Source organism: Calonectris borealis, chromosome 2, assembly GCF_964195595.1.
Source record: "Calonectris borealis chromosome 2, bCalBor7.hap1.2, whole genome shotgun sequence".
NCBI classification, from domain to species: Eukaryota; Metazoa; Chordata; class Aves; order Procellariiformes; family Procellariidae; genus Calonectris; species Calonectris borealis.
The window spans coordinates 164,476,032-164,750,431 of NC_134313.1; the positions used below are offsets into that span (position 1 = coordinate 164,476,032).

General features: G+C 44.8%; 2 protein-coding genes and 2 long non-coding RNA genes across 15 annotated transcripts; 2 read left to right on the forward strand and 2 right to left on the reverse strand.

The window, feature by feature from the left end:
• Positions 1 to 71,944: 71,944 nt before the first annotated feature.
• LOC142079651 (uncharacterized) lies at positions 71,945 to 87,712 on the reverse strand. 2 transcript variants are annotated; one of them, XR_012672749.1, is made up of 5 exons: positions 87,368 to 87,712; positions 79,915 to 80,057; positions 77,413 to 77,652; positions 77,194 to 77,300; positions 71,945 to 76,525 (listed from the first exon to the last, which is right to left on the reverse strand). It is a non-coding gene; the product is annotated as an uncharacterized LOC142079651 (long non-coding RNA). The 2 variants fall into 2 exon arrangements; XR_012672748.1 differs by lacking the exon at positions 77,194 to 77,300 and having other exon boundaries at positions 87,368 to 87,705.
• Positions 87,713 to 90,762: 3,050 nt separating this feature from the next.
• On the forward strand, positions 90,763 to 191,353 carry ACVR2B (activin A receptor type 2B). Of its 3 annotated transcripts, none has more exons than XM_075144244.1 (12): positions 90,763 to 90,883; positions 91,314 to 91,516; positions 170,581 to 170,788; positions 174,474 to 174,583; positions 175,938 to 176,089; positions 177,204 to 177,347; positions 178,449 to 178,592; positions 179,463 to 179,611; positions 183,253 to 183,367; positions 185,216 to 185,354; positions 187,757 to 187,887; positions 189,031 to 191,353. In XM_075144244.1, the coding sequence occupies exons 2-12, from the start codon at positions 91,465 to 91,467 to the stop codon at positions 189,223 to 189,225; spliced, it is 1,539 nt and encodes a 512-aa protein (XP_075000345.1). In that variant the 5' UTR covers positions 90,763 to 90,883; positions 91,314 to 91,464; the 3' UTR covers positions 189,226 to 191,353. The 3 variants fall into 3 exon arrangements, with proteins under 3 accessions (XP_075000345.1, XP_075000346.1, XP_075000344.1); XM_075144245.1 differs by having other exon boundaries at positions 90,781 to 90,815; XM_075144243.1 differs by lacking the exon at positions 90,763 to 90,883 and having other exon boundaries at positions 90,945 to 91,516.
• Positions 179,609 to 200,346, reverse strand: LOC142079650 (uncharacterized). Of its 7 annotated transcripts, none has more exons than XR_012672743.1 (4): positions 199,463 to 199,737; positions 198,915 to 199,039; positions 187,734 to 196,418; positions 179,609 to 179,679 (listed from the first exon to the last, which is right to left on the reverse strand). It is a non-coding gene; the product is annotated as an uncharacterized LOC142079650 (long non-coding RNA). The 7 variants fall into 7 exon arrangements; XR_012672742.1 differs by lacking the exon at positions 179,609 to 179,679 and adding an exon at positions 185,350 to 187,618; XR_012672741.1 differs by lacking the exon at positions 179,609 to 179,679 and having other exon boundaries at positions 187,834 to 187,923; positions 188,900 to 196,418.
• On the forward strand, positions 199,732 to 231,015 carry EXOG (exo/endonuclease G). Of its 3 annotated transcripts, XR_012672740.1 has the most exons (10): positions 199,732 to 199,913; positions 201,338 to 201,487; positions 205,156 to 205,295; positions 207,066 to 207,142; positions 210,131 to 210,245; positions 219,016 to 219,141; positions 222,171 to 222,323; positions 224,252 to 224,396; positions 224,503 to 225,993; positions 226,538 to 231,015. XR_012672740.1 is itself a non-coding variant. In XM_075144246.1 (7 exons), the coding sequence occupies exons 1-7, from the start codon at positions 199,766 to 199,768 to the stop codon at positions 222,630 to 222,632; spliced, it is 1,218 nt and encodes a 405-aa protein (XP_075000347.1). In that variant the 5' UTR covers positions 199,732 to 199,765; the 3' UTR covers positions 222,633 to 222,756. The 3 variants fall into 3 exon arrangements, 2 of the variants coding, with proteins under 2 accessions (XP_075000347.1, XP_075000348.1); XM_075144246.1 differs by lacking the exons at positions 224,252 to 224,396; positions 224,503 to 225,993; positions 226,538 to 231,015 and having other exon boundaries at positions 222,171 to 222,756; XM_075144247.1 differs by lacking the exons at positions 219,016 to 219,141; positions 224,252 to 224,396; positions 224,503 to 225,993; positions 226,538 to 231,015 and having other exon boundaries at positions 199,748 to 199,913; positions 222,171 to 222,756.
• Positions 231,016 to 274,400: the final 43,385 nt, after the last annotated feature.

Sequence of the window (274,400 nt, forward strand, 5' to 3'; positions counted from 1 at the left end):
GGCAAGCAGGGAATGGACCCTGTGTGTTCTGCTACCATGCATCCCCTCACCCAAAGCACTCGAGGATGAGCAAGGAGGACCTTGACTCTGCAGATGAGCTCTGAAAGGTGAAACAGCAGTGAGCTGTAGGTATTTATAGGTGGAACCTTAATGGAGGAGCAGCACTCATCAAATCAGTCAGGTTGCTGGCAGGGCTGGTTGTAAACAAGCTAATGCTGAATTGCCATCAAGTCTCAAAAGGACAATGGCCTGAGTAAAACACCAGTTTATGGTTGTGGTGGGCTTTGAATGAAATGACCTCTACGCTGGGCCTCCAGGAAATGAGACAGGGGAAGCTAGATGGGAGCTGGATCAGGCAGGTTTCAGTTATGCCTCTTGAACATAGAGAGCACACCAAAATATTACACTTAGAAAGGTGAAAGGGAATACCTGTCGTGGTTTGAAACATTCTCTCGCCTGCCTCCTAAGTATTTTTAAAAGCGAAGGAGAATGTCAGACCTTTGTCTTGCATCAAGAATGAGTTAATTTCCTACAGAAATATAAACATTTTGCAGGACCAGAAGAGACAGCCTGGAAAGCACAGAGCTATCTGTGCAACAGTGGATGATAGGTACACTCTGTTGTATGCGGTTTGTCCTCCAGAAATGTTGGATGAGTCTTTAGCTGCTTCCCAAATCTTGGTCCTAGGAAAGTCACTGGGATCTCTGCTCCTGCATTCAAGTGGGTCAAGATTCGTGCTGAGGGACTCTTCTGCCTGGGTCTAGCTCTGCTGAGCGTGTTTGCTTGTCCCACGGAGGTGGAAGAAGAACGGTCCCTTGTAGGAAAACCTCCTGCTGCTGCCCCTCTGGGGCTGATGTTCCCAGAGAGGGGACTAAGTTCCTCTGTGAAACAGGGTGAAGGGTTTACATCTATACAGCTCCACAAGGGAGGGAAAAGGGAATTCAGCTCCTCCAAGAGGTGCCTGAGAGCCCCTGTACCATTTGAGCTCATGTCTGACCACCATAAAGAGAAAGCTCTGGTCCAGATGTCTAATTTACAGAAGCCTAAGGTATTTGTGATCAGACCCAAATCGGCCAAATTACGTCTCTTCTCTTTTGTCTTAATGGTACAAATCTGAGGAGGAAGCAATGTGTTGCTGCAAGAATAATGCCAGCAGGATTTCTTCATTTCCCATGTTTCCCAGCTCCAGCGGGGCTAGGAACTGCGTGGGTGATGAGTCAAGGTTCCTGATGTCACCTCCCTGGGTCAGCATGGATCCAGTCAAGTGCAGATTTGGATCAGCTTGCTAGAAGGGTGAGAGGGACCTGAAGCGGACCTTGCTTAAACAAAATTGAATGACCCTGGGGTGAATCAGCACCGAGAAGACTCTTCATTTTTTTTTTTTTTACCTAAATCTGACCATTTGGAAACGTTGACTCATTGCATTACTGCAGGTAGAGCCTGGTTTTTTGTACAGTGTAGCTCAGCTGGTCCTTCTCAGAGCTTGCAGCATCTCTTGTGGGCATTGGTTGATGGACCAGTGTATTCATGTAAAAGTTTTGCCCTCTGTGGGATTGTGTAAATATGTCTTTCTCAAGTTGCCCTTGAAAATTGGCCAGATCCCTGGATTCAATTTGCCTGGACCTAGCAGACAATGGGATGACAACATAAAGGATTTATGGGATGTGCCTTGCACGTCTCTGAAGTCAGCATCCTCACAATACAGGGACAAAATTTGGTCCTGGTTGCAGTAACCTCAGACTTGTCACTGTATCTTGTAACACCATCAGAGCCACACAATGTAAATGTTTATTGCCTTCTTTTCATGGGCCTGTGGCTTGTGTTTTGAGTTTCATGCAATGCAGCGAGGAGGGCCTCCGGAGAGCGGTGTTATAAAAGAGCCAGAAGCCAGATGCGTATGAGACTCCAGCCCAGGGAGAAAAGTCCCTGCAGTTTGACTCCATCAGGGCAGCAGGATATCGAGAACAAGGGAAAATTGAGTTGACCGTAGGATGCCATCCGGTCTTTAGGGCGGACAAATGCATGTAATCTTGGTCGGGGCTGTAAAAGCAGCATTGCTAGGCTGGAGGAGAGGAATGCGTGGCCGGGGAGCTGCGATAATGGAAGGAGGAGCTCAGAAGAAAGAGGAGAGGAGCGGCATTCGCTTTCCCTATCTGTGAACTTGATGCAGAGAGACATTCGTAGTTTCCAATAAGCAGTTCATTTATCTTAACTTAATACCTTTTCACTCCATCGCTAGAAGAGTGATCCCAATTAAGGCAGCACAGCAGGGCTTCCTGTATAAACTTCCTAACGCCGCCAGTTACGTTATTTGCTACAACCAGCCGGAGTTATGATCACCAATGAAAAATAAGCTTCCTATCTGGCAGCTGGCCAGATTCATCCTAGCAAAGCGGCAGAGTAGAAGGACTGGGAGAGGGAATGCATTGAAATGTAAAACAGTTAACATTTCTACAATATATGTCAGCATCCACCAAGCAGTGTGGGCAATTAAGTAATGTTACATTGTACACTTCACCTTGGAAGAAAAGCTCATTTTGATGGAATAAAATACCCAAATGCCACAGACTCTACTGCCGATTTCACATCTAAAGCAGTGTTTTCCCTTCTATGCACAACGCTTAGCACAGAATTAAGAGGAAAAAAAAGCAGCATGATTTTAGACTTAGAAGATAAGTAAAAGTGTGGGCCCTCTGCCAAGTTTCTCACCATTTAGCAGTACTGAGATGGGATAAAGAGCAGATTTCTGACTGCTTCCCACAGCCACTTTTCTCATTTTGCAGAGCTGTTTTATATTAGAAAATTGTTGAAGAACTTTCATTGCATCTTTTCTTTCCTCTGATTTAAGGGATCTTCGTGTCTTCTCCTCCCCCTGCTTTTCAGTGGAAGCAGCCTCTATAGGGGCCCTGACCTCGCGCTGCATGGGAGCAGTTTGCTGCAGGAATGATAAAGCTCTTCAGCAGAGCGACCAGGGAAATCGGTTGTGGCTGCATGTGTCAGTCCTGCTGCACTTCTTTTTTTTAAGGTAGGGGTGTCCCAAAAGTAAGTGTGGTAGCACTGCTAGAAATCTTCCACATCACCCTATGGACAGCCTTGAAACTGGGTGGTGACATTGCTGAAAAATAAAACAGTGTATGTGCATCTGGGTCATTAGTCTGCATAGCTGAACTTGAGAGATGAATGGAAATTGCCTGTTGCTTGAGTTCACCAGAAGGGAAAACTTGTCTTTCAAAAAAGGGGGGAAAAAAAAAAAAGAGAGAAAAAAAAGGATATAAGCAAAAAAATGTAGTCTCTAAATTCCTGTGGGTTCTATTAAAATTCTTCCTCTGCTGGCATGTTATTGGAGAGCCTTTAGCTTTGAGAACTGATTGTCCAGTACTGCTGGCTTGTCTTTTTTAAAACCTGGATGCTGACTGGAACCAGATGAAAAATTTTAACTGAAATGTCTATTAGGGAACTAATTCTGGGAGGAATTCAACAGACTTTCAGGCTCATTTCTGATACACCCAGATGCCGAATTGGTGAAGAGATACTGCACATGCTGCAGAGCAATAGAAGGAGAGGAATGGCGAAGGAGAGAACAAAAATTAAGTGGCAAAAGTGTTTGCAAGCTGGGAGGTGGAGGGGGAATGCTTTAACTGGGTCTTCTTTTGCCTTTGGTCCATGAATCTCACGAACGTTGCTGTTAGTTTAGTCATTAAACATAATAGGATCATGAGATTCAAGGAGGAAAGGTCCTATTTGCAGCTATGCGGAAGTTTCTGAAAGGTGTTTTGGATACATAAACTGTACATTAATGCAAATGTGAAATGGCTTTTTCTTTTTTTCTAAACCTCTCTGTTTGGGGCATTGGGGCCTGGTGCTGCATCTTCCTTTGGTGTAGTATTTTGGAAATTTGTTGGGCTCAAATTCTGAATGCAGGCTCTGCTCTTAACACTTTGAGGGTGTAGGAGGGTAGCTTTGATATTTTGCATAGGTTCTGCTGAACCTATTTCAGGCTGCGGTTTGATGGTTTACACAAGAAAATAGTCTGAAGAAAGTGACATTTAAAACCTGATTGTTCATGAACTACCAAAACCAGGAGAAATTGTGTGTAATGGGAGAGCTGGGAATCCCAATTTTGTAGCGGTTCCCTTCTGGTCATCAATTTTATGCTTCCAAATAGTCACTGGTCATTCATACTAGGGCAGGGAATCGGTTTTTCAGACCTCCCAGCATGCCCAGAAGAGCAAATACGGGTTTCTCAGGCAGCCAGGACCAAATTATTCCCAACAATGCCATGTCTAACAGTGGGACACTTATTCAAATGGCAACAGAAAGTCCCCCTAGAAGGCATCTGTGTGACATTAGGAACATCTGAGCCACGGGAACTCCACTGGATTCAATTGTCAAACACAAAATGTCCTTCTGCCACTGCTTCACCATGGGGTATGTTGCCTCAGCCTGCTTAAACACTTTGCTGTTATGGACATGTGTGCAAATTGTTTTCTGGACTTTGTCTTATCGTTTATGTAGAGCTTTTTTGATAGCACAAAACCTCCTGTTCTTTGTTTGAGGTACAGCTCTGACACAGACAAAATGTCCAGAAAGTCTAAAGCACTGATCCTGCAAAGACTCAGCCTCCTGAACACATTGACTTAATTGGGACTACCTGAGCTTATTGTTAAGCATACACCCAAGCCTTTCCTAGGCCGAAGTCAGGATTAGTAACCAGGACAATAAACTGCTGGTGGTGGCTTAGAATGCCAAGTAGCAGGTTTAAAATATTTAGATGTCTGGGACATGAATCCAAAGAAAACAGATTCTATATTTCCATATTCTGAACTGACCTGTATGACATGGGGTCTTTTTTAATGTTCCCGCAGCACTTTGTTAATCCTTATTCCTTGTATTAACTGGAAAATGAATGTACTGCCTGGGGTAGCACCTTGGTTCACCTTCATGGAATGGCTCTGCTTGCACGCCAACTCGAGCAATGGGCTAGCAGGATCTATGTTTTTCCTGGGTTATTTTTTGTTGTGTTCACTGTTATCTTATTTATCTCTTTGGCCTTTTAATGATTGCAGTGGTCATGTTAGTTTGCAGCAACATTCAAAGACCATTATGTGTTTCCAAAAATCTTTGGATATAAATGACTGTTAATTGAATGCTGCAGTTGTCAATGTGTCCTGTTACACCCAAATCATGAACATTATGACCTTTATATCCTTCTTCCAAACTTCTCTTTGTCCCGCTAACACCCTTTTAATGCCTTTTTAACCACCTGAGACTACTAATAGTGGCAAGTCCAAACACCTTCTCCTGCTGTTGTTTCCCATATGGCTTCCGAAATGGGACTCAGGAGCTTGAATGGTGTCTAGCTATGGCAAACCCCTCCCGCAGTCAATGGGAGTTGTTCTGTGGGGAGGAGAGTGGGTGATGGATCAGGCCAAATGAACTAGTCATTCGTATTTATAAACACAGATGTGGCAGGTTGGGAGACACACGGTCAACTCCTGCAACTGAGCTTGTGAGGGTTTAGTCCGCTACCTTAAGAAGCAATTCACGTGCTGTACCTCAGCAAGATTCTTGGTCTGTTTAATAGGACAAATTCAGCCTCTGCCTGACCTCGGTGAGTTTTATAGCAGCACTGCATGTAGCTCCCTGTGCTCAGCCAAGGTAGCTCAGGGTAAAGCCAGCAGTGGGAAGAGCCACTCTGTCATTTGCTTAAGGTTCATTGCTACAGCACGAAACACCCTCAGTGAAATGTCCCTAAATATGAAATCCTATTCCATGTTCTGGAGAATGAGTACAGAAAATACCCCTGTGTAAGCCGAGATACCAAATACCCCAGCTCCAGTGCCCTGAGTTCCAGTTCCTTGTGTGGTGTCCTGGAGCTATTTTAGTCTGAAATAATCCACAATGACTTCTGTGAGCAAGGGGCTGTTCTGTGTACAAAAAGCCTGTGCTAATCTGTGATATGGAGAGCAAATTCAGCCCATGGCTCAAATGCACTATGCAGTCTCTGGGTTTCCTGAGCCCCTGTGAAATTAGGTAAAACAAAGCTCTGACAGCCCCAGCACACAGTGGTCACCCCCCAACAAACTCATATTGCCCTTGATAGGGCAGGGTTTTACCCAAGATATGGAAAGTTCCCGTTCCTTCTTGTCCCAGTTTCAGCAAGAGGGGAAATGAGGCTTAAAGCCTATCATTGCTCTCACTAATTCTAGTTCTCTTGGCTGGATGGGTAAAATTCATCTCCACTATAAACATCTTCAAATATTTACATACAATAACAATTATGGACGTTTTGATTTAAATGATTAAAACACCAGGCTTGACTAGACACTAATTGCTATTGATTGTTTAATGATATTGTGGAATGGTAATGCAGGCTTCATATTGACAGTCAAAAGCAATTGACCGAAAAGTCATTCTCCATTTTTAGCCTTACAAGTAAACTGCCTGAATTTTGATTGAAAAATATTGTACTAAATGTAGAAAACCTCCTAAAGAAAAAGGATGAAAACTCTAACCTCCATATTATTGAAAGCATTTAAATTACTCTTCTGACCACACAGCGGGAATGCAAGAAGAAATTTAACCTTCATTTCCAGAAGGAAGCTTTGACTACAGTCAGTGGTTAGAGCACTAATCTTTTGGTTCTGGGACTGGGATTTAAGTTCCTTCTCTGATTTTATGTGCAGTATGTTTATGGCCTCATCTCACTCCTATAATTGGCATTGCATTTCATCACAAAACCATTATACATAATTTAGCTGTGTTCTTCATAGGTCAGACCTGAGTAGAAGGTCACATTGGAGCTACCTAAACCATATGTATTCTGAAGATAAACACTGAATCTTGATTTTCATTTTGCTGCCAATTCTTTGTTTTTTTTTTTTTTTATGGGAAAGGGGGAAGGGAGGATGCAAGGAAAATCCTGAAAAATGCTGTATTTTATCAGTAGCAGTATAATTTTAGTATTCTCTGTGTATGTTATTATGCATGCAGCTTGCAGCATAATATAGAATCCTACTGGGTAAGATCAAGGGTCCACAAACTCACTCTCTTTTCTCTGATCATGACCAGTATGGGAATTGTAATGATATTATTGGAGCTAGTGTTCCTCAAAGGTGTATGCGAATTAAGGCAGAATTGAAGCAGAATCATGGACGCTGAGCCATTGGGAGGATCAGAGCTGGACCAGGGCTTGCACGGAGCTAACCAGTTCCAGCATAATCACCCTGAAGTTGGCCAAGCCCAGCTTCTGTATCTCATCTCTCCCACTCATGTTAGTGGTTGTCCAGGTTTCAACCCAGATCCAAATTATTTGGCTCCAGAGAAGTGACCTCAGTGGATTTCAGTTCAAAAGTTGAATTCTGCTCCTCCTAGAAATAGGCAGACATAGTTAACATGTGAAACAGGAATGAACCTTGAATTAAAGGAAGGATTTGAGGAAGTGAGGATTTCATTTGACCTGGTAATTGTAGGGTGGGCATCAGCTAAACGATCTGCATGTCCAGAAACCTCCAGCAGTTTCCCACACAGGCGATTTCCAGGACTTCTTTACGAAGGGGTCAAAACATGGCTGGGTGAATTGCAATGGTAAGGCCGGTGGGCAGAGCCATGAGAAAATCCAGCCATGCATACAGCGTGGAGCCTGGCACCCCGAGGGGTGTATCCTGAGCATTTCTTGGTCTTTTAGATGTTTGCACTGGGGTGAGGCTGTCCCATGCCTAGACTGGCTTGATCACAATCAACGGGGAAAACAGAACAGCTCCACCAATAAACTCATGAGAAAGAAGCACAATTTATGCACTTAAATTAATTAAGAATTTTCTATATTTTTTCTTTTTTATATTCTTTATTGTGATGCTCAGGAATCTTTTCTAAGAACCTCAAAACAGTCAGTATTCTAATTAGTACACTGAAATCTCATCTTTTCTCCTTGTTCGAAGTACAAAGTTATTTCGTTACAACTCCAAGAAGATGGGCTGCTAAATAGGATGCCTCAATCAATAGCAAATCACAACTGCTTTTCAGGGCTTTAAGAATATAAAAATATACACTTTGATAATTGCGCTGTGACCCCATTATATGACAGGTATAAACCACTGCTGCTAATGAGTTGTCACAAAATAATATGAGAGCAACCAAATCAATTTATAAATAGTAGTTTTGTTTTGAAACAATTCTGAATATATTTTCCTAAATGGAATATTCAAAAATTACTTTTAAATACTTTTCTGCAGGAAATGTGGAAAATTTTTGCATATGCTACAATTAATAAGGACAATGAATATTAAAAATTTTTACCAGCACACCAAGCACAAATCATGACCTTCCAGCCTAGGAATGCTATGAGGTTTGCTTCAAGGTAACACCAATGTTTTCAAAAATCTGTTTTCACCATGAGACCCCTAAAATCTAAACATAATCAACTAAAAGTAACCTGATTTTTATTAGATTGTTGAACCTTCAGAGGCTATAGAAGCTGAGAAAAATTTTTATTCATTTTTAAGGCCAGAAAACCTTCAGAACAGCTCAGGAAAAAGAAATCACATAGTTACCATACCAGTCCCAGTGGTATATCCAGCTAAAAATTCTCTTCCAGAAAGAAAACTAGTTTTGGCTGGGCTAACTCAATCTATGAAGAATCTTTCTTTATCGTTGGTATTCTGCTAAATTTCTGCATTAGTTGGCTTTTAGGAGAGGGAAGGAGCAGGGGCATTTCTCTATGTAAAATGAGTTGAACTTCCAGGTGCTGAATCTAGCTGATAAAGTTTCTCTGCTAAAAAGCCCTTTAGGACCTGGTGTTCATTCACTACGAAGATACTTGATGATGCATAATTATCATCAAGATTGCTCAGTTTTAGGCTGCGTTCTGGGAACTTTGGTCCTTTCTTGCAACCTTGGAGAGACTATTGCTCTGTTTGGGAATGAAGGGAAAAACAACTTCTAGTGCTCCGTGCTACTGAGAAGCTGGGAGTCAGGTACTCTGCTCCCTGCTTTTGGAGGGTAAGAGATGAGCCTAATGTGGGATGACAGCTTCTCTGAAGAGAGAAGAGAGTTGTTCATTCATTGTGCTGTTGTTCTCACATGAAGAACAAGCATGAAGCAGATGGGTTCCTCCTCTCTGTGAGCAATTAATAGTAGGGTGGAAAGTCATTGGCCAAGCTTGGCTGCTTGATTTGTATGTTATTTCTTTGGAATTTTAGGTGCCTTATCCTGAGGAAGAAGGGAGCTGATATAGTCCATGTTGCCTAACGTACTCAAGTACCTTCTCTTATAAAGGAGTCTGACCCTTCTGAACAACTGCAGACTAGAGTCCAGCCTACCTAATTTTGACGCTTTCTTCCTCCATGCTTAGGAGATCTTTTCTGGACCACACATAGGTCCAGAGGACAATTCAATCTGCTTTTGCCTCTTAGCCTGACAATACCAGGAGGCAGTCGAAGACCTGGATGCCATTGCTCAGCAGGGAATCTGGTCTGCCAGGCTAAAAAAAGGGTGTGTGGTGGTGACAGTAGCACTGCTGATATTTTGTACAGTAGCGTATCCAGCCAGGAAGAAGACCCTGGTCTCTAAGCTGTGCTCAGCAGGAGGGGGATGGCAGTCCTTCTGTCCACCCCAGTCTGTGCCCAATGGTTTTGGGACTATCTCTGCCTTCATCACCCTCCTGGGGCTGCAGAGCAGCCAGGACTGGCAGAGTCATAGGGCTGGCCAGAGAGAAAGAGAGGAGAAATCTAACTTTAGCCTAACCGTAAGGGCTCTTAGCCAGAGGAAATCAAAACTGGGCTCCAGGCCCAGCTTCCTGGCAATCCTGTGCAATTTTCTTTAACTCATCAGTGGGGTAACAGTGAAGAAGAAGTCTGTAGCAGGGACCTGAAGCCTAGGTCTTTTCCCTTGACCACCAGCTACTCTTTTCCCCAGTTTTTATCTAGTCCTTGGGAAACGTCTTTCACTCTCTTTGCTCTCCTGGAAGTTTTCACATTGCTGCCTGCAGAAATAGCCCAGCTGCAAGAGAAGAGTGCAAGACCAGGCACTTCTAGACTATTTTATATCCTAGTGGTTAAGGACCTCTCAGGAGATAAGAAACAGGGAGATTAGTCTACCCTGGACTGAGCAGATATAAACTACGGCATCCTGCTGTGGGTGAGCATTTAATTGCCAGAGAAATGGGCCAGAGGCTGGTGACACCTCCACCACCAGGTACTGCTGTCTTCACTGCAGCCCTAATGACATGTAAGGTCTCAGGTACCACCTACCTGCACCTCTATCGAAATATGAGACAGCAACCATCTTCCAGATTAAGGACGTCAGGTGATGGGTAGGTGACCTCAGCTATGCAGCCAGTGATCTTTCAGGCTTAGTGTATTTAGACATCTCCAGGGCAAGGCAGGCTTGGTGTATACACAGGCTGTTTGGGACTTTTGATGAATTTCAAATTTTTAGGTCTCATTTGAAGCAAGATTTGAGTTAGCTAGATCCTTTTTGTAAATTACTAAAATTGGTTTATACGTTTGTGCCTTAATATGTGATCTTTTGATAGGATTCACAAATATTGGACTGGGAAATGAAATACTTTTGAAATGTCTGGCTAAGAAAAAGCAATGGCTTTAATTCAAATCACAGAGACTTCCTCTGTTTGTTTTAGGACACTCAGTCACCACTTCTGGTATAATCCTATGCACACTGGAATTAGAGATGGAGATAAGAGCTTTATGTATTTCTTTCTAAGATCTCTTTTTCTAAGTGATCGGTACTCTCCCCTTAAATTGAAAAGTTTCTATTCAAAGTGTGAAACCTCAATTATGGGTAGTGGTGTCTTCTGTATACACATTCCATCTATCTTTATATCTGACCTTTCTGGTGTTAACAAGAGACTTACTAAGCATCTAATAGGTAAAGCACTCTGAAAAAAAGCATGTAGGCACTTTTACTACAACTTTGTTTTTACTGCAGATTGAATAAACTGGAATGCAATGCAGATATTAATTACAATCCCTTTTGCTGTGTAATCAGAATAATATAGGAAATACTTTCCACTTTCCTGGCAGTGGCCCTGATCCAGCAAAGCACTTAGATGTAGGAATAGTCCCATTCAAACAGGTAGGAATTTTATAGGGTCAGAGTCGAAGCATATGTGAAAGGGTCTTTTTTTGTATGTGTGTGAAAGCACATATGTACACACATATATAATCCAGATGAATTTTTTTTGTTAAATTCCTAAAAGGCAATTCTCTAATTTCTGAATATTATGGACAGATCTAAAAGGAGGCAAATGTTATTGTTCACTTCACAGCAGTTACTGTGAGGCCTCTGTCTGTTTGATAGTACTCCTGCTAACCCACATGCAACACCATGCCAAGGTGGCCATATGACCCCTGGAAAAAAGCTGGCTGGTGGGATGATTAGGAAGAAGTTGTTCGTCCATCCATGTAGACATGCCCTTAGTCATGCTGAGTGAATCACATCTTAAAGAAAAAAATGAATTCCTGGATGAGAACGTCCAGTTCTTTTGGATTTATGATAGCGCAGTCTGAAGTTAGATCCAAAATTCATGGCTGAATCTTCCCTCCAATGATCCAAGCCAAATTTCTGGACAGGAATAAATATCCTGGAACTCTTGGAGAGTTTGAGATCAGACCAAACTTCTGCAACTCACATCCCTCTCCAAGGGATTGCAAGGTATTTTTTAATTGAATGGTTGTTTTCTTCAAATAATGTAAGGCTTCAGAATTTGTCCTTTAGCCTCCAACTCTGTTTTGTCACTCGCGAGCAATCTACACTAACACGTCCAGCTCAGGCATCCAAGGTTTACAAATCCAGCTTTGCATACCTCTCTCTCTTTCCTTGTCTCATCTTGAAATAGGAATAAAAGCTCTGCTTGCTAGTAAAGAGCAGGGAGCTGGTGCTTGCAGTGGGGCTCATAGCACACAGGATTTGTTGATTTTTTTGGTTTTTTTCAACTAAGAATGAAAAAGAAAAAAATCCTAGGAGTAGTATCTGTTAAGGTCTGATTGGACACCACCACCAAGACAGGGAGCAAGCATGGGTGATTAGGGGACCAAGCACTTTGGCTTCCTCCGCAGACATCTTCTGATTAACCGTGTAGACATTCCCTTGCCGTCTTAAGGCCTCGATCCTCCAGAAATATACAGCTTTGCTTAATTTTGCACATGGAAACTTGGTATACGAAGAAATCCGTGCAGGGTCAGGGCCCCAGTGAACAAGGCGTAGACTGAGAGAAGTGCAGCGACGGAGCAACTTGCTCATGGTTAAAATCAATTGGGAATAGCACCAGGAACAAAATTCTGTTCTCCTTAGCATCAGTCCACCAAATCCTCCCAAGTGACTCCCTCAATAAAGAAGGGTTGTCGTCCTCTCCGACGGACACTGTGTAGTACTGCTATAGGTGGGTCTTTACACCTGGAAATGTGCAAAGACAAGCTCTGGAGTGGGACAGGCAGATAACTCAAAGAACATCTAGAGATTGAGAGGGGTTGCAGCTGATTAGACCAGAAAGCAGGAAAGCTGCCTTCTCGCTTCTCCAGAAGAAAATCCTACAAGACCCGCTGGAGTCCCCTAATTCTGTAACACCTGGCAAAGGGTTAAGCACTACAGCGGCTCCAACCTAACAGCCACACTGGCTGTGAGTAGTTAGAAGCTCTTTGGCCCATTCTTCACACTTTAGGAGGCCCCTCTCAAAGCAAACATACGTCAATAGTTTAGAGGCAGAAACTATCAAGTCATGCTGTGTTACTCAGAAACAGAGAGAAGAAACCGGTATAATGGGAAAAAGAAATGATCTCACCTGCCTGGTGGCAGAGAGACATTTCTCACAACATTTAATCTAAGAACTAGTCTTAGCCTCTGGCCATATCTATCATTCATCATGAGTTAATGAGAGAGGAATTGTCTCGCATTGGGTGCAGAGCTGTGCAACGGCAACAACAATAAACATTTTTGCACTTACAGTGGAATTCTCTTATCTTTCTTTTTTCTTTCTTTTGACATATTCAGCACCACGCAGCAGGGAATAGTTTGGCTTTATATAGAGCTGTATACTCGCTGTGTGCTTTGTAAAGTAATGGATTGGTATAGTAGCAACGATACAGTTGTGCTGCTTGGACTGCCAGCTCAGCAAGGGCTCACTGGTGGATGTGGAGCCTATGGAGATGGGGAGTACTGGTCAGGGCATCAGAGATATCCTTCTCCTTCAAGCTTTTCAGTGGTAATTTACCAGCAGGACAAAAATACTAGTTGTAAAAATCCCACTGAATCTTTTTAATCCTTTGCATTTGAATGCTGTTCCTGAGACTGTGGTGCAATGAACAGACGACTGGTTTTCAAAGAAGCTAGTTCAGATACTGGATTCGTTTTAGCTGAAGTAGCATCAAGGTCCATGCAGACCCATAACTATCATCTCCTTCTCCATCATAGTCCTACGACACCGTATGTGTCTGTCAAGGGTCCTGGTTTTTTTGCTGCCCTACTTGGGAAATGAGGTGAAATGTCATCCTCTGGTCACTTCTTGTTTTCCCTATGCCTCCTGCTCACATCAGGTGAACATGGAGGTGTCATCTAGTGTCTGAGTGTGCTTGCAGTAAGTAATTTGCCTTCCAAGATTCTCTCTCTGTCCAGCCACCATATGGTATAGGACAACACAGTCATGGTTAAACCTACCGATGTGAAGATCTGACACAGGAAAGGCAACGCTAGCCGAGTTACCATGAAAGTATATGGAAAAAAGTACCCCACTGATGTCCAGACACAACCAAAGAGGTATCAAAATATGTTGTTAGTTTTTTAGTGATCTCAAACGCAGCTGTCTAGAGATTTTGCTTTCTGGCAGACAAGTGGAGTCAGAGGAATGACAGCCTTAGGTTTTGGTAGAAAAACACCTGGCAAAATAGCAGAAAGGTGAGTGCTTCTTAAAACATACAGCCCACCCTGGGAAGGGAAGGGGATTCAGAGCACTCACAGGCTCTTTAGGAAGATGGCCTTACCTGCCAAGTAGCCTGTGCTGTCCCCCCAGGGCATGAGGATCACAGTGTTCGCCAGATCCGTCATCCACCTAGACCAAAATACGAAGTGGCAGTTAAATGAAAAAAGCGTGACGTAAAAAAGGATTCTTTCTCTCCTAAAATCTACTCTTCTCTAGACAGAGATCGGAACAGAGATCAAAAGAAACAAAAGTACATTTAAAAATCACAAGCATTTATAGAGTAGAAAAGATGCTATCAAAAATGGCACCCTTCCTCCCAAATATGAAGTCTCGCATCCTAAGGAAAGAGGTGATGGGGAGCCTTGGAAGAAAAGGATACCAATATTTAATATTAGGAAACTGGACTTTCCCCCCTGCTTTTTCCCCAGGATTGTTCTCAGAAAAATCTGGACTGCTTTTGATTATATTGAAAAGAATCAACCTGAGGCAAACACTCAGTGTGGAAAACCTTTTGTAATACCACCAAAAGTTTGCGGAGTTATAAGAAATGGAAAACAGAACATTTTAATGAAAAGCATTGGCTTAGATTAGTAGAAGGCAGCATTAGCTTTCCTGACAATGATACTGTTTATCCATGGATAAGATTACAAATAACCACATTTCTAAGTACAAATTATGGCATGTGCATAGGAACTGCTCCAAAACCCCTTGAAGTCCATGAAAGTCTTTCCACCGAATTCACTGGATTTTCACTTGGATCAAGCCCAAGGGGCTGAATTTGTTAAAACAGCTTAAGACAGGAGAGTGTTACTTTGAGCTAAATTTTGCAAGGTAATTATAAAAATAGTTGGCCGTTGAAGTAATGTACAAGGAAACCACTGTTTGTTAATGAGAATAGCAATGAGCTTAATATGTCTAACTGGAGGTAATAAATAAATCAGTCTCAGATTGAGAGTCTGGGTAGTTACCTGAAGCCAGGGGAAAAGAAGCTCTAATGTTCTTACATATGCTGTGTAATAGGGACTGAATTTGATGAGGATTTTGGAGATTTGTCTAGAGACAATGGAGCTTTAATAGTCAAGTGCTTTTTTATAAATCTTCTTAAGCTAATGTTACTTGAATATATTACTGGATTACATGCACCAGCTATAGATATATTTGCGAACAAAATATTGGATTTAAAAAAAGAAATTCTGTCAAGACTCCAGTCTCACATTCTTTGACACAAAGCATCAAAACTCAGATCTTTGTATGTCCTGTTCCTATACATCTTGTATGTACAACCCTTTTGAACTTTTAGGTGATTTTGATCCAATTCAAATAGCTTGCTTCCTATAAATTTCAATCTGTTTCAATCATACTAGTGGAATAGTACAAGTTTCTTTCCAGCAGATAAAACAACTCCTTTAAATTCTTGTGGGTGTTAAATGTCTACTACCCCAGTGCTAGTTGTTATAAAAACTAATTCTAAACTATGTTCCACCTTGAAATGCTTTCTTTTGAAATTTCTTCAAGTCTTTTTACAGCAAGCAGGTTATTTGGAAGTTTTTCCTTTTCATTGCCTGTATAAATTCATAGACTGTGCGTCTAATTCCTGTCTGAAAGCAGGTACAGGTCTCACCCTCGTGGTGTCTGGAACTGATTCTTTAGAGCATCAGCTAAGGCTCGGTTTGCTTGTACTGGGATTATGCGAGGGAGTTCTTCACCGTAACCAATGCAGTGTCTGATTCCTCCTGTACGTTTTTCTATAGCTTGGCAAAAATAGAGATAAGTAGCGGCCAAAACATTGAGTAGGTCTGGGTAACAGTTCAGTGCACTGTGTGGTCACAGACACTGGTGAGGACCTGCTCTACAGGTGTGGGTTAAGGTTTATGAATATTGGGGTGGAGAACTCAGGTCCATACTACGTGCACGTGCACATGTATCTGGTGTGGTCTGTCAGCTGGCTGGATGCAGCACCCATGGCATCCCTCATCTACCTCTTTACTTGCCAGACATAGATGAAGAGAGTCTTTCTGGAACATCCCAACATCACAAGCTTGGGTGGGATTTATAGATCACTGGTGCTTTGTCCTTTGTGAGGACAAGCAAGACTGTGGATGCTTGGACGCAGGAGGGACCGGGGACAATCTGTCTTTCTGGAAAGCCAGGTGAAGCTCTGTGTATCCCATAGATGTTGCAGCCCTTGTCATGAACAGGAGATAAATTCAGCCCTGCCTGCCCCCAGCTGGACCTGAAACCAACCCTCCTTCCTTCTCCTCCAGCAGTCTTGGCCCGAAAACAGAGGAGAGGATGTATGAATACGCGTGTCCTGGAGTTGTCCTTTCCATTTGTGAGCCATACACATACTCCCACAGGCAGAAACACGGAGATTACTAAATCAGGAAAGTTCTCTCTTTGTAGGTGGGAGAAAGAAATGGGAAGGAAGAAGATGTACCTGGAGACAGGGTGGGGAAAAGCGACAGAGCTAATTTAGGAAAGATGACACGTAGCACAGCATACAAACACTCAAAGGGACAGCATGCGGAAACACTTACCATCCTGGGTGGAAGAGAGAGCTCATTCAAAAGAACATTTCCAGAACAGGACTGCGAGTGAGGACATAGAGATATCCTTCTTCCTCTGTATGAAGGACATAGAGATGTCCTTCCTCTCAGTCATCTTTCACCTTTTCCCCCACTGGAGGTTTTTAAGGGTAATAGTTAAGGTGGGTGAGGGAGGAAAGAAACCTAGCAGTTAGGATGGGTCAGGGAGGTAAAAGATATGCTTCTCCCATTCTTCTCTTTGGAGCGATGAGTCAATGTTGAGAGGGGTTGAGGTTGGTGGTGGAAAGGGATGACCTTTCTGCATCTGCCCCAAGCCAGGGAGATGGGATGTGAGGCTCCTGGGGAGGAAGGGATCTTGAGGCAGTTTGGGGCATAACTGATGGGAGATGAAATAAGATTTACTAGTAGGAGGTGAGGACACAGGGGTACGGTGAGGGATGGCAGCAGGTCTAGCTGCTGGGCAAGGAGACAGGCAGAACTGTGGGTGAGCAGAATGATGGAAACACTGGGCTCTTCAGGGCTTTCCAGATGACACTGGAAGGCACGTGTAATAAGAAGAGTTTCTTATCAGAGGTGGTGGGCTGACCTTTGTGACTTGGCCAGTCTTTCTGATGCAAACTGGCCCATCCCACTGCATATATAGGATGTTTGAAAGGCAATAGGTAACATCCACAGCTGTTGAGGGCACTTGGCACAGCATGGTGAGCAGCACAGCCACAGCAAGGGCAGCCTTGAATCTTGCTGTGATCCTCCTCCCGAGGGAGCATGCTGCCACCGAAAGATCTGCAGCCTCTCAGATGGGCAGGGTTGTTGGGAAAACAGCAAGGAAGAGGTTGAGCCAAAGATTTGAAGTGATAGGAGTCAGAAGAAAGACATCTTAGGAAGATGGGTCTGATTTGAATATCACTGAGCAGCTGAAGTGTAGAGGCACCAGCATAAACAGAGCATCTCTGAACACCCAGCTTTCCCCTTTCTCCTCCAAGCTACACGAGCACGGTTCACATGTAGAGCAGAGAGGAAGCCCTTCCAGCTGTCTGCCTGGCACGTTCACAGCAAAACAGAAATCGTTTTGGCTTTCAATTTCTAGAAAACCCTTATACTTCTTAAAAAAATTAAAAAAGACCCTTTTGTAGCTGAGCAATGTGGGAACAAACTCTGAGTCTTTCTGTTGTTTCAGTTATCTTTATTAATAAATAAAAATACTAATGGCCTAAATGCATGTGTCATGGAGATGGCTAGTGTCATTCTGGTCCATCATCTTGCTGATGTTAAAAGGACGCATTAAGGGACAGTGATGCAATACTGCATGCAGCATACTCTAGTATTAATATTGCATCGTGAGAGGCCTTTATCAGCTAGATTAGAGCAGCAGTGGCGGTAACACTAGGAAATGCCTGCGCATTATCAATACAATAATAATGATATAATTGTGCCCCAGAACTATGCTGTCATTAAAGAGGGCTCTGAGATACAGAAAAATCCAGCAGCTGAATTCTAAAGAAACTCATTTGGCCAAAGTCCCTCTCATCAGTAACCTATTTTTCTGACTATTGAGGAAAGAGGCTGATGATTTTTCTGCTCTGCTCATTTAAGGATCACCTCCAAAATAATGCCCTTTATGAAAAATTTCAATCAGGTTTCAGACCTTATCGTAATGCGGAGGCAGCTCTTCTCAGGGTCAGCAACGATTTACATATGTATAGTGTGCTGATCACAACTTACTGTCAGCTGTTTTATTTTTGGATTTCTCATCTACTTTTCACAGGACAGACCACACAGTCTTGAGCTCAGCCTGGGGAAAAGCGACTGTACGATTTCCAGCATGGCTTTCGGTGAGTTCAACCCTTACATTACCACATCCACCAACTGCTTTAGCAAACAAGATGGGATTTTTTTTTTTTTTTTTTATTCCTCCTACATCTTTGCCTACCAATTTCCTGAAAATCGAAGCTTTGGGTTCATGCTTTAGTAGAGATAATATCTTTTGTATTAGCAATTAAGCAGCAGTAGGACTGAGCTGTGTGTGAAGTTCAGCTGTGTGTCTCAGATCATTGACACCAAGGCTAATGTATCGCTGAAATCCTCTCCTACTAACCCAAAGCAACATACTCCTTGAATCTTCCACATAAACGGCATAGAAACGGGGCTGAATTTTCCTCTTTGCTTCATCATTTTTATATTGCTCCTCTCCTTTCCCTCCTTTTGCACAATTCAACTGGAAAAATAGGATCATACCACTGAAGCTTGGGTTCCTGTTCATTAAATTATTGTATGTATTTATGAAATACCATTTAGGTAACCAGGACTGAAAGCAGGATAGGACCCCAAAACACGTCACCTCTGCCTGAGTAGCCTAACCAACAGACTGCAGAACAAGGATCTCTTTTTGACTCATGAAACTTGCATTCCTGAAAAGTGGCCGATTTCAAGGCATTAACCTGGGGCGTGTGGACGCATATCCCAGCACCCCAAGTAGGGAGGGAACGTGGCTCCTATTTAGAGCCTTAACCCCACTGCTGTCATTGTCTTTGAGAGAAAATAGTTATAAACTGCCTTATTTTTGAGGGTCTGGATCTTGTTAAGGTGAATTAGGAATACTCAGACCTATGAACCAGGGCCAGGTAGGTATCCAGCTGAACAGTGCTTGTTGGCATGAGTGGGGTTGGGACAGGCATCTGCTGTTAAGACGTCTTTTCTGGGTCTGGGTCTCTGCTTTTCTTTGCCTCATTTACACTTCTGTAAAAGGGAGGTGATGACTGTGAAAGGTACTTCAGGGTCTGAGCAAGTCAAGGGCAATTGCTTTTCCTCTTTGCTGCAACAAAAAGAAACCTGATCGAGAATGGAAATGTTTTCCCTCAGAAAGCCTCGTCTTTGTGACACTTTACAGTGATATCAAGCAAGACATGCCTTGCATTGCCCAGTGTACACAACCTCTGATTAATCCCATTAACTTCAGGATCCGGCTCACATGCTTAAATCTAAACACAACTGCAACTGTTTAAGTATTGTGCTAAACTGGGATCGTGGTGCTCTGCTTCTCTACTCATAAAGCCAGACTGGTTTTATGGCAAGTTTGCTTGAGCTTCTTGAATCCATTTGGAAAACAGCAGCCTAATCTGAAGTGTCTTTGCTTTTTTGTTTCCTATACCTCTTTGAGCTGGGTAAAGATACAGGCAGCAGAGAGTTTGTGACCACGCGACATCCAAACGCAACACGTCAGAGGCTTTAACGTTGTAATTCAACAAAAAAACCCATGAAACCAGTTTGTCTGTTTTTTACTTTACTTTGTTAAACCCCACTCCTCCTCCTGTTTCTTTTTCTTCTGTGTCCTGATAGCACCTCAGGGCTTTGGTCATGACAGAGGTCTCTCCTGCTTACAAAAATGCTAAGAGAGGAATCCTGCTTTGAAGAGCTTATGGTCTAATGGAAGATGATGCTGCAAAGAAAGAAGGAAAGAGAAAGAAGCAACACTGAGAGGATGAGGAAAACACATGGTGGCTTTGCTGGACAGTTAGATGTTTTAAAAAGCCGTAACAAACAAGTATAAATAGTGTAAGAGCTGATGGATCTGTTACGGCTTTTTCTTTTCTTTCAGTATTTGTCCCCTTACTTTAAAAGGTGTTGAAGCTAGGTTTGGAGGATGTAATAGGCTGAGTTTTGTCCTTTTTTGAAAAGCAGAATGTTGTTGTTCTTTTTTTTTTACCCTTTCATCTTTTTAACACCTCTCCAGGTGTCTAGAATTTCTAAAAAATAAGTCAGTAGAACAGTAAATTCATCAGTAAAGCTCCCTTTGATCTCCTCAGAATGGATGTCTGCAGATATTCCCTCAAGTCGCCTGTCCACTTCTTATTGACAGATTTGACTGCAACTAAACCGTAGGAGGCCAGAAATAATCTGTCAAAACTCCTTTTTTTTTTCGTGTTTCAGTAAACACAGCTCTTCAGGGATAACATCTGCTTCCTGAAGAAGACTTCCACTTTGGAAGAAAAGCACAGGCATTTACAGGCAAATTCCCTTTCTCTTCCCTTTTCCTCCCTTGCCCTGCCTTGCCTTGTCTTCCCTTTATGAATTTTTCTCTTGATATCCTCATGAAGTTGGTGTTGTTGCCCATAACCCATAACTCCATCCTTACACAAGATTTCGTTGCCAAGTGAAGCAATTCAGAGGAGGGTACAGCTCCAGCTGCTCTGACCTTACAGTGGAATAAAAGACAGCGGGAGGGTGAAATTGGCTGAGATACAGTCTCCCAAATGGATAAATAAGCGAAGTTCGGGGTCTATGACTCTTCCCTTCTTTTAAAACTGGTAAGACTTGTGTTCTGTGCATTTACTCTACAAAGTATGTTTTTAAGGTAGACTATTATACCTTGTGTTCACCTGACTGTCTGATCTCAGCTAGTCACCCTCAGCTCCCCCTGCAGTTGGTGGACATCTAATCCAGGGAGCCAATGATTCATTTCATCCTAAATTAGTTACTTAAAATGGATGAGAGAATCGTGCCTTAGGTGCCTGTTTGTCTCCATTGACTATGAGGGAATGATTGGCCGAGTGACTAACTCACCTGCAGCCATCTACTTACAGACATCTGAAAGTTGGTAAGGCAGACCTTGTCTAACTGATTTCTGACGTTTAATTTCATTCTATCTGGTTTTGTGCTACTTCATTCATTCTTTGTTAGCTAATGAACCTAAATTCTGTGTTCAGATGCTGTGAGATGGGCCTTGGAGGATTGGATTTAATTATTGCAAAAGTTGCAAATATTTACATTTGTGCTAGTGTATACTGGCAGGTGTGTCTTTTCTTGTGGAAATACATCATTGCGTTTGTGATATAGACATCAAAAAATCTGTTTCATATCCAAGTGGTTTTATTTATACCAACTATTGAGAGAATAATCATTCACCGGAGAAATAGTTTATATTAATATTCATTATCATATGCCTTGAAAACCCATACATAAAATGTAATCACAGCTTTTATTAGTTCTGTAATTTGTGCACCTGACATGCAGTTATTTGAGAACCACACTGGTAGTAGTATTGACAGAAACTCTCCACTTGCAATGTTTCACAGTGTCTGGGTAGGAAAGGAAAAAATGGTGGAAAGACGTGGGATATTTCCATCGCAGTCTGAGAGAGACAGCCAGGTCGAGCTGTCTGCAATAATGAAGAGTTTGAAAAGATTTATATGGAAATTGGAGGAGGAAGAAGGTCCTAATGCACTGCTGAGGCACATATATACCGAAGGACTTGACTGAAACTGAGGAAGGGTTGGAAGATTTTGAGTTTGACTCCAGTTTAGAAATGGAATTTGGAAAACAAACACCAAAATGTATTAGTTTATGATGGTTCAGTTGGAGATGGAGGAAAAGTGAAGTAATAGCTAACTCAAGCGACTGATTTAGTGTTATAACATGTTGGAAACTTAGCAGCAGATACCAAAAGGAGGAAAAAGACTTAGGGGTGAGATTCATCTCTCCTAACTTCAGGGATAGGATCCATCTCACTGAAATGTGGGCGTACAGAGAGTGATTCACTGACCAAACGTAGGAGTCTGCTTTACAGTGAGACAAATCGCTTCCTAGGCTCTGCCGACCACGTTGACTAGATCCCCAGTGCCGGCAGTGGGAGTGCAGACTTCCAGCTCACATGTAGACTCTTGCATTGCACCATCCTACACTACCTCCTACCCAGGCTGGCTTTAGGGATGGGATGCACTTCGTCTAATTTCAGACATCTCCACAGCACACATCTACATCGAGCTGGTCACCCTGGGCTCCCTGCACAGTCAATGGAGAGACACAGGTATTTTTAGGGAATGAGTCATGACGATGCAGATCTGTCCCTCCCAACTGTTGGGCTACAAAGCCAAAGCCCCTCTTGCTTGATCCCGTGATTCCTGTACACCTGTCTATATTTAAAAGAAGGAAAAGGAGAGGCCATCACCCTTGTCTTGCTGTAGGGAGCTGCAGGCTCAATTTTGCAGAACAAGGCCTGGAAGCCAGGTTTTCTCCCAGCTCCCTTTCCCAAGCTGCAGGTCCTCCTCAGCTCAGCCTTTGTGTCTACAGCCAGCTCTAGACATACAGTCCAGAGGGTGGCATTGCTGTCACCTTGTCCTCAGCCCTGATTCAGGTACCAATGTCTGCAGCCCAGTGCAATTCCAGACCTCCTTTCATGGTGCCCCATTCCATCTGTTTAGAGCTTGAAGTATCTCTGGGCTCGGCCTGAGCAATGCTGGAGCCCAGCTCTGTGCTGTGGCTTCCACACCATGGCCAGGTACCCCAAAGTGTGTCTCTGTGCACCTCAGGTGTAGGCATGAACGTCCTTTCTGGGACTCAGAGCTCATCTGGGTCCCAGTCTTTCTGAAACTATTATTTCAGCAAAGTATCTGCCAGAGGGAATTGGTTATGGAAAAGTCCATTGTGATTTTAGCTTTATTTTCATAGAGTTATTAATTTGGGGAAACGCTGCTTTACCTGTTCTCGGCTTCTAAGATCGTGTGCCAACAGTGCTCCCAGTTGCAAGACCAATAAAAAAGAAAACAAAACCCACCACTTTCATATTGCTTCTCTCCTTTCCCCAGTTCATAAGGTCCCAAGGTGCCTTGCAAACTGCATATACATATGCACAGTGGAGACATTTAGCCATCATTCAAAGGACGGTGACTATTCAGCAGCCAGCTGGACCGTTAAACTGCTGTTTTGGACAGGAAGGGAAGAAAATTGCTAAATGCCAGGGAAAACTGAGGAAGAAATTTAGATAAGTGGGACATAATTACCTGAGCTGGGACTGAGCCAGGACACTGGAGCAAAATATCTTCATTGTTTGGGTTCGCCAGCACCATCAAATCTTCCTGGATCGGGACTTTGGTCTTTTACTATGCATGAAAGGGGTTGGTTCTCCCTGAGCAATGGCACTGCTGGTGGGCTACGGTCTGAGCCAACAGCCCCAAAATGTTTCCTTGTAGGATTTTACTCCTGCCACTTCCCCCAGCCCAAATTTGCTTAGCTCAAATAGATGCTTGGAATCACTTCTTTTGAACAAGCAACTGTTGATTTAGTACCAAGCCACAGTTTTTCCAAGTGCAAAACACAAAATATAACAAGCTACACATCTGTCTCTGCATGGAGAGATGCAGTCCAAATTCACTGGAGGCAGGAAGAGCTAATTCAGCACTCTTGCTGAGCTCCATTAATCCACATATTTAATACAAACACAACATTAGAACTAATTCTGGCTCTGATGTAGAAAGCAGATGTAAAGAGTGTATGTGTGTCAGAAAATCCAGCTTTTCAGATTACCCATCATTTGTGGTTTGGATGTTAATGTGGTAGTCAAACCTCTTAGGATTATCTACCTGTCAAGAAGAGAAAAGTATAGTATTTTCTGTTAGGCAAATGTTAAACCACATAAATGAAGTTAGTCCATTGCCAGCCGCCTTAGAGGATTGTCTAAAGATCCACTGTGGTTATCCTGTTTCAGAACTAAAACTTGTTTATCTAGCTAAGTGAATTTAATTATTTGGATTATGTATGGAGAGCAAGATCATCAAAGATGACTCCATTTTCTGTGCTTCAATGTCTGGGTGCTCAGCGAGGTTGCAGCGGAGAGGGCCAAAATTTGGAGGCTGGCAGCATACCCAGGAGCTCTACCCCCCAAGTGCTCTGCAGGCTCAAATTCTCGTGCAGGTATCTGAAAAAAAGCTTCTGTTCCTGAGCCAAAGGCACGCAGAAATGTGCAGGGCAGAGAACAAGCAGTTAACACCTATAAATTTCTTTCCCATCCTTTAGGAGCTGACCTCTTGAATTCCCTTTGTGTCTCAACTGGCGGGTCCTCACCGCAGCAGAGTTCCGTTTGCCCTTGCAGCAACGTATGTGACAGCGAGAGGGGAAGGAGTTGTCTGCTGGGGGCAAAGCTGGGGCTGGTACAAGTAGCGGTCGAGAGGAGATGGGATGAAAAATACAGCTGGACTATTCAAAGGTGGCCAGTGCACAGTTTCCTGAAAAGTCCTCTAGCCAAAATCTGTGAACCCCTCCTTGTGCGGAGGCAGCCGCCACCGTGCAGACTAGCTGGGGCGATAGATTAATCCCTGGGCTCTGCAACGTGTGCCTCTGCTCCTGGGAAAGAGAGGGAAAACAAAGAGCAACATTACCATAAGGTAAAAACTCTTCGGTGGGGGAGGGATATTTAGTGCTGGTTCTTGTGATCTTTACCATCTGTAGAACAGATGGAGCTTCATTATGAGGAAGGGAACACCTTGAGAAGCATTATAATCTCACACCAGCCCGGAGAGAAGCAAAACCTGACTGCAGTCAAGATCTCTCTCAGGGAGGATTTCGGCTTGTGTTTATGAAGGTTTAGGGAGCAGGGAAAAGAGGCTAATGAATGCTTGGCCAAAAAAAAAATGCTGCCATTAATTTCGTTAGCATCTGAGACGAGAAGAGCAGGAGTGGCTTTATTTAGTTCTCTGTCTGAAATAGCAGAGTGTATATTTTTTTCATCCCGGGAAGCAAGCCTCATGCTTACACCTCAGAGCCGAAGTTAGCTGGGTGGTTTTTGTTTGCAGGGTTTGGTGCAAACGCTTTTATTTTTGCTTGTTTAACCTTTGTGCCTTCGCCCTCTGTCTGCCCTTCGGAGCGTCTCTGAATCTGGCATTCTTGCAAATCCCAAACTCACAGCAAATCTCAGCTCTACCCTCTGTGTTTTTCCTGCATTGGCATGCAAATACCAGGAAACTGCAAAATTCATCCAGCATCATGAGCGGTGGGTGCAGCACAGATCTGCGAGGAGGCTGTGCAGGCATTCCTGCCTCACGTGGCCGGGAGAGAGCCGGCTGCAGCAAGCCCTGTAATGGGGGGCAGGCAGACCCTTAACCTCCTGGCAAGTCTGCACCTGGCTTCTGCACCACAAAGCCATAAATCAGCCATGGGACACACCAGCGGCCCTTGGGTTCCACCACCCTCCTGACAAAACACAGCTGAGCTTCAAGTGTGAAATGAAATCCAGGTGAGTTGGAGGGCTGCAGAAACAACGCCATGAAGCTCCAAATCCCTGAGGGTGAAGAAATGCAGCGTTGGGAGAGCAGCCTTTGCTCTTGATGATTTCCTAAAATTCCCCTCTGCTAGTTCCCATGTCAGATATTCCTGAACCTGAAATCGGTAGCCGCTCAGATAACTTGGCGTGTTCTTGTCACCCTTGCAATGATTGCTGTATTTGCCTACCAGAGGACTGAGAAGCTCTTTTATCAAACAGCCTGGTCCACTAGCTACAGAGCACTGGGACTGGGCAGCAGGACCCCAGCGACAGTCTTTCTCCAGCTTCTCCATACAGTGTCCTACCACTCTTTAGCTGTCTTGTGTCTTCCTCCGTGTTTACGCAGCGCCTGGCACTACAGGGCTGGGGTCTCAGCCGAACCTCCAGCAAGCAGCACCGTAATACAATAAAGACACGCTCCTTTAGAAACTCTACCACCTCCGTGAATAGCTGCAAGTTTGGTTCTGATCCAAGCAACCTTATCCACAAAGTACAGAGAGAACCTGTCATGGTGTGAAATACTGAACTCTGCCTCTATTTGGAGGAAAGCCACGATTTATCAAGCTGAACACCACTAGGAGCGGATCTGTCTGCCTACCTAAATCTTCCTTGCTAGTTAATAGCTAGGCAGGGAGTTTTGTCTTATATAATTTTTATTTTTTAAAACTCAGAAGATCATTTATTCAAAGTGTAATGACTGCAGTAGATGGGACTCGTAACAGATTCAAAATTAACATAATGATATTTGATAATAATCATAACATTTCATAATATTGATTGCCGGAGAGAACTGACAGCAAAAGAATGTACCAGCTGTCTGTACGTGTAACATCTCCCAGCTTTTTAACTTTTTGTCTCCTGACGAGAAGTATCAGACGCGAGCTTTATTTATTTATTTATTGGGGTTTGTTCATTCACAGAGAGGGAAAAGAGGGATGGCAGAAATGTGAACATTAAAGTACCTTGCCAGGAAGGTACTTAAAACCATGATCTTGGCCCAAAGGTATTTTCTGGCCTCTCCACCTCTTGCCTGGCCACACATGAGCTCTCTGAAGAGAAAGTCCTGATCCAGCCCCTCTTAGATGTCTGTTGGGACCCCACGGGCTCCAGGAAACTGTGCCCAAGCCTCATGGGTGGCGGCTGTGGCTGAAGCTGATCGCAAGAAGGGACTGCTCCCTCACCCCGAAGCCAAGAGGGGTGGCATACTTTATACCTGTATCGATAAACCCTTTTTTTCTCTTTTCTCCCACCAGCCTCAGGGTGATTGTGTCTAAACCGCCTCCCACCCATAGCTGGGTGCACGAACCCCTGAGCCACGCCAGGGACAGAGCCAGAGAGCAGGAGCCAAAAACCGCCCCAGGGACGGTGCAGCCGCGTGGGTCACTGCAGGCCAGCCCAGTGCATGAAGCCGTGATTTTATTTATGGGTACACATGGAGCCTGGATGCTTCACAGGTCCTAATTCAACGGCACGTTTAATCCTTTGCTGGACAGAGCTGCCGTGGTGGTGGTGTGGCTTTTCCAGTAGGTACACGTTTTGAACTTCTTCTTTTTTACTGTAGTAGATCCCTGCAGATGTCAGGCAGGGATTTAACTTTCCAGGTGCTCAGCAGTTTCTGAAAACCTACGTATGTCGAGAGGAACATTCAAAATCACTAGTCATATCAGCTAGCATTGTCTGGAAAAAGTGAAGTGTTTCCCGAGACTATGCAAGTTTGAAGAAGAGAAATCAGCCTACCTCTCTCAAACCTTATTCCAGCTCTTTAATTATAAAATCTTACAGTTGGTGGGCTTGGTGGGAGAATGAATTGCTAAATTTGTGCTGCAGGGAATTTGTATTGTGGGAAATTATTGCCACTCCTACCACAACTTAGAGGTACGAGTGCTTCTCCGTGCTCAGAAACAATTCAGAGGGTCTGTGCACAGGGATGTATGGGTGTCGGAGAGCTTGCCTGAGCTGGCAGCCCCCTGCTTTAACTCTTTACCTACGTTCTGTGATAAGTTATATTGCAACCCTGGAAATTTTTGGTGAGGAATTTCTTATACTCATGCAATGTTGTGGCAACATCTGTGGTTGGTATTTTCTGTCATGCGATGGAGTTTAACAGCAATGTGAAATCAGGGCTGAGAGGTATTATCTGAGAGAGAGGGGGAAAGAAGGAGGGAGAGGGAGTCTGTTGACTTAAGAATCCCTCCGAAGAGCATGGGATAAGAAAATAAGGAGGCTGGTGGAATAGTCAGTCCTTGTTTGGCTGGCTGGCAGCAGGTTGAAAAGATCAAATATTTACCGGTGCTCCCAGTGCAGAAGAATAGCTGGATCTCTGGCTGATTGGAAGCAAAGCGTTACTGAGCGCTGTTAAAATAGCATAATGCTTAATGCATAATGCAGTTTTTCAGCCAGTACTTTGGTATTCAGCTATACCTGTGCTTGGGAAAACTGTTCATCACTGTAATAATTTTCTCCTTGGAGAAAGGTGAGTTGGGGAAGAAAATACACATTAGAACTGGGGACATGAGTGATTTTGTAAGGAAAAAAAAAGCCACTGATGTGAACGGAAAGGAACCCTCCCAGAGAAGAGTTCATCTGGCAATGCAATCCCCGTCTGTAGCAGCTGGCTATACAACGGTCAGGAGAAGATGGACAGACTCACTCAGCACCCGTCCTCTGTCTGGTCCCCGCTGCAAATCCCGCAGCTCTGGTGCTGCTGTCTTCCTCCTGCGCTGAGACCCAGGCAGCAGGCACAGGCGACCAGCCTACATGAAAACCTGCTTTTTGCAGAGGATACTGGAGAGCTTTGGCTTTTGTTGCTGAACTTTCCAAATCCATGAAAAGGAAGGATTCATAAATGAGAATGCGCCCCAAGCAATTGCACTTGTTTTAGGGGCACCTGGTTTAGGAGATGGCAGCAATGCCAAGGTACCAGCCTGCGAGTTGTGAGCGGGGCATAATGCAGGAGACGTTACGTGTCTGAAGATCCCCTTTCTAGTAATCAGGGAAGCAAAAGGAAGTAATAAAAGGCACACCCTGAATTTCAGAATTGCTAAGATCCTCTGGTCTAATGACTTCAGCTGGATTTGCAGACACTTGGCACCTCTACGGATTCAAGTTTTGCTTCTTGGGACGGTGGATATAAAACCAGGAGGACTGCATTAAGCATGGTAGGTGAAAGGAGAATGAGGGTCAAAAGGCACGTGCTTTAGCTTGGTAGTCTCCAGCCCTTTAAAACCTTGGTGAAATCCTGAAGCTTTTACCTAACGTTGATTCGTCCTTGCTTAAGGAAAATATTCTCTTGTTGCAGTGGATAAGTTGCTGGAGGAAATTCTTAAGGATTTGTCTGATAATGAAAAGATGATTGGAATGGATGTGTAAAAAGCCTAAAACGGTGAGAAAGTAGCAGCAGAGTGGCTTGAGAATAATACATTTGCTTCTGTGTGTGTATAGCTCCACTGCATCTTTTGTGTAAATTCTCAGTGTTCCTGGCAAAGAAGAATATCGACCAAAGGTGGCATTTTCCAGGAAACTCTTTGAAACGAATCATCCTCATATTCATTCACTGGAGACAGCCAATATACTTGTGTGTGAAATTGTAAAGCCTTTTGAGAGAGCAGTTGAATTAAAGTTTGCAGTTGTTGGTCTGTGAGACAGAGGATTTTCCCAAATACATTGTGCTATAACCCCCTCCTCCCTTTTTTCCTGTTGGTCCAAAAGTTGGTCATTTTAAGTAATTGATAAAATTGATGAGTTTAAGTAATTAGTCTCTCCAACAGAGTTTCTTCTTCTAGGAACTAGAGTTGAACCAATTTCTAAATGTAAAAAATGGAAAATATTGGAGCAGAAGGGCTTAAAATGTTGTTCAGAGATCATATACCAATGTTAAATGCAGTGATTCTTTCAGGTGCTGAAAGGTGAAAATTAGTTTATTAAACATTTCCTACGGCTATTTCTCTGTGGATCCAATAACCCAATAATTGACTTGGTAGAACATGACAATGAAGGATTCATGAGTAAGAATGAGGAGAGAGCGGTCCGCTCTGCAACAAACTGCTCTGTGCTTGAATTCCTATAGCAGATCATCAAGTCATGGTCCCTGCTAATGAGCTACAGCCTACAGTTTTTCATCCAGCGTGCTTTTAATTCCCACGTGCTTCATTTCTCTTGAGGGACTATGGAAGAGCCAGGTGAGAAGATCTGCTACCATTCAACCTGCATGCAGCTGCAGACTTCAGTCTGAATCAGCCCATCCAGGAGACACTGATTTATTGAAGAGGATTGAACACATTAGAGATGGTCTGCTGAAGAGGCGAGAATATATTAAAACACTGAGAGAAAATCCAGGGTCAACCACATTCAAAAAGGAAATCACAGCTGATCTTAGTTAATAAACTGTTGGGAGAATGGCAGAAGAAAAGATGATTTTTGATCTTGCCAGGCATGTAGACTTGTTGGTAGGATGGCCGAAGCGCCTTAGATGCTCTCCATAAATGTCAGAGAGAAAAATGCACCTGCTGGGGAAATATTTGGTGTATGTGAGATCTGAATGCCTCGCTGGAGAGTCCTGTCTCCCTCAGTTACAGAAGCAGCCGGAGGTGATTAAGTTTCCAACTTAGATGCCCTAAGGAGATGCCCAGTGTGGAATCCTGAAGTTGCCACGTCCAGAGCTGGTTCCTGGGGAGGGTGCTTTTCCATGCAGCGAAGGATGGGTCCCCGGGAGAGGGAGGAGGAAGGCTAAAGCGATGCAAAGGAAAGGGAGGTTTAGAGAGATGCTGAATGCACCCTGGTCTCTGCTTCTTATGCTAAGAAGCAATTGAAATATTAAAGGTAATAAAACATGATTTAGTTCATGCTGTGAACTTCAGTTATTTACTTCAGTTCACGCTTTGCATTTTATCTGCTGGGCCTCAGACTGTCTATGTTGATAAATCACCATGTTCCAAGTACAGAAGGGCGGGAAGAACACTTTATTTCATAACTATTCAATTATGAAAGCAGAGGAGGAGGGAAAAATGCATGAATCAATATCACTTTTTCCAGAGTTATCAATATCTGTAGTGTCATCCGTATTTTACCCTTTCTCAGCCAGGGATCCTCATCCCCATTTTAAGGACAGGAATAGTGACTTGTCCAAGAAGCCAGGGATGAAAATGAGGTTTCCAACTATGGTTAACTTTTTCCGCTCTACAAAACTGCACAATAACACTGTGCTATGATTAAAAAACATCCCCTCCACCCCAGGGAGCCTCTGGACTCAAACCCTCCCTGCTGAAAAACCCAAGCTGCACTCACACCTTATAGCGTGAGGAGGTTGTCAACAGCAGCACAGCAATGCTCAGAAAGGAACTGTCATTGCAGCTTCAGGGACCTACCCTTAAAATGACAAAGTGTGACACTAATTGACAGAGTTCCTGATAATTAAATGGAAGGTTGAAAGTGATTTCCTTTTTTTTCTTGCATTTCTATCCTTTTGCCACCCCCAACAAAGGACAAAACATCAGTCATAACTTGGACTCTCAGAGCTTTGTCACTTTATCTCTGTTTTAAATGTTATTTGAATGTTAACTCTTTATATTTGCTTTTCTTTATTTAATAAAAAAGGCAAACCAATTATAATAGGCATAAAACCATCATGAGAAGGTCATAAAATGCATATTGCTTACCGAAATGGAGGGGTCATCTCCCATCCTATCTGGTAAATAAATACTGAAGGAATTTCTCTGTCTTGCTGTTGTTTATACATTTTTAAGTGTATTCCAAACTGGTATAAAGTGCCAGATTGACAACTCTGCTTGTTGCCAGCATAGTGACAGCATAGACTGCAGGCAGGGTGAGACACCGTCATGCTAATATGTTTCAAGCCTGTTTTGGACCAGACTGGGATGAAAGAAAATATGTGGAGTGAAAGATCCAGTGTGTGGCCCATGTAAACTTTTGTCTCTATAGTCTAACATAGATGGTGGTTGTACGTGCCAGATTACAGAAAGAAAAAAAAGAGGGGGGGGGGGGGGGGAAAGCGCCTGTATTAAAATAATTACTAAGTGAAGACTTGGCCAAGATTTACAAAAACAACGATTTCAGTGTGGTTGGATGCCATAATTTCTGGGTGCACAAATCAAAACACCTTAGAAAGCTGATTTTTGCAAAGCATGGAGCACTCCTCCTCTGTGAAAATTGTGCTTCTTAAACAGCATGCCTCTCCCTCAAAACCTAAATAATACTTCTGAGTATCCAGCTTACATACAAACAGGACATGGAAATGCCAATAGCTTGTGGCAAGTAGGAACTTTCTTTCTGTAAATTGCCTTTGGATTCTACCCAACCAAACATTCATTAAAAAGGAAAGAAATCCCTAGACCCACAGGTTGCTAGGAAGTCCTTTTGAAACCTGAACAATTACTTAGGACCTGATAATATTCCCAGCCCATGAGTCAAATAGGTAGCTTGGGTGCTTTTCCTGCTGCTCCTGGTTTTGTCAAAGTGGGGGGGATTTAAAACCATCCAGAGCCTCATCAGTTCTCACTGATCCAGCGTGTAACACTGAGCCAAAAATCAGCCCAAGTCCACTCTCCTGCTGCTGGAGGTTGCACGGCAAAGCATATGTATGCATCTATCATATATTTATGTATCTATACATCATAGCTACCTGTGGAACAGGAGAAAGGGAAAATTTCCATCACCTCCACCCTCAATCTGGGAAGAAAAAGGATGAAAAATACTTTTTTAAATAAAGAGGTTACATGACTTATGGGAAAATGGTTATTTAGAGGTTTGATGAGGCTATCCTCTTTAAATACAAGATGTGGTAAGCTAAACCAATACTTCCACTTTTTAAACCTGCAGGTGGCACACCTGATAGACAAAGTGGTAACATGGGTGGTTTTCACCTTGCCTAGGCGGCAGTTCATGGGCCAGGAGATGTCAGGTCAGCTTTTGGGAGCCCAGTTTCATAATAAACTACAATCTGTGGCTAGAAAACCCTCCATTTATTGCCTCCACAAGAGCTGCTGTCAGGGCAGAAACATCTCAGCAGAGGTGGGTGTATGCACAGAGGCTGGGGCTGGTGTGTTCCTGCGAGGTCTGCACCGACCGACGCAGCTGCGGGAAGGGGAACCCAACTGTGTTGCTTCATCAGCTCTTGCAATTAGTTGCATCTAATTGCAGGACCAAACAATAGCAATTGATGAATTAATGAGTTGGCAAGAGATGATCAAAAGAACATAATGTAGCTTTCAGAGCCTTATGACTGACGTTGCGATGTGAAAGAGGAGGAAAGAAAAGAAGGAAAGGACAAATGTTCCCACCCAGCTTACCTTCCTGTCCTCAGGAACTGGAAAGGTTAGTGGGCAAAGAGGAGAGCTCCTACAAGAGTTAAGACACATCATAGGAAACAAACCTTGGACTGAAGAACCTGTAATAGATAAAGGAGCAGAGATGGATGGGATGGGAGAAGCACACTATCGTTTTCCCCATAGCTCTCTGAAGCCCCAGTTGGATGCATTAACCTGCAGGTCCTTGTGCAGGAGATGCGTGGCAGAGCCTTGAACTGAACCCAGAGCTCCATATTTAGGACAACTTGTAGACAAGTGTTTAACTTTACACATGTGCCGAAGGTCCCTTCAAATGCTTAAGAGCTACCCTGGGAACTCAGAAACAGCAAATGTAGTTCCCTGCCTTTTTAAGTGACCACACCTCTTTCAGAAACTGGTTTCAAGCCATCTTCAGCCCACTGCATATTTTGCTTAATTCCATTCTTGGCCACCACTGACCGGCTGCTTTTATATCAGGAATGCTCTCCAGCTTACCCTGGACAACGATACTGCCCTGAGTTGGGATTATGTGATCTTTATCATAAAATCCTCTCTCTGATTCATTTTTGTCCTTTTCTTTTACATATTATTCCCCTTCCCGTTATTGCTAAGCTTACACTGCTGGGAAGCACTCTGGGCTAGGACACCGAACACATTCATATGGTGTTATACGTCTCCTTCCTTCTTTGTGATGGAAGGAGTCAGGGAAACTTGTGTCCATGAGTGAGCCTGAAATGAAAAGCCATCCATTGCCACTTCAGTTTGGAAGAGGAGCTGTAGACAACATGCTACCCTTTGGAAAGCTGTGAGCTTTAGAGACCCCACAAGGCTTCCCATCTTACAAACAACATGCTCTTTGGGGAGGGCAGTTTCCTGGCACATATCTGGGTGATTCCAGTTGAGATGTTGCGTTCGTACCCACTGGACATTTAGCCAGGTTCCAGCGAGCCAAGGAAGCGCTTGGCTGAGCAAAAGAGTTATTCAGGACTTGAGTCATGGTGGAAATGAACCTCCCTGAACCTTGAGGCCCCAGCCAGGATTGTGAAATCGCTGTGTGTCTGGAGATCTCTCCTCTTCCGTGAATAACAGCTTTGCTCAGTTGACTCTTGGAATCCATCTTTTTTGTCCTAATAATTCTACAACAACATCTTGGGGGAATTTATCTTAATCCACAACATGCTTATGTTTCTGTTCATCATAATCTAAATTTAGGCAAAGAGAAAGCTACAGTCCACTTATTCTCCCTACTGAAGGAGAGGCTAAGAGGCAGCTTTTACTATTTGCACAAGCTAATGGAGATACATCCCCTAATTCCCTCTTTGCCTCACAGACTTGAAGCAGCTTCTTGCTTGCTGTTAAAGCTGGTAACTGATAATAAAGGTAGCAATTATTTTTACATTACAGGATGCCCAGTACAGAGGCTGTGCAGGAGCCTCATTACTAAACAGTATTCAATATTTATTCATGTATGTAAATTCCACTGGTCGAAATCTTGACACATTCATAGCATCACATATTTCATTCAGTTTATCCTCTGTAATTGTTCCCAACTGCTCAACAGCTCTGAACGATGAGTCCCATTGAGAGCAGGAGGTACAACGAGTGTAGTGGCTGTTGCTTCATAAATAATCTCAGAAGCTTGAGGACTGCAAACAACCTTGCTGCATTTGAACTTGGAGCAAGGAGCGTACTGTTGAAAAGCTGTTCAGTGGTTTTGACTTTTACACTCTGTGTTTACATATGTGTTTCATTACTTTGTCTTCTTGAGGAGAAGATGGATGCACAAAGGGGTATAGAGAATGCGAGGTGCAAGAGGTATATGAGAGTCATCGCTGTAAATAATAAATTTGATATTTTGACTCTGGTTTGGGTTTTTTTGAGTATTTATTATGCATAATCACATTGTGCAGTTGGCAGGAGCTGATCTAGTAATTTACATACATATATATTTTAGGAACAAAAATTTTAAAGGGGATGCACACAAGAAAGGATGGAGATTGAAGAGCAATAGGTTAACATATGTTATGGCTTTTATGTAAAATTTATCTCCTGATTCTTCATCTCTGTCTGGAAACCATTTTGGCATGACACATTCAGAAGGACTAGTTCAGTGCAACTTCAAGAGCCTGTTAATTCAGAGCCTGAAATGGTGGGCATAGCAACACCCAGATTTTTTCTTAAAACTGTGCTCACATTGATGGTCCTGACATCCTTGGAAATGGTCGGTAACTATTCCTGAACTGCCTGGCATTTGTGCTGCAGACCTAGTAGTGCTTTGCAGTGGTGCAGTGAAAGATAAGCCCAAGAAAATGGAGTTCTCGCATGTTATTTGGGCAACGGGTTCTTAGATACATGAATGCTGAAATTTCACTCTGTCCTCACCGCTATGCCCCAGGGTGCTACCTGCCTCTTAAAGCATCAGGTAGTTCAGCTGAGGGAGAGAGACCCCTCTGAGAGATCTGAGCATTAATGAAACACAGATTGTGCCTTCCACCTTCACACAGGGCAATTTGGAAGAGACTACTAAACATGTTGAAAGACAAAATCAAGAGACGAATATTTTCACAAGGCAAATCAACACCAGCACAAGGAAAGGAGGAGAACAAAACACCCAAGGTTTTTTAACATATCTGCAACTTGTTTGTTGCTTTAAGCAAGACTTGAGCATTGAAATGAAGCCCAGAGAGGAGGTGGAGGAATACAAACATTATTATTACTATGTGTAAATGTGGATGGTTTTGAAGGAAGACTTGCCACAAGTAATCACAGACTAGAAACTTGCACTGGGAAACCAAAAAGTGAATGGCTGGAGTCCCAAGCCCAGACAAGTGAAAGGTAATCAGCAGGCTCAATCTCGCAGAAGGAAAATAGTGAGGAGACTTGCACTCTCATTTAAAAACAAACAAAACTGATCTTGGCACAAAACTGATCTTGGCCTTATTATTACTGCCTAAAGCTTAAGAACTGCATGGTAGTGATTATCATTTCATCATGGAAGGAGAGAGAGACTGCTCCAGGCTCTGGCTGAAATTACAGCATCTTGTCTTCCACATACCACTCCTCTGCATCTCCAAGATCGCTGCCTATGTGGCAAGAGGCTGTCGTTGAAACCTTGGCACGGCCACTGCCTGCTACAGACAAGACACACTTGCTGAGCTGATGTTCATGGTCCTTTGACATTTGTCCTTTTTTATTGTTTTCTTTAAATTAGGTGATGTTAGGCTGAAAGCATATGTTGGCTGTTTGTATAAAGAAAATCATGACCAACCAGCACATATAAATTACAGCTGGTCTTGTTACTTCTTATTAGCAAGAACAAATTTGAGAGGATGTGGTTTGCGCTCACCCTGACGAGGTTCTTACATCGTGTCTGCCCCCAGAGCAGGCTTCGGAGCTAAGGAGTTTTGTATTTCTGCTCTTCCATGATGTAACCTGGCCCATCCGCTGAGTTCAGGCTGCATCACAAGTTTAGCAGGAATTACTGTGAAGAGAGGAGAGTATGAATGATTAAAAGGAGCCTTGACCAGCTAAGTTGTGAAGGCATTTGACAAAAAAAATCTATGTCATTGTCACAGTAATTAATGCTGAAGAACATTTTGGTGCCATGAATATCGTACTTAAGGAATTATATCAGCATGTTAAAAATGCATCATGAGAGGGCACATTTCATTCGACTTAGTTTCAAAAAGGAACAACTAATAATACAAAGACATAAAACCATGCCAGCAGGGAAAATCACCCTTTCTTCTCTTAGGTTGCTGTAACCAGACTCTTTCAATTACAGAGATCCAAAGAATGTGCCCAGTTGTTAAATTTAAGCTTATCAAGGTTCCAGCAATACTGTCTGGTATTGCCAACAACTTACCGGGCGTCTCAGATGGGCGCTCTGGACAGAAAAATGAAAGCTTTCCAAAAATTGCATGCTGAGGCAAAGGTGTTTGACCACATCTTTTATACAGTGTGCAGCTCCGGTCCTCCAACCCCTCCACCTTGAGAAGAATCTATTAGAACTACAAATAAATGATACTAAAAAGGTGAGAAGCTTGCTTACAAATATAAAAAGGCTTTATTACAAGGAGGCTACATCTGTGCTAGTAAATGAAATGGTCTGGGGCCCTGAGGACAGGTAGCCCAGCACAGCTTTCATGTGTATAGCTAAATTCTTCTGCAACAAAACGTGGTGGGTCTGCTCCCTGCTACTTCTTGGCAATCTCTGTCTTGATCTGTCCTGGGGAAGGTGTAGCATCTTCATTACTGGAGAGTTTAGAGAACAGGTTAAAAAACATCAGGAATAGTTAAGCTCTACCTGAAATTGCCTTTGGACTGGGACTCGGTATCTTCTTTCCAGCCCCAGTGCTTTCAGTTCAGTTAGTTTATAAATATATCACTTCTTGCCCTAAGACATGCTACAATTTTTGCAGGCATTTTTCAAGTCTTACCTTTAACTCACTTCTGAAGTGGCTGCAGGAGGTGGTGAAGTAATCCTTGTTCATAACAATCTTTGTATTGTATGTCTGCACACAATGTCCCTTGGGATCCAGCCCCGGTACTGGATGTGTACTAGACATGACTATTTTAGCCATCACTTTTCTATTCAAGCTGTAGGATGCTGCTCTGCTCTTCCTTTCATTTGATGGCGTCATCTGTCCTATTCTTCTTCCAGCTTTTTGTTTGTTTTGTGTTTGAGGAATGTTCCTTGATTCTGAACTGAATAGAGAGGTCACTAATGGAAACCCTGCATCCGAAACGCTGGGAAGTGAGAGAAAAACTCTGCCCAGCATTGAGGGACAACTTCTGGTTGTTAGGATATGAAATTGGCCTTCATTGTTGTGCCTGTGGCAAGGGAGACCACCTTGGAAGCACAGGGACAGAGACTAGTCTGCTCCGTGTACATCAGCTTTCTGGCTTGATTTCCCAATGACCTGTACCTTGAGCTGTTATTTGCACCAGGGGGTACCAGCATTTTACATCCACTCCGTGTGGATCTCCATCGGGCAAAGAGCAGCAGCCCTCTGCTCTTATATTATAAAGGCAGATGGGCGGAGAGGGCAAGTGACACCAGGGGACAAAGCTGCCATCTGAGGACTGAGGTCCCGAGAGAATAAATGTTCCAGCTGAGCTTTGTGCTCTTCCCCATTAAGTGTTAGATGCTAAGGCTGATTAATACAGCCTTCTCTTGCTTTGTCATCGAAACCTTTGGTGTTGTCTAAATTCATGAAAAACATGTTTCTTTTACCAACAAATTGATTTGATTTTCTTTGATAAATTATGAGTTATCATAAAAGAAGAAGCACTTTGTGTGCCTGGTGACAACTTCCTTTGAGGCAGAGCATATTAATCTACATACCGCATTTGCTTTGAAGTCAGAACAAAATCCTGAATCGTGATGTGTGTGCATGAAAAAGAGACAGACGGCAAGCTCAGTTCTGCTCTGCTACATCCGTGTAAATCCGGATCAATGCCAAGGCTGCAACAGAGATAAGGATTGGGCCCAGTATGTTATCTCCATGCATATCCCATGCTTGGTAGGAAGCAAGAGACAGGAAAGAGAGAAGTGAAAATTCCCCATTTTAGCTGTATGTCATCTCCCCGGTGAAAGATGCGCTGACCGGAGGATGATCTTGCACATTAAAGGTAATATTGTGTATCTGTATAGAACAGCTTAAAGTGAACTAGAAATAAAAAAAGTCAAAGGAAACAGTTATGGTGGTAAATATCAGTGTGACCCAGATGAAATAACTCAAAATGCTTTTTACTGACACAGCGTCAGCAAGATGTAGAGCCTGTTTTTCCACTCATACCAGTTTTACAGCCACATAACTCACTGGATGGCAACAGAATAATCCTTGATTTGTACTGGTTCAAGAGGGTCAATCAGTTACCCAAATTTCTTAGTCCAGCCCTCTCATTTCCTTTTGCCATAATCTAACCTCTTCCTTCCCAAAGCTGCCGTTGCTGAAGCCCGTGGGCCTCCCGCTCTGAGAACTGCGGTGCTGCGGGACCGGCTGTCTGCGGGAAGGTCCTCCTGCGCTACGTTAGCATCCCTGAGAAAGGAGTCAGACCCCACGTGTGGTTATCAGCATCCCATTTGCAAAAATCTTGTTCAAAGGCAATGTGTGTAATGCTGAATATAATGCTACGGTCCACGGAAACCTAAGTGGAGGAAGCGTTACAGTGGAAGGGAGATGTCTTACCTGTTGTTCGCCATTCATCACTTTTCTTGCTCTGATGTCCTCTCACTCTTACTCCTTTGGCCAACGTATGGACCTAAATATCACCCTTGAATTTGGATACATTATAATTTGGCTTATGATTTTTACTTCCCAGGTGTCTCCGAGCACACCTTGGTAAAGGAAAGCTGCTGGGTGAGAGGAGGTTAATGAAGAGAGGATAATGGAGCAGGAAAAGCAATCTCAGGCATCTGTGCTTGGATAACATGGGAAAACCACAGAATAAAATAAAGAGGTGGTGAAATCATTGGAAAGGACTGGTTTTATTATTGTCATTGTTGGAGTCCGTACCACAGCCTGTAACGCCCAAAACCACAGAAGCAGCTGGTCCACTTCTAGTGAGAGAGCTCCCTGCACCCAGTGTGGTGGAGTTGTGCTCTGTGATGGATGGAGATATTGTACCCCCACCTAGCACAGAATCACTCAGGCGCTGAGGGTGGAAGGTGCCTCTGGAGACCACCCAGTCCAACCCCCCTGCTAGAGCAGGATCAGCAAGAGCAGGTTGCCCAGGACCTATTCTAGCTGGGTTTTTAACAACTCTGAAGGAGATGCCACAAACTCTCTGGGCAACCTGTTTCAGTGTTTGACCACCTTCACTGTATAAAGGATCTTTTTGAGTTGAAATGGAATTATCTGTATTTCAATTTATGCCCATTGTCTCTTGTTCCGTCACTGGATAGCTCTGAGAAGGATGTGGCTCCATCTTCTTTACACCCCCCATCAGGTATTTATGCACATTGATAAGATCCCCCTGAGTCTTGTCTTCTTCAGTCTGAACAGTCCAAGCTCTCACAGCCTCTCCTCTTACGTCGTATGCTCCAATCCCTTAATCATCTTTGTGCCCCTTCAGTGGGCTCACTCCGGTATGTCCATGTCCTTTTGTACTGGGGAGCCAGATCTGGACCCAGCACTCCAGATGTGTCTCAGTGGTGCTAGGCAGAGAGGAAGGATCAACTCCCTCGACGTGCTGGTGATGTTCCTCCTAATGCAGCTCAGGAGGCTGTTGGCTTTCTTTGCTGTAATGGCACATTGCTGGCTAATGCTCGACTTGGACACCCAGGCCTTTTCTGCAAAGATGCTTTCCAGAGAGTTGGCCCCCAGTATGAACTGGTGCACGGGGCTGTCCCTCCCTAGGTGCAGGAGCTGGCATTTCCCGCTGTTGAACTTCATGAGGTTCCTGTTGGGCTACTTCTTCAGCCTGTTGAGGTCCCTCTAAATGGCAGCACGACTGTTGGCTACTCCTCCCAGTTTTCCATCACCTGCAAACTTGCTGAGAGTGTCGCTCTGTCTAGGCAATTAATACAGATGTTGAAGAGTGTCAGCCCAGTGTTGACCCCTGGGATACACTGCTAGTGACTGTCCTCCCGCCGCATTTTGTGCTGCTGCTCACCCTTGAGTTCAGCAGCTCAGCCCGTTTTCAGTCCACCTCACTGTCCACTTATCTAGCCTGTACTGCATCACTTTGTCAATGAGGATGCTATGAGAGACACTGTCATAAGCCTTGTTAAAATGAAGATAAACAACATCCACTGCTCTCCACTCATCCACCAAACCAGTCACCTCATCGTAAAAGGCTATCAGGTTGGTCAGGTATGATTTCCCCTTCAGAATTCCATGCTGACTACTCCCAATTACCTTCTTGTTCTTCGTGTGTTTGGAAAAGACTTCCAAGGAGGATTTGCTCCATCATCATCCCAAGGATCAAGGTAAGGCTAACTAGCCTGTGGTGCCCCAGATCCTCCTTCTTGCCCTTCATGAAGGCCATAGTGACATTTGCTTTCTTCCAGTTCTCGGGAACCACTCCCCGTTGTCATGACCTTTCAAAAATAATTGAGAGTGGCTTCACGGTGCCATCGGCCAGGTCCTTCAGCAGTCATGGGTGCATCCCATGAGGTCCCATGGACTTCTGTACATTCAGCTTTTTTAAATGTTCCCTAACCTGATCCTACTGTACTGTGGGCAAGTCTCCTTGCTCCATACTTTGACATAGGCAAGACTTATCAGTAAAGACAAGTGAAAACCAGGATAACAAGGCAGCCTCCCATCTTTTTTTCCTTGTCAGTAATTACAAGAAATGGTGTATAAACTGAGATGAAACTAGACAGCATGTAGAGGCCAATCTGAAGAAGATACTAATGCAGCTCAATCCTTCCTAGTGTTCATGTGATGGCCAAATAAATGCTTTTTTACTAGAATAGCAGCATCTTTGACCTATCAAGAATGTTACAACCACTAATGCCACAGTTTAGTCTTTTCCCTACAAGCCTATAAATACTGTAGAGTCTTGCCTATAAATACTGTAGAGTCTTACTTACACAGAAGGCAGTTGGGGTCTTCAAATGGCTTCATGGCTTCCCTTTAAACATACCTCACTGTAGTATTTGGGGTGCTTCTCAGTGTGTGATAGTAAGTGAAAAAACCAGAAAGGAAAAGATGCAATCTGGATGGTGTTGGATCTATTTCAGCATTTTTTTTGGTGTGTGTTATATGTAAGAGATCATTTGCATCTGCTCCATCTTTGGCTTTTCTTTAACAAAAAAGGCTTTTTTTTTGGTGGAGGGAGGGTGAGAGGGGAAAGAATTGTTTCTGAATCTTATCAAGAAATAAAATAACACAAAGTACATCTTACGAAAGAAGAGGCATGCTGTGCCTTTTTTTCCACTGGCCTACTGCCTAAGGGAAACATTCACTGGCAAATCTAAAACTTGTTCAAAACCCTTTGGAGAAGCAGACTATTATTAAATTATTTATTTTATCTTTGAAGTGTTTCCATTTTTATACTGTTAAGGATTTCTCTGTAAAAGCCGGGGTGCCTGAGAATATTTGGCCTGTAGTGATCTTTGAAATATAAGCCTCTTTTTTTTTCCTCTCTGCCTTTTCTTCTCCCCCACTCTCTCCCTCCCAGTTTCTTCCCAAAATGAATGAGGATCTGTCTGATGCAGAGAGGCTTTACTCATTGGGGAAATTTAAGGAGATCTTTAGTAGCTGGAAACAACTAGAGCTTGGTTTGCACTCTGTTTGCTTAATTTTTTTTTAAAAGAAATAAAACCTGGCAGAATCAGAAAGGGTGGGAGACATATTCAAATGCTTTCAAGCACTTATTAAAATGTTATGTAATTAAATGTTATGATCACGCCTATAGCAGTGTCTTTTGAAATAACTGTACTAGCTGGACCTTCTGAAACCAGCACAGGAAAGTAATTCATTTGCAAGGTTATCGGCCATTGAGACATACGCCTTGGGGACCTAATTTAATGGGAGAACTCCCATTGACTTGCGTGGGCTCGGACAGGACCTGAGGAGAGCCCTGCTGTTCTTCCCAACATGGTCCTTGCAGACGCGGAGGACAAAAAAATTGCGTAGCCATATGACGAGCGCAGTGCTTCGTGTCGGGGTGAGGTATCGGTGTGACCCTGAGGGCGGTAGCAGCAGAGCTAAGCGGGGCTGAGCCCTCCACGGGTGGTGGGTACAGGGCTCGGGAGGGATGCTCTGCTGGATGCTGGATGCGGCACTGCTGCCAGCGGGAGCTGCACTACTTGAGGACACAGGGACCATCACTATCTCTGCAGGATTTCTTACTGGATAGCAGAAAGAGGGGACACAATATACAGGCTGGCGTGTAAGCCTGGTAGAATTGTGCCTTTTAAAACAGCATTATGGGGCTTCCCTTTCCAGTGATGGCTTCCCAGTTACCACAAGGAGGGTAACTATTAATGCTGTTTCAGGCTCAGGGAGCAGAAAGGGTCTGAGTGTTGGGTGAAATGGATGTAGAGGTGCAGCCTGGGCGCCGCGAGCATCTGTGTGTCAGCTCCATCCCTCGGTGTGGGAGGTCCCGCGCTAAAAGTTGCATGTGTGGAGGAGTTAGCAAAAAGGATGGGTTCTCCCATCAGTGGGATTAGGACCATGTGTGTAAGGGAGCATTTCTGTGCAGCTGGGCTAAAGCTGAGCTCAGTAGGGAGGAGTTAGCACAGTGGCAACGGGAGGGGTAGGGCAGGTCCCAGTGCAAAGGGGCTGAGGAGCATGTTGGTGCTGCTTCCTACACTGGATAATGTGCTAACCCGTACTAACTATAGTTAACCCATAATACTTGATGATCATTGTGGGGAATTCCTAGCTCCCAAGATTACTGGTAGTGAGATGTTTTCCCTTTTAGCTAGCTCTCTGGTTGAAGGGCACACCTAAAATGCACTGAAAGCCTGTACACAACGCTCCATTTATATTGCTGAACTTTATTCACCAGGGAGGACTTCTGCGTTGGTCTGTTTTGGCTTGTGCAACCTCCTTCTTGCTGTCTTAACTGCATATGACGATTAGGTAAATGAGCCTGTTCTTTCCAGTAAGTAATGGGCATCTTCACTTTTTAGCGCAGTTTGGGTCGCAGTGGATCATCTCACACTTTTTCACTCAGCATATTGCCTGTCATTAGAAATCTGCTCATCTTTCCTTCATTTCTAAGGCCAGTTAAGTTCACATGGCTGCAAATGCCTTCAGGTGCTGCTTCTGCTCCCACACCTCTCCTTTCACAAAATATTTGAAACTTAACATGCTGAAAGTGTATCTTGTGAAGGGGGACTCTGCTGCCACAAATTTAAAACCGCACTTCCATGATCATTAGTGTCAAGTCGCTGCAATGCCAGATCAGCCACCTCCGCAGACCTGAGTTTGGGCAACAACATATCTGCACTTCCATGAACTGGCAGGAATGGGACAGGATAGAAATTATGCTCCCAGTTGTGGGAAGACTAAACACTTCATCTGGCAGAACAATTCTTGATAGGCAGTGAATCTGTGAATAGTTTTGAATAACTAGTAAGCCCTACCAGACCGATGCTGTGTGCCATGTGGTCTTTTAGATCCAGCACTTTGACCCCAAAGCCAGAAGTGGTCTGTCATCAAACTGTGGCTTAAGCTTGCTGCAGGATCCATATTATGATGGGAAAGCATAAGTCTGTAATGCCAGGCTGTCCACTTTATATTTTTTGTGAAATAACTTAAGTGAGTGCAAATAACGATTGTGGAACCCAAAAGCAATATCAAAATATGAATAATTGAGAGGTTTGTGTTATTCTAGGTAGCCAGGACAACAGGCCAGCTTGTGGTTCCAGGGAAATCAGTGGAAGCCAGTGAAGCCACATTTCAGCCCTCAAAAAGGTCAAGTTTGGAAGGGCCCTACTAAAATCATAAGAATTGTGTGGCGTGTCCCTGAGGCAACTGCTTCTGCTAGACTGAAGGTTTTGCGGAACAGGGTACAAGGAGAGAAGGAATGCCATTTTCCCTGTGTACAACATAAAAATCAGATCCAATAAACAACATTATTTTTATGTCCCCTGAATAACATTGGTTTTTTTTTCAGGTTTTTAACATTTTCATCTACTACTTGCAAAGCCTTACACTCTAGCTCCCTCTTAGCAGATGGAAATTAGAGGGAAAAAAAAAAAAAGACTGTATGTGCTGGCATATCCATATGGCATTCAAGTGAGAAATCACTTGGAACATGGGGCCTCGGGTGGGGTCACAGCCTCCATACGTTCTTTGATGGGTGCAAAGGGTCCTGAAACTTGTTGCTGCTGTAACAGCGGGGGAATGGGGTTGGTATAGCACAGGCTGAAAATCCCTGACAGAGAAGGAGGGGGAGACAAGAGCTAGGAACAACCCCCAAGGTGTTTAGGTACCTATCTGCCCCTGAAATCTCCGGCACCGTTGAGAAGCCAGGCCTGAGTGCTTTTGAATGATTTGCAGCCTCTTGCTGTAAAACGATAATTACATCAGAGCAAATATATGCCGGCTTTATCATGCATAATGAACTCCGAATGAAACCCTCTCCAGCACAGAGGATCTGCAGAGGATGCTGCGTGCCGTGCAGGGAGGCTTTAAGTGGTGCAGGAGCCTCATGTGGGCTTTCTGTCTTACTAGAAGGACATGTGAGGACTGCACGTGCTACAGCAGGAGCACGAGCGGATAAAAGAGACGTTCGTCCATTGTTCTGAGCGGCTCAGTAGTCTGCTCGAGTCGTCTGAGCAGCTATTCAAAGACTGACTTTGAGCAGGGTCTTTTCTTTTAGCCCCTTGCATTATCTAAACCTGTTGTGGAGTCATCTGGTACACCCATCTTTGGCTTTTCATTGACTTCAGCAGGTTTGGCATCAGCCCTGTGTACGCGTGTATCTGTCTCTGTAATTCTCCTAGCTGTTTACATATCTGTCTTATGTATTTATTTTCCCTAGTACCCACCACTGCAATATATAAGGGAGGAATCATCCTCCACAATGCCAATTTCTTTTGGCTTCTTTCCTGTGCATGTTTGGCTTTGCACTTTTCCTCTAAAGTTACGGCTGGGATTCTCAGTTACTCCACAATGTTGCTCTAACTCTGCTCAGATGAAGGGTCTTCCGCCAGCTGCGAGGGGAGCAGACTCAGAGCAGGGCTGAGTTTTCCTGGGTATCCTGCCCTACGTGTACAACAGAAATAGCCTGGAGTTGCTGGGTATATTCCGACAAACAAGAGGTAGTGGACCATGACTTTCCCAGAAAATCAGAAGGGCTTCAGAGACCCTGCAGATCCTTTCCCACCTGGCCGGGCTTAAATGTCAGTTGTTGCATCTCTAATTAGGAGTTAAAATAGCTGAGATGGATATATTGTTTGAGAACAGAATATCATGTACAAAAAGGAAACTAGCTGTATTCAAAACTTTATTCAGAATCATATCCACAGCCCCAAACTCCCATGTATACAAGTCAGTCAAGGAAACAATCCATTTGTTCATATTCAGAGTGCCAAGAGGAGGCTGCGGAGAAGTCACAGGACTGCAGCACTTGCAGACCTCAGGATCCTCTGAGGCCAGCTCTGGTTTAGCCCGTGTTCAGCCTCTTGCCAGCCGGTTGCTGTGATCCTTCCCAAGCTCCTGCGCAGGCAAAACCAGACAACCGATGCTCCAAAACCCACTGAAGCGATGGGGAGTCTTGGGCTGAAATCCAACTCTATGCAAGACTTTCATCTAACCAGTGCTAGCGATTCAGCTCCAGGACGACAGATAGACATTGGCTTTGTGCCCCTCAGAGCTCTTTCCCAAAACGCTGCTAGTTTATGTGCCCTTATATTGAAGACTAATCTTAGTTACAAGCTCTGACACGGACTTCTCATTAGTAACCACCTATGAACTTCAACTGCTTCAGGTCAAGTCGGTTGTTAGTTCTAATTTTTCAAAAGGAAAGAGCATCGTGGAATATCACCCTTCTCTTCATTTCTTTGCTTGTGCCTAAGTGGCCCTTGGAGAGCCTTATAAGAGGTGTGCACCTGTAAGGATGTGTTCTTGTAGCAATGAAACAAAAGACAACCAAATCCAAATGCAGCTAACAATTGTTAATCTATTGGAAGTCCATAGAGCCAGTCATTACGTATGGACAGCTTTATACCAGACGTAAGTATTGCTTGGCATGGGTTCTTCTTTAATTGCATTATACAAACATAACAGAAAATTGACCCAAAGGGGGAAAACAATTTTATCCTTAGAACACTCTTCTGACTAAGTACAGAGCTTTTAATTAAATTCCCTATACAAAGTGACTGCCTGTCTCTCATGTTGAGTCTAATTGATATCAAAGCCATCCTTAAAATCAATATTTTTTTCTGGAAAAAAGAGCAAATACCCTCTCCACCCTAACAGAATTCAATAAATAATTTGATAGTACTTGACTCCTAACTGTAATCTTTGTCTCATTTGAGCAGAATATAAAGTGAAAATTTGTCCCCACTGCCCCCCAGCATTCCCATTGCATCACAAATCAGGCACCACAAAATGTCAGTATTCCTCCTCAGCAGGTCTGCTGTTTCCATTTATTTCAGTGAACCACGCTGAGCAAGGGAGGAATTCGAAATCTTCAGGTGGCAACACATTTATGCCGCTTTTGTTACCTGTTTTATATTTTTCACTTATTTTTATGATTAGGGTTGCAATTGGATCCCATTAGAAGTCTCAGTAAGATCAAAGGCTTGTTAGAGCAGGCACTAGACAACCCCATACTCTTTCAAGCCCGCTCGGGAGGGTTTGCAGTGCTCCGTACCCCTGCTGCAAACCCGTAAGCAGGTGCTTTACTCCTAGGAAATAAGGCACGCAGGTCCTTGCAAGACGGGGCCCCGCTTTGATAAGACAAACACACAAATCAAAGGAGCAGGCCTTGTTTGTTACCTTTGCTTTCTAAACAGTCTCCTTCATCTGTCCTTTTTGCTTTGTGCAGGAACCTTGTCAATCTATCTCGTCAGAGCTGGCAAGAGAGTTGGTCCTCTTTGCCAGGAGCTGCTTAGAAAACTGAAGGAAAAGAGCAAGAACGAAAATGAAGCTAAACGTTAGGATGGTTTGGGGTTTTGTTTTTTTTTTTCCAATTATTCAGCCAGATTTAGTGAAGTGGGGGGCTGAAAGTCTGGCATTGGTTACTGCCCCACCAAAAAGATGGTCTAACTGTAAGTCAAAGCAGAGTTAGCATGTGCAGTCCTTTTGTATCGCCTGTTTCTGATAAAAACAGGAATAATCTCTGCAGAGACCACTGCCTGGCGAGGGAGCACGGACTTGAAAGCTCAGCCCTGATCTTCAGTGTCTGCTCTGTAATGTCTCTCTGTTGATATTGGCCCTTGGGGACTCTTGCTACAAGCACAATTTTCTTTCAAGAGCGTATGCTAATTGTGGCATTAGGGCTGTATTTATGATCTCTGGCTGACTGTGGCAGGTATGATTGGGAGGGAAGTGATACTGAATCTGCAGACAGATCGTACTCATAAAGTGTGATTTTGTGCTTCCCCTGCACTCTGGCACCCTGAAGCACCAGGGATTAGCATAAAGAGAAACCTGCCTCGATGTCACTGGAATAAATATTCGTCCACGATTTAGGTAGCTGAGCCAGCTCCATGGACCTCGCAGCATGCTTGTGCACCGGGATAACGACCTGAGACCTGGTTTTCGTAGGCAGCCACCAAAGCAGTCGGCTGTCCTGGGCTTTGGGAAAGAAGAGAGGCTGGGGGAAGGCTGGGGGCGTGGAAAGATGATGCTATTTTATCACATCATGCCTGATCCTTTAGTCCAAAAATAAATAGTTCTGAAAATTATTTATCTTCCAGAGTGGTCCTGTGCCTTCACACCTTCCATGCGGTCCACCTCAGAAGCAAAAACCTGGTGGTTACAGAAGGAGATAGCAGCCAATTAGCCCTCTCCTAAAATGTCACCTTCTGGGGGGTTTCTCGTTTGGAGTCTGCATCCCACGGTCCTTTTAAAGTTTTGTTACTGGCTTTGGCAGATGGATGTGATCGAATCGCCATGCGGGTGCGTTTGTGCACACCTAAGTCTCAGCCTTAGCTGGGACTGCAGCTGGCGGTGGGGAGCTGAGCCAGCGCCCGCCGCGGTGCACAGAAGGCCCTTGTAGACGGCGTGTGTTCAAATACAGCAGCGTTTCACACCTAACATACACTTGTTTCAGCTACACGCAATGCAAATAAAATATTTAGCAGAGGCCGGCCGTACAACTGAATGCCAGCGGAGAGTGAGAAGGGCTGGAAATAAATATTGACGTGAAGGTGCCGAGGCTCACGGTAAGTCAGGTGTACGTGTCGCTATTTTATAGGCTCTGCTAAATGATCAGAGCCTGACTCTGCCCACAGATGCAATGGTGTAAATCCAGAATAACTCTGCTGATATCGGAGTTACACCACCCCAAAGCTGGTTCATAGGAGCTTCTGTCCAGTGGGGCTGAGCATTCCAATGCAGTAAGAGGCAGACCTCCCTTCCTATTAACAGTTATGCAGGACTCTTTAGGCGTCTTTGGAAGAGTCACCATAAAACTTCTGTTGCTCTAGGGAGGGCCCTGAAAGAACAATTTGCAGGCAGTTATTATCATGAATAGAGATGGCAATTGAATTAGTAGTTATTTAATTATTATTATTAGTGTAATAAATAGTTCTTGCCCTCCTTGGTCCTGCAAAATGCAGCCTGAGGAAATCCCAGTAAGAGGAAAGAGCTCCATTTGGAGACAGCTGTTAGAAAAACACTGCAGTGAAGAAGGAACCAGAGGAAATATCCATACCCACCCAGAAGGCAATTTCTGCACACGCTGAAATATTGCAGAAGATGCCTCTTCCAGAGGTGTATTTTGGTTCAAGGAGGAGTTACACTGGGAGCTGAATTTGGGAGCTGTTCATTTATATGTATGTATATATATTGGGTTTTGCTTCGTCAGATGTATGGCATAGAGGCCCCCGGTGTAACTGGTTAACTTTACCACGGATAAGTTGCTTTGAGTTACGAGGAACATTTATTTACCGATGGAGGCTGTGTGGTGACAACACAGCCTGAGTCAAAGCAGGTGGAAGGAAGGGTCCGTCTTGGCCAGTCTTTAACACGAGCCCAAGAGCTAAGTGTTTCCAATACAGCATGCCAAAGCGATGCAGGGAGATTTGTCTCCTACCCAAGCCAATGATGGAGCCATGTCACCATATGTGTGGTTAGTTTCCAGCAGCTCCTCACTTTTTCAGCACGAATGGAGGATGACAGATTGTATATTAGACAAATTACTCTTCTCTTGAAAGCAGTAGTCACAGTGATATCCAAGAGCCTTCTTCACTCTCTTCACTGAACAATTTCTGCACCATCATTCAAAGCTCTTTGCAATAAAAAGGTGGTCGGTAAGCAAGAATTACAGCGCAGATCCTTAGCTCCCAGCCAGCGCTTCCCGAGGCTATGCCTGTACCGGTGACCGCAGCAGGCTGCCGTCCATCCTCTGATCTTCCTGCCAACTGGCATGGCCATGCTGGCACCCACATGGACAAACCCTCTTCTGAAAAAACACGGTGGCCACATCCCAGCTGCCCATTGAGAGCAGCCTGGACGGCTCCAGCCAAATCCCCGCTGGGGAGGATGCTCGTGGGGACAGTGCCAACATCGCGTGGCTGGGGCTCGAGCCAGGTTGTTGACCTGTGTCCACCCTGGGATGGGTGGCAGGGGAGGTCTCCAGGCCTAGCAGGGTGGATTGATTCCCTGACCTCGGGGCTGCTCCCAGGAAAGTCTCCAAAGAAGCAGATCCATCAGCACTGTGGGAAGGAGATGGGGAATTGACGTCCTCAGGGGAAGCCTTAAGGGTTGCCTCAGACAACAAATTCAGTAGTTGCCTTGGGGGCAAAAACTGGAAGGCAAACATGCCCTTAAAAACTTCATGTCCCTGGGCACACTTTGGTAGAGATGAACTTTTTTTCACCATGTTTGCAGCTTTCAGAGACAGATGGTGATTCCCCTTGCAAGCTCAAATTTTTAAGGCATTTCTGATATTAAAGATTCATCTCAGTTATCAGCTGAACCCCGAGTTCCCACTGGTCATTGCCTAAGGATACTGCATGTAGGGTCACCCAGCTGGTGATGACAACTGGTCTGTAAAGAATTACCCTCTTCGCCTGTCCTTTGAGGACAAACCCATAGATCCCATCAGCCACATGTTGTCAGGGGTCTGGTGCTCCACTCGTCTGCGTTCGCTTTTGCCTCGCATCACCCACCTTCCGGCACATCTTCCAGGCACTACCCGAATCACAGACCTAATTCTTGGGTTTCCTCTTCGGCTATCACTTCTGTCCTTCTCTTTGCCCCCTCCTCAAACTCCTGCTGCTGCTCTCTGTCTCCAGGACATCACCATGGATAGTGCATTGCCCTCTAATGGATAGATTTCAAACTGAGCTCCTCGACCGACCAGAACTATTGGTAGGATCCTTTGACCCACTAATGAGGCAGGAGACTTGATATCCACATCCAAGCCACTTTCTATGCCCTGCTTCCCTTGAATCAAAATAAAATACTTTTTTTTTTAATAGCACAGACTTTGGACTGAATGTTGCAGCTATTTTTAAGAAGAGGAAATCTGTGCCAGTATGAACCCAGGTTCCTTCATGTCCATGAATGCTTTAATTGGCTTCAGAGTTAGGAAAGCATTAACAAAGCTGATTTCTGTGATTCCACGCATCTGGATTTCAGGGTGGGTTTTTTTTAGCTTGCCTAATCCTGCTTAAAGTCTTAAGATTTATTTGTATGTTTATAAGATGCTGCTTTTCTCATTATATGTACATTATAGTCACCATTAAAATAATACAAACAAAAGGAAAAACAGAATGGACTTGCAAGCAGCTGATAATTAATTACGGAGAACTTTTGAAAGGGTGGCTTAGCATCTTAAGCAATTCCTTTTGCTGCCAGATACATGGGCTTGTTTTATAAACTACAGTCAATCTGCCATTGGGGGGAAAACTGCAAAATGAACTTAGTCATCTGAGCTCATTTTCAGTTTCAAAAACTGAAAGGCTTTGGAGTATAAAGTACCCTCTTCTTTTAATGTCAGTAAATAAGTTGATCTGTTTATATGGTTTTCAATACAAGTAAACTGCTTGCCATTTAAACCAGTTCAATCAGCTGTGAAAATTGACATTTTTAACCATAAAATCAGACTTCATCCTACCATGATATTAAATATTAAGGAATTATTTAAAGGACAGTATACATTTCAGAAACCTGCCTGGAGAGATGAATGCCAATTTCTGCCATTCACAAATAACGTACAAAAAAATGGCCCCTTGGCTGGGGACCTGCTGCTCTGTAAAAGCCACTTTACAGACTTATTCCAACATGGGAAATCATCGTTGCTCTGAGAAGACATCCAAGCTTCACATTCGGCCCTTGTGTGGCAAAAACACATCCTCGAAGAGGACTGCCAGCGGGGACGGATGGGAAAAGGGCATCGTATGCTGACGCTCTCCCTGGTGACGGCATGTCCGGGTCTGTGGGAGGCTGCGGCAGGGCTCAGCACCCTCCGGTCCCTGGAGCCTGGGGCTTTGTGAGCCTGGGAGGCAACTGCCCGGCCGTACCCTGCCCATGGAGGTGAGCAGCGGGATTTCCAGCTCCCCTTGCTCATAGGCATGGCTGCACTTGCGAATGGGACATATCCGACTATCATTGAGTCTTCGGGAGGTCTGCACATACTCCTCTGGTCCCTGCCTTCATTTTTTTCGTTTTCTTCCTTTTTTCCCCTGGTTCTATACCATTTGGGGACAAAAAAAGCCCGCGCTGTTTCTGACCAGGCTTACAACTGACACAGCTCTTCACAGCTCAACACCCCTGATGGTTTGCCTGTGCCAAAGGGGTCTCATTGTGTAAGGGGTTTCCTTCTGAATAGGACAAAGCAAAACAGCGAAGCAGTGGGATTACTGGGCTGCTGAAGGGAGACAATAGGGAAACAAAACTCAGGCCGGAGAGACATTTATTTTTCGGAGGGGCATGGCTGCCCTTACACAATCCCTTTTAAAGCGCTGTAAAGTTCCTCTAACACAATCCAGTCCTGCAGCCAGGCAGAAATCCAGTGCGTTCGAAACCTTTTCATTCCATCTTTAATTTAAAAAATGTGCACCCATTTACTACTACAAACTGCAGGGGTGTTAAGGTATAGGAAGATCTAACAACAGGTTGTGGGGTTTCTCTGCTTGAGCACCTCTGGACATTTCAAGCACCGAATGATGACAGCAGTCCGTCCTTTCCGTGCTGACTAGTTGATGTGGAAATCCGAGTGGGTGCAGGTTTCGGTGACCCGCTGCCTGCTGACCGAGCACATCTCCGTCATTCCCTATCCAACACCGGCTGGCTTTCGGCTTCCAGCCTGAATTTTAGCTCTAAGTCCCCCGCAAATGGCCTGAGGCTTTTCCGCTTGGGGGGTAAGGAGAAGGGGCAGCCCTCTCTTTGTGGCTGTGGTAGAGATCTGCACCTGTGGTGGGGTGTGATTGAAAAAGAGGTGTTAATTCTGGGGGTGCTGGGGGTGCTGGAAGGGTCCGGTTTTGCTCCTTGTTGGGGATTCAGGCTGTGACTGTGGTTCTTTCCCTTGTAGAAATTTTCTCCGGAGCCCCTCCAGTGCTGGAAGTTGACCTTACCCGTACAGGACCACTCAGTGCTGTCTCACTTGTCACAGGTGCTGGGTATGAGCCCCCCAGATCAGCCCAAGGAATTAATTTCTTCTCAGCTTCCCACATGCCAAGCTGCGACTCTCTCCCTGCCCTGGGCATAATGGGAAAAATGCTGGAGAGAGAGCACTAACGCATCCCACGGGGCCGCTTGCTATAGGGCTAGCTCTTGGCACTCCTTTGTTCCCCTACAAAGGCCTGTGGGATGGGGAGAAGCCAGTCCCATCATAAGTAAACAAATGCGCTGAGTTAAATTTTTTAAATGGAGTCATAAATAAAGAACTATCACTGGAGAAGTCCCTAAAGACACTGTTTTTGCTAGGATTTTTTTTAATGTTGGCAGCTTCAGCAACTTTTACAGAGATGTCAGAGTAAATAGCCTGCGATCCTACAGCATCTTATAAAAGTCTTTAACAACAAGAAGATTTTTATGCTTTCATATTAGATGAGTTCCTAATAGACATTCTGTTCATGTCTCCTTGTTTTATGTAGTGTAGAAAAAAATAATAATCCCTGTCTGCAGCATATCTTAAAATGTACATCTTTAGCAATTTCTGACTTAAGGAAGAAAGAACTAGATGCCTTTTGGACAAAAGACGATCAGAGTTTTCTGGGATTTGGAACATCCCGTAGCTTCTGCACCAGCCATAAAGGGGGAGGGAAGGGAAGAAATGTTTATTCTGTTTAACTTAACAAACAGAAATTTAAGTGAGGCTTAATCACACCGTGCAGGTAAATTTCCTGATACGCTATTAGAAGGCTCTTTCATCTTGCAGATTAAAGGCTACCTGGGGAAGTTGTTGCACAGCGAGGGAAAGGGTGCATTAGCTCTCCTGGCTCAGTAAGCACAAGGTGGGCCATTTCACTTTCAAAGTGGAGTAAATTTTCTCTCATGAGGAGAGTTACTACAAGGAGCATTAGTACAGTGTGCTATATGTTTACAACTTGCATTTGGGATAGGACTGATTTCCCCCCACTGAAGAGGTCAAAAACATGATGAGATACAGTAGCTGAAAGCTGAATCTCTCAAAATTCAACCTAAAAATGAGCATACACTCTTAACCATAGGCATTTTTAGCTCCTGGAACAACTTATCTAAATTCCCCATCATCTGACAGCTTTAACTCAGTCTGGATGTGTTCCTAGAAAATATACTCTAAATCAGCTGAAAGTCAAGAACCTGATGCGTGATTCCCGCAGGGAGGGTCTACAGCCTACATTATGAGGGAGGTGAGACCAAGTGAGCAGAATGGTCTTAGAGTTGCTGAAGCCAATGAACAACGTGTCCCACACCACTCTCAACCAACTGCATCTGCCTTCAGAGTGAGTACCTTTAATAAATCATGTTTTTTTCCTTTCTGTATCAATCACTTTTTTCAGCTCTGGAGCTTTCTCAAAGGAAATGTTATAGCGGCCCAAAACCTCCACCCATGCCTGAAGCGCAAACACAATGACAGGGTTTTATTAAAGTCTCCTTTCTTCCTCATGCCTGGAACTCATCCCTAAAACCTGCAGACTCCAACTTTTTCTAAATCTACCTCCAAGGTGGCAGATAAAGTGAAGTCCACCCAAACTACCTTTGGAGTTGTCTACATTGCTGATGTCCACCTGACTCAGTCGCTATGTATAGTGGAAGGAGAGAAAAAAGCCTTTGTGAAGAGTGACTCTTCTGGCCAACATTAGGGTGAGGTGAAGAGTGCCCTGGACTCCCTTACTCTACCAACTGGATTGGCAGTGAGCATAGGAGGACCTGAGGGTGATGAGCTTAGATAGATTTAGAGCCAAGGCAGTGTTGCTTGTGTCTTGAAACAATCTCCAAAGGAGAATTTAGTGCAGCAAAGTTGGACGGGGGAGGTGGTGGTGACAATTTTCTATTAGACCTACTGATATCTCTAGGGGAAACCCCAGATAAGCTTCTCAGAGTTGTGTTCCTTCACCAGGCCTGGTAAGAAACAGTAGGCTCCAAGGTAAGTACAGGTTAGCTGCAACTGTTAATCCAATTCTCTCCAGAGGTCCAGCTTGAGGGCTAGGTGTTGAGGACTCTGAAGAGGTGCCCACTTCCTGGGAGCACAGTTCCCTGCGATGGCAGGAGCTGTGCTGGCTGTGTATATGGGCAGCTCAATCCTTGCCTGTAGTACCGGCTACCTCCAGTCCTCTCTGAAAACTTTCTCTTTTCCTTTCCATGTGTGTAAACCATCATCAGAAGTTCAGTATTTCCTTTAATGCTGTAAATAGACAGCCTGCTTGTTCCATGACTGTGTTTGGCCTATATACTTTTTAAACATTGCTCTTGTGGGTCTCAGTTCCCTTTATTTCAGGCTATTATCAGATCAGTGTGAACTCACGATGGTGATACACACAACACTTTACAATGAGGTAGGAATCATTCAAGCTACAATTGCAACTAGTTTTGCTGCAAAGGTATGTCCTTTGTACTGTCTCTATGCTGATAACCTTGGAGACTTTGTTAAGGCAGAGTGGAAGTTTGGAAGGATAAAGAGTGTCTATACCAAATCTGGAGATGTGACTATGACTGAGGTGGAGGCCTAATTACCTTGGGCAGACCATCACGCTCCTGTGGGTACTGTAAGCTTGATTCAAGCTAGTGCACCAATGTGATGTTGCACAGTGCTGTAGAGTCAAGCCACACTATTCAGAAGTAAATCAGGCACCTCACATTACACAAAATGTCCTACTATAGTGTTTATAAGACTATCTAAAGAGGGTTAAGACTGGGCCAAAGGCATGGCATCCTAGAAATCAGGATAATTCCTTAACAAGCAAATCTCTTGGAATGATTTCCAGTGGCAGCTCTATTGCTTGGGATATTTAAATCTACACCTGGAAACAATAAAAATCAGCAATAGGATACGACCATCCAAAAGGCATCCTCCAGCTTCACTTCCATTGAAACCATGAACAGAAAAATGGTGATGGATTTACCATCCTGAGCAATTCTGAGGCCATTCCTGGCAGATGGCACTAGACCTGATCTGCAAGACTACCCAGATACCATCCTCTCTACTCCGCTACAGGACTTAGCTTATGACCTCTACCAGCTAGGAGGTGAGCCACATTTCTTAAGCAAGGTGAACAAAGTTGGTCAAATCTTCTGCTGAGCCATGAGGAAGTCGTTGTGCCACTAGGATGTAACAAGGGATGCTTTAGATTATTCTGTGCATATCTGTGTTGACCCTGCTACTATGACATCCAAGGGCGCTTAGCATGAAGAGTGTTTTTTAGGCAAACAGCAAGGTAATGGACAGGTTTTATTCAGTGCTTCTAAAATCTCTGCAGACAAATTTAATTCTTTAGTGCACAGAGCTTCAAGAATTACCCTGGTGGTTATTGTGTCTTTGAAGCGCAGAACAGCTTGGATACCAAACGCAAAAGGCAAGTACCAACTGGAAGTAGATGGAATTAGGGTTGCTTAGCTGTATGGAGATGTGAAGTGAGGCTGGGTTCAGACAAGGACCTTCTTGTTGTCGGATTGTGGTTTTCTTGTTTACACTGTTCCGCATTACCTCTTTCTGATCCAGCAAATCTCTTGTAGCTAAGCCACATGTGCGCCTGCTTATAATAATTGGTAAAAACGGAATTGAGAGAGTTCAGCAGTAACCGAGGGCACCAATATCCCCTGACCACTCCTAGAACTGCTATATCTGAGGAATATGCAGCTGGAGCTGCACTGGGGACCCATCTTACGTTCCCCGGACAAAGCAATTTTAATATATCTTAAGCCTAGAAGTTACAGGCTGCAGATCATGGCAACTCCAGTGGGTCTATAAAATCATAGATCTTCTTAAAACAGAGGAGGGCCTTTGAAGAAAGCAGAAGCAAAGAGGCTGAATATGGGTTGACTTCCTGATTTGTCTCTCTCCTGTTTATCAGGGCCCACACCCTGTCTCATTCCCTTTATGCTCTTTATACATCAAATGGCTGAATAGCTACTGTGAGTAAATCTCATTATGGCTTTACTTAGCATTCAGACCAGCTTTCCTGTTGGATGCCACTTGTGGGATCCTAACTTTGCAGACCTAAGACGACTTGTGTAATTTGTGTTCATACGAACAGAAGCTTGTGCATTTTGAAATGTTACAATCAAATAATCCCATCTGTACTTGGGAGTCTGTAGCAGGCTGACTTACAGTTGTCTTTTTGCAGTAATTATGGAACTTCCTTGGTAGGAAGCATTTCAGCTGAGCTAAACCTCAGTCCTCTCAGCTTTCGGCTTCCTCGCAAGATGAGATTTGTAAACCCAGTGGAAAATTCTGCATTTTGCATTTTAACGATCTCTAGGAAGACTGACCACTTAGTGAGAGCATCTCCTACCTTCTTCAAAACATCGCCAATCTCCTATATTTCAAAATCCCTGTGAGCTTCCAAGGTGACAGGAAGGTATTTTTATCTCCAGCCTTTCCCTGACTTTCGGGCATTTCAATTTTTTCATTAAGGACAGTGGAGACCCAGAGAAGATTGCTCTCATCTTCCAATTCGAGCTTTGCCTATCCTCCTGATAATGAAATACACTGTTGTCTGGTTTCTCCCTACACAATATTTTTGGCCGTAAGTGGGATACAATGAAGTCTTCATCAACATGAACAATTAAAATAAAATTTCCCTGCTGCTAATTTGTACTGTATTTTGAAAGTATAGGCAAAGATTTTTTTACAAACTGGTTTTTCAAGGATCTGTCTTTGAGGTCTGAATACATGTTGATAAGAGTTTCCTAAATTCCAGTTTCCTCCTCCTATCACTGGTGAGGGTTGCCTAGTATTTCTGAAAAATCAGATCCATTGCTAAAATGTGCTGCCAGACAGAATTTGATATGTATTGTTAAAGTTCATTAGACTGAAGCCAAAAAAAATCCCCGTCTGGTTTGGTGCAAAGCTCTTTTTCCCCTGAGTGCCTTTGGCTACGAATTCTGCATATTCTAATTTTAAAGTATCATTCATTTTCTATTTGGTGATAAATGCTTTCCTGTGTAAGAGTCTTTTGATTGCTCTGCTAATTAAAGTGGATAGTTTCCTTTTATGTTAGGTGACTGGGCTTCTGGGTAACTGCAGTTTGCAGGGAACAGCCAAGGTTACGTGGAGTGTTTATTACCTTCACTCTCGTCACCAACGGGTACATGTTCTGGAGCTTCAAATTCTCAGTAAGAAAATGAATATAAGAAAATGAGGAATTTTTCATTTTGGATGCTTTTTTGTCCCCCTTTCCTAGGAATGGCTTTTTATCCATGTGCTCTCCCAGATTCACTACATTGTGAGAAAGTTTTGATGACTTAAAGGGCACAGAGACAGAAGTAGGAATGGAACTTCCCTGTTGTCCCTTTTTTCCCTCTCTGAACCTATTTTGGTCAGCATAGATCTTAGTGATTGTGGCACATGAACATGTGCTGGGAAACTCGCTCTTTTTGTGAATGCTATTTTAATTACCAAACAACACCGTGCCTTCACTTCTGCAAAAATGCCTCTCTCTTGATCTGAACTGCTCTGGCAAGTGCAGGGGACTTGATCTGAAATATTAGAGAAGTCACAGGAGCATATCCTGAACAGAATAGAAAGTGAATAACCATGGCCAGTCAGGCCAGACTATTCAGAGGAAAGCCTCTGCGGGTGGAGATCTAGCTACCACCCGGGTGGACCGTTGTTCTTCCAGGCTGGACTTCTCCTGTGATGGATATCAGCAACAAGCTATCAAAGAAGGACCTCAAAATATCTCAAGTGAGTATCTGATAAAGGGCACTACTATATAAGCAAAACTCTTTCCGGTGAATGGGACTTACAGAATGCATAATAAAAGATCAAGGGGAAGATGTGGAAGTTTTGGGGCCTCTCTGGAAGGACGCTACTCACATCTTCAGGATGCTCCTGCCTGTAGGTGCATGTTCCTGCTGCTCTGTAACTATCATGGTGTGTCTGTGTCAAGTGTGCACATGGCTTAGGAGTGCTGTTAAAACGTGACGTTAGGATCTTTAGCTGTTTTCACACTGTCAAGGTGACCAGGAGCTCTGCTGATGGTATGTTTTTGGGGAGGGGGAAGGTTCCTGTTTTTTCTGAGGTCTATGGAAGCTGGTCTTCAGAGCTCACATGGAGCAAGAAGGGGTACAAGCCCTAAAGGCCACCTTCAGAGCTAATGTCTAAAGGGATCTTAAACTCAACAGCATCAAAACTCATGGACCAAAGTTTGGGTTTAATATAACATCATGATTACAGTTCTCAGGGAAGCTCTGCCAGCTGTCTTACTTCAAGTAAAATTTAGAGATATCTGGAGACCTAGTCCGACTGCTCTTCTCTGAATGCTAAGTATGCCTTTCAGATGCCAGTTTCTCCTGTCCTGAGTAGCAGCAGAGACAGTGAGCCTTGCAGGTCGCATCAGCGAGGGAAAGCAACCATGGATGCAGCATCTGCATAAACATAAACTTGTTTTAGTCAGACCCCTGAAGCAGCAGGAGCCATAAACTGACAACCTTATAACAGCACCGTTTTCAGACTCCACAGGAATAGAGGGAACCCAAACTGAAACTCTTTAGGCTTGAATGCTTTGATCCTCACAGGACTCTACATAACCTGAGCTGGGAGCATTTAAATCATCCTCCAAAACAAAACAGACCTTTGAGGTTAAGAAGAGCTTGGAAGGCAATGTGTGCTGATACCCCCATAACCATGTCTGCTGGGTATCATGTGAAGGGCAAAAAAGATGAAAAAGAAAAATTTGCCCTGTTATTGGAGACATAGCCCTCTGCCTGCCCTGGTTAAGGTGCTGGGGTGCAAGCTGAGATCAGTCCTACCCCACATGCAACCTTCTCCTTTGTACCTACAGCAGCAGACTGCATGCCAGGCTGCATTAGTTACAAAGCTACACTGTGCACACTGCTTTGACTCGTCTATAGTAACCAGGATTTTCCTTTTATAACCCAGACAGTACATATTGTCTATATGATTTTCCCAGAACCATCTCTCCTGTTGTCTCTGAGGCAGAGCCACTGAGTGAATCACCAGCAAGATTAAAGAAGCTGCTATAGTCTTCTTGTTCTTCATTTCTGCAGATGTGCCCCTTCCTTATAAGAATTAACAGAAACGAAGAGCCCAGATCTCAGGAAGCTGCACAACACAGACTCCTGGGTCTTGTTTACAGAGCATTTCCCATTTCTAGGAGCTGGTGACCTGCAAGAAAGCCATCTCCTCCCCCTGCAGAGATGCTCCTGTCTGGAAAGCAGAGGACACTTAAACAGGGGGAATCACGGCTTTCTTAGTCCATGTTTGTATTTGCATTTGCAGTGACAGATGAGAATTGCCACATCTTCAAAGCCGGGGCAGTCTCAAGCCTTTGAGACTCCCCTTCTTACACTTTGGGGTTTGGATCCCAGGATTTTGACTTTGGGCCATCTGTACCCAGCAGCCGCGTTGCCATTGCTGCACAGTGACTCTGACTTTTGCTCCCCTGTTTTGAAACCTCCCTTAAAACGTGGAGAGAACCAGACACCACAACAGACAGGTGAGTCTAACACTCGGCCACTCCAGCTGTAATGGCTGTAACGAGCTGCCATTCATTACCAGGCAATCTTAACATGTGAAACAAATGTTGTTCACCTTCCAGGTATCCTCTTGTAGGCATGACACTGACTGCCCTGTGGAGGTTAATTGGCTATTTAGAAGTGCCACTTCAGGGTAATACACTGCTAATAGGTAGCCAGCAGGTCCTGAAAAATAAATATTCAGACAAATAATTCTAGAAAGCAGAATTTCGCTGGATGTTATGGAGTCACCACGAATCCTCCTAATAATGCATTTTAAGCCTGGCTGCATTGGTTCACTGCAATCGTAATTCCAGAGCACCAGTAGAGCTGATGTGGATCTAGGGAGTTGTTTCACAGATGGTTTCTTCTGGAAGCTGGATAAGAAGAGCTGCCTGTTAGGTACAGGACAAGCAGTGATGTGAGGATTTTTTGAGGGTTCAGGTAGCCTTCCAGTTCAGCATTTCTCTGGATTTAGTCACTAAGCCTGACTGAGCGAAGGTAATGGTTAATATGGAATTATATCGGTCCAGGAATAGTACAACTTGTGTTCAGGCAGAAGATCTCTGACTTTAGGAAGAGAACAGGCTGCGGTAGCAGTGTACGGAGGCTTCTTTAAGTCTGAGGCAGCAAGGTTAGTCATGGGAGAAGAGACTCAGGCCAAAACTCTGCCACCAAGATGTAGATTAGAGGCAGTCGCAGACTCTAGGGAGAGTGCTGTTCTCCAAGTCCTCAGTCAGGGTTAGAAGTTCCCTGATCCTATCATGGGATGATTATTGTAAAGTCTAGGAGAAACACTGTATCATTCCGTTTCTTTTTAGTATAGCCAAGATCTGCATCCTGGTATGTTTATTCTGAATGATTGAGTCCCGAGGTCATCGGGGAGAGCCATTACAATCACCTGCAGTTCTGCTAAAGTTAGAAAAGTTGGACTTGCTCAAACCAGGTTCAAGATTTCTTGGTCTTGTAATGGCTGAGAGGATGTGGGTCCCCATGGGAATTGTACCATCCATCATGAGATTTTCAAGAGTGTGAAGACTTTTGGTCTATCCCTGCCTTGTGAAGTCCTGGAGCTGAACTTACCTTCATACAGCTGTGCCCTTATCTCCTCCAGTTCTTGTAACCACATCTCTTTGGCAATGAAAGCCTTGTGCCATGGTGGGCTTTTTGCCTTCTCTATGAGAAGATGAACTCATGGCAAGACGCACAGCTGTGTGTTTGTGATTAAGGGGAAAGAGTTCTCATCGGCTTTGAGGGACATTGGTTTGTGTTTCATATCATGCAGCCCAAGAGGGGAGAAGCTAGTTCTGGAAGAAATGATGTTTGCTGTTCATATCACATCAATCATTTCTCATTATGTCATGTATAACCAAGTGAGTTGGATGCCTTTCCTTGATGTGGACACTTTTTCTATAGGATGCTTTGTGACACCCTAGTCAAAGATCAGACAGACCCCTTAAATCCATTGCTAGCACAATGAACAGCATCATGATGAGCAGGTAAGTTTGCTGTACTAGGAGTGTAATTGTAAAGAAATTCAAATCAATATAGGTCTAATCTAAGTTAAAGTGAGCTTCAGGGATTAATCAAATCTTAATTACAGACCAAACCACACAGCCACAGTTATTTCTAAATTCACTGGATGAGCATTCATGCGGGTGCTAGAAACTAAATATCACCTTTTTGCATTACTGTTATTAAACATTACACATTCATAACCTTTTCAGTTGTAAATTATTAATGTGTGTAGTTATACTTTTAATTAAGACAAACTCTTAGGGACAGATTCTACTACTCTTATTTATCTTGTGCCTTTTCCCACCAGGAGTTTTCTTAACTTCAGTGGGATGGTTCATGTGATAAGATACTATTAATTTGTATTTATTTTTGGAAGAGTGCATAGCGTGTTAGACCATATATTCAACGAGGGAACATTCATGTCCAAAACAACTTGAAATCTAAGACCAACAGGCAAGAAGACACAAACTAAAAGAGAAGAAAGAGCAATACAGAAAAAGGATGGACAAGCAAGGTGGTAAAATTTATAGCTAACATCACTCCTGTGTCCAGAACAGGTGATAAAGAATTTCTGAAGGTCATAACTGAATTAGGAGAGTGGACAGCGTGGAGGTACATGACAAGTTAGTATTAGCAGTAGTATTATTTTGTGGGCTTAAGCTGTGGATCAAGGTCTTACTTTGTTAGGCACCATATAAACCCAGATCAAGGTGAGAGTCCTTGCTCTGTTATCCTTCAGTTAAACCATTGCTGGTGAATGTAAAACAATCCATATAAAAGAGTGGAAAGGAATTTGAGTACACTTATTTGTTGCAGATGCAGCACTATCGTAAGACTGCTGCCATGATAGATGGCAGGGGATCTCAGGATAATTTAAAGGGACTTCAAAAGGTTTAAAAAAATCTTCTATTAATTACAAAAATATTAATTAAGGCAAAACAAACTGAGTTCTCTTGATTTACATCGGCTCAATACAAGTCCTCTCTGGGGGCTAGTGAGTGTTTATCTCTGCAGCCACTGATTACAGGTGCCTCTTCCACACTGGAGGACCTGAGCTGCTGTCAGCAGTGAAAAGTAGTTAGCAGCTCCCTGTTTGGGGAGTATTGCACAAGGAAAGATGAGCTCAAAAGGGGAATGCACTTGCAGAAAGCTTGAGAAACAATGAAGCACCTTGGTAACAGCACTGACCAGCAGAAAATATCTCTGAATCATTATTGCACCCTTCTCACTTAAGTTTTCAGCTCAGGGTACAGCTTCTGTCAAAGAGGCAAACAAAAGGTTAGGATGTGTAAGAAATGGGATGGAGTAAATTTCAGCGTGGTATAAAACCAAGGCTTCTCTCTCATCTGGAATGCTATATGTCACTGCCAAGGGAATTAAAGGATGTTCAGATAAGAATGACAAGAATAATTTGAGACCTGGGGAAAAAAAAAATCTTCTGTGGAGAGAGATTGAAAAGATAAGTGGTGTTTACGGTGGAAGGGAGCTAAATAAGAAGGGCTGTGGTAAAAGCTCGTGCTGTCAGGGCTGTGGCAAGGGGAAGAGGGGGCATGGTGAAAAGGAACCCGGGAGGTGTGAGCCTGCGGGCAGAGGTGCTGCAGAGCCCCTGGGGAAGACATCAGGCAGGGTGGTGGGAGAGCCGGGGGCATCGGGAAGGAGCCAGAAATCCTGCTAGGGCTAAGGACATGACTTGGGCTCCAAAGGGAAGGGACACACACTTGTTGCCAAAACTTCCCGCCCTAACTCTATGCACTATCAGAAATAGCAAAAAGGAGGCTGGCTCAGCATTTTTTTTTCATGTCTCCCAACACGAGGCATAAAATAAAAGAGTAGAAGGCAGGAAATTCAAGGTTAGTAAGAATTGCCACTGTGGAAAACACAATGGGTTTGTGGAGCTCAGTTCTTCTGGATGTTGTAGTGGCCAAGGACTTGAAGAGATTCAAGGAGGGATTGACCATGCTTGTGAGGAATTAAAACCCAGTACTGCCATAGTGAACATGAACAGACTGTTCAGAGCAAACAGGCATTCTCCAGCTCCAGGGGTTATACCATCTCCTAACTATCAGGAGGTGAGATGAGGCCTTCATGCAGAACGTGGTCTCCAGAGGGTTTCCTCGCACACAGCCTGACATATCCTGAGACAAGGTCCAGGTCAGGATGGAGGCAGGTTGGTTTTGCTGTTGCCAGTCGCCTGTTCCTGAGATAGAGTGTGTGAGAGGGACTGTCCTCCAAGAAGGTCAGCTCTCATGCAATTATAGTTTTCCCCTGGCTTGGAGAAAGCAGGGTGGCTTGGCACCACAGCTCTGAATGAAGAAGAGGAGCCCTGGACTGTGCTCACAGCTTTACCACTGGTTCCTTAGGTGCTCTTCTCCACAGCACGGTCTCCTCGCATGTAAAATGGCATCAGTGACACTGACCACACTTGAAAGTTTGATGATCTGCTACTAAAAACTGCCACACAAGTGCTAATAACCTATATTTTTTGGTCACATAATGCATGCTTAGCTCCATGGGAGGAATTTGTTCCCAGCAAGAAGCTCCAGCTGCCTTCAGTGTCACCATCCTTGCTCCAGACAGGAGTTTAGCATTTCCTCTCCCTCACCTCATTCAGGAAACTGTTCCAGCAAGAGGCTAAATTAAGTTTACCCAAAAGCATTTAATTTAGCTTCACTAAGACAGTTATCCTACATTAGATAAATACCCACTGGGTTTTAAGAGCATATTTATTTGAAGATTAACTACAAGGCAGAGTTGTTTATCCAGTGGGGCAACTGGATTAACGAGGTGAAAACTGAAGCACCTCTTCTTTTATATTACAACTGATGACCTAGTTTTGATACTTTGGTGTTTCAGTTTATTCTAAGTCACTTTGCCTTGTGCATCTCCTGCTCCTCCTGTCTAGGCAAAGCTGTCCTCAGTCTGCCCAGCTTCAGAAGGGGGAACTCAGGTAAAAATGGGTCAGTGGGATCAATGATATTAAAGGAGTCTTTAGGATGCAATCTGGGGTCTTTCCCACTCCTCCTCCTTCTTGCCCTGCTCCCAGGACCCCATCTTCCTCCCATCTTTTTGCATTACAGGCTCTCTGCAGATCTCAGATCTCTACTCTTCAGCTTCTTCTGAAACTTCTGTCTTTCTTTTGCAGCAGGTTTGTATTCATTTGTCCAGCAACGTTCCTCCAAAACAAATTCTTTCCATTAGCCAGAGGAAGTGATTCATGGCTGTGCTGAGCATGCTTCAGTTGCCTGAAGATAGGTGTCTAGTGCCATCTGAGGCGGTCTAGCATCTCCCACTTGCTGCTGCAGAGGAGCACAAGTAGATTTTATATCGTACCTACCTGCCCCAGATGTCCTGGCTATCCCTACATCCATTTACCACATACCTATTTTTGGCAACGGAGTCCTGTATTTTTGTGCCTAATTGGATGCCTCCTCCTTCACTATGGGATATGTGAAAAAGAAATGGGGGTGTGAAAGCATTATGGCTGTAAATTTAGAGTTTCAAAGCAAAGGAGCTAAGTGTCACTCCTGTTGACTTTCAGCATATTCTCTGAGCTTGTTTGAAAATACCAGCCGTGTTCCGTACAAGGCCACAGGTAGCAGCGCTACACATAACATCAACAGCACCGCATCCCAAACTAGTCGTGACAGTCTTGCTTGAGCCAGTCTTGAAGAGCTGCTTTAATCACAAATGTTCACCTCTCCAGTGATAAGGAAATCAAAATCTCTAATCTTCCTCTAATCAGGGAAGTGTGGGGGTTTTTGTTATTGTTTTCACAGAAAAGACAACTGACATTCTAGACCAAGGATGTGCAGCAGACTAGTCCTTATGGGCATTAGTAAAATGGATTTAACTCCAAATTTGGTGCCAGTTTGAGTGGGGCTTTGATCAGAGGGCTTCTAGTGTTCCCCATCAAGCTAAACAGTCCTTTCGTTTTGTTTTTCATGCAATGACACATGGGAAATGATGAATTAGTTGGAGAAAACAAGAACGAGCAGTAGACTATAAGAAGGGCAAGGAACTAGCTTGAGGAGAAACAACCATCAGTTGTGCTGAGCAGTGACCTCTTCCATGGGACAAAAGATATAGATAGAGCTTGGCACCAAAGGTAGAAGAGGGGAAAGAAAATGTGCTGGTGACATAAAGTTGAGAAGCATTGTCAGTACTGAAGGGGCTCCAGATATCCTACAGGAAAGCCTGGGTGACCTCACAGATTGAAATAGGCAGAAACGGAATGAAACTGTAAAATCCTGAATGCATGACCTTGCACTTTGCATTAATTTCTGCCATAATCACAAATTCTGTGAATTCGCTGAGATTGCAGCAGAGAAAGACCCAGATGTGTTGCTTAATCATGAGATGTCCGAGCTACCAACGTCATGTCACGTCATGTCAGACTAATGCAATCCTGAGATGCATCAAGAGACACATTTCTAGCAAAGATACAGCTGTATTAATACCATCGTACAGGCGGCTGATGAGGCCTCTTCTGGAACAGCATGTACAATTCCCGTCACTGGTGTTCCAAACTGATGAATTCAGATTGAACCACTGACCAGGGAAACGGACAAACTGCTTTGCAAGAGGAGATTACAGATTCGACTCCTTCAGCCTGGGAAAGACAAATGTATAGAATGGCTGCTTATAAACGTATCAGGGAGGTAAACGTCAAGGGGGGGATAGACCTATTAGCCTGAAGGACAACGCTGGCACAAGAATAAACAGGAATGAATTGGCCATAAATTTAAGCTAGTAAATAGGAAGAAGTGCGCAAGTGGCAGGAGAAGGGAGTCTGTAGCAGCCTCTTCTCTGAACCATGGGGAGGAAAAACCTGGTTAGGTTTAAGTTGGAGCATGATCATTTCTGAAAGAGGAAATATGGAATCTGCCACTGCAGGGACTTGTTTAAAAAAAAAAACAACCAAACAAAAAAAAAACACGAACAGAGGCACCTTTTAACCTGGAATAACCTTTTTCTTTTTTTTGCAAGTCCATTGCCCACAATAATGTTGTATGGATATGAAAGGGGGAGATGTCAGCTGCAGGATGCCTTCTAGGGAGAACTCCAGCATCCATACTAAAAGAAAGTCCTCGCTGACAGGTAGTGTTGCTGTTGCTTAACTATTCTTCATGCGCTGAACCCAAGAGCCCCATTTCTCCAGGCATTCTGCAAGTGCGTATGTGCGCTCCCAACAGCCTACAAACTAAGGTAGGACTTCTTGTTTTGTTAAAAATGTTTTATGGTGTCTCAGGATATTTTCCAAACGGGGCCAAACCATTGAAATAAATTCACAATATGCTTTTAGTGTAGGACTGATATATTAAACTGGATTATAGACTTGTATCATAGGAAATTATACTTGCGCTTTAGTTCCATTAGCCTACTTTAAACATTGGTATTAAAAGCGGATACTTACTTAAATACCAAACTGTGCCTGGGTTATAATCTGTTTCTCTGATATCATAGATCATTTGCAAACCACAAAGCCCCTTTGATCTTGCAGAATGCTCAACTGAACTTAAAAGGAAATTAAATGCAGAGCTCAATTTTTCATTAAATTGTCACCCACTGTTTTAGAGTTATGACTCTTCAGATCTGCTTCTTCTAACAGGTGGACAAACAGAATGTTAATACCATGGTATCTGCGGAGTTATAAAATCTGCACTGAGCAAGAGGTTTTCTAATTATTACTGCTTCTTTATTAGCAAGACTAAAATCTCATTTTTCCAAAAAGTCTCAGGACACTCTAAAACACGACTGAAAAATCAGGGCTTTAAAAAACTGGGGACAATTCTGTAGCCTCGGATGGTTTAAGGCAATAAGAGCTAAACAGATTTTATAAAATTGGAGCTGCAAAAAACAGGGCAATTAAAGAAATCCTGCATGGGTGTTTTGCCTTTATAAAATCTGCAATACAGATGCAGACTTTGATTATGAAACTAAAACTGCAGCATTGAATCTTGCAGGTGCTTTTGCCAGGGACATCAACGGGTGCAGAACCCACCTCTATGAGAAATTCCCAACTCGCTGTATCTCACTGAGCAGGATCGCAGGAATCATTTTGCAGCCTAGAACTGCCTCTCCAGCTCCAGCTCCTCGAAACACCGGCTGTGCAATGCCTCTAAGAGCCCGAATCAGGAAGCTGGGTGATACAAGCCATAGGTGTGTGTTGCATGACTCTCTTGCTATCTCATTCTCAGAGAAAAGATCTATTCCAGCTCCATCCAGACAGCCTTTGGTGTCTAATCCAAACTGTGGCAGCTCACCATTTTACCTTGAAAGCCTCCAGGTTGGGCAAAGATTGTGGTCGTAATAGATAGACTTATCAAGCTACCTGTTAAGGTCACAGTCTGATGCGGATACGGCAAAGACTGGCTGGGGGGGAAAGAAACTGCCTGTTGAATGCATCCAGTAGTAACATCCATTCTTTTGGATCAGGGTTAGGGTCGAGTTGTGCTAAGAGCTAAGTAGAATTAAAAGCTGGCTTGGATCTGTGAATTACCTGTGCTCCAAACTCCACTTTTTTCATACCAGAAAGTTGCTTGTGAAAGGGAATGACTGCGGTAAGCAAGGCTGCTCTGCGTTTGTAGAGCTTTGTCTGAATCCAGCACATTTCTCTGCGTCTCATTTCTTTGTTGTGTAGCTGGACCTTGCTTACAACTGGGATTTTTTTTTTTTAATTACATCCATTTTTTAATTGGAGGAATTTTGGGTGGGTTCTGTCAGGTCTAACAAGTCCTGTTCTTGGAAATCTGGGTTTTTTTTTGGCAGGGTTTTGGATAAATCTCACTCTGGTTTCAGAAAACTTTCTCTTTTGAGAAGTTGGCTGAGGTTTTGTTTGTTCACACAGTCATCCCTCTCTCCCAGGAAATGCGTTCAGATCTAACGTCTTCTTCTGTGAACAGCCTGGTTGGCTCACCGGGCTGTTAGGAACAGCGTGCTGGCTGCGTTTACTGCTTTTATTCCAGAGCCTTAATGCTCTGACAAGTTGAGAAATGAGGAGCAGAAGATGTTTTCGAACTGTGGAAGGAAAGAAATGGTGAGGGTGTCTGAGCCTAGGTGGGGAGACAGACACCCCTTTTCATCTTGAATTTCAATAAGACTGTGAAAGCACAATTATTATTTCCCAAAAGAGGAGTTTGGAAATACTGGGCAGATGCTTTTATTGTAGTAATACAGTCAATGCTAGCACAATAAAAATTAAAGGCAACTGTTTCCTCTGAGCCAGGGAGAGAGAGAAGACACCCTTTATGTGCCCTCTTTCCACAAACACTGGTGGAAGGAGCAGTACGTTAGGGTGCTTTGAAAAGCAATGGATTAAGACAACAGTGTATGAATTTCCATGTTCAGGACCTATTGCAAAGCACTGTTAGTGAGTATTACAAAAGATTGCAACTGAGTTCTGTCGGCCCTGGCTTGTTTTATCTGAGCCCTGCAGAAACTACGGGTTTTAATTGTAGCCTAGTAGAAAAAAAAGCCCAAAGAGTTGCCTTTTCCAGGTATATATCTTCAAGATGGTAGCTGTCCTGAAAAAATTTTCCAAATCAAAGAGTTGTAAATGGATCACCTCTGAGAAATGTCCCCTCCACACTCTTGACACCTGAGTGAGAGCAATTCTGCTGACATAGACTTGGTTGATCCTGAACAATTCCTCTGTCTGATTGGTTTGAAAATCTTTCCTTAATTAGTAGATCAGTGCACAAAGGAATAGCTCCAAACTCCTTTCGAGATTGCTATGGCTAGGGTCAGGCTCCCATTGACATTCTTTCCAGTAGCGGTAAAGATGGAGCAAGACTAGGAGTTTATGTTGAGGTCTTGCTCATCGACCACCCATTGAGCCTCATCATGCCATGCACATGCATACATACAAAGAGAACATCCCTGGCTAGAAGGCAACTATAGAAGGAGGCTAAAAAAACCCCAGATGGGTGCAAACACAGCAGGGAAGCATGAGGCAACAGCAAGATAGTTAAAACAAGCTTGAAAATACCTTGGACCTCTTGACCCCTACCACATCCCCACTGTGGTGTTTTAGCTATTGTGTGCGAACAAAGAGCAGGGAGGAGAAGCTTTAAAAATGGCACTGCAGTCCAAGAACTTTTAAAAAATTCTTTACGCTTAGCCTCCATTAGTCTTGTAATGTTAATTAGATCTCCTGGGAAGAAAATGTTCTTCCAGGACAGCCTTTTGCTGGGAGGCATAGTATGGATTGGAGGGAAGATGATCATTCTTTGAGAACAGAAGGCTCAGAAATCCCCTTTGATAATTGGCAGATCTGGCTTACTTGTAGATTCCCCATGACAATACCTGTCTATCCGGGTAGGAGAACCAAAATCCATGAAATCCAATAGAGAGGGTTAAGTCTTCCTTTGTGTGGTCATAATTTCTGAACTTCAGAAAATGATGGGCCCTTACAAACCAACCCTTAGCCTCTAGTAAGGGTGAGGGCTCCTTGGGGCTTTATCATTGATGATGTGTTTGATACGTTTAATACTTAGATCCAACTAGCTACCTACCAATAATGAGCCCTTAACCAGCAATACTCAGCCTTTGAAAGTGAGAGGAGATACATAGTACACAGGGATGCTGCAAGCTTCCCAGTGTGTTTCTGTCTAGGTACTTCAAAACCTGTGATAGCAGGAAAGGCTCCATCCAAGGGGATGACCATTTGCATCATGGTGCTTAGAGGGTCTCGATCCATTTAAGCATTTCCAAGCAACAGCTTACCGACAAGTAAAAAACTTTACCCCATCTTCCAGGCTCAAGAGAGTAAGGCTACCAGTATATTATACGACTACATCACATAACCTCCAGACAGAATATGTTATTAGGATTTATTAGGTTATAATCCTTTTTTGATTAAAAATTATAAATCAGCTCATGTTTGATGTTAACCCATAAATGCATAGCACATGTCAAGCAAAACATAGTATACATGGCCCCTGGGGACGCATGGAGGAGCCCACCCCGCTGCTTCCACCTCTTTGCAGAAAATAACGGACCCGATCAAAGGAGCGTGGCCCACGCTGTGTCGGGGACATGGCGTTCAAGAGGTTAACTCTCAGAGATGGAGCATGCTAAGCTGTTGCGTTTGATTTATTGTCCCTCCTTTCTTCTTGTTTCTCCTTGAAACATAAAAGCTTGCAGCCCACAGACTCTTGACATTTCTTTTAAATGCTCTTGTCATTCAGAAATTGCCACAGTCATCTCCCGTAACGTTGCACTTAGTGTTCCCAGCCTGTTTGGGGTTACTTGCAGAAGTTGAAAAGGAAATACAAACAGATTACAGGGCTCAATCCTGCAAGGTGGAGAGTCTGCTAGCTCTGAACCAACAAAGCACTTAACCATTTACTTAACTTCAAGGGTGGGAGTAGTCTGACAGAACTGTGTTACCACTAACTGAATTATCATCTTGAGAATGAAAATGTGATGTCTGCAAAATAAACAGCCACTCTAGCTACCGAGGGCAGGTGACACTGTGTGGGATTTTTAAAGGATCTTGTTGATTTATAAGCACAATTATGGCTTGCACTGGAACCTGCCACTTAAATGCTTTTCTAAAAATCTGCCTCCCTGTGATTTGGGGCTAGGTCCCTGGGCTCCTTGAATTCTCTTTTACACAGCAGGACTGTTTTTCTGCTCATCCTGACCGTACCATGCAGGTCTCCCTCTCTCTAATGCATGCTGACGAAGGATGGAGAGTCTTTCAATGTGCAAGACAGTTCAAGAGGTTTGCAACTTATTATCCCAGACCCAAACAGCTCCGTGGGAAACTCAGTCTCTGGCCTTTGTAGCCCTCTAGGGTTAAGAATAAAAGTTGAGGGTTAAGAATAAAAGTTAAGAAAATCCTGGGCTTTTGGGAAAGCACCTTTATTTACTTCAACACAATGCAAGAATGCCAGGTGGAGCTTTCATCCATTTATTGAACTAACAGCACATATTTTAGCTCTGTTAGCTACGTATATGAACAGGGACAGTCAGCTTGTAAATGGTGCTACATTCAATATGAAAACAAGCATAATACCACCTTCAATATTGCCTTCAGAAAGACAGCCAAACAGAGTCAAGGCACCTGTCAGGACCTTCACCGATCTCTGATTGATAGGAAAGGTCCTGTGGTTCTGACCTGGCTGGTGCTGTTGATCACAGATAGTGCTTGGGTTTGGTTTCTTATCTGTCCTGAACCTTATCCTCCATCCACTGCTCATCTCCTGGAAACGTTCCCCGTGATCTAGTCCCTGTATACGATTTTTTTTTTCTTTTCTTGGAAATTTTCTTGATTTATCTTTTTTGGTGGAATTTTTTTTTTGTGACTAATGCTTCCAAAATCCTTTCCTTTCAGCCCTGAGCACTAGGGAACCTGAATACTAGCCAGCTCTTCCAAGGACACATGGAACTCGTATTTCCTAGCTGAATCCTGACAGTTCACTGGGCAAGAAATCTTTTTTTTGTCTCACACACGCTGTAAATTGGAATAAAAAACTTTTTCAAGTTGCTTGTGGCTGAATGTAGCAGTTGTTTCAATGAAAAGGTCATGCAAGAAAAGCATGACAGGGTGGTGGCAGATCGGGGTTTCAGACCTCCTCAGACAGAGGAAGGGAATGGACCCAAGTTTTCAACTTGTTGGGTAAGTGCTTGAAGACGAGGTTACTATGGAAAATGTAGACCCTTCTCTTTTCACTGTACCCTTTCAAATGCAGTACTGCTGGAGTCCAGAGAGCACCTTGCCTTCTGGCTAGGGCATCCTGGGCATTTTGGGCAAGCAGCAGTGCTTGCGGACAGGAGAGTGTGGGTATGGGACCTGGATGGGCTTAGCGAAGAGAGGGACATCCCCAGGCATGCGGAACAGCACAACTTCAAAGAGTCTCCTCAGAAGCTTTTGCCAGGGAGATGGAGACGCTTACGACTTTGCAGGCACCCAAGTGGGATGACATTATTTTTTTCACAGATCCCTCAGTTCAGCTGAGGTGTCTATATTCTGTGCAACTGCTGTTTTAAATGTTGCCCTTTGTGATTTGCAAGATGAGGCCTCAGGTGGCTTCAGGAAGCCGTGCTGCACTGAAGAGGCACAGCTTTCCCTCAGTAATCCTGGGTAAGATAGCAGCGACAAGTGACATGAAAGGTGCGTTTTGCATGACGTACATGGAAAAGCCAATTACATGTAATTAATGTTGGTTAAATGCTTTGAAGACGAAAAGCTTTTATATAAGTGTGATTAACATCTATTCTGTCAAAATGATTGTCTTTCTAATGTTTTAAGAAGCTTAATAGCATGCTTCAGCTTTTCAGTGTTTATCTCCGAGATGTGATGACCCTATGTAAAGCATTCACTGGAAAACCATATAAGAAAGGCCTTCAGTGGGAGTTGATGTTGGCCACAAACCAACAGTAAAGACTGAGACACTGTGGGACAGAGATGATTCACCTGTCAACAGCTCAATCTCTTACAAAGGTTCCTCATCAGCAAACCAGTTGAGCGACGCTAAAGTATTGTCCTGATACAAGGTCTTAAATTGTGAGCGCTCACTGCAGGCTGGCTTATGGAGCCTACGAAAAGATGGTCTGTGCATGCTGGATCCAGTTTTAGAAGGTGCATGGTAAGGCGTACCAGCTTACACTTAGCAGGAGCCCAGGATCTGGCACAGGACCGAACAGACACCTCCAAATGGGAATTTTGCCACTGATTTCAATGAACGCAAGAAATGACTACATTTTAGCACGCACAAAAATAAGCTGTTATTGACTGAAGGCTTATAGTCGATTGTCTTGCTCCAACATATTTTGCTTTCCACTGTAAATAAAGTGGATTTCGTTGTAAACCATTCACAGGAGATAAGAAACAATAAGGCTCGGACACTGAACAATAGGCGTTGTGAGAAAATAGTGAGTTCATACATTGGCAGTTGTTGTTATTTTCTAAAAATGAGTGCAGATGGTTTAGTATGCTGAAATCACTCAAGACTTTTATGGCAGAAAGAGGCCATGGAGTAAATAAACTGGTGACAGGTATAATGAAAGGCATTCGGTTTATTTGCTTGTTCAGAGTTATTTTATTCAAGGGAGGCCTGTTTTGCCTACCACAGGCAAATCCTCGAGACCGTCTTGAAGAAGTATCTCCCTGGAAAAAAGAATCATGCAAGATCCTGTAGCAAGCCCAGGGCTTCTGGATGACAATCAAATGGGTTACTTAATTCTTTGTAAGCAATTCCTAGAAAGCATCGGTTCCCAGAAGAGACATATATGAAGGCTCCGCTCTTTATTTGCTGGTGGGGAAACACAAGGGTCGTACCTCCAGTAGTCAGGGGAGTGCCGTTTGCATCGTTTGTGGTGCTGTTGCCAAGAAAAGAGTCCAGATATCACCGAACATCATCCTTCTATTAAATCAGCCAGATAAAGGTCAGGGAGGTTTCCAGGGTTATAGGAATGGGCAGAGATCATGCTCCTTCCCTCCATCAGTTAGCTCCCCGGATGAGCTGATCGCCTGGTGGGTTAGGACCAGTCCCTGTTTTCCCTGTACGGGGGAGGTTGCAAGAGAGCTCTGAGAGAGGGGTTGCTGCGATCACCTTTTTCTCAGCCAACCTACAAAACCCTTCCCCGCATTGCCCACCCGGCAGTGGTGGGGGAGCGGGTGCTGGGGTCAGTATTGGCATCAATTGCAGCAGTGTTTGCTATCGAGCACCCGGACAGTGTCACTCTGAGTTGTCGTCCTTCAGGACATCTCTCCTGAGGTTCAACACATCCCTCAGAAGTAGTGATGGGGGGCGGGGAGACCATTCAGGACTCACGAGGTGCCACCTTTACCCAGCCGCAAGGTCTGTGCTTACCTTGTCAGTCTACACATGGCAAGCCAGGTGAGACAACCCCAGCTTCTTTTGGACCTGCTAACACACACGGAAGATGGATGAGGTCCTCAGGGCTTATCTCTGTCAGTTCACATGTATTAATACTTTGGCTGCTTTGCCTGCACTGGGATTTTTCCCCAGGTTAATTACTCTGTATTTGCTAATGCCATGTAGGAACATGCATTTTTTCCCCCTGGTGAAGAGGAGCTGGATCCAAAGAAGCACTCACCTTTAGGGCAGCTTGCCAGAGCACCGGCAGCTTTGTCGTTCAAAACTGTGACTGGTAAAAATGTCAAAACCATTTCCAGGAGGCTGTTGCAGCAGGTGGAGCTTCATGTGCTCTCCCACCAGGCACCGAGGTGCGCTGCTGGAGAAGGGGCACTGCTCGGGCTGTACCTCTCCCTGGCATTTACCGTGCATCAGGTTTTCAAGTCCACCACCTTTCATAAACGCTAAATGCCCTGAAAAAGTTTTAGAGGAGAGAGCTGCAAGACGACCAACCTTTCCCTCAAAGGGAGGCGTATGATAACTTCAGTTTTTGTTCCTGTGACCTGCCCTTGCAGGACTGAAAAGAGCTTTGAGCACACACCCAGGAGAGCAGCAAATCTCTCCTACGGATCACTTGTAAAATGGCCCGGTTTGAAAAACACGCTGCAGAAAGAATGAAGCCTGACTGCAAAGAAGAGTGGGGTTTTTTTGCCCGTGAATAGGATTTCAAACTAGCAGCCAAAGTGAATCATTATACATCCTTGCCATATGCCACTTTCAATCAATAAGGCCTTATGCTCTGCTAACAATCATCCTAAACTATACCTATTAACAAGAATGCACATTTTCATAGTAATATTCCATGCACGTCACCGCACACAGACGGCAAACAGTCGAGAGTGATCACAGCCGAAGGGAGACGGAGTTTCTGAAACAACGGGCTAAGTGTGTGGATGTACACCACACTGTAGAGGCTGCCACTCTTACACGTGTAGGCTGTTTTTGCTTTTAATGGCATACGCTCCTACAGACTGATGTGGTTTTTTTCTCTCTTTCAAGCATACGCTTTCTTGATGACCCAGCCAGTTTCTCTCCTGATGACCCAAGACTTTCTCAGAAGTGGCCGATGCACGGAGGATAAAGTGCAATAGCCACAGGGGGATGAGATATGGCTTCAGCAGGACCCCTTCAGTTCGGAGGGAGAGAGATGACAGCAATCACCATGAACTAATCATCAGTATGATCAGTTCATACCTGAACTAATCTCTCTGTGAAGACATGGAAACCTGCTATAAAAGAGATGCAAAGTTTGAGGGACGCGGTGCAGGAGCGGGAGGCGCAGACTTTATTTCCTACTGATTACGGGACACCTCTGTTTCCCACCTGCTGTTCCTTTTATCTACTTACATTGCAAACTCCTCCTGATGGGTGTTGCTTCTCCAAAAATATTGTGCTTGCCGCAGGAGTTATTGACTGCAATGCCACAGCCTGAGCTGCTCAGAGCAGCCAAGTCTTATGCTATGGGCACGGAGCACTCGGTAGATGCACCTGACTGAAGCAGAAATCCGCACTTGAGCTAGTCACCCGTGGCTCCCTTGCTAGTCAATGGAGAACCAGTCAATACAGTCGATGGAGTCTACGGTGATTCATCTCTTCCTAAAGTAGGTGGTTAAAACAGAGCAGATGAATTGCATAATAAAAACACTTATATCTTCTTGCTGCCTGGGAAGCCTAGTGTGACAGCTCGCATTTAGAAGTCTACCCTGTAAATATCTGAAATGAGGCGAGTCTAATCCCACCACTGCCCTCATGACCGTCCCCTGCCCTGATACTCTCTGTGCATCTCAGGCATTTGCTGGTGCAGCTCCTTCTGTACCCTGTAGTGCAAGGAGAGTTACGGTTGGGTTGAGGGATGCCAGAGCAGAATGGCAATCCCCCACTCAGGTAGCTAAAATGTACTCCCTCTGACCAACAGCCCCCAGCCCCAGGCCCTCCCCTGTGTTCCCAGACCCCAATCCCGCGGTCCCACTCATGACTCAGGGCCACATGACTCAAAGTGCAGTATGGGAGCTGTGCATTGGGATTGCATCAGCCCTGGGCGTCTGGTTGCACAGGAGCTCAGGCGAGACTATACAAAGTTCTTATGTCTATGGACCCTGGATTAGTAGATCATGTAGAGTACGGCATGTCCCAACGCAATGGCCTTCAGACGCTACCACATAAAAACCCCTTCTATCGTTCTCTCAAAGGATGGATTTAATCTTTGCTTATTTCTGTCTTTTATAACTAACGGCTGTTTCTGCAACCCTTGTGTAGATACTTACACATGGTCTATGTGACACTCTTCCTGAGTAATCCTTGTGTGTTTTGCAAGGTTCAGCGTAAAAATTCTTTGCTAATCAAAAGGCATTACTGCTCGGATGTTTCTGTGCTGCAAAATAACCCCCAGTCAATCAAACCCCCTTCCAACAATCCCTACCTACGCCTACCACTTTGCAACCTTGTTTTCTGTGGGTGAAAGTGGGAAAGGAGAACACACTTACCTTTGAGCAAAAAGTTGTGCAACTCTGGGTGTCAGTAATACCACCAAAATATAGCTGAGGTGGTGCAGTGACTTTTTGCTGGTTTTCTGTGCAAGCACATAGCCGTAATAGCATCATTCGTTGCTAAGATTTCACTTAGTTTCTTCCTCTCTGGCACAGAATGCAGGCATTGAATCTTGAAGTCCTTATTCCTCAGACAATTCCTCTTGCCTTTGATGAAGATTTGTAATCCTGGAAGGGCTGTTCAAAATTTATACTACTAATTTTTCATATTTGGAGATATTAATGATGTACAAGTTACTGGATTCAGTACAAGATAACTGGCCAAATTGCTGTAGCCTATTTTATATGTCAAGTAAATATAAGTGATCAAAGGATAACTTCTGGCTTGAAAATGCATTAATACTACTAATATCAGCTGAAGTAATTAAACTGCATGTATTTGTTTAAACACTTAGTGCAGCTGTTGACCCTATGGCATCCTCTCCCTTCTTTTTAACATCCATAGACATTTCGACATCGGCAGGATCTTTAGGAATGAGGGCAGTAAAGCTGGACAGAAAATAGTTTTCCCCTCACAGAAATGCTCAAGATCCTGAAATAAACACACCCTTACTCCAAACTGGGATGAAAGCTGAAAATTACAGCCCCAGAATTCAGACCCGGCAATGACAAAACCACACAAGGTCCCATCTAGTTTTGCATCTGGAAAAAATGGTCAAACACCTCCTAACAGTTTTGGCTGCCGTTTCTGGCCATACAAGATGCACCTGCTCCCAAAGCAGCCCCGCATCCCTGGGGATTCTGTGAAGGCACGAGATGGGGGTGCAGGAACTCCCTTATGGTGGCTACATGGGGATAAAGTCAAAGGATGACTTTAGCTCAGGCTGAGCAAACAAGGTCGTGGATCTTTCACACAGAACGGTTCCTTTTACATTACTTTAAAGGGCTGTGGGGAGGGGAGATTTGCATCTGCCCATGGTGATTCACCCCCATGGTGTCCCCAGGCGTGACACCATGGATGGTATTGCACGGTTTGGGACACGGGGCTGCTTTCTTACACGTATCCTCTGTGACTTTTTAGGAAGGATGGCAACTATCGAGATAATTATTTTGTTACCGGTACTACATCCAGAAATGCAGAGCAATCTCATGCTCTTAGTCTGTTGTCTCAGACACAGACAGCGGGGCCGGCTCTGCATGGACATGTTGAGCTGAATTTAGAGCAAACTCAACTCCCTCAGCTGCAGCTAATTAGAAGGTGCTTCCAGTGGGTGAGAGAGATACTGGAGAAGAGCTTTAGCCACGGCAAACCGTGATCTCCAGCCAGATTCAAATCCACGCCCCCAGCCACTGCAGAAGTGTGTTTTCTAGCCTGCGCAGAGCACATTTATTAATATTTGTATGTCTTCAGTTTTTTCATCCTTCATTTCCCTTTACATAGTTTTATTTTTCCCAGTCAATAAGAATGATTTTATTCTTCTTAATTAGATTTTTTTTTTTTTAGGTTTCCCATAGTAATTAATGTACTTTTCTTCAGCAGTATAACCTATTACAGTAGTTAAAATATTAAATCATGACTGCTGCCAGATCTAAGGGACCAAGAAACATAGGTTTTCCAATAGCCACTTTGTCTTCATCTTTTGAATTAGTTCGCAGCCTGCTTTACATTTTTGGGTAAGTAATAAGATTTGTTGATTTGAATGAAGAACGATATAAAAATAAATTGCATTGTACTTTTAATTACATAGTCTTAATTTTTGTGGTGACACTCCAGGCTCTCATATAATGTCGTTTAATGTTTACTTCCCTTTATTTATTTGATAATTTAAATACAAAAATGTCGTTTAATTTGCAAATTTCTACACTCATTGTTAGGGTGCTGTGCTCATTAAGGAATTAGGGGAATTCTGTTTTTTCCCCCATCTCTTTCATGCACACGCAGGCATGTATGTTCCATATTTGCTTTCTCTTAGGCACCAAATCTCAGCTACAGAGATGCTTTTCCTCTCCCATCGCTGTGAGACCGTGATCCTCCCCTATGCTCGACATTTCGAACCAGGGGACTTGGTGTGAAATGGGCTGCTGCTCCAGGGAGCCCTTTTTTTGGGACTCCTTGGAGGTGGGTAGCAGTGGGTAGGTCAAGAGCCACCGTTGGACACGCTAGCCTAGGTGGGCTCTTTCTTCACCTGGGAAGTCAAACACCCTCACAGCACTGAGAGTGGTTTGAGTTCACCCATCCCCTGCAGAGGACATGGTGGAAGCAGATCTTGCAAAAGCCCACAGAAACCGCAGGAAAAGCCCAGTTTGGTCTCCTTTGGTTTAAGGTGAGGATGATGTCTTCACTGCTCTCCAGATGCCATCCAGAAATAGCTATGAGAATGTAGCAAACCAACAGCAAACCTTCAAACCTTCCTTCCCCCATCAAAACTATCACCTCTAACCTACCTTCCCTCCTCCCTCCATCAAAACCAGCATCTCTAACCTATCTCTTCCACTCACCTCAGCTCTCTTGGAGAGGAGCCACAGACATTGCTCCATCCTACCCCAGGCAGTGTCAGCCACTCGGCTGAATCCCAGCTTTGTGGACTGGTTTTGAGGTGTTTGTCTTTCAGTTTTGGAGCTGCAGGCACATTTCAGAGTTTCTAGAAGTTAAGCAAAATTAAACTTTTCTTCCGAAAATCCATCACCATAAAACTGTTTTCCCCCCCCTTCATTAATGATTTACTTTCTGTGGAATAAATGCACCAACTGAGGACAGAATCATTATTAAAATCTCAGTTAACAACACAATATTACTTTGGTCCTTTCATTTCCTCCACTATTATAAAATTCAAGATTCATTTCATTTATTAATATTAGCAATCTATTTTTTTTTAAATTTTGACCAGGCACAAATTAAAGGGGGAATGATATTATGGAAGTGGCACTAGAACTTATTCTTTTTTTTGCAAAATCTATTTTTTCCCTTCCATCAGTTCTTTCTTTGCATCTAATATTGGCTTCTTTTGCATTGATATTCCCAGTGACTTCATTTGATACCTGGCATTACTCCCATGGAAGTCAATTGGAAGAGGCCAACAGGCTTCCTTAGAAGGTGATTAAAATTAAGGGTCAATGAAGAGCTGAAGGCTGGCACAGGGGTTTGAGAGGAAGGGAGCTGGCTTCTGGTCCTAGCCCTGCCACAAAATTGCTCTGTGACCCTGCGCAAGTCATTTTATTTCTCTGTACTGCAGTTTCCAAGCGTTTAAAATAGGAACAAGAGCGTTTGCTGCTCATCGTTCAAGTCTCCCAGCAAATAAAATGTGATGTGTAAGAGCTAACTGAGCAAGAAGGCACAGATCATTCTCTCAAGAAATCTGTGTCCTAGAGCAGCAGCAGACCGTGAGGACAGGGGCAGAACAGAGATGCACTCTATTTTGCCGAGAGCTCACAAATTGATCCTGTTCCCTTTATAATAGATCATTGTCAGTGGGTTCTAATGAACCTTTGTGCCCCTCTAACACTAACGATTACTGAGGTTTCTTTATGATATTTCACATGGAAAAGCTCCGCTCGTGTGCAGCGTTTCCTTGTCAAAGGCAGGCTGGATTTTCAATGCTCTAGAGTAACCACCTTCTACAGTTATAGCACACTCATTCTTACCTTGTTTCTGTGCCCCTACAACCCTAAGAGCTGCACACCAGCTAAATATGCATGGGATTGCTCTCGCAATCTCCTTGACTGCAAACAGGGCATTGCTATTGTGGCAGATCTTCCCAAACGCTGAAGTGCTGAATTCCAATGGTTTCAGCAGCAACTGGAAGAAATAGGAAAAAAAAGTTGGATAAAGCCCTCCAAGAGGCCCCAGGTACAATCAACAATACCTCAACTCTCCCTTTGTCTGATATCTTCCTGCAGTGACAATTCCACAACAGCCCAAGGGAATACATCCCTGTGCTGAACTACCCATAGCACTGGGAAGTGTCTCCCCATCTTTTACCTACGTCTTTCCTGTCGAAGCTGAAGGCTGTTACTCACCCTGCTTCCAGAAGGGATAAGCCTTCATTGTATCACTCCTCTTTGCATCAGCCTTGCATGTAGCTGGCAACTTGCTTTGTCTCACCTTGGTCCCCTCTTCAGACCACCCACTCTCTCAGCTTTTCATCAAAGGCGGGTTTTCTACACATCCAATCTTTTATCTGCACCTCTCTGGGCTTTTCCCAGCTGAGCCGTATCTTTGCCGAGGTGTGGAAATTGTTCTTGAGCCAAGGTCCTGCCACTGCCAAGCTGAATGGAAAGATTGTCCCATGCCTTCTGCAGCGTGCCCCCCAAAACAGGCATCCCGGGAGGACTGCTGGATTTTTGCGGTGCTGGATTTCTAATGTGCTCCCAAGCATCACAAAGCTCCCGGATCTTTTTCCGCATGTCAGCAGCCTGGCCAATTGCTCCTCATCTTGTATTTGAGAAATTGATTTTAACTCCCCTGCCAGGGAGTGCAACATTTTAATTACTTCTGTGGATAAAGCCTGTTGTTCCCATTCTGATCAGGACTTAAGAGATAAGTAAAGCAAAGCCTATCAGAGATCCTGCAGAAGCTTGAGCTGGAACCCAGGCCACCAGAATACCCCCAACCATTACCTCTGCCGTATGTCCTTCACCCTTCTCATCCTTGTCCCATGCCATCCTTGTTTTTTTTAAAAATCTTTCTTCTCCCTCCATTGTTATTGAATTCTTTTCAAATCTGGTGTTAGTAGCCACTTGCAACCATTTAAACTATCGCAGGTGAATAATCAAGGGTCTGTGCACTATCCCACAGCATGGATAGGCCACCAAAAATGGGAAACGGATCGGTTGCTTGCTGGATTATTGATAATTTCTCCGCTACCAGTTCCTGCTTCTTAACACAAATGAGTGGCATTTGGTGGCAAAAATAAAGGACAAGATCAGTGGCCTTTGGGAGCAAGAGAGTCTGAGTGGATACGGAGCCAGGAAAGTCAAGACATGAAGTGCAGCCTTCTTTCCAAAGGACCTAATCCCAATTTAGGGGACACAAAGACACCTACAAATAGATGAAAACTTGAGGTTGGCTACAAAAAATATTTCTGTCTCATTTTTCTGAAATCCATGGAAAGGCACTGCCCATGCCAGGAACCCACAATACCCTGGCATCACAGCCTGCAGGGCTGGCTCGCTCACTTGTGAATACATTTATCACTGATAATACGCCAAAATGTCCAAGGGTTGAACGCCAGGGAGGGCTGGGAAGGAAAGCAGGTTCTGCTCACAGGCACGACCAAGTGCAGCAGGACTTTACCTGCATCTGTATTGGTAATGTGTCACTCCCGTCTCCCTACAAAATTGATGGACCAGTGGTTGGATTCTTAACAGAATAGTTTTTATACTTTGTACTTTTTATGACATGTGGTATGGTCTATGCTATGAAGCTATAGAAATAGTCTGAGAAAGGGCATTAGGGCAGCTGGGCAAAAAGCAGTTGATGGGAGGGTAAAAAGGTAAGACCAAGGTAGAAGCCCATGAAACCCAGAAATTGCTTGGATGAGCCCATAAGGGAGCCCTTCCGCACCCCAAAGACCTGCAGTGTAACTGGGAGAGCTGAGCCAAGAGAAGTCCCCCAGAGCTGAGGAGCGCATGCCAGAGACGGTGGCATGGGGACTCTAGGACTACATCAGACATGGTGGCTATGGCGAATGTCGTGAAGCCCAAGGGCCTGTTTTGACAGGGCAAGGGGGAATGATTTTAAAGTAAAAGAGGGTAGATTCAGACTAGATCTAAGGAAGAAATTTTTTTATGATGAGGGCGGTGAAACACTGGCACAGGTTGCCCAGAGAGATGGTAGATGGGAACATTCAAGGTCAGGTTGGATGGGGCTCTGAGCAACCAGATCTAGTTGAAGATGTCCCTGCCCACGGCAGGGGGATTGGACCAGACGACCTTTAAAGGTCCCTTCCAACCCAAACCATTCTGTGATTCTAAGGGAATTCAGCCCCTGAGATATGGCTAAGCAGCCCAAGGGATGGAACAAGGGTCATAACACAGAAATGCGAGGAAAGGACAAATGACTTGGCCTGTTTTGGCTTTGGTAGACTGAAGAGAGACAATCTGGCAATGTGTAAAGGCTGGAGCAGAGAGAAAAGGAGCAATCCGTCCCCCATGTGCTCAGTAAGGACCAAACTGCAATAGGGAAGGCTGAGGTTATGCAGGAGGGATAACGTTCTGCAGGCAAAGCTTGCGAAGCCCTGGGAGCCTGGAGCACCACGCAGTGCCCAGCACTGCAGGAAGAGGTCTGATGAGCATTTCCCAGGAATGACACAGGTCTAACAAACACTGCCAAAGGGAGGAGGATGGACTTGGATGACACCTGAAGATCCCTTTCAACATTAGCTCCCCACTTGCACATTGTCAGCTGCCAGCAAGTTTCCTCCAGGCAATTTGTACCAGCATTCCCCCATGATGAGCAGCAGAGACAGACACTTTATGGTGTAAAAACAACCTCTGGTCCCAATAAAGACAAAAAGAAAACTACCTCGCTAGAGATGTCCAATTCATTACTCAATACCATGTAACACAATAATGTTGCACTTTAAAGCTTAGTGCATCTGCCTTGCTCTATTTATGCTGTGGTCTTGAGTGTTTATCACCTCCTGCTAATGGCAGTGGAGTATTTGCCACAAAAACTTAATTATTTGCCTTCTTTGAGAGGGTATTTTTCCTGATTAAAGCCTTCCTGAGAGCAATGCAGGAAGCATTCAGCCCCACCGGGCATTCTCATACCCTAACCACTGAAATCTGGGACAAAGGCCAATAATCTGGGACAAACTCTAAAAATACACCAAACGCTCCAGGACATATTTTATTGGTCCTTCCATATATGCCTTGAATGTGTGTTGGGAGGCACAAGGCCACAGGTAAGAGTAGTGAAATAAACCCTCCCGCGGGGTGCAGCTGGCTGCAGGAGGGATGCAGGTGCTTTTCTTAGGCAGAACCATTTCAAAGAGAGACACAGCACCTCCGTATGAACCTTCCCGTTGTTAAAGCTTAATCGCAACCAGTTTAAAAAACCCGAGTTTAGCTTTTTAAACAAAAAATTGGAATTTGAAAGATGTTCTTCTGCCAACCCAACACCTGGGGAGGGAGGAAGGCGAGGGAGCTGGAGAGATGACAGGTCTTGGCTCTAGGCTGCTGCAGCCACCATATGCACTTTAAAACACCTGTACTGTATTTTCAGGTAAAACATCAACAGCTGAAGACAATGTGGGTAAATATCTACTATCTTCTTTTACAGAGGATGGTAAGGTAAATGGATAGGATTAGGGAACAGTCTAAGGGCAGTGACTGAACCTGCTGTCCTCACTCTGCAGATTCAAGGGTTGGTGTATTACCAGGCTCAGGCTCTTTTTTAGGCGTTGCAAAACCCTGTGGGATCTGCTGGCAGCCACCCAAAAGAGCGCAGCACTTAAGGCTGACCTAACCTGGTCCAAACACGCTCCAAGCACAGGGAGGGGTTTAACACTTTGCCCTTCGCAGGCCACCCCCAGCCAGCGTCACCACCAGCAGCTGTGGTGCAAAGCAAAGCGGAACGACCAGGGCGACTGGGCAGCTCCCAAGCCCCAAACTCACAGCGTTGCACCCTGGCTAGCCTTACACCGAGGATGGGAAGATTTTCTTCTGCCCTTCTGCTTGTCCATCTCACACAGAGGCTTTGTAGATAACCTCTCTGCAAGCAAAATGATCTGATGATGGGAGCTGTATTTATTTACCTTCAGCTTTTAATGGAAGGAGGACAGAGTGCTTCACGGGCACAGAGCAAGTGATCAGTAGATTCCCATTACTGGAGGCTGTCACAGTCACCAGGATTGTCACCAAGAAACGGTTCCGGTGTTGGTACCACCAATGTGGGAGCACATTTCCCTGACAGGCATCCAGGCAGTCTTAAACATTACAAGCAGAAGGGATTTTGCTGCCATGGCGCTTGGTAATCTGTTTGAATAGCTAAGTACCATCGGCTGGTAGAAACATCTTCCTACCACCGAATTTAAGATGCATTGACTTCAACTCGCTGCAACATGCACTTTCGGAAGTTAGAGAGATACTTTTTTTTTTTTAATGAGCTAAGCATCACCACGCTGTATTTGTATTTTACAGGGAAACTGAGGCAGAGAGCTCGAGAGCAGGACATTAAAATGAATGTCTAAAGTCCACTTAGAGAAATACTCTGCTTTTCCTGACTCCTGGCCACCGGCTTTTGCAACAGCCGGAGCTTTTGTACCTGAGGTTCAAGGAAGTCCCTCTGCGAGCTGCGAGAGCAGCGCAGCCTGGCGTTTCAGGGGAATTTGGGAATTTGAATGCTGGTTTCTCATCACTAAAAAGCATAGTAGCGCTCAAGGGCATAAGACAAAGCCGGCAGCCACAGTAACCTTAAGTACAGTGAATCTCAATGAAGAAAATACCTGAAAGGAACCTCAAACATCAGGCAGACCTTTGGCGCTATGTCTGGGTTAAAAAAAGATAGAAAATGCAGTCCTTTACCAATTAAGCATATACCGTCATTGCAGAATTAGTCATATGATGTCCACAATCATCCGTGTCTGAGCACAGAAGTCTCCAACTCGAGTGTAGACGTGCTTTGGTTCCCGGCGAGCTGGCATGACTTGGGGGTGTGCATCAGAGCCTGGATTCTCCTTGCTGGGGAGGGGTAACACGCTAACGGTACATCCAGCGCCGACCGTCCTCCGGAGCCTTCTTGCAATTAAGTTCCCCGCCCAATAGACCAGACGAGTTCTCCCGGATTTAAAGGGAAATAATTATACAACAACTCTGCTGGTTACAGCGGTAAAAATAATGAGCTATGTCCCAGAAGTCCTAACAAAAATTCACAGATGAGTAAAGCGATGCTAAAGATCCAACCTGAACAAAGCTTTGGCGTGTGGCTCTGACACCGGCTGACACGTGCCAGTTGCTGGTATTTACACTTTAATCAGAATACAACTGAAAACCAAGGGAAAAGTTCAAGTTCTGGAGGATGGCAAAACTGCCGGTTTATGGGCATCTCGGTAACAGATCCTTTTGCTTGGTATATTCCCCCCTAATCTGCCAACATCTGATGCCTTGCTCTTTAGTCTGGAGCTAAGAAAAGCTATCAAAAAATACCTTCATATAGTTTAGGGCCCATTCTGTCTGCCGTATCACTCGCTATTTTTACCGGCCACACTGAAGCCAGAGCGCAAAGGGCAAATTTGTCAATGTGGGTGGGCTTTTTTAGTGCGAAAACCAAGGGCTCGTACAGACAGTAGCAAAGACCATCTGCATACACGTCTGGAAGTTCAGGCTCTAATTTAAAGCTGCTTCAAATATAGAAATTCCAGCAAAGTTAATTGTAGCTGCATTATGGAGAGGTGACAGCAGCGAGTCCTTAGAAAGCCAGGGAATGTGTAAATCTGCCTCAGCTCTGCTCCCTTTCGAGTTAGGCTAATATTGGGTATAAATCCTACTGGGAAATTCTGCAGGTGAGATACCAACCACACAGCAATGGTATTTCTTGAAAATAAGGATAAAGTTCTTTAGCAAACCCACCTTTTCTCCACACATTGAGAACTGTGCAACACCGCCCTGCTGTATTAATTGGTCTGTACTTTTAAAAGCTTCCTAATTTTGCTCACAACCAAGAATTTAGCTTACCGTTATATTAAGAAACCGCTTCATAGTGTGGGTTGGTTATTACTGGGAAGCGCTTAATTACAATAAAATGTGTAGTTAAAGTGACAATTTATTTACTCAAGGTTATGAATATAAATTGTTTTTTCTTACCTATGCATTTTGAAATGGGAAGATAGAGGCTGGGCTCCTAGGAGTTTCTTTAGGCTGACTGATTTCCTACAAGCAGCTTTAGGAACCGATATGGAAACTGCAGCCTGTGAACCAGTTTGCTGTCGGTGCCTCAGCACACATTTCTCACCTGCTGCAAGTAATGCAAGTTTTGCTTAAGACGACTGGAAACGAGTCCCTTTAATTGCATCAGAGCTCTGTAATCTGCAACGAACCAACGCCGAGCTGAAAAATAAATCCCCGTTAGTGAATACGTGAAGAGATAAAGGAAACATTGGGTCCCCTTCCCCCAGTATTTTCCATGTTTTATAACACCTCTGTCAGTATAAATTTCCATTCACTGAAGAAATTACATTTCACGAGAGCTACAATAGGATTTTAAGATAAATGACATGCGAGCACTGCAGTTTTGTACAGGCTTAAGTAAGTGATCCGAGTATCTTCATCACGTGCGGGGTATCAAAATACCTGAATTTGACTTGTTACAACAGTCACATGAGAAAGATTGAGTGTCATACGAGGCTGCAAAGCATAAAACCATCTTAGCTAAAATTTATTTTAGCGTGGGAGGGTTTTTTAACTGTTAAGTATAATTATTTAAAAATGGTCTGAGCTGTGCAGCTCTAATGATAACTGGAAACAGAAAAAAGCTCTTGAAAACGCCACTTGTAAGGGCACTCCTTGCAAGCACTGCCTGCTCTTAACACTTGCTACCTTTGTTCATCGCTATTTCTGAAATTCTTGGAGGCTGACGAAGTTTTTAAGTGTCATCTTGCTAAGGCTGTAACATTATCTCCAGTGACAATACTCACTCCTGGGCTTTTATGTTGCAAGTGGAGAAAACATTTTAGCTTCTCAGGAGGGTAAACATCTCCCTGTGAAACAATGTTAGCAAGACGGACTGCAACCCTGGTGTTTAATAAATGAAAATGCAGGGTATCATTTATCCCCCGGCAAAAATCACCCCCAGTCTCTCTGTCGGTTTGCTCTTTGCAGCATCGCCTGCGCCACGAAGCAGCACGCTCGCCAAGCGCAAAAGGCCACGCTATGCCCAACGCCGTGTTGGGTGGCTGTAGGACAACGTCCGAAGCGCCCTGGGACCGTTTCCTCAAAAGCGATGACAGCCGCGTGATAAACGCGCTCCCAGGTCTCTGCCTGTAAAGCACAAATTCAGGTACTGCGAAACGGGGCTTTTCATAGCGCGGCGATTAAAAATAGGAGTGGCGTTTGCCAGGGAGCGTTTCAGCCTGGGCAGGGACGCAGCCCAAGCGATCGCTACGTTAGCCACGCTGCCTGCTCCCGAGGACTAATATTTTCTTGGTATGAACTAAATGTCTCGTTTTAACTAATCACGGGGATGGCAGTAGAGTGAAACACTGGATCATATTTTATCGCCCCACACATTTCTCCATGCTTCAGCCACTTGGTAGCTGTTTAAGAACTTATTCCTCGGACGAAATAAGCAGAAATATTGACCCGTTATTTGCTTTCAAATGAAACAACCATCCTTATAGGAAATATTGACCCATTATTTGTCTCTTCTCTTGAGGCTCCGAATGCACCCTGAATGGCTGCAGCCCATGGCCAGGACATTTACTTCTCCTTTGACCACTATTTTGCATTCCTTTTTGCACCCCTGTGGCCTTTCAGTGGTTTGTCCCACAAGCGTTCAGTGACAAAAATCAGTCCTTGCTGCCTCTGGATTAAAAAACCCAAATGCTGCTTGTGAGTGCTTGTTTCTGAAAAAATAGGGATCAATCCCTGACCCATCCCTTTGACAGACACGTCTCCTTCTTATTTTCCGTCCGTGATTTGACTAGCTGGGTGACATGACCCATCTTGCTTTTTCAATGCCACAGACCAGCCCGGCAGCAGCTCTTCGTGGGCTCATTTTTGCTGCTTTTCGCTCCAAAAATTATTTTCTTGACTGTTTTTTGTAGCTTTACCAATTGCATTGTCCGTCGGTGCATGTGTTAGCTGTACCTTTCCCCCACGAGCCTCGTGTTTAAAGTCGCAACCACTATATGCCTGCCGATGTACTCCTCTTTACTTACAGCAAACATATGAATGAGGTATGATACCATGAATGATACTATTAATCAGTTTATTGCAACTCCACCTAGGAATCCCATTCGCAGTTAAGACCTCGTCACGCAAGCGCTGTACACACATAAAAGTTTCCAGCTTCAAAGAGGTTATAAGCTCTTATAAAAGCCTCCTGAAGTTTTCTGTGAGCTTCTTACTGTAAAAAAATATACGTATTTCTTCTTGGAACAAAACGCTTCCCAAACTTTTAAAAGAATAATTCATATTTACTCTTACCTCCCTCCAGAGGAAAAGGCAAATGGTTTTAGAAATATTTTCAGCCTCACTCCCCATCGGACAAATTAGGGAGAGCTGACCTGCGATTCACCACCGTGCGCAGGAGCTCTGCCGGCATGCAGTGTCCGTGCCGCAGCCCTTTCTCCCAATGAGTCAGTGGACCTCGCAGACCCAAAGTCTTGGGAATGACCCAACTTCAGCATCTTCCCTTCCTCTTCCTCTCCCTTAAGATTCCTTTGGTGCTCCCTAATGCCGTATTATTTGGTTGTAATTAAAATAAATTGTGGAGAGAGTTCAATTCCTGTAACCCTGGCAATAGAGAAAACCTTATTAACCCTGAAACGGCCTGAAAATTGATTCTGCTGTGGTGCCTCGTCAGCCCTGGCACCCCGGGACACTTTCCCTGGGCTATCGCTCCTACAAGATCTTGGGATCAAGGGACTTTTCTGGGCGCAGGGGGCTCCGGGGCAGGCAGGACAGAAGCAGGGGGAACACGTTCTCACCAGCCTGGAAGAGGAGGATTTTTTCTTTTTTTTTTTTGCAAAGACACGGTTTATTCTTACCCCGGGAGGGGGGGTCGCGCTGCTCTCTCTCCCCTGGGAAGGCGGAGGGCGCGGGGGGGCTTCCCAGCGGCCACCCCTCTTCCCCGAGAGGCCGCGGTGCCTTCGCCCTGCGCCCTTCCATCCTCCTCCTCTCCCCGCTCGCCACCTCCTGCCCCTATGCCCCCCCCCCCCCCCGCCCTCACCCCGGGCCTCCCCGCGGGGGTGCGCGGCGCTCCGCGGGGCGCGGCCGTGACGGGCAGCGCCGCTCCCCACTCAGCGGCCGCGGAGCCCCCCGCGCCGCTCCGCCCCCCTCCAGCCTCTTTGTATCAAACATCCGGGTTTCCCCCGCTGGCTCCGCTACGGCTTCTCCCTTTTTTTAGAAGCCATTTTGGACTCGGTTCAGGTTTTTTTTTTTAATTATTTAAAAAAAAAAAAACAACAAAAAACCCAACAAACCCCAACAAACCTCCCCTACCCCCCCGCTTTTTTTTTTCCCGTCTTTTTTTTTTGTGTTTGTTTGTTTTTTCCCCCCCTCCCCTGTACATGGCAACTCCCGACCCAGCCTCTGCTCCCGCCGCCCCCTCGCTCCGCGCAGCCCGCGATGCCGCGGCGCGGCCCGCCGCCGCCGCCAGCCCCCCCGCCGCCGCTCCGCGCCCGCTCCGCGCCTCCTCCGCGGGCTCTTGCCTGCCGCTCAGCAGCCGCCCTGGATGCGGGGTCGGTAACCTTGCAAAGTTTCGCTGCCGCCGCCGCCGCCCCGCTCGCTGCCGGCGCTGGGAACGCGTGTGCGTTGCACGGGGAAGGGGAGTGTGTCTGTTGGGCGGGGGGGGGTGGGGTGTTGCGCGCCTTGCACACGGCTGCGCGTGCATTGCGCGGGGCCGCGCGTGCATTGCGCGGGGAGGTGTGTGTGGGGGGGGGTTGCGCGCACGCGGGCGTGTGCGTGTGCGCTCGCCCCTGCTGCTGGGGGAGCCGGAGGGGCTGGGTTGGGAGGAGGAGGAGGAGGAGGAGGAGGAGGAGGAGGGGGAGTCGGTGTGTGGTGCACGCCGCGCTCCCAGCACAAAAGCCCAGGGAAAGAAACTCTTGGAAAGCTCGGAGCAAACGCCGGGGCCAGGCAGGAGCAGGTCGAACCGTCCGGGTGCTGCGGGGCTGTTCCTCTCCACTGGATACATTTTGCAACTGCGAAGGAATTAAATCCGATTTTTTTTTTTCCCCCAGGATTTTTTTCTTCTTTTTTCTTTTTAAAAGAGAGAGAGAGAGGGCAGAGCCTCGCTTTTCCCCCCTTCTTTCACTCTCTCGATCTTTTTATTTTTATTTTTTGCTTCCCTTGGGGATAGAGGGGCACACGAGGAAAAAAAAGTAAAGGAATATGATTGCTTCGTGGCTGACTTTCGCCTTGCTTTGTGGAACTTTCTGTGCAGGTAAGTGCATTTCTGCGTGTTTACCTCCCGCTCGGGCTTACGGTCGCTTCTCCAAATGCAGAATTGAATGGGCCGTGCAATTATTTGCAGCCACCCTCCAAAACAGAGCAGAGCAACCAGCGAGCCTGCAAATGAACCCTACCGCTGCCATCTGCTTAAATTTCTTTATTATTTTCTCTCTTTTTTTTTTTTTTTTTTTTTGCTTTTCACCCCCTCATCCCCCCCTCCGTTTTCTCCCTGCTTGCAGGACGAGCCTTCCCGTGCTGCTTTTTGTTCCCTTCAGGCAGCCTGTGGGAATTAATGGCAATGTAAACACGGCGCGATATCGAGGAAACTTTACAAAAATGGGCATTTACTTCTGGGCGGGTGCTGCCGAAGTGCGGGGCGGGGGGGGGAAAAGCCGGGGAGGTTGCGGGTTGGACGGGGAGAAGTTGGGAGCAACGGGAGGAGACCTGGGGGTTGCTCCGAAATGGTGCGGAGCCGCTCAGGTAGTGGCCATGTGTGCGCCCCGCTCCTGCCGGGCTGCGGTTGTGTAAGCCGGGGAGGTGGAGGGGACCCCCCCCCCTCCGCCCCGAGGGGGACCCCCACGGTTCCCCCTCAGCCCCCCGGGACGCCGCGGTCCCTTCGGGGTTTGCCTATTAGCACGAAACGAGCCGTTTGGGGCTGGCTGGCGCTGCGGGGAGCTGGGAGAAAGTTGGGAAAAAAGGGGGTGTGCGGGGCGAGGGGTGGGGGGGATGCCTGGGGGAGCATCCCGCGGGAGGAGGCTTTTGTGGCGGGGTGTGTGTTTATTTGCTTTGTTCTTCATTCCCGTTTATTTTATGGATCTGGGCCGACCCCCAAACTTCAGCTCCAACCTGCGGGGTGCGCGTTTTGCCGAGGGACGCGGGGTGGAAGTTAGCCGAAAGCCCGGGCACGGCCGGGGGAGCAGGAGGGGGCAGCCGGGCAGCGCTCCGCGGGGCGGGAGGGCGACCACGGGGTGCCCCATCCCGTAGCCGTCGAGGGGGAGGCGGGAGGGGTCAGACCCCCTGTACCCCAGCACTGAAAACGCGGGCACGCTTGAAGTCCCCACGCTGCCCACTTTCCCTCCTTGTTTTTATTTTTTTAATTATTTTTTTTTTCTCATTCCTTTTTATTATTGCTGCATATTCCCTAGGAGAAAGCGGGGCGGCAGCAATTTTGCCCCCCCCCCCTTGCCTGGTCACCACAGAGCCCCTCGAACCCCCCCCCCCCCCCGGGGGGGCTGAGCCTGCCGCCCCCCGCCCCGGCACTGCGCAGAAACTTGTTACGGTACCTCCACTGCCCAGCCCGGGGCGAGGGGGGGGTGTGTCGGGGGTCGAGGGGGGGCTGTTTGTGGCCGAGGGCTTCCCGGGGGCAGGGTGTGGGAGGCAGCGATGCTGCAGCCATGCCCTTTCCCCGCTCCGCGATGGGCAGCCGGGGGGTTCCCGTCGGCTTTGCCATCGCGGCTTCATTGTATTGCAAAGCGGGTGGGAGTGTGTGTGTGTGTGGGGGGGTGTTCCCCGCGTGTGTCTGTCCCCCCCCCTCCCCGCCCCGGGGAAGGGGCTGCCCGGCGGGGCAGGGCGCGGGGGGAGCGGGCGGCGGAGCCGGCCCCGGGGCGCTCCTGCAGCCGGGCTTCCTTTGTTCCGAGTGCCCATTAAATATGCACTGCCACCGCCTGCCTTTGGCATTATAAACACTGCCATCGCTTAATTATTTTTTAAGTCACACCGAAAGTGTGAGGCGGGGGGGCGGGGGGGGATGTCAATAAAAAGGGAGCGGGCAATAAAAATAATAAAAAAAAAAAATTAGAATAAATTAATTTGATGGTGAGCAAAGCCAGCTTGGGCTTTTTTATCTGATCGCTGGGACACTTGTACGCAGCTTTGTTTCCATGTGTTAGGAAGGGGGTTGTGCGGGCTTGTATTTACATAGCAGTGCTGAGGGAGAGCAGGTATTTTGGAAGAAGCAGGCGGGGTGTGTGTGTGCCATCAGTATTCCTGGTGCTCGGCGTTGCTATCATCACAACAGCTCTCTTGGCTGGAAAATTCTATTATGTGCATAAAGGAGATTTATGGTCAATGTATTTTCTTTCCATATATCTTGGAATCCTTTTATCTCGGGTGATTCAATAAAAGAGATGGCTTCCGGGTTTTTTTTTTTTTTGTTGTTGTTGTTTTTGTTTTGGGTATGGGGTTGGGTTTTTGTTTGGTTTGGTTTGGTTTTTTAACCCGATCCTATGGCTGTGTGCATATAGTGGTAGAAATCTAAGTTGGAGGAAAAAAGCAATTGCTTTAAAAAAAATTAACCCTGAAAGCTTCTTAAACGTATCATGTTATGAAAAGGATAATCTGCTAGGGCATACCTATGCTGACTTTTTCTCCCCCCTTGAAAATACAATAAAGAAACCCCTAAAATGAATATAATTCTGTTTATTTGGAAGGGTCCTCTTGGATCTTTAAATCAGTGCATTAGCAATTCTGTAAATCCCTCCCTCTCTTGTAAAGCCTTTTTTGCCTTTCTTGTGATATTTATGAGTATTTATCAACGTGATCTTTATTGTCCAGTTTTTCCTAAAGCTGTTCAGTCAAAAAAAAAAAAAAAAGCAAGCAACCTCAAAATCCCAAAGTTGCAGTGTGTTGCTGGGATTCATAGCACTGGGCTTTGCTTGAAGTATGTCTTTTGTGTGTGTACATGTTAGGACTGTGCGAAAGTGGTGGGCTTTTCGAAAATCGCTTGACCTCCATTGTTGATGCTTCTCATCGCTACCTTGGCTGGCTGTAACAAAGCAAGCACGGGCTGCTATTCTTTTAAAAAAAAAAAAAAATATCTGTTATGCTTAATTTTTTGGAATACTGAGGATTCATTGAGGAAAACATTATGTTCATTTTTAGCCCTTTGTTTGCAAATTTTCTGCAGCCCAAATGTTCAGAAATCATGTTTTAATCTATGAGCTTTAGAAAATACAGAAGGTGTAAAAGGATTTGTCTTGCAGAATGAATCGCTAACACGTTTTCCCGAGCCATTACATTACTTTTATTTTGGTGCAAGTTTAAGTAATGCCATGCAGCAATGAACTGTGCTGCAAATGGATCTGGTCTCCTCTTTCACTGTCTTGTATTTATCCTCTTGTGCTTGAGAAAGGGAATAAAACTGGCTTCATTAGCTTGCTAATTAAACACAATGAAGTGCATGGCCCAAGGTTAATGGCAATGGCCTTTAAAAACACAAAACTCTTGAACAGGTGTTTGGGATATATTTTTTTTTTTTTATCTGTCATCAAATCTAGATAATTATACCACTGAGATAACCATTGTCACAGTTCTGTGGAGAAGAAAATGCTATGTTAGAGATGCGAGTGTGCAGTGCATTATTTTTAGTGGCATTATTTATAAACACCTCTCCAGGTCCTGCACACCCTGTGGTTTAACTCCCCCCATCTCCCCCCCCCCCCCCCCCCTCCATTTCAAAGCACCTTCTGCACTTTCCCTTTGGTGTAGGTTTTTGTGGATCAGGCAGGGTTAAAAATTCAGTATCCCTGGACCGGAGTGAGAGTCTGACCTGAGCCTGGGTGGTTAGGTAAAGTATTTATGCGCAGAAATTTCTGCCATTTCTTGTGTGTTTGAGCAGCCCATCCAGGCTGTAACGCTCCTGCTCGCTTGATGAGATAGTAAGAAACAGCCAATTAAGCGGAGGTCTCTTAGTCCCCGCGTTCGAGCTGTCACCAGCCTCCTGTCCACTCTGGTCTCCATCAGCTAAAACACGCTTGTCAGGTTTTTTTGTGCTTTACGTGAAGCAACAGTTGTAGACCTCCCCTGCTGCCACTGAATAGATGGTAGAGAAGAAAGAAACAGGCCAGCCCCACTTTTTGCCTTCCTTTTTTTTTTTTTTTGTGTTGTTTTTCTTCTCTTCTCTCCCTCCTACCATTTTCCCCCCATCCCCACCACGCACACACGCACTCCTTGCTTTGCAGATCAACCTAGAGGGACTTTCCTGGATTCATCCATTCTGGGAAGCAGGACGCAGGTTCAGATGGAAGAGGAGCGCTTTTGGAGCATCGGTGATGGGATTGCCGTTAGGAATCCCGCTGCTGTGATTTGCATCATGCCTGTCCACGGCGTGGGTTCCTCTGCAGAAGTGTTGCAGGTGTAAAAGGAAGCAAGGGATGTTTATCTTAATTTATCATGAGCGAAGGAGGTGGATGGAAGAGATGGTTTGAGGCTGGGCACCCAGCAAAGGTGTTCTTGATTCCTCTGTCCACATGGTGCCCGTTTCTAGAAAGCCAGGACAGCTATAAAATAAAAAGAAGTCAAAGTTGCTCCACTTTTGGGCCTTATAGTGGGAGGTGTTATGGCTGTCACGTTTCAGGGCCTACTTTTAGGAGCATTTCTAAAATTTAATGTTAATAGTAGTTGACTTTGTGGAGCTGCGCTAGAATAGTCAGAATTGAATGGGATTTTAGTAGCGCTGCACCTTTCAAACCCCATAAAATAGAACATCTTTCTACCAAACACACCCAGGACGGTTATTTCAAGCTTAACGTAATAGCTGTAGTCTAAAAGTTGCAGAAGTGACTTGATAACCCCCCTACTTCTGGCTGTGTGTGGCCAGGGCAAGGGAATTTGCTGGATGCCCCTTCTCCGGGGAGCACCGCACCCAGCGCCGGGGGCATGGCCGCTCCTTACGGGGCCTCCCGTCCCTTGCCTGGAAAGCCACGTATCCGACCCCGTCAGCAGGCACTGAAGAAGCATTGCTGTAATTTGGGAAGGGTGAAGGCAGGGGAGAGAACCTGGTTGAGTTTAGTGGTAATCTAGACTCACGTGAAAGCCCTGGTAGGGTCTTACCCTCAGCTTCAGCGACAGAAGAACTGCTTATGCACTCGAAAGTCTTGCGAAGGCAACTCTTACGAAGTCAGGCTTGGTCGGTACCTGCTTCGGGGTTGGCTTTCTCTTGCTGTTGGACTGAAGGAGTGGTGTCAAGAAGGCGGCAGCGTTTTCCAGGTTCCTCGGTCAGCTGCGGGCAGCGATGCGGGCAGCGTGGTGCCGTGCCTTGGCACTACCGCAGCGCCCCGGCTCCGGCGCTCGCGCTGTAACGAACCATTGTGGGAAGTTGGGAAATGGGAACCGCAGAGCGTAATCTCTGCTTTAAAGAGGTGTTGTCTTTCCCTTTTATCCCTCCTTGGCCTTTGATTTTAAAACTAGCAGGGGGGTGTGATTTTCTTGCCTGGCCAATAGCGCTGCCTGGATCTGAATTATTCAGTGTAGCATTTGGCATTCTGCACCCTGTTCCCACTTAAGCTCTTTTTCGCCTGTTCCTTCATGTGGAGATTTTCACATCAGTGAAATTGGATGTGTTTAAGAGAGGTGTTTGTGGCTGCAGCATTCACCAGTATAAGCTCTCTTCTCCCTTGCCTTTCTCCTCCATTAACCATTGAGCATCAACTAATGTCTAATCTCTTCTCTTCATTATTACTTCGTTCTGAAATAATTTTGTATCTCTTTAGTCATTTGTTCCTTTAAGGTACATTAAAAAAAATATACATCATCACTTCCTTCCCCCGCCAAATCTTCCTCGTAAGTTTTCTTGGAGCCACTGAAGTCAGAGGGGCAGAGAAGTAAATTAAAGATGAAGCACTCTGCCTGCATTCTGCAGACCCAGCACATTTTATGCTTAGATTTGAATATAACCATTGGTCTTTTTCACCAATTTCATGTTCTTTTTCTCTCTGTCATCTTCCTCCTTTACTACAGTATAGCTTCAATTCAAACGAAAAGTTAAGAGCAGCAATTGTCAGGGTACACTGTAAAATAATAACACGCTTCCCTCCAGCACACAAGTGCCTCTTATTTTGCCGGTATTTGAGTCTTGTCGCTCTGATTATGTTATTGCGTGTGGCATTGGTCCATCATGCTACTTAAGAAAAAAATATGTTACTGATGTCTGGGTGCCTTGGAAAAATACGGCTCTTCTTTTGCAAAGTGCTGTTTGTGTAGAGAGAAGGTCCCTGCCCCTGAGCAGAGGGGCCAAGCACAAGAAAATGTTACTGTCTGCAAGTGCTCCCTGCTGCGTCGTGAAGTGGCTCACCCAAGGTCACACCAAATATTTTGTACCTATACTAAAAAAATAAGCTGCGTGAGGAAGTGTTTCTGTATTGGGTAAAATCAGGCTTCAACCTGGTAGTGTGCTCTGGCTACCTTATATGATTTTCTTTTCTTTTGATGACTTTGTTGGAGGTGGTTGGTGTGTTTTTGCTCTTGGAGAAGATCCTTTCCTCTTAGGTTGGGTTGCCTGCAAGCAGGGACTGGCTCATGCATAACAGGTTTGTAAATTTAAATATAAAAGAAACACAGCGGAAGGAGCGAGCCTGTTTGTGCTCGGCCGGAGGAAGATGTGAATTACCCGTTTCTCATTAATAATTCTGCAATTTCCAGCTTGGTGTGCCATTTCATCGCGGGTTCGGTTTCGGATCCTAGGGGAGCTCCGTGGGCAGGAGGTTGCTCGGAGGAGGGTGCGGGGCTGGGTGTGGGCAGGGTGCCTCGCAGGCGCCGGGCAGGAGGCAGCCTGGACTTGAAGCGCTATTTTTTGGCTCACTGATGGGTTTGGGAAGCAGGGGCGCATTAAGGAGCTGAAATGAGTCTGTTAAAAATGTTTGCGCATAAGCTGTTAGAAGTAAAACTTGTATCCGTGGATGTTTGCATCCTGTTCCTACAGTGCATAATTTATGGGACGTAACAAAAGTTTACGAGGTATTCCACCCCCTCTATGGTGGGAGTGACTTCTCTGAGATCTCGGGAGTCAGCGGCAGGGCAAGAGTCTTGCTCCCCATCCTCTCGGGTCCGCGGCTGGTGCTCTGACCACCCTGTTATCCTTTTTTGTCCACCTGGAATTAAATTTGCTGAGAAAAATGCAATGTTCGGTTAATTTTAAGAAACCAGAGGTATCATTTTGTTTTCTTTCTCCTGTCTCAGTCTCATGCTAATAGATCCATAAATGAGTTCCTCCTCTTTATTTAAAGAGAATAAAGCCTGTTCACGAGAAGATGCAGCGCTTTACAGTCTGAGCTACATTAATTTTCCATCTAAGTGGATACTCGTGCAAATTAAGACATGGATTTTGAACTCGACTCTTCATGTCTAATATCTACCCTTCTGTGACGATGGAAGCAGAAAAAGGGGCTCACGGGAGCAGAGGGAGTGCATTAATCCTCCTCCAGTAAAGCTGGAAATGGAATGTATTATTGTCACTTTTATAGAGAAAGAAAGAAAAACTAGGAGAGATGAGCGTGTCTCTGGCACTTTCCAGACCAATACAAAATCCCAGGCCTGTGCTGAAGGATCCCCAGACGGCAGCGGCAAAGGTTGTCATTGCTGACGCTGCCCTGTAGCGTCCTAGGTGCTGTGACTGTCTCTACCTTTTCTTATTTAAAGCTTTTCCTGTTACAGAACTTGTTTTCTAGCTGGTAGCAGAAGTTTAAATGTTCTATGTGGTGCCTGTAGTGCTAATGTAATGCTTCTTCCTAATTTATTGCTCCAAGCTGTGAGATGATAAGCCTTTGAGTGGATGAGAAGGATAAAGTTAGCTCCATTTGTGCCTGATCTATCAAATGGTCAATCTAGGTGGCTAACCCTTCTTTCCTCCAACATTATCTATTTAAAATGCCTTGTGTAATGTGTGCAACTTTTAAAATCTGGCTTTTAGGAATATTTTGCTTATACATAATTTACCTCTGCAGACAGTTTTGAATTCCTGGGGAGGGAGGAAGGCAACCATGGATCTGAAGTGAAGAAAATTCGATCAAGCTCTGTCTCCTTTTTCTGACTTTTTAAAAGCATTTCATAAAGTGAGGGTATTTCAGGCTTTTTAAGGCCTTTTAGTGCTATTCTCATGTTTTGCAGTCTCCAGCTTGCTTCTGCGGACTGGTGGCCGTTGCTGCAGTTTGGTTGAGCTGTCTGCAACCTCTCCTCTCCGGTGCCTCTATTTGCCATCAATACTTTCTTTTTTTGGGAAACGAGGGCATTTAAGCTTTCCACAGTTGATGTCCAGGCCTTTCTCTAAGGCAGCAAGCTGAGCTTTACACTATTGAAGTTGTAATGAGAGTATGGCACCGGTCTTGGAAGAGCCTGTGAGCTTTGTAGGCGCTGAAGTGCGAGGCGGCATTTGCTTTGTTTGAGACCCGTACGCTACCGCCTGGATTTGCAGAAGTCCCTGTATTCAGCAGAGGGAAACTACGGTTGACTTGAGATGTGGCAGCTCAGCAAAGCGCAGATTTGCAGTTACCTTGGTGGTAGCCTTGTCCTGGCAAGTTCACTCTTGGGGCAACTGAGACATGGCAATGCAACCTGCGGGCGCGGGGCTCACTTGTTTCTCCAAGACTTTATTTGTCTTTCCCCAGGATGACAACAGAAACACGGCGGGCTTTTGTATTCCTGCTTTAGTTCCTGAGAGTAATTAATGGGTTAAGAATGCTAATTCCCTTATATATGTGCAGGCTGAGAAACTCAGTTGTCCTTGGGTTTTCATGGTGGGAGTATCCAGTTACAGCTCACGGCTATTGGGTAGCTCTTGGGTGCACGGAAGTTTGAACTCGGAATCCCTTGCTTTCACATGCACCCACAACTTATCAGGCACTTTTATTTTTATAGGAAAGTCGCTGTTAATGCACATTCTTATGCCTGGGGCAAGACATTTTCCCAATTACCTATTCCAGTTGCACTGGATAACACTCACCTGCTTGGCTCCTAAAAAGCGAGTTTGGGGTGATGGCAGTAGGCACCGCTGCTGACACACCTGAAGCAGTTCCCTGCCGTGAAATTCCCGTTTAAGTAAGGTGCCTGGGATGCACGTGAAATAAAGCCTAGCACAACCCGAAGGAGAAGAGGAGGACGGTGCATTTGATGCTTGGCGCTGCCTTACCGGGATGTGGGCCCTGGCTGCCGGCAGGCGTGGTGGGGTGTTGTGAGTGCCCCACTCCGGTGATGGTACCGGAGCCGTAGCGTCTCTGGCTGAAATGCTGCCTGTGGACCCTCGGGTGGGGATGCTCTCATGCAGCGTGCCCTGCCACGGAGTTGCCTCATCCCTTGGCTTCCTTTGAAATATTCCAAGACATACTTTTTTTTTTTTTTTAACCTAATGGAGATGAACGTTTTTATGTGATCACTGTTGTTTTACTGCCTCGCTGTTACAACAGACCTCAGTCCCTTCCTCAGGCTCTGGGAGCATCTTTCTAAAGTGGAAGCGTGAAGCAGGGGCCTGCAGAAAGGGCAGGCTTGGCACGCTTAGTTATAGCAAGAAATTACCGTGTAGATTTTAATCACCTTTTAGTGTCTTGGAAGCAACACGGTGGCCCTTCATTCTCGATTTCCAGGCTTCTTTGCCCAGGCGATAAAGAAAAGCAAAGCCTGATGGAGCATTTCTGATAAGCACGTTTGCTGTTGCTGGGCAGTTCCCCTCGTGGGTGCAGCTTGGTGGCACAAAGCTCATTCAGCCTGAATTTTGATGGTGACGGATGCAAAAAAAAAAAAAAAGGAAACAAGAAAAAAAACACAACCTACTGAACGTACCGTCCCTGCAAGTGCGTGTCCCTGTGGCTGTCGCCTGGCTGAAGCCCTGGCACCGTGCCTGTTTGCTTCGGCAGGGAGTTTGGCCTGATGCGTCCGTTCCTAGGGGGGTATTTTAACATTTATATTGTACCTGAGATAACTGGGGAAGTCTTTTACAGATAATTTTTATGACTATAGATAATTTTCTGTAGATGGCTTCTGCTATCATCTAATGGGACGGAGTTAGTGCTGCTAAAAGCAAACATGAGAAACCTTTTCTTTTTTTTTTTTTCTTGGTAATAGAATTTCCTTTCCCGTGCAATCCTGTACAGATTGGCTATTTATTATGTAAATAACAGCTAAAAGAAGCCCTTCCAAGGTAACTGTAAGCCCCAAAGGTAAATGAGATCACTCCTACCCTGTTAGATAAGTGAGATGCAAGTGTATCTGGCGGTGTAACTGTGTCTATAGGCTCCTTCTCAATGAATTGCTGATGAAAGAAGAAACCCCGAGCGAGGGACGCGCCGTTCTTGCAGCCTGAGCTCGAGAATCGCCCCGTTGATGTCCCCGATGCTTTTTGTCCATGGAAATAATTTCAAACCAGCTAATGTGCAAAACTTTGAAGTGCGGTACGACAAGATAAAGTCGGCTAAAAATAGGTCTGAATATGAAAGCCGGGCGAAAACTCGGAGAGGGGGGAGCTGAGGGTCGTTTTACAGGCATTGTTGATAGAGTTTCAGGGTCCCGAGAAGGGAAGATGAATGTCTTTCTGTTATAGTAACAGCTGCTCTCTGTCCATCGGGATCTAGTGTTTGCCCATCCAACTCATAATAATTAAACAAAAGAGTTATTTCATAGCAGCCTCGGTGGAGGATTTATGTTGGAATTTTATCTTTCTCCATTTAGACTTTTTGTCTATTAAAGAAAAATACAAAGTTAACCTCTCACCTGGACTGGGTCTTGCCTCTTGTCAGATCCAGCTAATTACTACTGGGAGGAAGCTAGCCGTTAACTGGGCATTCAGAGTTCTATTTTAAAAAGAAAAAAATCTCCCAGTTTCACTAACGCACTTGTCCTTAAAGAGCTCTTCAGCTCTGAATCCCTGAGCGGTTGGGTGACTCTGGGGTTGTTAGTAGCTCCCTAGTATGGCCATGTAATGCGACATAGCAGATTTCTTTTATTCTTTCCTCTTATTTTTTAGGGAGATTTTTTTTTCCCCCCTCCCCATTTTGAGAGCTAACAGCTAGTGTGAAGAAGTAAACAGCCCCAAAGGAATCCCAGATAAAAGTGTAGCGGCATTTTGGGAATGGATCTACCTTGTGGGACTTTATTCCGATGTAGTTAACTCTGCAAAACCCCCTGGTATGGGTCAGTCTTAGAGGGGTCACAGAAGGCACAACAAGGCAGAGCTTAGTCACTTGGTACCTTCTCCTGTATTCAGCCACAACTTTTATGACAATTTGGGGTTATATCTGTACTCCAGAATAAAACAGTCCCTGGCCAAGTGGCGTGTGCTTCAGTTCTCCTCCCACCCCAGCGGGATGGCCACGTTCGAGCCCTGTCCCTGTCCCGTCCCATCCCTGGGCTGGGAGAGGCACCGGCCAGAGCCGTGTCCCTCATTCCTCCTCTTTGCAAAACTCTCCTACCATTTTCCGTCATCTGCCTCTGTCCCTGCAGAGGGTTTCCAGAAGATTGGACCTAGAAATAGCTGGTTTGTAACTTTTTTTCATCACAGTGGCACAGCTTCTTGTAAAATACGCCGAAGCTACCATTCCTTGAAGATCACAGGCTTGAATTTACCCAGTGCTGAAGGGCCGTGAGAAGCCACCTGAAGCCCAGGGCTCCCATTGCAGGATCCTTTCCCAGGTCTTAATGGGATACATGCCTCCGCGTAGCTGCCTTTTGAACCCTGTCTGTTAATTTAATACCATTTACTCTTCTCCGAAGGAGAATAGACCCAGTTGGATGGTGAGGTTAAAACCTGAGCTGCGCTATGTTTATATTAATAATTTCCACTGGTGAAATATGGATCTGAGACTTTCCTCATTCATTTAAACCTCATAGTTAATAGGCAATAGTGGAAATGTACCATGTACATGATTATTGCGGTGACCTGATTTCACATGCATTTCTGATCTAACTTCTGTTTCAAAAAAAAAAAAAAAAGAAAGAAAGAATTATATATAAAATTGATTTTGGGAGCCCTGGGAAGGAGAAGGAAACCATTTATTTCAACCCCCAAATTCCTTTGAGCTGTAGAAACATTGTCAAAGTAATTGTAGCCTTTTCAATTTTTTCTGTGTAGATTTCTTTCTGTGTAGTCTCAGAAAAACTGTGCTCTGTTGATGGATGTCACTGTTTTTTTACTTGTGACAAATATCTCCCAAGGTATTGTTTGAGTGATGTAAAATTGGTTCATGTGTAAAATTCTAGCTTTTGATGAATACTTTATCCTGAATATGTGTATGCCAGCTTCTTCTGGATTAAGGTGTTATACCTTTAGTGGTTTGCTGTGGGATATCATCTTAATCATTTTTGCTGTAATTTAATAATCTTAATTAAAACTGCATTGAATTGTGGAAAGTAATTTGGGTCTGAAGAGCAGTGGGTTTTGTATTTGTGGGTTTTTTTTTTTTCCGGTCTTGTTAGAAGATGGTAATGGTCTTGGCAAGGTTCTGCTAAAAATTAGCACAGTGTACAAAAACTCATGTTGCCAAGTTAGTACAGTATTTCTCCAGCTAATTGTGGCCTTGAAGGGTATAATATAAAAGGTCATCTTTGTTAGTGAACCGCAGGTTTCTCCTGCGAGACAGAAAACCATGTCCTTATCAAGGATGAAATCTTGGCTCCTTGGTTACACAATTGAGCTTTGCTATAATTTGGACATCATTAGGCTCTTTATTAAAGCAGCGGAACACTCTAATCAATCTTAGTGCTTTGCTTTCTTAAATGTACTTCTGTATGCGAATTTGTGTTACGACTTCCCTTTCTTTTCCTGCTCCACAAACCCCGCGAAGTGGAAGGATCTGAAGATGAGGTGGGATGAAAAGTTGCTGGTTTCCCCTTTTTGGGGTGTTCTTTGCCCAGAAGGTTCCCATTTCTGACAGTGGTTTTGAGAGCTGGGATGTTGGACCTCCTCTTCTCATCATCTTGTGTTGACAAGAACCTGGAGGAGACCGTTCTGGAAAGAGCAGCCACTTGTTTTGGTTTGTGCTGGTAAACTTAAAAAAAAAAAATACACAGAACTTTGTGAAACCAAAATTTAATTTAAAAAGTGGTTGGCATTACTTTTCTCTTTCTTTAAACCCAAAGAAAAGGGTTTAAAATTTTTTTTTTTGGAAAAAAAAAAAACCAAAACCAAACAAAACCCAATCCAAACCAGATTTCTGTTTCTGTGGCACATAATTATGGGGCAGAATCGTGGAGGAAGGAAAGGTGGGTTTTTTGTGGTTTTGCCCCTTTTTCGTGTTCTGGGTTTTGTTTTCATTAGGATGTTGGCACTCCCAGGAATGTATTTTTGTGGCTCTGACTTGTGCATTGTAAAACATAGCTGGCGCTTACCGTTTCTTTTTTGATTGCTGTTTCTTTAACCAGCAGATATTTTTCTAGTTGGATAGATAAATGGATCTTTCCCACTTATTGGACAGTTAGATCTGATTTTGCACAGCTATAAAAGTTAGACTTGTGCTTTGGCAGAGCTTCATTCACAAGGTTTTGGAGACTCTAAATTTTGGTGCCTTCCATCCCCTATATTTGGGTGGATGATGTGCTGGAAGTGCCTTGAGACACTCACCATTGTTAGAAATGCTTGCAGAGGCAGGAACAGCAGTATCGGATCATCTGTGTAAAGAACTGTCTTCTGCAATACCCCTGCCAACTTCACTTCCATACATCTTGAAGATGATAATCCGAGAGTACCACCCCAGTGGGACGTGGAAGCGCTGTTATTCGCACGCATAGATGAGGACCGGAGCAGAGAGACGTGCTCTACGGGAGCGATGCTCGGATCCTTGGTGGTGTTTGGACAAGTTAAACTCTGTGGTCCCTGATCCCCAGAGACAGGGGTTTGTACGTGGACCTCTAGATCATCAAAACATTCCCATGCTGGGAGGTAGCTACCTACAGCTGTTATTATTTTAATAATGTACCATATAGATGGCTTCACCTCAAGCACAGATGCTGTGACAAATGCCGAGTTCTGCAGTTGGTTGGTGTATGTGCTGTGGCTCTGCTCAGAGTAACATGTTATGCCTTTAAAAATAATTAAAAACTGGAAAAGAGTCTGGGCTGTGCTTGCGGATGAAGAAAGCTTTGTCCAGGAACTTTCGGCATCCAGCAACTTCTTTTCAGGAATCCTGCTTTTCCTTGAAACCGCTTACCGAGGGTTCCTGACCTCATACTGGTTCCACCGTTAGTGGCTACTTGCTGCGTGGATGCACGCCGAAGTGCTCAATGGCATTTGAAATGGGTTGTGCACCACCTCCTTTACAACCCCCTGGTTGGTACTTCCCCAGTTTCTGCCTAACGGATACGTGTGCTCTTCAGGAGCTCTCCCCAGGTTTTGCTAGTTCATTCAAAAATGTGCTCTTTGAGACCCGAACGTTTCTGCTCTGAAGGGGCAAGCTTTCTTGGGCTGTGAGTTTTTAATGAAAGCTTTAGGTTATGAATGTGTCATCATCTCATTACTGTTCCTTACCGCTTGGCGTCCTGTTGGTCTTAGCTAGTTTAACTGTCTCCAGCCTAAATTGAGTGCTGCTTTCAGTATTTATAAACTCTACAACTGTTAAAACAAACCAAGCCCTCCGTTGCAGCAATGGCAGCGGGGTTGAAGACAAGGAGTTGTCTCTGAGGAATATAGTCTATTATATGTTGGGTATAAATCAACCTCTGACTTGTGGGTGTTGGAAGGAAAATTTCCTTGGGGACTTGTAATCCAGAATCAGCCTCCTATAAATCTGCTTGGATCTTCTCCTGAAGTGTGTGGCGGTACTGGAGAGCTGATTATGGATGTAGACTGTGGACGTGGGAGTGTGAAATACTACTGCTCCTTCCCTTCCATCACCATGCTGGACAGACAGGTCCGAGGAGCAGATTGTCTTCGGTATGTTACAAGTGATGAGTTCATTGTCCTGTTCTTTCCCTCCCTCCCAGTAAAACCTGCAGACTTGGCTTTAGATATTGGGAATTGAAAGCAAACAACAACAAATATAACTGGGTTGGGTTTATTTGCTTCCTGGGGTTTCAGGTGCGAGAATGTGTGTTGTTGCATTTTTGTGCTTTTTGTATTTCTTTTCCTGTTCCTTGAGGGCTGGAAAATATTTTTCTTTAAATGGAAAGTGATGTTTTACATCTTCTGTATGTCTCTGAGAGATGAGTTTGTAGCAGACAAAAATCCAGCTCTTCACTAGGTAGCGAGAAATCCTGGGAAGGAAGAACAGGGCAGGAACTGATGCCACCGTATCTGCAGGGACAGGTTGGCTCATGCCAGCTGGACGTGACGGTCTGTGAAGTTCGTCATTGCACGCTTTCTTCAAATTTTTTTTTGTCTTTTTGTGGTGGTAGCAGCAATTTGGTGCTGCAGGTTAAGGTACCACTCAAAGGATGGGTTATGTAAGCAGCTCTGGTCCTTCAGGGGTTTCCGTGAAGAGCAGAATATGGTTGATGTCCTCTTTGTAGTCAGTGAAATTTTCCCCAGAACGGTAAACCATTCCTACGACAGCCCTAAAACGTCATTCCTGTTGTGTGCTAGAAAAACATCAGCAATTAGGGCGGCTTTATTCTCTTCAGTTGCCTGGTGGGTTCATCGGCTTCCAGGTCCAGGAGGCTGCAGGATCAGGCACCTCCTACAAGACGTAGAACTTGTCCATTCCTTATGTTGGTCACCTCTTCATCCCTGCGTCCATCCTGGTTTGGGCTCTGCTCAGATGTGGGGTTTACAGGTTTTTCTCCTAATGGGAAGCATGGCCAGTAGCAAGTGATATATGGGCTTGGGTTGTGGGTTTTTATTAACCTTTTATCACTTCTCATGCAACTCTTCTTGCCTTTTTTTTTTTTTTTTGGTTGTGCTCTCTCCACCTTTCTCTGTCTTTAGAAGAAATTGTCTGTTCCGACTTCAGTAAATGTTTTCTCACTTGTCAGAACAAAACCAGCTGAGCCCGGTGGGTTTTTTGTTCGTGTGTGCGTGTGCAGGGAACGTGTCAGGGTGGTTTTACGGGCGCTGCTGCCGAGCTTGTCGGCAGTGGCTGGGCCAGGAAAGCCAGGCTCCTTTACAGATTACAGATCTTTACAGATTTTTATCTCCAGTTTGCAGGGAAGGGTAGCCTGAAGTCAGTCTTGACAGCTCGGTAGAGGAGAAGGCTGTAACCAGACCGCTCGCGCAGTGCCTTTGCCAACCGACCCGTCCTCCTGCCTGCTGGCAGAGCAGAGGGTGATGGGTGCTGTGGGCAGGGACCCTCTCACAGCCTCTCCATCACAGGAGAGAAGTCGTCCTGCGGTGATGGTCGTATCGATCCTTCTGCTTTTGCAACGAACTCTGCTCCCTTCCCCTCCCCTCGTGCTTGTTGCTCCTCACAGCTGGAGGAGCCTCGCTGGAAATCGAGAAACCTGTCCCTGGCCTTTCCCCAGCCAGGGGAGGGTCCTCTCCGGCTCGCTCTTTGGAGTCCTAGTGACAAATGCTTTGCCATTAGTCAGGAATCCTTAAAACCGTGCCCGGTAAAGGCTTTTTTATTTATCTTTCTCCCAAGTGGCTGTTTGGGGGTGGATGCTTGCAATTCTTTATGCATATTTCTTCTCCTGCTCCTTACGTTCAGAGTGCCCTGGAGAGGAGCCGAATCCAACCCTCTGGGCTGGAGCATCCCCCACCCCGGGATGAGCTCCGTTCCCAGCATGACGGCACTTGTCCCGGCTTTTGCAAGGTCTGGGCAGTGCCTGTTGTGATCCGATGCATTTTGGCTGCAATTTAAAGATGTTACAGGGTCCTCTTGCGTGTACGGGCATTGACGCTCATCCCTCCCCCTCTTCCCCTACGGTGCCTGGGACGCCGTTACCTGCAGCAGTTCTGTTGGTGGAGGATGAGCAAACGGGCAGCAGGTAACCGGACTGAATTAAACTGGTAATTCCCCTCACATCTTTGGAAATGCCTTTTATCTGGACTGTATATTAAGTTATTGTTGTTGATGTTGCTTCAAAGAAGCTGCAAGAAGGAGTTAACGGGAGGTCCTGAGAGAGGTCTCCTAAGAAAGGCTCCTCTTAGTAAAATGTTAAGGCATCTTTTTTCCTCTCTTCCCTGATTTTTCCAAAGTTAGAATAGAAATAATCATTCTGTCTTTTCCACTTCAACTTTCATGATACATTTACACAGGAAAAAAAAAGCCCTATAAATGTCTTAAGTATTATCTTTTCTTGCAGGCTTCATCGTAAAAATATTTCTTGAGACCTCGCTGGCTTAAAGTGTTGTGGTCAGCATCATGAAAGTAATGTTTTTGTTTGTTTCTTTTTTTCATGTTACTTAAAAAAATAAAAAAACCCACCCAGGAAAACCCTCATAGCCTGGAAACGCTTGCTTCCCTGGCTCTTTGGTATTTCTTTACCAGATATGAACCTGAAAAGGAAAAGGAGCAGTTCCTTTCTGTTGTCAAAGCTGAGTTAGCAGCAGAAAAGGAATGTTTAAAATAATGCTACAGTTTAGCAGTATACAAAGGTTTTCCTAAAAAAGATGAGGCATAAAAGGTATACTTTTTTTTGCGGGGGGGAGTGGTGGTTTTTTTGTTTGTTTTTCTTCGTGTTTATTTTGTTTAATTGTCCTGGTTTTGGAGCTGTGGAGGGCCCAGTGCCTAGGGAAGAGAAGGAGGGGGAACATCAACCATTCACACGACTTGGAGAGGAAGGAGTGGGGTAATGGGAAGATTTGCAGGAACAGAGACAGGGCGGCTCTCGGTGCTCCCTTTCACCACTTCCCTTACCTTTTTGTTTCTGCACCTCTCCTGCCTCCAGACCTTGGTATCACACGACTCAATGGTTTTGATATCGGCATCTCCTGTGCATCTGTCAAAAGCACGCTGGCTTTTGTCCGTCGGGACTGGGCAAGTGGCACTTGGGCATATGGGGGTGCAGGAAGGTGGTGGCACGTGCTGGGGTGCCAGCGTACCTGGGGGCTGGCTTGCACAGCCGTTATTGCCGGTGCCCTGGGATGTGAATTAGTGATTATGAAGTAACGGGGAGATGTTCCTGAGCTTTCTTGGCACTGATGCCCTCTTTGAGACGTTCATGTTTGTTGTCAGACATGGAGTTGAAAACACAAACTGGCAGTGGGGCACTTGTGGGTTCCAGAGCACTGCTTGGAAATCCCTGGTGTCAGGAAAATACACCTGAAAAATAGCTTGGAAGGTATTTAAGAGTCTCAGGCTGGTATCTTTGTATGAGTTGCAGCTACCTAAATTTTTCTGACTATTTCCATTTCTGTAAAGACGTGGAGCTCACCCCTGTCGTGAGCTGTGGTGGCATTTAGCCGGGGCTGGAAGCTGGGGCTGACGCTGATGATAACAAAGATCAGATTTTGGTGCAAGAGATGGACTTTCTGGAAGCGACTGACGAATTAATTCCCCTCATTTGTCAGTGAAAGTACAAAGTTTGGAAATCCTGCCCCCGTGCCGGCCAAGAAAAGACAAAAACCAGCCGGGGAGAGTTTTAGTAAGAGGGATATCGCTCCAAAACCCAGCAGCAGTTTCTTGTTTCTTGCCTGCCAGAGCACACTGCAACTTCTCCTCCTCGAGTGGTCGTGGTGGCCGACACAAACCGTATTTTTGAAGTAAGAAATCATCTTTTCTGCAAAACACAAAGGTCGCTGTGTGTATGTGCAAACCTTCCATCGGTGAAGGGAATAACGTAACCTCTGTCCTTTCGGGCTTCACCTCAGTTGATCTGTACCACATGTCCTTCAAGGTAAGCTGGGTAAGTGGCTAGCAGTCAAGGCAGGGAAAGAGAAATCCCATTTGAGGCTGACCTGATGCCATCTGACATTTTGCTTATTTGAAAAGAGGAGGTTTGGTATGGAAATGGCAGGGTTAGTTCTGAGTTGCTGCAGCCCCTTACGATGTATTAATCTTCAGGGTGAATTACAGCCGCATAAAACAAGGTTTTTTTACTCTGTGGTAAAGACATTTTCTTCCATGGGCCACCTAAGTCTACTTGGGTCCTTGACATGGTTGTGTGCCTCACTTGAAGCGTGTTGAGAAGCCGTTGTATACCTAGTTAAACATATGCATTAATTCTGTAAAATTAAAACCTCCTTAATTATCCTTCTACTTAGGTTTTATGGATGATGTGGTGCACGTTCCCTATTTGTGAGTGGGGCCAATATATTCTTGCTCTCTCTTTAGCCCTCCTTGGAGAGGCTGAAAATTTGCAGGCAAAGGAGTTACCACTGCAGCCTGTCTGCTTTCCGGCAGATGCAATCCCCTCCCTTAGGAAGCATTCAGCTAGAGGTTACAGAAAATAAAGCACCTCTCTGTACTGTAATATTTTTGTTTTAAGTGAGGTCTAGAATTTATAAGCATGGGTAGGAAGTTTAGACTGCTGCTCTGCTTGCTTTTTTGGTCTTTGTGAAACGGCGTTAGCTTTGAGGCATCTTGATACTTTCTGTTGACTTTTTGCCAGGGTGAGGGTTTCTCGAGCCTGCCATCCAGCTTTCCATGACCGTACAGTTTGGAACGTGCCATCAGCACACAGCAGGTAGAGTGGTCCTGCCTTGGTGCGGGAGCCCTGACGTGCCCTGCCCTTATTCCAGCTACTGGTACTTGGACTGGCAGAACAGATGCAGCCGCTGCGGAGAAGTTTAAGGCAATGAAAAGCCTGTCGTTGGGAATAGAAGTTGCTGAAAGTTTGTGTTTTTCTCACTTTTAATTGGCACGTGTGATGTCTCCGGGAGGAAAGGCAGCGTCTTTTCTGTTTGTCCCCTCTCTCCCAACATCCAGCAGCTGGCTCGCCAGGTGGCTGCTCCTCTGTCCCATCCACATCCCCCTTGGTGCACCAGCATGCTGGGCTGGGCTGGCATTTCTCATTGTGCTCTCCACTGGGTGCAACCGGAGAGTGAGAAGAGCCAGAAGAACAATCTGATGGTCCCTGTCCCGCGAGGACATAGGGAGGGCAGCGCTGCGGCCGCGAGCGAGCCGGGCGCTCTGCTGTTACGCTTTCTGCCCACGTCCCCTTCTGCAGTTGCGTCTCGTCCAACATTCCTGATTTTCCTTGGCCCAGCAGTCATCTCTGAGATACCCCGCTGGGTGCTCTTTAAAACGTACTGTAATCCGGACGTTGGCTCCATGTGGTCTACGGGCCACCGGCCAGGCTGTGGGACGGGAGCTGCTCTGCAAGGCGAGGTCCAGCCTGGCCGCCACGGGAGCAGGTGGACCACTGCCACGGCCTCGGGGACATCCACACGGCCATCCCACCCCAGACAGATGTGGGGATGGGCCAACGGGTGATGAGGACATGCAGTTGGTGGGATTTGGGGTGCAGTGGGAAGGTGAAGGACATCTGGGGATCCTCAGCGGAGCCATCCCAGGAGAGCAAGGGTCGTTAGCTTCCACCCACTTGAAGGGTGCATGTGGCAGCTCTCCCGTACCCCTCGTTTCTAGGCGGCAGTGTGTATCTCTGAGAGCTATTCAGGATTTTCCTTCCTAGAAGGAATTGCATTGGGTGAAAATCCCTGCACGGAAAACTGCTGTTGTCCTGGTAGGATCACGTTTGAGAGTGCCCTTTAATTCGAAATCACAGCTGAACCAAGACTTGCTGCCTTTTTTTTTTTGTTTTGTTTTGTTTGCATTCCTAAAAATCATCCAGACTTTTTCTCCTCTTTAAAAGCAGCAGGGCTGCAAACCTCTCCAGCTGCCGTTACGAAATGAGTGAGTTATTCTAGCTAAATTGAGTAGATTGGACTGGAAGCACTTCTGGAAATACTGTGCAGGTTGTGGACCAGCTGTTGGCAAAACTAGCCAGGGTTTCATACACACTGGGCCTCAAAAAAGAAACAGTATTTTACCGTAGTGATTTCCCCCCCCACTTTATTCCGCTACAAGCACAATCCTGCACTTTTTAATTAAAATTTGAGCTGTCTCAGCACTGGGAGAGGGCTGTAAGTCTGCGGCACGAAAGGGCGGTTCTTTCCTTCATGGTAGCTGGTTTCTCTGCCTCCATGGGGTGGTTGGTGACCTGTGACAACAGCACGTGTGAGGGGACAGAGTGGAGGCAGCTTTTTTTTCCTCCGATAGCAGAATTTTCCTTGCCTTTCCAACTCCCTTCATGAGCTGACTCTTCCTCTGCTGTGCTAAACGGGTGGCCCAGCGGCAGGGACAGTAAAGGAAGGGTTTGCAATAATTGAGATAACTCAGCAGAGCATCCAGTGGATGGAGCAGGAGGGGTCCGTCGGGGACAGGTAGACCTGCGCTGATCTCGATCCAGGCTGGCACTTGTGAATGGCTCTGTTTCCTCTAGTGGTCTCTCCACGTCTGCCTCAGTCTAATGCTCTCGGGCCCAATCCAGTTTCTTGGAAATTTTCTGCCTTCCCGAGAGTATATTCTAACTCTTTAAATTAGGGCTATGGTTGTGTGTGAAGGCGCGCAAGCCCTCCTTCCCTTCCCAAGCAGCTGGGGCAGGTGCAGCGGGTGGGATGGGGACCGAGCCCAGAGTAGCCCCAGTGGCTTTTGAGTTATTTTTCTTTCAGATGCGTAGTCAAAAATTCTCGCAGCAGCCTCTCCCCAGTTTCACAGAGAGGAATATTATCATCGAGCAAAATGGAGAGCGCCAAATTCTTCAGCCTGCTGCTACTCTTCTTGTTTGTGAAGCATATGTCCTTTTTGACTCCCTCCTTATATGTTTCCCCTTTCCAGTTTGGGTCTCCTCTTAATCCATCAGGTTTTCAATCAGGCGCACACAGATGGGAATGTTGTTCTTGTTTTCTTGCGGCACTTGCTTGTTGTCTGCTGGCAGGTATTTGGCCAGGTCAGCTGGAGCCAGCTGCTCCGTCCTGCCTGCGCAGGAGCAGCAAAGTCCAGACACAGCCTTGCCACCGCTGGCTAGGGTAAGCTGCCGTTAGTTTCTGAATGAATCCAGCTTTAATGCCTTGCTGTCAGGGATATATGAACATAAGAGGGACCTTTTCCCCAACCTCCTGAAGGAAAAAACCCTAAACGCTTTAAAAGCGTTGTATTCAAGAGTCTGCAACTTTCTCCAACCGGTTGACCAAGAGCTTGACAGAACTGGTGAGATGCTGCTGGCTACGTCCCATCTGCTGCTGAGATACTGAAGAAGTTTTGACTTCCTTAGAACAACTTGAATTAGTCTTTGCAGATTGAGATGTTCCTGCTCTGCACTGAACATAGCATTTAAAAACAAAAAGAGGAGGTGGGTGCTAGCCCCTCTGTCACTCTTTGTACAGAAAACCTTGGAAGTGCTACAGGAGGAACTGCTTCCAGTTCCTTGCAGTCTGCCTTGGCCAAAGACTTGCTTCCATTTTGATGCATTTTAGCAAAAGCATGATACCTGGGAGCATTGGCAATTCATTTCTTGTTGCAGAGTAGCAGCTGTACGGTGCAAACTCCCACAGCTAACTTTGCAGCACCAAACTATGGTTTTGAAATGTTGCTTGTGGTTCAACAACACGTGGCTTTAAACAATGGCTTTAAACCAGCCCACGCTCTGATTTTGGGGAAGACAAAGCAATGGGGAGCTGTGACTCTGTGGCTGAGTAGGCGTGTTGTAGCAGGGAGATAAGCTACCCCGTCCTCCCTCCCCTGTGTAAATTTTACTGGAGGTGAGACTCAGGTAGTGTTCATGGTGACATGGTTAGGTGACCTCCCAGGACCTCACTCAACTGGGGGTGAGAACTTCCCGGCTTTGCTTTTGTGATGATTTTAGAGCGGTGTAACTATCATGCAATTGTTACCTTATGGTAAAAAAAAACAATTTTGGGGGGAATTTTCCTCTTTAGCTGCTTTATCTTAACTTGTGTTGTAGCTTGAATGAAAACACCCGTTTCATCCTGCTGTGCACGGGGTCAGAGACCCTGCATACCTCGTGTGAAACCCAAAAGCACTTGGCGAACTCCATGGATAGCTTTACTAGGTGTACTTGAGATCGCGGTATGCTGATGCACTGCTTTAAAATGCTATGTGAGCTATTTGGCTGGGACTTTTGGTTGTGGACTCCATGTGCTTTGAAAAGCACTGTTCTCCTCTAGGCAGGAAAAAGGAGGATCTGAGGGGGCTCAAATTGCCGCGATCAGCCTTGGAAATCCTCCGCTGGACCGTGCTGAGCAAAAGCCTCGCTCCTGGCGTTGGTGGGGAGGGATATCGCCCTTTGGAAATGTTTCAGTAGCGTGAAATGCTGTCCCTCCCAGCGTGCCGACCGCGCAAGGCTGGATTTTTCCCCTGCCCCTTCCCACCGGTGTAATTTTTACACGTGCAAAAATTTTTCCTTGAATTTTTCAAATTTGCATTATCAGCACAAATTACTTTTTATTCTCTCTTAGGTGTAAAAAAAACCCATTTTGAATGGCCAACCTGCTTTCCGAGGAGTTATTTAAGCGCAGTAGGTCATCAATGTATTGCACATATTACGGCCATGCCTTGGCATTTGTTTTGCGTTTGTAATCCAACACCCAGCTGCTTCAGCCTCAAACTCCAGGCAGCTATTTAGTGGTTCAGCTAGTGTTGAGGAATGCATTGTGGTGCTGTTTACTTCGTTACATGCAAGGCTTATAGGGAGTACAGTGAAATTCAATTTAAAAAAAAAAAAAACAAAACAAATCCAAAAGCTGAAAACCCAGGCTAGGAAATGAAAGCTTAAGATAGATGTTAATACAAGTCAAGGTAGAGGGAACCAACAGAGAAAATTTGGGTTGTATTCTGCAGTCATTGCAAGCATTCTTGATGATGAGAGCAGAGATTACTTACAGTGTGATAGGGAACTGGACCAAGAAAAAAAAAAAAGTACCCATCTACTCCTCTGCTGCAGCTGTTCTGTGGCTTCTGCATCTCTGGCTGGGCAAAAAGCATTGAAAAACCCCACCCAGAGCCGTAAATGGGGCTTTCCTCTGGGTATACCCAGTTTTTTGCTGGTCCTGATCTAGACTTGGCAGATGGGTTGACCCAGCGTTTCCACATCCCCAAACTCTAGTTCTACTGAAGCGCTATGGAGTGAGTTGCCCTGTGCCTTAATTTATATCTAGTGTGGTAGTGAAAGTGCGTGAAGTCAAGGCGCATTGAATTCATTACGTTTAGCTGGATAATTAGGATGCTGCTAGCTGGTTACGTAAAGGGTGGTAGTAAGCAAAGCTTTTGATCAGCTGATGGGGATTTTGCACGTATTCTTGCTGAGGCTTTCTAAGTCTCCCGGGGGTGAGGAGCAGTGGTGGCTCTTAAGAGGATATAAGGTACTGAAATCCTGCTGCTCCGGGAGAAGGGGGAGAGGGCAGAGCTCTTCTCGCTCCTTAGCAGGTGGAGATTGTCATGATGGTGTCTTCTCGGTCGCAGAATAGCTTCTCATAACAGATGAATATGTTGTCTCCAAAATGAGGAGTGATTAATGGGGGGCTATTCCCGTCCCCATGCTGCAGCAGCTGGCGTGGGAGGAGGGATCTGAGGATACAGAAAAATTCAGGGAGCTCAGCCCTCGTCCCTGACTGCCACTTTCATGGATGAATTTGGTGGGGTCAGGGTGAGGGTGGTTAGCTGGACTCCCAGTTTGGGCTGACCACAGCAGGGGACACATACTGGTTGTTGCCAAAAAAACAAAAAAGTGAAAAACGTGTTTTTCTGAACTGGAAGTTCAGCACGTGTGTGTGTGTTGTCTCTTGGAAGAGCCACTGCACTGCAGCGGTACCTGCAAATGCTCCAGCAAACAGGGCGTGATGCTCAGTCATGGGCTTTGCTGGTCCGAAGTGTTACTACTTGGCCGGGTCACTGTAAAAAGCGTGAGCCTGTTGAACTCAGATTTCTTTAAAAAATAATGTATGGCCTGAAAAGAGTAAAGGTGGGATTAGGATATAAATCTCAAGGTAGCTTGGCTGTGTGACCTGGGCACCCTGCACAGCAGGGTTGTGTTTTTTTGATTCTGTTTTTTTTTGTTTGGTTTTTTTTTTTTTTTTTTTTTAATATTGGGCTAGAGAGCAGTCATTCTAGTTTTAGGCTTGGGTGTGGTTTTTTTTTTCCGGTTTACCCATTTGTCATTGGGTTTTCTAAAGATGATACAATCTTTTTTTATCTTCTCACTGTTATTGTGGGAAAGAAACAAGTGACATTCCCTGTAATGGTACAAGAATACATCCAGGTAGGCAGTGAGGAGGTCTGGAGTGCTGATATCCAACAGAGCAAATTTAAAATGTATTTTGGTTTATTTGAGCAAAAAGTCCCTTGGCATATGTAGCTGCATCTGACTTGGCATTTATTTTTTGGGTTCAGAGATCTGCTTTAAAGCTTGTGTATCAGTGACACGTTTTTTGGGGATGCTGTTGTATCCAGCAAGCAAACTGTGCTGGGCTCTAGGAAGGGTTTAATGAGTAAAGGTTGGAGCACTGACCTTTTCCACGTGTATTGTTTTGGATGCGATCCTGCTGGAGAGCCTGGTGTCTGACTGCCCTGTGTTTGCAGCTGGAGTCAGGACTTTATCAGCCTAACTCAGCATTGCTTATCAAATCCCAGGACAGGAGTTCAGTTTCAGTGCCAAAAGGAGAAACTTTTTTTTTCTTTCCAGAGGAATGGAATTTGAGGGAAATGAGAGAGACTGTGGTCTTCTCCTGCTCCCCTTCCCAAGGCGTTGAACTGATGGAGGCTGGGGAGCGAGGTGGGACTCCTCCCCACGGGTCTCCTAAAAATGAGTACAGAGGCAGCATCCTTTAGAAACAGATCTCTGAACCATGCTCCCGTGTTGAAAAGAGAGGGGGGGGAAAAAGAAATCTAAGCCTGTTTGTAACAAAGCAAATAAGAACTAGTATTTTATTGAGAAGGGACTGAGACATCACTTAATTCCAATAAGCTCTTTGTCCTTTACGGCGGCAGTAAAGAAGGATCTTCCTGCCTCAAAGCTGATGCTTCCAGAAGGATTTCCTCCATGTACAGCAGCAGTCTTTAGATTCAGAGAGGTGTTGGATCCCGCAAACGTCTTCAGCTGTGAAATGGTTATCATCCAGCTATTTTTGTAGCAGAGGGCATGTAAAAGTGGCTGTGTGGATTTGATTTGCCTGTTTTCCCTGTCAGCGTAGGTTAGGTATCTTGTCATACTCTGCGGTGGCTTTCATTAAAGTGGTTTCCAAGCAATAGCACTTCAGTGGTTTTGTTTTCTTTCTTCTCTCCCTACTTTTCTGTCGGCACGTTTCAGGTTTGAGAATAGTCGAAGAAAGCCGGGCACATTTTCAGTGCTTTCTCACCTAGCCTGCAAATCCTTCCCTGCAACCTGGGACCAACTCCTACCTGTGCCCCATTTTTCCAGAGTCCCAAACCTTTGCGGTACCAGGCTTAAAAAAAACTAGCTGATGCTTTCTTATATGTTATGGGATAGTCTAAAAATAGTGCGCTGCCCTTTTTAACAGAAGCATGTATTATTAAAGAAAGAATGAATAGGTGACGGAACCAGAATAAAATCCCCCTTCTTCTCGCTGAAGACAAGCTTTAAAAACCCCTAAGCCAAAATATTTGACCCTCTGGAAAACGGGAGCAACTCCTCGGGAACTGCAGTGTAAACTTTGAATTTCTCAGCTTGTGGCAAGCTGGTTGTTTGCCTTCGCAAATTTAGTTCCCAGGTGATGGGTGTGTTGTGTTTTTTTTTTTTCTCCAAGAGGAGCAGCAGCAAGGATGGAGCTGGAGCCAGCATTTTCCTACCCACTCTGTGCCCTTGCATTTCTGCCAGGCGCTTGTGGGTGGTTTATATATAGTGATAACGGGGCCGATTGTATTTACCTTGCCTGGGACGTAGCGGTATAAAATACTCCTAAATTGGGCTGGTAGCATCTGACACTGCGCAGTCATTCACGCGGGTGCTGTGGTCTGTAAAACGATACCATGCTGCTGCGGTAGCATCTTATATTCGCTGCTGGCACAAATGAAGCGAACAAGATGCCCTGTGTCTTTTCTTGTCTGAATGACCGGTTGGGACAAATTATTGCAGGGTGTTTATAAGCAGCAGGCTCTTCTCTTTGGCTCAGTTTTCTGTGTGTTGCTGGTTGAATAACAGTGTGTATAATAAGCAATTAATGTCTATACATTTAATTTTAAAGGACACTGTAAATAACAGGTTTTACTTCCCTCCCTCCCCCAACTGTTGCATTGAATTTCATTCCCTTTAATTATACTAACAAATGTGGAAAAAATTATAAATATTTATAGTGGACTGGGTGGCTTTATTCCATGAGTGAGTGAATGTCCCAAGGTTGATTATAATCTTCCATTCAATCACAAATCAAAAGTATCTATTATACAACTTCAAGAATGAAACGCCAAACTTCTGCCAAAGGCAGCATGAAGCAACATCGGATGTCGGGAATGTTGTTAGTACGAACCGTGGTGTGACTGGCCAATACATTTTTGTTACCCCTGTTTCTGAGCAGCTAAAAAGTGAATTATATGGCTGTAATTCTGGTGTGACAGTGCATTTTAGATGCTGCCAATAACTAATTTTTGGAAAACAAATGTCAAGCATTGTGCTTTGACATTGACTTTGATTCAGCTTTTAGTTTTAATTTGTTAAAGGATAGTTAGCCAGGCATATGAAATGATGGGTACACAAGTATTTTTCCCACATTTTTTTACATTTAGTGAAAAAACCCTCTACTTTCAATATTGCATTTATATCCCAGGTTTCTCTCTGACAATCTGAGTTTCTTCCCACATCCTTTCCATGCGTGCTGGTCACAGGAGAATCCATTCTCCTGGCAGACCAGGGTGTTACTGGAAATGCTGTATATTCATTCATCTTGAAGAGTATTAGCAGAATAACCCTTCGTATGTCCTCAAAATTTTTTTTTTACTTTTCTGCCTTTTTTCCTCACTTGAGAAGTGCTGTGATGGGTCTTCTCATGCTGCAATAAGAATATATAGTTTCAAGTGGAGCTGTGGAAAGGTTGAGCATTGATTGCTGGGTGGGAAATAAGAGCTAAAAGTTTGTTGTTGTTTAAAACTGGTTAGTTTGCATCAGCATATACCTGTTTTTGCTTTATGACTGTATGGCTGAGAAGAAAGGAAAAAAAAAATCTCAGCTTTCACTACTGAACATTTGATTGTCACTTTAGCGTTAGTGCTGTGAGCAGCTCTCGGTGCATGAATTCCTCAGCCCGTGTGCTACGTCTCTGCTAAACCGCTGGGACTGCTTCTGTGGGCTCTGGTTGTGTATCCACACCGAGCTGCTCCAAAGAGGACCTGCCTGAGCTTTTTACAAATGAGAGGAAAAATTATATGTATATATAAATACATTATAAAAATAATACAAATGTATGTAAAAAAGCATTGCAGTTATAACCACTTGAGTAATGGTCTGTTTGATTAAAATTTTCTTTAAAAGAAAATAAAGAGAAGACTTTCAAACCTTCTTTCAGTTCTTTATTAGCTATTCTTCTTTGTATAATCCAACTGCTGTAAGCCAGCCAGGTAGACTTTTAAGGGTATGGATTGTATTTTATAGAGAGTCCTAACTGGGGCCCATAGTAGAATCACAGAATTGTTTAGGTTGGAAAAGGCCTTTAAGATCAAGTCCAACCATTAACCTAGCACTGCCAGGTCCACCACTAAACCATGTCCCTAAGCACCACATCTACACGTCTTTTAAATACTTCCAGGGATGGGGACTCCACCACTTCCCTGGGCAGCCTGTTCCAAGGCCTGACCACTCTTTCAGTAAAGAAATTTCTCCTAATGTCCAATCTAAACCTCCCTTGGCACAACTTGAGGCCATTTCCTCTCGTCCTATCGCTTGTTACTTGGGAGAAGAGACCAACCCCCACCTCACTACAACCTCCTTCCAGGTAGTTGTAGAGCGCGATGAGGTCTCCCCTCAGCCTCCTCTTCTCCAGGCTAAACACCCCCAGTTCCCTCAGCCGCTCCTCACCAGACTTGTGCTCCAGGCCCTTCACCAGCTTTGTTGCCCTCCTCTGGACACGCTCCAGCACCTCCGTGTCCTTCTTGTAGTGAGGGGCCCAAAACTGAACACAGGATTCGAGGTGCGGCCTCACCAGTGCCAAGTGCAGGGGCACGATCACCTCCCTGCTCCTGCTGGCCACACTATTTCTGATACAGGCCAGGATGCCGTTGGCCTTCTTGGCCACCTGGGCACACTGCCGGCTCATGTTCAGCCGGCTGTCGACCAGCACCCCCAGGTCCTTTTCCTCCGGGCAGCTTTCCAGCCACTCTTCCCTAAGCCTGTAGCGTTGCCTGGGGTTGTTGTGGCCGAAGTGCAGGACCTGGCACTTGGCCTTGTTGAACCTCATACAGTTGGCCTCGGCCCATCGATCCAGCCTGTCCAGGTCCCTCTGCAGAGCCTTCCTACCCTCCAGCAGATCAACACTCCTGCCCAGCTTGGTGTCCTCTGCAAACTTACTGAGGGAGCACTCGATCCCCTCATCCAGATCATTGATAAAGATATTGAACAGCACCGGCCCCAAAACTGAGCCGCTCGTGACCGGCTGCCAACCGGATTTAACTCCATTCACCATAACATAACAGAGACAGTGATCATTATTGGCAATAAAAACTGGCAAATTTGCTGGAAGTGTCGTTATTTTATAACTTCATATGTCTATCTTACATATGCTTAAATAAAAGGGTCTCAAATTAGGAATTTAAGGCTTTAATTAGACTAATATTCCTAGTTTCATGATTTTTGTTTTGACTTCGACGAGCTGAAACAAAATCACTTTGGTTTATCACTCATCCCCCTCCCTTTTTATTATTGAAGAGGACTGAAGTGGCACTATTTTAAATGTGGTCAGGTGAAGTGCTGGTTATGGAACTTTTTAATAGGCACTTTCAACTGCAAATGGCAGGTTTGAATTGAGGCTTGAGTAGAAGACATGTCGGACATAGATTTCCATCCTTTTTGTTGGTTTTTTTTTAATTTTTAGTGTTTAAAGCAAGTTGCAGTGATGGGCAAATGCTATATACTCTCCCACGTCTAGATTCCTGGCATTTGTTCCTTTGGCCTCTCCTCTCCAGCCACCAACCTTCCAGCCATCCCCACTGCATCACCTCTGTGAACATCTCCCAGCCTTTCCTTCCCCTTTTCAATGTTTCCTCCATTCCCTAGCGTCACACGATCTTTTTTAAGCTCCTTTTCCTCATCTTTAAAGATTCTTTGCGGCTCCCTCTCTGGTCGCTTAGGTGATGTGGTGCTTTGCTGCGTCACTCGGACGATGCCAGCCTTAATCATCCGTTTGTCTGGCTCTCCTGTGGGTGTCCTCGGCTCCTTAAATGGGTCCATGAAGACACTTCTTTTTCCTCCAAATTGTTCTTTAAGACTCCAGGGATCCTACAGAGAGTTGGGATCCACACATGCTAGGAGAAAGGCCCTTTTGATTTGCTCAGATAGGTAATTCAGGGAATCGTGGAGATACAGTTCCATAGGAGGCTGAGGGTTTTAACTTTCCAAACCCCATGAATTTTAGATGGTGCTTGTGTAAAATCACATTATCTGTGTGTCTTGTTGTGGATTTCTGTTCTTATCTCTATTGCTTTCCCTTTCCATTGTTTCTACTCAAATTAAATTGCAAATGACAGAGAGGGAGGGTGGCAGAGAGAGAGGAAGGGCAGGAACCTTTCCTTATGTGCTTGAATGGTTTCTACCACAGTGAGAGCTTGGTCCTGTTTCATACCTTTCGATACTACTTTAATATAGACCTTTTTGTTGAGTGACACGCATAATTCCCCATCAGCACTGTCCACTGGCACCTTCCTGGGGCTAACTTGGGCTCCCTGTGTGGGCAGGCAGCTTTCACATGTCTTTTATATAGACCACAGTGACCTTGAGATACTCAACTATGACCCATTTTATTTTCTTGTAACCCCTCCCTAAACTTGGAGTAAATTATTTATGTGGTGTGGTTGCTCGGTAAGGCTCCTGGTAGTCCAGCTCCATAAGTCAAACAAAATTGGTTGTGAAATGCTTCCCCTGTATTTTAACCTTGAGTTGTGCCACACAGGGTCTCAACGGCCGTGCGGTGGGAAAGAGGACTTGTGCTCACCACGCTGGCGAGACTCGGCGTGCTCTGCTGCGGGCATTTGCCATGTAGCTTTTGTCGTGTGTAATAAAAGTCATATTTATGGATTGATAGCGGACAGTGTCCCGTTCCTGAATAGCGCTGATTTGTACTTCACACCCAGGAGGCACCCAAGTGTGCGCCGAGGGTGAGAGCGGTTGAAGCTAACCGGGAGCCAAGTGCAAGAAGGAGGGGGAGAAAGCAAGGTCCTAATTTTTCTAAAGGAAAGCATGGCTGAACACCTGCTGTTCCCCAACAGAATAATATGAATTTGCATCAAAAAGGGGTCCCAATCAGTTGTGCTGGCTGCTTTTGAGGAGAGCAGTTGTGTCTGGAGGCATTCTGTTGGGGGAGATGTCTTCCAGTGAAAGCATTTTCCACACAACGGCCGTGGGGCCCACCCCGCCGCTGGCATTTAGAGAGGGGTGGAAATGCTATTTAAATTTCAAATGGACTCAAGTTTTCACAGTTGCCATGTCAATAGATCAAGTTCCTTGAAATACATTTTAAGCGGAGTTTACACAGAGCCGCAGGAGCCCACATTGACTCCAAGGCCTGCCTTTATTGTGCCTCCAGCAGCGGTAAGTCAATATGGCATATTGAAAGCAGCTCTGCTCCGCTGCCGAGTGAAAGTTAGCAAATTCCCCCCTCTCCTTCCAGCTCTTTTCTTGGGTAGCAGCATGTTTAACTAACTGAAATGGTCTTTTTTTTTTTTTCCCCTCCTGTCTTTCTTCTTCTTTTTGACTTGTTTTGGGAAGGCGGTAATTAGATCAGGCTATCAAACTCATCACACCTTCCAGAACGCCTGTCCAGGCAAGGCTGAAAAACCAGTGTGGTACAAGGGAAGGTAACAGGAAAACAAGCGGGAGCGGGGTGGTGCTGATAAGGGCTGACAGTTGCTTAGTGCAGAACAATAGAAAATAAAACTCGGAAAACAAGACCGGCCAGAAGAGTGGTTGTATTTCATTGCAGGAGCTGATAAAGATTGCAGACCCTAATTCCAGCGGTTCCAGGAACAACATCCTCTGTGAGTGACCTGATCTGACCCTCCCTCCAACTGTTACCCTTGCCTAATTGTGGTTCCCACTCATTTATCTTCCCTCCCTACCCAAAATATCTCCAAACCCTCTACGTCTAGGGCTTGCAGCAGGTGTGGTTTGTGGGCAGAGACTGCTGGAGACGGGGTTGTCTCCAAATAAAGGTGGGATGGGAGCTTGCAGCGTGGCTGGAGGTGACTGCTCCTGGGAAAGGCTCCGGATCTTCTCATTAACTTCCCCAACTGATCCATCAGGGTACGAATATGTGACATAAATGTCATGGGTTAAAACGGCTTGATTTTTTTTTGCCCCCCCCCCCTTTTTTTTTCTGGCGGAATGGTGCGTGGAGCAACGCGTTGTTCTTCTGCGCGCTGTTGTTCATGGCTGATGCTGGAATCAAATATTGTCTCTGGTCTTCTGCATTTCGTGTGTGGGTGCATGCAGAGAGTCTGCAGCGCTGGAAACTGTCGTCTTTGATTTCTACATGTTTGAAATGCTTCTGGAGATGTTGCATGCACTTCCTTCTCCACCATCCGCTCATGCATGAAAAATAGTCATTTCTCCTTGCTGTGACTACCCTACAGGTTGTCCCTATTAAAGATGCTCACTAACTATTTCTTGCTGGGCATTCCCAATGGATATGTGAATCTGAACGTCCCCATCTCTGATGAGTGGATGCCAACAGGTACTTCTGATTTTGAGTTTGACCTGCTTTGATATTTTAAGATGTGGCACGTTGCTAGTTATCTGTGGTCCTCCTCTTTGTGCTGGTGTAGCGTGTGAGGAAGCTGGAGCAGTATGCAAGCTGGAGTCTAGACTTTGCATTTTAAATGCTCTGGTATGAGTTGTTTTGTTTCTGTTTGGATTGCGCCTACCACTTTTATACCCTAGTGTTACCCTGCCAAGTTAAATCGCTCTTGAGGTGATCACGCATTTCCTGAGACATACGGTTAACTTAAGCAAGCAAACGAATGACCTGGCAAATCGCCGTGTTTTGTTGGGCACTGATGATGGAGCCTCTGATTCTGCAACCCAGTGAATGTTTCTCTCCCTTTTCCAGGGCACTGGTGAAGCTCTGTGATTGTGGTAGATTTACATTCTACCAGAAATAGAGGGTAGCATGGGAGAAACATATGCCTTGATTCCTAAATGGGGAAAAAGAAAATATTTAGGAAGGAAAAACACTTCTGTGACTAATTATTTTTAATTGTTTTCTTTATAAAAAAAGATCAAGATTGTTAGAGTGCTTCTTCGCCTCCAAAACAGCTACAAGTGATCAGGCTACCAAACAGACTAATTAGATGTCAAATAGACTTCAGTTCTTAAATTGGTTTAGTTACACAATGCAAAACATCACGTTGGGAAGCAGATGGCATGTCATTTTTAATACGTCTTGTAACTTGCCTGAAACCACTTCAAAGTTGCCTTAAAGAAAATGTTGCTACTGCTGACCAAAAGAGATGCCACTGAGTATCTCTCAGCATAACAGCAAGATGTTGGGCCAGTGTCTTGCAAGTATTGTCGGTGCCTTCAGAGGCTTAGAAGTAGAGGTACCTTTTTAAAGGGATTTATGTTCAGTGGATGAAGAGCTGGTGCTCTCTTAGAAAATTGGGACCCTTTAAGGTCCCAAAATTGGACACCAAAAAATCAAGGCTATAATATAATTAGTTTTGAAAAATCTTTCTCTGTGCCCAGAGTATAGAGTTCAATTGGCAAGCCTTTCAGACCGTGCCTTCCTTAGAAATGCCTGTGTTGCACTGGAATCTAAAAGATACGTTGAATAGGAATATGGAGAACCAGAAACCCCGCAGCAGCGGGGGGAACCCGTAGCCTCGTTTGCAAAAACATGAAAATGGCTCAATATCTTGTAACTCGAGTCATTACAGCATTAATAAAAACAGCATTAAGTGCTGCCAGGCTGTTCCATTGCAGCCTTAATTACTGAAAGAGTAGGAAATGAATGTTTGGGTGAAAAACAGGTTTAGGATTGTGGTGGAGATTAAGTAATACCAAAGTGGAGGGAGAGCTGTGCTTGAGTGATAAAAACTAGGAGATAACCTCACTGTATTTTGAATCCATACCCAAAAACGCATCAGTGGCTTTGGAGGGTGTATTTGTTGCATAGGTGGAAAAGTTCATGAGATGCTGACAGTAGCAATGAAAACGAAGTCAGAAGTAGGTGAAGAGATGAGATTTTTTTAATAGGCTCTAGTATATATAAAAGGTCAGTTTAAGTATCCTCAGATTTAATGCTTGATTCAATGCTTTTAATGCTTGAAGAAACACATCTTCCCATTATAGGTTTCATAAAATATTATTAGAAGAGTATCAGTTTGGGTTGGGGTGAAAATCAGAAGATAAATCAGTATAGGCAAAATAAGGCAGAGGGTTTAATTTCTCTCTAATATTCTTCATTCATACACAGCATTAGATTCGTTACATAAAATTCATATTTCTAAAGGAAAGTGATAAAGGCAAAGGATCAGTTCCAAATTAATATTTTAACCTGTTGTGCAAACTTTCTAAATATCTTCTTCTTTTATACAAAATAACCTGAAATAGTGGAGTCTCCCCCCTCCCTTTCATCCCTCCCTTCCCGAGCTCATAAGTGTCAGGAGGAGCAGGGTAAGCTTTGCCACGGGGCATCCTCTTGTCAAAGGTGCTTAATTGCCTCCGAGTCTACTAATCTAATATATGAACAAATACCAAAGCAATTAATTGTGTTGATTTAAAACCCATTTCCCCTCTTTTCTTTCCGCTTCCCCCTCCCTAGATCTCTTTCCATATTCATCCTGTTGGTGACAGACCATCGGTCGTGAAATTGGGTAACGTATTGACCTTTTTGGGTCGGAAAGCTGTGGCTTGCAGGGTAAGCACTGTTTTAGGAAGGAGGAGACGGAGGAGTTGGTTTGGACGTGCTGGCAGCAGGGGATGCTTTCTGCTGGCATGAGGTGTCATCCAAAACCACTATTGGATGTGGGACCTTTGGACATCCCCATGGAGAAAGAGGAAAACCACGCTGGATTACACCTTCCCTGGGCAGGGAAGAGGGGAGCTGGCCCTTTTGAGTTGTTTTCGCACCCTTTAGTCCCCCTGCTGGTAACAGAGTTTATAATTAACCTCATTAATACGGTATACAGGGCCTCAATCAATCTCTGGGCGATTGCTCCCAAGGATATCTTGCTAAAGGACTATACGATAAGCGCGTTTGGCACCAGAACGTGCTGAAGATCTTTGTCCGTGGCACTAATTGCTTGTGTCATCCTTCTCCTCGCTGCCAGGTACACACGGTTCTGGAGATTTTATTGAACGGCAAAGAGTTTCCTTGGAAAGAAAACAACCTTGCCTGTATTTTTGATCATTTTATACAGCAGCGGTCGTTTTTCGGTGCTGCTTAGGGGGAATTGAGGAGGCGGAGGCAATTTGGAGGGGGACCCCGTGTGAACCCAGTGGAGAGCTGTGTGGTTTTGAAAGGTGCTTCTCAACTCTGGGTGCTTTAGAAAAATCTCTTTCTAAAAGAAAAAAAAACAAACTGAAGGTGTAAAACAAAAGGAGCAAGGAGCAGGATCACTTGCCCTTATTTTTTTCCTTGCTTCCCCAAAACGGGAGTGCATGACAGCATGGAGCTGCATAAACATCATGAAGTTTGCAGAATAGCAACCAGGTGGAGAAGAAAGGAAAAGTGAACACAAAAAGGCTAGGATTGGTTTGGGATTTTGGGGGAGCATGGTTGTCTGGGGTGTTTCTGTGGTAGGCTGCTTTCTGTTGAGTGCAAAACGCGTCATCTCATTTTATTCAGCTCTTGGCATGACTTTGTTTTTTGATACCTGGTGGGTTTCATCCTACGTGGCTTTGCGCACCCTTTCACATTTTTACAGGATTTACAGATCTCGGGAAGCGCCTTTTAATAATATTGGCAATAGAATTGCCTTTATTTGCTGCTTCTTAGACCCCTCACAAGTAGTCCTGGGATCCTTAAGGGTCTGTGCATCAGTAGCTTAAAACTCCTAATCCCTTTAATTATGGTAGTGCTTCAGTTGATGGACTGGGACCTGTTCAACTCTGTTTTTTTCTAAAAGGCAGAGTAAGACTGGAAACTTTAGTTTGTTGCAAAGAAGTTATGGAAACTTTCAGCACAACCACACTTTTTATCTCGCAGTGGGACTAAAGATGCCGGAGCGTTTAAGAGAAATCTGGGCGGGGGGGGAGGTGGGTTCTGGGGTGCCTTTGCTGATGGGTGGTGTTTGCTCACCTTCCTGGCGGCGCTGGATTATTGGCTTCATGCGATCCTGTGTGGGAAATGTGTTGGAGAAGGAGGGGAGGAGCTTTTGCCCATCTCACACATTGAATCCTGCCTTGCTTGTTATTCTAATTACAAATGTTTTACTCATCCTTCTGTTTGCATGGGGGCTAGACTTTAGCAGTAGCCCCTTGACCATACATTCAAATGAACAGGAACGACCCAAGAAATCTGACCTACTGTTGTTTTTCATTCTCAAAGCGATTTTCAGTGACTGTAGTTTTTGTTTGTGCTACATCTAAAAAAAAAACCCTTTTAGCAGCCTCAGTTGGTGGGCTGCAGGAGGATGGGAAGGCCCTGTAACCATTTCCCCCATTTTATTTTCCATAAAGTGCGAGCATTTTAAACAGAAAACCTGACAAGTCATTTCCTATCATGCATTGTAATTATCTATTATAATAGGGAATAAAGGATTAATTAGTTTTCAAGCTGCAGATATGATTTAATTAGTTTTCAAGCTGTATCTGAAACACCTGTCTCGGCAAAATCAAAGTGCTTTCATTTAAAGGGAAAAAATAGGGGAGAGGGAGAGAAGGAGAGAGCGAGTTCAGGGTCGCTGATGTTTGCCAACCCACAGGGTCACTCCCCGATTTTACACCCTCAGCGAGGTGTGATGTGTTTTTTCTTTTTAACTGTCCAATTTATGACAAGTGTTTAATTACACTGACGTGTGCACGCCTGCTCAAGACATGTCATTGCCAGTTCATGCCACTACTCCCCAAAATTTAAGAAATTTTGAGTGTCCTCTATAAGATGCATGTGCTGACCCTAGGGAGGTCACGGCAGAGAGGAAAGGACCAAAACCCACTGTTTTTTGTGAAGATCTCAGCTCCACTCACTTTGCTGCGGGAGGGGAAAGTGGTGGCCATGAAACTTTCCTCTGGTCATCAGTTTGGGGACCATTCGGTGCTGAGTGGTCAATTTAGGTCAAATAATGTTTTTGCTGTATGCGAGCGGCAGCTGAAGTCTCCCTCACGGGCAGCAGCATCTTTCCATTATGATTAAATGTGGTTTGGGAGGAAAATGGGTGTAAACCGGGAGGATTGAGGGGTGGGTTTTACCGAGGCATCACCGCTAGCACCCGGCACTCCGGGACTGCATGGGAAGATGAACCCCCAGGCTGCGGCTTCTCCTGGGGCCAGCCCTGCCTATGAGTAAAACTGCATCCTCTCTACTATCTTTTCCTTCCAAAATAATAATAGTAATAATAATAACAACAACAACAGTCTGCAAGAAACTAAGCTGCTTCTTCCTCTCCCCCCCCCCCCCCCCAAACCATATTTCAGGGTCACTCCCTGGGAAGAGGTTTCCAAAGGCGTGAGAGTTTTGCATCTTAAAGGTGGGAAAAACGGACCATTCCTGAAAAAGGCATTATTTTTTTTTGCGGTATCTAAAGATTTTCTCAGCATGTATTTTTTTCCCTCCATCTCCCTTTCTCCCCACCACTTTTATTTTGAATTCTGCCTTACAAAGCAGCGCTACCTACCCCGCCAGACGCAGGGTGCAGCGTGCTCTCTTCCTGTAGTAGTAGTAAAGGTCACGGTTCCCTGCGGTGGCTTTTTTGGCTGGGTTATTTTTAATTCAGAACAGCCCATCCGCGCTTCTCCTTTCCCTTGCCATCACGTTCGCATGCGATGGGGGAGCAGAACAACAAACTGATTGAGCTTATTTTCTTGTTGTTATTATTTTGGTGGTTTGGTGGGGTTTTTTTGGGTTTTTTTTGTTTTTTTTTTTTTTTTTTTGAACCGCTGGGGCTCTGCGGTTGGGTTGTGCCTGGTTGCTCGCCAGCAGCTATAAATAGCGTTGTGTACAAGCAAGAAGTGCCTGAATGAGGTTGAGCGGCAGGAAAGGAAAAGCCCCTTTTGGCTTCCAGCTGGCTGCCGGCCAAGCAGCGCATTGCTTCAGCAGATGAGTGTTTTGAGGTAGCGTGGGAAGGAGAGAGCAGTGAGTAAGATGGTCTTTCTCCGGTTAGAGGTGTGTGTGGATGTCTGCGTGTGTGTCTTTTGTTGGGATTTTATTTTATGAATGGCTGCCTGCGGGCAGGGCGGCGCTGCCGGCGGGGATGCTGCGGGCTGCGAGAGGCTTCCTCCCGAGGTTTGATCCCTCGAGGTGTTAATGAGCCAGCCTTGGGATGGACATAGCGGTGAGGATGCTCTGGAGGATCCTCAGCGAGGTGGTGCAGGGTTGGGAAGCAGGTAGGTTTTGGTTGTGATTTTGACCCTGTTGCTGATGTGTTTAACGTCGGTCAAGTTTCTTCTGCCTTTTTTCTGATCTGGAAACGTGCCATCGCATTCGAACTGGGGTGTTGCATGTGTTTATGGGTGTTCCATCTCCAGTGCTTCTCATGGCAGTTCATGATCCTGGTGGGTTTTGGACTTTTGAGCTCAGAAAATGGGAATGGTCCTTCTGCAACAGGAGGTGGGACCTTCGCCCCCATCATCTCTGGGGCTAAGCCACCGGTTGGGTACCCCGAAGGGCACCCATAACCCCAAACCCACTTCCTTGCACCCAGGCTCTTCTTTCCTGGGAGATGGTGATGATTTCTTGCATTACTCTAGCACTGAGTGGACCCCAGTGCAATTGGGGCTGTGCAAATAGACTAGAAGGAAACACTCAAAATCGACCCTTGATATATATATTTTTTCCCTTCAATGCATAGATAACTTAATTTTAATCAAGGACTTTAAAAAAAAAAAAAGTGCCTTTAAGTGCTATGTATAGAAGCACGAATTAAATGGCATTGTTACTATTGAATTAAATGAGTTTTTATCAGAACACTTAGAGATACTTTTTCAATAAAACCTGAATTGGACTAGGGAAGACCTGACTTTCCTCTGTCTGGTTATTTCAGCTCCTCTGAAAGGCTTTCTAGGAAAAGCCGCGGCTCAGCCTGGAGAGCCTGCCAGGTTTGTGGGGAGGGAAGGGGATGAGGGGAGAGTTTGCTGTCTTTGGCTTTCAGGTTTAAAAAGATAAACAATAAAAAACCCATCAAATTTCCTTTTTGAGTACAGTCTGAATTTGCTAAATTTTAGTCTGAAACTTGAGTATTTCAATGAGTTATGAGATACTAAAAACAGGGGCAAGAAGTAGAAATATTTAGGGAATTTATTCTCTCATCCCTCTCCCTATTATAATTTGTTTGCAAACTCAGTGAGAAATATTTATGCTAAAAAACCCACATTATATTCTTTGAGAGGTGCAATTAATGATTTACTTAACCAGGTAAGATTTCTTAGAACTTCAAAACTGATAAATTAGCTCTACAAGAAAGTAAGCAAGACATTTGGTTGATGCGCTGGTGAAGGCAGCATTAGTTTTTAACAGTGATGGTAATCAGTTAATGATTGCTTATATGGCAGAACAATATATTCAAATGTCTACGGTCGTCTATGCTGTGTCGTGCTATGAGTTAGCAGTTACTGTAACCATCGCTGCCCAGAATAACCCCGGATCCTGCACAGTCTGCTTCAGAAAAGCCATATACTGTGGGGTTTGCTCTCTTAAATATTTTGGGGACTTTTGCTTTTTTTGAAGCTTCCTGCTAATTGTGTTGATCATCCTACAATACAGATAATGCAGCAAATAAATCAATCTCCCTTTTTTTGGTTTCATAGCTATTCAAATGCTATAGCTGCATTATATTGCTGGATAATTTTTTTTTTCCTTCTGTAAATGAATAATCTTAAAATGCAGAAACGGCACTCTATTTATTTGAACAGTTTAGAGGAAAATTAATTGGGCTATTTTTATGATTGGTCTTTTGTGTCAAGGTCTTATTTTTCACTATCTGATTTCTGTAGCTAGAGTAAAAGGACCAGAAAAAAATCTGCCTCATTTGAATTGCTGATATTTCTTTTATAGAGGTTTAGGTTGGGATTTTGTAATTTCTGCTTTCGGAGCAGGAGCAGAGAGCTCGTGCAGGAGAACCCGAAATATGAAGTTTCTTTTGCGCTGTCGGGATATTGGGGCTGCTTTGATCTCCCATGATGAAATGTAAGATGCTGCAAAATGAAGGGTTGCTAAAGAGACCAAGGAGGGCTTTTTTCTCCGCTAAATTCTTCAGGCGGCTGGATCAGAGAGGGATCATATGCCAGCCGGATCCTGGGCTGCATCAAAAGAAGTGTGACCAGCAGGTCGAGGGAGGTGATTCTCCCCCTCTAGTCCGCTCTCGTGAGACCCCATCTGCAGTACTGCGTCGAGCTCTGGGGCCCCCAACGTAAGAAGGGCATGGACCTGTTGGAGCGAGTCCAGAGGAGGGCCACGAAGATGATCAGAGGGATGGAATGCCTCTCCTATGAGGAAAGGCTGAGAGAGTTGGGTTGTTCAGCCTGGAGAAGAGAAGGCTCTGGGGAGACCTTATAGCAGCCTTCCAGTACCTGAAGGGGCCTACAAGAAAGCTGGAGAGGGACTTTTTACAAGGGTCTGTAGTGATAGGCCAAGGGGTAATGGCTTTAACCTGAAAGAGGGTGGATTTAGATTAGATATAAGGGAGAAATTCTTCCCTGTGAGGGTGGTGAGGCACTGGAACAGGTTGCCCAGAGAAGTTGTGGATGCCCCATCCCTGTAAGTGTTCAAGGCCAGGTTGGACACTGGTCTAGTGGAAGATGTCCCTGCCCATGGCCAGGGGCTTGGAACTAGGTGATCTTTAAGGTCCCTTCCAACCCAACCCACTCTATGATTCTATGATTCTATGACCCTCTGGAAGGAGCCAGATGGGGTGGGGGACACAGGCTGGAAATGCCATTAGGGGAATTTGTGCGACAAAGGTCGGCAGAGCCCTTTCTTAACCCGAGCAAAGATTGCGACCCCCAAGTCCTGGTGGGGCACCGTCCCCTTTGAGGCTGCAGGATTGCTCCCAGGTGAAACCGAGACACGGAGGGCTGGCTTTTCCCTTTTCCAAACTAGACAAGTTGTTCTGCTCGGTGGTGTTTGCTAACCCAGGTCAGAGATCAAATGCCAGGCTGAGCAGGGAGGTTGCAAGCAGTAGTTTGGGAAGTCTGTAAAGAAGTGGACATGGGAGCACCACCTTCACTACCAGGTTTGAAGCCTTCTCCTGAGCTGTGTTTCTTCCTCTGGTGCTGGCACGGTGCGTGGATGCGGGAGGTTTATAGTGGTGCTGCGCCGGTTGCTCGAGCAAACCCAAATTTAGGGTGGGGGTTTGGTAGCTGGTAGTTAGTGACTGCCCGGCCATGTGTGTCTTCTCCGATTACTTGCAATGCCAAGAAAACAAGGTGGCTTGAAGCCCTGGAAGGAGACACAGGGCTGATACCTCTGCCCGCACTGAGGAGTGGGTGACTCCTCAAACCCAGCCCTTGCCCAGCTGGGGAAGGGGCTCCCGGCCGTGCTGTCTGCACAGGCAACACCAGAGGAGAAATGGGTGCTGCCGGCACCGTGCCCCGCCGGCGCAGCGGGGAGGAGCGAGCCCATGGCGGCCGGACCCCGCTCTAATTGCCGCCCTGGGTGTATGGCGTCCCGTGCTGCCGGGTAAGTCAGGTCTCTGGTGATTTTCCTTCCTGTTGTGCCGTGATTTTAAGAAACCTGTTCTTGGCTGATTCCCCCAGGTGGTTTGCTAAAATATCTATATATCTGTGGTCTGCCATCTGGCAAAGTGAGCTTTGCCAAGTGCTGGGGCTGGATCAGAGAGTGTCGCCCCATAGTGAGCAGCTCTGGTTTGATACAATCCATTTAAAATGTTGAAAGTAAGTTGTTTTTTTTTTTTCCTTTGCGGTCGTCATATAGATTATTTGAAGCAGATAATTATCACCAACTTGTGGTTCTGTCCCTTTCCTCCCCTCTTCTTGCGTGAAGGTCCATAAGGACTTGAGCTGGGGTGCAAAGGGACTGGCCGCCCCTCCAGCCGCTCCCCGGCATCACCGCGATGCTGAGCCGCATCGGGAGGTCACTGGAGGAGCCTTTTCTGACAGCAAGACCTTGCTATCCAGGGAAATGCTGTTATCTCTGCGATAAAATGCTGTTTATGTTTTTTTTGGCGAATAGCCTTCTCCCTTTACAGTCACAACTGCTGGAGGAGTTGAATTGTCCTGCACGGGATGGATGCTTTAAGGAGACCGAGCCAGGCGAGGCACTTGGAGCGCTGCTACCCGGTCCCTGTGAACTCCCTCTCCTTAGTGGCCTTTGCTCTTTTGTGGCAAGCATAGCTTGTTGATGGGAAGTGTTGTCCTCTAATAAATGAGAGATAGCGGATAAGGACGTGTTAATAGTGGAAGGTGCCGGATGAGAAACAAACACCAAAAGCACTTTGAGGGCCTTTGGCGGTGTTTCCCTTCCCTGCGGACTTTGGTGCGCTCCTGGGCTGCACAGTTCACGGACAGCGTAAGGGCTGTTAGGAAATTACTGTTAGCTTTCAGGCTAAAATCTGCTTTGGCTAGTTATGCTACGATACCTCTCCATTTTACACTGATTTTTTTTTTCTTTTAAACTGTGTTAAGTGTATTTTCTAGTTAAAATATCTCCCAGCATGACACAGTTTTTAGTACTCTTAGCACCTAATGCAAAGGGAGCCAGAAGACCTTCTGCATGGGGTGATGCCAGGTACCCAAGTTTCACTGCTCCAGAAGGGATTCACATCTCCGGTGCAGCTGAGAAGGTCATGCATCAATGGAGAGAGACCGATCGAAACCGCACTGCTTGTTTGAACTGCGGGCAAAACAAAGTACGAGACTTCGTGCTTTAACTCCTCTGCTAAGTCAGAAAAAAGGGGGATGAGAACATAAGCTTGTTCCCATTAAAAAAACCTATAGCCATATTGGTTTTATAGCCATTATAGCCATAGCTGAGGGCCACCTCTGCTTCGTCCTGTTGATGAGAGGAAGGATGAAGCCGTGATGAGAGCTCTGGGCATGTGGGAAATCCCAGATTGATCCCCTGCTCTCTCGCAGGCTTTCCCCTGTGGTCCTTGGTGAGTCGCTTTGCCTTTCGGTGTCCCAGCCCCTAGTCTGTAAGCTTCCAAAAAATGCTGGAAGGCTGAAAATAATGTATCAGGGTTTGTAGGGTACTCAAACTATCAAGTGGAGATTATGTATGCACCCAGCATGGGCATGCTGAAGTTGTCTCCGGGTTATGTGTACAAGAAATTGCCGTTGTGATAAAACCACATGTGTATAAGGTACTCATTTTCCTAGGTGATCAGGTTGCATCAGTTTGGGTGGGGTTGAAGGACTACCAGGTCATGACAAGTGCCTTCAGTATGTGAAGAACAAGATGCGTCGCCCCCGACCAGCAAATCTCTTCTTTGTTGCTACTGTTATGTACTTCTTGTGTTTACTTATACATCCGTGCATTGAAATTGTGGAGAGGGTTTTGCAGGGTTATTTCAGGAGCAAAACACCGTAAGTGATCTGGATGCCTGTAGTCACTGGAGAGAGTGGGTTGCAGGCATTAGTAGATCATGTTTTCTTCCTCTATTTGAAACTTTGGAGTATGAGGTTGTACGGAGTTGTGTTTTTGAGACATGCAAAGCAATGTATTTGAGTGTACAGTGTAATTAGCCTTCTAATTAATAGAAACCTTGATTTTGACATCCAAAATAGTGTCCTGGTGGTTGGGAAGAATATATATCGATGTGATGGGGTTGCACGGTGTCCCTAATGACTGCACTGCGAACTGCTGGTCCAGGGCACTCCGGCAGAGCTGCCGTAGGGATCCCAATGAAATATGTACGGCAGGGATGCGTGCCATTAGGAGAATGATGTAGGCACACTGCCATGGAGATAGAGGTTAAATCACTGTGGCCTAATGCAGATTGGCCCTAAACCTTGCCAAATTAAATGTTCAACCTTTCCTCTGTCAGAGGTTGCATTAACCAATGGTGTAATTAAGAAAAAAACAGTAATTTTACTCCGAGAGAGAGTTGAGAGGGGGCTTGTACCTTGAGTTGCAAGAGTGAATAACGCGAATGTCTGTTGAATTCAAGTGTTCATACTAACAGGTTTTTACCAAAAATGAGTCAGTGGGGGAGAATTAATTCTAGTGCCAAGCAGAAGTTGCTGCTGCAAAATACCGTGGCCTAAAGAAGTGGAGAAGGTAGAGTATGGTTATAAGGAAGGGTAAAAACGCTCTTTTTGTCAGCAAGGTGTCGATGATAATTGGCTGTTCGCTGGTTGCTTTAGCTGTATCTAATGGTCATAGGTTCAGACTGTGCCTTCTTGTTGTTTATTTTTACAACTATAACAAAAAACCCACTGATTTTAAGCAGTTGAGCCATTTAAACTACGTTTTGGTTTTGCTCGTTTCTTTGGCTCCGCATCATTCATTCACACCAGTGAAGTCTGCTGGTCTGGAGAGGGCAGGAGCTCCACCGGAGCAATCATGCTGATGTGGTGGCCCAGACCTTCACTAGATTTTTATGTTCCTCCCGATGATGCTGGTTTTGTTTTTTTGAAAGCTCCTTTCTGCTGTAGCTATTCGGTGTCATCTCGGCTGTGCAAAACCGAGCGCCTTGCAGTGACTTTGCGATGCTGGAAGGAAACGGTTTGGTTTTTGTGTTGGGATGATCTGTTGAGTACCTGATCCTTTCTCTGCCTGGTAAGAAAACAGAGCTGTCCCATTGCAACCGATACTTTCCATGGTGGGAATAGCACAAGTGCATGCACGGGGATACGGAGGAGAAGACCCATTTTCTTGGGCTGGAGGAGCAATGCAGGAGGAGAAGACCTTTTTTCTTGAGCTGGAGGAGCAGTGTGAGGGGGGGAGAACCTTTTTTCTTGGGCTGGAGGAGCAGTGTGAGGGGGGGAGAACCTTTTTTCTTGGGCTGGAGGAGCAGTGTGGACTCAGTGGAGGTGGCATTCTGCTAGTGGGGTTACAATCAGCCGATCTGCAAGGAGTGAGACTCCCAGGAACCGCGTAGTTACTGATAATCAAGCCCAGGCTCCATGAAGATGGTCTCAGCAGCTGTGCTGGTCCTTTCATCTTTCCAAGATGACCCGAGCGCTGTCAGGGTTGTTCAGGTCTCACAAAAAATCCCCGGTTTAATGGCATGGTCCTGATGGCTGCAGCATCAACCTGAGCTCTGCCAGGAACAGCCCCTGTGGGTGTTGTTTGACTTGACAGATTGAAGGTGCTCGTTCAATTAATGCTGCATCATGGTTCGCTTTCAGTAACGCAGGAGGTGTCAGCAGTTTTGTTTACCAGCCTCTGTGTTCTCCCGGTTTAAGTCATTCCTGACAAAAGGAAGTTTAAACGCTTGCATTGATTCCTGGCTCTGCCCTGCAAAATATCCGCACGTGGCAAAGACGCGGAGATTTTTCAAAGCAGCCTAAAGGATTTAAAGTGCTTTTAACATCTCAGGCACTGAGCTCCCAGGCCTCGGACCACTGCTTTTAAGCATCTGTAAGTCACAAATAGATTTAGAAGATAAAATGCTGGAGGCTATTAGTTCTCCCAGCGCATACTTTAGTTGTTATTTCTTTTGAGGAGAGCACGCTTTCTAAATTTACTCTTTGTAATGTTTAGAGATTGATATTCACAGATTTGGCCGTTCTAAAAAGCATGTTGGATTTTGTAAAGAATATTATGGCTTAGAAGCAAGATTTCTGGAGACTTTTTTTGTAAGTCTGCTCCCTGTCACTGAATAAACTACCCAAAAATATAGTTCTAAACAATTTAACATGTGATACATGTAAAAAACTAAGATGCTTTTTAGTTTTCAAGTAAAAGCTTGAAAATAGTGGAGGGAGGTTGTGTTTTGGGTTTGTGGTGGTTTTTTATCTTTTTTTCTTTTTTTTTTTTTACAAAACCCAAGTTTTTAACAAAAGTAGTTAATTTTTTCCACTTTTTTACAGACTTAAAATGTTCCACACTTGAATGCTTCCTTTGAAATTTTTTTGAAAAGGCTAATTCTGTTTGTTGAAAAAAAATTAGAATTTAATTTAATAAGTCCCAGCATTTGGGGAAAATTGTGGAAGAAAAAAAAAAAGAATTTCGATTTGAAACTACTTTACATGTCAGATATTTTGGAGTTAATTGGCTTTTGTATCTTGTTCATCTGCAGTGGATCTACCAAAATAGCCTAGATGATTGCTCTGCTCCATCTGGTTATTATCTTGCTTCTTGTAATATCCTTGTGCCACGCTGTTGTGGCCGGCCGCGGCTGAGAAAAAGCTTGCTGGAGATTCCCGAAGATCTGCTTTGTTATACGTTACCAACTTGTCAGGGACTCGCTTGACAAATTGGAAATTAGCCAAATGCTTTTCCAAGCCAAAAGTAGCCTGAGGTGATGTCTATGCATCATACCAAAGAGCTCTTTTTAGTTCCTTAAGGTGACTGACTCCAAATACTCCTCAGATTATTAATAGTGCCCTAATAAACCTGGAGAGCGATCCTATAAATTTCTACATGTTCGGGGGTCAAGCAATGAAGTCAATATTAATTAATAGTCAAATGCAGTGTTTTATTTCATGTAATCAGCCTCCTGACAGTCTGAGCAGTCTTGGAGGTTAGTTACGCTCGAAGAGTGGGAGCGCTGCCAGAGCAGCCCGTGCTCCGTTGTTATAAAATAGCAAATAATCTCGAGCTGTTGCATGTAATAGCTGCAGATTTAATACATCGCCTGAAATGCTCCGTGCCCTTTTATAAGGGGTGGTAGGAGCGATGTTCTGGTGGACCTTGCAGTGGTTTCTCCTTGCCCTCTCCACCAGCTCTTCGTGCAGGAGTGTTGCAAAGCAACAGAAAAAGTTGGCTGAATAGAACAGAATAGAATAGAATAGAATAGTATAGTTTGGGTTGGAAGGGACCTTTAAAGGTCATCTAGTCCAATCCCCCTGCCGTGGGCAGGGACATCTTCAACTAGATCAGGTTGCTCAGAGCCCCGTCCAACCTGACCTTGAATGTTTCCAGGGATGGAGCATCTACCACCTCTCTGGGCTACCTGCTCCAGTGTTTCACCGCCCTCATTCTAAAAGATTTCTTCCTTATACCTAGTCTAAATCTACCCTCTTTCACTTTAAAACCATTCCCCCTTGTCCTATCACAACAGGCCCTGCTAAAAAGTGTGTCCCCATCTTTCTTATAAGCCTCCTTTAAGTACTGAAAGGCTGCAATAAGGTCTCCCCAAAGCCTTCTCTTCTCCAGCCTGAACAACCCCAACTCTCTCAGCCTTTCTTCATAGGAGAAATCATGAGGACAGGAGAGGGCTGCAAAAACCCAGGTGTCAAGGCGACCTAGGGTGGTTGGTAGCTTCAGTGGCTTCATGGTGGCAGCTCCAAGGCAGAAGGTTGCAGGGAGAGAGGAAGGACACGTGGAGAAGCTCCGCACTCATAGGACAGATGGAAAAGGAGAGGGGCTCCAGAGAGAGGGAAGAGGATGCCCCTGAGCATGCCCCTGATGTCAGCTCTAGTATAAACTAAATGACTTCAAAATTGTTTAATGTGCACTACTGGGAATATTTAAAGGATTACAATTCTTTTTTGAGGTGGACTTGTGTTTGTGTACCTGGACTGTCAGATTACTGTGCTCAAAAGCAAATCCATTTATTTGAAGGAGTGATATATAGATTATTCTGCCTTTCAGTAGCCGATCTGCAGCTCCTGGAAATTCCTCATAAATCCTTCTCCTTTGCCTGGCCAGCAGTTGGCATCTCACCAGGATTTGACTGTGGTTTAGAGACACCCTTGGTGGACAAAGGTGGGCGATACCTAAAACTTATCGCAGGACGTTTGATAATCAAAAGCCCATCTTGTCCAGAAGTTCTGCCTTCACTCATTTTCACGCTAGCTTGAAACGATAACGCACCCCAAATGCCACCCTTCACCCCCAAAAAGGGCTGAGGGGGAAAAAAGGGGAAAAAAAGAATGTTTTCCAGGCAGATGCACAGATTCCTCTTAGGCGAGGATATTTGACAGCGCCAAGATGGGTGCTTCATCCAGGTATTTGTATTTTCTCTCCAATCTGTTATTAGGGTGAATTAGGATACCTTTTGGCTGCCATCTCTTCTCCAAGTGGCAGGATTCTCATAAGTTATTTATCTGGGGTATGTCACCTTATTAATTATATTCCTATGTAACCTTACGGAGCTGATGCAAAGCGTTCCCCAGTGTGAGGAGGATTCACGTGTGATGGAGCCGGGCTGGAGCCATGGCACTCACCTCCAAACCTGCGCCATACTTTATTCTTGGGGAAGAAAAATAAAAAAAAATGCAGAGATTTGTGGCCAGTTAACCCAGGCAATACTTCATTTTTGTCCGAGAAAAGAAGAGATTTGTGGCCAGTGAAAGGTATATTATTGAATTTTTAAAATATCATGTACATACACATGCATGCATAAATACAATATGTGAATATAAAATAAACATATATTCACTGCCAGTGCTACTGATGGTATGTTAGTGTTTTAATTCTATTTAAATACATTTCGCCTGCCATCCTGTTGTAGCTGGAGTTGCCATCTCCAGTGTCCTCACGTAGGGCAGCCGGGTGGTGGCCCTGCAGGGTAGAGCCGAGCGTGTTGATGTTTCCAAAGCAAAACTTCTCTCTCTTTTATTTTTTTCCTTCTGTTGAAGCTAATCAATTCATTCAAAGAATATGAAATTTTGATTGAAGTCTTCCCGTGTCCCAGTTTTGGCCCCCATTCATAGACCACATCTTGTGATTCTATTTTAGACCCATCATATATTTATATATATTGTCCTAATGTCATGTTTAAGGCCTTTGCTGAAAGGTATGGTCTAAAGCACGTTGCGTGAATGCTCTCTGAATCAGGGTCTTTAGTAACATTAACCAGATGTTAGGCAGCCTATTTTTGGGGGGTGGTATGTAGATGGAGTGGCAGCTCCTTCTATCATGGTCTGCTTTTATAGTGCTTAAGAACACAGTTGTTCATCATCCAGATGCAGATGAAAATAAATGTTCCTGGTTTTAACCATTTTTCAACAAAATTGTTTAAATTCTTTCTCAAAGTTTGGGGTTTCCTTCCCTGACCTATTTTTATCCCAAGAGTTTTCCTAAGGGAGATGTTAGGTGATAGCGTTACGTGTCTGCCCGCTCTGCTCCTGCTCAGCCTTTTGACATTGGTGCCATCTCGATGGATGAAGTTTTCAAAGGCGACGTGTGTTTCTACAGCTATCCCAAGAAAAGGCTGCTGGGTGGAAAGATGTGCTTCTGCCATCTTCTTGGCCAGGTGTTTTCTCCCATCTGGACTGTTTGGGGTTTTGGGGTGCAAACCCCAGCTGCCAGATGGACCTGCAGAAGGAATTGCCCCATGGGTCAGCCCTCCAGCGACCTGTTCAGCAAACCTCTGGCCGATGGGGCATCCCAGCGCTGGTGCAATACTGCATGCTTTTACAGTCGCTGCCTTTTTCCGCATTTTTTTTTAATAGCGTTTTGACTTCATCTCCGGCTGTAATGGGTTTTGTGCAGTTGAGGAGACACACCGAGAAGCTCCACTCGAAGGTACCTCGTTGACAGCCTCTCCTCCACCACAGGAGTGCTTTCTCTTCCTGGCCATCTGTGTTTTTTCGCCGTAGCGGCCGAGTTCCGAGTGCGTATTGTTGAGCACGTCGCAAGGCTTTTCGGTTGGCAAAGCGCGTGTGCACGCCGCACCGAATTCCCCAGCATTACGGTGGGTTTTCTTGTAATGCCAGCAACATCAAAACAATTTAGCTAGATCCCTTCTTTCTACATTGGTGCAAGAGCAGGATAAATAACCGGAGATTGATTAATTTGGGAGATAGGCTTTTTGGGGGAGTTTTTTTCTTCTAATCCGTGGGGCCGAAAAATTGGTCTTGGCTTCAGTGGGGATGAAGATGTGTTCCTGCGGTGTGGATTTAGATTTAGCTGCAATCTGGTATGTCTTCTCCTAATGAGAAAGCTGGCCGCCTCCTCTCCCCCATAGCATTTTTTTCTCCATTTCTTGTCTTTTTTTTGTTTAAGTGTGCGCCTTCCATAAAGCCCAGCAGCTTGAGCATCTTTTAGTCTCAGTTTAAGCACATGCTTATGCACTGCCTTGGATAGGGGGGGATTTAAGTCCTGAACTGCCGCTTTCTACATTGCCTGTTCCCTGAGAATCTGTCTAAAAAATTAGCACGAACCTCCAGCTTTTTTCAGATATGCTTGTGACATGAGTAAATAAACAGCTCAGTGTTTTCCTAAAGGACCAAATATATTCCATAATTATATCCAATAACTCTTGTTGTGCAGACAGAGGTATTTTGGATGAGACCATCCAACGAGCTGGTATTTTTTTCACTGATATCACTGTGCCTAAACTCGAGCTTTTATTGCCGTAGCTGCATCAGCCAGGGATCGGGCAGCCGCAATGCCGGGGGAAGCGCCACATCAGATGTTTAAATAGCTGCTTTTTGAACTAATTCCTCTGTCGTGGCATAGGTCTGAGCGGATAGAGGCTGATTAATGCCTGCCGTTGAGTTTGGGCATTTGTACCTGAACTCCAAGTATCATTTTTATGATAGGGGAGGCAAAAAAGCAGCTGCGTGAGCTGGTTTAACTGGTGAAGTGTTGGTGTTGTGTGGGAGACAGAGGTGCCCGTCTAGACTGTGCTTTGTTGTCCAGGATGGGAAAGAGGTTGTAGACCACAGCCATAAAAAAAAATAAAGCATCTCAGTATCTCGGCAGGTCTGAACCTTCGAGCTGGTTTTCCAAAGGGTATTGAACACCTTGCATGATTGTTGGGTTTAGGTGATATCTGCCCAGGCATGTCCAAGTTTGCAAGCAGGTGTTGGAGTTCGGTCCTCCATCTTCATGCTTGTTTTTGTTCCGAGTGCTAAGAGGCTTTGGGTGGGATGCTGAGACACCCTTCCTCCAAATGCGTCCCTCCTGTATTTGCAGGGGAGCTTGAGTGCACATGCAGAGACAGGATTTAATGCGAATGCATCCTCCTTCAAAATCTGTATCAAATGGAAATAGGGCTCGTTGGACTCCCCTAATCTCTGGTTTGTGTGGCTGAGCGATGGAGAGAGTCTTGGCCTACTTTGAAGCGAGAGAAAGGGAATGTGTAAGGGGAAGCAGGAGCTGGAGTTGCTAGGGAAACACGAGCGGGGATGCTTGCATGGCTCTCACCTGATCCCTGCCGCAGCAGCTCCGCGGCGCAGGTTCCCTTTCATACAAGTGTCCTGTAGCCTCCTGGGTGAATTCACCGCCACGAAAATCTGCTTAAATTGTCTGCTCCGGGAGCATTTCTCTCCCGAGGCGCAAGGGGCAGCAGCGGTGCCCAGCAGGACCCCGAGGAGATGGGGGACACGCGGTCAGCCCCTGGGCTGCTCCGGGGATGCGCTGCCCATCGGCATCGCGGCCAGTCCCCGAGGGTTGCACTGAGGAATGAGGCAAATAGGGATTTGCTCCTTCTGGGATCACTTTAGGGGAATTGCCAGCTCTCCCTCGCTAGGAAGAAACGCAGCAGGTTCGGTGGTTTCTCCACTCGTGCCCATATTGCGGGATGTGGGGACGATGCTGGACCCGTCTGGGTTGTCCCCAGTTTCATTGCTCTTATAGTTGTCATTCCCATTTGTCCCTCTGGACTACGAGTCCCAGAGTACTTTGCTATTTGAATAATTTGTGCCAGGCCGTGTACCTAGTGATTAGCACACCGTACCAGGAGAGATGACTTTCATCGAATTTATGATTATGCAGGTATTTCCTTTCCTGCAAATGTTTCATTTATTGCAATGGTTATTGATAGCTGCACTTACCAATTCTGTTGAGGCAAACCAACCTTCTACAACTGCTTTTTTCTTTTTTTTTTGGTGCGTGTGATAAAAATCAACCCTGGCAAAAATTTGAATATCTGGATTACTCTTGGCTTCCCCCCCACCTTGTAAGATTTAATAATATCTTGTAAATGTTTTCATCAACTGCTCCTGTGTTCTTTTATTGAGCGCAGATGAATGAATGGTTTTTGTGTGACTGGTTTTTTTTTTTATGTTTAAGCAGCGATCTGTTCAGCGAGCACTTTTGGGGGATGGATGCGGGACTGTTTGTAGTGTGATTATTTTCTTAAGTTTAGAATTAAACAGTTGAGGAGGAAAATAATTGAAGCTTTCCTGTGCCGGCTGGTTCCTTGGGAAGCAGCCTGTACCGTGCAGGAATTGGAAGCAGCTGGCTTTGCTTTATAATTAATCAAGGCAGCGATTATCTTGTGATAATCTTGCCCCCTTCATCTCTTATTGCATAAGTAAACACAACTTCAGCCTGTATAAATTAAGTTTGGGCCTTCCACCTGTTACTACCAGAGGTGAAAATTCAGGCACGCCGCGATGAGCTGCCCCTCCAGCAGCTCTGCCCGGCTCGTCATCCCCATCGCCCCGGGACGGTGCACGAAGGGGCTGAGCCGGGCTGGCTCTGCCAAGAGCAGTGATGGAGCCCGGTGCCAACTCACGCTGGCCGCGAGTGAGCTGTCCCCGACTCGGTCAAGCGGGGACCACATTTCACAGCCAAACAGCCGCACGAGGAGAAGGCGTACGTGGGTGCCGCGGGGCTTCGGCTGCGTTCCAGTAACTGGTATTTTTTTTTTTTTTTTTAAAATGAAGTATTTCTGGCTAGGGGCTGCTGCATTGACCTTTGAACAGAAGAAAGGAACCGATTAAAAACTGAAAGGCACCTGCTAAGGGGGGAACGTGAGGCTTGCGCTGCGGTGCCGTGCAGTCATCATCTCAAGTTCAGTAGGGTGGCGCTGGGTGAGATGAGCTCAGATTAGCTGAACTCGTGTCCTTAAGAGCCTTGGTTACATCCGAACTCGCAACGGACTTGAGAGGCGGTTGGCACGCACACGGCCGGCTTTGGGGCAAAGCCTCAAATCTCTTTTGGCCAGCTCGCCCGAGTGCTGCCGGGGGGTCAGCATTGCCACTTCTGCAAATCCCAGCACCCCAGGCTGGGCTTTGCCTTTCCCTGCTGCTTTCAGGTCCTGTTTAAAAGGAAGGAGAAAGCACGTCTGAATAGCAGACTCTGCATTCGTCTCTGATTTTATTCCTTACCGTTCCCCTGCAATATCTTCCCGCTGGGAGGGTGAAACCATGAGCTGGAAGGAACCGGCTCCTGGCTTGTCAGCGGCGCCGGCGTGGCCCGTTTGCTCGCCCGGAGGCGGGGGCCGCTCAGTGCCAGCTCCTGGTCAAAATGCATTTAGTTTCTAAATTAAGACGGGGATTCTGCAGAAACACTTGGCATAGGTGAGTTGGAAAAAGGTTTTAAGGGTAAGCAGGTTATTTATACCCTGCCTTGCGTGTCCAGCCTGTGTTTGTGCTGCTAAGTCGTTTATGTTTATTTTCTGGAGAAAGACCTCTGCCATAAATACTCCTCTAACCATCAGTCAGCAGCAAGCGCAGGGTGGCCACAGGGCACAGTCTCCAGCTTGGATGGGGGAGTCTGGCTGGGGAGGGGGGTTTAAATGGGATACAGCCCCTTCCCAAGGGCCGTATCCTGCACCGTATGGCAACTAAGAGGGAGCAGTGGGCTGGGTGGTGCGGAGACGAGTGGTCCTGCCCTGAGTTAGAGGTTAGGGCATCCACGTGCACGGGTGTCCCCAGCCTCCTTCCTCCATCCCTGGGCAACTTAATTTTAGACACTGGAAAGCTTTTCAGGCTCCTTGGGCTGGGAGCAATCACAGGTTCGTGCATATGATAATTTTTTAGCAGGGATCGGTGTGTTTATATGAGCCCTGCTATGCTATGGCAATGATCCTACTTGTGAAGTCCCTGGAAAGTACTGTTTAACATTGTCTTGGTTTCCTCCTTGGGACATAGGTTTCCTCCTCGGGACATCGGTATGGACTGGCCATTGGGCACTCAGACTAGTAAAAGGGGTTTGGAGGTGTCTCTTGGTTAAGAGGTGGAGGAAAAGGATTTGGCAGGAGCTGAAACCCGCGGGCTATTAAAGAAAATCCCCGCCTTCCCATAAAATGTCTGCAGGGACACTTATCCTTACATTTGTCTCATGGACTCTTTGGTAGGAAAGAGTTAAATGTCTTCTCACATGTGTTGATCGCCACAGCCCTGAGGAGGTTTCTCTTCTTCAAGAAATAAATGTAGCGCGTGGTCAGCTAAAAATATTGCAGGAGGAATCCTTCCTTGGCCACAGCCCCGGTACGGGAGAGCAGCTGTGAGTCGCGGGGATTTTGTTTGTTTTTAAACTTTATCTATCTTCAAAGTGATGCTGTGGCAGTTGTGGGGCGTTAGAGGAGCCAAAGTCCCCGTTGACCTTCTTTTGCATCCGCGGGTGGACGCGGAGTAGGACTTCTTGGAAGCTATTTGCAACGTGAGTTGGAGGAGGCTGTTGGTTTTGTTTGCAGTTACCTGCAAAAGCAGAAAACCTGGAGGTTACTGGGATGAGTTGCACTTGGGTGGCTGCAGGATGGACCATCTTTGAGGTTGCTTGTCAGCGTGGCGATCTGCTGCTGCACAGAGATGGAGGGTGAGGAGAGGTGTCTCAGCTTAACTTTTTGTGGGAATCAATCCATGAAACAGAACCTTCTTCATGAAGCGTGGCACCCGGTTCGCTGTGTTAACGAGTAAAATGGATATTGACCCCATGAATCGACTGTCTTCCTCTAACCGTGCGTGCCTTTGATCAGTTCACTGCTTTTGAAAAGTCAAACCGCTCCCGTGCGTGTCTCAGTGGGGTGAGATTTCTTGTATTTGGCTTAACCTTCTACTTTAGGGCCTTTTACCCCTGCAGGTAATTTCAGCTTAGTATTTCCATTCCTAAACCCATAGCGTGGGGTTATTGCTGCCTCGATAGATTCGCGGTGTGGGGTGGGACGTCCTTCCCGGCTGGATTAACACCGCGGGTGGGTGCTGCTGCTCATCATGATGAAGGTGCTGGGAAGCTGCACACAAGGACTGGCATGCCCTGTGCTAGCTGCTCCCACTCCCAGACACATCATTTTAAATTGTGCCTTACTTTGCATTGTAAAAGTAACTCTCGCCTCTTTTTTTTTTTTTTTCCTTTTTTTCTTCTTTTTTTTTTTTTGCATTGCTGGCCAGTCATTCGCGCACCACCCCAAATCCCAATTGAGACCTGATGCTGAGGGGCAGTTGAGGCAGCGAATGTATTCAGCCCAATGATTTCCACATGAGCAGGGCTCTGTGCCGGTGAAAGACGTGAACTCATTGCAGAAACCTCCCAAGAACAAAGCTTTGGAGAAAGGATCAACCTTATTAGCACATTTAAGGAGAAAGGGGGTTTGTCACTGTATCAGTTTATGCTTCAGCACATTAGCGTTGTAAATCTCTTTGTAGAAGGATTGATTAAAAAACTATATTTACTTTCCCCCCTAAAAACCCAGAAAGAAAAAATTAAATCCCCAGCACACTAGTTTGCTGTAAATCTTTTAAACAAAGTTTATGGGGTTTGATGGTTTGAAGACTCCTGCAGTTAAAATGATTTTTTTTTTTTGCCAAGCGATCTTTTGGTTTCCCAAGTATTCTTCTGGCCTTTTCACTTGAAAAGGAAAGGCAAACTTTCATGAATTGAGCAGGGGCACTCTTTGAATGAAGCGAGGGTCAGTGCTTCTCCAGGCTTTTCTTTCCATTGTTTGAAGAATACACTGAGGATGGTAGGAGCAGATGTGCTGCTTCTATCCGGGCTTATTCTGCCCCTAGTACGGATAAGAGCTGCCTTTGCATTAATTCCGCTGATGGTTACTGCAGTTTAGTCTACGTTACCTAATGCATTGAGGCTGTTCGTAAGCATAGGACGAGGCTCTTCTGATAAAGAGTTGGTGCTTTACATTGTCACCATCCCATTTAAAAACAACAACAAAAAGGTGAAAAATATCAGTAGAAGTTAAAATCAGTGGAAATCTTTCGGTTCTGTGATTGATGTTGCGGGATGTATACCTGCACTTGTGACCCCTCGTAGAGGGGGGATGTATACCTGCCATACAGTTCTGCTGCAGCTGGGATCGGCAAACTTAGCCAGCTGTGTTAGTGATGGAGGGTGGAGTGATGCAGTGTCCAGCCATTGATTGCTGAACATGAAATGTTGTTTGTAATAGTACCTGCCGCTGGGGTTTAATTCCAGCAAAAAAAAAAAAAGAAGTGGAAGGTGAAGGAGATTGCATTTAAAGTAAGTGTATGTGAATGATATATCTGTATTTCATAATATAGAGAAAGATTAGCCACGCTTTGAGCACTAGACTACTAATGGCTTTTGTTTGGCCAGTGACTCTCAGTTTAACTATGCTATAAATGAAATGGAGAATGGGCGCTCGTGGTCATGAATGTTTTAATATTAACAAAAAAAAAAAGTGTGTTTTTTATTAGGGAGAGGTTAAGCAGTCTGGCTTTGGAGCAGAAATGCTGCGTTAATTAAAGGCAGCCAGAAACCTGGCAGATTTTTTGCTTTTGAGGGGAAATCCTGCAAACAGGGGCTTGCTTTCTGACTGTTCAAATTGACATGAAAATCTCTGCCTTGTGTTAGTTACAGACGTGGCATCCTCAGTTGGGCTCTGTCCCGTCATGGAAATACTGTTCCGTCACTGCACGTTACTGGCTGGGTTCCCGTTGTTACGGTATCTTTTAGGGTGGGTTTTGTCTCATGGACGCACATCATTGCAACCACTGCTTCAAGGACAGTATCTCTTTCACGAGGACCGTATCTCTTTCACCTTCTGAATCTCTCATCCTCTTGAAACAGAGCAATTGTTCGGTGGAGAATGTAAAGTACATCCTCATCCCTACCCGCCACTAATGATGGAGGCGGTTTTGGTTGGGGAAAAAAATATAAAATACATGTAATTACTCGTTTATTCATCTCCCTTTCTGTTCCGTTCTCTTACCTTGGTCAGGCATGCACGTGGGATGCGGTTTACCCAGGGGAGAGGGCAGAGCTGGGCTCGGGTCTGTGCAACGCGAGGCAGCCGTGGGAAATCCCGCTTGCGTGATTCGGAGCGATGGCTCCGAAGAAGCAGGTCGTGGTCCGCTTGTCCCCTTGCAGCGGGCAAGGAACGATCTTTACCCCGTGAAATGCCCATGTGGAAAACGTGTGACACGTGTCCCTCTTCCCCAGAGGGGGATAGACTGGGAATAAATCCGGGTCTGCTCCGCTGGAGCTGCCTTTGCTGCAGCCCCCTCCTAATTCAGCCTCGTCTGGAGGAAATGACTGGTTTGCACCTGATTCATTATCAAAAAATACCCACTCGCGATAAGTCTGGATTAACTGTGACATTTTACAAGGCCAGCTGGGAGAAATGCTTCGTGATGAAGTGAAGCTAGTTCCTACCTGAGCCATGTGCTTTACTCTCCAAAATGTCTCATTTTTGGAGGGCAGGATGCGTATTTCTCACTTTCTTTCTGACAAGTACATTTTAAAAACAGGGCTAAACTGCAAGCAGTCAAACTTACTCTATCCCCTGGTCAAACAGAGTTGGAGAGATGCTATCTTCAGCAGGATTTATGATGCATTTCTGTGCTTGGAAGATGCTATGTGATCCCCAGCCATAGGTTGACCATACAGGGAAGTGGTCGGATGACAAAAGGAGTCACCCAGCAGAAGCTTAGTGCGATGGGCTTGAGATTTTGTAGATGTTAAGGTTGTCGAAGAGGACTGTGATGCACTAATTGAACCTTCTACATAGCACGGACAGAGGAACTTTATCTTCTGATACCCACAGCCTGTCTTTTTTTCTACTGGGCACTCTTCAGACTTAAAATCCATTCCAAGATAAGAGTCTGCTTAAGCCTCTCAGTAGAGCTGGAAACAGCACGTCGGCTGAGGAGCAAAATGATACTGGGTATATCGGTTCCAAATCCTGCGGGGATACCCATGATGTGGCAGAGGCTGTTGCCACCGACGGAAAGCTCTGCCGAAGGAATGGGACCAAGAAATCTGACTGTAATGAAACCTAATATCCGCGCTGGTGTTTGAGTTGAAAACCATCTGCTTGAGCTCTCCTGCTAGTCCAGCATGGGAAGTTTGTGTGCTTCCAAGAGGAACTGTGGAGAAGTTGTGTCCTTCATCTATAAGTGGAAGATGGAAATAAGAATCGGGAGATAGAAATCTTCCATCCTAGGATAATGAGATGAGAGAATATAGCATCGGGGGAAAATACCTGGAAGGCACATCTGGCTGATGCAGACAACTCCTCTGAAAAAAGATTTGTCAATCCTTAATCTCCTGCTGAGATACCCTGAGTTTGGGATTCCTGTTGTGCCCCAGAAAACACCTTGTGGATTCATCGGGCTTCCCTGTGCGTTGAAATGGATGAGAAAGAGTCGCTTGCTTTCTAGCACTGCTGTGCTGTGCTCTGTTCTTGCCATCCCCTAGACAGACGGTTTGCAAGGTGGGATTTCCCAAAAGCACTTGGTATTGACTCAGCCCGACTTCCAGAAGCCAAGGGAAATATCTGCTGAGGCACTTGGAAACCCCTCCTGGAGTTGCTCAGGTCTGTGGGGACTCCCACATGTGCTTTGATCTTGCTGTCTGCTGCTCTTTGAAACAAAGAGTTTGTGGAGAGCAGGTAGTTGGGATTCCTCAAGACTTTGAACTTCTGTTCTGCAGCAGCTCTCAGTACGTTTTGCCTTTGCGGTGACGATCCCTCACCCCGTGCAACTTTGGCACTGTCTTTGGTGTACGCCGGGAAGACATGGAGGGCAGCGCTGGAGCTGTGAGTGGGGTTTTCAGTACGGACAAACTCAGGGCAGTGGCTTTCTGGTTTGCAAACTCTCTATTTGATGAGCAAGAGGACGCCCTGCAGAAGGGGACGAGACAGGAATTTGGGGGAAGTTGGATGCAGCCAGCAAGCCTTGGCACCAAAGCACTGGGTGCAGTGGGGAAGATGTACTCGTCCGAGTGCTGCGCTCTTCGAGTCCTCGAGTGACTTTGAGTCTCTGCGGGGAAGGTGGGTTGCTCTGTCCTTCACCAGTGAAATCGCTTCCACGTGAGGCTTTTCTCCAGTGGCACAAACCTGCCTTGCGCTGCTGCCAACAGCTCCTTGGATGCTGCATTGGGAAGAGCTCTTTGGACTGCTGTTGTAATGCTCTCGCTCAACATACCCCGTGTTTGCCTACCCGGTTTAAAGTGTTACTAGTTCCCGAATACAGAAACTATTTGTAGGAACTCATTAGCTTCCCTGCTCTTCAGCACTACAGCTTTTAAGAAGTGGCTGCTAAAGATGTGGTCGGATATGCTATTGAAATTAAAATGCAATATGAATTGAATGTGAAATAGCTGCCCCTAAATGGCTGCGTGCATGTAGATATTCCTAATCTGGAGCGGAGATTAATTTTTAATCTGTTATATTTCATTGCAATATATCCACGAGGCTAAATTGAAACAAAACAATATTATTCCAGGATAAACATGCTCGCCTGTGGGTATTCAGGAGGAACGGGAGCCTGAACAGCTCTGCTGGAACAGCTCCGCGTGTGCACAAGCCGCAAACCGATTGATTGCAGGCAGCAATCGTCTGCTGCGATTTTAAGAGGGAACCCATGATGTGGAAAATCCTTTGCAGCTGATATGTCAGTCATACCTGAGGATCAGCCAGGAGGGAGGGATAACAGCACGTTTGCTTCCCAGTCGAGGGCGAGCAGCTTGCAAAAACTTGAGTAAAACTGGAAATAAGCTGTTGGGACTTAATGGGGAATTGCAGTGCGGCGTACAAGCAGTTACAATGTTGGAGAATAAGAAGTAAAAACACTTGAAAAAAAGAAGTGGAGCCAGTGCTCCTGATCTTGATCAGTGTCTTAAAAGCAGTAAGATTGATCAAAATTCCTTGCAAACCACCATTTTCTGGGGCATTCGCGTGAGGCTCGCTCTAAGTTAGCTGGCTCTGCAGGAGGCATCTCTGCGGGAGCAGTTTGCACCGAGGGTTATGCGAGGGGATGGGAAAATTTTCAAGATGGTTCTGGGAACTCATTAGGCTAAAAAAAAATATAAATCTATGGTGGGTATAAGTGGTCACTGTATTTTCCCCTTTTAACGTGCCTGAGCTGGGCTCCCCCACCCCTCCATCACCCCCTCTCGGTGCTCACCTGCACGCATGGCTCCAGACGTGCCAAACCAGAAACGCTCCTCCCTGACCCCTTCGGCCAGATTTTGGGGTAGGGAGTGAAGTTCCTGGCTTGCAGGGGTTGAGATGCGTTCGGGATGCCTTTGCTCCAGCAGAGGTTTCTACGCCTGGCTGCCTCATCCTCTCCCTGCCTGCACGGCTGGCATCGTACGGTGGTCCCAGGCAGGTTGGTTGGCCCCGGTGCCGGTGTCCCCGTAGCCAGCGCGGTTGTTGCTGGGCAGGGTGGAGGGGTGACAGGCGCTGGTGGCACTCGGGGTGTACGGGTGTGCGGCCGCGAGGCTCCTCCGGCGACCGTTCTCCCCTGGGTCTGCCGGTTGGAAGCAGTGCAGGATGCCACATTTTCCTTGATAGACTTAAATAATGCTTTTTTCCTTCCTTTTTTTCCTTTTCTTTTTTTTTTTTTCCTTCTCTTTTCATGGGGGATTGTGATGCTTTTCTGCTTCAGCTATTTATACATCCAGACAACCCTGCCCGCTAGTGCCGGTCCCTGTTTTAGCACAGCCCAGCTCCGTCCTTTGAGGTTGCTCTCACCTGGTTTATTTTGTGATAAAACGAGCCCGTCTTCGCCCTGGCTTCACCTTCAGAGCTGTGAGTTATCCAAGTTAAAAGCTATGGTGTTTTTCTCTTAGTCTAATAGAGGTGCTCAAAGCCCTGGTGCTAAACAGCATCGATCCAAGGACTGGCTGCCCGGGGTCGTGGGTGCCTGTGGGAATTGGGTGAAACATCTCTTTGCTTTTTGGGCTTTTGTATAAATTGGTTTTGCAAATCGGAAGCTCTAGGAACTTCTTTCCCTGTTTTGTTGCTTAAAAATCCACAAACCCATCGCTTCAAAAGGGTGAAGAGGACGGGTACAGGGCTGCAGCTGAGATTGCGGGTTTTGGCAGCAAAGCAGCGAAATGCTGTGGGATCCTGGAGTGTCGAGACTCGTCACACCCCTGTGACATCTTCTTGTCGTAGAGAAACATTTGATTTCATCTTAGCAAAACCCGCCAGGTGGTTTGTGCTGGGATGGCGGCAGTGGCACATCAGGTATATTCCTTGTATTTGATACTGTGCTGTTTCACCTCCGGTAGAAATTGGATGCTTTTCATCTAGCCCCAACATCATCTGTGCTAAAATCGTTGATGATTAATGTCATTTTTCCCCTAAATTCAGGGAAATCTCGGCAGAAGGTCGGAGCAGAGCAGGAACAGCAGCGAACACCATCTCTCCCTTATGGGGAAAGATCCCCCTCCTTCCCTATTAAAAAATTGACAATAATGAAATAATTCCTTTAGCTGGTCAGAAATAACTTGCCCATCTCAGGAGTCTCCTTATGTGTTTGCTGAAAATCTTTTTCAGGATGCAGGGCTTACTTTTTTCTAGTTGAAGAAAATTGCATCCTCGCTGGGAGCGATGCTGTAATAGCGTGTTGATGAGAAAGCGATCCGGGCACTTTGGTTTCCTCTTGTATTAAACCTTACAGGGGGTTTGCCTGCTGGAATCAAGAGGATTTAAAATGAAAGCGGAGACATTCAAATGAAGATAGCGCGCTGAGTCTGACGGTGATGGGAAACGGCTGTAAAACATTAGGGAGGGTAGCCTGAAATCTCAGGCAGTCAGAAGGCAAATGAAAAGTAAAGATAAAAAGTTCCTCAGAGGTGTTTGCTTAAAAAAAAAGAAAAAAATTAAAATAAAAATCTTGTGGAAGCCGTTTGGTGCTAATGCACACCCAAAAGATTTGGCGATTCAAAGAAAGAAAATGCTGAAAAAAGAAATTAAAATTCCTTGTATTGTTTGAAAGGCAAGAGACTGCTGCCTTAGAAGAAGCGCCATTGGCACGTGTGGTATGTTCTGAAATTGCTTGGGAGAGAATATTGAATGGGGGGTGGGGGGGAATGGAGGGAGAGACTAATTATATATAATCTTAAAATGAATTAGGTGATATAAATGTAATGAAAGCAAATCCTGTTCCTGGAGAGACTTTTCGGTTTGCATTTTGATATCCTAGGGCAATGGCATGTTGCTCTCTGACAGACAACCATTTGAATTGGAAATATGTGAATAATTGGGAAGTGGAACCTCTTTGAATTTGTTACTTTCCCCTCTAGCATTTGAAGGACTAATTATAGGAAGAGCTGCAGAATGCCCTATGCGGGCACGCATGCGGCCAATTTTGTACTTTGCCGGTTGCATGAGTCACTGCACTGCATCCTGTGCTCTTTGATATGTGTCCTTGCTTAAAAACGTTATATATTTATTTTAGAGATGGAGAGATAAGCATGTTATAGTCCGTGTCACTGAGCCCTTGTTAAAGATACCTATGGTAAAAAAAAAAGCGCAGCAGCTCTGCGGTGGAGGCTGGGACTGAGCTGGGACGTGCAGGTGGTTGGGTAGGAATAAACACAGACGCGGCCGATGGGAAAAGCGAGCGGCTGAAAGCTTAAGCATCTTGGCAAGGCTTGTGCTGCCTGCTCGATTGAGAGGCACCACCCTATTTTAAGATGATTTTAAAATGGGTCTGAGGATCCTCCTGTCTGCAGTTCTCTGCTTACCAGCAGCTGGAGGCTGACCCTGCGCTGGGTAGGAGGGACCATCTCCCCATGCCCAACACGGCCACTGCCAGTCCCCCGGACGGCATGAGCAAAACCGATGTGACCGTCCCAAGCTCTGCAAGGAGGAGAGAAGGGTTAATCAGCTGCGTGGCTGGTCCGAGGCACTTGGTCACATCATCTCTGCCTGTGGTCAGCCCCAGGATGGTGGGTTTGGAGGGGGATTAGGGCCAGCATCGGGGCGGGAGACACTGTGTGTGTGAATAAAGATACTCTTCAGTCTGGAAAAAAACGGAATTTCACTACTTGGAAGAGCTCACAAATCCTAAATAGTAATACTTGTATAAATGTATGAATGTCTTAAAAATATAAGAAGTCCTTCTCTCCCACTGAAGGTAACGTTCATGATGGGAGCAAAACCACTGCTGGGCTGGGCTGGGCTGTGCAGGGGGAGGAGAGAGGGGCACTTATAGCGAGGTGATGGGTATAAAGCCATAAGCCTGCGTGCGAGATCTGTAGTTCCCAAGCTGTGCTCAGCAGACCCGTTATAGTGTCTTATGTAAAGCTTTCGTTGTTTAGATAATATGGAAAGTTTGGGATCTTCTGGCATCGATGAGTCAAATATTCCTAGCGGCTCGTTCCTGACCCCACGTATAACCTTGAGCTTGGAGCTGTGCCTCCTCCTCCGGCTCTCCCCACCTGTGTTAACTGGGATAACGACATTTGCTGCTGTTTGTAAAGCAGCGCTGGCATGGAGAGCTGCAAAGTAAACCGGGATGCTTCGCTGGTCTAGGACGCGGGGGGCTCCGCTCACGGTTTCGGCCGAGAGCCGATGCGTGAAGTGGCACCAGACTCGGTGCATCCTTTGTCTTGCCTTCTTTAGGCAATATCCTCTTTGGGAAGAGACTAGCGCAGGGAGGACCAGATGTATGGTAAGCCCTTGGGGCCATATTGAAATGCAAATGGAAATGAAATAGTGTATTAGTTCCAAGAGCAGAAATGGTGGTATAAAGATGAAAACGCTGCGTTGGTAGTCTGTGCATCAAAAGGGGATAGCGGGGTATCAGCCCTGACAATGCTTTATCTTGTTGGGAAACCTGCATGCAATGCAATGTTGTATTTGGGGTTTTGAGGTCATTGTTACACAGATTATTTAAGCCTGGATGCATTTTTAGCTGGACTTTGTCTAAAGAATAAACATAGCCAGGGCTGTTTTCCAGTCATCAGCTAAACAGCCAGATCGAGGGCTTGAGTCAGCGATCCTTGCAAAACGTTACTGGCTGTCTTCAAAAAAATTTCCTAACACTTTTTGCTTTTGAAAATGTAATCGTGCATAAAGTGATGCGTGTTATTTTTACTTCACAAACGATTCTGATGCCTGGACCGTGTGTGTGTGTGTCTTGGCTCTGCTTCTCACTTGTGTGTATGGTGCTCTGCTTCCTACGTGCATCCATGAGATGAGTCCCTGTAAGATGGAACTAGTCCTCTTCCAAGAATAAAAGAGCTTAATTATCTCCTCCTGAAAAACCAGTTCTGCCCTTGCTTTTGATTCAATCCGTAGAACTGCTTTTCAGTAGAAACACCAGTATCGTTCAGATTTCGCTGTGAAATAGCTAATCCCCATTAATTACCCCATGCTAGAAACGCACCTTTTAAGGCAAGGGAGACAACATGTTAATTCATCGCAGCGCCGAGATCAAAAGTGGTTGTGAGACGCCAGCTTGGACGGAGCACTATGGTGACTTCTCTTCTCTGCTTAGGTTTTTTAAAACTGTGTAGTGGCTTGTGGGTACTTAATTTGAGCCATTTTAAACATTTTTTATCCCCTCAAGAATCGGGCACTTTTTCAAGATAGCTTAGGCTGGCTACCCTGCATGAAAATCTTTACTCCCTTTGAAATTCCTGGCCCACGTCTTCTTCCAGAATACAGCCAGGCAGGCACGGCGGCTTCCTCTGCTTCAGTGTAAAGGTCACTTATGATGTGTTGTTAATGAATAATTACTACTGCATGCTTCCCTCTTTAAATGGCAGGGGCATCCTTGCTACATAAAACATTTAAAAGTTGTTAAGATGGAAAATACCAAAGAACAGATGAAAACCCCGTGCAGAATCTCTGCCCGTTGGGAAACAGTTGCAAGGGTTGATCTGAAGGGGAGCGGGGATGGGCTCTGGCAGGGAGGAGCTTGCGGAGGCGTTGTGTCCTTCTCCCGGCAGCTGTTGGCTCCAAATGGCACTTCTGGGCTCGGGGCAGTTGTTGGAAGGGATTGGGTTCCTCGAATCCCAACATGAAAAGAAATGCAGACTGTCTGGGTAGGTCAAATGGAACTCAAGAGTGAAGTCGCAGTCAGTAACATACTGCGTTTGGCTTACCAGTGGCTGCTTGGGACTTGCAAAATTTGAGGTATTTTTAAATGTTTTTTGGTTTGAAGACATTTAGTATAGGAAATGGACAATGGCCAGACCGGGCCGGAACAAAACCCCACCCAGCCCGGCGGCCTGACCCCATCTATTGCCAAAAGATGCCTGGGGAGAACAAGCAAGTGCACGTGGTTCTTCTTAAAACATTATGGGGCATCTTCTGAGAAGGGGTTCCCCACATCGCCTGCCCTTTGCGTGAGGAACCACCTTCTCCAGGTTTGTTTTGAACCTGAATCCCACCAGCTGTGATTGTAGCTTCATCAGCTGTCTCGCCTTTCATCAGTTGTCTCACCCTTGCAAAGTAGGGGCCATCTTTGAGATGGAGGAGATCCATCAGCAATATTATTCTCCGGTCTTAATTCAGCATTAAGAAGAGTGCATCTCTTAGTGCTCACCAGAATGATAGGTTATGTTTTGCTGGGGTTATTATATTAAAGAAAGTGAATCCTGTACTAGAGTATTTATATCGAAAAGCTTGAACTGTGACGCGGTACCCAGGGGAAATGTGTACGTGTAGTGGTACCTATAATCTTATCTCCTATAGTCTTATCTTTGCTCCGACCTTAAAAAGAAAGATAGAAAAGGTGGAGAATTTCCCGTCCTTGTTGCTTGCCTTGCTGCAGGTGCGTTCACCTGCTTGTTGGTGTGGAAGCAGATGGACGGTCCTGCGCTCTCCGAAAAGTTAGCGAAAGCTTTGTTTGCTCTTCTGGGATAGCTGCAACGCCTTACCAAAGTTCAGGGAAATTGGCTGAAGAGCGCTGAGACCCGTGTGTTCAAACCTAGTGGGTAGCTTACTGGTTTTATTGCTCAACCGGCTGCTGTCTCAGTGAAACTTTTCACTGCCTTGGAATTTTTTATTATTTTATTTAGAGAAAAATGGAATTTATTGGTGGTATGTCTTCCATTTCTGTTCCTGCTGATTAACAGGAGCGTACGGTAATGTCTCATACTGCACCTTTTTATTAGAGAGGTGGGAGTAGTTTGCACGCCTGCGTCCCCGGGTATATCTGAGCAGGGGGAGGCAGCGAGAAGATGTGTTCAGGGTTGCAGTTTGCTCATCTCTGTGTAGCTGCCAGACCTCGGTGTGTATGTTCCTGCGGGCACCTCTGTCATCTTACAGCTCATGCACACGGAGGTAAACAAGTGATTACTGCATCTTGCTGATGAAACCCTTGAGGAGGAAGGAAGGGGTTTGACTGCAGCCTAAAATGATCATGTTGCTGGTTATGGAGGGAGTATTTGCAAGATTTTGGTTTAAACAAGGATGAATTGATCCTTGGTTGCCCTCTTACTGAAATCTGGAGGAGAAGGAAGAGAAAGAAATGTAAAGTATCTTCAAGTTTTGAAATGGTTTGCTCTGTCAAGGTCAAGGTCTGACCTTCTCTGTGGTATCAGGAGAGGTCTTTCCACTGAGTGTTCAGGTTAGTAGAGGGAGGATTTATATAAAATGATTGCTTAGAAATTCAGCTAGATCTCATATAGTGCTTCAGACATCGATGGCTGTTGATAGTCCTTTTTATCTCCAGGGAAACCAAGGCATGGCAAGTCAGGGGGTGACTTGGGGCAGTTAGTGGCCTTGTGGTGGAATCGGGATGGTGACTTTGGCAGCAGAGCAGTGCTGTGCGCTCTGGGTCACAGCTGGTAACACTCAGCATGATGAGAATCACCAGGGGTCAAACGTCACCACAACAGTTGTGTAATCGAGGCTGACAACCATATACTGTTGTTTTTCTTTCAGATAGATACCCAACTGTCTCCATTATAGAATCACAGAATGGTTTGGGTTGGAAGGGACCTTTAAAGATCACCTAGTCAAGCCCCCCTGCCATGGGCAGGGACATCTTTCACTAGATGAGGTTGCTCAAAGCCCCATCCAACCTGACCTTGAACACTTCCAATGATGCGGCATCCGCAGCTTCTCTGGGCAACCTGTTCCAGTGTCTCACCACCCTCACCATAAAGAATTTCTTCCTTATATCCAATCTAAACCTACCCTCTTTCAGTTTAAAACCATTGCTCCTTGTCCTGTCACTACAAAAGCCTCTCTCCATCTTCCTTGTAAGCGTCCTTTTATACATTGAAAGGCTGCAATAAGGTCTCCCTGGAGCCTTCTCTTCTCTTGGCTTCTCATTGCATTTCCAGTGATAAATCCCTCTAAATACTTGTGGTGTCCCTGAAAGTGCCCAGGCAAGGGCACCTCCATCTCCTTATTCTCATACATCAGCATCTGAACAGGTGGGAGCAGCATCAGAGATGGGGCTTGTGGAGATTCCCACCGATCCGAGGTTAGGAATTGTCTAGGAATACAGTACTGAATCTTAGAATATTACTCTATGTCGTTTTACGTAATATTGGAGCCTGGTCACCATGGGAACGGGCATCTAAATAGAAAGTTGAACTGGAAGGGGATGTACCCAGTTTCTGGGATGGAGCTATTGAGCTCATGTCATCCAGAAAGCTCGGACACAGATGGAGGGTAAGTGCTTCTCCTTCCATGCCATGTGCGCGTTGTGGTCCAAAGTATTTTAGTCCTCCTTACGGCCTGAGAAAACTATCAAACACCAGGAAGGAGAAGACCTGTCCAAGAGCACGCAATTATTTTATTGCTTTCCGCCTGTGTAACAGGCAGAGTTTCAACTCTCTGGGACAAACTGCTCAGAAACATTTTTATTTCGAAGTGGAATCCGGATGCTGGTGAGTACATGTAATCAAGATGAAAGCTAATAGGTGACTTTATTCCCCCCCCTCCGCCTTTACATAATATTTCTTCAGCATCTCTTTTATAACTTGTCTTTAGAGAATCACTGTAGTTATCCAGCCGTTTCTTCCGTGCCTTTCATTATTGTAACAGAAACAATCACTGGAAATTGCATGATGGTATTGGATTGTGCTACATTCCTTCCTCAGGTCATTTGACGGTAGCTTTTTTCAATAGACCCAAAGGAGAAAGGTACATTTCTGTAAACATGAGACAAGTCCTAGATGTGCTGGAGCCACTTGGGAAAAAACTCCATTGTAAAAGAAGCTTTTAAAATTGCTCATGTGGGATTTGCCATTAAGAGCGTAAAGACGGGAGAAATGGACTTCTGATTCGGCTGACAACTTGCTTCTCATCCTCCAAAGAATTTTAGGAATGTTTTTGCTTCCTTCTGGAGGGCTTAAGGCTAGTGTGCGATTGCCAGGGCTAGAGAGTTGCTTTTCTTCCTGCCTCCCTTCTCTTTCAGGCGAGGTTCAGCTGCCTTCTCATGCTTTGACTGAAGCTTGTTAACTCTTGAAATACCAACGTACGCTGGGAAAGAGGCTTTTAAAAGTCAGGTTTGCAAAACTTGAATGATCTGAAGATCTAGAATATAGTGTAAAAGATGTCGCTTGCTTCAAGGAGTTATCGGGTATTTTCATGCATACTCCTGTGGGCTGAACTGAGGAAAATCTGGTGGGGATGTGGTAAGGCATGCTTGTCCTTCATCGGTGTGACGCTGGCTATGAATTGTGCTAGTGCCTCTTTGTGCACTGGACTTCGACCGTATTCTTACCCTTTGAGCTAAAATGCACCAGAGCGTCAGAGCATCGGCGATTGCTCACGCGCCGGGGAACGCAGGTCAGACTGGCAGCTCAAATTTGTGTGTTTTATTCTCTAGAACATAGGGAAATACGGGAATTTTGTCATACTGTATTTTGATGAGAATGGTCTTTGCCCAAAAGGACTTAATTACCCATCAAAACATTGAACCCTCAAGCATGCTGTAGGGAGCCACGGGCTTTGCTGCAACTCAGGGCTCTACGTAAAGAGCTGGGCAAGCATCCCCCGCGTGGTCCTGCAGGTCCTTGCTGAAGCCCTAGGTTCCTCTGAAGCAGAAGTTTGGTTTTCTCAGGTGAATAAAGTAGAGACCCCAGTTGGGATCAGCCAACAAAAGTCCAACATCACACTGGAATTGAGGTTTGAACTTATAGTCTGGTAAGATTTTCTGTCGGCCGCTGCCTCCACTTCAGCTGGCTGGCAAGGAGAAGCTCAATGCCTGTAAAGCCACGGAGTAGCAGAAAGGTAATCTTAGAAACCTGGTTTCTAGATAGAGACAATCTTCTTCTACTGACAAAGAGTTATCAAATTAATTCTTCCCTGAGTTTCCCACTTGCTCATGTAATCTGCTGATTAAGTGAGTCATCTCTATGGTGTATTTGAGTTTTGGTCAATGATGGAGTTTAAAACAGTGATTTTGAACCCTGTCCCACAGTTTAGAGTGATTGTGCTTTTTTGTTTCCTTTCTTCTTCCATCCTGCTGAGAAAACTGCCCAGCTCCGGGCTTTGATTATTGAAGTGGAAGAGGGTGACAAGAAGACAAACAAACATCATTTAGTTCTTGGGGGCACGCTTTCCTGATGCTTGACCTTTTGGACTTCCAACATCTTCTTGTCCATTTACATGCATTACAGTTTTTCCAATTACCAGTGAATCAAATTTGGAATTGTGGTATTTGGAAATGTCAAGCAGAATCAATAGAAAAGCACTTGGGGCCCAATCTTAGTAGACTCAGCACATTTTAAAGCATATTTGAAATGTCCCTGCTGATAAATCTCAGGGGACCACATGTAGACTATGAATTGAGGTGCTGCTGTTTGGGTGCTGAAGTTCTCTGTGGCTTGCCAGGTGGGCTGTGGTGTGTTAGATACATCAGTCTCTCCCTGGAGAAGACCTTAGAAATCAGGAGCTCTGACAGGCATTTCTGCTGGTGACAGCGGCGTGGGAGGATGAGGATGGTGGGATGGAGCAGGCACACGTGAAAGAGCTGGGAAAGGTATTGCCATGTGGTTATTGCTGGTCCTTAAATCTCTGCGCTCCACAAGGAGATGCTCCCGTATCCTCATCCCTTTGTCTGGAAGGAAATTTATTTTGTAGGCTTGCTTTGAAAGCTTTTCAAAACTTCACTGTGTGGGGCGAAAATATTTACGAACATACGTGATTTTACTTCCTCCTCCCATGCTCTTTGGAGACCTCATGCTGGCTCCCGAGGAGAACGGGAGAGAACAAATGATTATGTTTTAAATGTCATTTCAGAATTTGCTGTATTAAAATATGCAGTGATTTGTGGCATCTGGTCAAAATCTGCCCTGTATTTGATTTTTCAAAGTGTAGTTGGAAATATCTTAATCTTGTAATTAAACTCTTAATATTTTCTATCACTGAAGCTGCAAAGTTTGGGGGCTGAGACAACCTTCTCGGTAGCTTATTTGTACAGCTTATTAGCCCACGAGGGTCCATTTTTCACGCCAGAGAGTAGTCACGGCTGTTACAAGCCAAATAAATGGTCTGCTTAATGCTTTTATAAATGCACACCTCAAATTTAAGAAAAAAAAAAAATCTAAATAGCTACATGCTTGTTTGAAAAGGCATGGTCTGGGGGAAAACACAACCTCTTCTCTATGGAAATCCTATATGGAGCAAGGCATTTTCTTGGTGTCGTGGTGGAAAGGAAGCGAGGAGGTGTCTCCTAATGAGCAAAGGTGGATGGAGGAGCGGTTGGCATTCGCGTGCTACGCTTGTGGTAGAGATCCTGCATGGGTTGGCATCCTTGGGGACAGTCACACATGGATGCATCTCAGCATCTCGGGAGGTTTGGCTGGGCGATCTGCAGCTTCACGCTTTCTCCTCCGCCCCGCGCAGGCAGGCGGTCGGTGACGGGGCCCTTTTTGGATGCGTAACTTTCTGTTCATCAAGGCTGACTTGATTTTGTTTTTATCCTCTTGGGTGTAGCGAAGGAGTTTGTATCTGTATTAAAAAAAAAAAAAAGGAAAAGAAATTGGGCCTTTTTTGTGTGTTATTGCTAATCCGGTTTGAGCTCTGCTGTCCAAATTGCCTCGTTTGTGACCCAGAGTGCATTTAAACATGAACTGCAGAAGCACCACAGCATTAAATGCTTTTGATTGATCTCCCTGATGGTTTTATTAAAGAACTAAAACCTTTTTTTTGGGGAGACAGATACAGTTAACGATGCGAAAGGAGAAATCTAATTACATTTTGGCTTTGTCCTTAACTGAAATGCTACAAAATAGGATTTTTCTAATGGATAACTAAAATGATCTCTTCTTTAAATAAAATATAGAAATGACCAGCTGAGTTCAAGTCAAAAATGCACTGCTTCCAAAAATTGATTAACTGCTGGCAGCGTTTCTGTCCTGCCGCACACCAGTCCAGCCGGTGACCTGGCCAAACCTCCTTGGATCGCTCTGCCTGGCCAGAGGAATGATTTACTAAATCTTTTCCTGAGTGATCCTCCCCTTCGGGCCAAGAGATTAATCTCATCAGCTCTGTGTGTGTGTGTGTACACTCAGTATTTCACTAAATCGAGTAACGCTGTCATCTCACTCAGCTCCGTCTTCCCTAAACAGGAATCTGCCTGGTTTTACGGATTTGTAAGGAGCTGGGATGTTGCATGTCCTTCTCCGGATCCTTCTTCTCTCCACCCTGTTCCACTTAAAATACCAAGGAAATTATTCAAAAGAATTAAACCTTTATTGCATCCTTTCCCCGAGCTGGTAGTAATGACTCTTAAAACATGCTCCCTATATTTTACAAAACAGGTTTTACTAGCAGTTTGGGGGAAAATTGTAATAAAGCTCTAATTCTTTTGAATAATTTCCTTGTTATCTTTTACTGAGTTAAGCCCAAGTTAAAAAAGAGATCTATGGGGGGGGGGATTGCTACACAGATGTCCGTGGAAGCTGTGAAGTGTGAGTCATGGTGTGAATATAGAAGCCCGGAGTTGTCATCCCTGGTGAGCAAGGAGGATGTATTTCTTAATATTAAAGTTCCTTTTTTAATTTTAAAAGAAAATGACTTAAAGCCTCCTGTCCTTTTGAGGCTGGTTGTCAATGGCATCATTGCAGGTTACCATGGCAATATACGCTGAGATAATAGATTAACAGCCATTGATTGACGAGAAAACTTCAAGCTCTTTTATTGTGGGATATGCCCAATGTATTGACAGAAAACAAAATTCAAAGTAATATCCTCCCTTGGCGTTACACCGTTGCTGTTCTCGGTGCTGCACGGGCCTGGTTTTACCTGATCTGGCTTAAAAACCAAAACATTTTGAAATAGTCGATGCTTTACCAGCTTTTTTAATAAGCCAGGGCACTGCCCATCCCTGCATCCAGCTGGCTGGAAGGGGCAAGCCCTGGGTATTTGATGGCTCCGTGCCGGGGCGTGCGCTGGCCATGGGGGTCCCCAAAGCAGGGTGAAGTTTGGGCTGGAGGAAGGGGGTCATTTCTCGGGGCTCATTGCTGTTACGTGGGGCTCCGCTGTTTCAAGGCTTTTGTGGAAGAACGGGGTATACAAGCAACGAGTCTTTAAATCCTCATGTACAGTTACATACTTAACCACAGATGTCATCGCTAGTTTGATGCTTTGCCTAAAAACGTATTTAGGCAGGAATGAAATCACTGCGCTTGGGGAATAAGTGCTGGAGCAACACTTACTAATTGCGGATTCGTTATCGGCTCTGTAGAGATGCAACTGGGTGGTCTCTCTAGAGCAACATTTTCCAAACTTTCCCAGTTGCAAGCCTTCCTCTGGCTTGATTTTGGGATCCAAAATGCTAGCAATAACTATTTGAATTTCTTTAATCTGCAGTCCTGCACGTAAGTTCTGGGCAGGTGTCTGGGAGAGGGAGAGCTGGGGGGGCAGCAGCCCTCTTCCCCTGCCTTTCCCTCCCCACCAGTGCCTCCCAGTGTGCTCTACGCATGCTTAGATCATGGTCCCATGATCTGGGGGACCTGATCGTGTCAGGTCCTGAAGGATGTGCCCCAGGTTCGGAGGCGGCTGGTTTAGCATCCCCGCAGGCGCTGAGCACTGGGAAGGGGCAGGCGTGAGCTGGTGCTGAAGTGGCTGATGCCAGCAGAGGCTGCGCTGCAAGGTGAGCGCCCAGCAGCCTCTTATTTCCCAGCTCTGCTCAACCATGCCGTGGTTTGAGGGATAGCTCTTGAAAACAAACCCAAACCTCAAACAAAGGGCCCGACTTTCATAATCACACATGCAAGAATGCATCCGCAGTTGCTTAATTGCTACATGCAATTACCCTCCAAATTAGAGGGCAATTACCCCAATTCAATGTACAATCTCTGTCATTTTATATTATAAAATTACATGTACAAATAGCTATATAGGGACATAACTAAGTGTTTGCAAATAACTTCAGTTGCATACACAGTTTCATGTATAAAGCCCGGTGGTTTTGACAGTTAGGCAAACAGACTGTCTGGTAAATCACTCCATGTTTATGCAGACTATTTTGACACATCCCATCTTTTTGTATATACTTTCATTTTAGGTTTTAAAAAGGGGACAGGCGGAGATAAAGAGCTGAGATTTATAGCAGCCTTCAGCCTTGGGGAAGATATTCCCTATGTATCTAATTATGAGTTAGGAGCCCAGCAACTGCTAACACCTAGACCTGGAGTTGCTACACTGGATCTTGGCTATAATTTAGCAGCTGTTGGATAATGACACAGCCTCCGTGATCTGTCGGCAGCTCCAAATAGGAGAGCAGAGTTTAGTCTCAGATCAGCAGCAAGGTCCCATGCCTCAGCAGGCTGAAGTCCTTCAGTTCAAGAGGACCCCTTTTAATGAGCTCCCTCTGTGCCTTCCAACTCCCAAGTAGAGGAGAGAGGTCTTGCCGCGTCGCACGGTGTTTCGACTGTTCTTCCCATCATTACGTGCCTCGGATAGGTGCTGGGGGTCTTTGCTTGGCAAAATCCCAGAGGTGCTTCGGTCACCTGGAGCAGAAAATTGACCCAAGGGAATCGGCGTAATGATGGTTTCTCAGGACTGAGGTCAAAAAGTTGACTTCCACCCCAAAAATGGGTGGTGGTGGGTAGCCTGCTTCTGCCTTCATGATGTCTTGGGAGTTATTTGGGCTTGGTGGTATTTTGTGTTAAGGTATTTGTGCGTGGCTTTTGTTCGAGGAAGGTGTTGGGAGAAGCCACCCTGTGGCATCCCCAGACCACTGGGTGGATGCAGTGGGATGCCAGAAACCCATCTGCTCCTGCAAAGCCTCATTCTTCCTTAGACTTCGATTTCAAACAGGACTTCAGACTTTATTCCTTAAATGACTATTTGTGGATCGTGGTATTAAAATGTTTTATCATTTTCCCCCGGCTGCTGACACGAGGCTCTTGTCCATGGAGAGAACTGGGGCTGATAGCAGGCTGCGCTGCTGGAGATGCCATGCTCCTGCCCGACGTGCATGCTTCTGGTTTGCTTGCTCAGCGTTTTCTGCGAATCGCTGCCTATGCAGCGAGGCGGTTTTGCCGGCGGTAGTTTCTGCAGACGTGGTTGAAACACCTCCCCTGCAAAATGCATACGTGTGGCAGGGGCCAGCAGATCCCACCTGCCTTTGTACCTCTTGCCCGTACCTAATGGGAGTCTCTGCTGAGGAGGAAACAGCTTTTTTTTCCAACTTTTGCTTTGTGGCTGGTGGAATTGGGTTAGGTGGGAGGGGAACAGGGGCCCAAGGAACCAAGTTCTGACAGCAGTCTTCCAACACTTGCTTAGCAAATGGTTTATATCTCGTTATATCTCATTTATATCTCGTTACACCCAAGTCCTGTTGATTTTCTGCCAAAAGCTAAGCAAGGGTGTCCTTACCAAGGAATGCGACCACATGAAGGAGGTCAGGAGCTTTCCTTTGATGTGCCCATGCTGGCATGAGGGAGACAGCAAGAGCATCGTGGGGAGGGAAGGACCGGCGGGGACACAAGTCCCCTTAGTCCATCTCAAGCTGTGGTTTGTGACTGCACCCAAAGGCTTTTGTTTCAGGAAAAGGTTTTTGTTGCCAAAATTAATCCTGTCCCTTCCCTCAGCTGCTCAGATTTGGTTCAACACCTCCCTGGAGCCAGGTCATGCTGCTGTGGGTTGAAGGAAGCCCACTCAAGTCCAACCCAACCCTCGCTGCGCTAATGCATCAGCTGTGTCCGGTGGAAGGAGACAAGGGTGTCCTGCACCCGTTTTGGGGCAATACCCTCCCAATTTTTCTTGCAACTTGAAATGAGAAGCAGGACATGGTTGATCTGTGCCTCTCCCACCTGTGTTGCTCTGCAGAAGTGTCCAGCTCGGTGTTTCTTACAGACCTCCGGTGGCCTTGGGAGAGCAGGCACTTCCATACCCATTGCCCAAGGGGGAAAGAAGAGGCAGGAAAAACTACATGGCTTCCCGGAGATGCAGGAGCAGAGCTCAGATTTCCTCCTCTTAGTCACCCCCACCCCACCGATCTCCCTCAAAGGGACAAAACCCAGTTTCAATTCCCCCTCCCTCCATTCAATTGAGGGTTTTAACACAGCAAGCGCAGAGAAGGCAGTTAGCTACAAACTTTGGTCTCTGCGTGATCCATTACAGAGCAAGGTGTGAGTGTTTCTTGATGAGCTAAAGCAGCAGGTAAATTAACACCCACCCCTGGAGCCGTGCCCCTTCCTGCTGAGACCATCTCGGGCACAAATGAAAGGGTTTCTTGCAGTCCTGAGCACCCAGCAGGATGAGGATCCTTACCAAACGGCTTCTTAGAAAGATCTGAAAGGAGGTAGCAAACACGCAGGTTTTTAAAGTGTCTCCTTAATGCAAGCATCCTTAGGAGCTGTTTGGAGGAAAACATGCATGTCTTTAGTCATCCAAAACTTTATCCATGCTTTTATTCAATTCATCTAAACTTTGACAGCAGGGGAAAAACTGCGAAAGGCCTTTTTCCTGGCGCGGTTGCTGTTTGCCGAGTTGGGTTTGCGTGTTTGCAAGCAGATCTTAGTCTTCAGCTGAAACTTGTTCCAGAAAAGACAACTGTCTTGGGGGAAGGGAGCCTGGGCTCAGCACAGGATTTAGCAGACTCTATTTGCTGGTCCCAGAGCCGATATAGCTCCTGCTTCACATCTTTTTAACATTCCTTTTTCAAAGCACAGTGAAAACATCAAATCTCACTGCAGCTTTGTGCATTGCATTGGCTCTCGTTGCAGGTGGAGAAAACAGAGGCTACATAATATTGCTCGAGGTTACAGATGGAGGTGGCTGAGCCAGGATTAGATTTTGGGGTTGTTTCCCAGGCAAATGGTTCATTAAACCTTCCTGCTTTCTGGGAGATGGGGTTGGGGAGGGAGAGGAAATTTCCATCTAGAGCAAAAGCGAGATTCGGTTTGGGATGATGGAAATGATATTACGAAATGTATTTCAAGGACTGGATCAGAAGGTGACCGTGAGTATTAGTTATCAGGTATCAGCTGGGAGCCATGTGAAGTATTACAATGAAGCTAAGATATTTACTCGTTCCTTTATAAATAAAAAGATATCGCCCGTCCCGCACACAAGACAATGCTCCTTCGCTTTCCTGCTGATTTAACCGGTATTTAGCAAAAATGCTTAATCTGCCCTAACAAAGCGTGGTGTAAGTATCAAGAGAACAAATATCAAGGCTTTAACAAGGAGTGTCAATATTGACGCTGTTCTGTGTTGAGGGATATCAGTAAGTTGTTTTTATTATAGTAAGCAACTTGTCAGAGGAAAACTCAGATGGAGCTTTGCAAGTGCCGATAAAACCTGCAGGTGCTACTGAAATTGAGCTCTTGTTTGTATGTGCTTTGAATATGATTTCCAGTTTCAGAAGTCAGCTTTATGACTTTCTCATACCCTTCCTCCCTTTCAGTCTGTCCCACAATGCAGATTAAACATTCTTCCCCAAAAAAGTGTTATTGAGGGATTGAACACCTCTTCAACTTGCAAAGAGATCTTCCTAGTCTGATGAATTTGCTCCGTACCATGAAAATTATCCATCGCTGAGTCCAGGTATCAGTAGCAGGGACAGGTTGGACCCATCACCCCTAGCTTGTGCAGAAACTATGGTTTCTCCTGCAACCTTCGTGCAGTTCCAGTTCTGCTCTGTGCCAGGTCATCTGTACTCCTTGCTTGATGCCTTGTGGCAGCAGAAGGTTGATTCCCTACAGCAGATCAGGCTACATTCAATAGCTTGAAAGCAATCTCTAGCTCATGCGCCATCTCCAAAGTGCTCTCCATGCACTGCAAAATTGGAGGTGAATCCTGCCACCAGGTACCAGCTTGGAGACTTGGCAACTTGAAGAGTTGCAGGCTGTGGAAAGGCAGGTCAGGCTTCCCCCGGCATCCTGCTCACTTGGGACAAGTCATTTAATCTTGGCGTGTTGGATCTTCAGGTGGGAGTAATACTCCCTTCTCCGGCTGGGTGTTGTGAGGGTACTTACATCAGGAGTGGATGGGTGTTCAGGTATGGAAACGATGAAGGTATCCTGGGCCTGGAGCCGGTGCCTGTGCCCAGGCTGGGTGTTTTCTCTGCCGGCTGTAAGGCACTCACTGCTCAGTTTCTTATGCAGACTGAATTGTATCACCTTGGAGAGACCTTTCAGAAGTAGCTGGTTTACCATATTGAGTGGAAATCACAGGCTGGGTTGTATTTATATTGTCCAGACATGGCCCCAACTGCCTTAATCTCAACATTAAAGGTTGCACGGCCTTTGAAGAAGATAGAGTCGTGAAAGCACTGCAAAATTTTCCAGCCAGAAACTTAGTTCGGCGTTTTGCAAAGGTCTGGCTATTCTGGGAGCGCAGCGCTTTCATTTCACCATCCTGCGGGACACATTCATGTTTGCTACCCAGTTGTCAACACATTTTATTGGGATACCTACATTTTCCATGATGGCAATCCATCAAAATAACGGTCAGGTCTGACCTTGCCTTGGGTTGGGTAATCCCAAAGAGAGATGGCTGCAGGGCATCTCAGGATTTACAAAATCACGAGCTTCATGGTACCTTTTCTGGGTGTCTGCTTACATGTCGTGTGTTTGTTGCCGCCTTCTTCTCATTTTAAACTCATCCTCAAAATGCCATAAAGCAGAATATTTCCAAATGAAGAGAGGATTTCTAAGGCTTAGGACAAAACAGGTCACCTGCAGATATCAGTGTTCCCTTACTTGACTCTGTTTTTAATGGATGTGTCTGTAATCTGTGTTTCAGTTCTGTGCCGTGGTGGCCGTGTGGGAATTGTTTCGCTTGGGGCAGTAGGAACTCCTCGGTCCTTTGGTACAAGACTCTAATGGGGGAAAGACCCAAGGGCTGTAGAGACTCCTTGGTTTGTGGTGGCTGAACGTCCCATTTGCGGTGGCCAGAGTTGTTCAGGGAATGGAGTTGGTTTTTGCTGAAGGTCTTGCTTGGGTGGAGAGGCAGCGTGAGCTGTGTCAACCACAGCTAAAAACATGGGCATTTATCCAAATAGAATCATAGAATCATAGAATCATTAAGGTTGGGAAAGACCTCCAAGATCATCAAGTCCAACCGTCAACCCAACACCACCATGCCCACTAAACCATGTCCCTAAGCGCCGCGTCTTTTAAATACTTCCAGGGTTGGTGACTCCACCACTTCCCTGGGCAGCCTGTTCCAAGGCCTGACCACTCTTTCAGTAAAGAAATAAGCCTGAACTGGGATCTAAGTGTGGAATAGGCACTGGTTTGGCCCTCCTCTGCAGGATGAATATTATCTGTTCTCAGTTATATCCTACCTACGTAAGAAACCATTTATTTTTAGGTGGTGTTTCCCAAAATATTGGCAGAGAGGGAGGGTAACTCCGTTGTGTGACATCCCAGCAAGCGGCAAGTAGCACCCCAGGAGGTTGCCTTTCCTAAGCAGGGTTTCTGTGGTTAGAAAATACTGTTTATGGGTTGCCTTGTACATCCCTCTGTTAGGCTCCTGTGGCTGAAGCCCTGGCCAGAGGAGACCTGGGGGGAGGTCTCAGCTGGACTCTTGACTTCACCATGAGCTCCTGTTGTGAACCTAGGCAAACCTGACCTCTCTGTTCCCCACCTCACACCAGCAAAGGACAATAACCCTCCACACCATGCTGAAACCGCACATCGATGAGCCGCGTAGCTCCCAGGGAGGCAAATGTATGCATCACCTAAAGCAAAGCCACGTGGAGATGCGACTCCCGGGATCTGTTTCTGATTTTGCTTTGAATGTACTTGGGGTTTAAATTTTGCTTCAGGACCGGGCCATGGGGAGGCTGAGACAAGGGAATGCATTTACTACAACGCCAACTGGGAGTTGGAGAAGACCAACCAGAGCGGCGTGGAGCGCTGCGAGGGGGAGAAGGACAAGCGGCTCCACTGCTACGCCTCCTGGAGAAACAACTCGGGCTCCATCGAGCTGGTGAAGAAAGGCTGCTGGTTAGACGACTTCAACTGTTATGACAGGTAATAGCCTAACTGTTTTTTCTGAACGCAGGTTTAATTGTTCCTCTAAGTGCAAAGGCTCGTGATTTTTGCATCGAGGAAAAGAAAGGGAGTCCAAGTCAATTGGCCCATTCATCCCCTGTAATTACTTCTGTTGCTAATGCAGCTTTCAGAATTGTCTTATCTGCCTTGACTTTCTAAATAGAAGCTGCAAAAGGCACTTTTAGGTTTTTTTTGTTGGTTTTTTTTTTTTCTTTAGCAAAGCTTTGATAATTCTGGCATGCGTTGAAAAACGTGTCCTGTACCATCAAATGAAGAGCAATATGTTCTTCCAAGAGCATTTGGCGATACAAAGGAAAACTTGGAATCATTTGGAGCTCTCTAGAAAAGCACAGATATCTGGGGGTAGTTAGAGGTTGAGATAGTCTGGCGTTGGTGAGGTTGCAAAAAGTTTTTCTGTTCTTTGGCTGAATTAAGAGACGGGCCAGGAGAAAGAGTGGGGCAGCAAAAGCAATACACGCGTTTGTGTGTCGCTGCCTGTAGCAAGAAAAGGAGCGAGGTTTTCTAGTACGAAGGCTCCAGCCTCATTAAATAGCTGGGAAAATAAACTAGTCTTTTCTCATTTCCCTTGATGCAATTCTACAGAGGGGAAAGGAATTACAGCAAAAGAAAATAGCCCTCTGAAGTTTCACAGTTTAAAAGGACAATGCTCAGTAACTCTGGACTCAGTGTTTCTGTTAAAAAAACCTCAATGACCAACCGACCAACCCAAACCCAACCCTTTCAATAAGGATTAACAGAACATAAAATTCAAGGATTTCCCTTGGTGTAATACCAATGTAGGTTGATCTCACCTTTGTGCAATTCCTAGCTGTGCATCTTTGTAGCTTCTTATTCTAAAAGTTTTAGGACATCAGTTCCTAAGCCATGGGGCTTAAGCTGGGACTCGATTTGTCCCATGACTGGAGAGTTTTCTCCCTTCGGCGCTGTACACCATCCCTGCTTTTGTGCCCGTTGTCTTAGCTTATCCCGACTGTGAGTCGTTCCTCATCTTCCTTCTATTATTAGCGCTGGGGTTATTTTCCCACCACACCTATTCCCTTGCCAGTTGCGTGGCCAAGCTCTATATATAGTGAAATTTTTATTCTTTCCCGATAAATCAATCCTCCTTGGCCCATTAGTCATCTTAATGCCGATCCTTCTGAGAACAGAAGGTCACTCTAGTTTCCTACTTCCAAGCAGAAGTGTTTACTGTAAACAGATTTCTCCTTTCAGAGCCTGCTCTCGTATACAGTGACACTTGTATTGTCACTGAGTGTCTCCGTGCAGGGATGTAGTGGTTCTTAAACTTTGTCATAATGTGTTGCTCTGTTACAACAGTAAAAAGTTTCCAGGGCTCCTCGCAAGCCTTTTTGCAGTCTTGGGGTTGAGCATCCATTATCCTGAATTCTTCAAAGCCGCAGTTCCAGGGCAAAGCTAAAAGATCTTCTGAGAATTAACACACAGTACAAGTGTTGAAAGCAACATTTGAAATAAAGGTTAGCTTTAATTAAATAAAGGCTGTTTAAATGGAGTCTTTTTTTTTTTTTCTTCCTTTGAGTGCCCTCGTCAGTCTTTCATGCAGGTAGTGTTGCATCCCAAGATGGCAAAAATGGCTAAAAAGATGATTTTTTGATTGACGGTGCTGTGCTGATGCCCTTTCTGTCTCTGTTCTCAGCACCTTTGGATGCTGAGCTCTGGGTGCAGCCTCGGGAGATGCACCTCTACCTGTATCTGCAAAAGTGTCCCCTTTTGCAGATAGCACGGTCCTGTCCTGCCAGGCTGCAGCTCCACTCCTAGCGCAGGCAGCACGTGCTGGTCCATGCCGAGCGCTGCCTCCTTGTCGCTGGAAGGTGAAAAAGTCAGGAGTGCAAGGGTTGGGACGTTGAGGGTGATGGTTCCTTACTCTGTTCTTTATCTTAAGGAAGCAAAAACGTGGCATACATACATCTAAGGCTATAGGAAAAAGGTAGTGTTTAAAAATCGACTTGTGTGCTCTTCGTTTATTTACACAGCCCCACCGGAGAGGTTGTGTTCACGTTCCTTGGAAGAGCACGTGAGCCGCTACGCAACGTGCCCTCGCTGCCATAGAAAAATGTGTCATTCTCTCCCACTGTCTCATTTGTAATATTTGCTAAGTATAACATGTCATATGTACCTGGATGGCTGCCCTGAGCGCACACCAACTCAAAGACAGGGATAATGAATTGCAGATGTGGAGCAGGCTGTTTTCACTCATTAGCTTGATTTCTTAACCAACAGATTTAGCAAAGGATGTGTTTTCTATTGAAGACTCCAATACTGATGCTGTTAAATCCAAACGGCTTGTTATCTGATTTCACGAAAAAGCATCTGGAAACATTGCTTAACTTGTTGAAACATCTTTGTTCATTTGAATAAGTCAAATAGCTGCTTTTTATCTTTGAAGTTTAAAAAAATAAAAACCTGAAAAACAAACCAAGTGCTTCCCAGCTGAGACCTTGCAGGAGGCGTTTCAGCTTTTTTTTTCCCGAAAAGGAATAAAGCACCAAAACCGACCCTGTGTTATGATTGAAGAGAGCCCTTTCCGTTCTTCTCGTGGCAGTATGTCAGTGATACCACAGAAAGGGAGGCTTGGCATGGGTTCATAAATGAGTAATAATGTCAAACACATATGATTGTTTTGCTACTTCCTCCGAGTGGTCGAAGGAAGGAAGTTATGCATATAATTTAGCTGGGCTTCAGGAAATAGTTTGATACAGTTCTCTGCGGAGAGCAGCTCTGCAGCCCTAATAGCTAAACGCAGAGGGTAACGCAGCAAAAGGTGGCGGGGAAGGGAAGCAGGCGTTTAAGAAAGAGAAAGAAATGACGGTTAGAGCACTGCAGAAATCACTGCACGTCTCTTTTGGCATTGATCTGTGGGAGAGGGAGGATGTGTGGAAGTGGAGTTGGTCTGATCCGTGGAAGTCCCCTAACGCCTTGCATGGAGTGGAAGGAAACCTCGGTGCTGAGAAGGCTGTAGCACTACCTGGATAAGAGGCAAATATGAAAAGTGAGAGCTGCGACCTGATTTTCTTAAAGGCTTTTGTGCAGGAATAAGTTTTTTAAAGGAGAAGGAGATGACACTTGAAAATTAAACTTTAAAAAAAACCCCAGCCTTCCTCCTGCCTGCAGCAGGACTGTTGTTGCTGCTGGTATCTGGTGCCCTTCTAGTGGGTATAGTGATGCTCAAGGCTGTGAGAGCGGTCTTAGCTCAGCCCTCGTCATATGTGCTTTACGGCACAATCTTTAATTGCATGATCAAATACTCCTCTCCCCTGACAGCATACATACGGGCTGCGGGAAAGACACTGTTCAGGGAAGGAGGCATCTCTCCATCTTTTTTCTGCTTCTCATTCAGTTAGCGGCGGCGGCTGTTATTTATTACTCGCCATCTAATGCCTTTGGTACATATGGAAGCATTTGTTTCCTTTACGGTCTTTTCAAGGATCTTTGCTATCCACTGGGGTATTTGAATGCCAAGTTGTTTTCTCTAAGTGGAGACTGCCGATCTGTGCAGCTCAGCAGCAGGAGAAGGCGCGTGGAGAAGATGATTCGGGGCAGGGTGGCTCCCAAAGACGAGGCAGGAGATGGCTGACGTTGTTTTTTCTCTTCCCTTCATTGCCGTCTCTGTCCCTCCCTGACGCAGGCAGGAGTGCGTAGCCACAGAAGAAAACCCTCAAGTGTTTTTCTGCTGCTGCGAGGGCAACTATTGCAATGAGAAATTTACCCATTTGCCTGAAGTCACCGGCCCAGAAGGTAAGTGACTGGGTGGACGGGGAGTTGGGGTCTCCCAGTTTGTGATGACTTTGAGTTGTTGGATGTTAAGTTAGAAAAATACATCTGACAGGACACAAAGTACCATTTTGGTTACAAAGGCTAGAAATCCTTCTGCTGGAAATCTTCAAGAATAGTTTTTTAATGTTGTTTCACTCTGGGGGTAAAGTGTGTTGTACCAACACCTCGTATGCCATCAGTAAGGCTTAGATTCTCTTTGTGGTGGACGTTCACAGCGGGCTCTTACAAAACAAAATCCCTCGCAAGGGGAAGAGGGCGCTGTGATTTATACAGTATGGATCAACTCAGACTCTTAAAAGGTATTTGACACCTTCTTCATTAATTTTCATAGGTCATAGGTCTCCAAATATCTTGGGCATCAAGGATTTTTGTATTTGATTGGCCTTTTCTTGGTCTGGGGATTGAAAGGGAATGGGTATGTGTGTCAGCTTTCAGAGTTTGTGGATATACTTCAAGGAAGAAAAGTAATAGCAGGTCCTTCTTCAGAGGCTAATAGAAAAATGATGATTCTTTTAGCTGTAGGCTTGCTAAAGTATCATTCAATAAAAATTATTAAAGCAGGTGGATCTTTTTCTTAGGCTGGTTTCTTTTACTATCAGCTACCTGCATTTACTGAGATGTTCCAGTAGACCATTATCAGATTTTCCTGGGCTTTCCTGTTAGGTTTTTAATTGTTTACATGGGTTTTATTATCTCCTGTTATTAATGTACCCGTAGCAACCTAGTAGCAAATATTCTTTCTCTCACAGTTTTTTGTTTAATTTGGCAAGTCTTGCTATTTTTTCCTTCCCTGTCTCCAACATAGCAACATGGCTCCATTTAGTATTCCCATTGTTTGTGTCTCAACTGCACTGATGTAATTTGGAACAAGAACTACTGTGGGAATAGTGCATTTGATTGTGGCTCCGGCAGCATTTTACTAAAAACTGACATCTTGTCAATCACTGTAAAAGACAAAGCAACGCTGCGAGGGATTTCGTGCTCGTTTAATACATTCGGAACGGTTAAGAGGAGGAAATTTTCTGCTTTTATGTACCCCAGCAAGAAATACCCATCTTAAATAAAGGTCAGATGGAGGCTCGGCTTGCAAAGTGTGGTTTGGACCATTGTAACTCCATTACTACTAGCCGTATGGAAAAGAGTAAACCGCGGAGCATTCTGAATACTCTTGGGTGTGATGGGACATGTCACTAAGCCTTGTCAACTTCGGAGTAGAAGGAAGGATGGGGTTTGGTTGCATCTGGACGTGTAGCTGACAGTGCTGTTGCATGCCTGAAGGGTCCTTTCCCTCATTTACCCTGCTCTTTTCTCACAGTCATATACGAGCCGCCGCCGCCAACGCCCTCCCTGCTCAACATCCTGGTGTACTCGCTGCTCCCCATCGCTGTCCTCTCCATGGCCATCCTCTTGGCCTTCTGGATGTACCGTCACCGCAAGCCTCCCTACGGGCACGTCGACATTAATGAGGTGAGGGGGTCGCTCCCCTTTATTTGCACCTTACAAAAGGCACAGAGGCTGCTCAGTATATGTTCACATCCACTTCTGCTTCACTCTTCTCAGGTGACCTAACTTTTCTTCTCTATCTTTTTGAAGTTGGTGGTACAGTTGACTTCCCTGTGAGGCTGATAGGTTTAGACGGACTTCCCACCATGTGGGAGATTCCTAAGGGATGGAGTTACACAGCCCTGCTTGGTGGCTACCCTTCCCCCCAAATTCTCAAACCCGTTGCCTGATTTCAGCCAACTTTGCAGAGCAGTAGAGATCAGAGAGATGATAAAGTTCCTACCAGCTTTATGGGGCGAGGGGAGATGCTTTCCCTGTTGAAGCTCAGTTTTTATGAGCCATCAGAGAATGCATGCAGGAGGTCATCCTCATGGCCCAAAGCCGTCGGGAACTGGTCCTTGCTGGCTCTGCTGAGCCCTGAGCCTTCTGGTTTCTTCTGAAGGGCCGAGCAGCTACATCTCCCTCCCTCCTCTGCCCACGACAGCCCATATGTGAACCTTCCCCATCTGAAAGCAGATAGGACAGAGCTCCAACCCCACGCGTCCTGCAGGGTTGCGTTGTTCTCCTGGACAAATGCGGAGTTTAAACAGATAGGATCTTTACGATGCTGACAGACCTGTTTACTGCCCATCGCTAGGGTTATGTGAAACACGCCTAATGAAGTGCAAAGCAGGGGGAGGTTTTAGGTGTAGTTGGCTGTTGGGTCACAAAGATCAAAAAGTTCCTACTTTTGGCAGGAGATAGCCTTGAGGTCATCGGTGTTTTACAGCCCAAAATAGCTCTTGCTTTGAAAACATAGGAGAATTCAGGTTTTGCCAGAGGATGGCAGGCAGTTGTTCGACACACAAAGTGACACTTGGAGGCGTAAATTGTTGTATATGTTCTACACAAATACCCTACAGAGCAAGATAGGGAATTTCAGGCTGCTCTTGCTGCAAACAGTACATGTAAATAATTTGAATTAAATAAAATGTCACTTCTTTACACCTCTTTCCCCATATGCAATCTCTCCATTCCTCCCCTCCCTTTGTTTTACAGTCCAGCTTCAGCTGGTGACAATGTTTTTTCTCTCGTGCAGGACCCTGGCCCACCACCCCCTTCTCCCCTGGTTGGCCTAAAGCCTCTGCAGCTCTTGGAGATCAAGGCGAGGGGACGCTTTGGCTGCGTGTGGAAGGCTCAGCTGATGAATGACTACGTAGCAGTGAAAATCTTCCCTATTCAGGTGAGAAGGGCATTGCATTAGGTTCTCACTCGCCGGGCTTCCTCACCGGTGCTGAGATGCTCTAAGTGCCTATGGAGGTGTTTTTAAGACCATAACAACGGTGCATTTGGACTCTTCTGCTGGGGTAAAAAGTTCAAGGACCCGCCCTCCCTACACTTTTCTCTGTGTTACCTCGTTACCAAATGCTTCCTGTAGTAATAGTTGTTGCAAGAAAGGCAAAAACGAGCACATTTTGAAATCTACAGGGTATTTTCACTTCGCTGCAAATGTCCGTGTTGTTAAAGTTCAGCGAGGCAGCGTGCAGCTGCAATGCCCGAAATGCACACAAAAGGACCAAAGCCCTGGCTTTGTGTGTCCTGCCTAGGTAGATGATAAATCCGGACCCGAACCCAGCAAACAGTTTACAGCTCACAGAGGCACAGCCCCGGCGCTGTGCAAGCTAATTGCACTGCAGCGTTTCTGTCAGCTCACGTCTTCCGCTCTAGGAAACCTTTGAACACTCCTGACTTGACTCTCTAGGAATTGCAGATGGAAGGAGAAAAGCAATCAAAAGTCAAATGAAAGAAGAATGACTGAAACATCTTTGTGCTCCTCTGCTATCTCTTTCTTCGTTAATTTTTTGCCTCGTATTTGTTGTCCTAGCGTTGCTAAAGGAGATGTGCACATCTTCCGTCCAAGCCAGCTGTGACCTGCTAGTAAATATTCAATAGAGCCTAGATTAGATTTTGCAATCGTAACAATTACAGCTACCATGCAGATCTGGGTGCTGTATGCACAGGCTTTATTCTTGCAAGCATCTTTAGGAAATCTTGACAAATCTTATTTCTCGCTGAGGCTGGGTGTGGATTCCCCCCCCTCCCCACACATGTGCTTTAGGAATAGCTGAGGATGATTTTGGAGAAGGGAGACTGAGAACAGCAACTTCCAGTCTTTCTCCAGCATCTACCTTTTAGGAAAACAGCCTCATTTTGAAGGGATACATCACATACTAACGCCAGAGGATGATATTAAGAGGAACATGAGCAGCTCTGACTGAGCTGAAGGAGCTGTTTGCTTTAAAGAGAAGCGTGATCTTTGATGGTGCATTTCTCCCTGCTTTAGGATAAGCAATCTTGGCAGAGCGAGAGGGAGATTTTCAATACTCCTGGCATGAAGCATGAAAACCTTTTGCAATTTATCGCAGCAGAGAAAAGAGGGACAAACCTAGAGACAGAGCTCTGGCTGATCACAGCTTTCCACGACAAGGTAATGTATCATTGCACGTACATTTTGGGAAGGCAGAGAAGCAGCTGGTTGTGAAGCAGCAGGATTTGGTGTCTAATACTCTCCCAGAAGCTCCCCTGTAATCTATCCAGTCTGTCCCTGGTGAGCCGTGGCTCAGTGGTAGTAGAGAACTGCTCCTGCTCCCCTCATTCAAAGGCTCTTCCTTTAGCTTTCAAGGCTTTTCTGCACAAACATAGGATTAATAAAGGTGGGACCTGGGGAGAGAGAGAGGCATAAAAGGCCGCAGCTCACGTATGTGGTGGTCACCATCTCTTAACGTGCGTAGATGGGCATGTGGGAGCCGGGGGTCGCAGACCATCGCAGTCCCAGCTCACCCCTTGCAGATGGGCTCTGTGTTTGCTTTCATGGATTGCTTTAGTTATCAATCATGACTAACACTTAAAATAAAACAAACACGCACAAATCCAGGGTTGAGCCAGCAGTGTTATCCCTCTGTTTAATCCAAGGTCTACTGAGTCAATCATTGCCACAACCAGCTGATAGGATGCATCATCTTCTTGCGTGGAAGGCTTTCCCCTTTCTTAGGTCAGATGAATTGCTCTGTTTTGAGATGGTTTTGTCCCTTCCTTACCTCCCTCCCCTTCCCTGGCAGACGAGTAGACTCCTTTTAGACATCCAGGTACTTTCTGTGCTGTCAAGGGCTGACGACTTGTGAATGCTTCTGGTTTTTATTTCTTCTTTTTTACTTTTGCTAGTGATTTTTTCCCCCCTGTTAAATCAAGGTTCAGATTTCTCAAGCACTCATTAAAACCATTTTTTAAACTGATGAGTTGGCAGGGCTGTCACGTAGCAGGGTCTGCGATTAAGAACATACGATGTCCTGTTTCGCAGGGCTCTCTGACGGATTACCTGAAAGGCAATATTATCAGCTGGAATGAGCTTTGCCATGTTGCAGAAACAATGGCCCGTGGCTTGTCCTACCTTCATGAAGATGTCCCTTGGTGCAAAGGCGAAGGACACAAACCTGCTATAGCACACAGGTACGGCCTCGTTCGTTGACGCCATTCAAGTGCTGTGTTCAAATGTTCGCAACCTCTTTGAAATGACGCTGTTGAACGGAGGAGGAGGATGTGCTTTTAGGAAGTAAATGCCTTTTAACCCAACAAATCCTATGCTAAGACAATTTTTTTCACCCACATGAAATGGCGAAGGGCAAGTAAGCGTCTTGTCTGTGAAACAGTCAGTGTGGTTGGTGGTGGTTTATGGCAAATGTCTGAAGGGTTGGTGCTGCCTTCTTCCATCAGCTCTTCTCCTGACATGTAGTAGGAAGGGAAATCTGGTTGCTGCAGAACCGCTCTTTGAAAGGACTGTGCTTGATAAATCACATTATAATCCGTGTATTTTTATGGCCGTACCGAGATTTGGATCCTATTTTTCCCTAAGTGTTTTAGACTGATAACTCAACTGCTTGTCTTCCCACAGAGCTTTTGATCATTAGGTAAGAAATAGAGAAACTGTAGAAATGCAGAAAATGGCTGCTATTTATTTTTCACAGCGGTTTTATAGTGCCCATATCATGCCAGGATGCTTATGAGAGACACCAGAGGAGACACCAAGGTGCCTCTGAGACCTCTTGGCACACGCTTCAACCCACCTGGGTAGCAGCACCGTGGGGACAGTGGGAATCCAGAAAGCAGTGGGTTAAACCATCCTTATTGCAACAATACTTGTTTTAGCCCTTCTCCGCAGTCCCGCGTTGCTTGTCCTGGACTAAAGCATCGCTACTGAGCGGTTTGCTAGTGGCACGGCAGGAGGGGGGAGTTTTCCAGAAGGGATTTACGCGGGCTACACGCCGTAATCCGCGGCCGTACTCCCCAGCCACCCACCGCATTTCATCTAGGAGGGACTTAAACCCCACGTCCAGCTGCAGCAATTTGTCCCCGACCTAGCGGGGCTGTCTTCGTGTACGGCAAGATAATCCCTGTTTTTGTAAGGGTGTCCCTGCCCCCAAAACAACCCCCCTCCCCAAACCTAAAGGTTTCTGAGAGCTGGGGGCTGTTGAAAGAGCCTGCAGCTGCCTTTGTGCTGCTCCTGGAGCTGACCCCTGTGTCCCTGACATTTGTCCCTGTGGAATAAAGGCAGTGGTTTATACATGAGAATTCCTGAGGGTGGGGAACAGAGAAAGGCTATAGAAAGGCTTTAAAGCAACAGATCGTGCTCATTAGTGTCCCCATCCATTTAGTAAATGATAAAAGATGGAGAATGCGCCATTTGTGTGAATTTAGCACATACCTACGGAAGAGGGATTTCAGGACAATCCAAGGGATTTCCGTTGGATTACCCCACTCCTTTTAGTTTTATTTTTGTTTTAAAAGAAAACACCACATACATTTTAAATCTGGGGGTGGGTATTTTTGAATGGCTTAACACAATGCGTGCGAAGGTGCTGGAGTTGCCAGGTGGGACTCCCCGAGTCGCAGCTGGGCAGGGGTTCAGCTAACTCCTTACCGGCCCCTGGCACTACAAGGAGGATTAAGGTTATGGAATCGCTTGTTGATGCGAAAGTGCCCCCACGTGGAAGCAGAAAATAAAATCTCCGGTGTCTGAATCGAGTTAATGTACCCGTCGTTTATAGTCCGCTCGCTCTCTTATTCCCTAGTTTGAAGCATTACACGGAAAAAGATATTTTCTTCTTTTCAGGCCACTTTCCTTTATCAGTGACCATTTTAGGATGGTCTAATGCATACGGTGTAAGTGGGAATTCTACTTGGCATGGCTCGGATCAGGTCTTTCTCCCTGTCCTGTTTGCATATGTTTGCATTGCAACTCACGCTTGCCAATTCGAAGTGGTTTGTGGAAGGAAGGAAAGCATGGAAAAATGGGGAAACAGATGGAAATAGGGGAAAAAAAGGAAGTGCAAAGGGAAATCCCTGCATCACGTATCAAGATGTGGTAGTTAACTGTTGCATGCCCAAAGGGCAGTGCGGGTGAACAACAGCAGCAAACGCCCATACAATAATCCTGGTTTACTTCTCGCTTCACTTTGGAAACATATCGTTCGGACAGGCTGTGTCGTCCTTGTTGAGCCACTGTTTTGCAAAAATCTCATGTACAGTCTGTACCATCCTGGAGGGCATAATCCCCTAATGCTGACCGAGCAAAGGAGTTTATCTGTGTCATTAGATGATGGCTGTTTTCTAAGCCCGTGGGGAAACTGCTATAGCGTGGAAACAGTCAGTCTCTAAGATGCCAGGTATTAGGTAAATGGTGTTTTTCGTTGTAACGGAGGGGTACAAATGTTTTGCAGGCTCTGCAAAACTGTACTGTGTCCCTAAAAACCCCGTGTGTCCCCTTGAGGTGATGGAGGCTGGGTTCTGCTGGGGTTCCCTGGCTGTATGATGCTCTCCAACTTCACACCCACTTCCCCCGACTTAATCCTCGAACCAGAAATGCCCAGCACGCTGTGTTTGGCTTAAAAAGGAAAAATCCTTTCTTCTGATTTTCTAAGCTCAGAATCAGGGGCTGGGTGGTACAGGATGATTTTTGCTCGCGATGCTTTGAGCTGGTGCTTTGGCATCCGAGGCCGCAGCGAGCAGCCCTTCTCTATGGTCCAGCAGTTTCTCTCTTCCCAAAGAATTTTGACAGGTCTCTCTAGTGCGGAACAATTGTATCTGCCCTCATTAATTATTTTGTGCAGGCCTGCAATGTCCTGCAATCAGCAGGGTCACCGAGTGAATTGATGATAGGGAAATTATAATGCTGAGCATACAGGACAATTGCCATCTGCTGTCTAAGGTCTGTAATTTAATTACATCGCCAAACATTCCTTTTCAGATGAAAATGCGGGAAGCCCAGGGAACAGGGCTCGACTGGTTAGGCATCTCCACCCTCCTCCACCCCGCTTTTCCAACCCCTGCAGATTTACCTGAGCTGCCCTGAAACGCTCCCGCTGCAGCACAGGACTGACACAAATGTCCCCTTAAAGCCACCTTCAAGCACAGACCCACCATCTCTACTGCAGATGCTTACACCTGCCCGTCACTGCCCCATCCCATCCCGACAGCTCGTCTGAGGGTGGGCTCACCCCCTCCCCTGCTTGCTTTCCAACCCTCCGAATTCTCCAGGGAAGATCGGTCCAGTAATTAAAACATAAGCGTAATAGATGACTATGGCAAAAGTCTGTTGAAGTGTGTAGTCAGGGTGAACAGAGTCCCACCGGCATCTGCTAATTGCCAGAAAGATCTAATTTGGCAGATAGGAGCAAACATCCTTACTAGGATAAAGAGTAAATTCACCTCCTTAATCTAAGTCTTGCATTTGTTGTAGGAGTGAGAAATGTAAGACGTGCCCAGAGGTGGGGGTCCACAGCTGGTGCTCACAGCAAGAAATGGTGCCTTATAGTGCCTGCTCTAATTAAAACACCTGCTTCGTATCGCTCCGTGCTTTTATTTTGAGGTTAATTCACTGTAGACTTCGGCCGCACAGGGCTGCTCGGTTGTGTTTTAGGGACGCAGGCAGCCAGGAGCAGCTGAATTTGCCAGCACTGGCCGTGCCGGCGAAGGAAGGAAGGAGCTGATTTACTGGGGGCGGCTGAGCCTATAGACATACAACGTATTGCAATGTGATTTAGATGCGTGCCGTAATAAACCCTTCCCAAACTTGCTTCTTGGCTTGTCCGTAGGGACTTCAAGAGTAAAAATGTCTTGCTGAAGAACGACTTGACGGCAGTGCTAGCTGATTTTGGACTAGCTGTACGGTTTGAACCTGGAAAACCTCCAGGGGACACTCATGGACAGGTAATCATTATCTTCAACAATAACATTTTAAAAAGTTGGGCTTGCCATAGCTCCTCGGGCGTGCGGGGTAGCTTGTGTAGATGCATTTAATTCTCTTCGAGATATGTATTTTCCATAAACGCTTGTGCTCAGAAATAAATTCCAGGAGCTGCTTTGATCTGGGTGAGCGGGGAGAGTGCTCGGACCCTCCCGACCGCTGTGCAGTGGAGTGCCCCCGGCCCCGGGGGCAGGCGGCTTCTTCCTTCAAAGACGGGACTTGCTGACTCTCTATTGTCTTGGTATTAAATATTAATACTCCTAAAATTATTCATTTATTTTTAAGAATTCAGCCAGGCTGGCTGCTTGGGTGACCTTTAGCAGCGGCAGATCTTGCAAGCTGGCTGTGCGCTGTGTAAACAATTTACTACGTTTTTATGGGTTCTTAATTTTCTGCCTTAGCGTTGCGGGGGGCGGCCCCTCGTTCTGCTCTCGTGCCGGGGCACCGCAAGGCCAGCATCCCCTCCGTGAGCCTCCGGGGTTTTTCGAATGCCTTTCTCCCTTTTTACCTTTAGGCTCCCTTTTTACCTTTATCTCAGAAGGAGTGAATGCTTTTCTGGGTTAGTCTCTCCCAGCTTTCCTCATTTTTGCCCTCTTTTTTGGGGCTTTTCCAGTATTTTCCACACCTTTTCATGTCCTGCCTTCCCCCTGTCCCCGCTGCCTCAGGTTACAGCAAGAACACATGAGAATTTCCTAAAGGAAAATATTAAAGGCATTTCAATTCCCATGTTAAAAAGGTGGGTTTTTTTTTCCTTGCTCTGCTCTCCACTCTCCTACATTATGGGCTGTAATTCTGCCACGTATATAGCCACAACCACGTGAGGAGCTCAGTATGGCTCTGCCTGGACTACACACAACAAGACGAGAGGAAATGGCCTCAAGTTGCGCCAAGGGAGGTTTACATTGGATATTAGGAGAAAATTCTTTACTGAAAGAGTGGTCAGGCCTTGGAACAGGCTGCCCAGGGAAGTGGTGGAGTCACCATCCCTGGAAGTATTTAAAAGACGTGTAGATGTGGTGCTTAGGGACATGGTGTAGTGGGCATGGTGGTGTTGGGTTGACGGTTGGACTCGATGATCTTAGAGGTCTTTTCCAACCTTAATGATTCTGTGATTCTATGATTCTAAGATAGGCACTATATGAGGACTGAATCCCTTCAAAGCGAGAGAGGATCTTTTCCGAACAGGTCACAGCAAGCCAGGACAGGGTAGACTTTGCAGGGTTGATGCTTTACTACTCCTGTGGATGCAGGAGACTTGTTTTATCCAGGGCTGTCAAACCAACACCTTCTCCTACCATTTCAGGATCTATCAATTTTACTCTTTTCTTTTTTTTTTTTTCATGTATTTAATTTTTTTTTTTTTAGTGAAAGGGGATTGAACTTTCAACGACTACGATAACCAAGTCTGACTTGACCTCAGGGTGTTTTGTGTGTCTCCAAACCCAGCATTTTCTCATGCAGCGTGTGCTGCTGGAGCAAGATGCGGTGGGCTGCAGAGAAGACAGGATTTCACCCGTACTCAGTGCTGCGCTGCTGCATTTAAATTAGACCTGTAGTGTACGCTGAATGAATATCACACACGTAGCCATGCAGTTTGGCTTTTTCCTTCAGGTAGCTTATCTAGACTCGAGTGATCTTAATGAGAGTCGGTGTCAGAAAAAACAGCCCCCTTTTGTTTTTTTTTTCGAGTGAGGTGCAACTTTAGCAGAAGTAGCCCTAAGGCTAATGAAACAAGCTGTCATTCATCTCCAACCAACGGAGGCTGATGGGCCCAACTGGAATGTAACTTGAGTTGTGTTTTTTCTTTGTAGGTGGGAACAAGGAGGTATATGGCTCCCGAAGTGTTAGAGGGAGCAATCAACTTCCAACGAGACGCCTTCCTGAGAATAGACATGTATGCGATGGGACTGGTGTTGTGGGAGCTAGTCTCCAGATGTAGAGCAGTCGATGGTAAGAATAAAGATCGTCTCTTCCGTGGGGAGGGCTCTGTTTCAGCGTGGTTTAGTGGTCCAGAGAATGGGCCTGGCTGTGTTTAAAAAACATAATAATCAATGGCGTATTTTTATTAAGCAGCTAACCTGTTTTTCACTTGCTTGCTTTTTAAGATAATCTGTCATTCTCTGTAGATGGTAACCTTTGTAGTGTTCAAGTCTCAAAGTGCTTTTAACTACGCCCGTTACATTGCAAATCGGCTGAGAACTCAGAGGCAGAAGGAGTAGGTGATTCCTCCATCAGTGGTGGGTGTCCTTTAGTCCAGAGCCTGCTCTGTGCTGCTCTCCGTGGCACTCTGCATTCCTGCCTGCAACCAAGGCAGGCTTTGAGCTCCGGAGAAGAGCCGCGCTCAGCTCCGGCTTGGCTGTCACACCTCACTTCTGCAGGGCAGTGTGGTAGCCTGAATGGAAAGCCCAGAAGTGAAGCACCTTGGTGAAACAGCAGGAACACAGGGCTGGAAGGATCTTCTTGAGTCAGCAAGCCCATTTCCCTATCATAAGTCATTAGATATTAATCTTTGACTTTTGCAGATCGAGCCCTCTCTCAGCAGCGGGCAAAGTTTGTTGTTCTATCTACAGCTTTGGAGCATCTCGCTTTCTCCTGAATGATCCGAAAGACTGAATTTTCATGGTGTCTCCTTTCTCAGGTTTTTTATCCTAAAATGATGCTGCAAAATGGGGCATCTTTTCTGTCCAAATAGCACATCTGTCCTTTGGTGACACCCTCGCCATTTGCAGGACCTTGGCCCTGGACAGGGGAGCAATCATTTCATTGTAGTAGCTCCAAGGCTGCTTGCTCCAACTTCTTTCTTCTTGTATAGATGTGGGTGCTCTGGACTGAATATCGACTGAATTAACAGTACCTCACCTGGACTCCAAATGTTTTTGTTAGTATTACAGTAGGACCGAGGAGCTTGATTATAATTAGGATGTCTGCATAGGTGTATGGTAAGAGAAGGTCTTTTCTTCAAATATTTACTATCTAATCAGATAAAATGCCAGAGGAGCAGGGAAGTAGGAGCACAGTGGGGTGAAACAGTGGTACTCAGATCACTCATGTAGGAGTAACCCTTCTATGTTGAGGCCCCGCAAATATCCACTTGGATTTTTGCTTGTCATGTTTGTGATCTCCTTCCAACTTTTCTCGGGCAGCATCTGGCCAAGATACTCCAGGTGCCATGAAGAGCACCGTTAAATCAGAGGGAAGGCTTCCTTTGGGATGATGGGGAGTTATGCTGAACCTCATCTGCACTTCTAGTTGAAAGTGGTGCTGCGTAAACAGCAGATTTGGCTTGGAGATCACCAGTGCAGCTCTTCATAGCCTTGATTCCTCTTGGAGGGAGAGGAAGGGAAGGTCATGAGCGTTATTGTGCCATCCGTTGGAACGAGTGTTTCGGTTTGGTTTAGTGACTGGCATTGTGTCAACAAGAATAACGATAAGCTGTTTTAGTGATTTAGAGTACCTAAACATCACGCTGTTGGTGTCACAGTTCATGACCAGCTAAAGTGGTCAGCTCTTTTATTTTACTCTGGACAGGCCCTCTTGAAATATCTCCACTCTTGAAAGAGGTCACTCTTCGCTACTGAGAAACCATAAGTGATGCCGCAGTGCACCCCGAGAAAGCCCATCAGTTAAGCTGGGCTGCCGTTCGTGAGAGAGCATCTACGCATTGCCAAAAGCCAAATGACGTTTCAATAAGCAGAAGTTATTGCTACTGTCCAGCATCTGCACTGATACTCCTAACAGTTGTCTCATTCCCGTGGCCCAGGGCAGTTCACAGCCATAACTGGTATAACTAAAGCCTTCAGAAATCATTTTGCACTTAGGAGCTGGTACTTGGGACAAGTGCATCTGGCTCCAGCCTGTCAGGGCTGACTCAAACCAATGAACAAGCCAGATCACAAAGCAAGAAATTATAAGTGTTTTATATGCTTGACCTTGCTAGTCAGTGCCTAAAATGAAAGGATGCTCATGCTGAAACCTTTCTCTAGGTTACTGTGTGTTGAATTGCTATGCTAAAATGTGAGGAGGATGGGCTGATTTGCTCTTTCTATTAAAATAAATCATGGACTACCCAGTAAGCCACCTCAAGGAGAGTGGTGGGATCGGGAGGCCCGGCTGAGGGTTCGGATTCGTAACTCGACGAGGTGGAAAATGCGTGGCCAGACAAGCAGCGGGGACAGCAAAGTCCATTGTGCAGGAGGAATGTAAATCACATTTGTCTGCAATGACATGTGAACGTCAGGCTTTGCTGCAGTGGGTTGAGGTTGCTCTGGAGCCGCAGCTCACTCATGCATGGGGAGGACGTGGGTCTGTGGAGGACATTTCCGTACTAACCTGGTTCTCCATGTGCACCTTAGGTCCAGTGGATGAATACATGCTGCCTTTTGAAGAAGAAATAGGTCAGCACCCATCCCTTGAGGACCTGCAAGAAGTGGTGGTTCACAAGAAGATGCGCCCTGTGTTCAAGGATCACTGGCTGAAACACCCCGTACGTCCCTCCTGGTTAACGGTGGAGAATGTTTTCCTGTGTGATGGGAACGAGGGATGGGGTTATGCATAACTCGTTAGCTTCAGAGGGAAGCTAACCAGACCACTCCGGTGCATGGACCTGCTCCCTGGTGCTAGAGGGAATCAGCGCTGGGGAATGAGGGGTTGCTCAACACCTTCATGCTCCCCTTTCCATTTGTCCCTTGTGTTCAGAGAGTAAACCAGCTGATTAAAGTCAGCCAGCGCTGAACGTGGAGCGTGTGGTGGTTTAGTAGGACTCCTTTAATATGGTGAAAGAATGGAAAATAAAGTGCCTTTCATTAAGAAAAAGAAAACAATCCATACCATCGGAGACGCGTTCCTCACAAGCTAGATAACATGCAAGACTTGGAACAATTTTTTGAGGAAAAATTAATTAGACGTGAAGGCAAAGCAGACAATGAAGCAAAATGCAGCGTGGGTTTCCCAGAGGTAGATCATTTCAGGCTCATGTTTTTAATAAAAGAGGTGATTTTTTTCAGACTGGGAACCTGAGCAGATGATGAAATCTCACAGGGCTTCAGTAAGAAGCTAAATGCCTCTGTTCTGACCAAACTGCCACGGTTTTGGCTAGACTCAGGTGTTTCACTCATTGCCTAGAAGTCAAGGAGAGCTGCGGGCTGTAGATAAAGATGAGTGTTCCTGTTCAAATGAGGGTTCAAATAAGAGCAGCGTTGAATTCGGTTATTTTGGGGAAGTGATTGCCAACAAAGCAGCGGTTTCGTAGTAACTGATACGGTGCTGCCAGCTCTCATGGTTTTATCATGGGAATTGTAATACTTGATGTCTTGTCTTTTAAAGCTTTAGCTGCTGAATCTTGGGATGTATTTTCATATTAAAAAAAGTACTTTTGGGGCTATGAAAAAAAGCTGGATGTGACCAAGTCCTACAGTCTTAGAAAGCAGAAGCTTAAAAAACCCAGAAACTCGTATTTAAAGTAATTTTTAAAGCTAATCTCATGATAATTTGCATACCGTGGAGAAAATATTCTTAGTTTTTCTTTACAGCGTTAAGCTGTGTTTAGTGGACCTCCCCATCTGCTGCAAAGACGGTCCCCGAGCAGACTTTGTTGCTGAAGGTGCTTTCTCCCCCTTGTTGTCCGCAGGGCTTGGCGCAGCTCTGCGTGACCATCGAAGAGTGCTGGGACCACGATGCGGAGGCTCGGCTCTCGGCGGGCTGTGTCGAGGAGCGCATTGCGCAGATCCGCAAATCCGTAAACGGCACTACCTCGGACTGCCTCATCTCCATCGTGACGTCCGTCACCAACGTGGACTTGCCGCCCAAAGAGTCTAGTATCTAAGTCCTGGTTCACTTTTGTCTTTCCAGACTCAGTGGATTTAAAAAAAAAAAGAAAAAAGTTAAAAAAAAAAACCCACACAAAAAAAAAAAAAACAAAAACACAAAAATCCAACAAACACATGAATGCAGCTGCTATTTTATCTTGACTTTTTATTATTATTGTTATTATTATTATTATTATTTTTTTGGATTGGATCAATTTTACCAGCACATTGCTCTACTGTATTAAAAAAAATGGACATTTCAGCAAGCATTCAGGTGCCGACTAATGAATGCAGAAAAGGTGCAGGTACCTCAGAACCTCAACAAACTCACTTCAGTTGTTTTTATTTTATTCAGTTTTCTGGGTTTCTCTTTATCGGTCTGTCTTCTGAGCGGAGCATCTGTGACATAAAGGAAAACCACCTACCATCTTAGAAAACGCAATGCTGCAAACTGTGGAGGAAACTTAAGACTGTTATATAAAGAATACACCTTCCTCAAAAGGATTTTTTTCCCCGTTTTGTTTTGGTTTTGGGTTCAGTCCCTTTTTTTATTTCGGAAGTGAGCTTCAAAAAAAAACAGCAGATGTGTCTTTTACGGATCTAACGGGTGTCATTGTAACATGGAAAAAAAAGTAACTGGGCGGAGAATGTTAATTCTTGATGGTAGAATTGAAGGGGGGAGCGTAGAATAGGGGTGGGGAGAGTGACGTTGGACTTGGCAGCATTTGGGGAAACATCATTTGCTATGGAGCTACTTCTCAGGTAACCATTAGAGGAGGGGAAGGACATTTCTGGGCAGAGTATTAACGGCTGCAGCGTATGGAGAAAGCTGAGTTAAAGAGCCAGTGGTGGTAAGCAAGGTGCTAGTTCTTTCTTCCTCCAGTATCTACTCCAGGGTAGTAAAAGAACAAAGCAGAACTATAATTACCTTTTATTTTTTGACTCCAGATAGTAATGGGAAGGATGCTTTTAAGCAGTATAATTGGAAGAGGTGGGAAAGTGTGTTCTCAGAAGCACTTTGGTAAAATACTGGAAGATGGGAAAATTCTTGCATCTCGCTTTAAGCGCGAGTCAGTTCAGAAAATTCGGCCTTGGGCTTGATTATCTGTCAGCCCAAGCTACTGGCGCAGGTGGTGCAACGAGGAAAAGTGTGAAAACTGGCTCTATTTTTTTTTTTTCCCCTTATTAATTTGGGGTTGGGGGGATAGACATACCTGAATGGTGGCAGATGGCTCCTGTAGCATCCGAGAAGCCTATGAGCTGCCCAGTTGCAGGATGCAGAGGCAGCTGAGCAGCAGCAGTGATCATCGCAGCATCTCTCCGACTGGTTTCTTTGACGCTGCTTTCTCCTTACTCTGTGACGAAACTCTTTTGTCTTAAAGTGGTGCATATTCTAAAATACCGTTACTCTTATTATGCCATAAACTCGCTCTAGTCAGTGAATGTTCCTAATGCTGCTGATTCAACATTGAAATATTTTTTTAATTTGCAAAACATGCAATGTTTAAAAAAAAAAAAAACTAAAAAAAAAAAAACCACAAAACACACACACACACACACACGTTACGTGGCTTCCGAGGTTTAAACTGAAAAAAAAATTAAAAACTTCATGACCACAGACCACCTCAAACCAGAAATACCTCAGAATTTTCTACTTGTATGAGTTTTATTATATATTTTGTTAGTTGTGTTGTCTTGTAGTAAGTATATTTTAATGTAAGTTGGCTTTTATGACAAGGGAGTTTTAAAAAAAGAAAAAAAAAGAAAAAAGTTCCAAAATCTTTTAGGAAGTGCTACCATTTTTTTTTTTGTTTTATAAAGCACCATTGTAAATAACTGTATACAGTTGTAGAATAACTGCCTATATAAGGTACCTGGGCATTATTCACTCTTATTTGTGAAGGCTGTTTCCCATTCTGTGTTTTTTTTTTGGTCTGTTTTAGTGAAAGGACAGTACATCTTTTTTTTTCTTTTTTTTTTTAAATATTATTTTTATTTTTTTGACTTTGAATATAACATGAATTCTGTGTCTTGCTAGACTGACAAAGTTATGTCCATTGGATGGCCAGAACTTCTAAATTTTTCTTTGTGTTAAGCCAAAATGCAGTCCTAAACTAATCACCCTCCAATGAAAACGTAAAAGTCTGTATTATATAAATGAATTGGACTTCTTGCCACTGCCAAATTGTCGGCGTGCACCCTTGCACAGATATAATTTATTAAGCAAACAAAATCGCTAATTGGAGAAAATATAAAGCAAATTGAAATATATTTCTTGAAAAATATAGCTTTAAAACCTAGAGGTCACAATTGAGGACACGGTCCTTTATCTTGAAGAGACATTAAGATAATTGCCTTAATTTGTCTATCTGAATAAAGTCTTAACCTATTCTTTCAAGTTACTGAATGTATATTGCATATTAGTGTGTACACACATGTAACTGTATTTCCGTGTGTAGGTTTGGAAGTTTCTGTTTCTTGATGTGCTTCTGTTGAGAACACCTTGACAAAACCAGACAGAACGATACCATTTTGACCCAGCCGATGTCCCCGGTGGTGGTTGGCATCTTTGGGCCTGATGCTGCGACATACCTATGCTTAGCATTAAGCGTGTAGGTAGCTCTCCTGGTGTCATGACATTAGGCGCTCACTTGATGTTAAGCATAGTCGTAAAGGTTTGCAGGATCAGTATTTTTCATGTTTAATACATTTCTGCACTGAGATTTATACAAAAATGTGACTATGTTTTAGAAGTGAAGTGATGTAAGGGTTGGGGTGGAGCGTAGAGCAGTTAAGATTGAGTGAATACTTGTTTCGAGGTGGGCTTGCTCCCATTTCCCCGGGAATGGGAGCCAGTTCGTATTGCTGCAGAAAGAAAAAAGCTGTACTGTCTTTTAACTGTTAATATCTGTTTGCTGTTCTGGATTTTTTCCTTCAGCATTATGTATTATGGCTAAAACAGGCTTATTACAGCAGTTGCTTTTTTATCCTGATTTCTTTAAGAAGCTTTAAAGTATTTATTGAAAGTGCCATATGATTTTAATAGCCTATTAGACAGTCTCTGAAATCTTCTCTTTTGAGAAAGCATAAACAAAAATTCTCACGTGTAGCTTATCTTACTGCGGGGAACTGCACGACCGTACAAACTTTGACCAAATGTTGATTGTAAAGTATTACATCTTCCCTGGTGTAATGGTTCCTTATAGATCATCTTGTCAACAGAATTCAGAAACTGATTTTTAAAAGAATTTCCAAATGGCGTGTGTGCTCAGTTACAAATTTTAAATGTATGTAGGTATGTGTGTCTTGCTATCGCAGCAGAGAAGGAAATCCTGAACTTTTGCTTATTTACAAATTTGTACCAGTTTAGATAAAGCTGTTTCTTTTAAACTGGTATTTATTTATTTTGTTAATGAAGATGAGCTCTGATTAACTTACTGGTCTTTCAACTCTTGAGCTGTCAAGCAAGTAGTTTCCTCACCACTAATCTAACATTTGAACTCTCATTGACAACATGATTTTGGTTCTGTTCAGTACTGCAGAGGCTTTTTCCAAGTCAGCAATCGGGCACATCCATAGGTGTAGCTGTAATACGCAATTGCGGCTCTTTTCCTCTTAACACTCCCTTGAATATGATGGGTACAACCTCTTACGTTACTTCCCAAGCACTAAATTTCACTTCCCATTCAGACTTAGAGGAAGCAGCTCTTCAAAAACTTTGCTGCAGAATTTTATTGTTGACCTTCCTCTCTTGTATGGCAGTTCTTAGGTGAATATTAACCTTGAATATCCTGGGTAAAAATTCTCCTTGACTTCAGGAGCCAGGATTCCCCATCTCTCCGGTGTAACTCCCTTTATGAATTTATTGCACTGGCTGGGCTGGTTTCCTAGGTGGAGGAAGTTTGAGTTCACATTTTGAAACTGAAAATACCACCGGAACTAAAATTGCTTTTTTTGAGATGGTAGAGCTGTGACTTGTTAATGAAATTGCAGTAGCACAGCAAGGCTGGAAATTGTATGTGGCTCATGTTGAAATATATGCGCATGTTTTAAGAGATGGCTGTAAACCAGTCTAACCATCAGTTAAGTGGCACCAGGCTTATTCATTATGATTAAGGATTTCAGCTTGTCCTGACGATAAAGTTTTCTCTATTTAAGACAAAAGAAAACCACTTTTTATTCTGTCTCATTCTTCAGATGAAATTCTCCTACAGAATATACTATGCTAGGTAAGGTTACACCTATGGAAATGCCGAGATCTTTGTGTATGTTTGTTTCAAAGAGAAGGTCCATGAGTGCCCCCCAGTAACTCCACTGCATTTTACTTGGGTCTCCTGACTCACTGCTGTTCCCACTTGAAGTTGTTGCTTTCAGCAGAAGCCTTGGGTCCACTCAGTGCAACGTTGCTGGGGGGGTATTTCCAGGTTGGCTGGGTCGGGCCTCACCGTTAGGAATCCTGATCCCCCTTAATATCACAGCACAGAAACCGGAGAACACACGTTTTATTCCTCTTGTGCTACTTTCTAGGCAGACTGTCAGAACTTGCCCTGTTTTGCAGGGGAAAGATCTGGTTCCACTTAGTATGGAAGAAACTCGTATTGCAGAGGAAGGTGCTGGTTGATAACGTTGCGACAGTGCTGTTGTTGCAGTCCTCTTCAAGCCACACTCCGCTTGAGAAGTTGCTAAGCAGGAAGTGTCCCGCAAACTATTATCACTTTTACATACAGAATATTGTTTGGTAACATTGTAAATAAAATAGACTATATAATAGAGGAAAATAAGGACATTTTGACTTTTTTACTTTTGGAAAAATATATATATATTTTAGTTACATATACAAACAAAAATTCTACATTGTGTGAGAATTCTTTTATACCACAAATTATTTTTGTAATGTCTAATATGTTTCTGCAGGGAAAAGGGAGAAAGGTCTGTGTATGCACAGCAAATAAATAAATAAATATATATATATGATGTTTAAATTAAGTGTGCACTACATCAAAGTCTAGAGGATAGAACAAGTTTGAGGAGCAAGTTTGGATGTACTTGGACATGCTTTGAGGACGGCACTGAGTATATATTTAGGTTATCTTGCATGTCACATCCCTTCTGCTAAAGATGCGTATTGCTTTTCTGTGACCATCTTCAGTTTAACCAGAAAGAGTTTTTTCATGTATTTATGCGAGTATCCATGTGTGAGCAGTGTGTCTTTTGGCATATGCCGCGATGCTGCAGTGAGTTGTGAAGTCAGGGTGTTAAGAATTTACCGAGACCAAATAGCGGGGCTGATCTCGCTTGCTGCCGTATCCGTTTATAGCAGCTGCGTCTGCTGCATTGACAATATGATCTGTAAGGAGCTGTTGCCAGTAGAGTCCTGATAAAACCAATTCCTAGAAGTTCTTTCTCTCTGAAGTGACACAACTAATCAGGCTTCACCAGAACACACAGATACGTGCTCTGTGTTCCCAACGTCAGATTTTACGGTCTGGGTCGGAGGCACTAAAGAAAAGGAGCACTGTCATGTCCAAAGTCCTACTTAGAAAAACGGCATTCCAAGCTTGTGTAACCAATCCAAGGTATTCTAAAAGTATTAAAGAAAAAAATTAAAATGTATTCTTTTCACTTAAGCTAACTTTTCCCATTGGACCAAAAATTCACTCCGGTCTTTTTGGTTCCCTTAACCTCGACAGCACAGTGTCAGTTGGGTAAGAGTTACTGAAAAAAGCTTTAAACCAAACAATACATTGTGCTACCTTGAAGCTGGTTTGACAGTGCGCCTTTTGATATTAGCGCTTAAATGACTTCGAGCAGGCTCCTGCAGTTGCTGAGCCCTACATCTGTGTTCTTGGTGAAGGCCTGGCCCTGTGGAAGCCAGGGGGAGGCTTGCATCTCATTCAGTGGGACCATGAGTGTGCCTGTGTTCCTGGAGCACTTTCTGAACACACTTGGTCCCTTACTTAGATGGGACTTCTTTTTTAAAACTCTAGTTTTAGGGTGACGCTTGGTTCCCTGACTGAAGTAGTAACCGATCGAGTAAGCAGTAATCCTTTTTGTTGGGACACTTCCACAGAAAGAGATCATACGTGTGTTACGTCCACCCAGCTGTTCTGAAATGTAATGCTATTCTGTTGTGCCTTTATTTTTCCATGTAAAAGCAACTGCTGTAAGCTTTTTTTTTCTTTTACTATTTTTTTCTGCCTGAAAAAAACACTTGTCATTGCCCAGCTGTTATTTCTGGACACAGTCTGTGATCCAGGTATTTCAAGAACCAATTACCTCAAACCTCATGTTAAACAGTGTTGCTATCTGGATTCTCCTTGATACTACAATATTGTAACATACACAAACAGGAACCTTGCTATATTATGGATGTTTATATATATGTATCATATATATATACACACACGTATATGTATGATATATATATGTAAATGGAAAGTGATCCCCAAGGACTGAAGGAAAAAAGCAAAACGTTTTTGTTTTCCAACATTGAAATGAAAAGGGCTTCTCTGAAGCTCTATAATGGCATTGTGCTGGATATATATCAAGAAAGTGTTTTCTGAAAAGTGCTTCCTTTGTTAGCCTTTTTTTTCAGTATTTTAATGGGGCAGATGACGTGATTAAAACACTATTTCTGCATTTTGTGGCCCATTTTGAAGCAGAGGCCTCTTAATCTTTCCAGTTGTTAAAAAAAAAAAGACAAAAAAACCCCTCAGTGTACAACATTCCAGTAAGGTTAGTATTGCAAAGCTAAAGCATGTTCTGGGAAGACTTCATAGTTTCTGTTTTTGTGAAAAGGAAGGCATTGGCCATACTTTATTCAGCTTTTCCACTGTTCTGAGGAACTGAAGTTTAACCAGTAACCATCCTAGTCAATTAAAATCCTAATTCAATAGTCACTGGCATCTCTGCCTTTCCACCCCTGTTAAAAACAAAACTCCCAAAAAACCCTCAAAAAACAACCCAAACCAAAAATCCAACCATGACAGAAGAGGAGGAGGTTGGAGCATTTCATAGCTCCTGAAGGTGGACTTAGCACCAGAGCAACTTTGTGGATAGCAAAAATCGTGTTGGCAAGACCTAGAATCTGTCTAGCCCTTTCCTTTTTCCAACTATCCTCTCCCAAGAACCTTCTCATAAAAGCAGACCTTCGACCACAGTGACTTCTTAATGGTACTTTGCCGAGAGAATTCTGTTCAGCATGTATTTTCTGGGGAAAAATAAAAAGTTAGACCATTCTTTTCATTAACATTTTACTGTACATGTTCCCCTCCCAAATGTCTGTTTTTAAAAAATGTATCCATGTAGCTGATGCAACATTACAGTCTGTATTTTACTTGGACAAAATAGTAGCTTTCCAATCCAAATAGTAATGAATTTACTATTACTAGTAATTCATTTAATTAATTAATTACTGGTAATTAATGGCTACTAATTAATTTACTATGACGAAAGAAGAAAAGGAGATGTTTCTCTTTCCCCATTTTTTCCTCGACTGTCTTAGTTTCTATGGCTATTGATGGTTTATGATTATCTTTGGTAAATCATTTACAAAAGTACTAAAATCTCCCAGAAGGAGGCATTTCGCAATGCTGCTGGCCTTCCAATGGAATAACTATGATGCAAAAGTCGATCTGTTGGTGGATGAGAATTGAAGGAGGTGGTTACTGCAAACTAAGTAACATTCTTGGCCTCAATTCTATGCCATAAGTCCGCACAATGCCATTGTCAATCTGCTCGAACTATCTGCTTATGAATTCTGCATGATCCTCATGATAGAGTTGAAAGCCTGACCTTTCACCTGTTAGTATTTTCACATTCGTCCTTAAGTTTGACAAATTTTATACTGTAAAGCTGACTTAAGTACAGTTTGATGTCAATTCTTGTGGAAAGAGCTTTCTGCATGTAACATTAGACACATACAGTTAAACAACACAGCATAGTACAAAACTCACAAGAAAATGTTTTGGCACCAGCAGAAAGAAATCTCACCCTAACCATTTGTCATTTTAAACCATCTTATTGTAAGTTTTACCAGCTACTTCTAAATTTGTGCTTTATTTAAAGAAATAAAATAAAAATCCTAAGACTTGTCTAGCGTAGTGAAATATGTGTATATCAGTTTTAGGATAAATAGCTAAGTCTTATTACGCTGTGTTACTTAACTTGTATATATAGAGTATACATAAGAGTTTGCAGTAACCTGTTTCTCCAGGATTTCCAGTTTGAATGGATTTAAACTCAAACTATGAGATTAAGTAAATGATTTAGAAGATTGCAGAATAAACTGAGTGTAAATTACAGGAAGCTCTATCAGATGGTGAAATAATTTTTAAAGAGTCTTTTGGTCCTTGGCTCAAATTCAATAAGTACTGTTTGTATACCAAGATATGTGAAATGTAAATGTTGTAGGTTATATTTCACTCTTGTAGCTATAAAAATGTAGAACAGAGATAGCTTGTACTACTGAGTTAACAAAAGTTATACTAAAGTATCCTGTTAAAGAAAAAAGTATACAGAGAGTTAAGCTCGTTGCTGTAACCCCTTTTGGATTGAAGTGTGCTGATTTTTTATATATGTATATTATATATATATATTCTGCAAAAGTATATATATATAAAATGTATATATAAAATGGCCTAATGCAGACATCCATTGTATTGCAGTTATGAAATGAAGACATTTTGGAAAGAACATTGTATCATAGTTCATGAATTTGCAGTGGATCTTTGTTCCTTTTTACTGTGGTATTTTAGAAATGAGTCTCAAGTTTGAAATTAGATCTGCCAAGTTGGAGTTTTGCTGCTTCAGCTTTGCACTGGGTGTCCGAATAAACCAGTATGAATGTAGTATTTGCCCTGTGTGAAGCAGCTACACCCCAACAGATAGGAGGAAAAAAACTAGAAAGAACTATTTCAAGTTTATCTTTTTGTATATGAAAATAAACAGTAAATTACAAATAATCGCTTCTCTTGTTGGTGCGACGTTAAAAATCATTGTTATTTTATTGTCTTTGGCATCTAGCTGGAGTATTTCCTTTTTTATAGAAGAATGTTTTGGTGTTTTAATGGCCTCTCTGCTATCCAAAATCCCTAACAAAATCCCTGCAGAGGCATAGCTGAGGCCTCTACTACCCATCATTTGCTAACTTCTCCAAAGGGAAAGGGAATTAGCTCAAATTGCTGTGTCCTTTTAGGTGTGTTGCCTCTTGTAGCACTGTGGTAACACTGCTTATCATTCCCAGTGAAGAACTGTTCGCACAGAGCATTATGTGCATGTTAAGCTGTATCAATATAAAGTCCAGCAACCAGCTGCAACTGCCAGTGTTGGGGGGCTTAAGCTAAATCCCAGGACCTTGCAGTGAAGTGTCTGTCCTTCCCTTCCACCAGCTCTAGCAGAAAAGCAGAGCAGACAGCAAGGGACAGTGATTGCCTAAATGGTTCCAACCTGATTTACAAAAACTTGCCCGCTAATACCTTCTCAGTTGCAGGAAGTCAAAGTGACACTCAACGTACAGCTGCTATTAGTCATGAACAGTATGAAGCAGCACGCCCCTGTTCATGGTGTGCCCACTGCGACTGCACAGCCAGGTCCTTGGCGAGGACGGCTGGATATTTCCTCGGGCAAGGGAGGCTGTTAGCAAACACGCAGCACGCACAAGTGCTGCAGGGTTCCCAGTCAGGGAAATAGCTTCAGCGTGAGGTACCTGCCGTCAGGGCGAGCATTGGACCTGGGACTGAGATGCAGCTTCCATACAGCATGGGTTTTGGGGTTTTTTTTCCCTGCTTCAGCTGAGTACTGAACAAGATTCAGTGAGGCGGGGAACTGGACCTGGAAAAAGATTAAAAAAAAAAAAAAAGGTGTACTCGTAGCAGCACAGCGAGCTCTGTAATCCTCACATGAGGCAAGAGCGAGTTCTGTAATCCCCACATCATGAGGTAAGAAGATGCCCTCAGCCACAAACCAAAGCATGGCTGGACCTCTCCGGGCAAGCTGCCTGCATTGAAGTGATGGTGTGGCGACGCAGCCTTCATGTTTTGGTGTATTCCATTGCTAAACTGGTCTTTTTTTTTTTCAGCAAAAATGCCTCTCACTTGGTGCTGGGTTGGAAATACTTACAGTGGACCCACAAGAGGCCAATATTAACATTAGCAAGCACCTGTGAAGGAAAAATAGTAATAATCGGGCTGGTGGTTTTCCTGACAAAAAGCCTGATGTCAAATCCCCAAATGGTGATTAAACCCAATCCCGCACCTTTCTCTGGGGCTGGGGCCCAGGGCCGTCGTCCCCGGCCTCACTGGCTGGGGACCAGTTTAGCCACCCCTCTCCGGGCGGTCTCCGTAGTCCCCGTGAGGCCGAGCCCCACGCCTCCGCTCTCCCTTTGTCACAGCGCTCGGGCAAATCCTCGCGTGTCGTTTCCCCGCGGCCACGCCGCCGCGCTGAGGCGATGCCGCCATGGCAGCTCAGGCGCCCGCGCCGCCGCGGGCGGGCCGGCAGGGGGCGCTGCGGGGCAGCGCGGTACCGCGGTTCGCCCCCCCCCCGCTCCGGCCTGCCGCCATGGCGGCCTTCCCCCGCCACCGCCGCTTTCTGGGCGGCTTCGTCTGCGGGGCCGCGGCGGGCGCCGCCGCGTCGTGCTGGGCTGCGTGGCGGCTCCTCCGCAGCCAGAGCCAGCCGGAGCTGGTGCCTGAGCGAGCCCTGCCGGAGGGTAAGAGCCGCGGGCAGAGGGGAGGCCGGGCGCGGCGGCCCCGTGGTTCCGCGGGGCGAGAGAGGTGACGCCTCAGCGAGGCGGGAACGGCGGCGCCTCAGCGCGGCCCCGATCCCCACAGACCCCCCTCAGCCCCTAAACCCGCTCCCTCTCCTCAGAGCAGCCTTCTCCCCGCTGCCTCCATCCTGGGGTACTCAAAGGGGGCCGGGAGAGCGGGGAGTTCCCCGAGTACCTGCGCCGGGCTGAGGGGGGAGGAGGTTATTTGGGGATGCCGGGCTGTAACCTGCATTAAAAACGCAGCTTCCCCTTGCTGCACCTGCTCACACCGAAATGTCGGTGACACGCGAGGAAAGTGGTTTCCTGTGGCTACCACGATGGCTGCAAATGCTCCGTGTTGCAGTGGGGAGCGGACAGCAGTTGCCCTGCGTGATCTGATCACGTCTACATAATATATAGATGCGCATATATATATATATATATATGTTTACTTTTAAACACACAGTTCAGGTCAGGCCATGACTAAGTTTCAACTATTGCTTCCCCTGCACTTCTCTGGGGAGACGAGGCCAGCACGAGTGGTGGCTGTTTGCTGGGGAAGGCCCCGGCCCACTCGCCATGGGGGCTGGCAGGGGTGCGAGGCGTGGGGAGGGGGCTGTGGGGACTGGCGGGGGTGCGAGGCGTGGGGAGGGGGTTGTGGGGGCTGGTGGGGGTGCGATGCTTGGGGAGGGGGCTGTTGGGGGCAGCAGGACTTGGTGGGAGTGAATGGTTTTCTCTGCAGCCTGAAGGTTTTGAAAGTATCGAGGTGTTGGTGAGCACAGGAAGGGGGGCTCTAAAAACCTGAGTTGCTGTCGAACAGGTGGCTGGAGGATGAGGAAGTCAGTTAAGACGAATGTAAATATTCCTCCACGAGAGAAAAATGTTCCTTGCAAAAAAAAAAAAAAAAAATCTCAAAGTGAAGCTTTCATTCATTCAGCAGACTGTAAGCGTTCCCGGTGAGGGCAGGACTTGCGCTTGTGCTCAACTCGTGCGTCTCAGTTTGTGACGAGGAGTGCGATTTCCAGCTCTGCAGGGTGAAATGTGTGTCTTGATCTCCTGTGTCCATAACTCCTTGCTGTCTGATTTGTCCCTAAATATCTGATAACTTTTCTTCTGAAGGCCAGCCCAGAGCGATTGCTAGGTAGAGTGGATGAGTTAGTCCTAGAGCCGAGATCCTCATGTGAGGACACGATGAAAAGCACAACTTTTTTGGTAGAAGGGAGTTTCATTGGATAGCTCTCTTAATATTTTTTTAGGTCTTAATTGTGGCAGTAACCTCAAGTAGTTCCCTATATAGTATGTTTACATCCACTGAGATGCTTTTCTTACTGTCTTGTTTCTGATCACATTTCATCTTTGGATGGCTTTCTGTTTATTTTTCTCCTTAGAACCAGTAGAAGAGTCTCTGCTGGAAAAATACGGATTCCCTGAAGCTGGAACAGAGACCAGATGTTATACAAATCATGCACTGTCTTATGACCAGGCAAAACGGGTGCCTAGATGGGTGATTGAACATATTTCAAAACAGAAGACACTGGGTATGTAGGTATTTATTTTTGTACATTTATGGCACCCAGAATGGGCTTTGCAGTTCACAGAAGGTGGACCCAGGAGCAGGCAGGGAGAAAAATCCTGTAGAGATCTCTAGGTATGGATTTTTCCACCCATTCACAATCCGACTGGAGGCAGCAGGCCTCTAGGTGGATGTCATTTTCATGACAGTATTAAGGCTGATGTTGCCAGTGATTTAAGAGATCTGTCACTCCAGGTTGGCAGGCCTCTTCAGTATTTTTTCTCTCGTTGGGACTAGTCTGGTATTGAACGTACAACATCTTGAGGCCTGCAAGACACACTTGGCCCAAGGGCTGAGTATGAAAGGGAGGAATGAAGAACTAAAGTTACCTTCCGTGAGAAATTTCTGTTAGGAATTTATGAAACAGTCTGTAAGCACCAGATCAATATAGCTGTGTCAGTGTAAACACTGTAAGTCATGTTGCAGGAGGGAAGCTTAACTTACCTCTTTTAAACATGAATGGAGAGAAGACGAAAAACTGAAAATTAAACTTTTCTTAACCTGATTCAGACCTGCAAAGTTCAGCGTTATTGCTCAAGCGCGTAAAAATTGCTCTTGCTTTCTTAGCTTGTGTAGTTAGTTCTGTGGGCCAATTTATGTCAGTTTAGGTACTGCCCCATATGTGTGAATGCTTGTGGAGTCAGCGCCTTTAGTGGCCAGACTGTTTCATCTACAGATCTTAAAGAGATTTGCTCAGGGGAGAAAAGATGAATGTCCATTTCTGAGGTAAAAATGGAGCAAAGAGCATCAACGGTTGTAATTGTTCAGAGCTAGATAGGGCATACCTACTCACTGCAGCCATTGTTTAGGTTGATGCAGTTCTGCTGTGTTTTCTGATGTGCATTATCTAATACTCTCTCCCCTGTTCTTTATGCAAGACAGAGGCTCAGTGATTTTTTGCTGTCAGTGGTGAATGAAATATAAGTGGTATACAGTCATTGTAAATTAAGTTTATAGCATTAGTTCAGTTTTTATAAGGCAAATTATTAGTAATGGAGGTAACTGTATAATTGTAAAATGTTTTATGAATGCAGTAGCCCTCTAAATGTATCTTAATCACTGTCTTCAAATTACCTTTCAAAATTAAAAGCGTGATCCTGAAAATATTTATAACCAACCCCTAAGTAGCATCGTTGATTCCACTTCTTTCTGAGAAGAAAGCAGTAATTCCAGGCTTGCTTTCAAGTGGGCCTTAACAGCCGAATTGTTAAAATGTTTTCCAAATGATCAGATACAACTAACCTCCAAGTTGAAATTAAGCATCTTGAGGCATTCAGCTCTGATTTATATCTGATAGCTACTCTAATTGAGATTTGAGGCAGAACTGTGTTGTTCAGGGAAGGTCACAAAAACCTTTCATGCACTGGAGTTTTAAAACCATGTGATGTAAAAAAAATTTATTGGTAAGTAAGAACTTAAATGTTTAAAAAAGATGGTGGAAAGAAATTAGCTTTACACGTAAATGAGATGTACAAATCTGATTACAGAAGAAATTATCCAGTGATAATTAAGCACTGAACAGAGAATAAATGAGGATATATTTTCCATTTTTCAAGTTTAATTGATAAATTACACTTTGTCTTAAATACTGAGATTAAATATGATTTTTAAAAAATAAGAATTCTGTTGTTTTGCACGCTGATAAACTTGTCAGTGTTGCTTCCTAAGCATCAATCCTGCGTTAAAGTATCATGTCACATGCTTTACCAAAAATAAAAGAAAAGTGAAGCTCCTTCCTTCTACCTGCACTGCATGAAGATGCTCTGACCACCTCTCTCTTTTGACATCATCTCCATGGACCTATGCACAGATGGTCAGCAAAGAAGAGGAAATTGCTTACAGGCACTGGTTTCCAAGAGATGCATTATCCATACGCATGCTGATTTTCCACCCCTTCCCTTCTTCCCTGTGGTCCTTGCATATTCTTGGGCTCTTCAGAGAGCTGCCAAGTGGAGAGCGTGTACCACTCTTTGTTCTCAGTACGGAGCACAAGGAAGCGTAGGGTGCATATATGCTAAGTGATAATATTGACATGACAAAAAAGCCAGAGTGCATGCAGTTTGTGTGTGTAAGCACAGTCAGCTATAGAAGAAAGAATAATTTTAACAGGTAGCAGTCATCACTATTGAAAATTGCCCCTCATGTTGTATTGCAACAGGAAGTGCTTTATAAAGTGCCAGGTTTGAGGAAAATGCTCTCTGGTGCGTACAGGCCCTGATTCATGCTTAAATGAAGAGACTATATAATGGTCCTGTATATTGCATCTGTGAAATTATGCCTAAGATGACACCCTGAATTTTATAAAGAAAAAAATCAGTATGCTGCAGATACTGTGATTTATGTTGGCATTTGGGAAAAAAAATTGTGGACAACAGTGATGGTGCTCTAAGCCAGTTGTGTTCCAGCTGCACACTGTGCTGCTGCCTGTGTGGAGCCATTGCACTGGCACAGCTGCGTTACGCATGCCTCCACTGCTTCTCTGGAGCACCTTCCTTAACTATGGATGTTCTTGGGTCCCAGGCCATTCCCTAAGAAAGACGGTGTCTTATTGGAGGTTGTCAGTGCCAGAATAATTCATGCAAGTCTCTTCTGGCCATCATTTTTCCAAGGAAGTGGTCCGTGTTTGGGATGAAGTGATCTCAAAGTTGCAGCCCACTCAGAGTAATTTCTTTTCCAAGGAGTTGACTGGGACTCTACACAGTGCAAGGATACAAATATAGGTGTATGGCCAGTAAACCTGGGAAGAAGGCACAGGCTCCCCAGCAAAGACAGCAGCTTAGAATGGGCTGCCATCTCTGCAAGTTAAGGTAGCTCCTCCCACAACCCTCCCCTCAAAATTATTTTTGTCTTCCAGAAGACTTTAGGTCTAGTCATTTTTGTGCACAATTCCCAAATGTCTGTAAAGGCAGAAAGGGAATCTTGGAAAGGAACAGGAAAGCTCTACACTAATTTCTGTGCCCATGAAGAACAAATGACTTAAGACTTTCTCTTGAATGGGTTTATTATTTTAGCAACTGCGTTTATCAAGATTCACCCATTCTACTTCCAGGTTAGACTTGGAAAAAGAAGAGATGCTTGTAGTGGCTCAAACATAAAAATGGAATCGCATCTGGTGAAAATCTATATGCCTTCATTGTCCTAAAAAGTGAATCTATACTGGTTTATATCTTTAGTAATCTTGCCTTTAATATTAATCTGCATTTATGATAAGGGAAAAGTATTTTGTTTTTGTTTTTTTCTCTATAAAACAATAAGCATGTTAGAATTTCTAGTATATAGTGGAGAAGAATTTAGAACTGGAGCACAGATATTTAAGCAGAATTATTCTTTTTTACGGTCGAGGAGAAAAATACCCAATTTAGATTAATGTGTTGAATTAAATCCTTAAGCATGGGTCATTTGGCAAGATATGGCAGAACCAGTTCTTTTTGTCTTGTTGTTATGATAACATAACATCTATATGTTCTGATGTTATGTTAATGTATATATGTTATATATATTAAATTATATATATAATAATTTAATTTCACAGTTTAATTAGTGCAGGTAGTGTTTGCTCATTATCCTAAGTCCCTTCACTTTGAAGAAGTAGTATGTGAAAAATATCTAACAATTTAGTGTATTATTCCTCAGGCAATGCAGACCGAAGGCACTGTAAATTCAGACCAGATCCTAACATCCCTCTAATGTTTAGTGCTGTCAATGAAGACTACCTTGGGAGCGGATGGTCACGAGGACACATGGCACCAGCGGGAGATAACAAATTTTCAACAGTAGGATTTTTTTTCTTTCTTTTTAATTTGTGTTTATCAGTCGGAAAGGGTCAAAAGACCCTTAAAAGTAATGTGTAATGTTCCTTTTGCAGTTTGTTTTGAGATGGAACATGATCTCATTATTGATGCACAGACTTGGACTTGGAGTTACAAGGTCTATTCCTGACTGAGCACTGTAGGATGCTCTCACAGTCTGCTTCAGGCATCTAAATCAGGTGCATGGTCTGGTGACATACCTCTCTTCATTAAATCACACCTAGATTAGCTTGTTTGGCAGAGATGATGTGAGTATATCTTGTACAGTATAGTGTTAAGCAAGTCTTCTCAACCTCTTGTATGTCACGTTGTCTGCCTGTAAAATTAAGATGATAACCTTCACCAAACAAACCTCGAAAGTGTCTTCTGAAGCTCAGTTAAAGGGAGACAGGGAACGATGACTTCATTCTGGCCAACAGGTGCTGAGATGTTTAAGGCTAGATTGGGCAAAGCAAAGATGCTGTTAAGTACTGTTCTGTATTGGCAAGGGGATTGCCGGGATGATTTAAAAGGCTTTTTCCTTTCTGGCAATGTGTATGAGGTAAATTAGAACCACCTTCTGCCATGGTTCTTTCAGTCTATAAAATGTCTTCACCTGCCATTTATTTGATCTGTAAGAAAAGCATGCCCTAATGCCTTGGCTGACTAACAAAGCAGCCTTGGATTTATTGGATCCTCTTGTGAAATGTGCCTAATGCAGCAATTTGTCAATTAAGAAGCAGTTTGAATTTGTATTTCTGCCAGGCAGAATAGTATGCAGTGGGGCAGAGTAGCAGCGCAGTGGCATGTGGTGGATGAAAGAACCAGTTGTTTTATTTCTACTGGAAGTGTCTTTGTGGTTATTTATTTGTGATATCTGGGGAGTTTTTGCTGGTGAGCTGCCTGTGCAGAGAGATCCTGGACCTGGCTTGAAATGCAGTGAGGTGATACAATCTTTCAAATACAGATATACAAATATAATAATTTAATTTCACAGTTTAATTAGTGCAGGTAGTGTTCGCTCATTATCCTAAGGAGTTCTGTCAGTCCCTTCACTTTGAAGTAGTAGTATGTGAAAAATATTGACAAGTACAGGATCTGTGAAGATTCTGGGTTAAGATCTTGTAAATTTTTTCTCCTGTATTTCCCTGCATATGCATGGTTTTTTAGTGCCAGGTCCTCCGCATCTGGAGATATGTGGCCTCCAGTTCAGAGAAGTTTACGACACTTTTTAAAGATAAAATTAAACAGATATGTAGATGTTTGACCATTATGGTCTCATAAATCATTTCATTGCCTGCATGTTATGCATTTGTAAAATATTGATCAATATTTTTAATAAAACCTTTTCTTGTAAGGGAAAGAAAAAGCTAGCCATCAGGCAGTCAAATAAATGAAAATCATGGGTGAAAGCATCCTTCCCATTCAAAAAGAGTAGCTAGTTTCTTCCAAAGACGTTACAAAACTGACACTGGGTAACATAGTATTTCCTGTGCCTCTAGAATTGGACATTCTTGTGCTATGTTTCTGTCAAAAAAAAAAAAAGTAGATATATTTTGCAAGGTTTGCACCCCAATTATGCAACTCTTAATCCAAAATAATTTTGTAGATGTTCTGACTTAGGTTTTGTCTGACCTTTTATGTTGATAATGTTAAGACTAAACTAGAAATGGATTCTGATCCAAAAACTTCTAAAATGTATTTTCAGCTTGTAAGTGTTTCACTGAAATTATGTTATTTTCTTTCTCTATGCAGAGAGCTATGGCCGAAACATTTTATCTGTCTAACATTGTGCCTCAGAATTATGAAAATAATGCTGGATTTTGGAACAGGTGAGAAATTACTTTTAAGTAAGCTAAGTGGAAAATATCAGGAAGTGGCATAAATCAAAAATGCTGTATTTATAAAACTTCTTCACATCGAAGTATTCTAGAGCACTTTATAGGCTATCTGTAGAGATCATAGCAACTTTCTCTGAAATGAAAAGCACCTCAGACCTCACAGTGCAAGAACGGTGTAACAACTACTTTAGTTCTTTATTCAATCAAACTGTAGAGGACATTTATTTAGAATAGATAAAATTACTTCTTCTGGCTGATGTGGGTAAAGGTACCAGGCTTAACATCTCTGTCCTTAAAGAAAATTCAGTAGAAGCAAGGAAAGGGTTTAGATCTTGCTTTAACATCTCTTCTTCAGAAAAGCGCTTCCCATGTGAGAGTATTCACATCTCTGTATGTGGACATTGGTTCACTTTGAATTGGAGAACTGAGTGCTCCCCACTGAGTTGCGACTACTTCAGGTCTTAGGTGTTCCTTCAGGTGCTGGCTTCCAAGTCCGTCAGGTTCTCTGACACTTGTGAACACTGGCTGGATTGGCTTTGAGGTGAAGTGAGTGGTTGATAAATTTAAACTTTCTTCACATAGGATTTTTATTCTTTTCTTCCTCTGAGCAGAGAAAAACATTAATAAAAGTAGCATTCATCCAGTGCTTCTTGCATAGGACTTACAGAATGTTAAGACTCAGAAACAGGAGGGGAAAATGATGAATTTCACAAGGTTCGCTCAAGGGAAGGTTAGCAAAATTATGTACAGTATTGTACTAAAAGTTTATCAAAAATGCATCATCATTCAACTACACAGTGCTTTTCGGTTTTACAAGAGTGCGTATAAAATCATATGAGGCATTCAGTAAGGTTATACTGTTTTATAGACAAATAAAATGCTATAACATTTTAAGAGATTTTTTTGTATTGTTTTAATACCTTAAGTATTTGAGCGTAAAATTTCCTTATACCAAAGCTAGGCATTTGTACCAATTCAAGGTTGGAAACTCTCTTTATTTCCCTTGAGCAGGATCTCTGTCTAATCAGGAAATCATGGGGAGTATTTGAAAATTTCCCCTGACAATATCAGCCCTGCAATTTAAGCAGCTATTATCACTTTCTCCCAACCCCAGCACCCTATCCCCACAGTTTAAATACATGAACAAGGTATTTGTGCCACTTGTTTAATGATAAATAGTTTTAAGGATACCGTGTTTCACGTGTGTTGTATTCCTTCCTGGCTTCAGTACTCTCTTCCTTTCTCTTTTTTTAATTGTTTGCTTCTTGAATTGTCTTCTGAGGTGCAGGTAAACAATACAGCTTAGTCAGTTGAACAATCTGTTGTTTTTTAAAGTGGTGTTTGCCCTCCAGGCATGTGTTTTTGCTGCTTTCCCAGTTCCAGCTCTGGTATTAGCCTGACTGTGGCAAGTCAGTTCCATTTGCTAACCCAGTTAAACTGATTCGCATTTTGTTTTGCTTGGTTATGTTTCTGCCAGATTAGAAAATTGGATCAACTGGTGAGATGAGTGCCAGAGCCAACGCGGAAGATGGAGTAGGACTGTTCAGCTGGGGCAGACAAGGGGAGCAGTAGGAAAGGGGAGAGCAGGACTGCATCTTTCAGCAAGCTATTAGATAGTAAGCTATTAGATTGGTTCGGAGATGTGCTCTACTGCACCTTAGTATTTATTCCTCATTTTCTTCCCACCAACGTGCATGCTTCTTTCTTTCCTGATGTTTAACTGTCGTTTTCTGTCTTGAGTGCGATTTCATGGTCACTGTAATCTGATCTCTGTCCCTGCTGCCACCAAAAGCAGTTTGCTTCCTAGCTGCATTTATTCCCATTCTTTCCTTGTGCCAGGTGGTGTTTGTATTGCCATGCCGTCAGACAGCCTGAGGAGCTGAGCTGCTTGGAAGCAAAGCTGATGGCAACAGGAAAAAAATTACCTTGTGGTCAATGCTTTGGCATATCACATGGCAGCTCACTTACCAAAGAAGAAAGGGCTCATTCCTGCTAATTCAGATTCGTGGGGCTCATTCCTGCTAATTCTGATTTGTGTGAGCTGATTTAACTCACTAACCCAGCACAAAAAAAAGACTGGTTTTGTTCAGGGTTATTGACAGATGAAGAGTGCTAAAGGTGGCCCAAGGGAGAGGTATGAGGAACAAGGATGAGACAGAGAAGGGGGTGAAACCTCCCCCTTTCAGAGGCAGCCAGATTAGCTGGGCTCATCTGTCTCGTGTTCTGGTCTATTTGAGTGAAGTGCAACTCTACCTTTGGTAAAGGACCTCACTGTATGTCATTTCTGTAACACTTGGGGTGTTAGATCAAAGACGGGCTATAATCTTTTGTTTTACGTAAAATAGGCATGATCCAGAAACCTTCTTATTTGGAAGGTCTTATTTTATGCTGTAAACTGAATCAATTAGTTTAAAAAGCAAAAATAACATTAGTGTTTCTGGAGTTACTACTTTATTTTAAAACTGTTTTATATATAAAAACAACAAGTAGACTTAGTGGGAATGGCATGTAGAAACTTTCTTAAGTACTTTGAGCTATGGAAAGAGCTGTCTCTTGCAGGACATTGATTGCTTGGGGAGGAACATACAAATCCAGTAATGTGGTACTTCTTTTGAAGTAAGAATGCCACAACCTGCTGTTTAAAACAAATATTTTACTAATCCCAAGTGACCATCAACAGTATCTTTCTAGTGTCAAGTGTGGGAGTAAGTGGAGAACTCAGATTTTCAGGACAGGTGGTAAGGCTATTTTCAAATGTGTGCGATAACACATGCCTATCTGTAAAGAAGTGAACCTGGGACAAGTGGGAAGTATGACTTGGGCCTGTTTTACCTTCTTTAGTTTGTGAGTCAGTCATATGAGTTCGGAAAAATGCTCCCAAACTGTCAGTAGTTCATCTTGCCCTTCACAGTATGTTTCAAAGATTATTATGTTAAGTTTTGCCAGCTGACTTTACCCTATCTGACAAATATGTTCCAGAATGGAAATGTATTGTCGGGAATTGACCGAGAGGTTTGAGGATGTTTGGGTAGTTTCTGGACCTCTGACCTTGCCTCAAACAAATGATGACGGAAAGAAGAGTGTTACTTATCAGGTATGTATATTTGTTGCTGGGTTAACAGTGCAGTGTTATCTATTTATTTAAAATTGATATTGTAGCTTGATAAAACAAAGTTAGACATCCTAATACATGCAAAATACATGAAATGTCCAATACTAGTTGGGACAAGTTTAGTAGAGATGTTGCATCTTGCCTACACATGAAAAAGTTTACTTTTAAAATGATTTCTTTATTTACAAAGAGAGATCTATTAAATGTCTGTGCACGGCCTGCAGTAAAACTGTTTTCTGACTTCTATAGTACATGACAGTATCTAAGCAGAGAGTTAGTGGGTTTTGCTGATGTGTAGCCATCTATTCAATCATTTATTGATATATTTTAGAAACAGTGCAATACAAAGGTAATGTTATATAGGGTATTGGAATGCCTGTGCTCCATTAATTTCAAAAGCAGTTGTTTGCTGATAGCGCATATGCATCACTTAGATGAGGCCTTGCAACTGAGATTCTGAGTATACCAAAGTCAATTGGCGGACTTCATTCAAGTTCAGTAGGTTTTAGGTAAATGCAGTGTAATCACTGGTCCATGGTACTAGTACTCCCACTTCTTCTTTTGGTCCCCCATTTTTATTACCTGCTTAAAGTACTCAGAAGATTGAGGATTTATCATGCACAGTCTCTAGAAACCATCACCGATAGACAGACAGATAGGAAAGGCTATCAAATTGAGAGGTAAATTTATTATTGCTTATCCTGACTTACTCTTTGTAAGCATGTGTTTAGACATCTGCAGAATCTGAGCGTAGTAAGGCATTTGAGGGTGTATTACCTTCTGCCCTTACTGTAATGAGATATTATTGCTGTTTTCAGTTGCTAGAGGAAAGCTAGCATAATGCAAATAATAAATGCTGTATTTTGCACCTCTTGAAAAAACACTTTTCCTTGAAAATAAGTACTCGGATCAACTGCAGCTTCAGCTCGTGAGTGATTCAGCTGTCCAAGTAGTTCTCTGAGGAGCAATGAATGAGCTTGCTATGAACAAGCCCCTGTTTCAGAGGGATATGGGAGACACAAAAGAGAGGGGTGTTCAGCTTTCAACACTGGCTTGTTTAGCGGTAAGATTTAGGCGCTATTTCTCCATTATAAATACACAGCTGATTTCCATTTGATTGAACTTGGAACTCGGTCATGATAGAATGTAATTTTTCCCATTCACTTTTACCTTTTTACTTGTTTAAAAACTGTCCCTTATGTCCCCACCCACCCATGTCTGTAACCTTGACTTTGGTGAAATCACAGCTTTAGTTTTGGGTTTGTTGTTATTTTTTTTCCAGACAGTCATATGTTAGGCATATGAAAATGCAGTAATAATAATTTATCTTTTTCATGTTCAGTGGCAGCTCCAAACTTCAGCTCTCACCACATCTTTGTGAGGAAGGTGACAACTGGACTCATTTTCAAGTGGATAAATAAGCCGTGGTTAAGGGATATGACCAATGCCACATGATAAGTTAGTGGCAAAGCCAGCTTTAGACTGGCAATGGTTCCTTGCCACCCAAAGGGAGAGTGCTGACTTCGCTATTGCCCGTTATACTTTCCGGTCCGTTCCCTTATCTGCCAGTGCTGATGACTGTCAGATCCTTCCTCAAGATGCTTAATTACCCAATGCAATAGAAAACTATCCATACTGGACTCTTTATTTCCTTACTGGGTTTGTTTTCTACTTGCCGTAGCAAGATAGAGCAGCACAGAGGGGAGTCCAGCACTTACTGGTGACAGCATGAGATATGTCCAAAAGCACATAGCTGGGAGCAGGAGGGAGATGTTCCCTTTCAACAGTGTCGAGCTGAGCGTTTGGCTTACTGTCGTGCAGAATGGTACCGTAGGAGTTCTCCAGGCTTGCGCATGGCTTGCTGGAATTTGCCTCCTTGTAGCTGTTGGGATACTGCATTTTTTTTTTAGCCCTAAAAATATATATTTGTCTTACATTGCAAAAAATTAAAAATCCTGAACTGACTTGAACATTTTATAACTGAAAATAATTTTCCAGGAAGCAGTTGAATCATCTATCAACTACATCTATCAACTGCTTCACTTTAATCTTGGTCATCTTTTTCTAGTTTGTCTCTAGAGAAAATGTTTACTTAGAAGAGAAAGATTACATTTTCTGAAAAATGATTTTGGCTTTGCATTTTGGTTTTGAAATGTAAATTTTAGTCTTACACAGGTAAAAATAAGAGCAGGCACTGCACCTTACTGCTTGTATTCAAAGTAACTTGATACCAGGATATGGTGATGGAATAATAGTGGCACAAAATGTCCATGCTGCTTTGATTATCATATCATTCTGTTCTTGTCTGTTGCCAAGATGTCTTCATCATCTTTGGATTTGATGACAACTCTGGTCTTTTATGAATGTTGTATCAGTTTTGGTCTTAATATAAACTATGAAGTGAAGTTCAGTGTGAGATTGAAAACAGTGGAATGATGGTATTCATGTTTTCATTTCACCATTTGGCCACATCCATAAATCCTTTACTTAGCTTCCCAGGGTGAGGTTCATTATGTAAATTTGTATTTAAGCTGTATTTAAGTAAAGATAATGCTGTCTACAGGTGGGAAAAGTAAAATGTTTATTTGGGTTTTTTTTGTTTGTTTTGTTTTAAATATTAAATTATTTGATTTGGGTCCTCTTTGGGCACACTCCTAAGTGTAAACAAATACAGGCTGAGAATTGTTTTGTTATTTTGAAATCTCTTTATGGCCTAAGTTCTTGTGCTAGCCATTGAAGTTGTCCTTTGGGGAGAGAGACTTCAGAGTGGAGTGCTATGTTGGTGTTTTTTTTTTCTTCTTACATCAACACATACACTTAGAAGAGGGAAAACAACCTGTCAAAGCACTGGAGGGAAGTTCTTTTCAAACTGGTACCTTGGATGAATTGCAGTCATTGCCATTGATTTTGGCAGTCTGGGATTCTGCCCCTAAACGAAGAACACTAAGAGGTGGCAGCTGAACGAGAAGGGAAGGTACCTCTTAGCTGTCTTTCGCAATGAACTCTGCTAGGTTCACACACGTGACTTAGAAATGAAAGGCTTTTAGTCCTCATTGTTTGGGCTTATGAAGCTTATGTGAGAAGGTGTCCTTTTTCTTTGTATGTGCTGTTTAAGGAGAAGTGCTGTAGTACACACAATAGTGCTGAAACTCACAACCTATAATCTGGCAATGTGACTGTTAAGGCTGAGCTCCTTTCTAATGTTTTTCTTCTCCTCTGAGACTAGAACTGTGGAAAAAAGAAAACACAGAAGTACTACAGTGAATGTGTCTGCATTGATTTGTTTCAGATCCTCTCTTCAATCTTGAGTTTCCTTGTTTTTGGCTAAAGGAGTGGTGAAATATGTATCCATGGCTTTACAGGCTGGTGTTTTTCTCATCAGACGTCCAAAAAGGTTATTTTTAGATCACCATAGAGGAAAAACAGAGCATCGGTCATGGCATTGTTCCCAGTTCCTGCTTGGACTCTGGTACCATTTGCTGTTTAATTCCAGAAAGGGAATTAACCTTGAACTCCTTAGATGCCAGCATTGTTCTATCTATTGGCTGAACTTGTTGTATCCTCAGATATGTTCTGTCATTTCATCTGTCTCCAGCGGAGGTTTTTATTGCAAAGAGTAGATTGGTGACTGTTCTTGGTATCTGAAAAACATATTTTGAGAATATATGTAAAATAGAATGCCAACAGGAAAAATCTGTTCTGTGTCATTGGAGAGGCAGATGCAGGTTTTTCATCTTTGTCCAGATCAAATCAAAATGACATTGTCTTGTTTTATACATTATTGTTCTCCAGTGACTGTCACTTCAGTGATTTTCCTCTGTCAGCAGATTTGGAGTTTGAAATACAAATTTTGCAATAATTCTACTGCATCATGCTCAATGCTCCACCCTTCTTATTCCCAATGCCATCATAGTAAATATTAATTTAAGAAGAATTGGCAATGGTTGACAAGCAAAAGTAAGTTTAGATAACATTTTGTTTGTTGTTTGAAGGAGACATTTTTCTGTACTTTTAGCGATATACTGGGTTCATCCTGGAATCATGTCTGCTGTTTAATTTTCAAAACCGAATGACTAGGCTGGGCCAGACACGCACAGTAACTGTACCAGAAGGTATACTTACTTGTCACCAATTCTGTGGCAAATAAGTCCCCGGGAAACAAATTGCACCTCTCAAATATAAGATGGTGCTTTATGGTTTTCCCCAGTCAGCTTTCAGAAGTAGCAGAGGTTTTCTCCTAGCCAAGATACTACAGGGGAAGGAATCCTTGTTAAAAGAGGAAATAAACCTGGGGACTATTACTATTTGTTGGCTGCTCCAAGTGGTCTCAAGGCTACATAGGCAACTAGTGGATCTAGGTCCATTATACATGTCCCATAAAACTTACGTTCAAAGGGCTGGATCTTAGATCAGCTGGTGTAAATGACTAGAGGTCTGTCCTAAATTTAGACATGATGTACAAATGAACATAATAGGCACTGGTTTAAGATTGGAGGAGAAGAGACACCAAAGGTGCAGGATAGATTTATGGGGTTGCTTTTATTTAGCACTGTACCCATCCCAAAGGTTCTTTTATTATAGGAAGAGTGGTGATAGGAACTGTAGTGGGTTCAGTGTTAAGTAACCTAAATGGATTCTGTGGAAGTACTAGTCTGTCATCATGTAAATACAGTATCATAATGCATATACACACGTTATTTATTAAAAAAAAAAGGGGGGTTGGGGTGTCTATCTTTTAATGCCATAACTGTATTTAGGCACAGCTTTTTTTTTTTCACTATCTCTTCTTTTTTTTTTTTTTTCTCTTTCTTTTTTAGGATTGCCAAATGATTGAGCAATAGCAATCAGGCCAGCCATAACAAATTAATTTTTCCTGAAGTACATACATTTGCATTTTGGAGTGCTTGGCTGTGCAGTGTTGTTGCAGATTGTTACTATGAGTTTTATCTGTAGTATTTTCTGTATTGCTAAGTCTGCCTTCACACCCCTCAGTTCTTCTCAATGCCATCTGACAGAGTTCTCTCAAATATTGGGAAAAAACCACTATCAACAGAATCAGTGCTGCCTGATACAAATCTGAAAGGAACTGGAGTGAAGGCAGTTAATGCTGTCACAATGTTCAAGTAAATAAAATTATATTGATAGCAAAGGGAATTTTTTATACTGCCAGAAAGTTTGTTTCTATGCAGAATTTAGTATCAAATCGTAATAAATCTCTGGATTGTAAAACCTGGGGTCATATCAGCAGGAATGATACCATCTACAGTAAAACATCTGATGGGCCTGGTCAGTATCATGCCTCAAGTTACAGCTAAAACAAAACAAATCCTATTCAGAGAAAGCTACAGTCTTATTTTGGGTGACAGGAATGATGTCCTTGAATTCTGTCCATCAAAAAATGTGACAGAAGTCTTTATTTTGTTGCTGCCAGATGTAGATGGAAGTACTGTTACATAGAGAATTATGTGTATGCTTGTTTTCAGTCAGTTCTGGTTTGCAGCATGGCTTAGTTCTAAACTCTGGTTATTATACAGAGAGCGAGTGAAGAAACGGTTACTGGAGTGTAGAGGGGATTTCTGGAGCTATCATTTTAATGTATTTGATGATGGTACCCTCTGATGCAAGGACTCTTCAGTGTGTGCTGGCAGTTAAGGCATGATTGAATGTGATTTCTGTTTACCAGGTTCTAAGAGAAGCTCAGATAATTGCCAATCCAATTGCTGATGAAAGGCTAGTCCCTTCTGCTAATTCTCTTCACAGTTGATTTTCATTTTCTAGTCACTAGGTGGCAAAATACTACTTTTAGATTCATGAATCCTTTCTTTTAAAAATTATTCCTACCCTTTCAGAAGAAGATAGTTTTCTTACCACTCTGGGAAGCTGTAACAAGTCCAGTATAAAATGAAAATATGATAACATTTGTGTATGTTTTGAAATTTCTAGTAAGAGTAACACACTGTTTTCTTCTAATATAATCTCAAATGTTCTGCCATTACACCTTATATATTCCTTTCCTCCTGTTTATGTAAGAATCGAATTTTCTTTCTCATAAACTCCAAACTGTCATTTTTGGGGACTGCTTTGCCCCTTATTTATCTGACTACCACCATGAAGGTGACATTATGCCATACACTTAAACTTACCCTAGATGTCGTTAGCAAATGTCTTTGTAATTTATTGTGATACTTAAGCACTCCACAGATATTATCAAACTTGTCCTTCCTCCAATTTTAAAAACTATGACCAAGAACAGTTTAATGATGTGGCCAAAATCGGGAGGAAAGCCAAACTTAAGAAAAATCCCCATCCAGTGACTTAGCTATGAGATCGAATTTATCAAAGCTCACCGAGTTCTCTGTTTTAAGAAATCATGGTGCTTCTGCCCTTATCTTTATCTGTCCCTGTGAGCTCTTTAAGTTTGTATAACTGCTTACCAACACGTTTGTTGTTTTAGCAATATGTAAACATCTCTAAATGTCAGGAATTGCACACATTTTAATGACCCATCCTCATGACAGCTGTTCATGTTTAATTGGGCATCGAAGAGTATAACAAATTTGTACACACTTGTGGAATGTCAATAACAATGTCAATAATAATAAAAAACAATAAACACTATGCTGAAAATGACATTATCATAATGTTGCATTATTAGACGACACCAGTTCAGTCGTAGAGCTTCAGCCAACACCAGATCACCAAAGAAAACAAGAGCAAAGCAAAAGTGAAAGGAATAAGCAGCTCCAAAAAGTTATGGCAATGAACATTTTTGTGTTGAACTTGTAGAGACAGCAAAGAGAAATACTATCTGAAATTTCACACTGGTTTCCCAAATGATAATGGGAAAGGAATATTTTTAATGCTATAAAAAGAAGGCTTTTAGCTTGAGTGCTTTTTTTTCTGTTATGAAGCTGTTGAAAATTTGAAAGATTAAGCAAGATTTTATAGGAATAGCAAAATAGAAATTTTCAAAGGATGACAGAAATTTACCTTGTGGCCTGTTGTCAACATGGTGTGAAAGTGTGTGGGACAGCAGTGATTTTCAATAGGCTATTGCTGTATTTTCATGCTTGTATTAGCGCATGAGATTTTTTTTGAATCACGGATACAATTAAAAACTGTTGCTCTTTTCCATCTGGGACAGATAGCTGTTTCAGGCATTGATTGCTGAAAGATCATCTGCTGCCTGTGGTTAGACCAGCACAAATCAAAGTCAACATCTGTGCATGGATAATCTTAACCCATTTTCTATTCTGTTACAATAGGAGCATATGCTCTTTGCTTCTGTTAGGCATGCATTGAGATAAATGGGGTGGTGCAGATCAGAGTAGTGATTCAGACTGCTGTAGTTAGGTAGGAAAATCCTCTAGGTGGCAATAGGAAATGAGTTGTTGAGTTCGTTTTTCCTACCTATTGCTTCTGTTGCAAACTTCACTTTTGCAGAATCACGTTTTACTTCTTTCCTTGGCTGTTGAGCTGGGGGGGGGCAACTCTATGGAAACATTCATCTGCAGCTTCTGTATGTACTTCCATAAAAAAGCAAATTATGGTATATTACAGAGCATAATGATGGAAATATTACGGCATGCTCCAGAACTGCATTTCCTTTTTTAACAGAAATCATTGGGTCACACTGGCTGCATAAATTATTGGTGATGCATTCTGTGCATGGTTCACATAAGTGTTAAACTCCAGAAAAAAACATATATATTCTTTGTCATGCATATTTACTCTGTCAGAGAAATTAGACGCCCTCCTTTGACGGTATTCTCCTCCGGCAGAATGAGCTGGGCGTAGAACTTTTATGCCACATTTTGTGTAAGGAAAGGACACTTGTGGACTCTGGCTGTTTGGCAGGCTGAAGTTTGTTTTAATCACTTTAACGATATTAGAACTCAGTGAAGTAATTACAGAAGTAGTTTACTGCTATTCAGAGGACTAGCATAAAGCCTGAGCACTACTTAAATTTTATTTAAATCCTCAGAAGAGAGCTTACGTGGAACTGAAGTGGTACATAAATTGCATGTATGGCCATTGCCTGTTTAGAGTTGAGTTGTATTTAGAACTACATTTCTCAAAAGGCCAACCCTTCCTTAATTTTGAACTAGTCCTTTTTTTCCTTCTTTCCTTCCCTCCTTCATAGGGGCATATACTATGCATAAATGTGCATTATTTTGCATAGAATATATATATTTGCATAATATTACATAAGCACAGTGTCTGTTTTCCTTAACACCTACTTCAGGCATTCAGCATTTCCATTTCATACCTAACTCTCCTGTGTGCAGCTCTATTCATTCCCCAGCCTTTCTATCCACCCACTCAGTCCTCAGACTCAATCCCCTGTTCCCTCTGCTAGCTCACTCAGCACGCATTCACCTGTTTGTTTTACATACGCCATATACCCCCTAATCGGAGATACTTGTAGCTCCATCTGCGTGTTCACCCTTCCTCTAGTCTTTTATACAACAGAGGATGCTGGTATGTGTATCTGTGTGGGAGGTGTTGAGAAGGGGAGGGAGCCGAGCTAAGGAGGACCTAGTACATGTGGAAATAAGTATGTGAAGAGTCCTGGAAAAGGCAGCGCAGGCCGTGCTGCACAGGAATGCTACAGGTCTGGTGATCGTTGGCCCGGGGAGAATCTGGGGAGCTGGGTTTAGTCTCACTACTGCCTTCTGTCAGGAGGCTGCAGCAGCTTCAGGGTGCAGTGCTGCAGTGCACAGCCGCTTCCTTCTCTTCCGCCCTGCCCTAGGAGCGTGCAGGAGGGGGGATTGCAGCGCAGGCTCTGCAAGCTGCCTGCTCCAGGAGGGAAAAGGAACTCCAGACTTCTGCCTTCAACAGTGTCAGTCGCTGCCTGCGCTTGGGTGAATGTGGAAATGTGAGCCCTCTCCGCTCTTCCTCGGGGCTTTTCATGCTGCTTGGCTTCCTCCCTCTCGCCACCAATACGTTGCATGTACTCCACGGTTTAAGTGCCACCTATCTCAGTTAGGTTAAACTCCCAACACTGTTCATTTTGTAATTCAGTTTTAACCTACCAGCCATAATAGTGCGTTGATGCGTAGTTTTTAGTATATTTTAAAATTACCTGTACATCAGTCAGTTTTGATTATTTATGCAGTTGATCCTGAGGAGCTGTAACTCTGGTTTCACCCACACTGAATGCTAAATGCAAAGTGCTTTGACACTCAGGAGCTCTCATTTCCCTAGCAAGACATCTGTCGTCGTTGAAAGGGAAAGTAGATTTGGCATAAGGCATTTATTTATTGCTTACCAGTTTCAATGACTATTAGATGTCTAGGCAGAGCTTTATTTAGGAGAAGGTTAGTGGCATAAGCAAGACCATTTTTGTAAAAAAAAAACCAATCAAACAAACAAACCACAACAAAAAAAGTTTAAACTACAGCAAAGCTGTTAAATAGCCTAGTATAGGGAAGGGGAGGAAAATACTCTGTAACAGAGTAAAGAAATCTAAGAGCACATGTTTGCCAGAGACAGTAGTAATGTTACTACTACATTATTGTACAAAACATGAAAGAACTTTCTTTATCAGAGGTTTCCCTTTCTCCTGAACGTACTTTCTCTGGTTTTGTTCTAACCACTGAGACTTAAAGACTGGTCACATAAAAAACTGGCAACAGAGGTAGAAGACACACTTCAAGCATTGAAAGAATTCATAACTGAAATTAGTTAACTGTTGGAATAGACTGACGTAAACCTTGGTTCAGTAGCCACAGGCAAAGTTTCATTTTAAAAACGTATTTTGTTTTGCAGAAGTGCTGAATACTCTCAGAATAAAGCATACATAGGAAGTGTTTCTTTTGTGATTGAGCTATACTGAATATATGAATGGATAAAGCATGTCTGAACTGATATACTGGATTAGTTTGTCAAATATTTTCAATTAATGGGGTCGATTGTGGCAGTGAAATAAATACCTGCTCTCTCTGAAATTGTGTTTTAACTGTATCTAACAAAAGCTGTCAAAAAATCAAAACAAGCAGTCTTTGCTTTTGCAGGTATCGCAAATACTGGAAATAGTATCAAATTACTGGATCTTATGTATGAAACAAGATGCCTTTGTAGTTTTTGTAGGGCGTCTGCATCTTTTTCTTCTGTTACCATTAGAATAAAAGTACAAATTTTAGAAGGGTAGTTACACAGAAGGGTTATGGAAAACTCAGATTTTCCATGTGTGAACCTGTTATACTGCGTTGGCATGGCAGGTTCAGTTCAGCAATATTGAAGAAAAAAAAGCCTAATACAGTGCATGCATGAGCATCACTTTTTGAATACTGGAGAGATTACATTTCTCATCAGTAGGTATGTTCCCTTGGACTTATTCCTGACACAGGGTGGGGTGTCTACTGTATACACGTGTGTGAGTTTTTAACAGATTTCATGTGAATTCAGAGTTCTGATCCTCCCCTCCTGGTGTTTCAGTTAAATTCCTGGATCCTGGTCTGAGTGACACAGCAGGAAACCCAGCATGTACAAGCTCTTAAGCTGAATCATAGTGAATTTATGGAAGAAACAGCTACATGTTCTTTGGATAGACTTCTCTTCCAAGATACTGAGTCACTGAATGTAACTGAGTCACTGCTTTATATCCAGGTCCCCTCAAAAAAATGCTTATGTAGGTAATGTAGCTTTTAAATACAGCCTGTGTATGGGTAATAGAGATACAAAAAATAACTGACAGAAAGTAAGTTAAAGTTGATTTGAAATGCATATTAAAAACCATATGATTTGGAACTGTCAGGTCAGGAACTTAGTGTAGAGCCACTGTTACTGAAAACAGCTTTTCAAGCATTAACAGTGTGATGCAGTGTGAGAAGGGAGCTCTGCCATCCCTTCAAGTCAGCTACACTGACAGATCTGCACCAGATTAGGAAGCTGGGGTCTTGGCTGACTCCCTGTTTCCAAATGTGTTTTTCAGATTTGGTTCCAGTTCAGTTTCAGCCATAACTGAAGTTGCATCTGCTTGGGGGGTTTAAGTTGAGTTCGTTCTTCTACCGGAGCTCCTTGTCGCAGATCTTTACAAATATTTAGGCAATTACTGACTAATCTTTTGACCTTTTGTCTGCATCATTGTTCTTAACAGTATAATATAAAGTCAGCGGTGTTATAGGAGGAGGGCAGAGAACCTTCTGGGAAAGTCTCCTACCAACAGTGGCCAAACAATCCTGCAGTGAAGTGTTCTTTGCCCTGCTTTTCCTGTTTGAGAGAGAGATTCAGGCATCAAATAACTAGCTCGTTCCTGACCAGATGTGTAAGGAGCTGCAATGAGATGGTGCTGTGGTGGGTGGACCTTGGCTGGAGGCCAGGTGCCCACCAAGCCGCTCTACCACTCCCCTCCTCAGCAGGATGGAAAAAACTTGTGGGTCGAGATAAAGGCAGTTTAATAAAGCAAAAGCAAAGGCCGTGTGCGGAAGCAAAGGAAAACAAACTATTTATTCTCTACTTCCCATCAGCAGGCGATGTCCAGCCTCTTCCCGGGAAGTTTCAGTATGCATAGTGGTTGCTCCAGAAGACAAACATTGTAATAATGAATGCCCCCCCTCCTCCCCCCTCCTTTCCTTAGCTTTTATTGCTGAGCAGACATCATATGGTATGGAATATCCCTTTGGTCAGCTTGGGTCAGCTGTCCTGGCTATGTCCCCTCCCAAGGTCTTGCCCACCCCCAGCTTACTGGTGAGGGGGCAAAATTAACTCCATCTCAGCCAGACCCAATACATGTGCGTTCCACCTCGGCTTCTAGTCTGATAACATTGCACTTGATTGTGATGTGTGGTTACGTGCTGTGGCTCCTTTTCAGAGGTAGTAGGATTAGTCTCGCATCTTTTTTTTTTTTTTTTCCCCTTTCAACTGATAAGATTTGTATCTGTAACATAACTTTCCTTTTGACAGGTAATTGGAAAGGATGATGTAGCTGTGCCATCCCACCTATACAAGGTGATCCTTGCCAGACGGAGCAGAACGTCTACAGAGCCCTTGGTACTGGGGGCTTTTGTGGTGCCAAACGATTCCATAGGCTTCAGTCACCAGCTGACTGAGTTCCAAGTAAATATTGAAGATCTGGAAAAAATGTCAGGTTTAGTTTTCTTCCCCCAGGTGGACAAAACCAAAGATGTTAAAAATATCTGTGAAGTGGATACCTGTAAACTGATGGGCTTCAAGGAATTTACATTGTACATCACTGCTCGAAAAGTGCAGGGTGCCCGTACGTTGCACCGGTTGGAGAAAGCCATGTCAGAGTTAAGGGAGGCAGGAATTGAGCCTGATGAATATCTTCTAAAGCTTCACAAGAAGAAGGAAGAAGAACTACTGCAAGAAAAACAAGTAGCAGCTAGAGAGGGGAAAGCTGGCTGAGTACTTGTTCGGGAAGATGTTTGGGGTTTTGTACTTTGAAAGGGGAGCTGAAGGCAAACACAAAGGCTCTATGAATTATCCTTTTTTGAATTGTGAAAACAATAAAGAAGCATTTGGAAGCTGATGGGTTTGGAATAACGTTCATTCTCGTGTAACATGATGCACACACATGGTTTGCTGCAGTACTTAGAAGTGGGAAATGAAAATGACCCCTTTCTGGCATGAATAGATACTGGACCTCCAGAAAAGGCTTTGTGCTATTTTCCAAGCAAGACGTCAGACTTGCGGTTTGTATGGAATCCCTTCTAGGAATATTATAAAAATAGACAGTAGACACCTTGGGAGTATAACTGGAACATGTTTAAATGTAATTCCGCCTGCAAATGTCTTTCGCTATGATGCTGTAGAAGCAATGGTACTTTCGGGGATTTTTAAAAATTAAATTAATTTAGAAATATTTCATTTAACACTCTTTTATTAGAGACCTGAAAGACATAATCAGAATCCCTTACACTCTTTACTTAGTTGTGTTAACCAAACCAGATTGTCTCTTACTTCTCCGGACCTTGTGTGCTTTGGATACTTTAGCATGTCAGGAGCTGTCAACCTTTGTTATTTGCAACGAACTTCTTCCATTCGTGTATAATTCTGCAATTTTTAAAAAAAAACAATAGAAGCAGAGTTTACACAAGTTGCTACCAGTGTGGATTGGGTCTTCATAAATTAATGTAAGCTTAATATTTCACTTTCACCATAAGTTTGGATAAACGTGTTTGCTTGCATATTGTTTGGTTTGAGAGGTGAGCACTGCTTTCTGTTCGTTTGTGGTAGCCACTCACTGGCTTTTTTCCCAGCATCAGTCTCTGGTCTATAAACTTCGCAACAGAACTTCTGTGTGAAAGCAGAAGATTGACTAAAAATGCATTTCCAGTTCTGTTTCAGCAGCAACTGAAGTTGTTCAGATTTGCATCTGCTTGGGAGATTTAATGATTTTTTTTTTCATTAGTTTTGTACTTTATTTGTGTATATATCTTGAATTTTAGACATAAATTAGTGTGACTTTTATCCTCTGAGATTTTTCATCTGGAAAGAAAGACTGGAAATATTTAGATTTTTTTTTAGTGGTAAGAATCTATATAAATTTGGAGTTGTGCCATAAAAACACCTTCAGTAGTTTTAACGTGAGAGTTAACAGTTTCTGAGAAGGGTCATGTAGTGCCAGGCTGAACTGGGCTGTTTTCATAACGGATGAATCAGGAGCATTATTCAGATGTTGTGAATCATCAGCTGGATGTTCTAAACACTGTATAGTTTCCTTCATCTCAGTTCAGTTGCAGTATCCAAAAGTAGATCACTTTATAAAGCAGTTATGGTTCCCATGACACATTTGTGTTTGCCAAGAACATACTTATAAAATCCAGACATTTAAAACCAGAGAAATGTAACTAGCAAAGGACATCATAAAAGCTTACTGCCCACATAAATTAGAGAGAAATTGGGTGAAATCCTGACAAAACTTTTGCTCATTTCAATTTTAGCCCAGGATTTTAGTTGTTAATCCTGTCAAATGTAACAAAAACGGTAAACGGCAAAACAACAAGCCACCTCTCCCTTTGCAGAACGTGGGAGATGTCGGTGTGTGTTGCCTGGAATAACAAAGTGCCAGATACTTCATGTGCCTCTTGATGGTCTTGTGTGTGCTTCACTGGAGTCCAAGCAGCCTTTTGGCACTGCCATGGTCTCACTCTTTGGAAAAGCTACCTGGTCATTGCTCTTTGCGTTGTCTTTCTCTTTTCCCCGTTATTTATGTTCCCCATTTTTTAATTCAGCCTTCCACCTTCCCTTTCCTCTTGATCCTTTCAGCTGAGAGGTCTCTCCTCTCCTGCAGTGCTCACGCACACCTTCGGACAGCTGAAACAGATCTCAGTGCTAGAGATACATCTGCAGCGGAAAACCTCTTTTGGGACAGCACCCGTTGTATGCGAGGAACTCCAGGTGCCTTCCCTTTCTGCTGACAGCTTGCCATTACGAGAACAGCCGAAGTGCCGAGTGTGACTTCAGCGGAGGCCTGCTACGGAGACCAGCTGCTCCCTAACTCAGTACCTCCTCGGGCCTCATGTGCCCCCTTGAATTCCTGCAAGCCCCAATTACCATAATTTTCATGCTTTGTGGCTCACCGCGTAGACGAGACTCTCTATATAATTTTCAGCTCTGTTTAAGCATAGTCGGTGTTCCTCAGCTCCCCGTGGAGGGTGGCAGCAGGTGGTGAACGGTGAAACCACTTCCAGCGCTGGTCTGTGCCGAAGAGTATGTTCACCCGCTCGTCTTCTGCTGGTTTCCTCATCTGAAGTAACAGTGGAGTCTAGCATATAGCAAAATAAATGGACTTTCTTTACAATAGCAAATCTAAAACAAGTAATAGCAAGGGGGTGAGGCTTTACACACTTGTTTGAGCCACCTCTGTAAGTAATTGCCTCAAGATCCTTCATGAGAGCTGTACTCGTGTCCGTGTCCGTCTGTCATTCCTGTTGCACACTGAGTCACTTCCCTGGGTGCATCTGTAGCGACAACACGAACCTCTGTGATGCTTCTAAGCAGCAGGAGTCCTGGAAATGGAAAGGTCTATCCTTTGTTCCTCCACTGTTTTAATGTTTGTTTTTAAAGCTAAATAACCAAATGGTGAGGGAAGTTGATGACTAGGCTGTCTGCAGCCTGATATCAGTGATTTTCTGATATTCCCTTGACTGTCTACTCTTGATTGTTGCTGCTAGTCTCGAATTGGGATGTAGGTGATGGTAAATAGGAGGCAGAGGGGAACGCGGGGGGAGAGCTGCCGCTGAGGGCTCTCAGCAGCTCCTTCGCCCCGCTTCGGGCCGGGCGCTGTTGGTGCGCTTTTGGTATTTGGCCTTTTGAGGGCAGACTGTTTCCGCAGTGTCAGCCTCGGTGGCCAAAAATGATGGGGGATATGAATCAGATGCCTCTGGCCCGTAATAACTGTCTTTCTGCTTGTGATACTAAGACACCCATTTGAAATGAATTGTTGTTTCGAGCGTTACGTTGACAGCAGTGCAGAATGAAGCTAATAATTTTTCCTAGATAAGGGTTTTGACACCAATGTTGGAAAGTGCCTTTAGATTGACCACCCAAGTGGTGTACCTCCTCCAAAGAAAATTTTGACTCCAGCTTCTTCATGAATCTCATTCTAGGTGAGGATTTAACCCTGTACTGATGTCTTGCAATGCTGTTGTTTCCATCTGTAAACACAACTTGGCGGGGGTGGAGGGATGTAAAGTTCTGCTTTTTATTTTTCTGTGTTTGTTCACTTTAGAGCACTGTTTTGCAATTTTCGGATTGTCCTGTAGTAGTAAAGATCATAGAATCATAGAATCATTAAGGTTGGAAAAGACCTCTAAGATCATCAAGTCCAACCGTCAACCCAACACCACCATGCCCACTACACCATGTCCCTAAGCGCCTCACCTACACGTCTTTTAAATACTTCCAGGGATGGTGACTCCACCACTTCCCTGGGCAGCCTGTTCCAAGGCCTGACCACTCTTTCAGTAAAGAAATTTCTCCTAATGTCCAATCTAAACCTCCCTTGGCGCAACTTGAGGCCATTTCCTCTCGTCCTATCGCTTGTTATTTGGGAGAAGAGACCAGCCCCCACCTCGCTACAACCTCCTTTCAGGTAGTTGTAGAGCGCGATGAGGTCTCCCCTCAGCCTCCTCTTCTCCAGGTTAAACAACCCCAGTTCCCTCAGCCGCTCCTCATCAGACTTGTGCTCCAGGCCCTTCATCAGCTTCGTTGCCCTTCTCTGGACACGCTCCAGCACCTCCATGTCCTTCTTGTAGTGAGGGGCCCAAAACTGAACACAGGATTCGAGGTGTGGCCTCACCAGAGAGTCTCACCAGATGAGTCTTATTAGCTAGCTGTGCTAAGTGCTGCATTAATCTGTGGAGAAACAGTCCCTGTCCTGAAAAAGTAACAGGTATTGGGTATGGCAGGCAACAGCTGGAAGGGGAAAAGCTACGCACCCAGGGATTTGAGGTTTTCTTTCATCAAAGGGCTTCAGAGATGCTGCAACACCCAACTTTGAGTGTCCTTTCCATCACTGGAATCATCTCCCTGACAGAGACACTCAGGTGTCCTGTAAAATAAATGGAGACAAGTAGGTAACAAAACCCAGGATTTGCAGAAGGCGCTAACCTGGCCAGCAGGGATTGCTGGAGGAGACAGGCAGTGGGTTTCTCTGGGCGTTCTCAGTCGTGAGCCTTTTTTTGGAATTGGCTAGACAAGGTAAACCTCTGTCATGGAAAACTGTTAGAGATCCTTCTGCCAGTACACCACCTGGTTTAGCGAGATGTCCAGGCAGACATGCTTTCACAGCCTGCTTTGATTTGGTTCATGGACTTGAAGCCACTGATCTTTCTAGTGGAAACTTCCAGTTTGTACAAACCCTACCAAACTGGCCGTGCTGTCCCCGAGGGCTGTTCACCAGAGAAGCAGCCTCGTCAGCCCAGGAGGACTTGAAGAAGGTCTCCTGCCTGCCGGGCACCCTCATCATCTCTGCCGGTGGGTGGAATGGGCTGTTGGAATAGGGCAGCCTTGCTTCGGCTGTTTTTGGTGGGAGGTCTCCACGGTGAAGGAGCTCCAAAGATGCATCCCAGGTAGGTGGGTAAACCAGAGCTGCTTAAAGATGGGATGGCAGAGGAACAGGAAGGGTTTTTTGGTGGCAACTTGCAGAGAAGTAGGGACCTCTAATGCCTGGGTCTTTTTACATGTTTAACCCATGCCAGCCTGTGTAAAGAAACCCCCAAATCCTCCTGTGCCCATCCTGGTCCCGTGTGTTTGTTGCCCAGCAGTGAAGCTGTGGAGGAATTATATATAAACCCCAAAGTGCTCTTGCTAGTAACCTGGCTCAGTGGGAAGTGAGGAGCAATTTTGCTGTTATTTTTGAATTATCTTCTCCTGCAGTCACACGGGAAAAGCTTTTCTCACCATGCAGCAAAGGAAATGTAGGAAATGTTCCTTTTTCTTTTTTTTTTATTTTTATTCAGGTCCATCTAATCAGCTCCACCTACACAGTGGTGGTGTAGCCAGTTCTCACACGCTTCCTAATAGCCATCTGCCTGTGCAATTAATGGCTTGTCTGTTTTTGCCATAGCTTGGAGGAAAAGACCGAACAAGAGCTTTGAGTATTTGCTTAAAATATCTGAAGTGTCTGTGTGGATGCTCCGGGATGGATACTCAGCGCTGGCTACGAACAACCCCCACTTTCCCGTGTTGTAAAATATTACAGAGCAACTGACCTTTTCCGTCGTGCCCTTCAAACAGGGCAGGTTTCCCACCTGCCGTGTAAAAAATTAACAGCTGTGGCAACATAATATTCCCAAAATACCCGCTTCTAAGAGCTGAACGCGAGGCTTTTGATGCTGGTTTGAGAGGTACGATGGCTGGCGTCCCGGCTTCCCCGCCGCTGCGTTCAGCGGGTGGGAGAGATGCAGAAAACAGGTCTGGAACGAAGTGCTTCCAACTCTGCTTAAGAAACAGTGCGGAGGTGTTTAGCAGATCACAGAAGTAAATTTGGTTTGTGTCAAGAATAAATATTTCCCAAGACCATAAATAAAGACCTGTGCAAGCTTTCCCTAGCAGCCGATGGAGCAGGGCTCAGCGTCAAGGGAGCAGGGAGCCAGGGGGGGAATGGGAGCTCCTGCCGAGCTGCCGGTGCTCAACAGCCTTAAGTCCTGTCCCATCTTTGTGTGGATGCGTCCATCTGGAGGAAGACCCACCCATCTCCCTGCCAGCCTCCTTTTACTCCCATGCATTAAGAAAAATATGCATTCCTCCCCCTGCACAGCTGTTTTGTGACCCGGGCGATGCTCTTTGGTGCTGCAGTGCCTCCAAAAGCGGGGTGGCCATGCCTGAGCCCCTGGGGAGCCATCTCGGGACACAGAGCATGGTGAAATGAAACCGCAGCTGGGTTAGACAGCTGTAAAAGTGGGCTTGAGCTTGGATTTGATTACCAGAGTGTCATAAGATGCAAGGTAAGCTAAAACTAAAGTGTGCGAAAGCAAGGTGAGACAGCTGACCTAACCGATGGCGGTGCTAGAGGGGAGGATGCCAAATCGTGTCCCTCAGCCATCAGCAGGTCCCTTGGGTTGAACCTGAGCTGCTTCAGTAGCAGCTGAAGGACCTTCTGCAGAACATCAGCCCTGTGATACCTCTCTGCGGGGTGGAGGGGTAGGGTTATCACCCTGTGCCTGGGCATGTATATACATATGCTGGTCCCAAAAGGAGATGGGCAAGAAATGTAAGGCTTGCTGCAAGCCCTGTGTCTGTGATACACGCAGTCTGTTTCCTTTCGTCACATGTGACTTCATTTTTCAGTCTTCTCCAGCTCTGGGTGCTGAGGCTTCAGCCTTTTCCTGTCTTTATCTTTGCCTACACCTCCACAGGCTGAATTTCATCATCTGCAAAGAGACACTGCTCCTCTCCCATTCCTGCGGAGAGAACGTAACCCCTATCCTGCTTATTTATTTGGGACATAACGTTGCACCTGACAGAGCTCACCTCAAGTTGTGATGTGGAGCAGCTGGAGCTCCAGAAAAAGGTGCTGGGATTCACCTAACTTGATTTGGCTGCATCTCGAAGACAACTGTATTGCTCTTCCTATTGCTATACTGTTACTAACTGTATTGTTATATTATTTGTGTATCAGACTGACTGTCGATTTCAGTCGAGGGAAATCTAATCAGAGGATCCAGCAGTGCTCACTTAGAGCTCAGGACCTCACGGCAAGAGACGTGCTGGCGGCAGGGCTGCCTTTCCCCACTGCCACCCCCCGCCCGGGGGCACTTTGGAGCCCTGCAAATACCTGCCAGGGCTAAAGAAGAAATAGAGCGATGGCTTAGTGTGTCTTAGCCTGGGTGACAACGTCTTAACCTTTCCTTTTTATCTCTGTCACAGGCATCCTGTACGCTCAAGCAAGTGTAACAGGGAGAAGCTGCGCAGGGAGAAGCTGTGCAGGAGCAGCGAAAGGTTGCAGGGAAATGTCCCCATCCTCCCTTGTCCCAGCTCCAGTCTTCAGGTGTTTTAATGTGTGGAGAGATTCCCGTGAGTGGGAATGCAAAATGTATGTTCACGTGGAGTTAGGATTGGCGTGTGGCTGTGTGGGAGAGGAGTTTTGGCTCCAGGGTTATGTTTTCATTACATGAGATTTGTGCTGCAGCGAGTAGGAGATTTCAGGAAAGAAATCGATGTTCCTGTCATCAGGATAAGTCCCATCGGTAGCAGAGCGGCACCCTCGCCATCTCTGGGCTTGCCTGTCCTGAGCCCTCGCCAGGAGTTAGATGTCCAAGGCAGGCCACGTCCTTCTTGCAAAAGCCACGTATGTGAAAAGCAGAGACACGTATTGGAGACGCTGGAGGCCAATATTCAAACACCCCTGCACCCCATTTGCACCAGGGATTTGAGCTCCAGGTTCCCACTCCCGGGGGGACACATTCGCCGTGGGGGTGTAGGAAGAAGTGGGACGTGAACTCTCCTGCTAAAGCGTTTCTACTGTCCCTAAATTGCTCAGAAGCTTTGGCTGTTGTTGGGCCAAGGAGGGAGGATGCAGTCCTCACTGCAGAGCTTCTCGGTGGTGCAAGGTGCGAGTCTCTGCCCCGCGGAGGCTGTAAGTGCCGTGAAGAAGTGGGTGAGACCGTGCGGAAGCGTGTTTGGGGGCTCCCACAGAGCAGCACCCCCGGCACTGCAAGCATGAACGGGAGCCCCAGGGAGGGCTGGGATTTCCCATGGCCTTAGGAGTCCTGAATTAAAACCAGAGACACTCCAGTTACGTGTGATAAGACTTCAGGGACTCGAAGATTAAGCCAGGTGATTTTTTTTTTTAATGCAGGATGTGCTAAGCACGTAAAATACCGAGTCCAGCCATTCCCATGCTCTTTTGCATGCCGAACTCTCCCCTGAGCATGACCTTCCTCACCCCCACGGTCCTCTTCATCCCCATGGTACTCCTTACCCCCACGGCCCTCCTCATCCCCGCGTACCCTTTCAAAGCAGCAACTTGGCTTTGTTCTCGCCCCTTTGTACTCCTCCTCCGTTGGAAGCTGCCATCACCAAAGCGAGCGCGTTGCTCTTACTAATAGCAAAGTAATCAATTTGAGTCACTGTATACATTAGTAATGGCCATGTAATTCTAGTGCAAATTAGGTTTGGGCAGGCTGCGAAGCCGGAGACATCTCGTCTTCCTGAGCAGAGCTTGGATTTACTGTCCTCTGGGGAAGGCCGCAGCGAAACGCCCCCCTACCCCCCTCGCAAATCCTCCCTTGATTGGATACAGTATGGTCGTCTGATTAAAATTGTGCAGTGGTTCAGAAAATGATTTTCAGCCAGTGCTTCACAGTAAATTACTTTTTTTTTTTTTTTTCCCCCCAAGACAACAAATTTTTACCTCAAATACAGCTGGACACTGAAACGAGAAGCTCGAGAAAAGCAAGATGCCAGCGAGGCAAAGATGGAGAGGGGTCAGGGGAGCACCCGGCAGCGGTGACACCCTGCCATGAGCCATCCCTGGTGTGCAGACGTGCATCTCCCACGAGCCCAAAGCCCGGCACCCACTCCCACAGTGATACAGCCCACTTAACACCCAGATCCCTTTTCCCACCGAGTCAGGCCCCTGGCAAGGTTTGCTGGTGCCATGGGTAGGCGAGGAGCATCTCCTGTGGACAAATATCCCGGTACCCACCTCTGTACCCCCACGTGGGATGTCCCCTATGTCCCCTTCCTGACGTCCCTTGCCTGTGCCTGTCACCAAACCGCTTGGGGAGGTGGTGGGGAGAGGACAGCGTGCCACCCTCCCTTCACCCCGATGGCCACTGATGCCTCTGGGGCGAGGAAAGCCCCAGAGCTACGTGCCCGCCGGTGCCAGCCATGCAGCATTTTTTAGTCCTGGGTGTTAAAACCACTTCATGCTGAATGGTCACTGAAGGAAATGCACTGCTTTTCCTCAATCCATGGAACGGGGTCCCCTGTTTTCCACGTGAGCATCCCAATGACACTTGGAGACCCGTCTGTCCCTAACGCCTGATCCTGCCCTAGCTCGCTCATCCAACTACTGATGCTCTTCTGCACAGGGAGAGCTGCCCGCTCCCTTCCATCCTGCGGCCAGGGCTTGGCAGGGAAGGATGCACTTCCAAGAATAGTCCAAGATCAATCTCCTATTTCTTGGGTTGCCCAAAGGAGGGTCAGGAGGTGCACCACCCTGCCAGAGTTTCTAAAACAACATCTTAAGCATCTGCCTGCAGGAAGGTGTCTTTGGTTGTGACTCCAGTGATGGCAATACTGTCCCCATTTCAGCGTGTTCAGGTTTTAGGGAGGAGTGAGATTTAAGCACGCAGCAATCAGCCCTTCCTGGTGGCCTTTCACAGACCTTGTGCCCACCTAATGGGTGCCCATCCTGTGCACCGGGTGCTGGGCTGGGTCTCCAGGCATTGGGCACCCAGCAGTGGGCACATCTGGACGGAGCCTCGCTCTAAGCAGCTCCCACCCCATGGCAGGGAGCTGTGTCTGTGTCAGGAGGTAGGATAAGGAAGAAGAATAATATAAAAAAATAATCCATGTAAATGCTGCAGCCTGAGAAGGAGTGGTTGGTGGTGGGGAAAAGGGAGGTGAGATTTTTTTAATTAGAGCTGGGTAATTTATTATCTGTGTGCACACGTCAATGCGTCTGTGTGTCATTTGAAGTGTCTTTCAACAAGTGGTGTGGCATTGCCTATAGGTGGTCGTACACTGAGTTGAAGGTCTGAATTTAATATCGGTTTTTTTGTTTTTCTGGAGGGACTGTGACAGCCTGGGGGAGTGGACAACAACAGGCAGGAAAGCAGCTTTATGTACGCTATATTTAAGATGTATGTTTGCGTTCAAATAAATGTAAAGCTGATTTCCTCCCTTTTGAGAAAAAAAATTTAAAAGCTAAGGAGAAATCTATCAATGGCAATGAACCTCCTGACTCTTTAACAACCCTGGAAGTAGAAGAAAATTTGCACGTGGTGCAAACAAGTGGAGAATCTTTGTCGCAACCGGTACCATCTTCCCACCTTTGCTGCGGCACGGGCTCTCTCCGCTTCAGATTTGCTCCATGAGGAGTGGGTAATGTAGGGGAGGGAAGGGCTGTTTATTAAATTAAGAAAATATGTTTCACAGCATATTGGCACTGAGCTGGGAAGGAGCAGCTCGGTTGCCCACTCCCTCTCCCGGTCCCCGCAGGATCGTTCCTCACCGGGGATGATTAGTGCCTTTGTCCATCCAGTTTGAAATGTCACATTTCCTGCTGCAATTAGGAGCTTTCATCCGCGGGACGTATGTGTGTCTGTCTGAGGGGGTGTTTTCATTCCCCCCAGGTGAATGTTTTAGTAAGCAACGTCCAACACATAACACAAACACTTGAAAAGAAACATTTTACTATTACTAAAGACTGTTATTGCAGCTTTCATGACCTTTCAGAGATCCCTGGGAACTTGAAAGAAGGAGTGGGCTTATAAAAAGAAGCGTGATCTTGTTTTTAAGCTGGGGAACAGGAGAGAGATGGTTTCAGCCTGCTCAGCTCCCAAAAGGAGCTGCTCTTGCCCTTGCAGGGCTTGCCAACGCCAGCCCGCTGGGACCCAGCAGCAGCGGTTCCTCAGCCCCTCCTGAGACCACCTCCAGGCAGCTGGCAGCAAAGGTCCACCACTTTTTGGTGGAGATAGAGCAAGAGATGCCAAAGGGCACAGGTGAAATACTCCATGGTAATACACCAGCTCTGTGCCTTGCTCTGAGGGTGCTGAGCATCCCTTTGCAGGCAGTGGGGCTGCCTGACCTGGCTAAGGGGCTGGAGAACCTGCTCCTGGGGACTCCAAGGCAGCAGAAAGCATGCTAGGAAAATGCACGGTCCAAGGATAGGGTATGGGGCTGGCAGCATCCAGGCTGGGCAATGTTTGGCACAGTTTCTATCACGGATTTGGCCCATGCCATCTAGCACTCTCCTGTACGATGCCTGGACATGGGTAGGGTGATGGCATGGGTCCAGGACATTTCTGCTTGAGAAATTTGGATAAAAGTCTGGGGGCGGAAGAGACACATTACTGCAAGCCACTCTGTATTGTTTGTAATAACCAGGTCTCACACTATTTAACTTACTACTACAGACGTATCTAAACATTCCTTGAAGGTCATGAAAGAACAGTCCTGCTCAAGGATTGCATCCTAAATATGAAGTCCCTCTGATTCTCATTTGACAATGTATCTGCAAACACAGGATGAAATTTTCAGTCCTATTAGCTATCGAGTAGACCCACTCTTTATAATGGAGCAGAGTAGAGCTCCAAATGAGCTGACACAGCAGAACAGAGTCCTTGACTATGACGTGTAATTTCACAGGATTATGTGTTTGCTTCCCGCATCTTGTGTGTGCACGAGAAGACGAGGTTCCTACCCAAATGACTTAAGAGTTTTCAGCTATGAGCCTACAAACCCTTATTCACACAAGTAGTCTCAGTTACTTCAAAGGGGGCTCTCCATAAAAAGGAAATTTGCCTCTTTAGAGTTGAGAAGGTAGAAAAGGAAACCATTGAGTCAGTCACGGTGCGCCACCTATATAATTTAGGGTATACATTTAGCAATACAAGCACTAATATATTGTGCGGTCAAGACTTTCAAAATTAGAGCCCTAATATTAGATCTCTTCAGCTATATTTGGGATGCAAAAAGCCCTGAGGCATCAGGATACAGAAGGAGATACCTAACTTTAGGTATTTGAAGGGGTTGTTGACCTTCAGGACATTATTTGGGCTGAAAGTTCAGTGAAAGGGAGGTCTGAGAAAGTGCTCTTATTTTTACAATTACTGTACTCCAGGCTACTGTTGTTCTTTGGGTCCACCTTACCTTCTTCATGGTTTTTGTCTTCATCTCTGGCCAATGGTGCTACATCTCTCCCAAGCTGGTTTTCAGCTGCTGGCTGAAACCATCTTGGGTTTGGCCCCTGGTAGTGCTGGCTTTAGCAGCACTACAAAACAGGAGCATAGGAATGGAGCAGGATCAACACATGGAGCCCCAGCTCGGGATGTTGTCTTGATGTTGGAGTTCCCACAGCTCTCATCATCAAACATCTAATGTCAAAATGATGTTGTGCCGATAAAACATCTCCATCTTCTGTTGTGTCATACATCGCAGGGTTGCCCAGACGGCCTGTTTCTTGGGAATAATTTGGCAATTACTCATCTGTGGCCTTTCCATAGCATCAGCTGCATCATGAAGGTCAGGAACCATGTACAGTGACAACCTATTCTGTGTTCGGGTTAGATGCTGTTGGGCAAGCGGGGAAGAGGTGCAGTTGCTGTAGGAGAGTCCATGCTGCTGCTGCATGTGACCTGAGGACGATGCTGCATCCTCTGCTCGGTGATCCCCAGCTCAGTAAAAGCCAAAATTTAAAGCCTCCCAAGGTCTTAAAGGCCACCTGGAACGCTGAGATAAATATCCCACTTTATCTGACTTTCAGGAGGCACTCTGGGAGATCAGGTCCTCACTTTCCTACCTCAGACACAAAATAATTAGAAGCCACCTTACGTGGACTGCATTAGGTTGTCATCGGTCTTGGTGATAATGGAGACTGAAGTGGTTCTGCTATTGACCTGATATTTATTTTAAAATGTGCTTATGACCTAATTTTAAGCACTGACATATGAAAATCCCGCCCTTGGTTTTCGAAAGAAAGTCAAAGAAAAAGAGGATGAGGAAGAACATAACGAGAAAGGAAATTTGTGAGGAGGACTCATGACAAAGGGTGCAGATATCATGGGTCTACCAGCAGTCGTAACTCTCTTGCCTTATAGCCACTTCACTTCAGAGCACGGGAAGGAAGTTCAAAACTCAAAAGAAAATACTTTGAGCACAGATTAACATCTTTTCTAAATCGCTGTTATTCCATGTTACTTGACATGTGTCCATGTGTTCTACTACATGTTTCCTCCACCATGGGGGTGTGTGTTGCCATTTCACTTTGGGGGTGACTTTGCACAGGTCTCAAACAAGGCACCGGCAAATGGCCCAGGATGTTTGTGTCTTGCAGGTAGTCTCCCTCCCACTTGTCCTTCCACCTTACTGTTTTTCATGTACTTTTTCCTCTTTTGCTCTCATTTCACTTGTTCTTCCCTCGCTCCTCGGTGTTCTGGCACTGCCTTTGCCGTGCAGCTCACAAGATCTTGTCCAATTCAGACAGGGCTGATCTGCAGGGAAAAATGACTGGATTTGGAATATACAAATGGAAAAGCATGAAGCCCAACATGTTAGTAAGGGGCAGGTTTTAATTACCTAGCCATTATTGGATTACTCCAGAGTAGAGGAAATATGACTAATGCTATGTCTGCGCTTCTGGCATACGACTGCTGTCAAATTCAATAAGGGCTTATTAAACATCACGGAGGTGTGACTAAGGAAAATGGTGAGCAGAATGTGGAAAATAGCAATCATGGTCCTATTGTGTGTGCTACGAATTTCTAATCTGGGAGGGTGGGGAATGTCTGTGGGGGAAGAGCAGGAAGAAATTGCCGTATTTTGCCATCAAAGAAAATCAAAGTTAGGCTTCAGGGAAAGCCATTCTAACTATGAAGTGATGGGTGATCCTCTGGCCCCGGTGACCCCAGGGTGCTGCTGAGTCTTCTCTCATGGCCTTTGTGGGTGCTGATCCCTGCTTCAGGCATGGCTTATTCCCTTTACAGGACACAGTCATTGACTGAAAAACCCAGGAATGGTCCTGAGAGGAGAGACCAGAGCGCAGGTCTGTCCTCCTCTGTGTGGCCAGCACTACAGGGTGATGGTCTCATTTTCCATCTCTCTGGCCTAGGTGGTGCATCTTGGGCATCCCAGCTCCAACTCCAGAGCTGGACATGGAGAAGGTCTGACTCTTGGCATACCCACAATCTGTAGGAGGGCTGGAATAGAGGAGCTGTTGGTTAGAGCCTTTTCTTGCTGTTTAGAAACTCAAGTCTCCCATCTGTCAACATCCCAGGGTACCCAGTGCCAAAATATACCCATCCTGCACCGGCTGCGTGGTGGCTTACTGGTGGTGTTTTGGAGAGCAGGAGCTCTACTTTGATGCCACAAGATAATGCAAAGTGTCTGAAGATGTCCGATGTGAGATCCAAGCTCCAGGAGAGGCAGGAATTCAGGTACACGTCTCTGCCTGGTGCCTCCTACCAGCTCATGACTCCTGACAACTCCCCCTAAATTTTCTGGCTTCACCCTTCAGAGGTTTGTCTCCTCCCGCTGAAGGCACAGGGAGGTCCCCGATTTAGGCAGTCTGGATCATCCGAGCATAGCAAGGCACCCCGTATTTTTGCTGTCACTGTGCACATGTTAATCACCTAAGCAGGTCATCCAAATTGTGCCTGCAGCCTCTTGACCCAAACTCTTCTGAGATGCATTTTTATTTAGGAGTCAGCACCGAAGACTGCTCTGGAGAGTCAGGGCTCGCTACGAAACACGCAATTATCTCCTCGGAAGAGGTATAATTGTAGAGCCAGATTTTCTGCTAATGTAAAAACTGCCAAAACAGTGGTGACCCCATTGGGCCCGTGCCAGCCCATGCCAGCGGCAGTCAGCCCCGTCCTCCCCCTGGCTCCCCTCGCATTACTGGCTCTGTCTTTAAAACAAAGACATAATCAACAAGCGTTTGCCCATTTTCGTGCATTAAACAATGAGAACAGCAAACACAGAGGATTTACATCACTTGTCCTTTCAATACCTAACATCAGTATCTTCCTCCCAAACGAGTTTTTAACAGCCGTGTTGTTTTGAAATGGTGGCACAGCACCATAACCAGAACAACTGTATTGCTTTGAAGTAGAGCATTACAGGGCTGGGTACCATTTCTTCCAGGGGTGCAATTAGGTGATGGAGCAAGATGCCTGGTCAGGTGATTGATCAAGTGCTGGTCAGCTACTGCCCCATATTAAGAGAACGATCAATGTTGATGATACAAGTTTACTAAAAGAAATGGAAATGAAGGAACAGCAGGGTCTGAACCGTGTGCTCGTTGGGTTTAACAGACATTGCTGGGTGCTAATGAAGCCCTGCGAGAGAGAAAATCAAAGCTCGAGCTTAGCTTTCTGGTTACCTGCCTACCCCATTTCTGCTGCAGATCTGCCTCACTTGAACCTGCTGGGTACAGGGACCGCGTGGGAGAGAGCAGCGTTGCATATCACAGCATGAGGATGTCCGGGTGGGCTATCTAGCCTGGATCCTCTACAAGCTCTTCCAGGGAGGGAAGAAACCCTGACCTCTGCTGAGCGAGCCACACTGAACTCAATTTTTAATCAATGGAGAGATGTGTGTACATCTAGTCCTTTAAGCACCCATTTTAGAGTGGGATGAGTAGCATTTTATGGTCCACTATCTCTGGTGACAAGATTTCCCTGTAAGCAATGCTACAAACTCTAGTTGTGATGTGCAGGGAAATACCGCTCATCAGATGCTCTTTGTGGACTTCCTAGGCAGGACTGCAAGTTTGCAGCACACCTGGAATGCAGGTTAAGCTTTGAAGGCAAATGAACAGATAGACACAACTGTCTCAAGGTCAAACTTGGAGTCAATGAAACCCAGAAGTCCCGGCCTCATTGTGCAGGCTTAGCCATTTGATTAAATTATCGCACTGAATTTTTTCCTTCTTTTCCTGTTGTACGGCTATTATTGCCTGCTTAATAAACTGCACATATTAATGATCCATGAACATCTTCTAGAGAAATAAAATGAATTGGGAATTTCAATCTCTTGAAACTTTAACCAAAAACCTAAAAGCAAAACCTTAAAGACACAAATTTAAACATAACCAAAGTTCTCAAAGTTATAACTCAGCTGCTGTCTAATCCATGGGTGCCCCAAGGTTTTTTTTGGTCTACATTTATCCTCTCTTTTTGAGTTTATATTGAACAAGATATATTGCTCTAGCCTGTAGAGCCATAAAAATCTGTATAGCAAAATATTGTATTTTAGACGGTTTCATGCACAGCAACACAATTGATTAGGAACTGTCCTCATCAGCATATGGACGATTGAGATGTGAAGAAGCCCATCAAGTCCCTCTTTTGCTGTATTATCAGTGCTGATCAGTGACAGTTCACATCAAAAGAGCCTGGTGGTGGGCTGTAAAGCTGTTGTAAAAGATCTAAGAATCGGAAAAAAACCTCAAATTTCTTTCAACAAAACCCAAGTAATGCATTACACCCTGCTGTAAGGATTAAGTGCATCGGCTGAATCATTAACATCACAGTGTCCACAGTGGGACTCTTATTTTAGATATTAAACTTTTCTGTCAACCATACACCCTAAGTATGTCAGAGAAAGGGAGAACAACAGCACAAACCTCAGCTCTGCAAAATATTTTCTTGTATGGCAGCAACTGTGTCTCCGTGATGTTGTATGTATTTAGCTGAGTTTTATGAGTGGAAAAGAGATGAATCGGGCACATGTAACATGAGGAAAAAGAGAGCTACATTAAACCATAGCTGGAATTTGTGGCTGAGTCATGGGAACAGTTTATAGGTCACCAAGACAAATTTCAGAGGTATGAGAGACATTCATCCAAACACTGTGCTTCCCTCTAAAAGTGTCTTGTTTGCAACCATTATAAATTGAATTATTTCTCATCAGGAAAAAATGGGAGGACATCTTCCCATCTTATTTATTTTGTACAATTTGTAAGAAATTTGAGCCTAACTCTTGCTTGTAGTTGTCCTGTGCTTGCTGTAGGAAACCAACCCGACTTTACACCCCTTTTCTTTTTTCTAGGCCTAAGTTTCATTTATGACAAATTTAGATATTTTTAACATCGGTGGAGTATTAAAAAAGAGATCTTAGCAGCAAGCTAAATGATGAAGTCCCTCATATGGTGTCTGCTTAAGAGATCTTAAGGTTTCAGGATCTGATGTGTTCAGGCAAAGAGTGAAGCAGAGTAGTTTCAACATTCATGTTATAAATCAAGAGCCATTAATGGGGGAAGCTAATACATTAGCAGAGATTCACAAAGCTTGAAATAGTCAGGGCTCCAGCCATGGACACTTCACTGCGGTCTCTTCCCACAAAGTTGTCCAGGGGAAGTGGCTGGGATGGAGAGGTTTCCTCCAGCTCTATGAGAATCACGCATGACTCCAGTCCAAACCAAAGCAGATATTCTTGATTTTGGTGCAGAGGACATGTCTGGAGGAGAAAGGGAACATCTTTATCTGCTCTTACCCTTGGCTTTGGCCATGGCTTCTAGGAAACGCTGGCAATGTGCTTGGAGCAAGGTGCCCACAACAGAGAGAAGGACAAAGACTCACTGGGCTTTTCCAGCCTGGGTCTGCATGTGCTGCTGATGTCTGGCTCAACGCTCTAGCATGGAGGCAGCTTCGTACTTTTTTTCTTTCTTCTGCTTTTCCTATCTGTTTCCCAACATTTTTCATGCTTATCTATATGCTTTTGAATAGAGTTCTGTTGTTTCACAAGCAAGGGGACTCTCGCGGCTTGCTATGAGTTTTTTAGCAATTGGGACTTTTCTTGGCAGCCCTCTTGATGGTGCACTGGAAATTAACGGTTCAAATCCCTCACAATGAAATTTGAGATGAAAGGGTCAGCGCCCTGTGTCTTTCTGTCTTATAAATACCCCCTGACTTCCAGCTTTGTGGAGAGAGACAAAACAAGCTACTTGCTGGGCTGACCCCCCTTCAGACATCAGATGACAGTCTTTCTCCTGACTTGAGGAGTAGCCTGAGAAGGGAAGAGAGATTTCTGAAGTGAAAAGTGCCCTGTGATGAGATACTGGAGCCAAAGACACACAAACTGCTCCTGGATTCCCAGCCTGTGGATAAGAAACTCTAACTGACACTTATGAGTGAGTGGGGAAAAAATGCCTTAAACCCACGTGACACTTATATAACTTCAGGCCCGGGATGTTTTTCTTACGAAGGAAGGACGAGTATTGCCAGGGGCAGCTTTCCTGATAAGAGCAAGCCAATAACCCCTGAAAATGGAGAGTTACTAAAAAAGCAAGCCTTCAGGAGAAACCAGGACGTTCCACATCAGGCTTGTGCCCCTCTTGACTGTAGCAAGGCAGGGAGCTTGGGCAGCTGCTGGTGGGTCCCAAAACTGGCATAAGCCAAAGACCTGAGGTGAACAAGTGTTTTGAATGATACAAGAGACAGGCAAGCAGGATTTCTTGGTGGGGGGAGATGCTGAAGAGTGGGGGTACACAAAAAGAAGGGGAGGGAGATCCTGTGCTGAGAATGGAGACTGACACCCCACCTTTGGAGAAAAGAAGACCTCACTTCGCTTGGTGAGGTGGGCCCAAGGTAGTCATTTTTTCTGGGATCTTCCTAAAACCAGCAGGTCCTCCTTACTCCTTGCAAGCCTTTCAGTCCCCTCCGAGAAGCAGAGAGGGAGAGCACAGGAGGACTGGAGCAGACAACCTCCTGAGGTCCCTTCCCACCTGAGTTTTCCTCTGAACCTACAGGGATGGCATAAAGAAGTAGGTGCTTAGGAGCAACCATTAATACTGCACCTTTGTAGATATAGAATATATGACAAGGACAAGGAAGGGAGATGGGCAGGGTGACCACTGTGGGCCACCTTTGAATGTAGACCTGTACACAGGTTTTTTGTACCTGTACCTGTTTTTTTGCCAGGTGATCCTTAAGAAGCTGCTGTTTGGTGGCCCATTAGCTGATGCTGGTTGGGTAAGTCTGGCACGCTGCACGCAGGAGGTAACTAACTGCCAGGCTGAGCCCAACCTTGTCCAGCCAGATTTAGGCACTTTGGGACAGGTATTGACAATGGAGGGAGTTCAGACCAACCGCCTACTTTAGACGTTTGCTCCCTTCCAAGTTTTGGAAGAGCAGTAGATGTCTCCAGAAGGGTAGCTTGGCACTTCTTACCCAGGTGCAGGCAGATTCCTGCTCTGGAGTTTGTCTCCCTTCAGAGCTTCGCCTTCCCCCTCTATCAAAGCACCAATATTAGCACCACGGTTGGCTTCTGCGTTCCTCATCAAACCATGCGCTGCAGCCCCTCGTGCTTCCCTAGGAATGGTGGGCGCACAGTGCTTTTACAAGCAACCTTAACAGGGACCGGTCTTCAAACTCACCTGCCTGATTGCTAAATCACTATTTATGTACTAGAGAGGTGTCTGGAGGCAAACCATGTAGCTGCAGAAGCTAACAGACAGGCTGAAAAGGGCTGGGCCTTTATGCTTTCAGAAAAGTGAGTGTCCCCCCAACAAATACTTCTCTGAGGTCTCATCTACTGATATTTAACACTAGTGGGTCTCAACTTGCTGCAGACAAAAAAAGACACCCCAGCGCAAAGAGATTATACAGGACTTGGGTGAGTCTCGTACAACTCGTAGGTCTTACTTCACAGATACATTTCAATCTCAGCGTTAGGGCCCTATGGACACACTTTTTGCTGTCTTGCAGTTGCTTTCCTGCCCTGTCCCTGTGCATGCTGTCCTTTTTGCAAACCGATTCAAGGCGGCAGGAGAGCATGCATGGTGAGCGCCTCCTGCGCAGTGACAGCTTTCTTCCCCTGAAAAGCCGAAGCTGCCTGACCCTGGCATCTGCATTTGAATCACTCTCCTGTTCCTCCTCTAAATCCCCACCTGAGGTCAAGCTTTGAAAGAAAGGTCAGTTCTATTTGAAGGCTGTTCCGAGAGAGACTGAATCACTTAATGATGAGTCATGTGAAAATTAAATTGATGCAAATGTTAATTTGACAACCTGAAAGTCTGGAGAGAGTTCCAGCCAGACCGCGGGCTTTGTGCTAATGCAGCTGTGCTTCTGCTGGCCTGGAGGAGGTTTTGCAGCAGGTAAACACGGGGTGGGAGAGACGTCGCTACGCCAGAATTATCTTTTCTTCCCAGAGTCTAACTCATCGCAGGTATCTCGCAGGAGGGGAATCTCTGCAAAGAGCCTGTATCATCACCGTGTCACCATCTGGCAGCACTCCTGATTAGTGGCCCTGATTCTGGGCTGTTGAATTTTTTGTTATCAGCATCAAAGGTGCTGGACTTGCAGAGTGGCTAAACACTTCCAGCTCTCCTAATAAATGATTAACGATCACTGAAAACCAGAACAATCGCTGAAGTGTTCAAGGAAATAAGCAATTACCTCCTGCCGTAGATCCTGTCGAAAACGAGGAAGTGTCTGGGGATAACAATATAACTAGAATAATTAAATGCTCTTTTATGTTTGCTAAATTCAGGATTACATTATAATTTTACCATCCCCCCCCCAAAGTAGGGGGTAATTAACTTTGAAGCATCATTACTGGCATTGACCGACCTTCGCATCATTTGCGTGAGCACAGTCATGACGTTTGGCACCTGCTTTGCATGGACCTGAGCAAATGTAAGGAAAAGGAGAAATAGGATCTGTATTTGTCACATACAGAGAAAGGTCTTGAGGTTACGCAGCCAAGCTCGCACAAGTGTGGAAATGCCAGAATTAAGGTTGTCTCTGTGGTGCTTGCAGCAGAACGTCAAATGGATGCTGAGTCCTGTACAAATTTTTAAGAGAAATCTAACTAAAGATAGGTTTCTTACCAAAATATAACCATGTCAGAGCGCTACATCAAGTGACATTTCAAATGCCCTTTATTTTCAGATTATGATTTAATGCAGAAATAGGATGACTTGCTTTGTCAAAAGTAGAGTCCACTCAGAAAGCCTGAATTCTTTCTATCTTTAGAAATGACTGCTAAACCTTGGGAGCTTTGTTTGCCCTTTGTCAAAAGGAAAGTTCTGGCTTGCTCGGTTTTGGGTCAATTTTTCATTCTTTTTTATTTTTTTAATTGACTCACAGCTCAGGAAGCAGTGAGAAAATACTTTCAAATAAGATTTATTATATTACTTGTATACCTAATTAGGCAATTGCTATACTTTTCTTAATCATGTACATTACTTTATTTATTTCAACACTGGTTCACTTTGAATGCCATTTCTGGGCATCATGATAGGCCCAGAAGAACTTTAATGGGTAACATTTGTAATTAAATATTAAAAGAAACACAACCCCAGCTTCCTTAAAGATGATAAAACCATATCTTCTTTAGAAGATTAGAAGAACTTTAATTAGAAGAACTTTAATGGGTAACACTTGTAATTAAATATTAAAAGAAACACAACCCCAGCTTCCTTAAAGATGATAAAACGATATCTTCTTTATGTATGTAAAGTTTTTCTTTATACATATAAATGACAAAGGTGGGCTCCACCAAAGCTCTATAGATTTCTTACCTCCTCATTTTCTACCTTTTCTGACTGATCTGGTCTATATCTAACTGTGTTATTATTTCATTTGGGAACTGATAAACTGGTGCAGGTTAAACACAAGCGGTTCTAAACTTTGGCCCAGGAGGTGAACAATATTTCTGGAGCCTCTCCTGGCTGTTTTCCTTGTGGAAGCTGATTTATTTGCTCCGGAGCAGGCTGCGCTTGCAGTATTTTCTGGCTGGAGTAGAAGTTCTGAGATTCCCATGGGGGAGACTGAACTCAACATACTTTCAAGCCAAGAAATGTTCAAGACAAATAACTTGGACAAAGCTGGAAGGAAGTACTAAGACGGAACCAAAATCTTTGATAATCAGCCAAAGGTAGGGAAAGTGTAAAATACCGAGGGACAAGTTCTGCTCTTTTATTCAGCATCATCTCTCTGCAAATAGCACCAGTAACATTCCTGCAGGGCAGACATGCTGGAGATGACTAAAATTTAAAATGTTTAATTTGCTTAAGCAGGAAAACAGAAAGGAACAAAGTTTCTTAGCGTAAACAGAGATTTCATGTCTGTCAGGCTGATTTTGTCCCAGATCAAAAAAAACCAATCAGACAAAGAGAACCTATGGGATAAAATATCACAACCAGAGAAGTAAAATTTTCCAGGCTCAACCACTCTATCGATTTCCTTTCAGCAACGTGTAGCTCATTTGCCACATTGCCAGCTACTACAGATTTACTGTACGTTGCAAAATAACTTGATGTTTGACTTGGCGCTCCCAGTACCAGCGACAAGACAGAGCAGAGTTTGGCTTTCATTGCAAGGTCTCACCCCTGGATCAAGCCCAGCTGCTGTGGCTGAGGTGAAAGTATGAGACAGTCCAGCTCTCCTGAAACCTAAATTCTCATCAACTAGGGAACAAAGAACTAAAAATGAATTAGAAAAGGCAAAAAAATGAAATGCACACAGTCTCAGCAATGAGATTTTGGTTCTTCAGGGTCCTCCTCGGTGAGCTTTGAGGGGGGTGGGATGGGGAGGCTGGTGTTGGCGGTGGGGCTGGGAGCATCAGCCCTGGGAAGAGCATCAGGGAATGCAGGAGTGCTAGGTGCAGGATGCATCATCCCAAATTTATCTGGCAGCAGGCGTTTCTCCCCCCGGGACTCCGATTTGTTTACGCAGATGAAGGCTTAGCTGTCTTATGCAGGCTGAGGATGAGGATGAGGGAAAGGTCAACGGCAGCGGGCAGCACCGCCGTCCTCGCAACAACCGCATGGCCCACGAGTGGGGGGGCACCACCACTGCCCCCCCCAGGGATGCAGCACAGCCTGAGTCACGTAGCAACCTGCAAAGCATCCGGCATTCAGCACCGCGGTCCCTTGTTTGTTTGTTATTTTCATTGCCACTTTCTTCTTTTTAACTGAAGTGGGTTTTTTTTATATATATTTTATTTTATTGGATCTCACTGAGCCTTTGTAAGAGAAGGGAAATGTATGTGGGAGGAGCGAGGGGGAGGTTATGGCACGGCTGTTGTTAGAGACAGGGCTAACGGCCCTGAGATTTGATAAATAATTCTGTTTAATTTAAGCCTCAGGAGCTTCTAATCGAATAGCATCACCTGTGGTTCTGCTGCTTTCTTCCAAGCCAGAGAGAGGGAAGAAAAAAGCCCCACAGAAACCCCCAACCTCTGCTACAACCAGCTGTGAATGGAGGCTTTCCAAGCCTGAGCGAGCCGGGTGAAGTTGAAGGGAAGCCGGTTCTCTCTAACAGCCCTTTCCCTGAGAGCCGAAGGGATGGGTGCTGCAGCCAAGGCGCCGTTTGAAGAAGCCTGGGCAGCTGGCGAGGTTATCACGGGTACCAAGTCAGCCAAATACACCGGGGGGGATGTAGAGCGGCAGGTTTGCCTTGCTCGGCGGTAAAGCAGATAGCACAGGGTCCCCCAAAAAGCTCACCCCAAAGTCAAACACCAGCTTTGGCATTTCCTTCCATCGGCTCACGAGTAAAATAAGCCTGGGGGCGAAAGGGAGAGAATACGCCTTGATGCTGCTGACATCGATGCGTTGTAACATGGATAGGGCAATAATAGCCCATCCTAGAGTGATGAGAGCTACAGAATATCTGATTTTAATAGTTACTGCTCTTTTAAAGGGAAAAGCAGAATTTTCAACCAAAACACTGGCTTTTTAAAGGTTTTCTTCTTCACATGGGTTAAAACTGGGATCTGTGTCCCAGAAGTTGCAACCGTCTCGCTGCAATATTTTGAAAATACCTGGGGCCTAAGGTTTGGAAAGAAAAGCTTCGAGAAGGCTGCTAATGACCTGGAAGATGACTGATATTTATCCTCACTGAATTGGCAGTAAATCTGAAAGGGATAACTGCATCTTGATTTTAGTACAAATTCTCTAGTTTTCCAGCTCCACGACCACAGTGTCAGATTCCTGTCGTGCAGACTGTACTGGGCACACATCTTTTTTTGCTCTTAGCCATCCATGCACAGCTCCGCTCAGGTGAGAAGGGGCAAGAGAGACATGGAGCGGTCCCAGAAGCAGATGCTGCTGCATAGCAGCCTTTGTCTCTTCTGCTCATGCCACTCAGCATACTTCTCTCTCTGTTACTACTGAGAAGTGGCTCAGACGTAGCCGGGAGCAAAGCAGGCTGCAAGCAGTATAAGCTAAACCAGAAAAAGGCATCCTTATTTTGGGTTTAAAAAAAAAAAAAAAAAAAGGGAAGAAAAGTCTGCAGAGGGATTTAACTCTAGAGGGATCATACAGCTAAAAAATGTCCCTGTTTGAGCTTCAAAATCTGGTAAAACTGGACACAATGAAAGGAATGATGTGGGAAATGCAGAGGGGATGTGTAGGAAAGGGGACAGCTTTGCAGAGACAAGAGTGCACAGGGGAGGGACAAGGAAACCCAGTGAAGGGCGGAGAGCCTGCGTTGTAAAGCGAATTCCCTGTGGCTGGGGGAACAACGCCTTTTGGGGCGCGGGAAGGAAAACCAGCAGGAATTACAGCACGCAGCATGTTTTTCTGAGCTCAGCTTTTGGTGAGTGTCAGTGGGCTCAGAATCAGCCCCGTGGCCCAAGGCAGCACTCGGGGAATTACTGAGAGGGGCGGGTGGGGATGTGGACATGAGAGGGGACCCAAAAATGCAGCAGCAGAGACCCGTGGCTGCAGATGCCTGCTGTGAAGCATCTGCAGAAGCTGAGCTGGAAATACCCGTCCCATCCGTGGAGATAAGATGGAGCAGAAGTAATTCTGGTGGGACATCTGAGTTGGCCCGGGAGCACGCCGTCATGAAACTACTGTTCAGGTCACCATAACTAATGTTGTCGCGTTAGGGGAGGGCTGTCACTGGCAGAGAAAGGGCACCCGAAGCCAAGACTGAGGCACAGTTGTTTATGTGCATGGGTGAAGCTTGCATCAAATCAGCCAAGGGCTTACAATGAGTCCCATCCCCTCAGACTCATTTTGAGAGATGTTTTTTTCTCTGTTTAGACCAAAGACCAGACCAGCCCTTAAAAACAACCCTACCCCACGCAGCTCCACAGACGGCTGTCTTCTGCAATCAGATCAGGACAGGCAAAAGCCCGCATCCAAACTAAGATGCATGAGCTTTTTAAGATGCCATGTGAGAGCAGGCACTTGCCTTCGGGAACCAATCTCAGGGTGAGGAGCGGGGTGACTTTTATTTTAGCCAGGACAGGGACAAGAAGAGACCACGGTGATCATCTGTTCACCTTTCTGCACCCAGTGAAGGAAAGTCATGAGAATGTGCCCAGCGATTCCTGCAGCCATCCCAGGCTTTTGGGGTGAGGTGATGGGCACCAGCAACAACATTTATAATTATGTGCCCCCTTCCCAAATGTGTGTCTAGCTATAGTCCAAGGAAACAAGAGCTGAAAGCAGACTTCAGAAGAATAATACGATAATTACTATTGTCACACTAGAGCTGTATTGCCTGCATGGATGTGCTGGGGGGGTGTGTGTCATCATTTGGGGGGATTGAGCACATGCCCATGTGATATTGACCCCGTTGTTTTCCTGCCATTGATTTTTTAAAGGAAACATTCAATTAAAATCCCATTTAGTCTGGCTAAGCAGGAGCCTGTATTATTCAACTGATAAAGAGAAGATGAGGCTTCAGAAGCTTCACACATGTTACGGGACTAACTGCTGAAGTTTATGCTAGGACATAAATCCTCCAGGAAATCTGGCTTTCTTGGATTAAACGCTACAATATTCAGCCTGACTCTTTATTTCCCTGACATCTCATGGACCCCGCAGACTTGAGCCGGGCACCAGGGAGCTGCACGCAGAAACTGGAGAGGTTTGATGCCTTAGTGTGGAGCCAAGAAAGCTGATGGGCAGAGAGCTCCCTAGGCTGGCTCGGAGGGGAAAAAGCGCCATGTCTCCAATTCTGCCCTTTGCCAAGAATTACGGATCTTTCAGCAGGTGTTCCCGTGCACTGAGGTTTTGTAAACCATAATTAAGGAACTGCTGAATAGCAATTTTAAATAACCGCATGTTCAATGTAGCTCTCTGAAGTTGGAATTAGCGGTAATTCTTGTGCAGATTTAACCATTTATAAAAACGTCATGTCCTCTGCGTAAGGAAGCCCTGGGTCAGACTTCTTTCAAGTGTTTGGACCTATGTTATCAGAGCATCTCCAGGCTGGACTATCGTAAGCACTGACCATTTATTTTGGTGTCTGTACAGAATCTCTTTAAAAAATGCAGTCCTAGTCATACCTGCTGAAGTTCCCCAAGAATAATCGGCTCATAAATATCCCCTGAAGTCAAATATGCCAACCATACGTAGCCTTCAATTTGAAGCTAAATTTACTTTCCTTTCTTGTATGTCAGACTATTTGAATTACTGAAACAATCATGGAGCTGGATGATTAGTGCAGCACATATGCCCATATTTTAGTTGCAGTTAAGCTAATTTCATAAAGCAAGTCACTCTTTCCCTAGTTTATTTAATGAAACAAAACACTTTATTTCCAGAAAAATGAGACTGTGCAAATACAGTCATTATAATCCAGTTCCAGAAGAACTAAGACAAGGATCAATCCAGGAATTCATTAAATGCCTTATGTGTCAAGATGACCTTTAAGGTTTGCTAGTAATCTACATTTTCAAATTTTTAGGCCTTTTTTTACAGAGTCTCAGAGTGAACAAAGACGACTGATCATACTTGTTGCTTAGGAAATGGGGAATTTTCTGACCATTTTATGCCTACATATTTTAATGTGCAAGAAGTTAACAGTTATGCAGACTACAAGAGAAATAAGGTGCACTGGAAATGCAGGTATTGTGAGCTCTTCTTCTTCCACAAAGGAGTAAGAGTTAGTTCAAACAAAGCCTCAGGGATTGCATCTGCCATCCAAACCCCTCAAAAAAACACATACCACATCTTGTCCCCCTTCCACCCAAAGAGAGAGAATTTTTCTAACCAGAGAACCAACCTGCCCCGAATCTGGCATCATCCTTGGGGTTGCTCCTGAATAGAGTCTGGCCCCATGTCCTCTTTCCCCACAAAGCTAAACCGTTTTCAAAATCAGTTGGGTTTTACTGAGAAGGACTGTGCTCAAGTCTTTATTACATTCTTCCAGGAGAGTTAGTTATTGTAAAATTGAGTATTTTAGGTATCTGGATCCTAGGTTAAATACAGGAGCCCAAGTTAGGAGAGCAAACCAAGGACAGGATTTGCAGAAACAAGGCTGTTGCACAGGGCAGCCACCCACAAGGAGAGATAAAATCACGGTCCTCCTGCCCACTTTGTCTGGGTAAAAGCTCTGAAACCTGCTGATACTAGTGACCAAAATGCTGGCTTATGGTGCGGTAGCTCCTGTGATGTGGGAGACCCAGTCCAAAGTAGGGGTTGCTGCTGGATCTCATGCCTGCTGGGGACAGTGGAAGTTCAGTTCTTCAGGGCAGGCCAACTCTACCCTATAGCAGGTCCCAGCCCTGCATTCTTGGGCGTAAGAAAATTGGATTTTGCCCACACATCTGTCAAGCCGTGAGACAGTGCATTAAACATGACCCAATGCTCCTCGGGACCTCGATAACCATCTCAGCTCATAATTCCCACATGCCTCCCCAGGCCAACGCTTGGCCACCAGATAAAAACAGACAATTATTATTTGCTTATCGGGGTTGGGAAATGGTAGGGCGCGGGGTGGCTTTGCCCACGATTACGCAGGAAGGCTGGGACAGAGCAGGAAACCCCTCCAACCTCCCCCTCTCACCCACTCCTCTTGTATTTTCCCTTTGACTGAGACTTTTGCTGTTGGAGAGAAAGGGTCTGACTGACAGCACCAAGGGGTGAGAGCTTGCCTTCCCCTACAAAACAGGTACGTCCCTCTTATGAAAGGACCACCTGCTAAGTCCTCAACCTCTCTGCTATGGCTATTAATAATCACTTCCCATGATTTTCATAGCTTTCTGATGTGGACACTTGACCTCTTGTAATTGTGTTCAGATTCCCCACTCAGGTTACACAGGATATCCAGCAGCCGTGGCGCTGGGGACGGGCTGAACCCCTCCTCCTCGCCGCTCAGCCCCGGAGCCCCTGTGCCGGTATCCCCACTTTCATCTCAATCGGCATCCGACACGCCATTTTTCTCATCGCTGCGCTGGCAGCTCTCCATTATCTGTATTCAAATTTAAACACCCGGTTGCACCTGTTAGTTTAGCTGTTGATTGGGAGGAACCGAAGCGGAAAGTGACCCCGCGTGTCCGGCTGAGCAATCCCTCTCCGCTAATGGAAAAGAGCCGGCTGCACTAAAGCCGCCAGCGTGTTCCTCCAGGCTATTTGTATCGCCGGTGTTTCTGCCTTATTGACTGCCTCCTTGGAAAATAATTCTGTTGCTTAACTGATTGTAACATTTCTTTTTTTCTTTTTTTTTTTTTTTTTCCTCTGCCAGTCCGTCAGCCTTGGGACTTTATTTCTCACTTTTATTTGGTTGCTGTTGTGCAGCGGGAGCTGATTTTAGGATAGTAGGCAGCACACACTTGTTCTTCCAGACCATGCATTAGAGAGTTTGATATTGTCCCAGCACAATGTCTTTCTTCAATGAAAAACAAGTGGGGTTTATGCAGCTCTGGCTTTCCAGACCAGCTCCATTCACCTCTGTCCTTTGCTTTGCACAAAGACTTGCATTTTCCAAAGTTGTTTCCTGATTGCATGGTTTCCTATGAGTCTATGGGTGGACCCCAGAAATGGGGGCTTCAAAATGAAAGGATATGAAAGGAATGTTGGCTGGGGACCTTCACTCAAGCAGCACAAACTGCGAGTGTCCTTCAAAATGCTGTATCAACACAGCAAGCCAGGTCCTCTCTGGTGGGAATAACCATCAGCCAGGAGAACCATCAACCTGGGCCCTTGTGGCAACCCAAGACACGCTCTGGGGGGAAGTAGAGACAACGCATTTACCTTTCCTTCTGCTGTTAAAACCATTGCAAGGCATATATTAAGCTAGCCCTTGGATCATCCTGTTGCAGCCCATATCTGGATACCTCACAACAGGCCATAAGGAGCTTTCAGAGGTCCCTCAAGCAAGCCTCTTCCTATCTCCCATCAGCCAGCACCTTCTCAGGGTAGCTCAGCTCAGATAAGAGATGTTCTTATTTTCTTCGGGTTTGCAGCATGACATACGTATTCCTCTCAGTCCTGCTGAGGAGGGGTGATATCATGTGTATTAGGCAACGAGGAGAGTGGAGGGGGAGGGCAAAACAGCTTGACAGCTGCTTCTCGAGTAGACCATCGATGACTATCTGCTAGCAAATTTAAAATAAATCAGGGAAGAGTTCTCGTTTACAACTTTCCCTCATTTCTCCACTGGCTAGCAGGCAGGCTTTTGCATCCAACAAAATAGCATGCATTTCCATGAGTTGTTTATTTGACAGGGCATTGGAGGAAGGTGAATGATTAGGTCTTGGGGGTGTTAATGGGGTCATTTCATGCTGTGGTTATTGGGGGACTGATAGAATGGATTATGTGCCTATAATTGTCATTTTTTTGCTGCTGGGTGGTCACCATTTCCCAATGTAAATCTGCTTGTCAGGGCACCAAGACATTTTTCCGTGAGTGTTTCTTATTGTTATTTAAAGGTAAGGAAATTATTTCAAAAGCACAAATTGAGCTTGGTTGCCAACAGGAAGGAGATAAAGTTGACTGAAGGAAAAAAAAAAAAAGCTACTGGGAATCTGTCAGTCCTTCCCACAGGCAGCCACACTCCTGCGGGATGAGGGGATGCATGGGCTGCCGCCGGCCCCCACGTTCGGCTCTGACGTGGAGAATCAATCACTTTGATGTCTTATCTTATCCCTGAAGATAGATAGCAATGGCTTGTTTGGTGACAGCTGTAGCAATACTTTAACAGACCCTTTTGAAGTACTAAAGCAGCACTTTAGTGGCTGTTGTGAGAGGGGAAAAGCTGACACCAACACTGCTTTGGGAAACGGTCAGCAGGGACGTGGGGAGGATGACGGGTTTGTGCTGAATGGCATCTTTCCTTGTCACCCGTGGGTGTCACGGCTGTGACTGTCGGTGGGTGGCTTTGTGCATACATCTCCCACCCATGTGTGCCTCTGCCCTGGGTGTGTTTATGGCTCTGACAGCTTTTGCTCTAGCAGAGATGCACTTGATGAGCGTGAAGACAGCAGCAAAAGGCAGGGAGGTGTTCAAACACGTTCCTCTGTTTTGTGGGGCTTAGATATCTCGCTGGCATTTTGGGTATCCAAACTGAGCTGCTGACTCCATCCCTGGCGAGTCTCTGTGGACAACATGAACTGGGTTCCTATCAATGCCCTTAATGAGAGTCATCTTCTACCCTTCCAACCTCTCCTCACACAGGTTATTTCCTGTTCTGTCTGATTTGTTCTTCCTACCATCCACAAGATACAATCTTTCCTGTGCCTCCTCAGAGCTAAGAGCCAAAAGTTTGCTCCAAGTTTACATTACCCAAATTTGCAGCAACCTTTTCCCTAGCCTTGGCAAGCACAGTCCTACTGGGCACATACCAGTTCACAGCATTTCCCCAGCCCTTTTCTATGGCTGGCACACCTCTCTGCTTTTATCTTTCCAGTGCTTTGCCTTGCCTTTTGCATCAAGCACAGCGCTCTGATTGTATTTTCAAAACCTCTGTGGCCTGTCGCTTGTTGCCTCTAATTCCCAACTCTAACCTGTCCCCCATCAGCCTCTGAGTCTCATTCATATGATTTTCGAACAAGCACCTTTGCGTTTTCCTGCGGACATCTAGAAACTACCTGCAAAGTGTCCTCATTGCCCTCCTTTGACCTTGCTTTTGCTGCAGGAGAGTCCGCAGTAGTGATTAAGTCGCTGATGGACGAGTATCATGGCCGTCATGCTGACAGATACCACTTTGTCATTTCCCAGTAATCTGTTGCACCCCTTATTAAATGTTGTCTTTTCTTTAGGTTGAAAACTCCTAGGAGGGCTTTTTATTTGGCATTTTTACAGTCCCCAGAACAAAGATATCTGGGCCCACAGCTTGGACTCTCTCGAGTGCTGTAGGAACTCAGGTGATGAATAAAAGAATAGTAATTTAGAGTTGACCACTTCTATCTAGTTCAGTGCTGAGGATAAAAATTGGTTGAGTTTCTTTCAAAACTCTCTGGTTTATGCATCAGATGAATGAAATCTGAAGAGTTTTGTTCTTCATCACTGAAGACTCTTCTTCACCAGCTCAGCTAGTTTGTTTGCAGTGCCACTGTGAAATTTTCCTTTTTTTTTCTTTTTTTTTTCTTTTGGCAAAGAGTTGAAGCCTTGAGTTTTTAACTGAAAACATTTCCCTGCCCACACCCCAAAACACCTCTGTGGTGCATCACAGTTTTGCCTCTCCCTATGTTATCATGCAGATCCTGGAACCAGTATGTGAGATGCGACCGAGCCCAATTCACAAGGTATCAAGTCCTGCCATCCACCCCCAGAAAACTTCTGAATGACATTTTTTTCCTTGCTTTAAATAATCAGTCCAAACGGAAAGGATATAGCAATGGAAAGCAGACCTTCTTTGGTTTAAAATAAAGAAGTGTTCAGTGAAAACCCCGACACTCAGTTCTGAATGAATTTCACAGAAGGTACCTGATCAGCCTGACTCACAGGCAATATTCAAGCTGCTCTTTGCAGAACTGTTCCAACGGTGATTCCTAGTACAGACACAAACCCTTTGCACCAGGAGCAGGTCTTCCCAGGTCTCTGACCCATTTCAATGTCCTCCTTCCTCACACTGGGTTTTTTGGTACTCTTTCCATGTCACCCACTGCGCTCTCCTCCCAGCGTCTCCTTTAGCTCCCATGAGTTTTAGAGGAAAGACCCACAAACCACAGCGGTTCTCGCAGACCTTGGTGGATCACCACGCACGTTTATCCAGCCTGGGCCTCCTTTACAAGCATCTTCTCTGGTGATCACCAGTAACAACAGTACAAGTGGCATGCTGGATTAAAGGTCTGCTTCCAGTACCCCTGCTTGCAGTATAAAGACTAAAGTATAAGAATAAAGGCAATATCTGGGTAGTACCTCCACAAAACTTTCTGCGTTGGGCCAGCTACACTTGATTGTCCTCTTCATCAGTTCAGGTCGTTTTAAAGTGTCACATTTTCCTGACCTTACACGAGAGAGCTCATTACATTTTATTCCTTACTTTTCTTTTTATTCTGTGGATTCAGAAGTGAAATTGTTTCATATAAGTGAGACAGTTCTGCTTCAATTTATATAGCCAAATATTAAAATACAATACTGTGAGACAAAGTCACCCAGATCCCAATTTTCATCTGGCAATAGTATTTGCTAGTGAATCATTGCTGGAAATGGTTGTTCTCAGTTATTTTACCTTGTGAAAAAGTGACTTCGTGGCAGGATCCCTTCAGATGCCTGGACAAAACTGATTTTATTTTTTTCTAAATTACTGTTTAGAAATCCAAAGACGTTCCCTGCTATTTGCTGGCATGTGAAAAGGCACACTAAATGGCACTTGGGGGTTAATTTTCATGACCCTGACTCTACCTCTCAACAAGATAGATTACATTTTCAATTCTATTCCTTGGTGTATAAGAGAGAATCATTTTGTAGAAAATGAGAATTGATCCAAATCTTCACCCTAAAGTCAAACTGCAGCTTTATTGACCAGAAAGAAAAAAAAAAAAGAGGATGCATTTCTTTAGAATAGTGTTCCCCGTGATACCCCCCGTGCCAAAACAGCGTGAAACAGGAGCAGAGCTGCCACCTCCGTGGGGAAACCAAAGCCTGGAGAAGGGCAGGCTGTGCCTGAGAGACCCAGCTCGCTCCTACGGGCTCATTTGAAGCTTGCGTGCAACCTTCACGCCTTTTCTTCTCTTCCAGCAGTTTGGCTCACTGCCTCCCTGCCCTCCGTGCCTCTTCCACCCTGGCACTGCAGCCGTCGGGGACTATATATGGCCCGATGCAGATAAAAGGCCAGGGGGATTTTCCAAGGTGTGAAGAGGATCTAGGCGCCTTCCTCCTGTTGAAAGCCCCTGGGAGCCGTGCTGCCCTTCAGGAGTCACGGGGCAAAGGGAACCACTGGCTTTTGGGTGATGGACGCCCCACAAGACAGTTGTCCAGGGGCATTGGCAATTGGGCACAGCTCAGGTGTACCCTCCCGGGGCCAGGCTGGGGAGACCCCACCTGCAAGGCAAGCAGGCTTTGGGACTTCATCCCGCTGTCCTGGCCGGGCAGAGGCACAGATTTTACTTCTGGCCATGCCCCCGGCTGGCTGTCACTTTGGGAAAAGTCATTTCATTGCTTTGCTCCTACATCTCCTCGCTCATCTTTGGCTTTGCTCTGCGTATCTGCGCTGCCAGCGCTCCAGGGACACGCTGGGAATCAGAGCTGCTGAACCAGCCTGGCCAAGTGTCTCAGGTTGGGTATGAAGTCTGATGCCATTTTATCTTCCCCTTGAGAGATTCAACATAGTTTAAAAAACCAGAAATGTTCCTAACCTTTACCATGGGATAAAAATGCTTGAAAATGTGAGCCCACAGGGTAAAACAAGATCAAACTCCTCCTTTTCATACGACATAAAAGAAAATCCCCAAGTTTTACTTATTGTAGGGCAGAAGACTTTTACAGCCCGCTCACCCCATGGCTCTGAACATTTGGGCTGGCACTACCAGTGCCGAGCTGGACGTGCCAGTGTTTCGCTCTCAGCACCTTGTGTGCTGGCGTGCGGCTGGGCTGGAGAATGCTATTTTATCATTCCTGCTTCATAGAAGAAGAAAATAAAAACCCCAACAGATCCCCAACGCGAGAACAAAGCCTTTCTGCAGGAGGCAGAGGGCAGTGTTTGCACACACATAGTAATTACGAGCGCAAGCGGGTCAAGCTCGTCCCTGATGTTCTCCCCGCTGTCCTCTTTGGGGTGACGGCGGTGGCCCACTGGGTCTCGGTGAGATGAGAGACAGATTTATGCCTGGATGCCTTTAGGCTCAGATGTGTTTGGAGAACCTCGTGGGAGTGGTTGCGGTGCTCCCCTCTTCTGAAAAACTGTCACAAGTCCTCATGTGAGCCCCCTGAGAGGGGGAGCACAGCTCCTCCCTGGGGGGACACCTGCGGCAGGGAGCCCCGATGGTTTTTTTCCCCAGCTGGGGGAATTGCCCTGCACCAAGCAAGCTCAGAAGCCGGGTTACAAATGTTATAGGCTTCACAGGAGGCAGCTGCTCACAGGTTCAGCTCTTTGGTCCTATCCCTAGGGCATCCATGGGTCTGGAGAGCGGTGCCCACTGCTTGTTGCACGTAGTATGGCTCTCTTAATATGAGCTGTATGGGGACAGCTGGTTTTACTGATAGGCAGGAGAGGGGCAATGTGCCCGTGTGTGCACCTCCTCCCTGCGTACATGCCTAGGAGATTAATTCGATCTCCTCCCTGCCTCCCCCCTGCACCACCTCAAAACAAACCAGGCGCTGCAATGCGCCTCGCGGATTAGCGAGGGGTGACTACGGGAGAGTCTTGCTTCTGGGAAATGACACCGGCTAATAGCACAATACAGGGTGCTCGCAGCCTTGGAACCGACCCTTTGGCAGGAGTTTGTAGGTCTGAAATCAATACCCGCTCTGCTTCCCCTGCCCCCTTGCTCATCCCCTCCAGCGATGAGCTTTCCCAGCGTCACAGCCCAGCTCGGAAGAGATCTCCCTCATCAGGATGCCCCCCATGGCAAAACAGTCTCTAAAGGTAAACACATTGAAAAATAGAATGAAAACTTTTTCCAAGCCAAACTCAGTTTGCGTTTACAAACAGGGCTGCTTTAGAAAACTAATAAATTTCACGCTTTCCTGCTGGTACCCTCAGGGGAAAAATATCGCGGCTCTGAAGCCCTGTTCCTACAGAAACAGTTAGCGTGTGCCCACAGAGCCCGTTGTAGTTTCTATTCATTTGAACAGGGAGTACTTAACATTTTCCTTAGCATCTCTTTGATGTCACCTGCATTGCAAGAGGCAGCTTCCCCTCGCCAGCAGCAGCTGCATTTCACATCATGGGAGAGATGGCAAAGGGAGATTCTTCTGCCACTCAATACTAACGGTCCCATGATTAAATTCATCCTTACTTTAGCTTCATTGTGCCACGGGAGCTGAGTCAAGGATTAATTTATCCCACATAGTTTACGAGGGACTCATGAGTTCATGGCAGAAGAGAAATTCGCTACGTGCCAGCAGTACACCCAAACAGCTATTTGAAAGTCCCGGCTCTGACCTGAGCAGACTCTAGAAGGAGACTGCTGCAGCAGGTGGTATGTAAAGAGATGTATAGCACAGCCATGTCTAACTAGTTGTTAAACCGTATGCCCAAGAAATGCAGTTAGCTCTGAAATAGCATTTCATACCCATCGGAGACGTGGCACTGCTCTCACTGAAGCGTGGGAATTACAATTCCCCATGTTGAGCCAAGCAGCTACTGAATGCTGAGGGGTCCGCAGGTTTCTTCCAGTAGGGGTGGGAACCAGCTATAATCAGGTATTTCTTTGATGCAGTCTCTGATGTGCATGTTTGGTCCCTCAGTGTTGCAGGAACCAAACAAGAGCACACATCTCCTCTTCCAGGCTCTCTCCTCCAGTCGGCACCTCAACATTTCTCTATGATTTTTTCTAAGGGACATCCTGTGGACGCCTTCTCACTCTGGTTGGCAACCTGCTTGCTCCTTTTCTGCTAGCCACATCTAGCCAAACACACACACAGACCACTCTGCCAGCACCAGTACACAGGTTTCTGCTCCTTGGGCATCCAGTCCCAAGGCCAAGCTCTTCTTACACGGTTTAATTCTGATCAGCCTTACAGGATTTTCTGATCAGTCTTGCAACTTCAGTTATTTTCGTTGTGAAAAGATTATTTACCACCTCCATCTATCCTGAATAAAGAATGACCGTCCCACCTACATGGCACATAGTTGGGACCAGGTCCCACAACTATTAAACCCCCAGGGGTTTCCCCAGTGAGAGGGCAATGCGTTCTTAGATTCACTCCAAATGGGATTTGTTTTGCTAAAGATTTAAAAAATTATAGAAAAGCAATTATTTTTATAGTATCCCAAGTTTCTCTTGGGACATTTTGACAACACAGGCTGATTTTAGTCCTATCCAAAGACCCTCAGAGCTCCTGTGCCACTCCACGTCCATCCCGGCTGGCCAGGAGGCCTCTCTGCACAAGCCCAAGCTGTGTCCTGCAGGGTGATGGCTGCCTGGAGCGCTGGCCTTTTTGTTGGAGAGGAACCTCACTGCCCTCAGCCTTTGCTACCACAATTGAATTCTCAGTTTTGGAGATTTCCAAATCCTGTCCCAAACCCTGTCCCCTTCACCCCTCTTTGGGTGATCCGTAGGGATAACTTGGAAGACAGACCTGAGCCCAGAGACCCCCTGTACAGAAGTTAACTTTTTCAGGCAGCACTGGGCAGTCTCTCCCCCACAGTTTATCCATATTAGGAATTCTAGTTTTCCTTCTTCCAGGACTGTGGAAGCAAAATCAGTCTTGGGTTTTAAATATTTCACAATTTAAACTAGCTCCCCATAGAAAATGAACTAAAATCTTCTACCTATAGAATTATTTTAGCAAAACTTCTAGCTTCTAAAATCCCTGGAGACCTCAGAGGGAATGCAGAGAGCGGTGATGGCTGGGAGAGCCTTGGGGGGCTTTGCTGCAGCTTGGTGAAGGGATCAGTGGTACTTTCATGGGGCAAAAGCAACATTTGGGAAAGCACCACACCAGTGGGAGGCTGGAGATTGGCGTGGGAAGAAGGAAGGTGGGAATGGAGATTGGAGATCTTGGGACTTGAGAGCAGACAGGGACTGATTGGTCCCTCTCCACTGGTATTATAGCCCCCCCCCAAAGAGAAGTAGGAGAGAAGATGACAGAAGATGATGGTGGTGAACAGGGCTGCCCATGCTGCCTTACACCCCTCTTCTGTCCCTCGACGCCAGTGGAGGACCTTCCAGGCAGGAGGCAAGCAAAGAACAAAACCACTCATCGCAGACTCCTCTGATACGCCCAAAACAAGCAGTTTACCTCCCTAGGGAAGTGCTTACTTAAAGTAAGTCAACATTTGTGGTCAGCCATGCCCTCCATTTTAGGTGTTCTTCAAAACTTCAGCAAAGCTTCAGACAGGGTAGTTCCGGGGGACTAAAGCCCTAAGCTTTGTAACACGACATCCTTGCGTAGTGTTGGTGGTGCTGGGGCTGCCATGGTTGCTTACAGCCTCTCACCATGTTTGCAACAACTGGACATACCTGTTGGGAGGGGACCATGAATGCTCAAATCTACCTAAGGGGAGTGCTTTGAGAAACGCATTGTTTTAGGGGGTAAGATGTTTTTGCTCCTATCTGTAGGTGAAAAAAAGGGAAAAGATCTTCACTTGAATGACTTCACCTGATCTGATATTCGGAGCTGGAGAGAAACCCAAGGGAGTAATGGGCCCCTTTGCTGCCGAGTGCGTGGGAGCTTGCAAGAGCTGCCTGCCCAGCAGTGCCTCAGCAGCACTTTGGGCATCAGCCTGGCAAGAGAGTTGGTTAGGCAATGTGTGGGTTTCAGGGAAGAGCTGGTTCCCCTTTAGTTCAAGGAGAATAATGTCCTCAAAGCTCCCAAATCTACTTTTTTAAAATTTATTTTTATTTTTTTTTTTCCCCAAGAGTGGCTTCTGCTCCACTGTCAGGGCTCCGATGTAAGCTCCGCAGGGCTCTCCTTCATGGGATACTGGACAGAGAGAGGTCTTTGCAAAGCAGCACACAGACCCCGGTGAACACTGCTGCTGTGACAGCTGGTTTGGAGCTGCAGTTGCCTGGTGGCAGCGCCTCAGGGTAGGGCCAGACTAAACTTCCTACGTGGCAGGAGACACCTCTGCCTACGTGCTCCAGGACTCCGGCAACGTGCTGCCCTCAGGCACCGAACAGCACACGCAGCAAGTGGGTTTATGGCATGTTACTGCTGTAGGGGTTCAAGTTTATGCCGCATTTCTTTTCTCACATCAGAAGTCTCTTTAATACACATTCAGAGCTTGTATACAAAGATTTGCTGCTTAGGAAAAAACTCCTGGTAGGAATCCACTTGTTCCCAAAAGTCACAATGGGGGACTATTGTTTATTTAGGAGGTGTCCTGCTCTCCCTGAGCACTCTTCAGTTAGCAGAAGTGCTGCATAAGTTATCACAAAAAAGCCTACCCCTTCTAGCTTCGTGGGAAGTCAGACCTGGGAAGAATATCATTCCCTACTTATTTTTGCACAAGTTTTTAACATCTGGCTTGGTGCTCAAACCAGGACACATCCACTTTGAACCATTCTGTCTCCATAGATGGTGCTGGTGTGCCCCGGCGTGTCTGACCTCCGTGCCTCCAGGGATGCTCCATGCCAACATGTGCATTGTATATATTGGGATATGCTCAGTAAAGACAATAGATTTAATCCTTGGTGACATTGTGTAAATAAAACAGATTTTAACATCTGGTCTTCTGTCTTTAAAACACAATGGCACTTCATAAATAATATAGCATTATAGCTCCCAGAAGGCATTTACAAGTACTTTATTAGGTGTCACGTCAGTGCTCCATTTTGCAGCAACTGCCCAGAACTAGATGTCCTATAATTCAGTTACACCGTAAGTAGCCACTAATGAGGCATATTATTATAAAGAGCCGATGCTACACAGCTACACTGCAGTAAATCTGGAGTAATTCCAGTGAAATCAGTGCTAAAGCATGGATTTGCCCCTATGAAATGAAAAGCAAAGTCTCACTCAAAAAAAAGAAAAAAGTTTTGCAGAATGATTGTGAGACTTTGAGAGGTTTGTGGAAACCTCCTAATTCTTATTTTCTGCCCTTCCGTATTCTCTTTTCCACTCTGTTCTCATCTGTCACTCATGTATTGAGTATCTTGACAAGTCTGCCTGACGATTAATGCTCCTATTTTGTGGGTTTGCATAGTGCCTCCTGAGTACTTAACAGGTCTTAGAGAGTTCAGTTCACTAAGCTCTCAGATTGTCTGGCAGTCCCCAATGGCTTAATAATGTAAAATCATAAACTGGACTGTAACTGATTCCTCTTTCCTCTCTATTTTTTTATCAAGGACTGCTATGTGGGATCTGGAAGACAGAAACAGAATTAGATGTGTGCTGAGTGGGATTTCCCTTTAGCAAGCACAATTCTGACCTCCAGCTCCAGATATAACCAGGGATTTTGGGGAGATGGATTTTCTGGAGATAATCATGCTTCCTTTGCTATAGGATGGAGATGTTCATAAAGCAGCTTTCTGTGCATAGAAAGATTTCTAGCCTCTTTCCTGAGATTGCTTACTCAAATATGCTCTTGCAGCAAAGCTGAAATGGTTATATGCTCGCGTAGTATATAAATTGGGATGCAACGTGGCTGCATGATGTAATCTAAAAATGACCTCATCCTCCTTAAAATCAGTCTTATTCACCCAGTTTCCAGGTGATAGATTTATTCTTAGCCCAGAATGGCATTATCTCCCATAGTAGACTAAGAGGCTTGTTTCTGATCTCTGCTAATTAATAGAAAGTGTGTTTCCAGAGACAAATCCTGGTGTGTATGTAAGGATAGGTCACTCTGTGGGCATGTGCGTGTATACGTGTGTGTGTGCTTGCTGACAGCACGCCAATCCTGCTAGTAAGTCAGTCAAATCAAATTTACTGTTTCCTTTCGATCTGAACAACGTCATTACCTCCCGCTAATGTGGTTAGGAGGGAGCAGGAGATGCTCTGGGATGTTGGCTGGTGGTAGTGAAGCCAGCACCAGAGCACGTGGGCTTTGGGGGCAATTGCTACTCGTAGGGCAGAGAGATGCTATATCCCAAACATAAAATTGAAACAGCTTTCGGATTGGATCACTGAAGCATAAAATGTCCTACGTTGAGACTGCTTTGAGCAGTGGTAGTCAGCAGCAGGACACCCATCTAAACTTACCTTTGTGATGTGGTTTCCCCAGTTTAAGAAAAGTCAAGCCTGATTCAGCAAAATACACGTGAAACTTGAACTGGGATTCCCTGGAGCTGCCCATGGGCTCGTGATGGGCAGATGCTTCCATGCACTCCCCAGAGAGAGGAGTCGTCGGCACTGTGCAAGTCAGCACCCAGCTGGGCTTGCAACGCTTTTGCTCTCCCACACTGGAACACCCCCTGACAGCAAAGCTGGACAGAAGGGTTGAGGTGGAAGATCTGTGTATCTCTGGAGGCACGCAGGGAATAGCACAGAGCAAAGCCTTTTCTTTAATATTAAGCAGTAAAATATTAAGTGAACTGGAAGCCAGATACCCCCCCTCTTAGGGGAGCACCCCAATCATGAAACTATAGAGTCGCACTTCTCCCTTCTTTCCAGCCCAGCCCAATTACCATTTAATTATTCCAAGAGACCAGAATAGCAGCTACATCAGGGAATGAAGCACACATCACTGCTCCAGCATCCCCTATGCTTTTGTGGCCACAGTGCCCAGAAAATGGGTTCAAATCCCCATGGGTGGAGACAGAATCATATTTTGGTCTTCCACAAATGAACGAGCTTCCTCAGCTGTGCAGGGAACCTTTTAATTTTGGAGGGGGCAAAGCCTGGTCTTGCAAGTGTGCTCGGAGCTGTCTGCAGCCCAAACTCCACCAGGTAGCTCCTAATTGTGCAATATGACAAGCCTGAGGAATGAGTTAGGTGCTGGGATACTTGGTCCTCTGAAGACTGGGGCATGTTGGGGAGTGCCATTGACAGACCTTTAACTACCTGGAAATGTTAATGTAAAAAGTCATTAGCAGTTTTGAACTTCAAGGACCTCCTGAGCCCTGCCTCTGCAGAACAAGAGTTCTTCACCTTGGAGCCCCAAGCAGTGTTTAGGCAATCGGGACCCCTGTGTGGAGGTAAGGCTGTGCACTTCCATCTGCAAAACAGGTGTGATGAGGTGAAAAATGCTACGAGCGCGAAGTGCTTGGCCGTTGTGGCAGTAGGAGCAACTAAATAATGTAGACAAGCAGAAATAGAAAAGGAAAAGTGTTTGCGCTGTGTCCCAGCGACAGAGAAAGAATAAGAAACCAGATACCTGGTGTCCCAGTTCACCACTCTGAACATAAAATCAGACTCCTTTCCCTTTGGTACAAAGATGTCCTCAACTTCCACTTATTCTACAGAAGAGTTTGCTACACTTGTGTTTTAAAAGCACCACCACGTTTTCACACAAGTCTTTGTTATGTAGCTGATCTTTACTCTTCGCATAAAATATCTTTTTCTCAGATACCTCGTACAAGGTCTATTTGCTACCCATCTCCTCCTGCTTGGCATAGTGAATCACTGTTCACACAACGCTGAATGAAGCCACTAATTAAATATGTGATTTTTATTAGGCTCTAGACAGGCTATACTTACAAGACTGTGCAGTAAATGACTTGTTTGTACTATTCTTTAACTTATCTATCTCTCCTGCCCCTGTCCAACTGCTTCGAGTGCAAACACGTCTACGCTCACAAGGTATGGCGGCCAATTCTCTCTGGATTCATGCTTTTGTACACAGATCCAAATTCGTAAGTAAGGAAGCCTGGAAAAGTAATTACTTGGCTGCATGTGACTCATTCGGTTACCCTGAAGTAGCTCCGAGGCTTAAAAGGGCTCTCTGTGCTCGTGCTGAGCTGTTTGCTGACTTTGCAAGGAGTTCATTGAAGTGAACGGTGCATACCCACTCCCGTACTTACAGGAGCAGAAAATATTTGGGGTGAAAACATGCCTAAGAGCACAGTCATATGCAAGTCTTCGTCATACAGATGAGGTGCTCGGTTCCCGTCTTTCCCTTAAGCAGGAGCAAGTTGGTAGATTTGTGGCAAAGCTCTAGTTAATAATGAATCCTATTCCGCTGCTGGCCCTACTCACGTGTGTGAAACAGCCCAGGTGGATTCAGCCAAATCCCAAATGCTCTGCACTGCAGATGTGCCGTGCTGTGCCCGGAGCGGAGCAGTAGCTGGGGGCAGCCCAAGTTTTACCTCCCTATAACACAAATCGGTTATCGTGATACCTCAAGGGGGTCTGTGCAGCAGGGGAAAAATGGGTGGATGTAGGCAAAGAAAAACATCACTTTGCAGTCACTCTTTCTATGGCTGAACAGATTAAAAGCAAATATGCAAGAAGGCACAGCATCCCAAATCCCAGCATAAGATTTTTTTGGTTTTTTTTATAAAAAAACCATACAGCCTTACAAAGATAAGAAAAATGATGTTTGTGGGAAAAAAAAAGCTCACCTTCTGTTTCTCAGACAAATGTTCTTCTGTAGTGCGGATGTGTGCTATTTTCTTATGGCTTTTAAATTGGTTCCTTGATTTGTTTCTTTATCTGCTCCCTGAGACTTTCCTGATTAGTTGAGATTTTTGCACTCACTAGTTGATTAAATAATGAATACATTTGTTTGATTTGCAGTTGCTTACTTAATTAAAATTTCTTTTCAGTGCCCCAATTTTCATTATGATTTCAATTTTGCATTTAATCACTGTGTTGTTCTTTGCTGCCACCTCTCTTAATAGAGGTCTACTCTCCTGTCAGCCTTATTGCAAAACTTGGATCCGAGCTGCACATGAGCACACACTAGAGAGAAACTCCATTTGTGCAGCTGATTTAGACAGGAACTAGAAACTTGGGGTGGGTGAGGGGTGAGGATGGCAGGAGGTTGAATTTGCAGGAATATCCAAAGAGCATAGACGTGTTTTAGGCTAGAAAATTAAGATAAACTATTTCTAACATTGTCTGGCCAAGGAGCATCACATTCGCCTGTGGAGGAACATCAGATTTTATATTTAACAGTCTATAGGCCAAGTATAAAGGCAGGTCTCTTCATCCCACAGTGCAGAGAGAACGATCACCAGTACCAGCAGGTGGTTTGTAGCAGTGGGACAATACTTCCTTCAGCAGAAGTTGTGTGATGAGATGAGTGTTCAATGCTTTAATGCTGCTTCATTTTAGGATACTGCAATTTCTTCCCTTTTTTATTCTCCCTTCTCTTTCTTCTCACTTTTTTCCCTCATCTGATCCTGCTCTTTCATCTATATTTGTTTTCCTGCAGCGGACCCCAAATTTCTATGTCTTGGACTGCTTTCTCAGTCTGAACCTTTTTCTATTCACTGGTGGGATCACACATGAAATGATTAATGTTGCCCCATCACCAGATTTTAATGCCAGTATCCCAATCTGATTAATAAGAATGAGGGAAATCCCACTTGTGATGCTGGTGCAGGCTGCAGACGTGGGCACGTGCCCCTGCGTTGGTTCACAGTTGAAGGGGACCCTGAGTCAGAAGTGTAGTATTGGTGTTTCAAAAGAAAAAGGCATCTGTCATCCCATGTGCAGCAACCTCAGCAGTTTTTTTTAATTGCCAGGCAAGGCAGAAACACTGCACAGCAAACCCATGCCCAGGCACACGATAATACGCTTATGATGGGCTTCTTGGAGAATAAATTATTTATGATATATTTTGTCATCTGCACAAGTATTACAGTAAAAGTCATCAAAATATCTAGCTGGAAAAACTGATCACCAGATCAGAGGTGAAGAGGGTGCAACACAGAGGGGTTCGAGGAGACAGGCACTGAGGACAACTGATACTTTGGGAAGCTGGGAGGAGGGATTGACCGGGGTTAATGGCTTAAATCCTTATCCATCCAGGAAATCCCTTTAACTCCACTGAAGTGAATATATGTCAGCTTAGAAATCACAAGAACATCTGGTTTATGTATTTGCAGAAGTAAGTTTTTTTAAGGACTCAAATTTTGCTGTGCTTCCATGTCTGCAGCTTTTAATTCAGAAAGAAATACAAAAGCATCCTTTAAAGCCTTCCACTAATAACAATGACTCTTCTGGAGTTACGAATTATTTTTGCTAACACCAAAAGCAGTAGGAACAGATCTTGTAATCTTGACAACTGTGTGCAATAAGTCTATGACAAATGTGCCTTTTCATAGGAATTAGAAATCAGATATTCATAAAAAAATGGAGCTGAAAGAAACCTTGAAAATTCATCTTTCCCAAGTGTAGGGCTCCCAAGTGGGAGCCAGAATCAGAGCAAAAGCCTCCCTTCCCCTAAAAGCTGTCTTTTTTTTAGAGTAAGAGACACAGAACAAATGAAAAAAATCCATCACCTGTTCGAGAAGTTCACTGACTCTGAAGCAACCTCATGAGGATGTTTTCAGAAGGTATGCACCGTAATGTGGACCTTTAAAACAAATAGGTGACATCAAGTGCATAAACCTAATGCAAACAGTTATGCTTCCTCATTCTGGATATTTCAATAGCTCTCTTGCTCAAGGAGCAGCAACCCAAAGCTTTCCTGCTCTGGTCTGTGATCTGGATCTATCCTAGTCACCAGTTGCAATGACTACAGAAGTGGGTTACACCTAATTAAACATCACATCTTACACCACTGAAAACATCCATTTCTGAACTATTCACCTGCTTTTTTTATAGACCATGGTGTTTGGGAGTTGGAAGAATTCATGGTATTTGAGGCACAATTCCCTTGTCCTCTAAAGCAGATCAGATGCTCAAAGTGCCTATTTCTCTGCACTGACTATAGTAAGAGCTACGCCAGCTGAGATGCAGGAGCCTGCATGGCAGATGTCTGAAGTTGGAAGGATATTAATCTTGCACACCGTGTATCTCTGTATTTTTTCCACTATCTGTATTGATGGACCAGGCAATATACATCCAGGTCTTATCATTAGGAGAAAGATATACCTGTACAGTGTGGAAGATAGAGCCATGACCAGTCACACAAAGCGAACAAGAGGTTATCTCTTCTCTCAGTTAGTCATTCCAGGTGGGATTTCCTTTAATACTATTTCTCGTGAAGTTAGGTGCTAAAAGGTCCGTTTGCAGTCTATGGTGAGAAACAGGTGCCTCGCAATGGACATTTCATCCCCTCTTAAATTAGATATCTCAGATAAGTGGGGTGAATCACACTCTAGAGGAATTTATCCCTCTCCACTGCCTATTTATTAGGTTCAATTAATAATGTAGTTCGAAAGTTTAGCCTTTGCTGAGCAGTAACAATGGCAGCAAACTTACTATGAAAGAGCACTTGGCATCTAAGGTTTTGAATTAAGCTGCTGGTAGGCACTTTGTTAAAACTGCCTCCATAAATCTGAGATCTAAAGTGTAAGGAAAGAAAATCAATCTGATGCAGGACTTCATTGTTTTTTTGATTCTCTCACCATTCAGCAACCTTCCCATTGTAATGTGTAACAGCTCATACTGGTTTAACTTGTGGAATAACCATCCCTAAAAAGATAAATCCAATTTTGCCAATAAAAGACTTGTCCCACTATAAAACATACGCCTATGGGGCAGTTGAGCATCTCTTGATCACAGCATCCCTGGGGAAGACTTTTTTGATTTTGTATTTATTGCAATCCAAAGCACTGTCAGCCTTAACATCTCAAATTTAATTACCTCTTCTTCACGCAGTTCATAATTCAGATGGTTTTGTTGTAAATCAACCACAACATAATAACCTAAGTCACTTTTAAGCACTCACCGGACAAGTGTATGTTCTGTGTTTCAATAAGTATTGATAGCAGTTTCAAGTTATAGAACAAAGATGCAATTATATCTAGGACTAGCACGGTCTCAAGTATTTCTGATCAGTGCATTCATTACGGAGCGAGTGCTGGAGAAGTTCGCAAATAAATCACTTAAATGAAAAGGGAATGCTGTCATCCTCTAGTCTGATGAGTGAAAACAAAATGCAAAAAACCATAATCCCCGTTGGAGATGTCTCATTTGGAAGGCAGCTGGAGATTTTGGTACAGCAGCACCCCTGTCCCATATGGAAGGAGCATAGTCCTGACCTCGCTGAATATCTGAATGCTCAACCCATCGCTCAACTGTTTGAATCAAGCTGGAATTGGTGGAAATTGGTGGAAATTGGTGGAAATCAAGCTGGAATTGGTGAGGCCGCACCTTGAATCCTGTGTTCAGTTTTGGGCCCCTCACTACAAGAAGGACATTGAGGTGCTGGAGTGTGTCCAGAGGAGGGCAACGAAGCTGGTGAAGGGCCTGGAGCACAAGTTTGAGCGGCTGAGGGAATTGGGACTGGTTATTCTGGAGAAGAGGAGGCTGAGGGGAGACCTCATCACGCTCTACAACTACCTGAAAGGAGGTTGTAGCGAGGTGGGGGTTGGTCTCTTCTCCCAAGTAACAAGCGATAGGATGAGAGGAAATGGCCTCAAGTTGTGCCAAGGGAGGTTTAGATTGGACATTAGGAGAAATTTCTTTACTGAAAGAGTGGTCAGGCCTTGGAACAGGCTGCCCAGGGAAGTGGTGGAGTCACTGACCCTGGAAGTATTTAAAAGACGTGTAGATGAGGCGCTTAGGGACATGGTGTAGTGGGCATGGTGGTGTTGGGTTGACGGTTGGACTCGATGATCTTAGAGGTCTTTTCCAACCTTAACGATTCTATGATTCTATGATTCTATGATTCTATGAAATATTTGTGGAATAAGGTGATCTCTAACAAAGGCATGACTGATGTAATGTGGACCTTCGATAATATTGACTGCCCCGAAACCTGCTCGGTAAAGCCTGGGCTATTCCTTGCACGGCATTGGCAGCGCAGGGCCCGGCTGCACCACGGTGAAGACCGGCTCCAGAGGAAGCTGATGGCTTTTGTTGATGGTGGACTGAGAAACTGCAGTATGAAAGAATCACACGTTGTTACAGCATCGCACAAGCTGAAACATGGAGAAATATGGAGGGAAAGCCCAAATGCTGTGAAGGAAAGAAAGAACAGCTTTTGGCAAGAACAGACACCTAGAAAGTGCTTGAAAATTATGTATGTCTGAACATTGTAATCCTTCAAATAGAGATTTTGGCTTATGTTTACCCACGATGGTTAACGATGAAGGAAACAGAGACTAGCGCTCTAATGAGCTTTCATTCCCTGAGGCACATGTTGCCTTTTTTCAGGTAACAGCACCCTTTCCAGTGCTAATGATTTCCTTCTGGGTACCAAGGCAGATTTTTTTTTACCGTTTACCCTCCACCTATGCACGACAGATGGTGCGATGTGCGGTTTTGGGAGCTAGTCCAGGGTGCATGAACTGATAGGTATTAGGCTCACAAATTCAATTGTGTCTTACCTGTCTGCTCGAGGAATCCATCTACTAGAAGAAGTGAAGAGCCGGAGAAAGGCAGCAGCTTATGTTTGTTTATTGTGCTTTTCTTTGGAAACAAAAAAGTTTTGCCTTTCTGCCAGAACTTTAAATCACATTTCAAGAGAATATGTCGAGGGCTTAAGGTCATCCTCTTATGAAAGCACAGGCAGAGGGTCTGGGAAGCTTCAAGCTGAAATAAGGGTTTCTGGTCTAGATAAATTCAGGGAATGCGGCAAGATGCTTTGCTCTTATGGATTTGGGCCCAAAGCCTGCAAACTCTGAAGTACTTTACTCACATGAGTAGATCAGTTGAAGCCTCTGCATCCATTTCCAGGAGACAGGCTAGGCGTGTCCATAAATAACAATAAATCAGGTAAAAATCAATGCTTTCCAACCTCTTCAGAGGGTTGTGCCTGCTCGTTCAGATATGATAATAACAATTCCAGTTGGTGCCCATCTTCCCCCAATTTTACCTCTGATGGAGGATGCGTGGCTGAGGCTCGGGGCAATCTGTGTTGACCCACACATGACCCACAACTGAACTAGAGACTGACTAAGGCAGCTTTGTGCGGCTCAGCATAACGCACCCATTGAAAAGGGCAAATATGGTAAAATGGAGTACCAATCGCAGGAACTTTGCTAGTGCACATCCCTTGGCTTGCTAGGTGCAATTTTTTTTTTTCCATAGACTATACAGGGCTATATTGACCACAAGATCACATTGTTTGTGCCCTAGACAATCCTCTGCTCCTGGGAGATTATTGCTTTCTTCTTGCTGAATTAGAAGAAGGGTGGGTAGAGAGAGTGTCAAGATGTGGTGGGTCCCTAAAGAACTGGCTGGAATAGCTCGAGCCATCACCCATGCTTGGTACAGGACTGAGCCAGACTGTTTTGCCAAAGCAAGCAGCCAGGCAAGGTCAGTCTGATCTCCTCTTCTGCCAGCACAATATTGCACTATTTTTTGCACTGGGAGAAGAGGAGTTGCATTATACCCCTGCAATAATACTGCAAACAAGTTATGGGAGATCAGACCTAGAGCATCTGTTGACCAGCTCACAAATTAGCTTGCAGGACAAATTTCCCCTGTAAGCAAAAGTTTTAAAAACATCTCTGGCACAGCAGCCTGGGTGGAGGAAGGTTCATAAATCGATGTACATATAGTAAATACTTAACATTACTGACTGTTTTCAATGAGCGATGAGATCTGGCGAGGGAAAACAGGTCAGCAATGTTGTTTTATTTATTTGTCTATTTAAGCTATAACTCTCACTGGTTTTTGGCCCCACTACCTCCTTCCTAGCTGTCCAAACTCATGGCCTGTGGTGAGACTTGAGACAGCTCTAACTCACATACTCATATGCTCCCTCCTTCCTTCTTCCTCCAGCTGGATCCTTGCAATGTATCATCTAGACCGGCATTGGTAGCTCTTGCTTTGTAAATGTTTAACACCAGCAAATACTGGTTTGAAAGCAGGCATGAAAAGTTCACCTGCAGAAGGAAGAATGTTAAATGGGAATGCAATGGAAACATGAAAGGTAAAAATCCCTGAATCCCTTGCAATCTCAAGTTGCACTATTTCTAAGGTCACATTTTTACTTTGACCCAATGTGGAGGTAGTGACCAAAGTCTGGGTTGTTCTTTGCCGCATTGTAAAATATAGAGCAAAAAAAGGAAGCTTGTTCCTCCTGTTACCTCTCCCCTCTACTTTGCCACAGGTTTCTCAACATGTCCTATCAGAGATTCATTCCTCTATGGATGCAGGGCTGTAAGCAAGAGGACAGTGAAGGAAAAATTCTGGTAAGCACTTTTTAAGGAAAAAATGATAAAAGAGGTTAAAATATCATTGTTTTAGATGGAATTTGCAAATTAAACTGCCTGGTTAACTTTAATTGAGAGCTAAACAAAAATGTAGGTTTCTCCTTTTCCCAATCTCTCCCAGCCCAGAGAAGCACACACACCATTCCAAAGGCACCATTTTTTCCAGTTTTCAAAAACGTTGTTTTCCAGGATTTTGTAAAAAAAGAAATGTCAGCTAAATTAAAATTTCCTATGGAGAGTTTTGGCCAAAAGCCAGAGGGGAATTACCAGTTCATTCAAATGACTCTGTGCCAGAGCAACCAGCTCAGGGGATGTGGAACAAGCCTTGGCTTTTGAGGACATTAAACAATCCTGAAAACACAGAAGTGTGACCTCATTTAAAGCAGGCTGGCATGGCATCAGTTCCACTAGTGATTAATGGGTTTCCTGGTGACTCAGACCCACGGTGATGTCAAGCTCCACTCATGTTCAACCCAGTTATCAGAAATGTAGTTCAAGTGCAGAGTTTAGTCCAGGATTTCCTGGGAAAGGGCCGAGTACAAGGTTTAATGTATTAGTCACTACGGTGTAAAGAACTGAGATTGTGTGCAACAGAAATTTATCATAAGATAGAGAAGCACAACAGTGATGTCCAGATGATTTCTTTCCCCTTGACCTTCTGAGGGATCCTCGTGCCCTACCGTAGAGACCAGACCACATACGTTAATTCTTTTTTGATCAACTCCTGTGTTGGGGTCATTCTGCATACAGCATTTCTTAAATTTCCTTCTCAATTCTGTGCCAAGAAGAATGGAAAGACTTGGGACACCCTTGAACAGGAGTGAACTTGCATCTGGGTCATTCCTTTCTCAGTGCTAGTGTAGGACGCAGCGTTCCCCCAAATCCCGATCCGTTTATCTAATCGGAGTGAAGAAGGTGACGCTGCCAAAAGTTCACCAGAGGAAATGCATTATTGAAATAATAAAAATGTTGACCTTTTCTGCCTTCCCTGATCTGATGTGACAGCAGAGGTCTAAGATGGAAAACCTTTGTCATTTTGCCTTATCCTTCGCTATTTTTATGTTCTTATTTTCTTCTCCGCTTTGCGAGCACGAAGCACTTTACTTGCTTTCTCCCACCAGCACCCACAGAAAAAACACTTCGGAATTAGGAGCTGGGGAGGTAAAATCTGTTAAAATCTGTTCTTTGAGCAGATGTGGCTCCACAGTGCAGGGTGATGGGGACCAGGAGCTGAATGCAGGTGCAGTCCTTTGCACCCACTTTGCATGGAGACGTGCAGCAAGGCTGGAGAGACCCTGACTCACAGGGAGGGGAGTGAGCACAAGGAAGCCAGAAGCAACACTAATTTTGAGAAGCTGGCCTCTCTACAGCATCTATTTTGCCTTATTGCACATCTTAACCCATTTTCTTATCACATGGTCTTGTGGGAACAGGCCTGTAATTCAAGCCATATTTGTTTTAATTGCCTCTGGCTTTCCTCGCCATTTGGCATATGTACAAAAGGAGGATATAAGAGCTTTTATGGGAGTAAAATTCTATAATGAATCACTTATATCCAAAACAGACCACATACTAATGGGGGGGCATGAGAAAGTTGCTTTGACCGTGGATTGTTTTGTGCCATTAACTTATTATTATGCATCCCAGAAATGAGTGGAAAGCTCTTTTGCTTCGCAAAGTCTCTCCTTCGCTGCGGTACAGCAATCGTACCTATAGTTACTGAATTGTAGTATGTACAAAGGAGATTAGACAGTGAATTTACCATATGTAAAATTTAATTGTAGCATTTCCGTGACAACAAACCTGACCATACCCTTTCCTGGATGCTGACACGAGGTTTGAATGTTGACTTTTCTCAGTTATAACATATTCCAGAGCTGATTTCATACCCTGTGTCCAGCCTTTTGGCATTACCTACCTGGCACAAAAGACCATTATCTGACCAAACTACCCATTTTCTGAAGAACTTTCATGGGGAAGGACTGGAGGATGGCAAATCACGGAGAGAATGAGCTCCCATGCCGACTGCTCCAGCCATCTCGGCATGGGGATGTTTTGGGGCTGGAGCCAACTCCTCGCAGGCACACGGTCCTTTCGCCACTCCAAGGCACGAGCAGATGGAGAAGCACAGCTCTTTCCCCAGCCCCTTATATGGAGCAGATTTCAGTAAAGGAGATAATCCGGCCCGAAGGGGTTATATAGATAATACCCAACAGGCACGAAGGAGGCACGCTCTGCTGAAATCCCCTTATATGGCAGAGCTGAATAGACTCAGATCTCCCAAATATCCGATGCATAAGATAGCTCTGCATGAGGTCATACAGCAGACGGAAAGCCACGGTGCGGTGACAGAGCGCATCTTCCAACCACTCTCTTTAAGGCCGGACCCCAGAGCGTTGCAGCTTCTCTCCCCCGTCGGTTCCTCATGCACCGAAGGTGGCTGCCCCTGCACCCTGCACGGGTGGTTGGGTGACTGCTGCGGTGCTGCAGAGTGGTAAATGCACCGCGTGCATTTGCTACGGGGCAGCACCTGAAGTGAAATGAGATGAATCCCCTCCCCTGCGGCTGCATTTTGGAGGGGATTCATCTCATTTCACTTCAGGTGTCTACCGTGCAGGCATCTGCAGAAGAGCTACTCACCCTAAACTCCCTTTGGAGTCACTGGAGAAAGACGGACACTTCTAGCACTGTTTTTCTGCCCTGGTTTAGGCATTAGGAGGGAGCCAGGCCACGGACACCATAAAGTGCTTCGTTCCTTGCTGGCTGTGCCAGGAGATGCACCGACATTTGCACTTAGTCAAACAAACCCATCATTGGCATGTGAAACCTGGCACATCTTTAGGTACTTTTTTCCCACCTGCACTTCCAAAACAATTACTCAATGTTTTTTTTTTTTTTAAGCGTGTTTTTTCATCTTCAAATAAATTGACGAAAAGCACTTAGTGTAGGTAATACCAGAACAAAATGCCATTGTTAAGGCATTTTCAGAATGATGTTTATTTCTATAAAACGCTGTTTCTCAAAAGATTTTTGAATTTTTTT

Coding starts and splice junctions, on each gene's coding strand:
- ACVR2B (XM_075144244.1), top strand. CDS start 91,465: ATGATTGCTTCGTGGCTGACTTTCGCCTTGCTTTGTGGAACTTTCTGT. Junction 183,368..185,215: donor CAGGGGACACTCATGGACAG/GTAATCATTATC, acceptor TTTTCTTTGTAG/GTGGGAACAAGGAGGTATAT. Junction 187,888..189,030: donor ATCACTGGCTGAAACACCCC/GTACGTCCCTCC, acceptor TGTTGTCCGCAG/GGCTTGGCGCAGCTCTGCGT.
- EXOG (XM_075144246.1), top strand. CDS start 199,766: ATGGCGGCCTTCCCCCGCCACCGCCGCTTTCTGGGCGGCTTCGTCTGC. Junction 201,488..205,155: donor TTCAAAACAGAAGACACTGG/GTATGTAGGTAT, acceptor ATTATTCCTCAG/GCAATGCAGACCGAAGGCAC. Junction 207,143..210,130: donor AATGCTGGATTTTGGAACAG/GTGAGAAATTAC, acceptor AATATGTTCCAG/AATGGAAATGTATTGTCGGG.